Source organism: Rhinoderma darwinii, chromosome 4 (assembly GCF_050947455.1).
Source record: "Rhinoderma darwinii isolate aRhiDar2 chromosome 4, aRhiDar2.hap1, whole genome shotgun sequence".
In the NCBI taxonomy this organism is placed as follows: Eukaryota; Metazoa; Chordata; class Amphibia; order Anura; family Rhinodermatidae; genus Rhinoderma; species Rhinoderma darwinii.
Genome location: NC_134690.1, coordinates 231,768,965 through 232,057,322, shown reverse-complemented (window position 1 = coordinate 232,057,322; position 288,358 = coordinate 231,768,965). Strand labels below are relative to the sequence as shown.

The 288,358-nt window shown below is 42.8% G+C and overlaps 1 protein-coding gene across 2 annotated transcripts; it reads left to right on the top strand.

The window, feature by feature from the left end:
* The first annotated feature begins 59,825 nt into the window (after positions 1 to 59,825).
* On the top strand, positions 59,826 to 277,926 carry CDK19 (cyclin dependent kinase 19). Of its 2 annotated transcripts, XM_075864228.1 has the most exons (14): positions 59,826 to 60,116; positions 163,342 to 163,417; positions 187,780 to 187,890; positions 189,447 to 189,587; positions 216,803 to 216,860; positions 222,366 to 222,497; positions 259,588 to 259,731; positions 261,342 to 261,411; positions 263,166 to 263,238; positions 267,719 to 267,816; positions 271,116 to 271,194; positions 272,706 to 272,957; positions 273,117 to 273,210; positions 277,150 to 277,926. In XM_075864228.1, exons 1-14 carry the CDS (start codon positions 59,989 to 59,991, stop codon positions 277,263 to 277,265), a joined length of 1,572 nt encoding a protein of 523 aa, XP_075720343.1. In that variant the 5' UTR covers positions 59,826 to 59,988; the 3' UTR covers positions 277,266 to 277,926. The 2 variants fall into 2 exon arrangements, with proteins under 2 accessions (XP_075720343.1, XP_075720344.1); XM_075864229.1 differs by lacking the exon at positions 273,117 to 273,210.
* Positions 277,927 to 288,358: the final 10,432 nt, after the last annotated feature.

The following is a 288,358-nucleotide window of genomic DNA, read 5'->3' as shown; positions in this document are numbered from 1 at the left end:
TACTGTATCCCTTCCTTGGTTCTCATTTGGAATTTTATGGGTGGGCTCGACATCCACTCGGTGGGCTGTTTTCCAGCAGCTGAGTGGTCTCGCACCCATTCATCCTTTTCCACACTAGAGAAATAATTGTATTTATATTTTGTAACTGGAAAGATAGAGATATATTCTTTATCTTTTTTAGTTCCTCCATTTATCGAATTAATGACCTTGTTTACATATCGTAATAGAAGGAATAGAAATATTTACCCTTGTGCACATTCAATCGATGAATGTGTATATATATGGAAATGAGAGGGAAGTGATACTTTCTCCCTCCCCTATAGTCGGTTCATAAATAATATATATTTATTCCCTCCTATTATCAGATGTATTGATCGTCCCAGGACATATCCTTTCATTTATAATAGCATTCTTTGGTTCTATTTGATGTCAGACTAACATGGACATTCTATTCAATATATTTTTCTCTATGGGTTATAGATATTGACACTCTGTTCAGTATATATCTCTTTTTGAGCTATAAAAGGAACAGAATATCGCCACTCGCAATATGCTTGGAATTCTTTTCTTCTTTCTTTTTATTATTTTTCTTCTTTATTTCATTATTTACTTTTTATTTAACTATTTTCTTCTTCTTCTTTGTTTCTTTACTTAGTTATTTTTTTATTTTCTTTTGGGAGATTGATGCCTCTTTCTCCAGGATAATGACATTGTATCTTATTTAAAGTTATTAATGAGGACCACATTTTTGGTCGTATTTGCTTTTGGTAATTCTGGCAGTACGTTAATTAAAATTTTCCTTCCTTTTTTATGATTATTTTATTAAAAATGGTTTAAGATGTATTGTACATTTGTTTAACCTGTATTTGCAGTTTATTCCCAACATTTTTCTGCATGTAAACGATTGAGTTATTAAAATTGATCATGTATCTTTAAATACCGGCGCTATATAAGCAGGTACTATCGTGAACATGATTTCCTGTCTCTGATGAAGTCCCAGCTGGGATGAAACGCGTAAGACGTATGCACGGTGGTGAGAGACGTCATCACACCGTTTTCCTCAGGCGTGGTTACCTGTAACTCCATGCCTCAAACCACGCTTGGTTTACCTACTACCTTGGCAGGTGTTTTTTTTCTGGGTCTCTGGATTTGAGATTCCTAACCCCCACTACCTACAAGGTATGAGACACAACACCTAGAGGATATTTATTGGCCGTTTTAAATCCGAAGCAACGATTTTGCATGCACGCTACAACAGCCCTTACCTGTACCCGGGAATCAATTTATCCAGTCACGGATAAGGAAGCAAAGGAAAAATCCACTCGGTGTATGATCAGGAACCCGCCTGTTTTAAGGACTTCCAAAAGTTTGTTCCTTAAGGTCAGATGTACATGGCTGTTCAAGTTGCACTGAAAGTCCAATAAAGATAAAGACCATCCATGGACTGATCGGCACCCAATAGATGAGTATGCGAAAAATCTCTGTGGATCATCTATATTCTCATTGCTTATTCCTGGATGTGCCTAATTAATTTATTGTCTTGACCAGTCTGAATTTACCTGTGTTTCTTAGGTTGCAATTTGCTACATGCACCTTGGCGATATATCCTTTCTGTATATTTGATATACCCTTTTGTATTTTCTTGAGCATATTGATTCTTATATTTATATATACTCATTATTCTTCCTGGCCAGGTAGTTTTTAAATTGTTTTGTATTATTGTATATGCAATTGTGGGAATTGTTTGTATTTCCTTTTCCCTCCCTTCTTCCCTTTTTTTCTATGTATTAAACTTATCTTATATTACATTTATAGATATATTCATTATTTATATTTAATTTTCTTACCCAGATGAGTGCTGGTTTGTCATGGATAGTTTTTTGATTTATTGTTCTTTGGTTTAGTTACTAGGACGGCACCGTGTGGCTTCCCAACCACAACTTTCTGGGATTCTGGATATTTTCCTTGAATATATTTTTTGCTATTTGTGTGAGGAGTTTTCTCCTTACGTTTGGTTTGCTGTATATCCATATATTTTAGTCGGTTCCTTGCGGGTGAGGCATCTGTCTTCCCTTTTTTTTTTTATTTAACTCTTTTTTTCATTTTTCTTCTTTTTCTCCTCCTTTTTTCTTTCTTTTTTTCTTTTTTCTCCCCCCCCCCCCTTTTTTTCTTCATTTCGATGGCTTATTGCCTGGATGCGGAAGTAGATGCGCATATATCTGCTTTTTTCAATTGTGAAATCAGCAAAAACATAGATGATTCAAATAGAGATTTGTTTGGACTCTTTAAGAACCATAAGAGATTAATATTAAGTCATCTTAGGCGGAAATGGGACATTCAAAGTCTGGAAGCATATAAAAAATCAGAGATTACACCAAGAGGTTTGCGTAAGCGTATTGCACCAGCAACACATTTAAAAGGAGAGGAATTTGTCTGCAAATGGGATGAGGAATGTTTAAACCATTCCAAAAAATGTATGCAAATTATCTTGGATGAGGAGATGGCCCTTTTGGAAACATTGATATCAGAAATTGACATTAGTGTAAAAAAATTGGATGTTTTTTCTTCTCATCCTGATTTCGAAAAATTAAATAATAATTTGAAAAAGGATGTTGAACAAGAACTAAGAGAAATTTCTAGCCGTAAAAAGAAAAAGTATCAGAGAGATATACATGATTTTGAGGTAAACCAAATATTCTCTTTCTCTGGTAAAAAGGAGAGCTATATTAGACGTAGGCCTCCCCCGAAAAAAGGCATATATGTCCATACCGGCGGTGATACAACAAGTGACTTCTCTAGTGACAATGAGATGGGTCGACATTCTAAATCAGAAATTCCACAGTCCAACGTGTCTTTTTTAGGCACTCCCCAACTAGATTCACTCGTAGAGGACAAGGTGGAAGAGAAAAGAGGAAAATTTAATACAAGGCAACGAAGGGGCAGACAATAGACAGTCAAAACATCATTTGTGGGAGATGTGGCCGAGTGTGACCAGAAGTTTTGGAGGAGCTCTGCCAGGAGCAGTGATGAAATATTATAAATTAGATTCTAATTTATAATATTTCCCAGGGGCGTGGCTTGGACATGGCGCTGACCAGACGTGCTGCTTGAGAGCTCCGTTCCTGCACTTCCATAACCCGCTCATAAGCATACTAAAAAGACACACTTGAACCTACCTAATGGTCAGGAAATCTAAGGCAACCACGGGGACTCCATACTGTACGAGGCAGATGTCTTCAGCCGGTTCCATTCAAAGATTCCTCACCGACGCTACTGCCGGGCCGTCTCCCAAGATGGCGCCGCTGGAGGGGATGCGAACTGGAACAGGATTCCCGCTTGCAGAGGAGTCTTCTTCGGGGGTTGCCGCTGCAGCATCAGGTACCCACAGTACCCCCTCTTCGGTCTCTGGCTCCCTGGGCCCGTTTCCTTCCCTGCCGGCGGGGGTGGAGATGGGTCCTTCTGGAACTGTCATGGCGCTTCCCGCTCCGTCCTGCTCGCCACGTGGTGTTAGTCATGACACCCGGGTCTCTCCTTCCTCATCCTCTGGCATGCTGGGGTCTGCATCGATGCCTGCTTCTCCTCGGGATTTGGATCTACATTCCTCTCCCCACAGTGTCGGCTCTGCTAGCATGGGAGATGATTTACAGGGCCTGAGAGAACAGCTCGCCACATTGCCCACTAAACAGGACATGGAGCGTTATGTGAATCGTCTTGAGATGACCTATAAATCTGAGATACAGGCTCTTACGACTAATGTCTCTCAATTGTCCGATCAAGTTCAGCGCATAGAAGGCGACGTTTCCGCTGTTACACAGCAGCAAGTCTCTCATGCAGAACGGCTGGATCATCACTCCCAGCAGATTCATGCTCTATTTAACCTGGCTGAAGATCATGAGAATCGGCATCGCCGTAATAATATTCGGCTCCGGGGTATTCCTGTGGATATATCTTCGGGGCAACTCATAGCTGTCTTACAGTCCTTGTTTAACTCCCTGCTGGAGCGTCCTGCTGATGATCCATTGGAGCTGGATAGGGCTCACAGGACTCTTGGCCCTCGTAACCCGGATCCTGATAGGCCTAGAGATGTGCTATGCCGTGTCCATTTTTTCTCTCTAAAGGAGCAGATCATGAGGAAGGCCCGAGATAAAGGTGAAGTCTTATTACAAGGGGTCAAGATCCAGTTGTTATCCGATTTGTCCAAGATGACCCTGGACAAACGCCGAGTGCTTCGTCCTTTACTGGATGTGCTGAGAGAGCATGAGATCTCCTATTCCTGGGGTCACCCCTTCCAGGTACAGGTTCGCAGGGACGGGACATTGCTGAGTGTTCGAGACCCAGGAGATGTCCCGGACTTCTGTGCTGCCCTACAGGTGCCGAGAGTTTCCTTGCCTGATTGGCCGTATGTTCCTCTACCACCACAGCGTCCAAGGCCACACCGGCGTGGTCGTTCTCCCGCTTCTCCTATGGGTCGTCCTGGTGGGCGACGTGCTGATCCGCTGTGATTTCGTCTAGATGTTTTTTTTTTCTTTGTAGGCCAACAGTCGGCTTAGGCCTGTTAAGTTCAATTGTTACTGCTTATATCGTGGGAGGCGAAAGTCTGATGTGTTTCATGTAATACTCCGTTATACTGGTTCTTTCGCTCTGGGCAGGGGCTGCAGGTGCTCAGATTGGCCATTTGCCCGTGATTAATCAATGTTCCTCAGCTGCCAGTCCTACTGCACTATGTATGTTATGTGATTATCTACGTTTTTACTAATTACATGCCTGTATACTCGTGCGGTAACTGTGTAAATTTTCGGGAATGTATTGTTATGCTGGCATCTATGTTCGATCCTGATCTAATATCGGCCATTACTTCATTTTTCTCGTGATATTGAGCTAATGGCCTTGATTCTCTTTCCATTTATGTTTTGGTTCTAAGATGTGTGATATTTGCACTGGGTTGGGGGGTGCGGGGCGCTGGCTAGACCTTGTCCTGACACTTCTCCTCTTAGGGACTCACTGGTTATATCCAGTGTATATTGGATTGTTTCTCCTTGAGTAGCTCAAGGAGTGGGTGATTATTTCACCTGTCTGTTTGTCTTTGTTGTCGTGTCTCCCTTCCTTGTTTGTCCTGTTACTGTTCGTCTCGCCTCTGCTTAGTGCATTGCTCTACGAGTTCCTTCAGTGAGAGGTGGCGATGGCACAATTGAAGGTTTGTACCTTTAATGCTAGGGGGCTTAATGTCCCAGAAAAACGCTCACAAATTTTATATAACATGCATAAAGAGCGGGTACATATTTTGTTCCTACAAGAGACCCACTTTCAGGCGGGCCATACGCCACAGTTCACAAATCGATATTTTCCGGCCTTGTTCCACAGTACTAACCCGGAATCCAAATCCAAGGGTGCCAGTATATGTATTCATAAGTCACTCTCTCATAAAATTCTTGATGTTCTGGTTGACCCGGATGGTCGATATGTTTTTCTCAAGCTATCCATACGTAATAAGATTTTTACTCTGGCTAATATGTACCTCCCCAATAAGGACCAGGCACGAGTGGGCCGATTGTATGTAAGGAAATTGGAGGAGTTCACTGAGGGCGTTTTAATTGTTGGAGGTGATTTTAATCTGACTTTTGATTCCAGACTTGACACCTCCTCGGGCAGGTCTGTTGTCCCTAAGTCGCATTTGGGGGCACTGAAAACTGTGATGCATTCCATGCAGTTGATTGACGTGTGGAGGATTCTACACCCTCGGGTAAGAGAATACACTTATTTCTCACCACTGCATAACATGTACAGTAGGATAGACGCTTTTTTGATTAGCCACCACTTGCTTACCTGGCATCCTACCTCTGACGTGGGCCCCATGGTTTGGTCGGATCATGCTCCTGTGTTTCTGAATCTCACATTTCCTAACTCGTTGCCTAATTTCCAATCCTGGAAACTTAATGACAATTTGTTGCGGGATGCAGTATGCATGGCGGCCATTAAAGATTCACTTACCGGTTTCTTTGAGGTTCATGAACATGAAGCTACTCCCTTGCCACTCCAGTGGGAGGCACTGAAGTGTGTCATTCGAGGGGTACTAATACAAAATGGGGCACGATTGAAGCGCGAAAAGTAGTTTGCTATTGCACGTCTCTTGACTCAGATACGGGATCTGGAATCCTGTCATAAACAGGTCCCATCTTCACAGATTTTTGCGGAGCTTACTACAGCGAGAGAATCCTTGTGTTCCTTGATAGACCAGTCTCACGCTCGGTTCAGGGATCGGATGCGTAAGCACTCCTACGAACATGCGGATAAATGCGGTAGGTCTCTGGCACGTATGCTGCATCCCCGCACACAAGCGTCATATATCCCTAAAATTTCATCTCCCTCGGGCGGTGAGGTTCATGACCTGGTTGGTATTACTGACTGCTTTAAACACTATTACTCGGCGCTATACAATGTTAAAGGCCAATTTCATGATATGCAGGCAGAGGCGTTACGAGATAAAATCGACCGTTATGTTCATGATACCGCGTTGCCGACCTTGGAGGAGGGGGTGGCTTTGGAGCTTGAGGAGGATTTCTTGGAAGCCGAAGTGGAGCGTGCTATTGGAGAGTCACCCTTGGGCAAGAGCCCGGGGCCCGATGGGTTTAATAATAAATTTTATAAGACATTTAAAGATCAATTGGCTCCTTTTCTGACTAAAGTTTTTAATTCGGTGTCCTCCTCGTGTCCCTTTGCGCCTCAATCCCTCGAGGCTCATATAACTCTCCTACCAAAACCAGGCAAGGATCCAACGGCGTGCGCAAACTTCAGGCCCATTTCGCTAATCAATGTAGATGTGAAGCTTTTCGCAAAGTTGCTTGCCTCTCGTTTATTGCCATTACTGCCTGGCTTGATCGTGGATGATCAGGTGGGGTTTGTGTGTGGTCGGGAAGCGCGGGATAACACGAACAAAACTCTCCTTTTGACGTCATACTGCCAAACCCGTAAGATACCGATGTGCTTACTCTCGATAGATGCCGAAAAGGCATTTGATAGAGTGCACTGGGTGTTCCTCCGCAGTGTCTTGATGCAGGTTGGCCTTGGCACCACCACGGTGGATAGGATAATGGCCTTGTACCAAAGGCCTACTGCTCGAGTTCGTGTCAACGGACTATTATCTGCTCCTCTGTCTATTGCTAATGGCACGAGACAGGGGTGCCCACTTTCGCCTCTTTTGTATGTTCTGGTCATGGAACACCTGGCCATGGCACTGCGGAACAACCCTAATATTAATGGTATACGCGTTGGCTCACAGTATCATAAATTGGCGTTATACGCAGATGACCTCCTGGTATACATTACAACTCCCATGATTTCTTTGCCATCTTTGACGGAGGAGTTTGAGTGCTTTGGTCATTTAAGTAACTTTAAAGTCAATTACTCTAAATCGGAGGCCTTGAATATCTCTTTGGATCGCCCTCTAGCTGTCCATCTCGCTCAGGTTTTTCCGTTCAGGTGGCAACCTACATCTTTAAAATACCAAGGGGTACATGTCCCCACACAACAGTCGGATTTGTATGCTCTGAATTATACGCCCATTCTACAGCGTACCATGAAGGACTTGGCGGAATACGGCGGGAACCGCATGTCGTGGTTTGGGCGTATCAATGCGGTTAAAATGGATATCTTACCCAAATTTCTATATATCTTCCAGTCCCTATAGCTGTACCATCCAGTTTTTTCCAGGCTTTACATAGGGCCATAACCAAGTTTGTGTGGGGCTCCTCTAAGCCTCGTATCCGGTTTGCTGTCCTTAGCCGGCCAAAAATAGACGGGGGCGCGGGTCTCCCAGACTTTAAACGATACCATCAAGCAGCGATAATTATGAGAGTAGTGGATTGGTTCTGTTCGGAAGTAGGTAAGCAATGGGTGCGCATTGAAAAGGCTATATCTCCTCTTGCATTGTCCTCTCTGCCGTGGCTATCAGTCCTTAAGAGACAAACTCTCTCTCTACCTTTCCTCACACGTCAGTTTCTCATGGTATGGGAACGGATCCTGGGTACTACGGGCCTTGTCCATCGCCCGGGTCCCTTGACTCCTCTATTTGATAATCCTTCTTTCCCTCCGGCGGAGGGTGTTGATACATTCCTCTGTTGGGAGAGAGGAAATGGTGGATGTTTGTCTGAGACTCTTACTCCAGACGGTGCCATATTGCCAATGACTGATGTATCTGCTGCCTTACTTGCCATGATTAAGAACGCAGATCGCGTTCAAAACGCGTAGGCTCAGGCACAAGTCCTGACTACTTGCATCTTGGGACTGCGTCTCCCTTTCGATTTTAACTATTTTCTCAAATAAACATGGGACTCTCATTTCCCTTTTAATCACCAACATCAGCGCTGGATCATTTTCTTCTCTATATTGCTATCTGCTGCCTGCCCGGGGAGGCGGTCAACTTGGTGGTCCTATTTGCAGTTGCGGTCCTATCTCTCCTCCATGGAGGACTGTCTGGTATTACTACAGGATAAGACTCCTCTGGAACTTTACTTGTCCTTGCCCACAGCCCCTTCTCATGTGTTGTCCCACCTACATGGGATCATCCTGCCAAAATGTTCTTTTTCTCAATTATCCTTTACTGCCGCATGGGACGAGGAAATGGGGGTTAGACACTCTGAAGAAGAGTGGGGCACCGCCTTCTTTCTAGCCCATAAGTTACCGATGTCTTGTTTTGCCCAGGAAAAGAATTACAAAATACTTACCAGGTGGTACCGTTGTCCGACCTTGTTACATAGGCTATACCCTGATGTGTCTGCTCATTGTTGGAGGTGTGGGGGGGCTCCTGGAACTATGTTGCATATTTGGTGGGACTGTCCCATGCTACGTCCCTTTTGGGGAAAGATTTTTGATCTAGGCAACAAGCTTTTCCATACTGAGGTTCCGACCTCGGCTTCCATAGGCTTGCTTTCTATGGTTCCTGGATCACTCCCACACCTCAAAAAGGGGATCTTTCGACATTTCTTGACCGCAGCGAGAACCGTGATACCTCGTCACTGGAAGTTGCATACTGTACCGTCCCTGGCGGAATGGGTAACGGAGGTGAACGGGATTATGAGGATGGAGGAGTTGCTGTCCGCTGATAGGGACAAATCAGGGCTCTTCGTCCAAACTTGGATGGTGTGGTCTGGATTCCGGGATGGTGCTGATTTGCCTCTCTGGCTGGATGGAATGTTCTGAACAAATTATATTACCTACCGGAGGCGCTTTGTCTGTATGTGTTTCCTTTTGTTGTCTGGTGTTATGTGTTGTGTGTCCATATATTCAAAAGTGCTCTTATATGTGTCACTTTTCACTTTGCTGGGGGGGCGGTCTCCCTGACTGTTGCACTGATTTGACGCGAACATGGTACAGTTATTGCCGTTATATCTCTCTTATCACTCAATTCTGATAGGTGGGAGGCTACCTTTTACTGTATATCCATACTGTTGTTACACTATGATACTTCATTTAAATGTATCGCACTGCGTGCAAATTTCTTTTTTTTGCACAAACCGTGAAATGTTTCTGTATTGTTATATTTTCAAAATAAAAATCTTTGATAAAGAAAAAAAAAACATCATTAACCTTACTGATTTCCCCCTGTCTTCTAGCCACATTAGTCTTTTGAATCGGGGATTGGGCTTTTCACCCATTAAACCCGGAAATCAATTTGAAATTCACAAGGATCTATATCATTTTGTGCGGAAAATCCTTTTAAGATTGTGGCATGAGGATAGGAGGGAAACACATGAGGGGTTGGTAAAGGATAGAGAGCTGAATCCATCAGAAATGTTGGTACTGGGAGACCTGGAAGATCTTTGGATGGAGGGACATATAGAAGACAGTCAATCTTTAGAAATAGAAAACAGTACTTTGATACCTGAATTCACTAGTCTATGTAAAAAAAGTAGCACTATGCCTAACTTCCATCTAAATAGGTACACTCAGGCATTTATGGAAGCCATGAGTAGGGACTTGGATGCAGTTAATTGGTCTTCCTTCCTGAGAGAGGACAACCTCACTGGGGAAGAAAGAAGATCTTTGAAAGAATTACAAGGATCTAAAGGAATAATCATTAAATCTAGTGATAAAGGTGGTAATGTTGTCCTCCTCAGGGAGGACTACTATATTGACGAAATCCATAAACATCTTAAATCTACAAGCTATTGTTCCTTGCATGAGAATCCAATTGAGGATGTAAAACGAGTTCTGAACAGAAAACTGATATTTGCCCTTGATGAAGGCCTAATCAATAAAAAAGAATTTGATTTCCTGAAAGTTAGGGAGCCACGTACTCCTACCATCTATATATTACCTAAGGTACATAAAAATAGACAATGCCCACCAGGAAGGCCTATTATTTCGGGCTGTGAGAGTCCAACAGATCACCTAGGTAAATATGTAGATGCTAAGTTACAACCCTTCGTTCGTAGCCTTCCCTCGTTTGTTTTGGATACAGGGGATCTTTTAAGAAAGATTGACCATTTCACCGTTGAAGGAGATTTTCTTTTGGTAGGTCTAGATGTGGAGTCTTTATACACATCGATTCCACATGAATCTGGACTTAGAGCTGCTGCGCACTTCCTGTAGAAGAGGGGTGTGGATTGGGCCCATCAGAATGAGTTCATTATCGAAATGCTTGAATTTGTTCTTAAAAATATTTTTTTTGTTTTGATGGAAAATATTTTCACCAGGTACAGGGGACGGCGATGGGGGCCTCTTGTGCCCCCTCATACGCATGCCTACACCTGGGTTGGTGGGAGGAATTCCTTGTATATACCCACCCACTCTTCAGGAAGTGTGCAGCTGCTTGGTTAAGATATATGGATGACATATTGCTTTGCTGGAGAGGAACACTGGACACTCTGAAGACTTTTGTTGAAGAGTTAAATGGTAATAATTTAAACATACATTTAACATTCACATATAGTGAAAATACAATAAGTTTTTTAGACCTTAACATCCACAAGCAGGGTAATAGATTAACTACCTCCACTTATAGGAAACCAACAGCTGGTAATACCTTACTTCATGTCACTAGTCACCATCACCATTCCCAAATAAAAGGAATCCCAGTTGGACAATTTCTCTGAATTCGTAGGAATTGCACCACCTTGGGTGATTTCAAAGATGAGTCCATACACCTGTCTGAATGGTTTAAAATGAGGGGATATTCAAAGAAATCAATTAAATATGGCTACAACAAAGCATTGAGAACAAATAGGGAGGATACCTTAAAAAACAAAAAAGACATAAAGACGGATGACAGAGTGAGGTTTATCTCTAGGTATGGTTCACATTGGGACTTACTCCGTAACATCATGATAAAAAAACTGGTCACATTTGACCTTGGACAAAAAAATTGCGTCCATAGTTGGTGATTGTCCCAGCATGGTCCAAAAAAAGCACCGACACTGAAAGACCTCTTGGTCAATTCAGAATTTAGGAGGAGAACTGACGAACACGAATCTTCGTTAAAGAGTCGCCCTAAAGGGATGTACAAATGTGGATCCTGTAATTATTGTAGATATGTATCAAAAACAAATATGTTCACTGATTCCGAACATAAAAAGGACTACAGAATCCTTTCTTTTATTAATTGTCGTTCCAGCATGGTAGTGTATGTGATTACATGTCCATGTGGGAAGATGTACGTTGGAAAAACGAAACGTGAATTACAAAAACGCATCAGTGAACATATCTCGGATATTAGAAGGGGAGAGATGAAGAATCCATTGGCAGTTCATTTTAAGTCCCATCACCAACAATCCCCAAAGGGCTTACTCTTTATGGGAATATACCAGCTACATGAAGATTGGAGAGGTGGAGATAGAAACAAGCTATTACTTCAAAAAGAAACCATGTGGATATATACCCTGGGGACTCTGTCCCCTAGGGGGTTAAATAATGAGATCAAATTTAACATGTTCCTCTGAAACTATTAGGCTTTTGTATCTGTCATGGATTCTTCTTTCTCCTCCCCTTCTCCGAGGTTATTATTTTCTTTCTTTTTGGATCCCTGCATAGGATGGTGGGGACTCGGTCGATGGTCATCTTTTGGCCCTTGACCTACTCCCTGCCCTCTTATGCAGTCTCCCTTTGCGACCATTAATCAGTATACTGTATCCCTTCCTTGGTTCTCATTTTGAATTTTATGGGTGGGCTCGACATCCACTCGGTGGGCTGTTTTCCAGCAGCTGAGTGGTCTCGCACCCATTCATCCTTTTCCACACTAGAGAAATAATTGTATTTATATTTTGTAACTGGAAAGATAGAGATATATTCTTTATCTTTTTAGTTCCTCCATTTATCGAATTAATGACCTTGTTTACATATCGTAATAGAAGGAATAGAAATATTTACCCTTGTGCACATTCAATCGATGAATGTGTATATATATGGAAATGAGAGGGAAGTGATACTTTCTCCCCCCCTATAGTCGGTTCATAAATAATATATATTTATTCCCTCCTATTATCAGATGTATTGATCGTCCCAGGACATATCCTTTCATTTATAATAGCATTCTTTGGTTCTATTTGATGTCAGACTAACATGGACATTCTATTCAATATATTTTTCTCTATGGGTTATAGATATTGACACTCTGTTCAGTATATATCTCTTTTTGAGCTATAAAAGGAACAGAATATCGCCACTCGCAATATGCTTGGAATTCTTTTCTTCTTTCTTTTTATTATTTTTCTTCTTTATTTCATTATTTACTTTTTATATAACTATTTTCTTCTTCTTCTTTTGTTTCTTTACTTAGTTATTTTTTTATTTTCTTTTGGGAGATTGATGCCTCTTTCTCCAGGATAATGACATTGTATCTTATTTAAAGTTATCAATGAGGACCACATTTTTGGTCGTATTTGCTTTTGGTAATTCTGGCAGTACGTTAATTAAAATTTTCCTTCCTTTTTTATGATTATTTTATTAAAAATGGTTTAAGATGTATTGTACATTTGTTTAACCTGTATTTGCAGTTTATTCCCAACATTTTTCTGCATGTAAACGATTGAGTTATTAAAATTGATCATGTATCTTTAAACACCGGTGCTATATAAGCAGGTACTATCGTGAACATGATTTCCTGTCTCTGACGAAGTCCGAGCTGGGATGAAACGCGTAAGACGTTTGCACGGTGGTGAGAGACGTCATCACACCGTTTTCCTCAGGCGTGGTTACCTGTAACTCCATGCCTCAAACCACGCTTGGTTTACCTACTACCTTGGCCGGTGTTTTCTTTCTGGGTCTCTGGATTTGAGATTCCTAACCCCCACTACCTACGAGGTATGAGACACAACACCTAGAGGATATTTATTGGCTGTTTTAAATCCGAAGCAAGGATTTTGCATGCACGCTACAACAGCCCTTACCTGTACCCGGGAATCAATTTATCCAGTCACGGATAAGGAAGCAAAGGAAAAATCCACTCGGTTTATGATCAGGAACCCGCCTGTTTGAAGGACTTCCAAAAGTTCGTTCCTTAAGGTCAGATGTACATGGCTGTTCAAGTTGCACTGAAAGTCCAATAAAGATAAAGACCATCCATGGACTTATCGGCACGCAATAGATGAGTATGCGAAAAATCTCTGTGGATCATCTATATTCTCATTGCTTATTCCTGGATGTGCCTAATTAATTTATTGTCTTGACCGGTCTGAATTTACCTGTGTTTCTTAGGTTGCAATTTGCTACATGCACCTTGCCGATATATCCTTTCTGTATATTTGATATACCCTTTTGTATTTTCTTGAGCATATTGATGCTTATATTTATATATACTCATTATTCTTCCTGGCCAGGTAGTTTTTAAATTGTTTTGTATTATTGTATATGCAATTGTGGGAATTGTTTGTATTTCCTTTTCCCTCCCTTCTCCCCTTTTTTTCTATGTATTAAACTTATCTTATATTACATTTATAGATATATTCAATATTTATATTTAATTTTCTTACCCAGATGAGCGCTGGTTTGTCCTGGATATTTTTTTGATTTATTGTTCTTTGGTTTAGTTACTAGGACGGCACCGTGTGGCTTCCCAACCACAACTTTCTGGGATTCTGGATATTTCCCTTTAATATATTTTTTGTAAATTGTAGTTTTATGTACTCCACTTCAATTAGAACATGAATCACTGGGGTAGGACTAGAGTTTAGATAAAATATAACTTTTACTAATATCTTGCAGACATAAGCACACTAATGAAGACATCTCACAACACATATATTTCTCCCTATTGCAGGGACAGTCAATACAAATATTCAGTTTTTCTGTATAGGTAAACTGTATTAATAAACTCTGCAATCAATGGATATGGCCAAGTGGCCCCCGTCAACTGGCGGCTCAACAAAATATGCTGGAGCAGCGCAAAATTTAATTGTCAGGTTCTGCAGTGGCAGAAAATCTTTGCAGCACATGTGCCCAAAGTGCTGGAATGAACATCCGTGTTGGCGTCTGCCGTCAGATCTCCCCTGATGAATTTCGGCCATAAGGAAACGCGTCGGGAGAAAGAAAAATATTGTTTGTTTATATAAAAAAAGAACAATGAGGTTTCCCAGTCCCCACACTGGAGAATAGCACGGACCCTGCTGTACAGAACGGGTAAGGGGGTTCATAACCACAGAAACATCAATACCCAAGTTTGAGTGACCTGGGAAAATACCTGCCTTTTCATTGTATATACCCTGTGAAAAATCTGAGGGTTATTTGCATAACTGTATCCATTGATTGCACAGCTTATTAATACAGTTTACCAATTCAGAAAAACTGAATAATTGTATTGAATCTCCCTGCAATAGGGAGAAATATATGTGTTGTGAAACGTCTTCATTAGTGTGCTAATGTCTGCTCACTTTTTTTTATAAGATATTAGTAAAAGTTATATTTTATCTAAACTCTAGTCCTACCCCAGTGATTCACATTCATATAGTTCACTTAAGGCCCTTTTACACGGGCCAATCGGGCAAACAATCATTGATCGGCGCTCGATAACACGGCCCAGGACGGGCCGTGTAAGAGGACCTATACTGTGATGTATCCACTGTTAATCAAATATAGAACATTTCAATGCCTTACAGCCATCAGTTTTATACTATTTATGTCCCACAAGCAGTAAGCTGGTGCACACTTTAGTTAATTCAATACATCCACAATGAAGGGGAAAAAAGAACACTCTTGTGTTATTTTTCACCTTATTTCCCCTTAGTTCATTAAATAAATTATATAAGTGGCACTGTAAATTTCAATTGATCTCCACTATCCATTTGCATGAAAATTAATTCAGTTAAAATAGTTACCCCGCCAAAGAGCAACTTACAAATTTTACTCTTAATATTTCAGTTAAGTTTGCTTACTTTTAAGTACCACAAAAAAAATGGCAAGTACACAATTCAGTTACTTCAATTGCTTCAGTTCATCCACAAGCATGATATAATGGGAAAACACTTTTGATGTTATTCTCCCTAATTAATGCCACTGTTGACTTTGATCAGTCCACTTACTATAATACATCCAGTGTAAGGGAGGGTAAGCGGATAAAATGTTTACAGTCCGGTCAGGCTTATACTAGTTTTTTCCCCCAGATATTCAATTGCTCTAGCCTTAAGAAAAGCATGAATTACTGGTTTACTGATCTGATACTGGACGTGTTCAAGGACCGAGAACATAGTCATTCGTAGTCCATCACTGCCAGCTTCTTACCCCAACCTGGCTAGTGCTTTGTTTAAACAAGGACACTCAATAATATCCCTTCTGTTCTGGAGTTACTTCTCCACATCCATATAAAATAATGCTTGGTGCTATGGAACTTGCTGGTCCTGGGCTCATGCCATTCTGGTCACGCCAGGTTTCCTCAAATACACCATGCACCTCATGAATACAGCAGCCTGTTGCTTTCTCCCTTGTGCACAAGGCAAACAGGGCCAAGCAGAGTCTTACAGCAGGGGGGAGAAGCCAAACAGACCAACAGACCTACAGACGGCAAAACACTTTATTTTTCCAGAAGGGCACGTGTTCCAGCTGATGTAGAAGTGTCTGGTGTATGTCCATCGGTGTTGTTTGTATGTCCACTGTGTACCATACACGAAGGAATTCATTAAGCCGCGATAAATGGGAGCATAGTGGTCGGAGCCTCTTCTAGACTGACAGGCTCCAGTTTCAGTGTCCCGGATGCACTTCACAGCACCATAGCACCCCCCCCCCACTGTATACCAAGCATCTACGTGGTGTGGTGTTTCCTCTAACAGTGAGAAGTGTCCCCATCGGCTAAATACTCCAATGACTGACATGCTCAACCTATCCATTGTGCTCAGACTTTAAGTGTGTGTCTTTCATCCACAATTCCTCCACACGTCGTCTCCGCAGTTTACAAAATCCTTAATAATCTCAAAAACTCCCCCCATATTGTAAAGCTTGGGAATTCAAACTGGGCAAGCAGTTCTTGATAGCCCATTGGACCAAATGTTTTCACTTATCCTTTTAAGCTGTTTTTGCAATCAAGACCCATATTATTGCAGCTAAGGCCAATTTTTCCCATGGCTAAATCTACAGATTTACACCCCGTTACACAACAAATTGCAGAATGCTAAAATTGTTATCCTGTGATTCTGCAAATTGACAGAGCCAGCAACTCTTTAGGGTTGGTTTGGGGAGATTGCTCACATTCACAGAATGGAGGAGCTAATTTCTCAGATTCCTTCATGGTTATATCTCACCTCTCTCCTTGTCTCATTTTGTCCTTTCTCTGCTCTAGATAGTGCTACGAAGACCCTACGAGAAACTCCATGAGATTATGGTCAACTGATTTTCTGCTGTCCTGTGGTCTACATAGTTTCTGGATAGGTCTTGGTCATTGCAGTCCTGACTTTCCCTTCTTCCAGTGAACATTGAGGTGCTGTCCCTTATACTTTTCTTAACATGTCTTTGGAGTTTTCCCTATTCACTGTGTTTTCTTTATTATTGTTATACTGTACTTTTCTATTGTTTCCTTGACACCCTTTTGTTGAAATGTTGTTATATTTTACTTGATGTTTTTCCTGATTATCAGCTATTAACTGGACATGTGCTTTTGTCCAACAGATTGTCAAAACAATGATTTTAACATTGCTACGAACCGCCAATTTGATACCGTTTGGACACTATTTAAGAATCTATGTTTGTGCATGGATGTATACAATTGTAATGCTCTGGTTGCTCAAATGGTTTGGTGTTAGGACCAGCGGGTTGTGGACCCACTGCGCTACTTAACTGGTTTGACTTTGGGTCACCTGTTAGGATGTTATCTAAGTAGCCTCCCTGGTCTTCACCTCTTGAGGTGGTCCCAGTGTGAGTAACAGCTGGCCCCGTGGACCAGAATACAACGGTGTAGAACCCCAAGGGTACAGGCACTGGCAGATGGTACCTTGATAGACGGAAGTGGATCAGAAGTCACAGTTCGTAACAGGTAGTAAGCCTTAAAGAGGCTCTGTCACCACATTATAAGTGCCCTATCTCCTACATAAGGAGATGGGCACTGTAATGTAGGTGACAGTAATGCTTTTTATTTTAAAAAACAATCTTTTTTCACAACGTTAGGAGCGATTTTGGTTTATGCTAATGAGCTTTCTTAATGCCCAAGTGGGCGTACTTTTACTTTCGACCAAGTGGGCGTTGTACAGAGGAGTGCATGACGCTGACCAATCAGCATCATGCACTCCTCTCCATTCATTTACACTGCACTAGCGATATAGTTATATCACTATGTGCAGCTACATACACAAGCCCTAACATTACTACAGTGTCCTGATAATGAATACACATGACCATCCAGCCTGGACGTCATGTGTACTCAGAATCCTGACACTTCTGACTCTTTTTTTGTGAGATTCCGGCAAGTGAAAACAAATCTCGCGAGATCACGGAGATAAACGAGATTTCGTATTTTTTATTGATAATAAAAAAAGCCGGCATCAAAGTAGTCCTCGAATCCAACGAAGTCCAATGATCGAACTTGTAAAAAAAACCAAAACACATTTTTTTGTGTGAGGGCCTGTTCACATCACTACTGTTCCTACGTTGAGGGGTTCCGTCTGAGGTTTACGAAGGGGTAACCCCTCAACGGAAAGGCAAACTGGAACCTGACAAACAGAAACCTTTAGCAATGTTTCCGTCACCATGGAGCTCAATGGTGAAGGAGACGGAAGCTGAGGTTTCAGTTTGCTTTTCCGTTGAGGGGCTACCCAACGGAAACCTCAGACGGAACCCTTCAACGGAAGGGCAACGGTGATGTGAACTCAGCCTAACACATATGGTAGGCTTAGAAGTGCATGTGCATATGGTAGGGCCCATGTGCATGTGTGATACTGTTTCTTGGACCCTGTATCTAAGCCTACCACAAGGTAGGCTTAGATACAGGATCCAGCAGACAGTAATCTTATACAGTATAAGATTACTGTCTGCTGGGGCCCTTTATCTAAGCCTACCAAATGGTAGGCTTAAAAGGGGTTGTCCAGTCTCTAAACATTGATGGCCTATCCTAGCTGTTTTGAAGGGGGTGCGAGCGCTACTTCCCCTTCATTTCCCTTACTTGCTCACACTGTGAATCGCTGACACTTTCGTGTCGGCGATTCACAGTGTGAGAAAGTGACCGGAATGAAGGGGAAGTAGCGCTCGTACGAGCACTGCACCCCCTTCAAAACAGCTGATTGGCGGGGGTCCCGGGAGTCGGACCCCGACCTATCAGCTCTAGAAGACAGTAGTATTAAACTTACCCTCCTCTTTGGCCGCAGCTGAGTTCCTGACTCCATCCAGGGTCGGGATGTTGTGCTCAGCGCATATCGTTGTGACGTCATGTGCTGCGCACAAGGCTGTGATGTCAGGACCTCCGCTGCACTCCGGAAGGAGGAAGGTAAGTACTGTCAGTTGATATAGTAACAGGGGCTCGTGTAGTTTATTACATAGGCCCCAGTTACTATAGTAACTTTTCATTGATGTGGTGCAGGTGGCTGCGGGTCCCCCTGGATTTCGGGGCCCGGTCGCAATTGCGACCGCTGCAACCCCTATAGTTACGCCATTTTCTGGTGGAAGGGGAGCTACACCTTAGAGATTAATCCATACAGCAATGAGATGAAAACAACATTTAGAACCTAAGGGTATATTTACATGGGGCTGAGAACCAAACCATTACTGAACCGCAGCAAAACTGTAAATAATACGATTGTGTCTCTGCTACACCATTACCATCCTGTGTGAATGTATCCTAAAAGGTAGGCATGAACATACATGTCAAACTAACACTGTACATTACAATCATGCTGTCATACTTCCTTCCAATTTTCCCCTATTTTATGCTAACACATGTTCAATAGTTTAGCAAGAAGTATAGGACAGATAGAAAGAAATATGACTGCAGGATCAGACTATACAGGGTTCATTTGCTGTTTGTTACCATGGTGATGCATTGTCTGCAAAGGAGTTGTGGAATCAAAACGTTAGGACATGTTAAATTAAGACCTATAGCAAAGTTGCTTCATTTCTCATATTAGATGCACTAGAACTGATTTGGGGAGACAACACATGAATTTCAGTGGAAATAAATGGTCATAGGGATCATTTATTCCTTTGGATACAAACAATTTCTCTTTTTTTCAAGGATGAGCAGTAAAAAAAAACAAGGACTATCCAATTTACTTAAAAGCATTAAAACCATCTAGCTCACACAGCTAATAGTGAACAGCTCTCTTTCCAAATTCGTCATCTAACATGCAGAAGCCCAGCAAGTGTCACGTTGGGTGCGTGGACCCACTAGGCCGTACTGCCTTAACAGTATGGCAGCTGGCTGGTAGGGAAGTCTATAGTTCAATAGGTGTACCTGTGGCAACCTCGGACAGCAGCAAGACAGGCTCGGATGAGATTTTGGCAGCAGGCAGACACCAGGCATGGTGTAACAGGACATGCGTAGTACTTAGCGCAGCACGACTCCAACTCTATACGACACTTGGTTCTGGATAGCACGGGACACAGTATAGGGAACACTGCAAACTAGGAAATACTAAGGGACGATTTGCAGAGACAAACATAGGTAAATGACAACAACGCTCAGGCAATGCAGGAAGGGGCTGGGCCCTTCTTATAGTCCAGGGTGCTCATGGGCTATTTTGGTACTTTAACTCAGGTGCGCGCGCTCGCCCTCCAAGAGCGGGCACGAGCGTGCGCGCGCACCCTACGGGACCCGGCCGAGTGAAGCGGAAGTGAGCACTGGCGTCTCCTGAGGAGATGGGGACCAACGCTCACTGATCCATGGCTGCGGCCGTCAGGAGGTAAGTAAATCTGCCGTCCCACTGCCACGGGTCTACCCGTGGGGGTCTACCCCCACTTACGCCCCCTCCTCTTGGGGCCAGAGCGAGAGAGAAACTTCTTCATGAAGGTAGGAGCATTGAGGTTCTCTTCTGGCTCCCAGGACCTCTTTTCAGGACCAAACCCCCTCCAATCCACCAAATAAAAGGTTTTTCCACCCACTCTCTTGGTGTCCAGGATCTCCGGATATTTCCAGGACAGCCAGACGTTGGTACATGGAGAAAACAAGGGAGGTTCTCTTCTCCTTGTGTCAGCCTTACGTTTCATGCGATCCACTGCCAGCAGAATGGAGGATCGGGTCTGCTGCCAAATCTGCAGGAAGTTCCTCAAAGAAGAATCAGTGGGCACTTCGGACATAACGGACACTGGGAGAGGAATTTGTGGGTGTTGGTCGTAGACTATGAAGAACGGTGTATTTCTTGTGGACTTGCTAATATGATTATTGTACGAGAACTAGGACTAAGGAAGAAGCCGCACCCAGTTATCATGCTGCTTGAAGATGAAGTGTCGTAGGTCGTTCTCCATGATTTGGTTGATCCTCTCGACTTGGCCATTGGACTGAGGATGGTAGGCTGAGGAAAAGTCCAACTTTACATTGAGGAGTTTACAGAGGGCTCTGCAGAACCTTGAGGTGAACTGAACCCCCCGATCAGACACGATATGCCGAGGCAAGCCGTGCAGGCGGAAGATGTGTTGGATGAAGAGGGCGGCCAATCGAGAAGCAGAAGGTAGACCGGTCAGCGGAATGAAGTGAGCCATCTTCGAAAATCGATCCGCCACCACCCAGACCACACTGCATCCCGCAGAGGGAGGCAGGTCCATAACAAAGTCCATTGCCATAAGCTGCCAGGGAGCATCGGGCACAGGCAGCGGCTGGAGCAGGCCAGCAGGTTTGGAGTGAGCAACCTTGTTAGCTGCGCAAACCGAGCATAATGAAACAAAGTCCATGATGTCTTTGAGCAGCGTGGGCCACCAGAAATGATTGGCAATCAGGTCTCGGGTCTTACGGGTACCCGCGTGACCTGCCAATCTGGAGCTGTGTCCCCAGTGGAGGATTCTCCCTCTGTCTGCCAGGCACACAAAAGTCCTCCATGGATGGATGTCTCTAACCTGCAGAGGATTGACCGAGACAATGCAAGACGGGTCAATAATACTTTGTGGAGACTCCATGGTGTCCTCTGTCTCGAACTACCTGGACAAGGCATCGGCCCTCACATTCTTGTCTGCCGGACAGTAGTGGAGCTCAAACTGGAACCGGGCAAAGAACAGCGACCACTTGGCTTGACGGGGGATCAGTCCTTGGAGCCATCTGGAAACAGGTGAGATTCTTGTGGTCAGTGAATATCAAGATGGGATGAACTGCACCCTCTAGTAGATGTCTCTACTCCTCAAGGGCCAATTTGATTGCCAGTAAATCTCGATCCCCATTCGAGTAGTTGCCTTCTGCGGAAAAGAAGAGTTTAGAGTAATAGCCACATACCATTGTCTTGCCCTTGGATCCTCTCTGGAACAGGAGTGCACCAGCACCAACAGAGGAGGCGTCCACCTCCAACGAATACTGTCGAGATACATCTGGCTGATGGAGGATAGAAGCTGACGTGAAAGCACTCTTCAGGCTATTAAATGTGGATTCCGCTTTTGGATTCCACACCTTGGCGTTCATGTCTTTCTTGGTAAGGGTGGAGATAGGAGATGTCAGTGAGGAGAAGTTTGGACTAAACTGGTGAATCCCAGGAAACGCTGTATGGACCTCAAGCCTTGAGGGCGTGGCCATTCCAGGACGGCCTTTACCCTCTCAGGATCCAACTTGAGGCCTTGATCCGAGATGATGTAGCCCAGGAAGGGAAGAGCATTTCTCTCAAACATGCACTTCTCCAACTTGGCGTACAGACTATTCTCCCTTAACCGCAGCAAAACTTGACGGACATATCTCTGATGAGTCATTGGATCTGGAGAAAAAATCAAGATGTCATCAAGATAGACCACAACACAAACATAGAAGAGGTCATGGAAGATATCATTAACGAACTCTTGGAAGACCGCGGGAGCATTACACAGGCCGAAGGGCATTACTAGATATTCATAGTGTCCGTCGCGGGTGTTAAATTACGTCTTCCATTTGTCACCACAGCAAATCCGGACTAGGTTATAAGTCCCCCGCAGGTCGAGCTTAGAAAAACTTTGGCTCCTCGTATTTGATCAAACAGCTCAGGAATCAATGGCAACGGATATCTATTTTTTATCGTGATCTGGTTGAGACCCCGGTAGTTGATGCAGGGTCGCAGAGAACCATCCTTTTTCTTGACAAAGAAGAACCCAGCTCCTGCCGGAGAAGAGGACTTCCGTATGAATCCCCTCTCCAGGTTCTCCTTAATATAGGCGGATGTGGACTGAGTCTCTGGCAAGGAGAGAGGATATACCCTACCACGGGGAAGGGATGCACCAGGAATCAGCTCGATAGGACAGTCATTCACTCGGTGTGGGGGCAGCGTATCCTCCTCTTTCTTGCTGAAGACATCCGAGAACGCAGAATAATGACACGGCAATCCTGACAAGGACCGAGGAAGAGGAGACTGGACCGGTCTAATCTGTACCAGACAGCGGTTGACATACTCGGAACCCCACTGGAGGACCTCTCCAGAATTCCAGTCCAGAACTGGGGCATGTAGTCAGAGCCAGGGCAGGCCCAGAAACACATGGTTGACGGCTTTAGACAAGATAAAAAATGAGATGAGCTCGAAATGAAGGGCTCCTAGTTGTGAATTGAATGGCTTGGTAACAGATACAACCGGGTCTGGCAGAGGTAGTCCATTCACCGATGCAACAATTAAAGGCCTCTCCAGAAGGGTTGTGGGCAACTGGAGAAGATCCACCAGGTCTCTCCGAATGAAATTAGCTGCGGATCCAGAGTCCAGATAAGCGGAGACCCGATGCGTTTTCTCACCGGACATTATGGTCACGGGAATGAACAATTTAGATGAAAGTCGTTCTTTACCCAGGGTTGACTCTCCAACCAACCCTAGGCTCTGGGGCTTTTGGGGGCATAGACGCACAAGATGTTCTCCGAGGCCGCAATATAGACAGAGTCTCGAGGTGCGTCTGCGTTGTCTCTCCTGGGTAGACAGCTTGATTTGGTCCGTCCTCAAAGACTCCTTTGGAGGAACAGCTGATGAGGACAGCAGGAGTTGCTGCAAAGCAGGAACCGGACTAGGGAGTCCTCCCACCGACGAGCTTCCTGGAACCGTTCTCAGGTCCTTATGTCAATCCGGGTGGCCAGAAGGATGTGGTCATCCCGGGTAGACGGCAGATCTCGGGCGGAAAACTCGTCCTTAATCTCAGACAGTCCCTGCCAGAATGTAGCCACCAAGGCCTCATTGTTCCACAACAATTCTCCCACTAGTGTGCGGAAGTGAATGGTGTACTCGCCCACAGAAGTGTCTCCCTGGCGAAGGTTCAGCAAGGAGGCAGCTGCCGACGAGACTCGTCCAGGTTCCTCAAATACCATATGAAATGTCCATAGTAACCCCTGGAGATCACGGGTCTCTGGTCCCTGTCATTCCCATATGGGGTTCGCCCATGCTAGGGCCCTGCCAGTGAGGAGAGAGACAATGAAAGCGACCCTTGCACCGTCAATGGAAAATGCTCTGGCATACAGGCTGAAGTAGATCTGGCACTGGTTGAGAAATCCCCTGCAGGCCCTCGCGTCTCCAATGATGAGGTAGTGGTAGAGAAAATCGGGTATCAGCACTGCCAGGAGGTGTAGTCAGAGGATCTGCACTGCCAGGAGGTGTTGTAGGAGTAACAGCAGAGGCAATAGGAGCAGATGCTGGGGAAACTGCAGCTTGCGCATCCAGTCGCTGGGTAATGGAGTTCACCGCCTGGAGGAGTTGGTCCTGTCGTAATTGGCAGACTAGCATATCCGACTGCATGGCTTGTGATGTCGTAACAAACTTGAGTTGACCAGCGGAGTCCATGGCCTGAGTGTACTGTCACATTGGGTGCGTGGACCCCCTAGGCTGTACCGCCTTAACGGTATGGCAGCTGGCCAACAGTACACAGGTCAAAGTCTATAGTTCAATAGGTGTACCTGTGGCAACTTCGGACAGCAGCAAGACAGGCTCGGATGAGACTTTGGCAGCAGGCAGACACCAGGCGTGGTGTAACAGGACAGGTGTAGTACTTAGCGCAGCATGACTCCAACTCTATACAGCACTTGGTTCTGGATAGCACGGGACACAGGATACAGGAACGGGAACACTGGGAACTAGGAAACACAAAGGGACCATTTGCAGAGACAAACATAGGTAAACGACAACAATGCTCAGGCAATGCAGGAAGGGGCTGGGCCCTTCTTATAGTCCAGGGTGCTCATGGCCTTATTTGGTACTTTAACTCAGGTGCACACGCTGGCCCTTTAAGAGCGGGCACGAGCGTGCGCGGGCACCCTACGGGACCCGGCCGATTGAAGCGTAAGTGAGCGCTCGCGTCTACTGAGTAGGAGATGCGGACCAGCACTCACTGATCCATGGCTGCGGCCTTCAGGAGGTAAGTAAACCTGGCGGCCCGCGGCCATGGGTATTACAGCAAGCATGTTACTTCAATATGGGATGAGGATAAGTGGCTGCCGGACATCTCTGGCACTACTTATGTCCCAGGGAAAAGGAATGTATGGGCTGAAATCCAACCTGGAAAAAACTTGTTTCTCCAGGAGAGAGTTGGGCTGTCCCCAAACACTTCAGATGGTGACTCTGTAAAAATGGCTGGATTTCACCAACAAATATAAATCTATGTATAACATACAAACATACTCAGAGGCATTTCAACATTGTGAGAAACTAGACATGGACCGAACATCCACAATATATACGTTGATCTGAGCCGCTAGGCATAATTTAGAAACATGAACATGAGGTTCTTTGTAAACATTTTGATCAAACTGTATAAGCCCACTTGCCACTTCACGGCGACCTCTTTAAAGTGGGTCGCTACTCTATCGGCTGCAGCACCGCATGGCGGCCCCCGCCACTGCTGCACCGCTCCCGCAGAGGGAGCAACCCAGTGGTCCAAAAGCATCCATGGTAACAGACCGTGCCAAGCCCCCTTGGCTCTGGGCCACGTCCCCCCACAAGTGCAGCACTACAGCAACAGACACCACCAGGGGCGTAACTAGGAAAGACTGGGCCCCATAGCAAACTTTTGACTGGGGCCCCCCCTCTGCTGGGTATCACACAACCCCCCCCCCCCCCCTTGTAGATAGTGCCTCCCTATAGATTCCACCACACAGCGCCCCCCTATAGATAGCACCATACACAGCCCCCTGTAGATAACGCCATACAGACCCCCTCTGTAGATAACACCATACAGAACCCCTCTGTAGATAACGCCATATAGCCCCCCCCCCAAAAAAAAAACGGCCTATAGTTTGTCCTACAAAAGACATGCATCCCCTCTCCACAGGATCTCCACAGGATAGGGGATACATGAGTGATCGCTGGCAGCGATAAGGAGAACGGGGGACCGAAAGTCCCCCGAAGTTCTCCATGACAAACCTCGGACTTCCGGCGTCTGCGCAGTTCAATAAAAATGAAAGGAGCGCTGGTCACGCATGCGCACAAGCACGACCGGTGCGCAAGTCATTTCTACGGAGCTGCCGACACAGACCCCGGAAGTCCGAGGTTTGTGATGGAGAACTTAGGGGGGACTTTCGGTCCCCCGTTCTCCTCATCCCAGCGATCCCACATGTATCCCCTATCCTGTGGATAGGGGATGCATGTCTTTTGTAGGAACAACCCCTTCAGTGGCGTCGCGCTGTAGCAGCCATAGCGGCTGCTAGCGGAGCCTGCGGCCATCGGAGGGGGCCGTGCCGGCGGGTGGCACGGGCCCCCTCATGCTGCAGGCCATGTAGAAGTCGCTACGGCTGCTATAGCGGTAGTTACGCCACTGCGTATAGGTTTGTACGGCGTAAAACTACAGCTCCCAGCATGGCCGGAACAATGGTAAGGATATGCTGGGAGATGCGGTTTCACAAAAAAATCCTATCACCATCATCTCGCTGCAGATCACACAGTGACTACAATACTGATTAGAGGCAGAATAAATATTTACATTAAGTGACTCACCGGTGACGTCTCAGATTCTAGTTCTTTTCTTCTCCCTCCGGTTCAGACATCTATGATGGATTTCTCCCGCCATGACCCACTTCTGCAGTTTTCCGCTCAGATGTCTTCAGCTTCTCACTTTTAAAACATTTCTGCACCTGTAAACAAAGTTAAAATTCTAAACACGTCTAAATATAACTGTCACACACACACACACACACACACACACACACACACACACACACACACACACACACACACACACACACACCGTGCCCCCTGTAGATAGTGACCTACATAGAAGCCCCTGTAGATAGTGCCCACATATGGACTCCAGAGCTGCAAGGCAATAGTGCTAACCACTGAGCCACCGTGCTGCCCTACATATAGCTTCCCCTATAGTTAGTGTTCCACGTATAGCCCACCTCTGTAGATAGTGTCTCACATATAGCTCCCCCTGTATATAGTGTCCCACATATAGCCCACCCCTTTAGACTGTGCACTACATATAGCCACCCTGTTGCTAGTGCCCCACAGGTAACCCAACCCCTGTATATAGTGTCCCACACATAGCCCACCCCTATAGAAAGCACCCTAAAAAAATAGCTCCCCTATAGATAGTGCTCTCCATATAGCCCACCCCTGTATATAGTGCCCTACATATAGACCCCCCTGTATATAATGGCCCACATATAGAGCCCCCTGTATATAATGGCACACACCCCCACATATAGACCCCCCTGTATATAATGGACCACATATAGAGCCCCCTGTATATAATGGCCCACACCCCCACATATAGACCCCCCTGTATATAATGGCCCACATATAGAGCCCCCTGTATATAATGGCCCACACCCCCACATATAGACCCCCCTGTATATAATGGCCCACATATAGAGCCCCCTGTATATAGTGGCCCACACCCCCACATATAGACCCCCCTGTATATAATGGCCCATATATAGAGCCCCTGTAGCTACTGGCCCACATATAGACCCCATATATATATATAATAGCCCACATAAAGACGACCCCCCCCCCCCTGTAGATAGACCCCCCCACTATAGATAATGCCTTTCACACTTTTATGAGGGGGGAAAAAAAAAACTTGACATACTCACATGATCCCGTTCCCACGCTGTTCACTGGCGATGCAGACATGCTCTCTTCTGAGCATGTCTGCAGGAGCTGAACGAGCATCCTCCAATGACGCTCATTGGCGGGGCAGAATGACTTGCCCCGCCAATCAGCACCTTCCAAGCATGGAAGCGGCGCGATGATGTCATCGCGCCGCTAGCCAATCAGTGTCATTGTAAGGCACTGGATGGTCAGGCACGGAACATGCCCGGCCATTCAGTGCTAATACATGTATTTGGCTGCCGCTAGCACTGGGGCCCCCTCCGGTGCTAGCGACACCTACAGGCATGTGTAAGGCTCGGCGGCGCGGGCCCCACAGTAGCGGCGCTACCGCTGTAGCAGCCATAACGGCTGCTAGCGGCGCCACCGGGCATTTGGGTGTGCGTGTCGGCTGGCGGCACGGGCCCCCTCAAGCCCCGGGCCCCGTAGCAGCCGCTACTGCTGCTACCGCGGTAGTTACGCCACTGGACACCACCATACAGCAGCACAACATGTGAACAGATGGAATGAGCTCACCTTACCATGCGCCCCCAGTGGCCAACTGAGAGCACAAGCAAGAGCAGGAACACTTATGAGGTCATTCCTGAATTAAAATTAGCTGGGTATTTTTTTTTAATGCGTGGAGTGCTGGTGCCAAGTAAAACAAAAGAACTGAGGAGGATAGGCTATATAATTACTCAGAGGCATGATTTTACACATAACATAGATACAGTAACAGTAAGCTTACTACATAAATACGGCAATAGAACTATACTTACTGCATAGATACGAATAGAGAACCAAAGTTACTACATATATACCGTAACAGAGCGAAAGTTACTGCATATACATAGTTACAGAACCAATCTTACTACATAGATACAGTAATAGAAGCAATCTTACTGCATATACACAGTAACAGAACTAAGCCTACTGCATATACACGGTAACAGAAGCAAGTGTACTGCTTATACAAAGTAACAGAACCAAACTTACTGCATAGATACAGTAACAGAACCAAGCCCACTACATATACACATTAACAGAACCAAGCTTACTGCATCTAGCTACAGTAACAGATCCAAGCCTTCTGTATATACACCGTAATGAAACCAAACTTACTGCATATACAGTACACAGTAACAGAACCTAGTGTACTGCATATGCATGGTAACAGAACCAAGTGTTGGGAGATTACCCTTTTGCTCACCGTTTTGGACATTCTGGTCTCGGCTGGTTTTGACCTCTGCAACACCTAGTATTCTTCTGCTTTCTGATTTGGACTTACAGTCTCTCCTGGTTGTGTACTCTGTTTGCGCTCTGTCTTCTGGTTTCAGTTCTGGTATTGCCTACATTACACCTCCTGTCCAACACTGTATTCTGTTAATGCAACCTGGGTTCTATGCTGCCAAATCCAAGCTGCCTTGCGGTGGGCTCTGGTGAAGACTATAGAGTAGCCATGGACTCTGCTGATCAGAGTTGTGACGGTCTTGAGGTAGCGGATTACCTGTATGCTTTATCCAGACAGTGTCCACCTGCCTTTGGGGAATCGCTTACAGAACAATTTCATAACTTGCACTCTGGGGAATTGCTCAACTAGTGATTCTATTACACCAAGCGCAGGGCCACCATCAGGGGGGTATTAGGGGTACTACTGTAGGTGGCCCGGCCAAACTTAATTGAAAGGGGGGCCCGGCAACTGCCGCGACTTGCATTTGGTAGAAAAAAACAGGCCCCTGCAATGGGGCCTGTTCTTTTCACCAAAACAATGTCGTGAGCTGCGGGCCCCCCTCTCGTCAAACACCGCCGTGAGCTGCGGGCCCCCCTCTCATCACCGCCGCGAAACACCGCTTGCGCGCGCGAACGACCGCAAGCGCGCACTCGCGCGCGCATGACCGCAAGCGCGCGCACACGCGCGAACGACCAGGCGCGCCGCCGAGAGGGAGGCGGTGCGCCCGCAACACAAGTCCGATCTACGGGGAAGGACAGCCACACAGGGACAGCGGCGCACAGTTTACTTACCTTCTGGGCCGCCTCCGACTCCGCCTCCTCATCCTCCTCGTCCTCTTCCTCCGCCTCCTCGTCCGACTCCGCCACCTCGTTCTCCTCATCCGACTCCGCCTCCTCCTTCTTCTCCAGAGCGTAGCTGCGTAAGGAGAGGGGGAGGAGTCTAGTTGTTGCGCGGCGGCAGGAGTTCTACGATCCCCGCCATTTTCTGGAGCCTGGAGGTGAAGGACTGGACGTCTGGACCGAAGACATCGCCTGAAGAGGACTGGAGTGGGAGCAGCTCTTCTGACACGGTGAGTAAAGTGTCTCAAAGTGCTGTTTATGTATGGCCCTGTTCACACAGAGTATTTTGCAGGCCGAAAAAATCTGCCTCAAAAATCCTTAAAGAATTTTGAGGCAGATTTTGACCTGCCCACATTATCTTGCCGCGTTTTTTGCTGCGTTTTTTGCCCGCTGCGATTGAGGACAGCAGACAAAAAACGCAGCGAAAAATGCATTTTCTGCCTCCCATTGATTTCGATGGGAGGTCAGAGGCGGAACCGCGGCAAGAAAGGACGTGCTGCTTTTTCTTTTTTCCGCGACTTACTCCCATTGATTTGATATTAAATCAATGGGAGGCGGTTTTGGAAGTTGTTTGGTGCTGATTCTGACGCAGTGTCCGAGTCAATATCAAGGCCCAAAAACTCTGTGAACTGGGCCTTATTGTTAGGGCTTATTCAGACGATCGTGTAATACGTCCGTGCAACGCGCGTGATTTTCACGCGCCTCGCACGGACCTATGTTACTCTATGGGGACGTTCAGACTGTCAGTGATTTTCATGCAGCGTGTGTCCGCTGCGTAAAACTCACGACAAGTCCGATATTTGTGCATTGTTCGCGCATCACGCACCCATTGAAGTCAATGGGTGCGTGAAAATCACGCCCAGCACTTCCGCAGCAGTATAAACTATGAATGAAAACAGAAAAGCACCACGTGCTACAAACATACAAACAGAGTGTCATAATGATGGCGGCTGCGCGAAAATCACGCAGCCACGCATCATACGCTGCTGACACACGGAGCTGTTATGGACCTTTTGCATGCGCAAAACGCCACGTTTTTGCGCACGCAAAAATCACACGCTCGTGTAAATCCGGCCTTAGGGTAGGAACACACTAGGCATGAACACTGCGGATTTTATGCAACACATTTTATTGTGGAAAATCCGCAGCGTATTACAGTCGCAGCAGAGTGGATGAGATATGAACAAATCTCATTCACACGCTGCAAAAAAAAGTGACCTGCAGTGTGGCTTTTTAAGCCGCAGCCTGTCAATGTATTCTGTGGAATCGCTGCTCCTCTGTTGCGGAAATGCTGCGGTTCTGCCGCAAAAATCACACATGAGAAAAAAAAAAAGGTACTTTTTTTACATTTATAAAAAAGTTTAGACTTTAGTCCTGGTGACGCGATCCTCTATTCTTAGCGCAGCCCGGCCTCCTGTCATGACGTTTCATACCATGTGACTGCTGCAGCGGTCACATGGTCTACAGCGTCATCCCAGGAGGCGGGGCTACGTTCAGAAGAGAGAGATGCGTCACCTAAACTACGGCCGGGGTAAGTCTAAACTTTTTTTTCCCTACAGGATTCCCGCAGCGGACATGCCTCACGAAACCTGCGCCACTATTTGGTGCGGTTTTGCTGGCAGAATTCCCTGCGGCTACCGGGGCGGATATGCTGCGTAGTTTTACTCAGCATATCCGCCTAGTGTGTCCCTTATGATGTCGCTCCTGGAGCTGCTGTCGGTCTCTAAATAGGCAGTTGGTCCAGTAGAATTTGTAATTATTTTTTTTTGTGAACCAGCTTAAAAAAATACAAAACTTTTGTGTTAGGGCCTGTTCACAGCACCGTTCGCTTCCGCTCCGGGGTTCCGTCTGAGGTTTCTGTCGGGTGAACCCCGCAACGGAAAGTGAAAGTGACAGCACAGCTTCCGTTTCAGTCACCATTGATCTCAATGGTGACGGAAACATCGCTAATGGTTTCCGTTCGTCACCGTTCCGGCAAGTTTTCGGACGGAATCAATAGCGTAGTCGACTGCGCTAATGGTGACGGAAACGGAAGCTGTGCTGTCACTTTCACTTTCCGTTGCGGGGTTCACCCGACGGAAACCTCAGACGGAACCCCGGAACGGAAGCGAACGGTGATGTGAACAGGCCCTAACACAAAAGTTTTGTATTTTTTTAAGCTGGTTCACAAAAAAAAAAAATTCCAAATTCTACTGGACCAACTGCCTATTTAGAGACCAGCAGCAGCTCCAGGAGCGACATCAAAAGGGTAGGAACACACTAGGCGGATATGCTGAGTAAAACTACACAGCTTATCCACCCCGGTAGCCGCAGGGAATTCTGCCAGCAAAACCGCACCAAATAGTGGCGCAGGTTTGGTGAGGCATGTCCGCTGCGGGAATCCTGCAGGGAAAAAAAAGTTTAGACTTGCCCCGGCCGTAGTTTAGGTGACGCATCTCTCTCTTCTGAACGTAGCCCCGCCTCCTGGGATGACGCTGTAGACCATGTGACCGCTGCAGCAGTCACATGGGATGAAACGTCATGACAGGAGGCGGGGCTGCGCTAAGAATAGAGGATCGCGTCACCAGGACTACGGCCGGGGCAAGTCTAAACTTTTTTATAAATTTAAAAAAGTGCCTTTTTTTTTTTTCTCATGTGTGATTTTTGCGGCAGAACCGCAGCATTTCCGCAACAGAGGAGCAGCGATTCCACAGAATAAATTGACATGCTGTGGCTTAAAAAGTCACACTGCAGGTCATGCCTAGTGTGTTCCTACCCTAAGGCCGGATTTACACGAGCGTGTGCTTTTTGCGTGCGCAAAAACGTGGCATTTTGCGCATGCAAAAGGTCCATAACAGCTCCGTGTGGCAGCAGCGTATGATGCGCGGCTGCGTGATTTTCGCGCAGCCGCCATCATTATGACACTCTGTTTGTATGTTTGTAGCTCGTGGTGCTTTTCTGTTTTCATTCATAGTTTATACTGCTGCGGAAGTGCTGGGAGTGATTTTCACGCACCCATTGACTTCAATGGGTGCGTGATGCGCGAACAATGCACAAATATAGGACATGTCGTGAGTTTTACGCAGCGGACACACGCTGCGTGAAAATCACTGACAGTGTGCACGGCCCCATAGAGTAACATAGGTCCGTGCGAGGCACGTGAAAATCACTGACAGTCTGCACGGCCCCATAGAGTAACATAGGTCCGTGCGAGGCGCGTGAAAATCACGCACGTTGCACGGATGTATTACATGTTCGTCTGACTAAGCCCTAACAATAAGGCCCAGTTCACAGAGTTTTTGGGCCTTGATATTGACTCGGACACTGCGTCAGAATCAGCACCAAACAACTTCCAAAACCGCCTCCCATTGATTTAATCTCAAATCAATGGGAGTAAGTCGCGGAAAAAAGAAAAAGCAGCACGTCCTTTCTTGCCGCAGTTCCGCCTCTGACCTCCCATCGAAATCAATGGGAGGCAGAAAATGCATTTTTCCCTGCGTTTTTTGTCTGCTGTCCTCAGTCGCTGCGGGCAAAAAACGCGGCAAGATAGTGTGGGCAGGTCAAAATCTGCCTCAAAATTCGGTGCGCGGTTCCAGGCGGTCGCGGGTGCGCATGCGCGGGAGTTTGCGGGTGCGTGCGATCGGTCGCACGGGCGGCAGTGTTTGCGGGTCCCATGACGACCCCCATGCTACCCAGGGCCGCCATCAGGGGGGGTATTATGGGTACTGATGTGAGAGGCCCGGCCAAACCTAATTGAAAGGGGGGCCCGCAGCTCACGACATTCTTTTGGTGAAAAGAACGGGCCCCATTGCAGGGGCCTGTTTTTTTTCTACCAAAGGCAAGTCGCGGCAGTTGCAGGGCCGCCCTTTCAATTAGGTTTGGCCGGGCCTCTCACATCAGTACCCATAATACCCCCCCTGATGGCGGCCCTGGGTAGCATGATATAGTGCTGGACGGAGTACCGTTAACAGGCGGTGCCACGGTAGGGGGGCCAGAAAATTTAGCTGTAGGGGGCCCTGAAATTCCTGATGGCGGCCCTGACCAAGCGTACTGCTTATACACGGTAACAGAACTAAGCTTATTGCATCTAGCTACAGTAACAGATTCAAGCCTTCTGTATATATACATTAATTATTAAAATCTTCACACATGACGAAAACATCTAATTAGAATCTTGTAATCCATTTCAGCAGAGTCCGAGATTCATCACTGGTGGATAGGCTGGTGACCACCGTCGCAGAAGTATTGCCAGGGCATGGCCCCTTTAGAAGATACAAAATAGCAAATGTCTCTGTAACCCACCACAATTGTATGGACCTGGAAAACAATTTGATAGCTGTGTCTAAAAAATACATATGTGACCCAACCCCTATGTCTTGACTGTAGTTGTGATGTCCCAGCTAGGGTTTCCAAACTGGAATCCACTTAAAGAGGTTGTCCACTACCGGACAGCTGATGACCTATCCACCGGATAGGTTACATAGTTACATAGTTTGTACGGTTGAAAAAAGACACATGTCCATCAAGTTCAACCAAGGGATGGGAAAGGGGAAGTAAAAAATTTCTACACATAAGAGCTAATATTTTTTTCTTCTAGGAAATGATCTAAGCCTTTTTTAAAGCCATCTACTGTCCCTGCTGTGACCAGCTCCTGCGGTAGTCTATTCCATAAATTCACCGTTCTCACAGTAAAGAAGGCTTGTCGCCTCTGCAGGTTGAATCTTTCTTTTTCCAGACGGAGGGAGTGCCCCCTTGTTTTTTGAGGGGGTTTTACATGGAACAGGATTTCACCATATTTTTTGTATGTGCCATTCATATATTTATATAAGTTAATCATGTCCCCCCTTAGTCGTCTTTTTTCAAGGCTAAATAGGTTTAGTTCTTTTAATCTTTCCTTATAACTTAGATTCTCCATGCCTCTTATTAGCTTTGTCGCTCTTCTTTGTATTTTTTCCAACTCCAGGGCATCCTTTCTATGAACTGGATCCCAGAACTGGACTGCATATTCTAGATGAGGCCTCACTAATGCTTTGTAAAGTGGTAATATTACATCCCTGTCCCGCGAGTCCATGCCTCTTTTAATACACGACAATATCTTGCTGGCCTTTGAAGCAGCTGATTGACATTGCATGCTGTTATTTAGTTTATGATTTACAAGTACATCCAGATCCTTCTCAACAAGTGACTCCCCCAGTGTAGCTCCCCCTAGGACATATGATACATGCATGTTGTTGGTACCCAGATGCATAACTTTACATTTATCTACATTAAACTTAATTTTCCAAGTGGACGCCCAAACACTCAGTTTGTTTAAATCCGCTTGCAATTCACGAACATCTTCCATAGTCTGAACTATATTACATAGCTTGGTGTCATCTGCAAAAATAGAAATAGTGCTATTAATCCCATCCTCTATATCATTAATAAATAAGTTGAATAATAGTGGTCCCAGCACTGAACCCTGGGGTACACCACTTATTACAGGTGACCATTCAGAGTAGGAATCATTGACCGCAACTATCTGGATACGGTCCTTGAGCCAATTATCAATCCAATTACAAACTATACTTTCTAAACCTATAGTCCTTAATTTACCCATTAGACGTCTATGGGGGACAGTGTCAAATGCCTTTGAAAAGTCCAAAAACACTATATCCACAGCGGCCCCTCTGTCTAGGCTTCTGCTCACCGCTTCATAAAAACAAATCAGGTTGGTTTGACAGCTTCTGTCCTTAGTAAAACCATGCTGGCTGTCACTTATAATACTATTTATTGTCACATAATTTTGTATATAGTCCCTCAAACATTTTCCCCACAATTGATGTTAAGCTTACTGGTCTATAATTACCCGGCAAAGACCTAGAGCCCTTTTTGAAAATAGGCACCACATTTGCCCTGCGCCAGTCCCTTGGCACTATACCAGTCTCGAGAGAATCTCTAAATATTATGAAGAGGGGGACAGAAATAACTGAACTAAGCTCCTTAAGAACTCTAGGGTGTAACCCACCTGGTCCCGGGGCCTTGTGTATGTTTATTTTATTTAATTTAGCTTGCACCATATCTACATTCATCCAATTCAGTATATCAACTGATATATTAACAGCACTTGCAGCGGCTACATCAGCTGCTCTTTCTTCTGTTGTAGTAACTCTGCCTTCTCTTGATCCCCTGTGACCAACTCCCCATTACCACTATCTAGGGGTCCTACAGGTCATCAGTATATGATCGGTGCGGGTCCGACACCCGGACCCCGCACGGATCAGCTGCTCCGGCTGCCTGTGGGCACCGGATATTATTGCACAGTATGCAGTGTACAGAGCCAGAAGCAGTTGTGCTGCAGCTCTGCTCCTATTCACTTTAATAGGATCAGAGCTGCAATACTGCAGCTCGGCCGCTATGCAGTATACGGAGCCAACTGCTTCCGGCATGGACGTCCGTGCCTGGAGGCAGCAATCAGTGCAGGGTTCTGGTGTTGGACTACGACCGATCATATACTGATGACCTATCTTGTGGATAGGTCATCAGTTGTCCGGTAGTGGACGACCCTTTGATTAAGTTGCATATGCTATAAATTGCAGTGTTATATCTATTATACACTATGTTTAGTGTGCTTTGCTGTCACCTTGTGGTCATTGTTATATTTGGTTTATGCAAGTTATTTGTGGCTGTCACTCCTCCTCTTCTGTGAGCTCATATCCTGTGTCCTGCAGTCCGTCCTGTTGCCAGATATGTATCACAAAGCTGCAGAGATGATTTTCCTTTAAACTCTACCACATAATTTCCCAAGTTACATTCAATAAATTACTTAAAGGGGTTGTCCACTACCGGACAACTAATGACCTATGCTCCGGCTAGGTCATCAGTATATCATTGGTACATGTCCGACACCCAAACTATGCACCGATCAGCTGCTCCGGTGGCCTGAAGGCACTGGATGTTAAGGCACATTATGCAATGTATGTAGCTGGAAGCAGGTTGGCTCCAGACATTGCATAGCGGCCATACTGCAGCTCAGCTCCTTTTCACTTGAATAGGAGCAGAGCTGCAGTACTGCAGCTCCGCCGCTATTCCATGACCAGAGCTATCTGCTTCCGGCATGGACGTCTGGCACCCATAGGCAGCCGGAGCGGCTTAACGGTATGGGATCCGGGTGTCAAGACACCCACAGATCATGTACTGATAACCTGTCCGGTGGATACATCATCAGTTGTACGGTAGTGGACAACCCCTTTAAGGCATATCCATTGTATCTCCCTCACTAGATTTCTACATGCTACTGGTGTTGCTAGGGGAATGAGAATAGCAAGTTCACGATCTTCCATTGCTTTTACAAGAGATTGCCACCCACACTCATCAGAGATTTCTCTCACGTACATTGGTGGTAGAAGAGCAGTCTTGAGCAGAGTTGTGGAGTGCATAGAATGCTTTGATCATAGCATCAGTTTTTCCCAGATCCAATTAGATGCCCATGGTCATGGCCCTCCACTGACTAACCATAATTCTGAAGTTGCTGTTAGGAAACGTCCATCTCTTTAAGATTGTCATGACTACTAACCTTGCTTCTGGGTGGCTCTGGTTTGCGTTGCAGAGCCAATCTCAATTCTCTGTCTTCTTCCTATCCGATTCTAAGGTGGAGTATATAAGTTTGGTCAGTTCTTTCATTGTTGCTTATGAATTATTTTTGTGTATGCAAGTTTCTGATCAAGCTCCTGGCTACACCCTGTATCACCTGACTATTTGGATTATTGCAACTGGACATCGGCTTTGTCTTTAGATTAACCCTTTTGCTCACTGATTTGGACATTCTGCTCTCGGCTTGTTTTGACTTCTGCAACGCCTGATATTCTTCTGCTTTTTGATTTGGACTTACAATCTCTCCTGGTTGTGTACTCTGTTTTCGTTTTACCCTCTGTCTATCTTGGTTCCGTTCTGGTTTTGCCTGCATTGCACCTCCTGTCCAACACTGTATTCTGTTAATGTAACCTGGGTTCTATGCAGCCAAATCCAACCTGCTTTGCGGTGGGCTCTGGTGAAGACCATAGAATAGCCTTAGACTGATCATAGTAGTGGCGGACTTAAGGTTGCGGATTTAATAATTAAACACTTTATCCAGACAGTCTCCAGCTGCCTTGGGGAATCGCTTAGAGAGCAATTCCGTAACTTGCACTCTGAGGAATTGCTCAACTAGTAATTCCATTACATATTCACAAGCCATTTAAAAATATATATTTTTCCACTATGGAACCCATGCACAGCCTAGTGGAACAGATGAACGGTTTGGCTCAGCTGGTACAAGATCTGGCCAAAAGGATTCAACACCATGAGACTGCGCAGCTCCATGCAGTTATTCCAGCTGTTACTCCGGCTGAACCAAAAATGAACTTACCGGATCGTTTTTCAAGTGATCGTAAGTCTTTTACTGATTTTTGGGGGAGTTGCAATTTGTATTTTCGTCTAAGAACTTTTTCCTCTGGAACTGAGCAGCAGTGAGTTGGTCTCGTAATTTCCCTATTGCAGGGAGATCCTCAAACCTGGGCCTTTTCGTTGAGACCTGATGCCCATTAACTTTTTCTACTGAGACTGTCTTTGCTGCCCTAGGTTTAATATATGGTGAACCAGATATCACTGCAGTGCCTGAGGCCAATCTGTTATCTGCACCCTGTTGAAGATTACTGTTCAGAATTTAGACGGTGCTCCGTCTCTTCACGGTGGAATGATGTAGCGCTCCGATGTCAATTCCGCCAAGGCTTTTCTGAAACCTTGAAAGATCTCCTAATAAATTACCCTCCGCCCTCGACTTTAGAGATACCATGACTCTTGTTGTGCATCTTGACTGATGTCTACGAGAGCGTAAAAAAGAAAGATCAGCAGTGGTCTCTCCCCTTCCCTGCACTGAGATCCCTTCATCTGATACAGATTTTCTCAAAAAATCCTTTTGCCTGTTAATGTACTGTTTTATAATGTTTTGCTAATTTTTTGGACTTTCAGGTTGCTAAAAAAAATTGCTATTCCACTCGTTCAAATGAGTAGCCCTGTCAAAGTGTCTGCTATAGATAATTCCCCCCTCTCTCAAGGGTCGGTCAAGTTCTCCGCTCCACCTGTTACTTTGGAATTGTGTACCTTACATACTGAACTAATCTTGTTCTTTATCCTAGAAAATTTGCCATCTGAGGTAATATTGGGTGTTCCATGGTTGCAGACACATAATCCCGTTATTGATTGGGTAAAAGCAGATTTTATTAAGTGGAATCGTCAATGTTATGAATCTTGCATGTCTCTGTCTACTACTAATGTGTCTCGAGGCGGGTCAGTGGAACCACTAGGCCGTACCGCCGTAGCGGGGAGGCCACTGGCCAAACAACAGGAAACTCCAGCAATACAATGTTCCGCATAAGGGTACCTGGGTAGTCCAGACAGTTGCCGCAGCTCTGGTACCGATGGAGAAGAGCGCAGCAGGTAACGCCAGACATGGCGGATGACACAGGTGCCGCAGGTTGCACCAGACGTGGCGAGTTCCCCTGGACGTGGCAGATGAAACAGGACGTGGCAGATTCCTCCGAACGTGGCAGATGACACAGGACGTGACATGACTCCGACACTAGTTGGCACAGGAACAAGAACAGCACGGGATACAGGAACAGGTAACAAGGCACGGGTAACTGGAACGGGAAACACTAAGGGACCATTTGCAAAACAGACTGGGAAGACTAACAACGCTCTGGCAAGGATCATACAGCCTGGATGTAATGAATCGGGGTAGGGAGACGGACAGGTGAGCCCTAATCTACCCGCAACTCAGTCCCTGCCTACATGCACGGCCCGTCTTAAGTGACGGCGTACAACTGGGCGACGGTCCCTATGCTCAGTAAGTGTAAGACAGACAACACAAGACAAGGGCAGAAGCAACGGGGGGTTGGGGCAGTTGCCCACGGAGACACCGTGAGCAACAGGCAATGGTGAACGAGCCGAATCAAACCAGGAGAGCACGTAGCAGCAAATCAGAGCAGGAGAATAGTCAGGCAAGTCAGGGTCAAAAGGTAACAGCGGTCAATCGGGTGAATAGCAGGAATCGCAGAGCCAGGAAACCAGACAATCACAGGCAAGGAGCATGCTGCAAGTGAGGGTATAAATAGACCAAGGGCGGGAGCTAGAACTGTCAGGCCAGGCTGTGATAGGTTCTCCCTCTCCTCAGCCTGCAAGCCTGAGTGGTAACAGATCGCGTCACTCTAGCAGACCTTGGAGCTGATAAGGGCTGATTAACCCTGGGCGTCGACACAGAACCTGTGTCTGGCAAACCCTTTACACTGGAGCCTTCTTATAGACCAGGAAATCATGGCAGTTGATGATGATGATTTCCTTTGTGCACGCGCTGGCCCTTTAAGGCTGGGCACGAACGTGCGCGCGCACCATACGGGACACAGCAGACCAGAGCGGAAGTGAGCGCTGGTGTCTCCTAGGAAGGAGATGGGGACCAGCACTCACGGATCCATGGCCGCGGGTGTCGGGAGGTGAGTAAACCCAACGGCCCGCGGCCATGGACGCTACAGTATCCCCCTGCTTACGCTCCCTTTTCTTGGGGCCAGAGCGAGAGAAAAGCTTTTTTATAAGAGCAGGGGCACTGAGGTTCTCTTCTGGCTCCCAGGACCTCTCCTCAGGACCAAACCCTCTCGAGTCCACCAAATAGAAAGTCCTTCCTCCTACCCTCTTGCAGTCCAGGATCTCCCTCACCTCGAACACATCAGAAGAACCGCTGGGAGCAACTGTGGAACTAGAAGTCTTGTTGTAGCGGTTCAGGATCACAGGCTTCAGGAGTGACACATGAAAGGAATTGGGGATTCTGAGGGCAGGAGGCAGTTGACCGTATACAATGTGAAATGGAGTGGAAGTGGTGGACTCACTTGTGTGGTTGTTGTATGAGAACTCGGCCCATGGAAGAAGCTGTACCCAGTTATCGTGATGTGAAGAGATGAAGTGGCGGAGATAATTCTCTAAGATGTTTGATCCTCTCGACTTGCCCATTGGACTGGGGGTGATAAACTGAGGAAAAGTCTAATCTCACATCCAGGAGTTTACAAAGGGCTCTCCAGAACTGTGAAGTAAATTGAACCCCCGATCGGACACAATGTGAAGAAGCAAGCCATGCAAGTGAAAGATGTGTAGAATGAAGAGACTCGTCCATAGCAATGTGCTGCCAGGGGGCATTGGGTACAGGCAGAGGTTGAAACAGGCCAGCAGGCTTGGAGTGAGTAACTTTGTTAGAAGCACACACCGTGCAAGAAGAGACAAAGTACAAAACATCTTTAGGTAGCATGGGCCACCAGAAGTGACGAGCAATCAGGTCTCGGGTTTTACGGACACCAGCATGCCCACCCAGTTTAGAACTGTGTCCCCAGCGGAGAATTCTTCTCCTGTCTGCCAATCGAACAAAAGTCCTCCCCGGAGGGATGTCTCTAACCGGCAGATGATTAGCAGTGACGATGCAGGACAGGTCTATAATCGTCTGAAGTGACTCCACCATGTCTTCCACCTCAAATGATCTGGACAGGGCATCGGCCCTCACATTCTTGTCCGCGGGATGGTAGTGGAGCACAAACTGGAAAAGGGCGAAGAACAGCGACCACCTGGCTTGACGGGGATTCAGTCGTTGAGCAGACTGAAGGTAGGTAAGGTTCTTGTGGTCGGTGAAGATCAGGATGGGGTGACCAGCGCCCTCTAGACGATGTCTCCACTCCTCCAGAGCCAATTTGATGGCCAGTAGCTCCCGATCTCCAATAGAGTAATTGCGCTCAGCAGAAGAAAAAAGTCTAGAATAGTAGGCAGATACTACTGCCTTTCCTTTGGAGCTTCTCTGGAACAGAAGTGCACCTGCACCAACAGAGGAAGCGTCCACTTCCAGTGAGAACTGCCGAGATACGTCAGGATGATGGAGGATCTAAGCCGAAGTGAAGGCTCTCTTGAGGCTAATAAATGCGGATGATAAGTTTGGAATAAACATCCGGTAGAAATTGGTGAATACCAGGAACCGCTGTTTGGCCCTTAAGCCTTGAGGACGTGGCCACTCCAGGACAGCTTTCACTTTCTCAGGATCCATCTTGAAACCTTGATCCGAGATGATGTAGACGAGGAAGGGCAGAGAACTCTTCTCAAAGACGCACTTCTCCAGCTTGGCATATAAATGATTCTCCCTTAATTGTAGTAGAACCTGACGGACATGCCTCCGATGAGTCGTTGGATCTGGGGAGAAAATCAAAATATCATCAAGATAAACAACAACACAGACATAGAGGAGATCTCGGAATATATCATTAACAAACTCCTGAAACACTGCGGGAGCGTTACACAGTCCGAAGGGCATCACTAGGTATTTATAGTGCCCGTCCCCGGTGTTTAATGCCGTCTTCCATTCATCACCCCGGCGAATCCGGACTAGATTATAAGCACCCCGTAGGTCTAGCTTAGAAAAAATGTTGGCTCCTCGTATGCAATCAAAGAGCTAAGATATAAGTGGCAACGGGTATTTGTTCTTGACCGTGATCTGGTTGAGACCATGGTAGTCAATGCAGGGTCGAATGGATCCATCCTTCTTTTTAACGTAGAAGAATCCAGCCCCGGCCGAGGAAGAAGACTCCTTTCCAGAATCTCCTTGATATAGGCCGACATGGATAGAGACTCTTGCAAGGAGAGATGATATACTCGACCACGGGGGAGAGAGGCATTAGGAACCAGTTCAATGGGGCAGTCATAAGTCCGATGTGGAGGCAGCGTCTCAGCCTCCCTTTTGCTGAAAACATCTGCATACTGAGCAAACTGGGGAGGCAGTCCCGCCAATGACTGAGGCAGAGGAGGCTTGACAGGATGGATCTGCAACAGACAACGACCAAGGCGCATGGAGCCCCATTGGAGGACCTCTCCAGAATTCCAGTCCAGGACTGGGGCATGTAGTCGAAGCCAAGGCAGGCCCAGCAAAACAGGATTGATGGCCTTGGGCAAAACAAGGAAAGAAATTAGTTCAAAATGAAGGACTCCAACCTGGAGCTTCAATGGCTTGGTTTTAGAAACGATGGGATCAGGCAGAGGCAGTCCATTAACTGAGGCAACAGCCAAAGACATCTCTAGGGGAACTGTGGGCAACTGAAGATGATCCACTAGCTCTTTCTGGATGAAGTTTCCAGCAGAACCAAGATAGGCAGAAACTCGATGCGTTCTCTCGCCGGATACTAGGGTCACAGTCATAGTCAATTTGGAACAGAATGCTTTATTAGGTACAGTTCCACCTAGGGTTGTCTCTCCAACCAATCCTAGGCAATGGGGTCTCTCTGGCCTCTGGGGACACAGATGCACAATATGGCCTCCGAGGCCGCAATACAAACAAAGTCCAGAAGTGCATCTGCGTTGTTTCTCCTTGGTAGACAATTTGACATAGTTACTCTGCATAGGATCCTCTGGTGAGACAACTGAGGAGGGTTGCTGGAAAGTAGAATCCAGCCTAGGAAGTTCTTTCTCCCGGAGAACCTCTTGGGAACGCTCCCGGACCCTCATGTCGACCCGGGAGGCGAGTAGGATAAGATCGACCAGGGTAGATGGCAGATCGCAAGCAGCCAGCTCGTCCTTAATCCCCGAAGACAGTTCCTGCCAGAATGTGGCCACTAAGGCCTCATTGTTCCAGGTCAATTCTGCAGGCAGGATACGGAACTGAATGGCATACTCGCCCACGGAGAGGTCTCCCTGGTGTAGGGTCAGCAAGGATGCAGCAGCCGAAGAAACTCTCCCAGGTTCCTCAAAGATCGAGCGGAATGTCTGTAAGAAGCACTGCAAATTACGGGTCTCTGGTCCCTGATGTTCCCACAAAGGATTAGCCCATACCAGGGCTTTGCCAGTAAGGAGAGAGATGATGAAGGCGATCCTGACGTCATCCGAAGAGAAGGACCTGGCATGTAGTCTGAAGTGGATCAGGCATTGATTCAAAAATCACCTGCAGGACTTCGGGTCTCCGCCATAGCGTGGAGGTAGCGGCAGGAAGCACAGGAGATTGGTACCGGTACAGACAGGGAGTGTAGCAGGAGGAACAGCAGGAATGGGAGCGGTGATGACTGTGGTAGGAACAAGCAGCCGATGGGCTATGGCGTTCACCGACAGGAGGAGTTGGTCTTGTCGTGACTGGAGATCCTCCATCTCGGCCAGCATGGCTTGTGTCGTCAAGGTCTCAGGTTGAACAGCGGGGTCCATGGCCTGAGCGTACTGTCATGAGGCGGGTCAATGGACCCACTAGGCCATACCGCCGTAGCGTGTAGGCAGCTGGCCAAACAGGAAACCCCAGCAATACAATGTCCCGCACAAGGGTACCTGGGTAGTCCAGTAAGTGGCCGCAACTCTGGTACCGATGGAGAAGGGCGCAGCAGGTAATGCCAGACGTGGCGGATGACATAGGTGCCGCAGGTTGCGCCAGACGTGGCGAGTTCCTCCGGATGTGGCAGATGACACAGGACGTGGCGGATTCCTCAGGACGTGGCAGATGACACAGGACGTGGCGGATTCCTCCGGACGTGGCAGATGACACAGGACGTGACACGACTCCGACACTAGTTGGCACAGGAACAAGAACAGCACGGGATACAGGAACAGGTAACAAGGCACGGGTAACAACTGGAACGGGAAACACTAAGGGACCATTTGCAAGACAGACTGGGAAAACTTACAACGCTCAGGCAAGGATCATAAGGCCTGGAGCCTTCTTAGGCTCGATTCACACGAGCACATTAAGTCCGTAATGGACGGAACGTATTTCGGCCACTAATTCCGGACCGAACACACTGCAGGGAGCCGGGCTCCTAGCATCATAGTTATGTACGATGCTAGGAGTCCCTGAACTACTGTCCCGTACTGAAAAAATGATTACAGCACGGGACAGTTGTCCTGCAGCGAGGCAGGGACTCCTAGCATCGTACATAACTATGATGCTAAGAGCCCGGCTCCCTGCAGTGTGTTCGGTCCGGGATTAGTGGCCGAAATACGTTCCGTCCATTACGGACGTAATGTGCTCGTGTGAATCCAGCCTAATAGAACAGGAAATCATGGCAGTTGATGATTTCCTTTGTGCGCACGCTGGCCCTTTAAGGCCGGGCACGAGCGTGCGCGCGCACTCTACGGGACACAGCAGACCGGAGCGGAAGTGAGCACTGGCGTCTCCTAGGAAGGAGATGGGGAACAGCGCTCACAGATCTATGGCTGTGGGCGTCGGGAGGTGAGTAAATCCGACGGCCCGCGGCCATGGACGCTACATAATATATCTTGCAACGCACCATCGTTGCCTGAGTGCATTCAAGATTTCGAGGATGTCTTTTCTGAAATTGGTTCTGAATTTTCCGCCTCCTCATAGACTGTATGACTGTCCCATTGTACTTCTCCCTAATGCTAAGCCTCCTAAGGGGCTGATTTATAACCTTTCTGCTCTGGAAAGACAGGCCATGAAAGATTATATTAAAGACAGTCTCCGTAAGGGTCATATTCGTCCATCTACTTCTCCAGTGGGTGCAGGGTTTTTCTTTGTTGAAAAGAAAGATGGTGGTTTAAGACCCTGTATCCACTACCGTGAATTAAATAAGATTACCGTTAAGAATCAATATACTCTTCCACCCATCCCGGACCTATTTAATGAGATCCCAGGGGCCAGGTGGTTCTCTAAACAAGATTTACTGGGGGCCTACAATTTGGTTCTTACCTGCAAAGGGGATGAGTGGAAGACAGCATTTAATACTCCAGATGGTCATTATGAGAATTTGGTCATGCCTTTTGGTTTAAATAATGCTCCAGCTATTTTGCAGAATCTGGTAAATTATATTTTCAGAAATTTTATTGGACGTTTTGCTGTTGTGTATCTGGACAATATTCTTGTGTTTTCTTCCGATAGGCCCTCTCATGTTCAACATTTAAAATCCGTCCTTCAAGTACTGAGGCAAAATTGTCTTTACGCAAAATTTGAAAAGTGTATTTTTAGAGTTCAGGAAGTAAATTTTTTAGGGTATGTGGACACCGCTAAGGTTCAGGCGATTCTTGATTGGGTTCAACCCACTTCACTAAAAGCTCTGCAGAGGTTCCTGGGTTTTGTTTATTATTACCGAAAATATATTCATAATTTTTCCTCCATTGCCAAACATTTGACAGATCTTACGAAAAAAAGTTCTGACCTTGTAAATTGGAAACAAAGTGCTGTTTCCGCCTTTGTTGATGTTGAATCCTCAGAAATAGGTGTGGGGGCTGTGTTGTCTCAAGGATCTTCTGTATTGACTAATTTGCGTACCTGTGCATTTTTTTCTCTCAAATTTTCTGTCACTGAGAAAAATTATGATATAGTTAATCATGAGCTTCTAACTATTAAGTGGGCGTTTGAAGAATAGCGCCACTTTCTAGAGGGGGCTAGACATCAAATTACTTTACTGACTGACCATAAAAACCTGACTTTTTTAGAATAAGCCAAAAGACCCCATCCCAGACAGGCTAGGTGGGCCTTGTTCTTCACCAGATTTGACTTTATTGAGACCTACATTATCTCGAAATTTCTGTTCCTCACAGGTCCCCGACATTCATCCTGAAACTATTTTATCTAAGGGGATAGTGGTTTCTACAATATCGACTGATCTTGCAACTGAAATTAAAGAATGTCAGCAACTCGCTCTGCAAACCATTCCTGCTAGGAGATTGTACCTCCTCAGTTCAGATTTTGTTTGCTCAATGAGTTACATGATTCTGTTTTGTGTGGCCATCCAGGGATAACTGGCACTAAAAAAATAGTCTCACGGCTCTACTGGTGGCCGTCTTTATTTTGTGATGTTTGTTCCTATGTCTCTGCTTGTTATGTCTGCGCTCGCGCTAAGACTCCTCTAATTCATCCTATGGGTGAACTACTTCCATTGTCTGTTCCACCGAAACCTTGGTCTCATCTGTCTATGGATTTTATCACCGATTTGCCTCCCTCAGAAGGGAAAATTTTAATTTGGGCTGTAGTGGACCGTTTCAGTAAAATGTGTAATTTCATTCCTTTGCTTCAACTCCCTGATTCCAAAACTCTGTCTAAATTATTTCTTGATAATGGTGGTTCATCTGCATGGTATTCCGGAAAATATTGTCTCTGATAGAGGTGTACAATTTGTGGCTAACTTCTGGAGAGCTTTCGGTAAGAAACTTGGTGTACAGTTATCTTTCTCTTCTGCTTTTGACCCTGAGACTAATGGTCAAACTGAGCGCTTTAATCAAAATTTGGAACACTATCTTAGGTGTTATATTGCTGATAACCAGGCTAAATTAATCTCGTATCTTCCATTAGAGGACTTTGCTATAAATATTCACTACCGTGTTTCTCTTGATACCTCGCAGTTCTTCTGTAATTATGGTTTTCATCCTCGTTTTGGTTCATTTTCCGCCTTTTGCAGTGATAACCATGAGGTGAAAGTTGAATCAAATAAACTGTGCACAGTTTTTATTGTGGGTCAAAAGGTGTGGCTTTCTACTAAGAATCTGCGACTTAAAGTAGCGTCTCGTAAGTTTGCTCCTAGGTTTATTGGTCCATATGAAATAGTTGAAGTTATTAACCCTGTGTCTTTTCGCCTGGCTCTTCCTCCGTCTTTTAAAATTCATGATGTTTTTCACAAATCTCTCCTTAAAAAATTTGTACCACCATCTAATCCACTCAAGAAAACTCCTCCTCCTGTTCAGGTAGAAGGAGATATGGAATTTGAGGTTCAAAGGATCGTATATTCCAGAAGGGTCAGCGGTAATCTCCAGTACTTGGTGCTCTGGAAGGGGTATGGACCAGAAAAACGAACTTGGGTTGCTGCCTATTCAGTCCATGCTAATCGTTTAGTTAAGGGAGGTTTAAGGGTCCAGTGGCCCCTCGTAGAAAGGGGGGTACTGTTAGGAAATGTCCGTCCCTTTAAGATTGTCATGACTCCTAGCCTAGCTTCTCGGTGGCTCTTGTTTGAATTGCAGTGAAACCCCTTCACAACATCTACCCAAGTGAACAACACTCTCCTGGAAGTAGGTGTATCAGTATCTAAGTCTACCATAAAGAGAAGACATCATGAGAGCAAATACAGAGGGTTCACCACAAGTTGCAAACCATGAAATAAGCCTCAAAAATACAAAGGTCAGATTTGACTTTGCCAAATAACATCTAAACAAGCCAGCCCAGTTCTGGAACAGCATTCTTTGCACTGATGAAACTAAGATCAACCTGTACCAGAATGATGGGAGGAAGAAAGTATGGAGAATGCTTGAAACGGCGCATGATCCAAAGCACACCACATCCTCTGTAAAACATGGTGGAGGCAGTGTGATGGCATGGGCATGCATGGCTGCCAAAGGCACTGGGTCACCAGACTTTATTGATGATGTGACTGAAGACTGAAGCAGCTGGATGAATTCTGAAGTGTTCAGGGATATACTTTCTGCTTAGATTCAACCAAATGCAGCAAGGCTGATTGTACGTCGCTTCACAGTACAGATGGATAATGACCCAAAACATACTGCGAAAGCAACAGATGAGTTTTTCAAGGCACAGAAGTGGAATATTCTGCAATGGCCAAGTCAATCACCAGATCTCAACCTGATCGAGCATGAATTTCACTTGATTAAGACAAAACTTAAGGCAGAAAGCCCCACAAACAAGCAACAACTGAAGACAACCGCAGTAAAGGCCTGGCAAAGCATCACAAAGGAGGAGACCCAGTATATGGTGATGTCCATGGGTTCCAGACTTTTACCATATTTTATTTATTGTATTGTCCAATTACTTTTGAGCCCCTGAAATGGGGAGGTTGTGTAGAAAAATTGTTGCAATTCCTAAACGTTTCACGTTTTTTGTTCAACCCCTTGAATTAAACCTGAAAGTCACATCAATTGCATCTCAGTTGTTTCATTTCAAAACCAATGTGGTGGCATGCAGAGCCCAAATCATGAAGATTGTGTCACTGTCCAAATAATTCAGGACCAAACTGAATGCAATATTGCATCTAAAAAGCTAGATTGGCGAGGTATAGGGGATATTTTTAAATATTTTTTTCAGTATATCGTATTTTTCGGACTATAAAGACGCACCTGACTATAAGACGCACCCAGGTTTTAGACAACAGAAAATAGGAAAAAAAATAATATTTAACTTCTTTTACAAAGAAAAAACTATTGGTTAAAAAAAAACTTGTTCAGTTTTACCATATTCCAAGAGCCATAACGTATATATTTTTTTATCCTTTGAGTGGTGTGAGGGCTTATTTTTTGCGGGACGAGCTGTAGTTTTTATTAGCACCATTTTTGGTAAATACGATTTTTTTATCACTTTTTATTTCATTTTTTTTAGCCATAGCGGTGAGCAAAAGACAACGATTCTGGGGTTTTAAATAAAACATTTTTTACGTCGTTCACTGTGTGAGTAAAATAATGCTATATTGTAATAGTTTCTGACTTTTATCAACGCAGTGATACCAATGTTTTTATTAAAAAATACACTCCTGAAAATGTATCTAACTTTTTTTTTACACATTTTTTTAGTTCCCCTATGGGACTTGAAAATACACTGCAATACATGGATGAGTTACGGAAACAGCATAACTCGCTGAGCTACGCTGTTTCCGTAACTCCCATAGTAGTGAATGGCAGTTACAGAAGCAGCGTAGCATGCTACGCTGTTTCCGTAACTATTATTCAGTTCTATGGGAGTTACGGAAAATGCGTAGATCAGCGAGTTATGCTGTTTTCGTACCTCGACCATGTAACCAGGCAGTGGCCGGAAGACAGTTGAGCCGGGTAAGATAGAACGGGGTTTATTGGGCCCCGTTCTAGAGATAGATGTGGGTCCCAGAGGTGGGACCCGCATCTATCTGACATTTATGACATATCCTGTGGATATGTCATAAATGTCCTTCATGGGAAAACCACTATAAATGCCGCGGTCGCTATTGACCCCGGCATTTAACTAGTTAAACGCCAAGGAACAGCGCCATCGCTGTTCCTGGCCGTTAGAGCAGCATGTCAGAAGCTGACACCTGCAGTGTATGGAGCGGGCTCAGCGCGTGAGCCCGCTCCATACATCATCCCCTCCCCGCTCCATGATGTGTTGGCACATCACGGGTCGGGAAGGGGTTAAGTAAGGAGAGGTCAGGGGGCCCGGCGTTGCTGGGTCCCTTGACTGCCGACTATGAGATGCAGGGACTTTTTAGCAAGATTTATTCTTGCTAAACACTGCGTCTTATAGTCCGAAAAATACGGTAAATAAAAATATAAGAAATAAGAAGTAAAATAAAAAACATAAATAAACCATGCACTATATTATCAAAAGTTTGCTAACTGATTTAAATTAAATAGAACTTTAGTTTATTTTACATAATTTTTTTTACATTATATTTCATTAAAAAAAAAAATTAAATATTCAATTTGTCATAAAATGGAACTCCAGATTTAAAGGCTATGGACCCCTATAGGAGTTCTTTATTATTATTTTTTTTTCATGAAATACATTTATTTCATATAAAATTTACTTCTGTAATGTACTGTGATTAAAAATAAATAAATCACCGTTTCACTTCACATTAGCACAGTACATATAGGCTGCAGAATCCCGTTGTCAGCCAAATTCTACAGAGCGCTGTTTAGAAGATCGCTCAGGAGCCACTGCAGAACAAGCCAAAAGAGCAGCACTCTTGGATTTGGCTGAGAATGAGATTCTGCAACTTCTATGTCCTGTGATACATAGAAGCTGCAGAAGGTAAACATTGAAGTAAAAAAAAAAAAAAAGGGACATTTTTTAAATAATAGTCATTTATATCTAAAAATAAATACATTACATTACCCCCCCCCCCCCAAAAAAAAAGGTGTCCATAGCCTTCAAAAACCAGAAGCGTCTTATTGATTATAGTTTTTGATGCATCTTTGCTTGTTACATTATGTTTGAAGTTAAAATATTTATTAAAGAGGCTCTGTCACCACATTATAAGTGCCCTATCCTCTACATAAGGAGATCGGCGCTATAATTTAGGTGACAGCAGTGCTTTTTATTTTAAAAAAAACTATTTTTACCACTTTATTAGCGTTTTTAGATTTATGCTAATGAGTTGCTTAATGCCCAAGTGGGCGTATTTTTACTTTAGACCAAGTGGGCGTTGTACAGGGGAGTGTATGACGCTGACCAATCAGCGTCATTCACTCCTCTCTATTCATTTACTCAGCGCATAGGGATCCTGTTAGATCCTTATGTGCTGTCTTAGGCCTCATTTACACGAGCGTGTGCGTTTTGCGCACGAAAAACACGCTGCATATTGCACGCGTTGCCATTGCGTTTTCCATACGTATACGCAGCGTTATTGCGTTTTTAACGCGCGCACGACCAGCGTTTAAAACGCGCTTAAAAAACGCAGAGGTTGTTAATGCGAGGCCAGCCTACAAATAGGCCTGCTGGCCCAACCCCTGCTTGCTGGGAAAACAGGTTTTGCGCCTTAATTGCAGCCTCTGCAGAAACCCCAGTGTGTGTTTCACCAGTTGACACGTTTTTGGATTTGCAAGGCCCAGTTATGCCTTCTCAGTCGCTGGCACGTGTGCTTCTTGCGTGGATGAGTTTGCGTCGTTTTGGGGTACGCCGACCCATGCTGCAGCACCAGACGCGTGGAAGAAGTTGCATTTGGGTTCATCCACTTGTGGCCCAACGAACCTCCAAAGGGCATTTTCATACTCTGTATGAGGACTTACGTCGGTACCCCGATAAATTTAGAGCGTTCTGCCGCATGTTCAATGACGCTGTCTGTTTTACAAGTCCCCCCTAACATGTGTTGTTGATTGCTTTTGTTTTCACTTGGCTTTTTAGATTTCTGGCCACAGGCAATAGTTACCATTCGTTAAATTTCAAATTTCTTTTGGGAGTGACCACCATTTCCTTCAATCGGAGGGATTTCTTAGAGCAACTCAATTTCCTAACTGTATTGGTGCCCTAGACGGCAAACACATTCGGGTGAAGAAGCCCCCACGCAGTGGCTCGCGATACTATAACTACAAACAGTTTTTTTCTATGGTATTGTTGGCCTTGGCGGACACAAATTATTGTTTCACTAGTGTTGACATCGGCTTGTATGGAAGCTCTGCAGATGCCCGAATATTCCGTTCAAGAATGGGGAAGCGACTTTTGAATAATCGACTGGCGGTGCCGGAACCTTCCATCCTCCCTGCCTCCAGCGGACCCCCAATCCCATATGTCATCGTTGCGGATGAGGGGTTTGCCCTGACAAGGCAAGTCATGCGCCCTTTTGCAAGAAGGGGCTTGGATGAGCGTCGCCGCATGTTTAATCTCCGCCTAGGCCGAGCTCGCAGATGTGTGGAATGTGCCTTTGGCATTATGTCGAACAGGTGGCGGGTCTTTCTGTCGACAATGCAATTGTCCATGCAGAATGTGACACGTGTCAAACAAGCGTGTGTAGTTCTGCATAACTTCTGCCGCATTCATGATGCTACCTTTGATGCAGAATATATCCTAACACATGCAGCCACCAGCGACACTGTCCCGGCTATTCCTCTCGGGCGATCTCTCACATCCGGACTGCGAGTGCGGGATAGTTTGGCGGCATATTTTGAGAGCCCATCAGGAGCAGAACCATGGGGGCGTGATGTCATTTGAAGGGTTGGCTATTTTTTGGAGTTTTCAGGACACAGGTCCCAAGTGGCCAGTGTTTGTTGTTTTAGGTTATGTTCGTGTAGGGTTAGGGACTCGCAATACATGAGGACCCTTGACGTGGGTTGTGAGCTTACATATGTTGGGGTTTGATCAGCCCATTTGCCATTCCGGAACCTGTTTTCATGAGATTGAATGATGGTCGGCCAAAAGTTGGGCGACTCCAATTGCGACTGTCCTTAGTGTGTCTAGAGTCACATCACAGCACGCAAACTTTCTCATCTCTTGCAAACAATGGCAAACCCATATAGATGAACTAATACCTCATAACACATGTGCATGAATTTGGGCCCAAGCCCAACAGTGTGTGAGTGTACAGTCAAAATACATTTTCGGCAAGCATTGTGTGGAGGGGTGTGAAATAAAAACACCACGCAATTGAAACTGTGAACAACCTTGTTTATCTGTTTTCACTTCACAGTAAACACGGGGTGCAAAGGGACACAACTAGTCAACCAAATACTTTACAGCCCTTCCAAACTCTGCCTTGCTACGCCCAGCACACCAACACTTTCACAGGTGCTGGTAGTGGTGGCCCGGGGAGGAGTATGCGTGCATTTCAGCACCACTATGCTGGCCATGGAGCTGCTGAGGATGTTCCTCTCCAGCATAGTGGTGCTGATGATGCCCCTGGTAAGTTGGGGCAGGGAAAGGGGGAGCCATGTGTCTCATATATGGATGAGGGCGTGCGCTAGGGGTGGGTGGTATGGGGCTGGCAAATTAGCCGTGGTGCCTGCCAGGGCAAATCCGCGCCACTGCTTGATCGCAGTGAAGCAGTGGTGCGGATTGTGGGGGGTGTGGACGAGTCAATCAGCGTTATGATGGCCGCGTGTAGGCGGACCATACGATCCTCGGGGACCCTCCGTAGCAGAGGAACAATTCCCCGGGCGAAGAAGTCCTGGCCGTCCTCGTCCGCCGCTCGCCTAAGGTACTCCAGTACCCGCGTATCCACCTGTGCCGTGGCGGCTGGCTGCTGAGCTCGTCGGCGTCGTGTTGTGGGTCGCTCCTCAGGCGGAGAGGCTACGGCACGGGCCGACTCTACAGGGGCGGGGTCCAGGGGTGTAGGCTCGGGGCTAAGGGGCAGCTCGGGACCAGCGTGACTCGGGCAGGTCAGTGTCCTCCGTGCTATCCTCCAAATTGTCGGTGGTTCTGTAATGTGAAAACATCATGAGAACACAATAGAGATCATTGCCCCAAACAACACGATGGCAAACATGACCTGGGCAAGAAAACATTTTACACATGCAAAAGCACAATTTCTTACTGGCGCATCTCCATTATGTCCTACAAAAACATTAGCTGCTTCGTATACATGTAGGAGCGCTTTCTAGAAGCCCCATCTCCACTTCTACCTAGGTCCCCCATTTCTCGCCGGAACTGGTCTCTACAGCTACGCCATCTTGTTTTGATATCCAGGACTGTTGGAGGACAAACAAATACATGTTCACATATTGCGACAACACCCTAACAACTCAGCCCTAAAATACATGAGGGGCCCTACCCTGCAAATGACATGCTACACGGTGATGCGGCAGCAACAGAAAACGTCAGTTGGGCATTTAGCTAAAGACACATACAGGGATACAGTACTTCAATAGGGATGATATTGCATCGCTTCTAAACACATGGTACTCACCCATCCTACTGCGGTCCCTGGTTCTGCTGCTCTCCCATTCTGCCCCAAAAAGTGCCTGGGCTATCTCCTCCCAGGCGTCCTCCTTGGCCGTGCGGTCGTGGTACGACTCCGCGCGGGTGTCCCAGATTTCAGCTTTGGCCTGTACCAGGCTGATGAGCCTCTCTACATCCAGCCCACGCGGCATGCCTGCAGTTCTCTTCTGTGTGTAGTTTCTCCAGACTGGCCCACTCGCAGAGGAAACGCAAGCACTTCCTGGTTTGTGCTTGTTTGGACCTTTATAAACTCTTTTTCATGGACATAACAAGTGATGTGCGAAAAACGCGCATGCAACGCAGGAGCTTCCGTGTGTCATGCGTGTTTTTCACGCACCCATTGACTTCAATGGGTGCGTGATGCGCGAAAAACGCACGATTATAGAACATGTCGTGAGTTTACGCAACGCACTCGCGCTGCGCAAAATTCACGCATTGTCTGCACTACCCCATAGCCTAATATAGGTGCGTACGACACGCGTGAAAAGCACGTGCATCGTACGCGCGTATATTACGCTCATGTAACTGATGCCTTATACTAACACATTAACAATACTGAAGTGTTTAGACAGTGAATACACATTCCACGGGATATCTATTCACAATCTCTGCACTTCGTTACTCTGTCTGTGGTAGTTACAGCAGAGGACGCGTAATCTCGCGAGACTACGCGCTAAATGACAGGTTACAATGAGCTCACGCTCCAAATTAAAAGAAGCTTAATTTTCAGCTTCAAAAACACCTGAAAATCAGAGGCTGAAAACAGCTCCGTATTTTCAGAAGTTTTTGAGTTTGCGTGTGAACATACCCTCAGGCTTTTGGTGTGTTCTATAGCTTCTGCTAGCTAGCATCTGTACAATCTCTTCAAAAATGGACCTGATCATTGCTTAGCAATTTGAAAACACCTTTTCCTGGCTTGTAGCCAAAAAATGTGGGGGGGGGGTTTCCGTCGGGTCTCCCTCCCACATTTACAGCAGCTGCAAGACAGGTTGCTTTGCCTGATTCACCTTGCTGTAATTCTTAGAGGTGCTCCCTTTGCCTGGCCAACATAGGAAAACATGTCAAATTATTTATTTTTTAATACTTCCCACCTTGTTTAAGAAAAAACATACACAGAAAAACCTAAAATAATATAATAAAAATATGTAACTTACTTAAAAATAGTTTTTACATTCGTGACACATTCCCTTTAAGCACTGAGCCGAGGCAAGCCCTTGACGTCACTGTACATATATAGACAGTGATGTCAGGGCTTTCAACTATGGTGTCCCTGGCCAGAGCATCGCAAGTTCTCTGGCCGGGTACTCCTGTCTTAGGAAAGCCCTTGACGTCACCGTCAATATATGGACAGTGACATCAGGGGCTTCCCCTGGAGCGGAATCCCCGGCCGGAGCGTTGCCAACCCTCTGGATGGGGATTCCGCATCTAGAGTGAGCCCCTGATGTCACTGTCCATAAATGAAAAGTGACTCCTGCAGGAGCGAAAACCCCGGCCGGAGCGTTGCCAGCGCACTGGCCAGGGATTCGGCTCCTGGAAGAGCCCCTAGCGTCACTATTCTTATATAGACGATGACGACAGGGGCTCGTCCCGGAGCGGAATCCCCGGCCAGAGCGTGGCCGATGCTCTGGCTGGGAATTCTGCACGTAGAGGGAGCCCCAATGGCGCTATCTACAGTGGGGGTGTCTAGCACTATCTACAGGATGGGGTGTGTGTGGCGCTATCAACAGTGGGGTGTGGCACTATCTACACCTGGGGTCTCAAACTCGGCAGCGTAAGTGGGCCGCATATAGAAAAAATGAGAAGTTGACGGGCCGCATTACTTTCAAATTTGATACAATACTAAATTATTGTTAATAAATTACTTATTTGAACTACTATAACACTATATTACTATAAAAATAATAATAATACATTACTATCATAATAATACTACATTACTATAATAATACCGCTAGGTTTAAAATTTGAGATATTTCTCCACATGCTTATTTCAACAATCCAGTTTTCCAGTTTAAGTGTCGCTAAATGCAGTCCGGCGGCTCAGTTGGCAGACACACATGTCAAGATTGGGCAGCCCCTTTTTAGATAGTGCCACAGTGCCCTCTGTAGATGCTGCCACAGTGCCCTCTGTGGATGCTGCCGCAGTGCCCTCTGTGGATGCTGCCGCAGTGCCCTCTGTGGATGCTGCCGCAGTGCCCTCTGTGGATGCTGCCGCAGTGCCCTCTGTGGATTCTGCCGCAGTGCCCTCTGTGGATGCTGTCGCAGTGTCCTCTGTGGATGCTGCCGCAGTGCCCTCTGTGGATGCTGCCGCAGTGCCCTCTGTGGATGCTGCCGCTGTGCCCTCTGTGGATGCTGCCTCAGTGCCCTCTGTGGATGCTGCCGCAGTGCCCTCTGTGGATGCTGCCGCAGTGCTCTCTGTGGATGCTGCCGCAGTGCCCTCTGTGGATGCTGCCGCAGTGCCCTCTGTGGATGCTGCCGCAGTGCCCTCTGTAGATACTGCCACAGAGTCCTCTGTAGATGCTGCCACAGAGTCCTCTGTAGATGCTGCCACAGAGTCCTCTGTAGATGCTGCCACAGTGCCCTCTGTAGATAATGCAACACACCTCTAGATAATGCCACAGTGCCCTCTGTAGATAATGCAACACACCCCTAGATATTGCCAGTGTCCTCTGTACATACTGCAACAGTGCCCTCTTTAGATGCTGCCACAGTACCCTCTGTAGATGCTGCCACAGTGCCCTCTGTAGATGCTGCCAGTGTCCTCTGTAGATGCTGCCACAGTTCCCTCTGTAGATGCTGCCACAGTGCCCTCCGTAGATGCTGCCACAGTGCCCTCCGCAGATGCTGCCACAGTGATGTCAGGGGCTTGCCCAGAGCTGGAGTCCCGGAGCAGAGCCGCTTCTAGCAGAGCCGCTTCTAGCACCCTGCCTGGGATTCTAGCTCTGCTCCTGACATCACTGTCCATATATGGACAGAGATGTCAGGGGCAACCCCAGAGCTGGAGTCCCGGGCAGAGCGCTAGTAGGCTTCCTGGGACTCCAGCTGTGCTCCTGACATCACTGGGACTCCTACTCTCGGGAAGCCTCTGACATCATTGTCGATGTATGGACAGTGATGTCAGGGAATTCCACAGAATCCCAGAGCAGAGCCTATACTAGAGCTCTGCACTGGACTCAGGCTCTGGGGAAGCCCCAGACATCGCGTGTCCAAACATGGACACTGATGTCAGGGAATTCGACAGAGTCCCGGAGCAGAGCCGATACTAGCGCTCTGCCAGGGTCTACGCTCTGGGGAAGACCCTGACACACTGTCCATATATGGACAGCGATGTCAGGGTATTCCAGAGTCCCGGAGCAGAGCCGATACTAGCGCTCCGCACGGAACTCCGGCTCTGGGGAAGCCCCAGACATCGCTGTTCATATGTGGACAGTGATGTCAGGGAATTCCAGATTCTCGGAGCAGAGCCGACACTAGCGGCTCTGTGTCCCGCGAGCCGCAGATGACAGCCCCAGGGGCCGCGTGCTTGAGACCCCTGATCTACACGCAGGGTGGTGCTATCTACATGGGCACTGTGGCACTATCTACATGGGCACTGTGTATGACGCTACCTACATAAGCACTGTCACTTTATATGTGGATACTATGGAACTTTATCTGTGGACACTGTAGCACAATGAGAGCACTATCTACACTGGGCACTATCTACAGGGGCATTGCAGCTCTATCTACATGGGCACTGTGGTGTTTTCAGGGGGTTGAAGAAAAACAAAAAAACCCTGACAAACAAAATCCATCGTTTTTTTTAACCCCTTCCCGTCGTAAACAACTTTCAGATTTTAATTTTCGTTTTTTCCTCCCCACCTTCCAAAAGCCATAACGTCTTTATTTTTTTGTCTATATAGTAGTATGAGGCCTTGATTTTTGCAGGACGAGTTGTAGTTTTTCGTAGCACCATTTATTTTGCCATATAATGTACTATGAAATGGGAAAAAATTTATTTGTGAGGTAGAAAATGAAAAAAAACAGCGATTCCTCCATGTTTTTTTGCGCGCCGTTTTTTCAGAATTCACTGTGCAATTAAAACAACATGTTAACTTTATTCTGTGGGTCAATACGATTACGGTGATACCAAATATATATAGTTTTTTCTATATTTTACTACTTTTACAAGTAAAAACCTAAGTGTAAAAAAGAAAATGTATTTTGTGTCGCCAAATTCCGAGAGCCATAACTTTTTTATTTTTCCGTCGATTAAGTGGTATGAGGGCTTATTTTTTGCGGGATAAGCTGTAGTTTTTAATAATAGAGATTCTGGAGTTTACTATTTTTTTTTCACGGCATTCACCGTGTGGGTTAAATAATGATATATTGTAATAGTTCAGACTTTTACGGACGCAGCAATACCAATTATGTTTATTTATTTATTTTTTTACTATGCTCTAGGGGGAAAATGTTTTTTTTTTTAACTTTTAATATTTTATTTTTACACAAAAAAAAACCCCTTCATTTTCACTTTTTTTATTAGTCCCCCTAGGGGATTTCAACCAGCGATCGTTAGATCGCTTGCACGATATACTGCAATAATAATGTATTGCAGTATATCGTGATTTTAACAGGCATCTATAAAGGGCTTAATAGGTGCACAAAGATGGCGTACCTAGGGGGCTTCATTAGGCCCTCAGGCAGCCATAGCCCCTCGCGATTGCATTGCGGGGGGGGGGGGGGCGCGATGAGCTGTTAGAGGGGGTCGCCCCCTCTTTCTAACGATTTAAACGCTGCGGTCGCTATTGACCGCAGCATTTAACGAGTGGGATCGCGCTCGATGCCGCTCGTTACTCTGAAGTGTCGGCTGTAACAAACAGCCGACACCCGCATCGTATGGAGCGGGTCCACTCCGTGAGCCCGCTCCATACTTCTCCTGCCCGGCTATGATGTAACTGTATGACATTTGTCGGGTAGAGGTTAACAGCCATGAAAAACGGATGGCAAACGGATGCAAAACGGCCATGAAAAACTGACAGATGATTTGTTTTTAACTGCCATTTTCTTGACTGTTGGGTGAATGTAGCCTAGTGGTGCGCGGTGAGGGACACGAGGCAGTCCTGTTGTAGGAGCAGGGTATATTCTGACAGGATTTTGTGGTAGTTACACGATAAACCGTGACATGACCACTTTGTCAGGCTGACCTAGTGATTATGCAATGGTTTATTGCCGGCTGGTACGTGCCACTGCCACTGTAATATGCAGCGACTAACCCGATGTGAACCCGGGTGGCCCCAGCCTTCGGCTAAGGACACACTTTGCTTTTTTTGGTGCAGATCTTGCTGCCTTTTTTTTTAGCCAAAGCCAGGAGTGGATTTAGCAGAAGTGTAAAAAAATGTAATTATGGGGAACCCCCACCATATTTTTCACCCAGGGGCCTCCACCAACCATGTGCTGCAGTATGGTGCCTAGGGTACAATTTGGAAGTAGACAGGGGCACAGTATGCACCCATAGCAGTCTATATACATCCTATACAACCCTCATTTTGTGTTTTCTTTGGGGTTATTTACGGTTATTGGGAATTGTAAAAAGTTAACATTTAAGTTAATTTCAGTAAAAATGTATAACACTAGGATGAAAGAATATTTTTCTTCACTAGGTTAGGAACTTCTGCTTTACAATATAATGTACAGTTGAAAGGGCAGAGAAAAAGGGCAATTTCTTGTCTAGTCACGCAAGTTATAGGCGACCTCGTATACTAGTAGCGAAGCCCGCTCCTCTGCACAGTGACCCGCCGCTCCCGCCCGATTAGCGAGAGGCTGTGGGCGGGCAATAACCCTTTGTATCCGGGAGCCTAGTTTACTGAAAGAGAAAGTAAAGACAGGGGGCGCTGTGCCTGCCAAAGTACACGGCATGCGTCTATGTGCACAGAAGGAAAACAAGGAAATGGTGGAGGGAGAGCTGCCTAGTGATTACATGCTAGTCTCGGCGGCCAGCCCATTGATGGGTTAAACACTGTTTGGCCGAGGAGAATGGATTACGAGTTTAAGAGCAAGCTGTCTGCCGAGCGGGAGCGGGTGGAGGATCTCTTTGAATATGAAGGTTGCAAAGTGGGTCGTGGTACCTACGGGCATGTTTACAAAGCCAAGAGGAAAGATGGGTAAGTGGCACGGGTGGGAGGGAAAAGGGGCGTGTATAGGGCGGCATGTGCCCGCACCCTCAGTGTATACATACACAATATTACCTGTCAGCACAAGTGCACTAGAGCGGGAGTGTGTACACACAATACATACGTGTACACAGCACATGCTCTTTGTGTGTGTGGTACAGGCATGTAGAGCTGTGAGACACGTAGTAGGCGGCTGCTGTCAGGTTATTGATGGGGATGTTGTGCTGTAGTTGTGTGTTTGTAGCGCCCTCCTCCTTCTCTGCACACGCCCGGGATGCTGAACTTGCGTTGGAGGAGGGGAGGCTGTGCTACAAATGTTTATGTTGGTGCAAGCCAGCCTTGTGGCACCGCCTCCTCCATTACGCCCTTCTTCTGCCATCACCCTCCCCTTCTTCTGCCATCTCCCTCCCCTTCTTCTGCCATGTCCCTTTCTTTCTACTGCCATCTCCCTCCCTCCCCTTCTACTCCCCCATCCCTCCCCTTCTGCCGATTCCCTCCCCCATCCCTCCCCTTCTCCTGCCATCTCCCTCCCCCATCCCTCCCCTTCTCCTGCCATCTCCCTCCCCCATCCCTCCCCTTCTCCTGCCATCTCCCTCCCCCATCCCTCCCCCATCCCTCCCCTTCTCCTGCCATCTCCCTCCTTTATAAATGCCTTCACAGTTCCATAGTATGTGTGACAGCAGCGCTCTTCTTATTCCTTTAGTATTGTTACTATGGCTTCTGAAATAGAAGCAAAATGCTGTTGGTTGTGGTTCTAAACCCCCCCCCCCCTCCATCAAACCCCACAGATTTAAAAAGGTACATTTGAGAACATTTTCCTGTATTGTCGCACCTTCAAATCTGAACGTTTGTTATGGTAGATCTCACATGTCAAACAAAACTTGCTGTATACAGTGCGAGTCAGGCTTATTCAGATGAACGTTGAAATCGCCCGTGTGATGGACGTTTAGGCATGTATTTCTATAGGGCTATTCGCACGGCTGTTTTTATAACGGACCACGTGAAAGGCCTGTGAAAAAATAGGACATGTCCTGTTTTTTTTCTGTTTTCGAGGATCCCTCAATAGACTCAAGTCTATGAGGGATCCATGAAAACGGGTCCCACACGGGTGCAAATCGGCCGTGAAAAGCCGTGATTTAACACACATTAGTCTGAATAAAGCCTTAGGCTGTGTGCATGTAATGTTTTTGGCCTACGTTTGACATGTAGGCTGGGTAAAGCTCCCAACATACAGGCTAAATATATACCTGTGATGTATACAGTGGCATATGTCACCCATAGGCTCCCATGTTTAATCAAAAAAAGTATACTGTGCGGTATACGTTTTTGTTGCGAGATCCCTCGGGATGAAAAAGCGTAGTGTATTACGCTTTTTCATCCTTCAAAAATAAGTTATACTGATGTAAAACAGCCCGACGGAGGCCAAAAGGACACACACTTGCTCGTGGGGATCTGTGCATCTCTATATACACGTAGGGCATAAATATACACACAGCCTGAAGTGCTTGTTCAGATTTGTAGAACATGTGATATTTTATTTTTAAGATATAATGCTAAATATTAAATTTTCAGTAGAAAATATTTAGCGAATATGAAGGTGGCATCACACTATAGCAAAATAAAATCTCAAAAATGTATATATAATTCATAAAATAAATCGACATAAAATACTAAGTAACTTTGTAAATACATTGCATTACTTATCTTGTACTCATTCTGAGTTACAGCCTGTATCAGGGTACAGTCACACGTGGCGTGTGGAAAACAATATAATGTCCAATGAAAAAATATTTTTTCCATAGGCTTACATTGTGAAGTTTTTACATTTTTTTAAGTTTTAAATACAAGGAAAATACGCCACATGTGACTCCACCCTCAGGGTATGTTCACACAGCATAAACACTGCAGATTTCCTGCAACAATTTCATTGCAGAAAATCCACGGCGTATCACGGTAGAAGCAGAGTGGACGAGATTTATCCAAGGGGTTAAAAAATGCGTAAAAAAAATCTTCTGGGAAAATGTTAATAAATTGACCTGTATTGCGGTTTTTTTTTAATTACTGATTTTCTGTTACGGGCTTTCCCCATTGAATGGGGAGGTAAAACCCACAACAAATAGCAAATGTTGCGATTTTTCCAGCAGAAAATCTGAAAAATCGCAACTCTGGAAAAAAAAGCTTTCTTTGATTTAAAATTAATTTAAAAAAAGTTTATACTTACCACCCGGGCGTTGTCATAGCGACACTTTGTTCTGTTCTTAATCCAGGCCTGCCTCCTTGGGATGGCGGTTTATCCCACATGACTGCTGCAGCCAATCACAGGCTGCAGCGGTCACATGGGCTGCAGCGTCATCCCAGGAGGCTGGACTGCACAGACAACAGAGGGACACGTCGCCATGAGCAACGAAGAACAATATAAACTTTTTTTTTTTTTTTCAACCACTGCTTTCCGCAGCGGACATTCCGCCCGAAAAACTGCACCATAATTTGGTGTGGTTTTTCGGGCAGAATGTCCTGCGGGTTGCAGGACAGATACTTTCTGTACTTTTATGCAGCATATCCGCCCTGGGTGAACATGGCCTTGTAGTCCAGAGCTGCATTGACAATACTGCAAACTTCAGAGCTGAAACTTCATAGCATTCTTTGCTGGCTAAACGGGACACATTTTTTAAGAGAATAACACTTTATCAGGCTTGGTTTACTTAGGGTATGTGCACACGATAACGACCATTACGGCTGAAATTACGGAGCTGTTTTCAGGAGAAAACAGCTCCTACATTTCAGACGTAATTGCTCGTACTCGCGTTTTGCGAGGCGTCAATTACGGACGTAATTTGGAACTGTTCTTCATTGGAATCAATGAAAAGCGGCTCCAATTACGTCCCAAGAAGTGTCCTGCACTTCTTTGCCGAGGCTGTTATTTTACGCGCTGTCTTTTGACAGCAACGCGTAAAATTATATGTCGTCGGCACAGTACATCGGCAAACCCATTCAGATGAATGGGCAGATGTTTGCCGTGTTTTCAGGCGTAATTTGACTCGTTTACGCCTGAAAATAGGTCGTGTGAACCCAGCCTTAGGCCTCATGCACACGACCGTGGCTGTGTACATAATCCGTGATTACACCACAGACGGCCCAAGAAGTGTCCTCTGTGGGCTGTCAGCAATCACAGACTGTGCACACACTAGGTTGCATTGAGTTTAATGTGCCGGACTGCAAATGCATCCAGTAAAATGACATGTCCTATTTTTTTTGCGGTCTGGGCAATGGACGGACCGTGGAAACCATGGTCGTGTGCATTGGCCCATAGGATATAACGTGCCGTAGGCTATCTGCAATTGCAGCTCCGCAATTGCGGATAGTATGTGGACGCAAATACAGGGTCGTGTGCATGGGGCCTTAGGGTGTTTTTAGTGGTTTGTTGCAGTTTTGAAGTTCTTCTTAAATGCTAAGTTATTGATCACAAATTAAATTTAGGCTGTGTTCACAGCACCATCACTTTCTGCTGAGGGGTTCCGTTGCGCTATTGGTTCTGTCAAGAACAACGGAACTCTGTCACAATGGTGACAAATGGAAACCATTAGCAACGGTGAGGGAAACTTAAGCTGAGGTTTCAGTTTGCCTTTCCATTGAGGGGTTATCCAACAGAAACCTCTGATGGAACCCCTCAACGGAAGGGCAGCAGTGATGTGAACAGGCCCTTAGATGTAATTGAGAACAGCTGGATACTGCGTATCAGAGGCAGGACTTGTTTTTAGCCAAGCCATCAGTTCACCTGACCTGACGGATTCCACTTTGACAGTAAGATACAGCTTCTATGTACACCGTGTTCAGTGGCGTAACTACCGCCGTAGCAGCCGTAGCGACTGCTACGGGGCCCGCGGCATGAGGGGGCCCGTGTCGCCCGCCGGCACGGGTCCCCACCATGGCCGCAGTCTCCGCTAGCAGCCGCTATGGCTACTACAGCGGGACGCTACTGAACACTACGGCAGAGCAGGGAGGTATCTCCCCGCTCTGCCATTAAACATAAGACATGTATCCCCTATCCACAGGATAGGGGATACATGTGTGATCGCTGGTAGCGATAGGGAGAACGGGGGACTGAAAGTCCCCATAAGTTCTCCATCACAATCCTCAGACTTCCGGGGTCTGTGTCGGCAGCTCCGTAGAAATGAATGGAGCGCCGGTCGCGCTTGTGCGCATGCGTGACCAGCGCTCCTTTCATTTTTATTGAGCTGCCGACACAGACGCCGGAAGTCAGAGGTTCGTCATGGAGAACTTCAGGGGACTTTCAGTCCCCCGTTCTCCCTATCGCTGCCAGCGATCACACATGTATCCCCTATCCTGTGGATAGGGGATGCATGTTATTTGTAGGACACACTATAGGTCGCATTTTTTTTAGGGGGGGGGCTCTATGGCGTTCCCTGCAGGGGGGTGGCGCTGTATACCGTTCCCTGCAGGGGGGGCGCTGTATGGCGTTCCCTGCAGGGGGGGGGGGCGCTGTATGGTGTTCCCTGCAGGGGGGGGCTGTATGGCGTTCCCTACAGGGGCGGGGGCTTATGGCGTTAGCGCCATACAGCCCCCTCTGTAGATAACGCCATACAGTCCCCCTGTAGATAACGCCATACAGTCCCCCCTGTAGATAATGCCATACAGTCCCCCCTGTAGATAACGCCACACAGCCCCCCTGTAGATAACGCCACACAATCCCCCTCTGTAGATAACGCCACACAGTCCCCCTCTGTAGATAACACCACACAGTCCCCCTCTGTAGATAACGCCACACAGTCCCCCTCTGTAGATAACGCCACACAGTCCCCCTCTGTAGATAACGCCACACAGTCCCCCTCTGTAGATAACGCCACACAGTCCCCCTCTGTAGATAACGCCACACAGTCCCCCTCTGTAGATAACGCCACACAGTCCCCCTCTGTAGATAACGCCACACTGTCCCCCTCTGTAGATAACGCCACACAGTCCCCCTCTGTAGATAACGCCGTACAGTCCCCCCTGTAGATAACGCCATACAGGGGGGACTGTATGGCGTTATCTACAGGGGGGGCTGTAAAAAAGGCACTATCTACAAGGGGGGGGGGGTTGTGGGACACCCAGGGGAGGGGGGGCCCCAGTCAAAAGTTTGCTATGGGGCCCAGTCTTTCCTAGTTACGCCCCTGACCGTGTTCCAAATTATTATGCACATTGGATTTAAGTGTCATAAACATTTAATTATTAGTTTTTCAATTAAACTCATGGATGGTATTGTGTCTTAGGGCTCTTTGGATCATTGTAATCAATCTCAGACACCTGTGATAATTAGTTTGCCAGGTGTGCCCAACCAATGGAAAACTACTTAAGAAGGACGTTCCACATTATTAAGCCGGCAACAGGTTTCAAGCAATATGGGAAAGAAAAAGGATCTCTCTGCTGCCGAAAAGCGTGAAATAGTGCAATACCTTGGACAAGGTATGAAAACATTGGATATTTCAAGAAAACGTAAGCGTGATCATCGTAATGTGAAAAGTTTTGTGGCTGATTCAGAGCACAGACGGGTTTGTTCAGATAAACGCATAATGAGGAAGGTTTCTGGCAGACAAATTAATAGGATTAGGAGAGCAGCTGCTAAAATGCCATTGCAAAGCAGCAAACAGGTATTTGAAGCCTCTGGAGTCCCGCAAACCTCAAGGTGTAGGATCCTCCAGAGGTTTGCAAGTGTGCATAAAGCTATTATTCGGCCACCCCTAAACAATGCTCACAAGCAGAAATGGTTGCAGTGGGCTCAGAAATACATGAAGACTAATTTTCAAACCGTGTTGTTTACTGATGAGTGCCGTGCAACCCTGGATGGTCCATATGGATGGAGTAGTGGATGGTTGGTGAATGGCCACCATGTCCCAACAAGGCTGCGACGTCAGCAAGGGGGTGGCGGAGTCATGTTTTGGCCTGGAATCATGGGGAGAGAGCTGGTAGGTCCCTTTCGGGTCCCTGACAGTGTGAAAATGACCTCTGCAAAGTACGTAGAGTTTATGACTGACCACTTTCTTCCGTGGTACAAATGCCTTCCGTAGCAAAATTATCTTCATGCATGACAATGCACCATCTCATGCTGCAAAGAATACCTCTGTGTCATTGGCTGCTATGGGCATAAAAGGAGAGAAACTCATGGTGTGGCCCCCATGTTCCCCTGACCTCAACCCTATTGAGAACCTTTGGAGCATCCTCAAGCAAAAATATCTATGAGGGGGGGAGGCAGTTCACATCAAAACAGAAGCTCTGGGAGGCTATTCTGACATCCTGCAAAGATATTCAAGCAGAAACTGTCCAAATACTCACAAATTCAATGGATGCAAGAATTGTGAAGGTGATATCAAAGAAGGGGTCCTATGTTAATATGTAACTTGGCCTGTTAAGTTTTTTTTATTGAAAGAGCTTTTGATTTCTGTAAGTATGACCTCCTGATGCTGCAAATTCAACAAATTACCATTTTAGTTCTCTTTACAACCTTTAAAATGTTTTGATCTCTGTTGTGCATAATAATTTGAAACAGTGCATTTTGAGTTTTTTACTTCTAAAAAAAATCTGTTATCATTAGGAGGTTTGTTCAATAAAATTTGCATTATACTCCAACGGTTGATGGCTTGAAGATTAAACTGACTGTCATTTGCATTGACTATTTAGGAAAGTCAGCGAAAAATAACATTTGCATAATAATTTGGAATGCGGTGTATTCCGGATAAAAAGCAGCTGTATTTCCAAAATGAAACATTTTAATTTTTTTTATTAAGAAACAATTAAAAAGTTGATTAAAATCACAATACATTGTTTTATTAAAAAAATAAGTTCAAAGGTTTATATAGCCCTTAATTGCTTTTAAAAAACGCATTTTAAAAACGCAGTAGTTTTACCGTGATTTGCCACAATATTGCAATATTCGATTTTGGCCATGCAGCTATTACTGGTAAAATCATTTGCTTCACCTGTAAAAGCTGCATGGTCGAAAAATTAATTGAAAATCGCAGTAAAACGCAAATGGTTTTTAACATGTTTTTTAAAGCAATTAAGAAGCATATCAGTACTGCAATAAAAATGCTGTAAAACGCAATCAAAACGCATTTGGCAGTCGTTTAGTGATCGAATACAGTTATTTAGTGATCAAATAATACCACGATGCTAGTGATTGAATAATGGCTTATTCAGACAAATGTATTAAAAAACGTCCGTTTTTCGTTCAGAAAAAATAGAAGTCTTTTCATTCTCATGAAGTGTGTATCTAGTTTGTACGAAGTCCATAAGAGCTGTATGTGTGTATTTGACTTCCGTATGTCATAAATTTTTTACGTCCGCAAAAAGAATAGCAAAAGGGCCAGTTTTGTCTGAACCCACTGAAAGCCCCTACAGTAAGTTCACATGACCACATAGAAGCCATGTCTATTGGTATACCGCATAGGAGAAGTGCATTTTATTTGCCACTGGCTAAAATTTGGCTTTCTTGGCTTAGAAAAGGACCACTCTGTCAAGGACACCTGCTCAACGTGTCCTTTCGGGCTGGCTGATCTCCAGGAGATTTGGAGAACGGCATGGAATGCTGGAAGAACAGAGAAGGAAGAGGAGATTACGGGTTCATCCCATTGTCTGCCAACGGGCCTGCAAAGGGAGCAGTTTTATGGCATCAGGCCTCTATTCGTGGAGATCATTTTTAATTTGTGTCTTTCAAATTTTTCTGCATCTTTATTTTCTATTTTAGGCTTTGAATAATAAAAAAAAAAAACGAAACCGAAATGTATGGTCGTTTTGCTAAGGCACTACTCCACATAACATAATTTCCCCCCAAAAAAAATTACACAGACTCCTATAGTCGGTAAAAGAACTTAAAGAGGCTCTGTCACCAGATTTTGCAACCCCTATCTGCTATTGCAGCAGATAGGCGCTGCAATGTAGATTACAGTAACGTTTTTATTTTTAAAAAACGAGCATTTTTGGCCAAGTTATGACCATTTTTGTAATTATGCAAATGAGGCTTGCAAAAGTCCAAGTGGGTGTGTATTATTTGCGTACATCGGGGCGTTTTTAATACTTTCACTAGCTGGGCGCTGTGAAGAGAAGTAACATCCTCTTCTCTTCAGAACGCCCAGCTTCTGACAGTGCAGATCTGTGACGTCACTCACAGGTCCTGCATCGTGACGGCCACATCGGCACCAGAGGCTACAGTTGATTCTGCAGCAGCATCAGCGTTTGCAGGTAAGTCGATCTTACCTGCAAACGCTGATGCTGCTGCAGAATCAACTGTAGCCTCTGCTGCCGATGTGGCCGTCACGATGCAGGACCTGTGAGTGACGTCACAGATCTGCACTGTCAGAAGCTGGGCGTTCTGAAGAGAAGAGGATGTTACTTCTCTTCACAGCGCCCAGCTAGTAAAAGTATTAAAAACGCCCCGATGTACGCACCTAATACACGCCCACTTGGACTTTTACTTTTAAACACACCCACTTGGATTTTTGCAAGCCTCATTTGCATAACTACAAAAATGGTCATAACTTGGCCAAAAATGCTCGTTTTTTAAAAATAAAAACGTTACTGTAATCTACATTGCAGCGCCTATCTGCTGCAATAGCAAATAGGGGTTGCAAAATCTGGTGACAGAGCCTCTTTAACCAAAAATAAAGTATATTCTAACAGTATAAATGTACTTCAAAATAAGTAGTGCAATACACAAAAACTCTTATTATTGCATCAAAAATACAAATTATGACAAAGTAATTGACCATGCACTGTAATCGGGGTTTGTGTCAATTCTTTGTACTGCCCTCAAAGGGGGAGTTCACACAGAGTTTTTTTACGCGGAAACCGCATCGGAAAACGCGCCAAAAAACAGCCCAAAATGCCTCCCATTGATTTCAATGGGAGACAGAGCAGTTTTTTTCCCGCAAGAGGAAAAACCGTCTCGCGGGAAAAAGGAGGGACATGCTCTATCTTCGGCCGTTTACACCTCTGACCTCCCATTGACCTCAATGGGAGGCAGAGGCGTTTTTTGCCCGCGGCGCTCAATGGCCGCTCGGCGTGCAGGCAGAGCAAAATCTGCCTGCAAAAAACTCTGTGTGAACCCAGCCAAGTAGGGCAGTAAAAATGTTGTGGCAGACTCCCTTTGCAACATAAATAAAAATACAGTGCAAAGCAGCAATGTGCATCACACACACATGTATAAACAGCAGGAAAAGTTAATTTTTGTTCAAATCTTTTCCATAAAGTTCAGAGGCCTGTGAGCCATAAGTTGATGGTGGGTAAATGACTGGCTGGCATGAGGATGGAGGGTTAAGGGCGGTGTATGAGGCCTATAGTTTGATGTGGCATTAATTTGGCCTATCCTGGGCCTGAGAAAAAAAGGAAGAGTACTGGTCAAAGTGTCCGTAGATCAGTTTTGACTAGGGGCCCCATAGTATTTCCCCATAATATGAGGAGCAGGAGGAGCTGGTGGATGGGTGGGCATATAAGCAGGTCCACTATGGCTGGTATCATCCGTTGCTCCAGTGCCTGAAAACATGCCTGCGGTTTGTTGGATTGAGCAGCTACCTCTATTAATATGTATGCATGGGTGCGCAACCTTAGCTCCTCAGGAACCTGTCTCCGATAAGGACCAAGTTTTTGCCCAAATGTGTATGTATTTCACATCCTCTACAACATTTCTGTTGAGGTATTATAGGACGTGGATGTTTATTTCTGCCACTGCTGAGGGGGCAGCCCTTTTTTTTTTTTTTTTATATATTTTTTTTGGCCCACTTTTATCCACCAGCAGTTGCAATTGGAGCAGTGCTGGGGGATCTGTTTACTGAAGAAGTGCTGCGTGTGGAAAAGTCTTTCCTCTGCTGGATTGGATGCAGGATTGAACGCTTGCTCAGAGTTTGTGCCACTATCATCGGCCTCCAGGTTGTCCTCCGAGCTTAAATAAAAATAATATAAAATATTTTTTTGTTTAATTCTCCACACCTTTTTTACATAAACATTTTTTTGGAGAGGCGAGCTGTATTGTTTTTTTAACAACATTTAGGGATGCATAAAACTTTATGATCCATATATTATTATTATTATTAATGATCTATTCTTTTTAGTGGTCCAGGGTGACCAAAAAACATAAATTCAGGCATTCTACATTTTAACGGCATTCACAGTGCAGGATAAATAACTTTATATTGTAATGATTTGGACAATTTCAGAAAATTAGCTTGCAAAAAACAAGCTACAGTGAAGGAAATAAGTATTTGATCCCTTGCTGATTTTGTAAGTTTGCCCACTGTCAAAGACATGAACCGTCTAGAATTTTTAGGCTAGGTTAATTTCACCAGTGAGAGATAGATTATATTTTAAAAAAAAACTGAAAATCACATTGTCAAAATTATATATATTTATTTGCATTGTGCACAGAGAAATAAGTATTTGATCCATTTGGCAAACAATACTTAATACTTGGTGGCAAAACCCTTGTTGGCAAGCACAGCAGTCAGATGTTTTTTGTAGTTGATGATGAGGTTTGCACACATGTTAGATGGAATTTTGGCCCACTCCTCTTTGCAGATCATCTGTAAATCATTAAGATTTCGAGGCTGTCGCTTGGCAACTCGGATCTTCAGCTCCCTCCATAAGTTTTCGATGGGCTTAAGGTCTGGAGACTGGCTAGGCCACTCCATGACCTTAATGTGCTTCTTTTTGAGCCACTCCTTTGTTGCCTTGGCTGTATGTTTCGGGTCATTATCGTGCTGGAAGACCCAGCCACGAGCCATTTTTAATGTCCTGGTGGAGGGAAGGAGGTTGTCACTCAGGATTTGACGGTACATGGCTCCATCCATTCCCCCATTGATGCGGTGAAGTAGTCCTGTGCCCTTAGCAGAGAAACACCCCCAAAACATAATGTTTCCACCTCCATGCTTGACAGTGGGGACGGTGTTCTTTGGGTCATAGGCAGCATTTCTCTTCCTCCAAACACGGCGAGTAGAGTTAATGCCAAAGAGCTCAATTTTAGTCTCATCTGACCACAGCACCTTCTCCCAATCACTCTCAGAATCATCCAGATATTCATTTGCAAACTTCAGACGGGCCTGTACATGCGCCTTCTTGAGCAGGGGGACATTGCGGGCACTGCAGGATTTTAATCCATTACGGCGTAATGTGTTACCAATGGTTTTCTTGGTGACTGTGGTCCCAGCGGCCTTGAGATCATTAACAAGTTCCCCCCGTGTAGCTTTTGGCAGAGCTCTCACCTTCCTCAGGATTAAGGATACCCCACGAGGTGAGATTTTGCATGGAGCCCCAGATCGATGTCGATTGACAGTCATTTTGTATGTCTTCCATTTTCTTACTATTGCACCAACAGTTGTCTCCTTCTCACCCAGCGTCTTACTTATGGTTTTGCAGCTCATTCCAGCCTTGTGCAGGTCTATGATCTTGTCCCTGACATCCTTAGAAAGCTCTTTGGTCTTGCCCATGTTGTAGAGGTTAGAGTCAGACTGATTAATTGAGTCTGTGGACAGGAGTCTTTTATACAGGTGACCATTTAAGACAGCTGTCTTTAATGCAGGCACCAAGTTGATTTGGAGCGTGTAACTGGTCTGGAGGAGGCTGAACTCTTAATGGTTGGTAGGGGATCAAATACTTATTTCTCTGTGCACAATGCAAATAAATATATATAATTTTTTTTTTTTTATATAATCTTTCTCTCACTGGTAAAATTAACCTAGCCTAAAAATTCTAGACTGTTCATGTCTTTGACAGTGGGCAAACTTACAAAATCAGCAAGGGATCAAATACTTATTTCCTTCACTGTATATACATGACAAAAACTACTTATAGGCGTATATCAATCGCAGCTTTCATCTGTTGCTGGACATAGAGGTAATAATAATAATAATCTTTATTTATATAGTGCCAACATATTACGCAGCACTTTACAATTTAGAGGGGACACGAAACAGACAATATCAGACATTACATAGTGACAAGCTAATTTACAATTCAAACAGGAGGAGTGAGAACCCTGCTCGCAAGAGCTTACAATCTATGAGGAAATAAGGGAGACACAAAGTGTAACCGTCTTTGTTCTGTACAATAGTCCAGCCATTTTTTTATACACATGGGGTAGTACACATAAAGCTGCATGAGCCGGTCACCAACCAGTATCCGTGTATGACGGACATGAAGAGGAGTGTGAGGGAATCTTATTCTGATGACTAATCTAAAAGTGGGGCCATGGAAAGGAGTTAGATTAGGGAATGTTATAGGCCTGTCTAAAAAGATGTGTTTTCAGGGCACGTTTAAAACTGTGGATATTGGGAATTAATCTGATTGTCTGGGGTAGCACATTCCAGAGGACGGGTGCAGCACGTAGCACCTCTTCGTCGGTGGTGCAGAACCACTCTTCCCCTTACACATCATCTTACATCGAAACTGATCACAGCAACTTCTCCATCTCTTCAATATGTCTTCCACTAAAAGTATTTTTTTTAAATACATATGGCAGCATTGTCTAAAGGGGGCATTAACACTGGCAACATTTCTCTCTGGGGCACATGGGGACATTGTCCAAAGAGGCATTTACATTGGCAACATCTCTCTTCTAAAGGGGGCATTTACAATGGCAACATCTCTCTCTGGGGCGTATGGTGACATTGTCCAAAGAGGCATTTACATTGGCAACATCCCTCAAAGGGGAATTTACCAATCACTTTCCTTTCAGAAGTTGTGCTGTTCTCTCATTGAGGGAATAGATCTCTTCTGATTTGCTCCCATGCTTTATCCTTATTTCTGTTACTGTAGGGGGTCACTATTGTCCCAGATCTCAGGCCACTTCCGCACCAACACAATAAGCCTCTCTGCATTAATTTGCCTTGGCATGGCTGATCTGGCTTGCTTTTGAGGTACTGTTCCAAGTTTTCTGGGCAGTATTTCCTGTTGTGAAACAGTTTTTTTTCCCTGCATCAACAAGCAGGAAATACGAATGGTGTACGTATGATATATGTTTTCTTTTGTGCACCCATTGACTTTAATGGGCGAGTCTCCTCTGTAAATTGGACTCCGATGTGCTTGCTGCGAGTTATTTCACGTGGACCATGTGTCATTGTGAAAAACTGTGTAAATTATGCCATTTAGTACTATAGGTCTGTTGGGGACTAGGACATCACACTGATCGAAAATACGGTTGTCTGAATAAGCCCTTAAGCTGTGTCCACATAAGTGTTATTTGTCATCAACCAAATATTACCACCATACTGCTTTTTGAATGATACTGACATATCCCGACCGAATATTACCACCATAATAGGTCTGAAAAATATCGTCATACTATGAACTATTATTACCAACATTTAGTGACTGAATAATGCTGCCATACCATGACGAGCATACCATGACTGAATAATATCCACATACCAAGACCAAGTATTATCACCATACCTGATATAACCCCAAAAAACATACTAATAGGGAAATTAGATTGTGAGCCCCAATGGGGACGGTAAGTAAGAACAACAATATGTTCGGCTACGTAAGTAAAATAAATAAAAATGACCATACCGTGATAAAATATTACCACTATATTCTGGACAAGTGAGTACAGCACTAATCGGGCACTGTCCGAGGCAGAATAAACAAGCAATTGAATACAAATACTCATTGTTGTCTATGATTGTAGTTGTTTGCTTTCCCTGTCTTTTTTTCTTATATGGGCCAGACTGACATGGAAACTCAGTTATGACTCGGATCCTCGCAGAGTATGCCACCCAGACATTTTTTACACTTGCAGCATGCACCCCCATGACATCCATTGATGTCCTCCATAACATCGGCAGATGAGCCCAACCCCATGACATCGACAGATGGGCCCACCATCATGACATTGGTAGATGGGCCCACCCATCATGATGTCGGCAGATGGGCCCACCCATCATGACATTGGCAGATGGGCCCACCCATCATGACACCTGCAGATAGGCGCACCCCCTATGACCGGTAGACTACTATATTTTTTCTCTGTTTCCTCTACCTAGCTTTTGGGTACAAAAAAGGGCATAAAAATCATACCAAACATGGATGTGTAACCCTGGCCTAAAATAAATCTTCTAACGTTTAGGCCTCATGCACACGACCGTAGCCATGTGCACGGCCGTGATTTTCGGGTCGGCCGACCGCGGAGTGTCACCTGCGAGCCGCCCGCAAATCGCGGGCCGTGCACATGGCCGCGTCCATTATTTCCTATGAACACGGCCGTAATAAGACATGTCCTTTCTTTCTGCGGTCCAGGCTCCTGGGCCATGCACGGACCGTAGTCACCTTGCTTGCCAAAAAGGAAATAAAAACTGATCAAAAAATGGCATGTACCCCAAAATGGTACCAATAAAAACTACAGATTGTCCTGCAACAAATAAGCCCTCACACGGCTCCGGTGGAAAAAAAATAAAATAGTTCAGGCTCTCTGAATATGGCGATGCAAAATGTGCAGAGCGTTCCAAAAGTGGATAAGATTGGGCATCATTTAACAGTGCGACACTGGCCACACATCTGCAGATTATTAATAATTTACCGCATTATTGCACCCTCCTATTATGGCCTGATGTTCTCCGCAAAGATTACATATGCCCCCACATTATAAACTAAAATACCAGCAAAAAACCCCAAACGGAAATACAACCAAGAAAAATCTGCGTTAAAAAAGCAAAATGGCGCTCCCTCCCTTCTGAACCCTACAGCGTGCCCAAACAGCAGTTTATGTCCACATAGATGGCATCACCATACCCGGGAGAACCTGCTTAACTGTTTGAGGTATTTATCTTCAGTGGCACAAACTGGGCACAACATATTGTGCACTAAAATTGCATACCTGTGGAAAATTGCAATTTTCACTTTGCACCATCCACTGAGCGTTCATTTCTAATAAAAAAACAAAACCTGTGGGATAAAAAAGCTCCTTACAACCTTTAAAAAAATGCCTTGAGGGGTGCAGTTTACAAAATGGCGGTCACTACTTGGGGGTTTGTTTTACTATTTTACCTCAGAGCCCTGCAATTGTCTGACAATTCTGCGAAAATTACAAAAATAGTCCTCACATTCGCATTTGCGATTTCACTCCTAAGCCCTGCCATATGTCCAGGCAAATGATAAATGCCTTGAGGGGTGTCGTTTACAAAATGGAGTCACTTCTCAGGGTTTTCCAATTTACTCTGGTACCTAAGGGAGCTCTGCAAATGCGACATGGTGACCGTACACCAGTCCAGCAAAATCTGCGCACTAAAACCCAAATGGCGCACTTTCCATTTTGAGATCTGCCATGTGCCCAAACAGCAGTGTAGGGCCACAAATGGGGTATTGCCATACTCGGGAGAAATTGGGTAACAAATTGTGTGGTGTTGTTTCTCCTATTACAACTTGTGAAAATAAAACATTTAGAGCAAATACAACATATTTTTTGGAAAAAAAAATATTTTTCATTTTCACTGCCTAATTCTAATAAAATCTATGAAACACCTGTGGGGTCAAAATGCTCACTACACCCCTAGATGAATGCCCTGAGGGGTATAGTTTCTAAAATGAAGTCACTTCTCAGGGGTTTCTGCTGTACTGGTACGTCAGGGGCTCTGCAAATGTGACATGGCGCCCACAATCCAATCAAGCAAAATCTGCATGCCAAGTAGCACACCTGCCATTCTGAGCCCTGCGGTGTGTCCAAACAGCCGTTTATGACCACATATGGGGTATTGCCGTATTCGGGAGAAATTGCTTTATAAGTGTTGGGGTGCTTTTTTTCTTTATTCCTTGTGAAAATGAAAAAAAGTCAAAATTTTAGTGGAAAAAAATTTAGATTTTCAATTTCACGGCCTAATTCCAATAAATTCTGCAAATAAACCTGTGGGGTAAAAATGCTAACTGTACCCCTAGAAAAATTCCTTGCGGGGTGTAGCTTCCAAAATGGTGTAACATTTGGGGGTTTTCCCACTGTTTTGGCACCACAGGACCTCTTCAAACTGGACATGGTGCCTCAAATAAATTCTAAAAAAAAACAAGGAGGCCCCAAAACCCAGTAGGTGCTCTTTTGCTTCTGAGGCCTGTGTTTTAGTTCATTCGCCGACTAGGGCCACATGTGGGATATTTCTAAAAACTGCAGAATTTGGGGAATAAATATTGAGTTGTGTTCTCTGGTAAAACCTTCTGTGTTACAGAAGAAAATGTCCTAGAAATTAATTTTGGCAAAAAAAAAGAAATTTGAAAATTTCCCTTCTACATTGCTTTAATTCCTGTTTAACGCCTAAAGGGTTAAGAAACTTTCCGAATGCTGTTTTGAATACTTTGAGGGGTGTAGTTTTTAAAATGGGGTGATTTATGGGGACTTTCTAATATATAAGGCCCTCACAGCCCCTTCAGAACTGAACTGATCTCTTAAAAAATTGCCTTTTGAAATTTTCTTGAAAATCTAAGAAATTGCTGCTAAAGTTATAAGCCTTGTAACGTCCTAGAAAAATAAAAGGACTTTTAAAAAATTATGCCAACATAAAGTAGACATATGGTAAATGTTAACAAGTAAATATTTTGTGTTGTATTATTATCTGTCTTACAAGCAAATACATTTACATTTCGAAAAATGCTAATTTTTGCAAATTTTCTCCACATTTTGGTGTTTTTCACTAACATAAAGTACAATGTGTCACGAGAAAACAGTCTCAGAATCACCTGGATAGGTAAAAGCATTCCAAAGTTATTACCACATAAAGTGACACGTCAGATTTAAAAAAAATGGCTGTGTCCTTAAGGGCAAAACAGACTGTGTCCTTAAAGAGGCTCTGTCACCACATTATAAGTGCCCTATCTCCTACATAAGGAGACCGGCGCTATAATGTATGTGCAGTAGTACTTTTTATTTATTAAAACGATCTGTTTACACCACTTTAGTAGCGATTTTAGATTTGAGTTGCTTAATGCCCAAGTGGGCGTATTTTTACTTTAGACCAAGTGGGCGTTGTACAGAGGAGTGTATGACGCTGACCAATCAGCGTCATGCACTCCTCTCCATTCATTTACTCAGCGTATAGGGATCCTGCTAGATCCTTATGTGCTGTCTTATACTAACACATTAACGATACTGAAGTGTTTAGACAGTGAATAGACATTCCACGGGATGTCTATTCACAATCTCTGCACTTCGTTACTGTTTCTATGGTAGTTACAGCAGAGCAAAGCGCAATCTCGCTGTAACCTGTCTTGTGGGATTACGCTTTGCTCTGCTGTAACTACCACAGAAACCGTAACGAAGTGCAGAGATCATGAATAGACATCCCGTGGAATGTCTATTCACTGTCTAAACACTTCAGTATTGTTAATGTGTTAGTATAAGACAGCACATAGCGATCGAAAAGGATCCCTATGCGCTGCCTAAATGAATGGAGAGGAGTGCATGACGCTTATTGTCAGCGTCATACACTCCTATCTACAATGCCCACTTGGTCTAAATAAAAATATGCCCACTTGGGCATTAAGCAACTCATTAGCATAAATCTAAAATTGCTAATAAAGTGGTGAAAACAGATCGGTTTTTTAAATAAAAAGCACAGCTGTCAACTACATTACAGCGCCGATCTCCTTATGTAGGAGATAGGCCACTTATAATGTGACAGAGCCTCTTTAAGGGGTTAAAGCATACCTAACTTTTAATATATGTGTATGTATGTATGTATATATATATATATATATATATATATCTATAGCCCAAAGAAATAAATCTTGCAGCACTCCGATAAAATAGATGAAAAACTGTGTTTTTTTTATTCAAGCCAACATAGAAAAAGTGCGACGTTTCAGTCCAACATTAGGACTTTTTTCAAGCATGTGTGTATATATATATATATATATATATATATATATATATATATATATATAGAAGCTGCAGCAACATAGAGGACATTGTACAGCTATAATAATGAGCAGTGTAGCCAAGAGTTCAGCATCGGGGTGACAAATAACTTTTAACAGCAGCCTGTGTCTCTTCTCTCTCACTATGCTCCTGCTCCCCCTCCCTACTCTTTAGACTTCTTTGGGCAGCATGATATCTCTCTCTCCCTACTCCCTCCTTCTGCTCCCCCTCCCTCTTCAAAGACTTGTAGGGGCAGGCTATGAAAACACTGGAGTGGGCTTTTGCAGAAACATTTCCTCCAGTCTATATCCTCTGCTCTGTAACTAGGGACGGATTTTGGTTGACAACATGGGGTGGACCACAGATTATACGAATGGGAGACACCTAGTGGCAGTAACTTCACTCAGAATTTGCATGGATAAAACAACTAAATTTTAACAGTAACTAAATTACAAAGTTAATGTATATCAGGTATACTATTAGATTAGCATAAGTTGTTTGAAAAGTTAGTGTCCATTTAAAAGGTTATTAAATTCTGAACCGTTTTTCCATTATGCAGCCTACATGTATTCCAATACATAGCAGACCGTAGAATGCTGTTAACTGTGAAGTCCGTCAGTCGGTCTGTCTGACGGCTAGATCTCCAGTGGCTACTGTGATATCTTGAATGCTGATCTAAGCTGAATTATGATCATATCAAAGTTAATTTAGCCGATAGCTATCTAATGCGTATGGCCATCTTAAAGTGTAGATCGCGGTTAGAAAAAAAGGATTTGCGTTTTCTCCATAAACAGCGCCACCCTTGTCCGTGGTCTATTTGTACTCGTGTACTAAGTGTAAACTTAGACAAGGTGCATGCTGCATGATAAATTTGGCGCATTTAGTTAGACACTTTTCCTTAAACCACCTATTAGTTGGCTTGGTTTGCCAATTTTTGTGCCAAAATTTTGTGCAATTTTGGCGCATGGCGGCGCAACTTAAGCCCCTATCCATTTGACCATACTCCTTTCCCGCTAAACCACACGCCCTTGTTGAGCGAAGGACAAAAAGTGTCTAAAACAGTTAATAAATGTGGCACACAGATTGTACACCAGAATTCTAGCATTTTAAAAAGTTAATCTGCCACAAGAACTTCTGTCCCTAAACTATCAATCTACTACCTGTGACCGTGAAGAATACATATGAAAGAGAGGACAAACTATCTAATTGCCAACGGTGACCACCCTTTGCCTTTACAACAGCATCAATTCTTCTAGGTGCACTTGCACAGAGTTTTTGAAGGTACACGGCAGGGAGGTTGTTTCAAACATCTTGGAGAACTAACCACAGGTCTTCTGCGGATGTAGGCTTCCGCAAATCTTTCTGTCTCTTCATGTAATCCCAGAGTGACCCGATGATGTTGAGACCAGGGCTCTGTGGGGACCTTATCACTTTCAGGGCTCCTCGTTCTTCCTTACGCTGAAGATAGTTCTTAATGATATTAGTTGTATGTTTGGGGTCTTTGCCCTGCTGCAGAATAATTTTGGAGACAATCAGACGTCTCCCTGATTGTATTGCATGATGGATAAGTATCTGACTGTATTTCTCAGCATTGAGGACACCATTAATCCTAACCAAATCCCCAACTCTATTTCCTGAAATGCAGCCCCAAACTTGCAAGGCACCTTCACCATGCTTTAGTGTTGCCTGCAGACACTCATTACTGTACCGTTCTCCAGCCCTTCGGCAAACAAATTGCCTACTATTACAGCCAAATATTTAAAATTTTGACACATCAGTCCAGAGCACCTGCTGCCATTTTTCTGCACCCCAGTTACTATGGTTTTTTTGTACATAGTTGAGTCGCTTGGCCTTGTTTCCATGTTGAAGGTATGGCTTTTTGGCCGCCATTTTTCGATAAAGACCACTTCTGGCCAGACTTCTCTGAACAGTAGATACCTTGGTCCCACTGGTTTGAGCTAATGGCACAGCTCGACATCTTTCGATTTAGAAGGGATGTAAGCATGATGTATCTTTGATCTGCTGCACTAAGTTTTCTTGGCCGACCACTGCGTCTACGGGAGTTGCCCATTTCTTTGTGCTTCTTCAAAAGGGCTTGAACCGCACATCGTGAAACCCCAGTCTGCTTTGAAATCGTTGCCTGGTAGAATCTCTACTGTTGCAGTATAACTACCTTGTGTCTTGTTACTGTGCTCTGTCTTGCCATGGTAGACCTGTGACATGAAACTGTCTTCCAGAGCTTCTCCTTTGTACCAGAGTTTGGCTGTTCCTCACCCAGTTTTAAGAGTCCTACGCAGCTGCTTCTGTTACAGTTAATGACTGTGTTTCAACCTACGTATGAAAATGATGATCGAATTCACCTGTTTGGTATAAATGGTTAATCATATACCTGACTATAATCCTACAAAATCCATGACTTTGTACAAGTTTACCTAAAAGAATTTATGCTGTTTGAAGGCAAAGGGTGGTCACACCAAACATTGATTTGATTTAAATTTATTTTCTGTTAATCCACTTTTTATTTTGTTAATTGATAACAATAAACTAATTAACTTCTATTTTGGAAAGCATTGTTACTTTGGAGCATTTTTCTTCCTAAAACATTTGCACAGTACTGTATATACACACACAGGCTGTACAGGCAGCTATTCTCTATCTAGTTGAAGCTGCATTGTGGGAAAAGATAGAACTATTGAAAATAACTTATTTTTTGGGCTTTGTTTAAATACTACGTTCTACTGACTTTATAGTCATGTAGTGATTTAGATTAGCGTTAAAGGGATTTTTTTATGTATTTAAGTTTAGTTTTATTTGTAGAGAAGAAATGATGTGTTGTTTTTTTAAATCTTGTAGCTTTCTCTTTTTTTTAAAAGTTTCTTGGTGGTGGCCATATTGCCGGCTCACGCTTTCTCCAGCAGGGTGTGTGTGCTTTATGACAGCTCCAATGAAAGGGAATCAATCGACACAAATATGTCATTGACTAATACCGTCTTAAAGGGAAGGTGTCACCCCAAATTTTTTTTTTATAGGTTTTTGATTTTAGTATGTTATTAAAATAAATTTTATTTATTTGTGTTTTTGTGTTTTACTTTTTTCTTTTTTCTGACTTTTACTTCTCTATGGGGCTGCCATTTTTTTTTCATCTCTGTATGTGTCGATTAACGACACATACAGAGATGGAATACGGCACATACATCCCCATAGTGAATGCGAACGGGAGCCGTTCCATTCACTATAATGTACGCCGTCTGTGTGGGAACGGCGCATGCGCCGCTCCCACACAGTCCAAATGGAAGGTCTTCGGCAGTGCGACATCCGGCGCCATTTTCATGTGGACCGGAAGCCGCGGCCGGACAGTAAGATGACCACTTCCGGTCGCGGCTTCCGTCCATATGTTCCAAAGCAAGGACTAGGAGCGGAGGCAGGAGCGGCGGCAGGAGCAGGTAAGTCATGTTTGTGTATGTTCGTGTTAGAACCACTGTATCTAATCCTCCTACACTCGGCACACAGTGTAGGAGGTTTGAACATTCGACCCCCTCCTTTCTCCGGGCACTAGTCAGGATAAAGGAGGGGGCATTGTTTGAGCACACTAGAGCGAGTGTGTCTTCTCCAATTTTGCAGCATAAAGCAATGAGGTTGCTTTACCACATGCCAATGCTGCAATTTTGGGAATTGCTCTCTAGGGACCAGCACATGGAAATGTTATAAATTAGAATCTAATTTATAATATTTCCTGACTTGTGAAAAGATAAAAAAAAATTATAACAATGTGTAATCATTTTATATACTAACTGTTTAACTAAAAAACAAAAATAAATTCTAGCGACACATTACCTTTAAAGAGGCAATGTTACCACATTATAAGTGCCCTATCTCCTACATAAGGAGATGGGCGCTGTAATGTAGGTGACAGCAGTGCTTTTTATTTAGAAAAACAATATATTTTTACCACGTTATTAGCGATTTTAACTTTATGCTAATGAATTTCTTAATGCCCAACTGTGCGTGTTTTTACTTTAGACCAAGGTGGCGTTGTACAGAGGAGTGTATGACGCTGACCAATCAGCGTCATGCACTTCTCTCCATTCATTTAGTCAGCGCATAGTGACACTGCGTTATTCACTATGTGGTGTGTTATGCTGACACAACGTTACTGAAGTGTTTAGACAGTGAATAGACATTCCTTCCAGCCAGGACGGGATGTCTATTCACAATCCCGACACTTCGTTAACGTTTCTGTGGTATTTACAGCAGAGCAAAGCGTAATCTCCCTGTAACTTGTCATTTACAGCGTGATCTCGCGAGATTACGCTTGCTCTGCTGTAAGTGCCACAGAAACGTTAACGAAGTGTCGGGATTGTGAATAGACATCCCGTCCTGGCTGGAAGGAATGTCTATTCACGGTCTAAACACTTCAGTAACGTTAATGTGTCAGTATGTGTCAGTAATAGCGATACTGGTGTCGTTTTTTATTGATTTTGTTTGGGGTGTTCATCGTGCGGGAAAAATAACATTATAGTTTTATAGTTGGGGTCATTACGGACGCGGTGATACCAGATATGTGTACTTTTTTTTAACGTGTTCATTTTTTTCCTTTAATGAAAAACTTATAGGAGAAAAATGCAGTGTTTGTTTATATAACTTATAACTTTTATTTTTACACTTTTTTAAAACATTTTTATTACTTTTTTTAACTTTTTTTACTTGTCCCACCAGGGGACACTTAGACTTGCAGCTCTGATTGCTGCTGGAATACATTACACTACCTACGTAGTGTAATGCATTCCAACTGTCATTGTGACGTGACAGTCACACTGACAGGAAGCCTCGGAGGACCGGCCGGAGGCTGCTCCTCCGAGGCCTCCGTACATGGCAACCCGGAGGTCATTGTCTGACCTCCGATTGCCACGACAAGCATCGGTAGCCCCCACGATCACTTCGTGGGGGCTGCCGATGTGCTTCAAACCACTTAAATACGTCGACGGCAATCTGTCGCCGCATTTATGGGGTTAATTGCCGAAATCAGCGGCGATGGTCCGCTGACCGGCAAGGCTGGAGTGTGAGCTGTCGGGAACAGCTGACCTCCTGGTTCCCGGATACTGTCCATTAGGACAGTGTGCGCCGGGAACTACTCCGCAACTGTATGTCCTGATGTGGGAACTAACCCCTCTGCAGGACGTACTATTGCGGAGCAGGGCGGGAAGAGGTTAATAGTATTTAACCCCATCAGGTTTCCCACTGTCATAATGGACAACATTGGGTTAATGTGTGAGGTACATGATGGGGTTAATGACTATTAATGTGAGGCACATGGAGGTACTAACACATTAATAAATGAAAGAAACCAGTTTTATTTTATTTACAGTGTACATATAATAACTGACACTATAAATTTGTTGTGCAGGTTGTTACGGTCGTGACGCTACCAAATATGTGTATATTTTATGTATTCAGTCTTTTTTATTTTAATGTTTATTGTAAAAAAATGCATGCCCTAACAACAAGAAATATGGTCAGACAGCCCTGTGGTCCTTCAATGGATCCTGGGCTGTATGGCCATATATGGTATGTTCCTTGATCGCGTCACAGGGACCCCCTGTGATGCGATCCAAGGGGCACCCCCTTCTCATTTTCTCCTTGAATGCTGCAGTCAGCTTTGATCGCAGCATTCAAGCAAATAGCGCTGGAGATCAGAGGTTTCTCTGATACCTGCCGTTAGAGCGGGGCTATGGCTGTGTAATACAGCTGTTAGGAAACGTCCGTCCCTTTTAAGATTACCATGACTACTAGTCTAGCTTCTGGGCGGTTCTAATTTTAGTTGTTGAGCATATTCCACTTCTCTGTCTTTCTTCCTATCAGATTGAAGGGTGGAGTATTTAAATCTGGGTTGGTTCTGTTTTCTTTGCTTGTGTTTTTCTTTGTTTCCATGTGTTTGATCAAGCTACTGACTATATCCTGACTATTTGCACTTTTTGGAACTGGACCTCGGCTTGTTTCTGGATTACCCTTTGCTTACTGATTTGGATTTTCTGTTCCCGGCTGATTATGACCACCCTGGGAATTTCTCAACTGGTGATTCTATAACAGTCATTGACCCGCTCCTGACAACAAGTGCGTGTGCGCACACAAGCGGTCAGTTCTGCACTATTGAGCAGCGGCGATGCACTAATGAGAGGTGGTGCCGGCCCTGAAGACAGAGAACATGGGAGTGTTTTGCAGTGAACCCACCATGTTCTCTGTCTTCAGTGCCGGCGCTTGATAATGCAGCCTCGGCCGCATCACATCATGCTGACCGAGCGCGCACACTTGCTGTATTATGGCTGACCCGGTCTGACTAAATTCATGTGTTTCAATACTAAGCTCTGCGGCTGTACATCTTAGTATCGAAATACATGAAATAGCAGTATTGAACCGTTTGATGGTGCACGGCATCAAAATAGATATAAATCGATATTTCGATGCATCGTGCAACCCTAATTGTATATACTGAGTACACACGCCTAGGAGTAGAGTCTAGATTTTAATGAAAACTGGAGGTACACACCATGTTAAAGAAAGTTTGCCGGAATCTATGATCTGCAAACTACATTTTTTTAAGGGCTTATTCAGACAAACGTGTAATACGTCCGTGCAACGCGCGTGATTTTCACACGCCTCGCACGGACCTATGTTAGTCTATGGGGCTGTTCAGACTGTCAGTGATTTTCGTGCAGCGTGTGTCCGCTGTGTAAAACTCACGACATGTCCTATATTTGTGCGTTTTTCGTGCATCGCGCACCCATTGAAGTCAATGGGTGCATGAAAATCACGCGCACCACACGGAAGCATTTCCGTGTGACGCGCGTGATTCGCGCAACAGCAGTAAAAAGTATGAACGAAAACAGAAAAGCACCACGTGCTTTTTTGTTTACAAACATACAGAGTGTCATAATGATGGCGGCTGCACGAAAAGCACGCAGCCGCGCATCATATGGTGATGACACACGGAGCTGTTAAGTGCCTTTTGCGCGCGCAAAGCGCAGCAGTTTTTTCGCACGCAAAACGCACACGCTCGTGTGAATCCGACCTAAGGGAAAGAACAGCCACCTAGTAACAGCTGATGGGCACAGGCGACTAGCCACCTAAATGTCATCTGAAATTTTATTAAACACATTTCTAGGCATTCATTCACTGCTTCAGGTGAAGTCTTGATTGGGGAGGGGCTTACCCTCAGGTGAAGTGCTGCCCAGGAGGCCTTTACCTCAGAAATTTTTCTAAGGCGATGACTTAGGCTTCGTTCACATCTGCGTTGGAACTCCGTTCATGGGTTCCGTCTGAACTTTTTGTCAAGGGATCCCACGAACAGAATCCAAACTGAAACAAACGGAAACCATAGGTTTCCATTTGCATCACCATTGATTTCAATAATGATGGATCCAATGCAAATGGTTTTCGTTTGTCACCGTTGTTTAACGGTTCCGTCGTTTTGACGGAATGAATAGCGCAGTCGAGTACGGTATTGATTCCGTCAAAATAGTGACTAGCCTATTTTAGGCCCTAATGACCAAGCTATTTTTTTCGTTTTTCTATAGTTGCATTCACAGAGCTATAACTGTTTTACTTTTCCGTCGAGATAGCTGTACTTTTTAATGGAACCATTTTGGGGTACATATAATTTTTTGATTAACTTTTATTAACTTTTTATGGGGGAATAGAAAGAAACCCCTGAAATTCCACTATTGTTCTATGCGTTTTAAATTGACGACATTCACTGTGCGGCGTAAATAACACATTACCTTTATTCTATGGGCCGGCATATGTATAGGTTTTTTATGTTTTACGACTTTTGCACGATAAAAACACTTTTGAACTAAAATGATTTGTTTTTGCATCGTCGCTTTCCAAGAGGCGTAATTTTTTTATTTTTCCGTCAATGTAGTGACTTTTTGGGCTTTTTTTTTGCGGGACATCCTCTTGCACGTCCTAATAGGCATATGCCCAGGGCAGACCTGGAGGCTTTTATCAGGCCCCCGGCTGCCATGATGCCCCATTGGAGGCCCACGATTGCATTTGCGGGCTGCCGATGGGTGACAGAGGGAGCTCCCTCCCTCTGTACACAAGTTAAATGCTGCGGTCGATATTGACCACAGCATTTAATGGGTTTTAACGGCCGCAACCGAAGTAAACTTCAATCGCGGTTGTTGGAGCAGGAGTCCGGCTGTCATCAGACAGCCGAGCCCCGGCTCCAGCCTGCACGGGACACCCATGCAAGGCTTAGACTGGTCCGCCGTGAAAAGGCGACGGCCTAGCCTTAGGCCCCTTAGTGACTGCCGTGAAAAGGCGTATTGGTGGTCACTAAGGGGTTAAACAACGGTGACAACTCGAAACCATTTCCCCCTGAAAGTAATGGTGATGCAAACGGAAATTTATGGTTTTGTTATTTTTGTTGACCACCTCTTGCGTTTCCCAGATTTTAGCCTTTGTGGACCTCTCTGCCTTTTGTTGTGCCTGCAGTTACGAATAACATACAACCTCATGAACTTTCACCGGTTATACACTCATGACATAAGTGGATGCAATTCTAAGGCCGGATTCACACGAGCGTTTGCGTATTGCGCGCGCAAAAAAAGCTGCGTTTTCCGCGTGCGAAAGGTCCATAAAAACTCTGTGTGCAGGGGCGTAACTAGGAAAGACTGGGCCCCATAGCAAACTTTTGACTGGGGCCCCCCCTCTGCTGGGTATCACACAACCCCCCCCCTCTTGTAGATAGTGCCTCCCTATAGATTCCACCACACAGCGCCCCCCTATAGATAGCACCATACAGCCCCCTGTAGATAACACTATACAGACCCCCTCTTAAGATAACGCCATATAGCCCCCCCCCCAAAAAAAAATGGCCTATAGTTTGTCCTACAAAAGACATGCATCCCCTATCCACAGGATAGGGGATACATGTGTGATCGCTGGCAGCGATAAGGAGAACGGGGGACCGAAAGTCCCCCGAAGTTCTCCATGACTAACCTCGGACTTCCGGCGTCTGCGCAGTTCAATAAAAATGAAAGGAGCACTGGTCACGCATGCGCACAAGCGCGACCAGCGCTCCATTCATTTCTACGGAGCTGCCGACACAGACCCTGGAAGTCCGAGGTTTGTCATGGAGAACTTAGGGGGGACTTTCGGTCCCCCGTTCTCCTCATCGCTGGGCGTCCCAGCGATCCCACATGTATCCCCTATCCTGTGGATAGGGGATGTATGTCTTTTGTAGGAACAACCCCTTCAGTGGCGTCGCGCTGTAGCAGCCATAGCGGCTGCTAGCGGAGCCTGCGGCCATGGGAGGGGGCCGTGCCTGCGGGTGCCACGGGCCCCCTCATGCTGCAGGCCCCGTAGAAGTCGCTACGGCTGCTATAGTGGTAGTTACGCCACTGCGTATAGGTTTGTACGGCGTAAAACTACAGCTCCCAGCATGGCCGGAACAATGGTAAGGATATGCTGGGAGATGCGGTTTCACAAAAAAAAATCATACCACCATCATCTCGCTGCAGATCATACAGTGACTACATTACTGATTAGAGGCAGAATAAACATTTACATTAAGTGACTCACCGGTGACGTTTCAGATTCTAGTTCTTTTCTTCTCCCTCCGGTTCAGACATCTATGATGGATTTCTCCCGGCCATGACCCATTTCTGCAGTTTTCCGTTTAGATGTCTTCAGCTTCTCACTTTTAAAACATTTCTGCACCTATAAACAAAGTTAAAATTCTAAACACATCTAAATATAACTGTCACACACACACACACACACACACACACCGTGCCCCCTGTAGATAGTGACCTACATAGAAGCCGCTGTAGATAGTGCCCACATATGGACTCCAGAGCTGCAAGGCAATAGTGCTAACCACTGAGCCACCGTGCTGCCCTACATATAGCTTCCCCTATAGTTCGTGTTCCACCTTTAGCCCACCTCTGTAGATAGTGTCTCACATATAGCTCCCCCTGTATATAGTGTCCCACATATAGCCCACCCCTGTAGACTGTGCACTACATATAGCCACGCTGTTGCTAGTGCCCCACAGGTAACCCACCCCTGTATATAGTGTCCCACACATAGCCCACCCCTATAGAAAGTACCCTAAAAAATAGCTCCCCTATAGATAGTGCTCTACATATAGACCCCCCTGTATATAGTGGCCCACATATAGACCCCCCCTGTATATAGTGCCCCACATATAGACCCCCCCTGTATATAGTGGCCCACATATAAACCCCCCTGTATATATTGGCCCACATATAGAGCCCCCTGTATATAGTGGCCCACACCCCCACATATAGACCCCCCTGTATATAATGGCCCACATATAGAGCCCCCTGTATATAATGGCCCACATATAGAGCCCCCTGTATATAGTGGCCCACACCCCCACATATAGACCCCCTGTAGCTACTGCCCCACATATAGACCCCCTATATATAATAGCCCACATAAAGACGACCCCCACCCTGTAGATAGACCCCCCCATTATAGATAATGCCATTCACATTTTTATGAGGAAAAAAATAAATAAACTTGACATACTCACATGATCCCGTTCCCACGCTGTTCACTGGCGATGCAGACATGCTCTCTCCTGAGCATGTCTGCGGGAGCTGAACGAGCGTCCTCCAATGACGCTGATTGGCGGGGCAGAATGGCTTGCCCCGCCAATCAGCACCTTCCAAGCATGGAAGCGGCGCGATGATGTCATCGCGCCGCAAGCCAATCAGTGTCTTTGTAAGGCACTGGATGGTCAGGCACGGAACATGCCCGGCCATTCAGTGCTAATACATGTATTTGGCTGCCGCTAGCACTGGGGCCCACTCCGGTGCTAGCGACACCTACAGGCATGAGAGGGCCTGTGTAAGGCTCGGCGGCGCGGGCCCCACAGTAGCGGCGCTACCGCTGTAGCAGCCATAACGGCTGCTAGCGGCGCCACCGGGCATTTGGGTGGGCGTGTCGGCTGGCGGCACGGTCCCCCTCAAGCCCCGGGCCCCGTAGCAGCTGCTACTGCTGCTACCGCGGTAGTTACGCCACTGTCTGTGTGTCATCACCATATTATGCGTGGCTGCGTGATTTTCGCGCAGCCACCATCATTATGACACCATGTGCTTTTCTGTTTTCATTCATAGTTTTGACTATTGTATCGCGCATCACGCGCGGTACACGGAAGTGCTTCCATATACCGTGCGCGTTTTTCACACATCCATTGACTTCAATGGGTGCGTGATGCGCGAAAAACGGCCAAAGATAGGATATGTCGTGAGTTTTACGCAGCTGCCATACGCTGCGTGAAAATCACTGACAGTCTGAATGGCACCATAGACTAACATAGGTCGCGCGTAGCACAGATGTATTATACGTTCGTCTGAATAAGGCCTTAGAGTAATAGTCATAAAATAGTAATAGCCATTAAAGTGGGAGGGTGGGAGAGAAGATGTTGCCAGGTGTCTGTCCTTTCCCTAGAGAAAATGTAGTTTGCAGATCATAGATTCCTGCAAACTGTCTTTTGCTCTTTGGGAAGCAGACACCTAGCAACAGCTGATGGGTAGAAAAGCACCCATCTGGCATTAGTCTCATGAATTGGAGAGGATATATTCTGCAACACCATTACTGACTAATATGTGTTTATTGAGATACCTACACATTACACCTACAGCAGTGTTTGACTTCCCATTCTAAATCTATAGGTATTAATATGGGGTTGGTCCCCCCTTTACAGCTAAAATTGCTCCCCCTCTTCTTGGAAGGCTTTCTACAAGATTTTGGAGTATGTCTGCGGGAATCTTTACCCATTCATCCAGAATATCATTTGTGAGGTTGGACACTGATGTAGGACAAGTGGGCCTGGCTTGCTATCTTTGTTTTAGTTCATTTTAAAGGGTTAAGGTCCAGCCCTTTACTGTAACTAAGGGGTCTAGGCCAACCCCTGAACAACAACCCCATAGCATTCTCCCTCCTCGTACAAATTTTACAGTTGGCACAATGCAGTCAGACAGGTAGTGTTCAACTGGCATTTGCCAAACCAGACTTGTCCATCAGACTGCCAGATAGAGAAGCGTGATTTGTCACTCCACAGAACACGTTTCTACTGCTCCAGAGTCCAGTGGCGGCGTGCTTTATACCACTCTATCCAAAGCTTGGTATTGTGCTTGGTGATGTGCGGCTTGCATGCAAATGCTCGGCCATAGTGACCGATGCCACGAAGCTCCAGGCGCACAATTTTAGTTCTGATGTTAATGCCTAGAGAGGTTTGGAACTCCGCAGTTATTGAGTCAGCAGAGCGTTGGCGACTTTTATGCATTATGTGCCTTAGCAGTCGACAACCCCACTCTAACTTTACGCGGTCTGTCACTTTGTGGCTGAGTTGCTGTTGTTCCTAAATGCTTCTACTTTGCAATAATACCACTCAGTTCATCGTGGAATATCTAGGAGGGAAGAAATTTCATTAACTGGCTTTGAGGTATCCTATTACAAAAGCACGCTCAAATTCGGTGAGTTCTTTAAAACGATCCATTCTTTCATAAATGTTTGTAAAGGCAGACTGCTTAGCTAGGTGCTTGTGTTTTTACACCTACGGAAATGTGACTGGGTGAAACACCTGAATTAATTGATTAAGAGGTGTGTCCCAACACTTTTGTCCATATAGTGTATCATGAAACCTAGATCAGATAAGGTTTTTAGATCTGCATTTGACGATGAAATTAACACTTTCCGATTAAATGGGTTAGAATCACCCATGTATATAAACATAGTCTCTGATCAACACCTTCTGAGATGCAAGAAATGTGACAGTCACCCTCTTACTTTCAAAACAAAAAAAAGAATTACCCATAAAACCTAATACAAGTGGGTTATTACTCCCAACTTTTTTGAGAGATATTTTTAAGGAAAGTCGAGAAATTCTAAAACCCACATTTTGAGTTGGGTGCAGCATATAGTATTGAACTTCAGACTAAGCTTTAATGTACTGATTCACAAGCAAGTGTATAAGCAAATATATATATGTGTATATATATATATATATATATATATATATCTCTTTCAGGAAATCACTTTTTGTGGGGATACTCCCTTAGAAACGAACCCATTCTCTCTCCTCATTTATGATCCTGAGGGGTTCACTGCATGGCCCTTTCCAAGCAACTTGCGTGCTGCAGGGTCTCACCTTACAGATTGTTCACCTATATGAGTAGGATACAGGAATTAGGGTAAATTTATATAAGTAAACAAGTAAATATCTCTCCTGAGTAATGACCCCCACCATGCAGGTCATGATTTACCACAGAAGACTGGTCTGTGTAATCTGAAGACGCCAGTATACAACAGTAACAGCCATCCCAGGTTTATGACAGAGTTCCTATAGTTACAGTAATATATATATATATATATATATATATATATATATTAAAACTGAATATTGATTATGATAGAAAATATATTAACCAGAAGAGAAGTTCCTCAGTCATAGTTACACAGAATAAGCTCTTAGGAAATCTAAGACTGCTGTCTGACTAGAAATACAGATTTCAAGGGCTATTTCAAAATTGCTGACGAGAAATATGCAATCCTACTTACTCATTATTTGTAGTAATCTGGGAGAGATTTCTTGCAATTTTGTGGTAAAAATCCACAGAACTTGCTGCTCTGCATACCTGGAAACACATCTGTTTGTGAAGCCGGCTTAAAATATTCTGAGGTAAAGCCCTGCCTGGGCAGCATTTCACCTGAGGGGATTCAGGACTTAACCTGAACGCCAACATCCAGGACTTAACATGAAGAAGTGATTGCATGCACATTAATGCATTCAATCACCTTTCAAATGGCATTTAGGAGGCTAGTTGTCTGTACCCATTGAGTCTCCCTTGAGAAAATACAATATTCAGAATTCTGTGCGAAGAGTTTAATTTGGATAAAATGCTGTAATTCACCATTAATTTACCGACTGCATTAGAAAGTATGGTAACAGTTTTTATTTGCTTTCTCCAATTTGCTTATACCTGGGAGATAAAATTCTGTAGTGATTATGAGCCAAACACTGGTTTATTATAATAATTATCATATTGCTTGTTACAACTTTACTCCTGACCTACTATCCTAGTTAAGTCTTCTTTACCTGTGCTTTTGGTGCATAGAATATACACATTTTGGCACCGTAAAGTTTCTTGGGCTGGTGCTGTGTCTACTTCCTCATACCACACCCATATCAATTATTGTTACATGCCCAGTCTTCCCACCAAAATCCATCATCTCATGCAGGTTTTGTAGACTCACCGACACCCTTGCACTGTTTAATAACTCACCTGCTTTAACCATTCTATTACTCACTAATGAGTATTTTTATTTCTTAAGGCCCGTTTACTTAGAATGAATTTTTATTAAACACTGACCGTACACAAGAGATTTTGAATGGCCGCAAAGGCTGATTTAGACCATTTTCTGCTGTGTCAGCAACTTTTCGTGACACAAATGAGTGGGACAGATGCTACCCGAAAGACCAAAAACATTGTGCAGTAATTACCATTTATTATCTCATGCCAATATCGCTTTGGTTAAAAACTACCTATGTGTTGGAGCACAAAAGCAGACAGGCGCTACCGCAGAAGAGCATTTGCACAATCATGCTCCAAAATGTATCTATATCTAAGCCTTATTGCCATTTACAGTGGTGATAAAGCTGTCCGCAAGTTTTTTTTTTCCCTTTCCCCAAAAGCTAATAATTTAGTAGGATCTATGTTATGGCAGGAAGGAGGTGAAGGGAACAAGTGAGCCCTAATCTACCCACCGCCCTGTCCCTGCCTACTTGCAACGACCCGCCCTAGGCGACGGGGTACAACTTGGCGGCGGTCCCTACGCTGACTAAGTGCAAGGGGATACAAACAGGTAACAAGCAAGGGAAGGGGCAGTAGCCCACGGAACACCGTGAGGAAACGGAGTGGTGAACGAGCCAGTCAGGATCAGGATGTAATGAAGCATACAAACGTAGAGCACGGAGCAGGAAGCAAGCCGGGGGCAGAGCGACGCAGGATAAGCGGGAACTGAAGCAAGGCTGAAGCACGGCAGCAGTGGGACCAGGAAACCAAGAAGAATCACAAGCAATGAGGAAGAGAAAACGGCAGGTATAAATGGACAGGAGGCGAAGCTAACTCCGACTGACCAGGCCGCGATAGGCTCTCCCACTCCTGAGCCTGCCACCCTGATTGGTGGGAGCCGGTGTCAGTCTAAGAGGTCTGGCCTCAGGTGTCGATTGATTAATCCTGGGAGTATCCACAGACGTAGTGCCTGGCAGATCCTTTACAATCTAATCTGATGTTTGTGGGAGCTGGCAGAACCTCATCTCATGTGGGTCAAAATTTTTGTGGGTAACCATTAATTCTGGTCAGCTTAGGGTGTGTTCACACCTGGAAGATTTGTTTCAAAGATTTCTGTGAAAGGATATCAGTTCCAAATATTTAAGTTGAGCTGTTTCTGTAGCATGTGAATGGTTTTCTGCAAGCCCCATTCATATGAATGGGACTATCACAGAAATTTCTGCAAAAAAATATTTCACTCGTGAACATACCCTTAAAGTGTCTATCCAGTTATACTCTCCCCCCCAGAACTAACATTGGGCGTGGAGAGACGCTCCCACACGCTGGGTGTTACAGTTGCCATGGCAGCCATATGATGCTCGAAGAGTATTGTGCATGGGTCCAATTCTAATTTATTTGACCCGTGCATAATGCTCTTCTAGCAAAGTATAGTTGCCATGGCAACTGTACCCCCCCCCCAGTGTGCAGGAGTATAACAGTATAATTAAACTGCCACGTTAAGGGGACACTATTATCAGAAATGTACTTTTTTGTAGCATATTTAAATTTATTTTTAGTCGTTTTTTTTTAAATCTTCTCCGCTATTTTGTTATGACTATCCATATAAAAATGAACTATGCAACATTGCAGGAGCTTGACTCCAGACTGCCAAATATAACTATATTGTTTTGCATCTTGAAACTGAATATTTGCTATAATAATGTCATAAGCAAGATAGAGAATAAGGGTCCTCTTACACGGCCCGATGGCTGTGTAAATGAGCGCTCATCAACAAGACCGCTCGTTGATCGGCGCTCGTTTGCTCCTTTCTCAATGTATGTGGATGAGCGGTCATTACTATGATCACTTGTCCCCATACATTTCTATCATGTTGGCAGCACGTCTCCCTATTTACACAGGGAGATGTGCTTCTGACAACAATAATATTTTAGGCTGCATAAACAATACAATCAGCCGATGAACGAGCAGTTGCTTGTTCATCAGCTGATCGTTGCCATATTTAGACAGGGCAATTTTCAGGTATGAGTGTGTGCCCGATAATTGGCCCATGTAAAAGGGCCTTTAGTTGCACATAGACAGAACATGCTGAACAGGTTTACCTCAATGACACTTTGCAAAAACATTTTGATGACCCCCAGAAATGAAAGGAACAAATGAGTTTCACATGTAAATAAAGTAGCAAAGAATGCACAAGTATTCATCCATGAGGATCCCTATTCCCTACCCTTGTGCAGCGAGTAACTGGTCTGTACTCCGCAGACAGTTTCCTGCACGTTAATAGACATTCAGATTAAATATTTTCCCTGTATGAACAGCCTGATGATAAGCTGCATATTCCTAAAATGTTGCTGTGATCTCTGCAATACTCTTACTCTTATTTACACGACCGTAAAAACGCCCGTAATTATGGGCCGGAATTAATGGGCCCATAGACTTCTATTGGCCACGGGTACCTTCCCGTTTGCGTATGGGAAGGTGCCCGGGCCGTTGAAAAATGTAGAACATGTCCTATTTCAGGCCGGAATTACGGCACGGGCAGGCGCTCCCGTAAATATGGGTGGCTACGTGTGTGTACCCGTAATTAAGGGAGCGTTGCTAGGCAACGTCAGTGATTAAAATTTTTGAATAAAGAGAAGCAGAGAAAATGGCGTCTGAGCCATCATGTGACATCATTTCCAGCCCCCCTTTTTTTACGGCTATGTAAATATGGGTGGAATACGGATGAGAACGGACCCGTATTTACGGCCAGTATTTACAGGAGGAAAAAAATATGGTCGTGTGCATGGAGCCTTACCAATAAAATGCGTAATTTCCTCTAATACCGCCTTTTGGAGTGTTCTATTCATACAAGTCTTCTAAGTGTAACTGACGTACTTGGCAGTAAAGTAAGGGCCTGTTCACATCACCATTCATTTCCGTTCCGGGGTTCCGCCGGAGGTTTCCGTCAGGTGAACCCCGCAACGGAAAGTGAAAGCACAGCTTCCGTTTCAGTCACTATTGATCTCAATGGTGACGGAAACATCGCTAATGGTTTCCGTTCGTCACCATTCCGGCAGGTTTCCGGTTTTCCAACGGAATGAATAGCGTAGTCGACTCCGCTATTGATTCCGTCGTTAAAACGTAAACCTGCCGGAATGGTGACGAACGGAAACCATTAGCGATGTTTCCGTTACCATTGAGATCAATGGTGACTGAAACGGAAGCTGTGCTTTCACTTTCCGTTGCGGGGTTCACCCGACGGAAACCTCCGACGGAACCCCGGAACGGAAATGAACGGTGATGTGAACAGGCCCTTAAAAGACCTACAGCCACCATATCACCGTAAAACTGAATATTGTCGTCTCATTATCACTAGCAAGTGTAGGAATGACAGGTCTATTGTACAAAGAAAACCAAAAGAGCAGCTTACAACTACACTGGCATTAACAAATGTGAGTACTGAGTAGTAAGAAATAGTAAATGTATATCTAGCAATTCAGACTAACTATTTTTGAAATTCTAGGCACAATTTGGAAAAAAAATACAAAGAAAACACATTCTAGGGGTTAGTTTTAGGGACTCAGGAGTAGCGGTGGTTGTGACACAGGATTATTGTTAGTGATGTGAGATTTGTAAAATAAATAGTAACTTTGTTTTAGTTATTGTGATGTGGGAGTAATGGTAGTCATAATCTTGCAGTAGCAGTGATACAGGAGTAGTAGTATCACAGGAGGACCTGTGGTTTGAGCTAGGAAAGTGATGGGTAGAGAAGCAGCCAGTATTCAAGAAAGTTGATGGTGCTGCATACAATTATATTCATAGTTGCCAACACTCCCGAATTTGCAGGAACTGTCCCAAATTTACAGAGACTATCCCGGCAAATGACTGTCCTGGATATGTCATATTGTGCCATATTCAATTTTATCTGTGTCCTGAAGAATTGAATACTATTGCAAAGCAAGAGACTATCCACTTTCTGCTCTGCCAATAACTCCTACTGGAGCAAAATCCCCAGCCAGAGCGTTGCCGAAGATTCCGCTCATAGAGGGAGCCCCTGATGTCACAGTCCATATATGGACAGTGAAGTCAGGGGGTCCTCCTGGCACGGAATCCCCGGCCAGAGTTCTGCCGACGCTCTGGCTGCGGATTCCGCTCCTGATGGAGCTCCTGGCGTCACAATCCATTTATGGACAGTGACATCAGGGGCTCCCCCAGAAGTGGAATCCCGGGGCAGTGCTCAGACTGGGGATTCCACTCCTAGAGGGAGCACCAGTGGTGCTAACAGAATGGGGTGTGTGTGGCGCTATATAGAGGGGGCACTGTGGCACTATCTACAGAGGGCACTGTGGCACTATCTACAGAGGGCACTGTGGCATTATCTACAGAGGGCACTGTGGCATTATCTACAGAGGGCACTGTGGCATTATCTACAGAGGGCACTGTGGCACTATCTACAGAGGGCACTGTGGCACTATCTACAGAGGGCACTGTGGCACTATCTACAGAGGGCACTATCTACAGAGGGCACTATCTACAGAGGGCACTATCTACAGAGGGCACTATCTACAGAGGGCACTATCTACAGAGGGCACTGTGGCACTATCTACAGAGGGCACTGTGGCACTATCTACAGAGGGCACTGTGGCATTATCTACAGAGGGCACTGTGGCATTATCTACAGAGGGCACTGTGGCATTATCTACAGAGGGCACTGTGGCATTATCTACAGAGGGCACTGTGGCATTATCTACAGAGGGCACTGTGGCATTATCTACAGAGGGCACTGTGGCACTATCTACAGAGGGCACTGTGGCACTATCTACAGAGGGCACTGTGGCACTATCTACAGAGGGCACTGTGGCACTATCTACAGAGGGCACTATCTACAGAGGGCACTATCTACAGAGGGCACTATCTACAGAGGGCACTATCTACAGAGGGCACTGTGGCACTATCTACAGAGGGCACTGTGGCACTATCTACAGAGGGCACTGTGGCACTATCTACAGAGGGCACTGTGGCATTATCTACAGAGGGCACTGTGGCATTATCTACAGAGGGCACTGTGGCATTATCTACAGAGGGCACTGTGGCATTATCTACAGAGGGCACTGTGGCATTATCTACAGAGGGCACTGTGGCATTATCTACAGAGGGCACTCTGGCATTATCTACAGAGGGCACTCTGGCATTATCTACAGAGGGCACTCTGGCATTATCTACAGAGGGCACTGTAGTATGATCTACAGAGGGCTGTGCGGTTCTATCTACAGAGGGCTGTGTGGCACTCTCTACATGGGGGCAATGTGCCATTATCTACAGGATGCAGTGTGGCATCTACAAGAAGCAGTGTGTGGTACTATCTATTTTTGCGCTACCAGTAGTGGTCAGCACATATCGCGTAGCCCTAGTGATAAAGTGAAACATCACCCATCGCATAAGCTATGCTCCCATAAGACACACCCAATCAAGAAGCCACACGCTAAGTGTCCCTGGAAAAAAAAATCGAGTGGCACTCGGGACCATAATGACCAGTGCCAAGATATGAGTGGTTTGACTGTCAAATAGCCACTGATATATATGATTCTTCTGCTGAAAATTAGGTTGTCTGTGCAGTGGTTGGATGCTTACATAATGTAGCACATTGATGCTTCATTAGGCAGCCATTGATACATAGACACTGTATTGTTCCTGTCTATGTAATATGGGTCTCAAATGGAACCACATCTTCACAATAAATTTTTTTAATTACTACATTCATGGAGCATGAAGGGCTGATGGCAGGGAGAGAATAGTAACAGTGATGACGTCACCAGGTGACAAATTTCGCTGCTGTCTTCCAGGCACAGGGATACATAGAGACCTGGAACTATTGACAGAAAATCTGTTCAAAGCAAGATTAGTTATGGTAACTGTTTTTATCTTTTAAAAACATTCCTTGAAGGCGCCATATAGAAGACACACACTTTCTACCTGCATTGTCTGTATAAACAGGATGTGTGTGCTTTATGGCAGAACAATCAGTGAGAGTTAGGCTGGGTTCACACAAACTATTTACGGACGTAATTCGGGCGTTTTAGCCTCCGAAAATACGGCACCAAAGCGTCGGCAAACATCTGCCCATTCATTTGAATGGGCTTTACGATGTTCTGTGCTGACGGTCATTTTTTTTACGCACCGCTTTCAAAAGACGGCGCGTAAAAAATACGCCCGCGTCAAAGAAGTGCATGTCACTTCTTGAGACGTAGTTGGAGCCGTTTTCCATTGACACAATGGAAAAACAGCTCCAATTACGTCCGTAAAGGACGCAGCGAAAAACGCCTGCACATGCCATTACGTCTGAAATTCCGGAGCTGTTTTCTCCTGAAAACAGCTCCGTAATTTCAGCCGTATCGGACGCTGCCGCGTGAACATACCCTTAATGGTCAGAAAAGTGTTAGCCCTTATTCACACGACAGGGTTTCCCGGCCGGGTGACGGCCGTTCATAAAACGGCCGTCACTCGGCTGCTGTAGGAACAATAGACCCCTAATGGGGCTATTCACACGACCGATTTTTTGACGGCCCGGGAAACCTGGCCGTCAAAAAATGGGACATGTCCTATTTTCGGCCGTTTACCCGGCCGCCCGGCTCCCATAGAAGTCTATGGGGCCGGGTAATACACGGCCATCACCGGAATGTGTCCCGAGTGATGGCCATGTATTCCGTCGCTCGCTCCCTCCTCACAGCGCAGAGTGCATGTGAGGAGGAGAAGTTGATGCCATTCGGACGAATGGCTGTACGCTGTACACTGTGTGGCAGGGCTGGTGTGTACAGCAGGTGGAAGGGAGCGCTGCGCTGGCTCCCTTCCCCTGCTTGTTTTAAAAGCGCCCTGACCCAGCGACACTTTCCATGGCGCCGCAAGCAGCTGCTGCTGCTGCTGCTGCGGCTGCTGCTACTATTGTAGCGAAGCCACTATAGCAGAGCAGGGAGGTATCTACCTGCTCTGCTATGTGCTAGCCCAACTTTAGCTCCCTGAAGGAGCGGAATCCCCGTGTTTTCGGGGATTCCGCTCCTGGACAGAGCGCTTGATGTCTCTGTCCATATCTGGGCAGTGACATCAGGGGAAACTTCTGAAGTGGAATCCCCGAACACATGGGGATTCCCCTTCAGGAGTTGCCCCTGATGTCACTGTCCAGATATGCCCGGCCCGGAACGGATGCAAAACTAATGCAAACCGGCCGGGAAAAACTGCCGATTTTTATCGGGCGGGACCCTGTCGTGTGAATAAGGCATTAGGCGGGATTCACACGACAGGGTTTCCGGGCCGGGTGCCGGCCGTTCATAAATCGGCCGGCACCCGGCTGCATTAGGAATAATAGACCCCTAATGGGGCTATTCACACGACCGATTTTTTGACGGCCGGGAAAACCGGCCGTCAAAAAATAGGACATGCTCTATTTTCGGCCGGGTGCCTGGCCGCCCGGCTCCCATAGAGGTCTATGGGGCCGGGTAATACACGGCCATCACCAGAATGTGTCCCGAGTGATGGCCGGGTCTACCGTCGCTCGCGCACTCTCTCTCCTCCTCCTCACAGTGCAGAGTGCATGTGAGGAGGAGGAGGAGGGTCTTTTATTGCTCGCTGTAGGAGTCGGAATCCCCAATCCCCGGCCGGGGATTGGGGATTCCGCTACAGGAGAAGTGCGTGACTACACTGTCCATATATGGACACAGCGAAGTCACTCACTTCTGCAGCGGAATCCCTGACTCTATGGCCGGGGATGCCGCTACAGGAGAAGTGCGTGACTACACTGTCCATATATGGACACAGCGAAGTCACGCACTTCTGCAGCGGAATCCCCGACTCTATGGCCGGGGATGCCGCTACAGGAGAAGTGCGTGACTACACTGTCCATATATGGACACAGCAAAGTCACGCACTTCTGCAGCGGAATCCCCGACTCTATGGCCGGGGATGCCGCTACAAGAGAAGTGCGTGACTACACTGTCCATATATGGACACAGCGAAGTCACGCACTTCTGCAGCGGAATCCCCGACTCTATGGCCGGAGATTCCGCTACAGGAGAAGTGAGTGACTACACTGTCCATATATGGACACAGCGAAGTGACTCACTTCTGCAGCGAAATCCCCGACTCTATGGCCGGGGATTCCGCTACAGGAGAAGTGAGTGACTACACTGTCCATATATGGACACAGTGACGTCACTCACTTCTGAAGCGGAATTCCCGACCTGTGGCAGGGAATTCCTCTTCAGGAGAAGTCAGTGACTACACTGTCCATATATGGACAATGAAGTCAGTGATTTCTCCTGGAAGGGGGGGGGGATGGGTGCAACCTACAGGGGGCTGTGTGGCATCACGTACAGGGGACTTGGTGGCATCACCTACAGGGGGCTGGGTGGCATCACCTACAGGGGGCTGGGTGGCATCACCTACAGGGGGCTGGGTGGCATCACCTACAGGGGGCTGGGTGGCATCACCTACAGGGGGCAGGGTGGCTGGCATCGCCTACAGGGGGCTGGGTGGCATCGCCTACAGGGGGCAGGGTGGCATCCCCTACAGGGGGCAGGGTGGCATCGCCTACAGGTGGCTGTGTGGCATTGCCTACAGGTGGCTGTGTGGCATCGCCTACAGGTGGCTGTGTGGCATCGCCTACAGGGGGCTGTGTGGCATCGCCTACAGGGGGCTGTGTGGCATCGCCTACAGGGGGCTGTGTGGCATCGCCTACAGGGGGCTGGGTGGCATCACCTACAGGGGGCTGGGTGGCATCACCTACAGGGGACTGGGTGGCATCACCTACAGGGGACTGGGTGGCATCACCTACAGGGGACTGGGTGGCATCACCTACAGGGGACTGGGTGGCATCACCTACAGGGGGCTGGGTGGCATTACCTACAGGGGGCTGGGTGGCATTACCTACAGGGAGCTGGGTGGCATCGTCTACAGGGGGCAGGGTGGCATCACCTACAGGGGTCTGTGTGGCATCACCTACAGGGGTCTGTGTGGCATCACCTACAGTGGGCTGTGTGGCATCACCTACAGGGGGCTGTGTGGCATCACCTACAGGGGGCTGGGTGGCATTACCTACAGGGGGCTGTGTGGCATCACCAACAGGGGGCTGTGGCATTATCTACAAAGGGCTGTGTGTGGCAACAAATTTAAATGAAATTCATCCGATTTTAAAACTGACAGGGAAAAAAACGGATGCAAATCGGCCGGTAAAAACGGCAACTCGGCCCGGAACGGAATCGGAACGGATGCAAACCGGCCGGGAAAAATCGGCCAAAAACGGCCGATTTTCCCGGCCGACACTCGGACCCTGTCGTGTGAATGAGGCCTTAGTAGACTGATGCAGTCTTCAGGAAGAGAGAGCCCTTTCACTTAGAATTTAAGGAGTGCCAGGGGAGCTACATACAGATCCTTATCTGTTTGTATAGTTTTATTACACTGTGTTTTCTAAAGCCTCATTTAGACCAGCGTGATTCTCGTCCGTGTGCTGTGCGTTGAAACAACGCACTGCACACAGTCCCATTGATTTAAATGGGGCTATTCACACATGCGTGAGTTTTCACGCAGCAAGTGCCCGTTGCGTGAAACTCACTGTATGTCCTATATTGGTGCGTTTTCAGGCACCTAGCCGCTCATTGAAGTCAATGTATGCGTGAAAACCACATACGCCCGTCCGTGTGCTGTCCAATGTTCGTGTTAACGGCCCCATTGAAATGCATGAGTCCGAGTGACGGCCGTTGTTTTATAGGTAATGTGTCGCTAGAAATTTTTTTTAGTTTTTTTTTGTTAAACAGTTAGTGTATAAGTGATTAAACATTGTTCGCATTTTTTTAATTTTTTCACGAGTCAGGAAATATTATAAATTAGATTCTAATTTATAACATTTCCCAGTGCTGGTCACTAGATGGAGCAATTCCCAAAATTGCAGCATTGGCATGTGGTAAAGCAACCACATTGCTTTATGCTGCAAAATTTGAGAATACACACTCGCTCTAGTGAGCTCACAGAATCCCCCCTCCTTTATCCTGGCTAGTGCCAGGAGAAAGGAGGGGATTGAATGGTCAAACCTCCTACACTGTGTGTCGCCATTTTTTGAGCTAACACACAGTGTAGTAGGTTTACATACAGTAGTAATCACACACTAAAACACGTACATACACAGACCTAACTTACCTGCTCCTGCCGCCGCCGCTCCCTCCGGTCCGTCCACTCCGTCTGTTCCCTCCGCTCCAAGTGCACAAGTCCGGAAGCCGCGACCGGAAGTAGTAATCTTACTGTCCGGCCGCGGCTTCCGGTCCACAAGAAAATGGCGCCGGACGTCACTCGGCCGAAGACCTTCAATTTGGACTGTGTGGGAGCTCGTCCTTTAACAGCCGTCACACGGGGCTGATTCACGCTCGTGTGCTTGAGGCCTTAAGTGACAGATAACAATGCCATCTAATGATAATGAGATTACTCAGCTGACCTTGTCCTTGCCGATATAGAAAAGCTATAGATTGAGCTACAGGAAATGTAATCTATGATTACATAAAAATAAAAATGCACCAAAATTATTTAAAAAAATGTTCAGTATAAAAACCTGATTTAAATAATGTAATTTTGATAGTACATATTACATTGATATACATAGTGCAAAGAATATTACTGGGAGCTATTTTCAAGACAAGGGCCAAATTATATATATATATATATATATATATATATATTTATACAGTATATAAATATATATATATATAACGTGCAAAAAATAGCACTTTGCTATGGCAATGACCGGTCAGTTCAGGACTAACATTCTTTGGTGCCTTACTTTTCCTGCTTTACCATCTCTGTTCTGTAATGCTTCTTAACCTTATATTCTGCTGGGTCTACTCAAATACAAAGGAACATTTTATAAAACATTCTTCTGAGTTATAGTTCGTGGCATGTGTATGACAAAAAGTGGGTGCGATTCAAGGGAACAATATTTTAAGAGTATCTTTAACTATGATAGCAGCTCTTTTTGGTTATCTGTTTATAAATCAGATATTGCCATTCAGATTGTTAAGTCATTATTCTTTTTGGGTTATAACCATGTAAAGTTAGAAAAGAGAAGAAAAACATACGGAAATAATATACAATGTATGTGTGTGTGTATATATATATATATATATATCCAAGAAAAAGAGACTGGAAGCAGCACTCAGCAAAAAAATGTGAATTTATTCACCCAACACAGCAACGTTTCACTTCCTCCATGGAAGCATTTTCAAGCAATAAATGAAAACCACACATTGACATATATAGACAGAGCCGCAGCCCAATTAACAGGTGTAATGAATCGTAGTAGTTATACAATGTATCAAAAAATACGATATATTATAAAAGTGTAGCAAAAAGTATAGTGCGGAAACATATGAGTCAATCACTGACATTTAGATGTAGATAATCACAACTGTATTAAGTGACATGTATGTGCATATAATAGTGAAAACATATTAATCACAGATTAATCAACAATCACAGTATGATACACAGAAGCTGGCACTCACCAATCTAGGTAAACAAGGACCATCTGTCCACGAGAAGTCAGTGAAAAAAGAAAAAAGAAAAAGAATTTCGGCGCCATAATCGCCATATTGCGCATGCCCCAACTCACACCGTCTATTGGCTGCTGCCAACACGTGCAAAACAAAGCACTATGACCCTGTACATCGCAGTCTGATTACAACATCATAGAGGGGCCGCAGTCCCGCGCAGGCGCAATGCGATAAAACGCTTTAGCCACGCCATAGTGAAAACTGGAAAACTTGCCAGTAATGCGATACCATTCTCGGGATGTATGCGCAGCAATGGCTGAAAAAGAACCCTGCACGGAAAGATATATATCACATCAGTATTCACAAAATATGTGGTAAGAATGTAGGTAGATAAAGATAGTAAATAACATCACAATGAAGTTTTATTAAAACCCAAAAGACAAGGTATCCCCCAAATGAATCAATCAAGGGAATACCGTCATATGAAGAATCTCGACATGCAAATATGTCAGATCCTCATCCCGGATACATTTTAGGTTACTTCGTGTTTCAAGTTATGAGAAAAAAAGAGCTTATTCCCCTATCAACTACCCCCCTATTAATTCTGGTACACAATATATATCATCCGTGCAGGTCAGCGCTGTAGCATCTTCTACACAGTAGAGACCTTTCTTGAAACTCTTGAACATTCTCGTAGGCAGAATAAAGTACAAAACATATAAAAGTAGCCTTCCTAATACCAGTTGGTAAGTGTCCTTCAGTGTTAATCTCAACATCTCAAAGTCTTCAATCTACAAGACAAAAGAGAATCAAATTAGTAAACACATTAAAATCAATTTATAATATAATTACTCCTATTCCATACATCAAAAATATAACATTTTTCAGAGTAACAACTAAATAATGAATGGTACCATCAGGCAAGAGAACCCCAGGGTCCACAAAGGTACATCAAACAAATGCCCTAAAAAGAGAAGGACAGACATCCAAAAGTTTAACCACATCCAAAAGTTCTAACTGTACACATACAATCAGCGTTTGAATACATTCAAAGGATAATCCATGTTAAGACCATTGGGATGAAGGGAGTTAAGTTTATGAATCCATTGAACCTCCCGTTGTTTGAGGACCAGTTCCCTATTGCCCCCACGTTTAAGGGGGGGAACCCTATCAATAATACAGAATCTAAGCTGTTGCACGCTATGTCCCAACTCTACGAAGTGTCTAGGTACAGGAAGTTCAACTTTCTTCGTCCGAATGCTAGATTTATGGTTATTCAGTCGCAACCTGCATTCAGTTGTAGTTTCACCCACATAAATCAGATTACACGGGCATTGTAAAATGTAAATGACAAAATCACTTCGACATGTGTAATGTGAAGTGATTCTGTACGCTCTACCAGTGGTGGGATGTATGAAAGAACTACCCTTTAACATGATAGCGCAACTGTCACACGACAGACAAGGGAAACACCCATGGCGTGTCACATCATGTAGTCCACCTCTAGCCCGACTGTTAACTGCACAGACATCTGTCTTCACAAGTTTATCCCTCAAGTTCCGAGGTCTTCTATATGAGAAGAGGGGGGGTGACTGAAATTCTACCACTCCATCATAGTAATTGGACAAAATCCTCCAATGTCTCCTAATGATGCCTGCAACATTAGAACTATAGATACTGAATGTAGAGGTCATAGGGAATCTGACAGCAGTCTGTCGATCCCTCCTACTATCCTGTCTCAATTGGATCCTATCAGTTTGTTGTACTCTCTGGATATGTTTTTTTAAAAGTCTATCCGGGTAACCTCTGTCCAGAAATTTACCCACCATCATGTCCAGTTTGTGGTCCAGGCATGTAGGGTCATCAACTATCCGTTTAACCCTCAATAGTTGGCTATATGGTAGAGACCTGATCATCCCCCTCGGGTGGTGACTGTTAAAACTCAATAGGTTATTACAATCTGTTTCCTTGACATACAGATCCGTCATAAGTTTGGAGTCCTGAATATAAACCCTAGTGTCTAAAAATTGGATACTAGTGTCAGACATTACCATGGTAAATTTAATATCAGAATCAATATCATTAAGATATTCAAAAAACCCATTGAGACCAAGCAGGTCACCCGTCCAAATAAGGAAGACGTCATCTATGTAACGCCACCACCCAAGTACCGAGGTAAAGTGGTGGGATACATAGATCGACGTCTCCTCTAGGTCAGCCATCACAATGTTGGCGTACGTAGGGGCCACATTTGACCCCATAGCCGTACCACGGAGTTGCATAAAAAACTCGTTGTTGAAGAGAAAATAGTTACAGGTTAGAACTATATCAAGGAGACCCATCAGGAATTCCCTGCATTCACCGGAGAACTCAGTGTTTCTCAGTGCTTTGTCCACACTGTTCATACCCCTCACATGAGTGATAGAGGTGTATAAACTAGTCACATCAAATGAGACCAACCGGGCCCCATTAGGAACATTGATGTCACTGATTTTATTCAGGAAGTCCGACGTGTCCCTAATGTAAGATCTAGCAGACACGGCGAACTTCCTCAAAATCTTGTCAAGAAAGACTGCAAGAGGGCAGAGCAACGAATCCCTGCCCGAAACAATGGGTCTCCCAGGGGGATTAGTAATACTCTTGTGTATTTTAGGTAGACAGTATAGTATGGGTGTTATTGGATAAAGTGGTGTTAAATAAGTATACAGATCTCTGTCAATCATATCATTAGCAAAAGCATTGTCAACCAGTACTCTAATACGTTTCTGAATGTCCCTCACAGGGTCAATCGAGATTCTCCTATAGACCTCTATATCATTGAGTTGTCTATAGACTTCATTTAGGTACAGGGTTCGGTCCATAATGACAACCGCACCCCCTTTATCCGCGGGTTTAATAATGAGGTCATCATTACGGACCAATTTATCCAAAGCTACTTTCTCTTTAATGGACAAATTGTGTCGGGTATGCATAGATATACCAGAGCAACATTCCTGTTTAAATTCTGAAACATCTTTAAGCACTGATGCAATAAACGTTTCAACCACCTGCAAACATGCAGGGGGCTGGAAGTTGCTCCTATTGGACAAACCCCAATGTTTGAGGCATAGTTCTATATCTGGCCCTGGATTACTATTCATCACCGGAATAGGCTGTTGGAAAAACCAAGTCTTCATCCTGACTGACCTGAAAAAATTATTCAGGTCAATATCAAGTTGCAGCCAATCCATGTTTTGAATAGGGCAGAACGATAACCCCTTATGCAAAACCGACAATTCATCAACAGATAAAGTATAATCAGAAACATTTACCACTAATTGGTGGTCACAGGAGACCTCTTTTTCACTTGTGCCGTCGATCTTAGCTGTTTGATATTCTTGCTTCTTACATCCCCGCCTGTATTTTCTGCCACCTCTCCTTGTACAAGCTGACTTTGCTCTGGTACGCTGGTTGCTTCCCCTAAAAAATCAACCGTAGGGGAGTCCCTATTTCTTTGAAATCTTCCTTTTGTATCCTTCCAAATGGGCCTCTTCTGTTGTATTGGTTGTTCCTTCTTCCAGTTGTAGATCTTGCCTGAAGCATAGTCGTCTCTGTCACGAAACCACTTATGTCGTTTTATCTCCTCCTGTTCACGTTGAAACTTTAGTAGAATACCCTGGAATTTCTCCTGATACCCAGAAAGTTCATCACCTTCCATGACCGTCCGTAATTTTTCCTCTAATTCAGCCTTCTTGAATCCACACTTCTCAATCTCCTTCTGAAGAAATTCAATGTTGAGTAGAATTACATCCAAGGCATATTTGTTGGATAAGCCCTCCAGGCTCATGCAGAAATCCACGTTATTTGGGAACAGGTTGGGCTTCAAATGAGATCTTAATCCACGTGGGATGATTTGGTGCCTGTAGTATTCGCCCAAAATAGACAGATGTAGCCGCAGGTTAATATATCTCCTTGACTCAAATTCAAAGCATCGTTTGATGTCAACCTTTGCTGGAATCCCCAGGAAGGTCCCATCTCCCAATGAACCATTCAAAATCCTGTTCACATCCTCTGTGGTGTAGGAAAAAAGGTTGGGTGAAGTATTCAGAGCCCCAGTCGGCTCCATGTTGTAGTATACACGTGCTAAAGCCTCCTCGTCACACAATATATAGAAGATCCAAACATAGGAGCAGCACTGTGTCAATAGCCAGAAACGGTTGGTGCTAGCTTCAAAATATCAAGGAGTGACGAGCTCCTCATGCATATATCCAAGAAAAAGAGACTGGAAGCAGCACTCAGCAAAAAAATGTGAATTTATTCACCCAACACAGCAACGTTTCACTTCCTCCATGGAAGCATTTTCAAGCAATAAATGAAAACCACACATTGACATATATAGACAGAGCCGCAGCCCAATTAACAGGTGTAATGAATCGTAGTAGTTATACAATGTATCAAAAAATACGATATATTATAAAAGTGTAGCAAAAAGTATAGTGCAGAAACATATGAGTCAATCACTGACATTTAGATGTAGATAATCACAACTGTATTAAGTGACATGTATGTGCATATAATAGTGAAAACATATTAATCACAGATTAATCAACAATCACAGTATGATACACAGAAGCTGGCACTCACCAATCTAGGTAAACAAGGACCATCTGTCCACGAGAAGTCAGTGAAAAAAGAAAAAAGAAAAAGAATTTCGGCGCCATAATCGCCATATTGCGCATGCCCCAACTCACACCGTCTATTGGCTGCTGCCAACACGTGCAAAACAAAGCACTATGACCCTGTACATCGCAGTCTGATTACAACATCATAGAGGGGCCGCAGTCCCGCGCAGGCGCAATGCGATAAAACGCTTTAGCCACGCCATAGTGAAAACTGGAAAACTTGCCAGTAATGCGATACCATTCTCGGGATGTATGCGCAGCAATGGCTGAAAAAGAACCCTGCACGGAAAGATATATATCACATCAGTATTCACAAAATATGTGGTAAGAATGTAGGTAGATAAAGATAGTAAATAACATCACAATGAAGTTTTATTAAAACCCAAAAGACAAGGTATCCCCCAAATGAATCAATCAAGGGAATACCGTCATATGAAGAATCTCGACATGCAAATATGTCAGATCCTCATCCCGGATACATTTTAGGTTACTTCGTGTTTCAAGTTATGAGAAAAAAAGAGCTTATTCCCCTATCAACTACCCCCCTATTAATTCTGGTACACAATATATATCATCCGTGCAGGTCAGCGCTGTAGCATCTTCTACACAGTAGAGACCTTTCTTGAAACTCTTGAACATTCTCGTAGGCAGAATAAAGTACAAAACATATAAAAGTAGCCTTCCTAATACCAGTTGGTAAGTGTCCTTCAGTGTTAATCTCAACATCTCAAAGTCTTCAATCTACAAGACAAAAGAGAATCAAATTAGTAAACACATTAAAATCAATTTATAATATAATTACTCCTATTCCATACATCAAAAATATAACATTTTTCAGAGTAACAACTAAATAATGAATGGTACCATCAGGCAAGAGAACCCCAGGGTCCACAAAGGTACATCAAACAAATGCCCTAAAAAGAGAAGGACAGACATCCAAAAGTTTAACCACATCCAAAAGTTCTAACTGTACACATACAATCAGCGTTTGAATACATTCAAAGGATAATCCATGTTAAGACCATTGGGATGAAGGGAGTTAAGTTTATGAATCCATTGAACCTCCCGTTGTTTGAGGACCTGTTCCCTATTGCCCCCACGTTTAAGGGGGGGAACCCTATCAATAATACAGAATCTAAGCTGTGCAGTTAACAGTCGGGCTAGAGGTGGACTACATGATGTGACACGCCATGGGTGTTTCCCTTGTCTGTCGTGTGACAGTTGCGCTATCATGTTAAAGGGTAGTTCTTTCATACATCCCACCACTGGTAGAGCGTACAGAATCACTTCACATTACACATGTCGAAGTGATTTTGTCATTTACATTTTACAATGCCCGTGTAATCTGATTTATGTGGGTGAAACTACAACTGAATGCAGGTTGCGACTGAATAACCATAAATCTAGCATTCGGACGAAGAAAGTTGAACTTCCTGTACCTAGACACTTCGTAGAGTTGGGACATAGCGTGCAACAGCTTAGATTCTGTATTATTGATAGGGTTCCCCCCCTTAAACGTGGGGGCAATAGGGAACTGGTCCTCAAACAACGGGAGGTTCAATGGATTCATAAACTTAACTCCCTTCATCCCAATGGTCTTAACATGGATTATCCTTTGAATGTATTCAAACGCTGATTGTATGTGTACAGTTAGAACTTTTGGATGTGGTTAAACTTTTGGATGTCTGTCCTTCTCTTTTTAGGGCATTTGTTTGATGTACCTTTGTGGACCCTGGGGTTCTCTTGCCTGATGGTACCATTCATTATTTAGTTGTTACTCTGAAAAATGTTATATTTTTGATGTATGGAATAGGAGTAATTATATTATAAATTGATTTTAATGTGTTTACTAATTTGATTCTCTTTTGTCTTGTAGATTGAAGACTTTGAGATGTTGAGATTAACACTGAAGGACACTTACCAACTGGTATTAGGAAGGCTACTTTTATATGTTTTGTACTTTATTCTGCCTACGAGAATGTTCAAGAGTTTCAAGAAAGGTCTCTACTGTGTAGAAGATGCTACAGCGCTGACCTGCACGGATGATATATATTGTGTACCAGAATTAATAGGGGGGTAGTTGATAGGGGAATAAGCTCTTTTTTTCTCATAACTTGAAACACGAAGTAACCTAAAATGTATCCGGGATGAGGATCTGACATATTTGCATGTCGAGATTCTTCATATGACGGTATTCCCTTGATTGATTCATTTGGGGGATACCTTGTCTTTTGGGTTTTAATAAAACTTCATTGTGATGTTATTTACTATCTTTATCTACCTACATTCTTACCACATATTTTGTGAATACTGATGTGATATATATCTTTCCGTGCAGGGTTCTTTTTCAGCCATTGCTGCGCATACATCCCGAGAATGGTATCGCATTACTGGCAAGTTTTCCAGTTTTCACTATGGCGTGGCTAAAGCGTTTTATCGCATTGCGCCTGCGCGGGACTGCGGCCCCTCTATGATGTTGTAATCAGACTGCGATGTACAGGGTCATAGTGCTTTGTTTTGCACGTGTTGGCAGCAGCCAATAGACGGTGTGAGTTGGGGCATGCGCAATATGGCGATTATGGCGCCGAAATTCTTTTTCTTTTTTCTTTTTTCACTGACTTCTCGTGGACAGATGGTCCTTGTTTACCTAGATTGGTGAGTGCCAGCTTCTGTGTATCATACTGTGATTGTTGATTAATCTGTGATTAATATGTTTTCACTATTATATGCACATACATGTCACTTAATACAGTTGTGATTATCTACATCTAAATGTCAGTGATTGACTCATATGTTTCTGCACTATACTTTTTGCTACACTTTTATAATATATCGTATTTTTTGATACATTGTATAACTACTACGATTCATTACACCTGTTAATTGGGCTGCGGCTCTGTCTATATATGTCAATGTGTGGTTTTCATTTATTGCTTGAAAATGCTTCCATGGAGGAAGTGAAACGTTGCTGTGTTGGGTGAATAAATTCACATTTTTTTGCTGAGTGCTGCTTCCAGTCTCTTTTTCTTGGATATATGCATGAGGAGCTCGTCACTCCTTGATATTTTGAAGCTAGCACCAACCGTTTCTGGCTATTGACACAGTGCTGCTCCTATGTTTGGATCTTCTATATATATATATATATATATATATATATATATATATATATATATATATATATATATATATATATATATATATATATATATATATATATATAGCAGACAAAAAATGGCGACAGCACCCTGCAACACTAATGCCACCTAAACCACTAAATATAAATAAATATGCACTAAAGCTAAATCTACTTACAAATAGGGAGGTTCTTAGTGCACATTTTGATCAAAAAGTGTTAGCCCACCTGCCACGACAAGGCGACCTCTGTAAGGTTGGAACCTACGCTGCACATACACCCAGAACTGGGACTAAGCCTACATATATACCTGGGGATGGTAGGATCCAGCATTGAACTGATTAAAATCACCCAGGGCAGAATGGGAGGAGTGCAAGAACAACAAGTGGAGGCAGTCACTAACCCCACATATATGGATCCCATAAACACAACAAAAAGTTGAACAGCACATTCCAACTAAATGATACAAAATGTATGCAGGTGCAAGAACACCTGTGACTGCAGAAATACAGCAGACAAAAAATGGCGACAGCACCCTGCAACACTAATGCCACCTAAACCACTAAATATAAATAAATATGCACTAAAGCTAAATCTACTTACAAATAGGGAGGTTCTTAGTGCACATTTTGATCAAAAAGTGTTAGCCCACCTGCCACGACAAGGCGACCTCTGTAAGGTGGGAACCTACGCTGCACATACACCCAGAACTGGGACTAAGCCTATATATACTTAACGCTGCAGACATTTTTCGTTTTTTCACTTTTGTTGTTTCCTCCCCTCCTTCCAAATTATTTTTCCTCCCCGCCTCATTTTTCGGTGGACATAGCCATCTGAGAGCTTGTTTTTGGTGGGGCCAGTGTAGTCTTTAACCCCTTCCCTCTTTGGCCACTTTTGACCTTCCTGACAGAGCCTAATTTTTCAAATCGGACATGTTTCACTTTATGTGGTAATAACTCCGGAATGCTTTTACCTATCCAAGCGATTCTGAGATTGTTTTCTCGTGACACATTGGACTTTATGTTACTGGCAAAATTTGCCCGATACATTCAGTATTTAATTGTGAAAAACACCAAAATTTAGCGAAAAATTGCAAAAATTAGCATTTTTCTCAATTTAAATGTATCTGCTTGTAAGACAGGCAGTTATACCACACAAAAATGTTGCTAACTAACATCCCCCATATGTCTACTTTATATTGGCATCGTATTTTTATCATCATTTTATTTTTCTAGGACGTTACAAGGCTTAGAACTTTAGCAGCAATTTCTCACATTTTCAAGAAAATTTCAAAATGCTATTTTTACAGGGGCCAGTTCAGTTGTGAAGTGGCTTTGAGGTCCTTAGATATTAGAAACCCCCAATAAGTCACCCCATTTTAAAAACTGCACCCATCAAAGTATTCAAAACAGCATTTAGAAAGTTTCTTAACCCTTTAGACATTGCGCAGGAATTAAGGCAAAGTAGAGGTGAAATTTACAAAGTTCATTATTTTTTTCCAGAAATTCATTTTGAATCCATTTTTTTTGTACCACAGAATGTTTTACCCAAGAAATGCAACTCAATATTTATTGCCCAGGTTCTGCAGTTTTAGGAAATATCCCACATATGGCCCTAGTGCGCTACTGGACTGAAACACCGGCCTCAGAAGCAAAGGAGCACCTGGTGGATTTTGGGCCTCCTTTTTATTAGAATATATTTTAGGCACCATATCCGCTTTGAACAGGTCTAGTGGAACTAAAACAGTGGAAACCCCCCAAAAGTGACCCCATTTTGGAAACTACACCCCTCGAGGAATTTATCTAGGGGTATAGTTAGCATTTTGACCGGCCAGTTTTTTTGCAAAAATTTTTGGAACTAGGCCATGAAAATGAAAATCTACATTTTTTCAAATAAAATGTAGGTTTAGCTAATTTTTTTTCATTTCCAAAAGAACTAAAGTAGAAAAAGCACCACAACATTTGTAGAACAATTTCTCCCGAGTAAAACAATACCCCATATGTGGTAATAAACGGTTGTTTGGACACACGGCAGGGCTTAGAATGGAAAGTGTGCCATTTGGCTCTTGGAGCTCAAATTTAGCAGGAATGGTTTGCGGAGGCCATGTCGCATTTGCAAAGCCCCTGAGGTGACAAAACAGTGGAAACCCCCAACAAGTGACCCCATTTTGGAAACTATATCCCTCGAAGAAATTATCTAGGGGTGTAGCAAGCATTTTGACCAGCCAGTTTTTTTACAGAACTTATTGTAAGTAGGCCGTAAAAATGAAAATCTACATTTTTTCAAAGAAAATGTAGGTTTAGGTATTTTTTTTCATTTCCACAAGGACTGAAGGAGAAAAAGCACCGCAACATTTGTAAAGCAACTTCTACCGAGTAAAACAATGTGGTCACAAACATCTGTTTGGACACACGGTAGGGCTCAGAATTGAAGGAGCACCATTTGGATTTTGGAATGGTTTCTGGCTGTCATGTCATATTTGCTGAGCCCCTGTAGTACTAGTACAGTGGAAACACCCCAAAAGTGACTCCATTTGGGAAACTGCACCCCCTGAGGAATCATCTAGGGGTATAGTGAAAATTTTGATCCCAAAGGTTTTTTGCTGAATTAATTAGAATTAAGCCATGAAAATGAAAAATAATTTTTTTTTCCAACAAGATGTCGTTTTAGATACACATTTTTCATTTTTGCAAGGAATAGAGAAGAAAAAGCACCCCAACATTTGTAAAGTAATTTCTCCCGAGTACAGTAACGCCCCATATGTGGTTATAATCGGCTGTTTACGTATATGGGAGCATTCAGAAGAAAAGGAGCGGTATTTATCTTTTGGAGCGTAGATTTTGCTGGAATGGTTTGCGGACGCCATGTTGCATTTGCGAAACCCCTGATGTACCAAACAAAAGTGACCCCGTTTTAGAAACTACACCCCTAAAGGCATTTATCAAGGGGTGTAGTGAGAATTTAGACTCCACAGGTGTTTTTCAGAAATTAATACGCAGTGGATTGTGCAAAGTGAAAATTGCAATTTCTCCACTGATCTGCCCATTCACCGCACAAGATGTTGTGCCCCTAGAGAATCTTACCCCATAAATTGTTAAGCGGGTTCTCCCGGGTATGGTAATGCCTTACTTGTGGACATAAATTGCTGTTTGGGCACACTGTAGGGCTAAGAAGGGAAAGACCGCCATTTTGAGCATGGATTTTGCTTGGTAATAGTTCTGTTTGGGGTTTTGCTGGTATTTCAGTTTATAATGTGGTGGCATATGTAATCTGTGCAGAGTACATCAGGGTATATGTAATCTGTGCGGAGTACATCAGGGGTATATGTAATCTGTGCGGAGTACATCAGGGTATATGTAAGCTGTGCGGAGTACATCATAATAAGAGGGTATAATAATGGGGTAAATAATACAAGTATCCATAGATGTGTGTTACGATGTGAAGCAATCTGTTATGCGCAGGCCGGTGTCACACTGATAAACAGTTTTCTTTCTTATCCCCCTTCTGTAACGCTCTGCACCTTTTGGGGACTTTTTCTCCTTCGTAGTTTGGGAAATATTACTGGGAAAGTTTTGCGCTGGTATAATACGGGCGCCCTCGCTTCCAGCGGATGTGCGATGTCCCTTCCCTTTCCTAGTTCCTAAATACTAGGGCCCTGAAACTGAAGGAATGTTCCCCTCCGGCCTGCACATTGAGATGTTTCATCACCGCATTACTAGTGCCGTAACTTTTTTGTTTTTCAGTTGATTGAGTGGTGTGTGGGCTTGTTTTTTGCGAGACGGGCTGTAGATTTTATTGGTACCATTTTGGAACACATACGACTTTTTGATCACTTTTTATTTAAATTTTTGGTAAAGGAAATTACGAAAAACAAGCAATTCTGGAATAGTTTTTTATTGTTTTTTTTATCGGCATCCACAGTGCGCCCTAACTTACATGTTAGCTTTATTCTGCGGGTCGATACGATTACGTCGATACCAAATTTATATAGTTTTTTTTATGTATTGCAGCTTTTGCACAATAAAATCACTTTTTTTATAAAATCATTTGTTTTCTGTTTCGACATATTCTAAGACCCATAACTTTATTATTTTTGCGTGCACAAAGCGGTGTCAGGGATTATTTTTTGCGGGACGGATTGCCGTTTTTATTAGTACTATTTTGGAGTAAATGTGACTTTTTGATCACTTTTTATAGCATTTTTTGGAAGGAGATGTGACCTAAAAACAAAGATTCTGGCGTTGTTTTTCATGTTTTTTTTTTTACGGCGTTCACCGTGCGGGATAAATTACATAATTGTTTTGTAGTTTGGGTCGTTACGTACGCAGCGATACCAATTATGTATAGTTTTTTTTATGTATTGCGGCTTTTGCACAATAAAATCACTTTTTTTATAAAATCATTTGTTTTCTGTGTCGCCATATTCTAAGACCCATAACTTTTTTATTTTTGCGTGCACGAAACGGTGTCAAGGTTTATTTTTTGCGGGACGGATTGTCGTTTTTACCGCGTTCACCGTGCGGGATAAATTACATAATAGTTTTGTAGTTTGGGTCGTTACGGACGCGGCGATACCAATTATGTATAGTTTTTTTTATTTTTACGGTTTTTCCCATAATAAAAGACTTACTATGGGAAAAAAGTCAGTTTAGCTTTATTTTTATTTGAAATGTGTGTGTTTTTATTGTTTTACCACATTTTTATTTACTTTTTTTAACTTTTTTTACTTGTCCCACTAGGGGACATGAGGGCCTGATGCCCCGATCGCTACTCTAATACACTGCACTACATACCTAGTGCAGTGTATTAGCGCTGTCAGTTATTCACTGACAGCAAGCCTATGAGGACACGCCGCACAAGGCAGACTCGGACGCCATTTTCTGGCGTCCGATTGCCACAGCAACCCAGCGATTGCGATCTATTGAGCGCAGCATCTGAGGGGTTAATCTGCCGGATCGGAGAATAGCTCCAGTCCTGGCAGTTACAGGAGGGTGCCAGCTGTATAATACAGCTGTCACCCCGCGGTGATGGTGCCGACTCTGCTTCTGAGCCCGCACCATCGCTGCGCCGTATATATACGGCGCTTTGCGGGAAGCATCTCCCCACAGCGCCGTATATATACGGCGGATGTCGGGAAGGGGTTAATGTCATAAATAGATGATTTCTTCCTCATCTGGACCGGGTCAATGGTTGGGTTACAGGAGTTTTATACTTTTTAGAATAATGTATGTTCAGGGATAAAATTTACCATGTCACATTCTGAATCCTCTATAGAGTTTCTGTATATAGAAAAATTTATCGCAGTAGGTGGAACCAGCACTCGTCTGCTAAAAACTCCTTTTTATTAGTAACAAAGTAAAAACATCAATACTAAAAACAAAGAGCAGCCACAAAGAATTAATCCAATTGACGCATTCTGACTCCAACAAGTCCTTAGTCATAACACACAAGGATGTGAAAGCATGCGCATTTAAATATCCTCCCAAAATACACACACAAAAAAATGAGGGGGGTCTCTCGTGAGTAAGATAGCAATTATAGACAAATATATATCTGTCATGCCCATGGCCGCGGGCCGTCAGGCTCACTCACCTCCTGACACCCGCAGCCATGGTTCTGCGAGCACTGGCCCCAGTCTCCTCAGGAGACGCCAGCGCTCACCTCAGCTGGGTCCCATAGGGGCAGCGCGCACACCGGACTTTTATGCGTAATTAGCCCATAGCACCCTGGACTAGAAGTAGAGACCAGCCCCTTCCTTCCACGCCTGAGCGTTGTTGTCGTATCCTAAGTTTTTCTTGCATATGGTCCCCTAGTGTTTCCTTCTCCCAGTGTTCCCTGTTCCTGCATCCTGTATCCCCTGCTATCCTGTTCTGGTGCCGTGCTGTATCTATGCCTGTCCTGCTGCTCCGCGCCTGACGTCTACCCGCTGCCTAGTCCCAGCCGAGCCTGCCTTGCTACTGTCAGAGCTGCCACAGGTACCTTATACGAACTGTGAACTGTGACCTGCACCCTGTTGGCCAGCTGCCATACCGCCAAGGCGGTACGGCCCAGTGGGTCCACGAACCCAACGTGACAATATCTTGTGGGATATTCAGTTACCAACTATATTATCTCGTACACAATATTTATACAAAAAACAATCAATAAAATGATACAATTACAAAAATATGGTAATCATTTTAAACTACTGATTGTTAAGTCACTTCTGAAATTTAGGCCCATAGGAAAATTAGTCTTCATCATAAGTGTCCAAAACCCTTTACGGTTTAGAAGAGATCCTCCGGTCTCCGCCCCTCGCAGGTAAAATAACCCCTTCAATGCCAGAGAAGCGAAAACCGGAGAGATCTCCCCCGTAAACACTAGAAAAATGTTTGGCCACATTTGATGGATTTTTAACGTGAGGATTTACAGAACCATTAATATGTTCCCTAATTCTGGCTTTTAGTTGGCGGCTAGTGCATCCGATATAGCTAACGTTACAGATTGTGCAGTCTATCTGATAAATTACATTATGTGTGCTGCAATTAATAAACCCTTTTATTTTATGGACGATTCCATCAACTTTACTAGTAATTTCTGTTATTTTGGTGGGCATATTTTGCAGCATAAACCTCTACCGCCACATTTATTAAAGCCTTGCGTATTGAGCCAGGTACTGTTTCGTTTTTTAGTTTGTAAAAAACTTGAAGATAGGTGGGAACCTAAGGTGGGTGCTTTTCTTGTGGAAAATCTATACCCTTTATGCAGGATGTATTGTAGACTGTCATCCTGCATAAGCATGGGAACATATTTATCCACAATATTTTTTATATTTTTTTATTTAGTTGGACTCTACACTATATGTGGTTACCAGGGTGGGGAAATAATTATTAGTTTTAGTTCTGTACCTATTTCTATTTTTATTTTTAAGGAGATCTGTTCTATTCTTTTTATCAGCTATAGTAATGGCCCGATTCAAAATCCAATTCTGATACCCCCTTGAACGCAATCTTTGTTTTCTATTATGTTCCTTTCTTTTATATTGTTCTATTGTAGAACAATTGCATCTTGCTCGAACTAGCTCCCCTAGTGGAATACCTTTAATTCTATGAGCCGCATGACATGAACCTGCATTCCTTGCAGTATTTTTTCTATAAGTGCCTGTGTGAACAGAGCCCTGTTCAATATGAGCTACAATATTTAAATCCAAAAAACAAACCTTCAATTTATCCCAAGTGTAGGTGAAAAATAAACCACAGGGATTGTTAATGTAATGGACAAAGTCTGGTCTGGCCGCCACATTACACTATCAAACACAAATGGATATGCAAATTCAGCTATCTGGCTGTAATTTAATTACAGATTTGTTTTCTAAAAGGACTGATAGAAATAGTTTAGTACACTATAAGGGCTTTTTACACTGGCCAATTATTGGGCAAACGAGCATTCATAGAACGCTCATTCCCGATGATTGCCCTGTGTAAACAGGGCAACAATCAGCCGATGACCGAGTAAACGCTCGTTCATCGGCTGATTATATCGTTTTAAATGCCGAAAATATTATTGTTGTTAGCAGCACATCTCCCTGTGTAAACAGGGAGATGTTCTGCTGACATGATAGAGATGCATGGGAAAGAGCGATTGGAGTAACGAGCGCTCATCTCCATACTAGTCTCGTTGATGGTGCTCGTTTACACGGCACAAATGTCGGGCCGTGTAAGAGCACCTTAAGAGTGGATACCCCAGGGCAATCATTAAATCATTGCCATTTAGCCAACTCCTTAGCGTTAGGAGGGTAGTCCGCAAAGATGAAAAATTATCCCGATGACTGGAACAGATGTGTAAAAGATTCATAGGAGAAGAAATAGGGGAGGAAACCTCCAGCTCACCAGTTATATGCGTCTCCTGACTCTCTGCTCGGATTCCCGCTACGGCTGGCGGTATGTAATAGAAAAAACAAGGGAAGTAATCCAGCGCTGAGTCCAGTTGTGGGTTAAAAAGGAAGCGTTGTTCCCATCTTTATTGAAGTAATATTATAAAAATCGTAGGGAGACGCAGTCCCAGAAAAATTGTGAGTAGGCAGTATGCCCCAGCCTACGCGTTTCGAGCAGCTCCTGTGCTCTTAATCATGGCAAAGAAGTATGAGGACAACCATCGTCCTGTCTGCTTAAAAAGCGTAACTAATTAGTACGCAAGAAAAACAGGTGAATGGTTAACCCTGACTGCTAATTAAATTCTCAGGTGAGATCCTCCTGTATATGGATGAGATACGGGAAGTATATATTAAACATAGAGAGGAAAACTCTTTCTATGATCCCTTAGAGTTAACACATCAAATGGTAAAAGAATATAAAAATTACAACTGTATTAAGACCAATTCAGGGATGCTCAAAGCTGCAGCTTATAATATACCGGGTTAGATAGTAAATATAGCAGTCAGGACGACTTAGTCCCCACAGTTCTCACAACGTATATCACAGATGTTATCAATTCAATATACGAAATTTAAAAACAACAACACATATTCAAGGTTTGGCTCAGTCAGAAGTATAACATTCTCCAACAAATACATATATAAGATATTAAAATATGTAATGTAAGCATCCAAAAACATATCGAAAATACAATTAAAAAGAAAAAGTGGGAATGTAACTCCCATCGAAATAAAATGTAAATCGATTTACACAAATATGATCTAAACAAAGGTATGTAAACTATATAATAATAATAATTACATGTTGTAAATATGATTACATCGCTCTCATAATCCCAAAACATTATAATTATTTCCATGATGTTTTATATTGAAATTAAACAGAAAAAACAACCAGGTCTGAATAGGTGTATAGAATATTACTGCGTTTTTTTCCCCAAAAATATATGCAAAAATCATTCTCAATGTTTCATATATTGGTTTATTTCAAAAAAGAAAGGGACATGTTATCTGAGTCCACGTTGAAAAAGAATGTTCCCAAAATTATTCCTGAAAAATCTGTATGGCATCAAACAGTGTCCGAGAACCCTTATTGTATACTATATCTATTTGGCATTGCGTACTCATATATAATGTACTTTATCCCTAGGTATGTGACAACGTTCGCAACAGGACATTGTTGGAGATGTAAACCGATTATCGCAAAGAGGAAAAGGCACAGTGCCTATAATTTATCTATAAGGAAGATAGAATGCAACCTGAAAACTACATATCCAGAATATCAATGCATGAAGACCTGTTTATGTGCATTAAATTCTACAATATATAAAATAAATAAATAAATATATAAAACATATATGTATGATAGCTACCTCTGATGAAATGTAACTGTAGATGTAAATATCAAAGAATAATAAACAGAATTCATTCTACACTGGATCTAATATTCAATAATTATAGATTGTATCTCACGGGAAAAATACTCCACATGGGGAATGTATCCCGGACATCTAGATGTAAAAGTTGTCCTTGTGCGACTATATGAAACTGACATTAATATATTCTATCAAGAATTAGATAAATGACCCATATAACTAATGGTACTATTCAAAAATATGTAGTCCTTAATATATTTCAAGTACATTATTCCATATAGAAGGGACCTCCTAACAGATGTTAATAGTGAGGAATATTAAATATAAATTGCGTAGTCACCCCCTGTGTTATATCAAATGATTTATATTCTGGAACATAATATTATCTGTGAGTGTATAGAATATTAATATACGATCCCCAAGAGCAATAAGATTATAATAAATTCCAATGGTTCAAATATTATCACTCAATATCAGGTCAATAACTCGGATTGCAACTGTCCCTGTCCATACTAAATGGTGCTGAAAATTCTCTGACCTATTACGATAGAGCATTATGTAAGGAAAATACCTGAAGAGATCCAAACCTTTGATTGGATCCCCGTGAAGGGAATATTTAACTGTCACAATATTATACCCATTCATCTCAACACGAGTATCAGAAAGACACTCAGAGAGAGAGGGTTCCGTGACTGATGTCGCTGTCCTCAATATATGGTGCTGAAAGGAGTATTTAGCTATCATGGTAGTGTATCCATTCATCTCAACGCGAGTATCTGAAGGATACCCAGAAAGAGAGGGTTCCGTGACTGATGTCGTTGTCCTCAATATATGGTGCTGAGAGTGATGGTAAGTTACAATCAATCGGGCATATCTCCTAATATTTAATCCAATAATATATACTACCAATCTCTTACCCTATACCAAATGGTACTAGATGTATATAGAACTATCACCAAAGAAAGGGGGGTATGTGGTGAATATCTGTAAGATCAAGATCCCTAAAAAGAATCCCCTTGATTGGAGTGGGTAGATAAAAGAATGAAATGCCCGCTTATCTCAACGAAAATACCACAGGGATATTGAAGGGAAGAAACAACCCATTACATAATAAATGTTATATTCACGATTGATGGTACTGAAAATATTAATGAGCCACGATGTAATTCCATAATAAATAATCTTCCCATGGGGAAGTACATGAGGATTGTTAAGCTCACAAAGACTTGTGCAGATATTGTATGTAACTTATGATTTTAATAATGAAACATGAGTTCCTTCTTAACATTCAAACCCTGTGGGAATCGTGTTTCCAAATTGTAAATCCAGAAGGCTTCCCTCGTTAACAGGCGTTGTCTAATATTCCCCCCTCTTATATTACCTCTAACTTTTTCCACTGCATAGCAGCAAAATGAGTTGACACAACGGTTGTGTTGTGAAATGAAGTGTCTGGAGATATTTGAGATATTCAAAAAATTGGGGTTCCTGATATAACTTAGATGTTCTAAAACCCGGAGTTTGAATTTCCTAATGGTACACCCCACGTACTTAAGCTTGCAAATGGTACATTCTATAACATAGACGACATTATTGCTATTACAGTTGATGTACGATTTTATTGGAAAATTGATGCTACCTGAGGAATTTGAAAAATCCTTGGTGATCTTGGAAAAGTTACAGACCTTACATGGATGTGTCCCACATTTAAAGTATCCTTTATGGGTTAACCACGTGGGTTTAGGAAGACTAGTAGTCAATAAAGACGGGGCCAGCATATTGCCAAGGGTTGGAGGTCTCCGCGATACCACCCGACACCCGCTTCTCAATACCTCTTCTAATTTAGTATCTTCATACAACAAAGGAATGTACCTAAGTACCATGTTTTTAATAAGATTGAATTGATTGCTGTATTGAAGTACCAAAGTAGGTATATCAGTGTCTACTGTACCAGAGCTTGTAGTGTCTGATTTGCGTTCGATGGATAGGAGACCATCCCTATCTTTATCTTTAACAATGGTTTTGGCCCTTTCCAATGTCCAATTCCTATATCCACGGGCTGTAAGTCTGCGACATATTCTAGATTCCTCCTTAATGTATCCCAACTGTGTGCTACAATTCCTCTTGGCCCTTGTCAACTCACCCACGGGTATTGCCAAGATAGTGTGCTTAGGATGACAACTGGTGGCATGTAGTATCGTATTCCCCGATATGGGTTTATGATAAATCTCTGTGCACACCTTTGAACCATTTTTGGAAACAAATTTGATATCCAAAAAATTAATGGTTGTGTCATTGATAACATGTGTAAACCTTAGGTTGAGATCATTATCATTCATGAAGGTCATGAACTCCTGTATGGCAGACACATCGCCCTCCCAAATAAATAGGAGGTCGTCGATGTATCTGCCATACCAGTGGACATGGCCCACATATGGGTTAGACAAGGAAAAAAGAGTGGACTCCTCCCACCAGGACATGACCAGATTGGCCAAGGACGGAGAGAACTTTGCCCCCATAGAAACTCCCCTCCTCTGAAGATAGAAGGTGCCCGCAAAATTGAAATAATTGTGAGACATCAAAAAAATGGTCACCTTGACTATAAAATTTTGCAAAATCGGGTCATATCCACTGTACTTGTGTAAATGGTGGGTGAGGGCCTCAATAGCAACGTGATGTGGAATACTTGTATAGAGAGAGACCACATCACAACTCAACCAAGTATGGTCTGGGTTCCAGATTTTGTTCTGAAAGATAGAAAGAACATCTTTCGTATCTCTCAAATGACCTGGCGCCCTTGAGACCAATGGTTGAAGGTGGCAATCCAGCCACTCTGAAATTCTCTCTGTTAAGGACCCTATACCGGATACTATAGGCCGCATCGGGGGCGGAACAATGCCCTTGTGTGTTTTGGGCAATGCGTGCATTATAGGTATTACCGGGAATTCCACATATAGATAGTCATATTCTTTTTTGCTCAATAGTCCCTCATCCAACCCTTCATCAAGTACACTTCTCAATGCACAGGAGAAGTCATTAGTGGGATTTTCACACACTTTTAACATAAGTATTGGCGTCATCCAACAACAGGAAAATTTGGTCCATATACATAGCCCTATCCATAATGGCAATGGACCCTCCCTTATCCGCCATCCGAACCACAATGTCCACATTTTCTTTCAAAGATTTAATTGCTTGTTTCTCCGCAATGGATAAATTATGAGAGGTTTTGTCACATCCAGTTAGATTCTTGATTTTATGTAGCTCTCTCTCTATAATTGATTGAAAAGTGTCCATAGCTTCGGTGCGGGACTGAGTTGGATAGAACCTAGGATTTTTAGTAATAAATTTAGGAGTTTGGCTGGTGTTCAAATTCTGTGTTTGTTCGCCCGCCAGATCTTCCAAGCATAGTAATGCCAACTGTTCTTGAAACATGAGCGTCCTATAGTTGTTGATATTAACCGTAGAGTTTGTTATATGGTCATCTGTGGTCGCCTCTGAAGTGAGGAAGTGCCTTTTCACCGTGAGATTACGGACAAACTTATTAATGTCAAGAAGAGTGGAAAAGACATCAAAATTTTGATTAGGCACGAAATTGAGTCCCCTTGATAGGACCTTGAGTTGGATCGGGGAGAGAGGTACAGATGATAGATTAATCACATCTAGGTTCCCCTGTGATTCCTCAATCGTCTGGGTTGAGTAAAGTCCGTTCGATCTATGCTTCCTGCCCCCCCTCTTCCCCCGTTTTTTGAAGATCCCCGTTTATTGCCGTATTGAGACTTGAATGTACGTGCTCCTTGCATCAATTCGGGATCCGAATCCCCCTCTGCTCCCCATGTGGAGTATTTTTCCCGTGAGATACAATCTATAATTATTGAATATTAGATCCAGTGTAGAATGAATTCTGTTTATTATTCTTTGATATTTACATCTACAGTTACATTTCATCAGAGGTAGCTATCATACATATATGTTTTATATATTTATTTATTTATTTTATATATTGTAGAATTTAATGCACATAAACAGGTCTTCATGCATTGATATTCTGGATATGTAGTTTTCAGGTTGCATTCTATCTTCCTTATAGATAAATTATAGGCACTGTGCCTTTTCCTCTTTGCGATAATCGGTTTACATCTCCAACAATGTCCTGTTGCGAACGTTGTCACATACCTAGGGATAAAGTACATTATATATGAGTACGCAATGCCAAATAGATATAGTATACAATAAGGGTTCTCGGACACTGTTTGATGCCATACAGATTTTTCAGGAATAATTTTGGGAACATTCTTTTTCAACGTGGACTCAGATAACATGTCCCTTTCTTTTTTGAAATAAACCAATATATGAAACATTGAGAATGATTTTTGCATATATTTTTGGGGAAAAAAACGCAGTAATATTCTATACACCTATTCAGACCTGGTTGTTTTTTCTGTTTAATTTCAATATAAAACATCATGGAAATAATTATAATGTTTTGGGATTATGAGAGCGATGTAATCATATTTACAACATGTAATTATTATTATTATATAGTTTACATACCTTTGTTTAGATCATATTTGTGTAAATCGATTTACATTTTATTTCGATGGGAGTTACATTCCCACTTTTTCTTTTTAATTGTATTTTCGATATGTTTTTGGATGCTTACATTACATATTTTAATATCTTATATATGTATTTGTTGGAGAATGTTATACTTCTGACTGAGCCAAACCTTGAATATGTGTTGTTGTTTTTAAATTTCGTATATTGAATTGATAACATCTGTGATATACGTTGTGAGAACTGTGGGGACTAAGTCGTCCTGACTGCTATATTTACTATCTAACCCGGTATATTATAAGCTGCAGCTTTGAGCATCCCTGAATTGGTCTTAATACAGTTGTAATTTTTATATTCTTTTACCATTTGATGTGTTAACACTAAGGGATCATAGAAAGAGTTTTCCTCTCTATGTTTAATATATACTTCCCGTATCTCATCCATATACAGGAGGATCTCACCTGAGAATTTAATTAGCAGTCAGGGTTAACCATTCACCTGTTTTTCTTGCGTACTAATTAGTTACGCTTTTTAAGCAGACAGGACGATGGTTGTCCTCATACTTCTTTGCCATGATTAAGAGCACAGGAGCTGCTCGAAACGCGTAGGCTGGGGCATACTGCCTACTCACAATTTTTCTGGGACTGCGTCTCCCTACGATTTTTATAATATTACTTCAATAAAGATGGGAACAACGCTTCCTTTTTAACCCACAACTGGACTCAGCGCTGGATTACTTCCCTTGTTTTTTCTAAAAGATTCATAGACAGAGGATACCCTAAAAATGTTTTAGATCATCATAAAATAAAAATACAAAAATTAAACAGATGTGAGTTACTCAATGGATATAAAATGGTTAAAAAATGCGTGCATATACCCTTTTTCCCTACTTTCCCTACCTCCAGCTCAGAGATTAGTAATATCATAAGGAGGGATTGGAGTTTGCTTACTAAAGCTTTTCCGACAATATGTGAATTTCAAGGGTATCCTATGATGGCGTATAGAAGGGGCCAAACAATTAAAAAGCGCTTAGTTAAGGCTGACATTGGATCTAAATATAGTAAGGCCCAGACTTTTTTAGCCCCCCAAATCAGGGATTTTATCCCTGCCTGGGTTGCAGTATTTGTTCCTTCATAATGAACCTTTATTATGAAGGAACAGAGGCCGTAATGGAATTATGCATCTTTATGTTTCTTAACCCTTTCAGGACCGAGCTCATTTTGGCCTTCAGGACCAGACCCATTTTTTCAAATCTGACATATTTCACTTTATGTGGTAATAACTCCGGAATGCTTTTACCTATCAAAGCGATTCTGAGATTGTTTTCTCGTGAGACATTGGACTTTATGATAGTGGAAAAATGTGATCAATATTTATCAGTGAAAAACACCAAAATTTTGTGAAAAATTGCAAAAATTAGCATTTTTCTAAATGTAAATGTATCTGCTTGTAAGACAGGCAGTTATGCCACACAAAATTGTTGCTAATTAACATCCCCCACATGTCTACTTTAGATTGGCATAGTTTTTTGAGCGTCATTTTATTTTTCTATGACGTCACAAGGCTTAGAACTTTAGCAGCAATTTCTCACATTTTCAAGAAAATTTCAAAAGGCTATTTTTACAGGGGCCAGTTCAGTTGTGAAGCGGCTTTTAGGGCCTTATATATTAGAAACCGACAAAAAGTCACCCCATTTAAAAATCTTCACCCCTCAAAGTATTCAAAACAGCATTTAGAAAGTTTCTTAACCCTTTAGACGTTTCACAGGAATTAAATCAACGTAGAGGTGAAATGTTCAAATTTCTTTTTTTTTGTTGCAGAAATTCATTTTTAATCTATTTTTTCTGTAACACAGAAGTTTTTACCAGAGAAATGCAACTCAATATTTATTGCCCAGATTTTGCAGTTTTTAGAAATATCCCACATTTGGCCCTAGTGTGGTAATGGACTGAAGCACTGGCCTCCGAAGCAAAGGAGCACCTAGTGGATTTTGAGCCTCCTTTTTATTAGAAAATATTTTAGGCTCCATGTCAGGTTTGCAGGGCTCTTTCGGTGCCAAAACAGTGGAAACCCCCCAAAAGTGACCCCATTTGGGAAACTACACCCCTTGAGGAAATTATCTAGGGGTATAGTGAGCATTTTGACCCCGCAGATTTTTTGCAGAAATTATTGGAAGTAGGCTGTGAAAATTAAAATCTACATTCTTTCAAAGAAAATGTAGGTTTAGCTAATTTTTTCTAATTTCCACAAGGACTAAAGGAGAAAAAGCACCGCAAAATTTGTAAAGCAATTTCTCCCGAGTAAAACAATACCCCACATGTGGTAATAAATGGCTGTTTGGACATACGGCAGGGCTTAAAAGGAAAAGAGCGCCATTTGGCTTTTGGAGCTCAAATTTAGCAGGAATGGTTTGCAGAGGCCATGTCGCATTTACAAAGCCCCTGAGGGGACAAAACAGTGAAAACACCAAAAAAGTGACTCCATTGAGAAAACTACACCCCTTGAGGAATTAATCTAGGGGTGTAGTGAGCATTTTGACCCCACAGGTGTTTCATAGATTTTATTAGAATTGGGCAGTGAAAATAAAAAAAAATCCTTTTTCTTCAATAAGACGTAGCTTTAGCTACAAATTTTTAATTTTCTCAACAAATAAAGGAAAAAAAGAACCCCGACATTTGTAAAACAACTTCTCTGGAGTACGGCAATACCCCACACGTGGTCATAAACTGCTGTTTGGGCACACGGCAGGGCTCAGAAGGGAAGGAGCGCCATTTGCTTTTGGTGTACAGATTTTGCTGCATTTGGTTTCTGGTCGCTATGTCGCATTTGCAAAGTCCCTGTGGAACCAAAACAGTGGATCCCCCCCAGAAGTGACCCCATTTTGGAAACAACACCCTCAAGATATTCACCTAGGGGTGTAGTGAGCATGTTAACCCCACAGGTGTTTTGCAGAAATTCGTGTGCACACGATGTGGGAAAGTGAAAATGGGATTTTTTCCATAGATATGCCAATATGTGGTGCCCGGCTTGTGCCACCATAACAAGACAGCTCTCAATTATTATGCGGTGTTTCCTGGTTTTAGAAACACCCTACGTGTGGCCCTAATCTTTTGCCTGGACATTCGACAGGGTTCAGGAGTGAAAGAGTACCATGTAAAATTGAGGCCTAATTTGGCGACATATAAAGTATTGGTTCACAATTGCAGAGGCTTTGATGTGAAATAAAAGAAACCCCTGAGAAGTGACCCCATTTTGGAAACTGCACCCCTCAAGGCATTTATTAAGGGGTGTAGTGAGCATTTTCACCCCACGTGTCTTTTCCATAAATGATTGCGCTGCGGAAGGTACAAATGAAAAATTTTCCTTAGATATGCCAATTCATTGTCAAATATGTCGTGCCCAGCTTATGCCTCTGGGGACACACACCTCAAAAATTGTTAAAAGGGTTCTCCCGGGTATGGGGATGCCATATATGTGGACGTAAACAGCTGTTTGGGCATGCTGTAGGGCTCAGATGGGTGGGAGCGCCATTTGGCTTTTGGAGCGTGGAATTTGCTTGGTAATAGTTTTGTTTGGAGTATCACTGTTGTTTCCGTTTATAATGTGGGGCATATGTGAGCTCGGCAGAGTACATCAGGGGCATAGTTAGGTGGTATAATAATAAGCTAAAAAAAATAATAAAATAATCCATAGATGTGTATTACGCTGTGATCGATCCTTTCTGCATAGGCCGGTGTCGCACTGATAAATGTCCTTACTTATCCCCCTTTTGGTCCACACTCCGCACCTTTGCAGTTTGGGGAACTTTGCTGGGAAAGTGTTGTCCTGGTATAATACGGGCGCCCTCCCCTTCCTGGTTCCCTAATTTTAGTGCCTTGATACATCGCCTTTTGAAACAGAAGAAATGTTCCCCTCGGGCTGGCACAACTGGATATTTTTCTTTCCTGACTTATTGGAGCCTTAACTTATTTTATTTTTTCATAGACTTAGTGGTATGAGGGCTCTTTTTTTACGGGACGAGCTGTAGCTTTTATTGGTATCATATTGGGGTACATGCAACTTTTTGATCACTTGTTATCCTTTTTTGGGAGGCAAGGTGACAAAAAAACAGCAATTCTGCCATAGTTTTTTAGTTTTTAATATACAGCGTTCACCACGCGTTATAAACTACATGTTACCTTTATTCTGCAGGTCAGTACGATTCCGGCGATACCTAATTTATAGAATTTTTTTATAACTTTTTGCACAATAAAATTACTTTTGGAAAGAGAATGTATTTTTTCTGTCGCCATGTTGTGAGAGCCATAACTTTAATTGTTTCGTCGATGGAGCGGTGTGAGAGTTTGTTTTTTGCGAGATGAGGTATGGATTTTATAGGTACCATTTTTGGATACATGCGACTTTTTGATCACTTTTTATTAAAATTTATGGAAGACAGTGCCCAAGTAATTATGGCAGGTTTTTTTACGGCGTTCACTGCGCTGGATAAATAACATAATATTTTTATAGTTTAGGTCGTTACGGTCACAGCGATACCAAGTATGGTTTTATTATTTTTTTCAATAATAAATGACTTGATAAGGGAAAAAGGGCGATTGTGTTTTATTTTATTACTTTAAACTTTTATTGTATGTTTTACAACTTTTATTTTTACTTTTTTTACACTTTTCTTTAGTCCCACTAGGGGACTTGAAGGTCCAACTGTTTGTTTGATCTAATACATTGCACTACCTATGTAGTGCAATGTATTGGAACTGACAGCAAGCCGATCAGGCTCCGCCTCTGGGCGGGGCCTAATCAGCTTACGTAATGGCAGACAGGAGTCCATTGTTAGGGCTCCTGTTGCCATGGTAGCAGTCGCCAGCCTTGCCATCGCATGGCAGGCTGCCGATTTCCTACAAACCTCTAGGATGCAGCGATCACAATGGATCGCTGCATCGAAGGGGTTAATGCCAGGAATCGGAGCTAGCTCCGGATCCTGGCGATAGATCGGGGTGTCTGCTGTAACATACAGCGGACACCCACTGCTGATGACGCCGGCTCAGCTTCTGAGCCGGAAGCTGAGCCGGCGCCATCTTGCCGATGGTACCGGAAGCCTCCTGGGCCCCGTCGACTACGGGGCATAGGAGGATTCCGTTACTGGCGGACCGGGAAGTAAGTATTAGCCCTCCGATCGCCTTTGCAGCCACCGGCAACCCAGCGATCATGTTGCTGGGGTGCCGGTGGCTATAAACTCCTCACATGCTGCGATCTCTATTGAACGCAGCATGTGAGGGGTTAATCGGCCGGATCGGATGCTAGCTCCGGTCCTGGCCGATACCTCAGGGTGACAGCTGTAACATACAGCTGTCACCCGGCGGTGATGTCACTGGCTCAGCTCCTGAGCCAGCTTCATCTCCATCACATACAGTTACGTGAAAAGGCGGTAAGACACCAGTTTTAATCACGTAACTGTACGTGATTGGGCGGGAAGGGGTTAATGTATTAAAAAAAACCTTCGTTGCTCTTATTATGGCCACCTTCTCCCATCGCTTTTGTAGAAGGCAACTTGGTCCATACTATGGACATTTAGGTAATTTTGTTTTTTTTGGAAACACACAGACTATGAAATCTTACTGTTAATTTAGATCTGTATGTAGACATTGTCTGATATTTGACCCTACATATTATATCTAAAGTGCAATCGCTATATGTGACCTTTTGAGAGGTTTATATGCTATTTTAGCATTGCCCACTGTGTGATTACCCCCGTGGTCTGTGGAGTTTTGGGTTCCACTGAAATTTCCAGGGACAATGTGGAACCCAGCGGTCATTTCCATCCAGTTCTTATATAGTCCAGGGTGGGGTGTACTGTAGGCATCCGACGGGGGGACGGGACGGGACATACCTCATTTCTGGTTCACAAGGGGCATAAGAGCACATATATAACTCTTTGAATTATTTTTCTGTTGTAAGTATACAGCAAGGTTCATGTTTGGCATTTACGCCTTACAGGTGTACTATTTGCAGATCTTTATATTATCTAGATTAATCAATTAATGATCTTGACCGCTAGGCAGATTTATACATGGAGCGGTCAGCTCCAAGTTTAGTGCATGCGCAATAGAGACTATAGGCAGTAGTCATTTGCCCTGCGCTGTAGTTGAAACGCATTCTTTGAGTTGGGCACATGCGCAGTTATGTTTAACACAGTCTGTGCGTTTCACTGCTGTATTTCCGGTCACTGCTCCATCTTTGACATGTGCAGTAGATGTGCTAAGACGCTGATGCGAGCATGCCTTTCTACACAGTGATGTAAGTCTTTTACTGTATTAATCATATATTTGGCCTCTGAACCTTCCTAATTAGTCCAATTATTGTATTAAGCACCCTGATTATCTGTATTTGTTTACACATATGGATTGTGTTTTTGATGTTACATGTTGAATTCATATTTAAACACATATTAGATGTGTGTATAATTATATATACACATAGTTGAAACGATGTATACGTTATGAAATGTGAGTCAATTATTTATTCATTCATCACTGTATGTACTTCCTATTTAAACTCGTTTTATTGAAAAACTTACAATACAAATGTCTTTGGTAAAGAACAGCAATGAAATACATTTAGGCAATAGTACATTACATGAACATAGTAACAGGTCATGACATAGTAGGTCACATAGTAATCTTCAATAATGACATCCCAACGGGCTCCGTACGATTTAGGTCAAATTCCAAATTATTCCAAACAAGATATAGACGGCCTGCAAATGACAACATATATTCCAGCAGCTCTCGTCAAGGTTGCAACAAATGGTCCCTCAGATCCGCGAATCTGTGCGGAGTATACAGAGTGCATGGTGAATCGCACCAACTCTGCCATATTTTATAGAATTTACTAACACACCCTCTTTTCTTGTATAGAACTCGCTCGTATGGGATGATGGAGTTGATCAGCGATTTCCATTTCGTCACCCTAGGTGGTCGCTGGTCCATCCACCTGAGTGCAATGGTTTTCCTTGCCATAAACAATACCTCTTGCAGAAGTATTCGCAGGTGGTATGGCCACTGATCATCAGGTAACATCCCAAATAGACAAACCTTAGGCGAAAGAGGGACTGGCTGCCTCACCACTTCTTCAACCACTTTTATCACTTCCCCCCAAAAGGAGGCCACCATTGGACAGTCCCAAATCTTATGCCAGAAATCAGATCTGGGAAAACAGCATCTATGGCATTCAGTGCTAGGGTATCTGCCAATTCTATACAGTCTCACCAGAATGAGATAGCTCTGATGAACTATGGATAGTTGAATCAGTTTATTGTTTGCCGCCGGGGAGACCAAGAGAGGGGATGAGAGTATGTCCTCCCATTCCTCCCCCGTCAGCTCCGGTAACGAGCACTCCCACTTATCCTTCACCGGTAACGAAACACTGGCCAATTTAGCTTGTATAAGAGCAGTGTAAATAGCAGAGATCAACCCGCGTGGGCCTTGTGACCTAAAAACTCCAATCAGAGGGAATTGTGAGAATTCGTGATCTAACCTGGGGTATTGACTCGCTAGAGCATGTTGTAGCTGCAAATATCTATAGAAACTCTCTCTGGGAAGTTGAAAGTCCTCTTGCATTTGTGTAAAGGACTTAAAGGCATTATCAACATAACAACCCCAATAATGTGCACTGCAAATCCGCTCCAGAAAAGAGGGGATTGTCCTTCCAATAGATGAGGAAGAAGGGGATTATCCCACAGCGGCATGTCCACCTGTATATCCGCATATGCGTAAATTTTTTTTGCAGCCACCCAGGCCTGCACTGCCATCCTATGTACGGGAAGCATTGCCTTGTAGGTTCCCGGAGAACTTTCCATTACTGGCCATAGGTGTGTGAGCTGTAAATATGTAGCAAGGTGTTGTTCCCGTGTTGGTAACGGGTCTGGCCCGGTCCATAGCTGTAAGTATCGCAGCTGCCCCGCTAAATAGTACATGTACAGGTCCGGTAGTGCCACCCCTCCCATATGCTTAGGTCTCTGCAGGGTAGACAAACTAAGTTTGGATCTATTGGATCCACAAATGAAGGCTGGGAATAAGGCATGAAGGGATTTAAAAACGGCTTTATATACTGGTGTGGCGGCGTGCTCCAGGACATACAAACATTTTGGAAGAATAACCATTTTAATTAAATTTACTCAGCCCGTCACTGCCAACGGAAGGGTACCCCATACTCTAAATTTAAGTCTAATGTATTCCAATAGAGGGAGTATATTAGTGGCTTGGTCTTGCCTATGGTCTCTGTTTATAATAATTCCTAGATATTTGAATGACGACACCACCTGCAATCCATAATCAGCATCCGACCAGCCCACCCCCTTTAAAGGCATGAAAAAAGATTTGTTCCAGTTAACATGTAGACCAGAAAACCTTCCAAACTGGTTCAGGACTTCGATAGCTAGCCCCAGAGTATCCTTCGGGTATGACATGTACAATATCACATCATCCGCGTACAAGCTGATCCTCTCCTCCCTACCCCCCAACGCTATACCCTGATATTCTGGGTGCGTTCTGATGCGAATCGCCAAAGGTTCGATGGCTACAGCAAACAATAGCGGGGCGAGAGGGCACCCCTGCCTGGTACCTCTACGTAGATGAAAATAATGGAAAACACTAGGAACAGAAGGAGTCATGCACTATTGTAATAAAGCTTGCCAATGGCATAGAAAAATAATTTTTATTGGACAATACAAAATACATAGAGTTAAAAAAGACTACAAATCTGAAGACTGTACACCTCCCAAGTGGTGAGGATGAACCTAAAGGAACCACTCCTTATATTGGCAGTTGCAGGAAGAAAAAGCTTATCTGACAGATAGTAAAATACTAACTAAGACTAGGGCAGAAAATACAATAAAGTAGTACTAGGCATAGGAGTCAGGGTATGTAAATTTAAGTAAGTAACATCATACATACAGCCAGAGTCACAAAGCTAACGAAGGTAAACATTGTGAGTGGATTCCAATCAGAGCAAAAAGTGCTCACAGAGAATCCCCACAAAGCAGACAAGTCTTCCCAGAGTATTATCGCCACAAGAAAGGAGCAAGTAAAATATGTAAAGCACAGCATAAAGTGTTACTAACCCATGTGGTTCCTGCAGTTCAGTATCTTCCCGAGTACGGAGAGACCCCGACGCGCGTTTCGCGTGGATGGCTTTTTCAAAAGAAGTATACCCCTTTTGAAAAAGCCATCCACGCAAAACGCGCGTCGGGGTCTCTCCGTACTCGGGAAGATACTGAACTGCAGGAACCACATGGGTTAGTAACACTTTATGCTGTGCTTTACATATTTTACTTGCTCCTTTCTTGTGGCGATAATACTCTGGGAAGACTTGTCTGCTTTGTGGGGATTCTCTGTGAGCACTTTTTGCTCTGATTGGAATCCACTCACAATGTTTACCTTCGTTAGCTTTGTGACTCTGGCTGTATGTATGATGTTACTTACTTAAATTTACATACCCTGACTCCTATGCCTAGTACTACTTTATTGTATTTTCTGCCCTAGGCCTAGTTAGTATTTTACTATCTGTCAGATAAGCTTTTTCTTCCTGCAACTGCCAATATAAGGAGTGGTTCCTTTAGGTTCATCCTCACCACTTGGGAGGTGTACAGTCTTCAGATTTGTAGTCTTTTTTAACTCTATGTATTTTGTATTGTCCAATAAAAATTATTTTTCTATGCCATTGGCAAACTTTATTACAATAGTGCATGACTCCTTCTGTTCCTAGTGTTTTCCATAATTATTTTGGAGTTTCTATTCTGACAAAGGGAGGTTTAAATCCGCACATGCTGGTGACCTAGCCCTTATAACCATTTTCCTGTTGAGACATATGTTTATAAGTAGATGAAAATAAGGGGACATTATTCCATTAATCAAAATTTGCGCCCTCGGATCTTTGTACAGAATTGTTATCCATTTAATGAAAGCCGGGCCAAAACCAAACCTCCGTAGCGTTTCAAACAAATATGCCCACTCAACAGAATCGAAGGCCTTGGCCGCATCAAGGGATGCCATAGCCCAGTCCTCCTTTAGTGCCTCACCAATTTGAGCTAAAATTTGAACCTTGCGTATATTATCAGAAGTGGACCTCCCGGGCATAAAGCCCGCCTGGTCAGGATGGATGATTTGTAATATTACTTTATTCAATCTAATTGCCAGTACCTTCGCGAGTAGCTTTTAATCAAGATTCAGTAGTGAGATAGGACGGTAGGAACTACACTCACTAGGGTCTTTGTCAGGTTTTAGCAAAACTACAATCGTGGCGTCATAGAAACTGTCCGGCAGTTTACCCTCTCTCAGAGCGTGAGAATACATGGAGCATAGCGGGGGAATGAGCTGGTCAGAATAACGAAGGTACACCTCCAGTGGAACCCTGTCCGGGCCAGAAGCCTTACCCTTAGACATATCCTTCAAAGCCTGTATAACCTTGTCTCCCGTAATATCTAGTTCCAGCGTGTCCCTTCCTGCCTCATCAAGCTGTGGAAAGCTTAGGTCATTCATATATGTCATACACTCGGACCATTCATATGTAGACTGGGAGGAGTAGAAGTCCCGGTAGAATTGAGTGAAACGGGCAGCTATTCTGGGAGTATCAGTCAAGTCACGTTCCTGATCATCCTTAATCTTTAGTATAGCTGAACTTTGAGAGTTGTGGTGAATTGAATGAGCTAACAATTTGCTAGATTGGTTACCCAACTCAAAGTATATTTGCCTCGCAAAAAATAGTTTCCTATCGGCTTTTTCTTGTAACAGTAATAAATATCTGCGGCCCACCGTTAACCATGAATTCTTATTTGCATCAGAGGGGTTCGCTATGTACCCGTCCTCCAGTGCTTTACATTGCTGTGCCAACTGACCCTCTTCCCTCGCCGCTTCACGTTTTCTATAAGATATTGTAGACCGCAAGCACCCTCTCAGATAGGCCTTTAGGGTATCTCACAGAATATTTAAATTCTCACACGAGCCGTTAGTGTCCTGAAATACCTCCAATTAATCCGGTATGCGATCTTGCGGCCCTATCAGGGTAAGCCAAAATGGGTGAATTTTCCAGTTGCCAGGTCTCACGGGCCCTGGAAGATTGAAACGTAATACCACCGGGGAATGGTCCGATACCCCTCTAGTCTCATAAGATATACCCGTTACCATAGGGACCATTATGGCATTCCCGAAGATATAATCTATACGGGACAGAGAGTTTCTGCCAAGAGAGTGACATGAGTATACTTTTGCATTTGGATGCCTACACCTGAATATATCCATCCATCCCATTTCCTGAAACAGCAGGCTCAACGACGACGGGGCCACTAGTGCAGAACCAGAGTCTGCATCCCCCCTAAATCTATCACGACTGGGATCTAAAACCATATTGAGGTCCCCCATGCCTAATACCGTAGCCTGCGGATATGCAGCAGAAAATGCAGCCGCCGCATGTAAAATCTGTACATTCGCCGGGGGTGGAACATATAATCCCAGTAATACAAATGGTATAGTTTCAATGTATGCATGGATAAACACATATCTGCCCTCTTTATCCACAGTAAGTTTGACCACTTCCCACCGTAGAGATTTGTGAACCAGTACAGAGACCCCCCGGGAATATGAGGTATGAAAGGAGTGGCAGGACCATTGGATCCATGGCCTGTGCAATAACCTTACTTTATCTGGGACTAAGTGCGTCTCTTGCAGACATATAATTGAAGGATTCAATTTACGGACACATGCAAAGATGGCCGCCCTTTTCCGCGGAGTGCCCAACACCTGTACGTTCCAGGACATAATCGGTATAGACGTCATTATCGGTACCGGAAATTAAATCTACATCGGAGAGAGGCTGTCTCCCGACTCCCGGATAGGCCAAATATATGGTCTCTAGTGACCTTTATCACACATCGTTGTACTATGCAATCCCCTAGACATTTGCATTCATAAATGAGTATAATTCCTCCTACATACGGCATTGAAAACAAGTACGACAGAACTAACACGTAAACAGTGAACTGCATCGGCAATGCAAGATGACACATAGGCCATTGCCGAAACATGCCCTTCTTGTGGCACTAAAGAGTAACGGGGAAGACCCCGTGCTATTAGGTAGTATTAGAGTATCCTTCCCTATCTGCGGCCCTACATAACACATTACATCAGGAACCCCTTCCAAAACTTGCAGAGAATAGCTGTAAATCAAACATCCGTATAAGGCTGGGTTCACACGAGCATATTAATGTCCGTAATGGACGGACGTATTTTGGCCGGAAGTCCCGGACCGAACTCAGTGCAGGGAGCCGGGCTCCTAGCATCGTAGTTATGTATGACGCTAGGAGTCCCTGCCTCTCCGTGGAACTACTGTCCCATACTGAAAACATGATTACAGTACGGGACAGTTGTCCTGCAGAGAGGCAGGGACTCCTAGCATCATATATAACTATGATGCTAGGAGCCCGGCTCCCTGCACTGAGTTCGGTCCGGGACTTCCGGCCGAAATACGTCCGTCCATTACGGACGTTAATGTGTTCGTGTGAACCCAGCCTAAACCATAAATCAGCAGTAATCAACCACAAAATGCGTATCAAGCAGGTACCAGGAACAGTCCCGAGTTCCCTCAACTGAGGCCCATTCTTCACACTAGCCGTCTCACTCTTTCCCGATACAGGATAATTTCCACCAGCAAGGTGAGACCGGATTGGCGCTCTCCTCTCCCCGAAAGGCAGTTCCTAGCAGTCCATCCAATATAGATGAAAGGGATGAGAATAACCCTTTCCAGGCCTCTGATACGATCAAACTGCAGGATATATCCTCCAACCTGAATGCACCATAACAGTGGCAGCCTTCCCTAGGCGCAATAAAACAAACCAGGTGCATCGGCATACATCTGGTACAATACAGGAGATAATCCAACTGCAACTTTAACCTCTTCACGCGCTGCTCCGCAATAGTACGTCCTGCAGAGGGGTTAGTTCCCGCATCCAGACGTACTATTGCAGAGTAGTTCCCGGCGCACACTGTCCTAACGGACAGTGTCCTGGAACCGGGAGGTCAGCTGTCTCCGACAGCTGACACTCCAACCTTGCCGGTCAGCGGATCATCGCCGCTGATTTTGGCAATTAACCCCATAAATGCGGCAACGGATTGCCGTCGCCGCATTTAAGTGGTTTGAAGCACATTGGCAGCCCCCACGAAGTGATCGTGGGGGCTACCGATGCTTGTCACGGCAATCGGAGGCCAGACAATGACCTCCGGGTTGCCATGTACGGAAGCCTCGGAGGAGCAGCCTCCGGCCGTGTCCTCCGAGGCTTCCTGTCAGTGTGACTGTCACGTCACAATGACAGTTAGAGTACATTACACTACGTGTGTAGTGTAATGTGTTCCAGCAGTGATCAGAGCTGCAAGTCTAAGTGTCCCCTAGTGGGACAAGTGAAAAAAGTTAAAAAAAAGATAATAAAAATGTTTTAAAAAAAGTGTAAAAATAAAAGTTATATAAACAAACACTGCATTTTTTTCCTATAATAATTCTTTCATTATAGGAAAAAAATGAACACGTTAAAAAAAGTACACATATCTGGTATCACCGCGTTCGTGACGACCCCAACTATAAAACTATAGTGTTATTTTTCCCGCACGATGAACACCCCAAAAAAAATCAATAAAAAACTACACCAGAATCGCTTTTTTTCGGTCACCACCCCTCCCAAAATAGGGAATAAAAAGTGATCAAAAAGTCGCATGTACCCAAAAATAATACCGATAAAAACTACAACCCGTTCCACAAAAAACAAGCTCTTACTAAGCTTTTTTGACTGAAAAATAAAAAAGTTACGGCTCTCAGAATATGGTGACATTATTTTATAAAAAAGTGATTTTGTTGCGCAAACGCTGCAAAACATAAAAAAACCTATATACATATGGTATCGCCGTAATCGTACCGACCCGCAGAATAAAATATAATGGTCATTTATAGTGCACGGTGAACGCCGCAAAAAATAAACTAAAAAACAGTCAGAATTGCTTGTTTTTGGTCACCCGGCTTGCAAAAAAATTTAATAAAAAGTGATCAAAAAAATCGCATGTATCCCAAAATGGTACCAATGAAAAGTACAGATTGTCTCGCAACAAATAAGCCCTCACGCAGCTCCGGTGGTGAAAAAATAAAGACGTTCTTGCTCCCAGGAATATGGCGATGCAAAATCTGCAGGGTGTTCCAAAATCGGATAAGATCAGGCGGCAGTTATCAGTGCGACACCGGCCCCATATCTATGAATTATTATTTATTTACCGCATTTTAATACCCTCTTATTATGCCCTGATGTTCTCCGCACAGATTAACAATGCCCCCACATTATAAACTGAAATACCAGCAAAACCCCAAACAGAAAAACTACCAAGCAAATTCTTTGCTCCAAAAGCAAAATGGCGTCCCTCCCTTCTGAGCCCACAGCAGTTTGTGCCCACATATATGGCATCTCCATACCCGGGAGAACCCGCTTAACGCTTTATGAGGTATTTGTCTTCAGGGGCACAAACTGGGCACGACATATTATGCACTAAAATGGCATATCAGTGGAAAATTCCAATATTCACACCATCCGCTGTGCATTAACCCCTTTGCGCACTATGACTTAATAGCATGTCATGGTGCGGGGGTGATGTATGGAGCGGGCTCACGTGCTGAGCCCGCTCCATACGCTGCGGGTGTCAGCTGTGTATTACAGCTGACACCCGGGACTAACGGACAGGAACAGCGATCGCGCTGTTACAGGAGTCTGTAAAAATAACAATACACTGCAATACATTAGTATTGCAGCATATTGTACCCGCGGATCCAATGATCGCTGGTTCAAGTCCCCTAAGGGGATTAATAAAATGTGTAGAAGAATTAAAGTTATTAGTAGTGAGAAAGAAAAAAGTTTACAGTTAAAAAAAAAACCTTTTCCCATTTTTCTTCAAGAGGAATGTAAAAAAATAAACAGAATTGATATCGCTACGTCCGTAAAAGGCCGAACTATTACAATATACCATTATTTAACTCGCACAGTGAACACCGTAAAAAACGTAAATAATTGAAACCGCCAAAATCGCTGTCGTTTTTGTTTTTACCGCACGGCGAAAGCTGTAAAAACGAAAACCCTAAAAAATGGAATCAGATTTTTTTCCTATATTCCTATATTTTCCTATTTTTTTTCAGTTTCCCAGTACTTTTTATGGCACTTTAAATGGTATCAATAGAAACTACAATTCCTCCCGCAAGAAATAAGCTCTCACATCACTCTACTGACGGAAAAAGAAAAAAGTTATGGCTCTTGGAAGGCGGGTAGTGAAAAATGAAAATAAGAAAGCAAAAAATGGATCAGTCCTGAAAGGGTTAATTAATTTCTAATGAAATAAATGTATGACCACATGTGGGGTATTTCCGTACCCGGGAGAAATTGCTTTACAAAAATTGGTTGTTTATTTCTCCTTTATCCCTTGTGAAAATGAGAAAATTCAACATTTTAGTGGAAAAAAATTGTGATATTAATTTTCTCCGCCTAATTCTAATAAATTCTGCAAAAGACCCGTGGAGTCTAAATGCTCACTTTACCCCTAGAAAAATTCCTTGAGGGGTGTTTCCAAAATGGGGTGACTTGGGGGGCTTCCACTGTTTTGGTCCCTCCAGGGCGTTGCAAAGGCGGCATGGCACCGAAAAACAATCCAGCAAAATCCGTGCTCCAAAATCCAAATGGCGCTACTTCCCTTCTGAGCGCTGCCATGGGTCCAATCAGCAGTTTATTACCACATATGGGGTATTGCCGTAATCAGGAGAAAATGCTTTACAAATGTTGTGGTTCTTTTTTCCTTTATTCCTTGTAAAAAATTTAAATTTCTATGCTTTTTCAGAAAAAAAGTTGATTTTCATTTTCACTGCCTAATTCCACTAAATTCTGCAAAAAACCTGTGTGGTCAAAATGCTAACTATACCCCTAGATCAATTCCTTGAGAGGTGTAGTTTCCAAAATGGGGTCACTTTTGGGGGGTTTCCCCTGTTTTGGTCTCTCCAGGGCGTTGCAAAAGCGACATGGCACCGAAAACCAATCCAGCAAAATCCGTGCTCCAAAATCCAAATGGCACTCTTTCATTTCTAAGCCCTGCTGTGGGTCCAATCAGCAGTTTATTACCACATATGGGTTATTGCTGTAATCAGGAGACATTGCTTTACAAATGTTGGGGTAATTTTCTTCATTATTCCTCGTAAATATTACAAATTTCTATGTTTTTTCAGAAAAAAAGTAGATTTTCATTTTTACAGACTAAGGGTGGATTCACACGAACGTGTATTGGGTCCGTGCGGGCCGCGTGGTTTTCACGCGCCACGCACAGACCAATACAAGTCTATGGGGCAGTACAGACAGTCCGTGCTTTTTGCGCAGCGTTTGTCCGCTGCGCAAAAAGCGCGACATGGTCAATATCTCCGCGTATTTCGCTCATCACGCACCCATTGAAGTCAATGGGTGCGTGAAAACCACGCAGGTCGCACGGAAGCACTTCCGTGCGAACTGCCTGTTTCGCGCACCAGCTGTCAAAAGGATGAATGTAAACAGAAAAGCACCACGTGCTTTTCTGTTTATAAACATCCAAACGGAGTGTCTTTGAGATGAGCGAACCCGGACAACCGAACCGAACTTCACCGGGTTCGGCCGAACTCGTTTTGGCCGAACCCGGCAAAAAAATTTCCGATACGCGACGTCAGGAGATAGTCACTGTCCAGGGTGCTGAAAGAGTTAAACTGTTTCAGCACCCTGGACAGTGACTTCCGATCCCAATATACATGAACGTGTAAAAAAAAAAGAAGTTCTGACTTACCGATAACTCCCGGCTTCTTCCTCCAGTCTGACCTCCCGGGATGACAATTCAGTCCAAGTGACAGCTCCAGCCAATCACAGGCCAAGCACAGGCTGCAGCGGTCACATGGACTGCGGCGTCATCCAGGGAGGTGGGGCCAGATGTCAAGAGAGGCGCGTCACCAAGGACGCGTCACCAAGGCAACGGCCGGGAGGGAAGTTCTCGGTAAGTACAAACTTTTTCTTTTTTTTAACAGGTTTCTCGATATTGTGATCGGCATTCACTGTCGAAGGTGCTGAAAGAATTAACTGCTGATCAGTTAACTCTTTCAGCACCCTGGACAGTGACTGACGTCGACTAGACTCATCTCTATGATGGCGGCTGTGTGAAAATCACGCAGCCGCGCATCATACACAGATGACACACGGAGCTGTCAAGTGGTTTTTGCGCGCGCAAAACGCCGCGTTTTTGCGTCCGCAAAAACACCACATTCGTGTGAATCCAGCCTAATTCCAATATATTTTGCGAAAAACCTGTGTGGTCAAAATGCTAACTATACCCCTAGATAAATTCCTTGATAGGTATAGTTTCCAAAATGGGGTCACTTTTGGAGAGTTTCCCGTGTTTTGGTCCCTCCAGGGTGTTTCAAACGCGACATGGAACCGAAAACCAATCCAGCAAAAACCGTGCTCCAAAATCCAAATGGTTCTCCTTCCCTTCTGAGCCTTGCTGTGGGTCCAATCAGCAGTTTATTACCACATATGGGATATTGCCGTAATCGGGAGACATTGCTTTACATATGCTGAGGTGCATTTTCTTTATTATCTCTTGTAAATATTAAAAGTAGATTTTCATTTTTACAGACTAATTCTGATAAATTTAGCGAAAAACCCGTGCTGTCAAAATGCTAAATAAATTCCTTGAGGGGTGTCATTTCCAAAATGGGGTAACTTTTGGGGTGTTTCCACTGTTTTGGCACTACAAGACCTTTTCAAACCTGACAAGGTGCCTAAAATATATTCTAAAAAAAAGGAGGCCCAAAATCCACTGGGTGCTCCATTGCTTCTGAGGCCAGTGCTTCAGTCCATTATCACATTAGGGCCACATGTGGGATATTTCTAAAAACATCAGAATCTGGGCAATAACTATTGAGTGCATTTCTCTGGTAAAACCTTCTGTGTTACAAAAAAAAATATGTATTAGAAATGATTTTCGGCAAAAAAAATAAAAAATTGTACATTTCACCTCTACATTGCTTTAATTCCTGTGAAACGCCTAAAGGGTTAAAACACTTTGTGAATGCTGATTCGAATACCTTGGGGTGACTTCTGGGGATTTTCTAATATATAAGGCCCTCAAAGCCACCTCAGAACTGAACTGGTTCCTGAAAAAATAGCCTTTTGAAATTTTCTTTAAAATATGAGAAATTGCTGCTAAAGTTCTAAGCCTTGTAACGTCCTAGAAAAATAAAAGGACGTTCAAAAAACGATGCAAACATAAAGTAAACATATGGGAAATGTTAACTAGTAACTATTTTGTGTGGTATTACTATCTGTTTTACAAGCAGATACGTTTAAATTTAGAAAAATGCTAATTTTTGCCAATTTTTTCTAAATTGTGTTGTTTTTCAGAAATAAATACCAAAATTATCGACAACATTTTTTCACTAACATAAAGCACAACATGTCACGAGAAAACAATCTCAGAATCGCTTGGATAGGTAAAAGCATTCCAACGTTATTACCACATAAAGTAACACATGTCAGATTTGAAAAAATTGGCTGGGTCCTGAATGCCAAAACAGGCTGAGTCCTGAAGGGGTTAAATTCCGGTATGCTCCATTCTTGTCGGCCAAAGCACTCACACGCGGCGGGGCGATCTCTTTCCTCTCACCCAGTCGTCTGCCTCCATCGGTGAATTTAAAAGGATAGAGCGGTCGTTATCCACCACCCGCAGCCTTGCAGGATACGCCATGGAGTATGGTATATTAAGATCTCGTAGCCGCCTTTTCACAGCCATAAACCTAGCTCTACGTTTCTGTACATCAGCAGAAAAATCTGGAAATATGGAGATAGCAACGCCATTGTATGTAATCCCTTGTAGTCGGCGGGCTTGACGCAGGATCATATCCCTGTCATTACAATTAAGCAGACGGGCCAGCATCGGCCTCGGAGGGGCCCCAGGCGGGGGCGGTCTTTTTAGACTTCTCAGGCATTCCAATTATCCAAATATTATTTCGGCGCAACCTATTTTCCAGGTCGTCATTTTTCTGTTTTAAAAGCTCAGTCATGGATTCCAGGTCAGAAATAGCGCGTGGCATGGCCGCCGTCCTGTCTTCCACCCCCGACACTCTCTTTTCCACATGCGTGACACGTTCTCTCAAGGCCTGCATATCCTGCCTGATAAGGTCAATATCAATTTTCACCTCCTCCATCTTACCGGTCAGTGAGGTGTACTTCCTATTTATACTTGGCACTTTGTATTTGCTTAAGAAAGGTTCAGGTGTGAACCGAAACATTGCTCACTTAGTGGTGATTAAACCAACTTTTTTCATCAATTCTGAAGTCCTGGTGCTGTTACTGGTGGTTTACATAGTTACATAGATTGAAAAAAGACACAGGTCCATCAGGTTCAACCTTTCTCAATAAATTACCCGTCATTCATTGCTTGATTAACTGTAACCCTCAATGCCATTCGTAAATATATAAGCATCTAGCCTTTTTTTAAAAGCTGACATAGTATCTGCCATCACTACCTCTTGGGGAAGGGCATTCCATAGCTTGACCACTCTAACAGTAAAGAACGCTTTTCTATATTGATGTCTGAAACGTCTTTCTTCCACACGCAATGGGTGACCCCTGGTCCTTTGTAGAGACCTTGGAAGGAACAGATCATGTGCTTGTTCTCTGTATTGACCACACGTATACATATTAATAAGATCCCCTCTAAGACGTCTTTTTTCCAAGCTGAACAAGCCCAATTTTTCTAGCCTTTAATTGTAAGCGACACCTCCCACCCCATTTAATAATCTTGTTGCCCGCCTTTGAACCCTCTCCAGTTCTCCTATGTCCTTTTTACAATGTGGAGATCAAAACTGAATTCCATATTCTAGATGTGGCCTTACAAGGGAATTATAGAGTGGTAATATTACATTTGCTTCCTGGGTTTTTATCTCTCTTTTTATACACCCAAAATCCTATTTGCTTTTGCAGCTGCTGTCTGACATTGAGTGCTGCTACTTAGCTTATTTGTTACCAGAATACCCAGGTCCTCCTCCTGTTCTGTTATCCCCAGTTTTATTCCATTTAAAGTATATGAATTAATACTTTTATTGCATCCTAAGTGCATTACTTTACATTTATCAGCATTAAATTTCATCTGCCCATGCTGCCAACTTATCTAGGTCTTTCTGTAATATTTCAAAGTCAAGCTAAGTTTTAAGTATCCTTTGTATCACCAGCAAAAACTGACACCTTGTTATCAATCCCATCCACAAGGTCATTAATAAAGAGATTAAAAAGAATTGGGCCTAACACCGATCTTTGTGGTACCCTGCTGCTGACTTTAACCCATTTTGAGTAAGTTCCATTTATAATGGCTCTTTGTTTTATGTCCCTTAACCAATTCTTTACCCACTTGCATACACGTTCTCCCAGTCCCTGTGTCTGTTTCTTCAGAACAAGACTGTTGTGTGGAACAGTATCAAATGCTTATGCAAAATCCAAATAAATCACATCAGCCATATGACCAACATCCAGATTTGCGCTTTCCTCCTCATAGAAAACGAGCATGTTGTTTAGACACGACCTGTTTTTCATGAATCCATGATGGTTATCAATAAAAATACTTTTCTCTGCTATATACTTTTGTAATTCATTAGAATACCCTCAAATACTTTACATACCATAGATGTCAAACTTACTGGACGGTAGTTACTCGGTTCGATCTTTTTACCATTCTTAAATATTGGTACAACATCAGCCGTCCTCCAGTCCTGTGGCACTGATCCTGTTACAAGGGAGTCTAAGAAGATTTTTGCCATTAATATATTTATATAATTTTTTGGATTTATTTTAATGTCGTTAGCGATTTTGTTTTTCTGTAGATAACTTTGCTAACTTGTTTTCATTTTTGCATTTTCTATTGAGATCTTTGTAAGTCTGGAATGCTTTTGCTGAGCTCTCAGCCTTCAATGTTTTGAATGCTTTTTGTTTTTGTCTTATATGCAGTAATTCCCTATTCATCCTTATTGGTCTCCTTTTATTCCTAGACATTTTGTTACCAGTGGGAATAAACTTACTACACGATTAATGTAATAGATCTTAAAACGCTCCCCATTTAGCTTCAGTAGCCTTATTTACCATTACATGATCCCAGTCAACAAGACTAAGGGTATGTTCACACGGCAGCGTCCATAACGGCCGAAATTACGGGGCTGTTTCCAGGAGAAAACAGCCCCGTCATTTCAGCCGTAACGGCATGTGCAGGCGCTTGAACGCCGCGTCCTTTACGGACGTAACTGGAGCTGGTTTTCCATGGAGTCCATGGAAAACGGCTCCATTTACGTCTGAAGAAGTGACATGACACTTCTTTGGCGCGGGCGTCTATTTACGCGCCGTCTTTTTACAGCGGCGCGTAAATATACGCCTCGTGTGAACAGACAAAGGTCAGCCCATTGCTTTCAATGGGCAGATGTTTGTCAACGCTTTCAAGCCGTAATTTCGGACGTAATTCGGGGGTTAAAAAGCTCGAATTACGTCCGTAAATAGGCCGTGTGAACATACCCTAAGTGTTTGCCTCAGTCGATTGAATTTTACTAAAATTCCAGGTTCTTGTTACTATATTGTGGTCACTATTGCCCAAGTGCTCTCGGACCTCCACATCTGATATTGTGTCTGGTCTATTCGGTAAGACCAGATCCATCACATTATCACCTCTGGTTGGTTTATTAACCAACTGAGTGAAATACTTGTCTTGAATTGTGTATACAAATTTCCAGCTTTTAGCACATCCAGCATTAGCACATTCTGCATGTCCCAATTTAATGTCAGGATAGTTAAAATCCCCATAATAAGGACCCCATTATTATGTGCTGCTTTTTCTATTTGTTGCAGCATTTCATCCTCAGCCTGCTCCTCTATGTTCGGTGGCTTATAACAAACGCCAATTAGTAGTTTACCGTTATTAACTGTTCCATGAATATTTACCCATAAAGACTCCACACTGTCATAGTCTCCCCCAATGTCTTCATTCAGGACTGGTCTTAGGCTGGATTTTACAAACAGACAAACCTCTCCACCTTTTTTATCTTTTCTATCCCATCTGAATACAGTGTAGCCCCCCCCCCCCCCCACACACACATTTGTTACCCAGTCATGGCTCTCATCCAGCCATGTTTCTGTCATGCCCACTACATCATAATCTGTGTCATTCATTAGAATCTCCAACTCGTCCATTTTACTTGCAAGACTTCTTGCATTCGCCAGCATACATATAATCTTACCGACACCTTTAATATACTTAGGTTCGTATTTATTCCTAGCCACCTCCCTACTCGGCTTGCTAACCCCAGCCCCCACTAAATCCCCATTATCCCCTTCTGTATCCCACTCTCTTTGTACTCTATCTAACCCCGCTTGTGTATCCTCACCCTCCATCCCCCCAGATCCTAGTTTAAAAGCTCCTCCAGCCGTCTAACCATTCTTTCCCCCAGCACAGCTGCACCCTCTCCATTTAGATGAAGCTCGTCCCTACCAGGGAGCCTTTAGCCAACAGAGAAGTCAGCCCAGTTCTCCATGAACCCAAACCCTTCTTTCCTGCACCAATTTCTAAGCCACTTATTTAACTCCCTAATCTCCCGCTGTCTTCCTAGTGACGCTCGTGGCACTGGTAGTATTTCTGAAAACACTACCTTGGAGGTCCTGGACTTTAGCTTCTCTCTTAGTTCCCTAAAATCATTTTTAAGGACCTTCCATGTCCCACTGACTTTGTCATTGCTACCGATGTGTACCATGACCGCCGGGTCTTCCCCAGCTCCACCCAGCAATCTGTTTATTTGATCCGCAATATGCCGAACCTAAGTACCCGGCAGACAACACACTGTTCGGAATTCATGGTCGCGGCGACAGATGACCCTATCTGTCCCCTTGTTTAACTATGCACTTATCTGCAAACTCGCACTTGGATGTATGCTCGCTTCACTCAGGAAACCTTGCTTGTAGTCACTCACCTTATAGCTCAGGCCTCACCTTATAGCTCACCTTTATTCATTTAAGTCAAGGAGGGGATCCATCCTTTTTGGTAACGTGCACATGGCTTGATTTACAGTGTTTTATGAAGTGCCGTGTTCGTCTTTTTGTGGACTGTAGAATATATATACATTAGTTCGCAGCCATTTTTAGTTTTTTTTCATTTTTGTTTCCTCCCCGCCTTCCAAATTATCTTTCCACCCAGTCTCATTTTTCCGTTGACATAGCCGTTTGGCGGGACGAGTGTAGTTTTTAATGTCACCATTTAAAGTACCATATAATGTACTGGGAAACTGAAAAAATCTTCACCGTGCCTTTAAAAACGACATGTTAACTCTATTCTGTGGGTCAATTTGATTATGGCGCTGCCAAATTTATATAGTTTTTTTTAAATGAAGTAATACTTTTACAAAGAAAAAACTATTTATAAAAAAAACGTAATCGGCCAATTTTAAGATTAACTTCTCCAAGTCTGAGGCGTTGAATGTATCCCTTCCATCCTCGACACTATCACTCCTCAAAAATAATTTCCCCTTCTCCTGGCCTGCTAGGGGTATAAAATATTTGGGTGCACGTATAAGCTCTGATCTCTCCCAACTGTTCACCAATAACTTTGTCCCTTTACTAGCCAAATTTCGCACAGACCTCGCCTCTTGGAATAAAAATGAATTCTCCTGGTTTGGCCGTATTAATATTATTAAAGAGGCTCTGTCACCACATTATAAGTGCCCTATCTCCTACATAAGAAGATGGGCGCTATAATGTAGGTGACAGTAATACTTTTTATTTAAAAAAACGATCTATTTTTACCACTTTATTAGAGATTTTAGATTTATGCTAATGAGTTGCTTAATGCCCAAGTGGGCGTTGTACTGGGGAGTGTATGATGCTGACCAATCGCGTAATCTCGCGAGATCTCGCTGTAAATGACAGGTTACAACGAGATCACGCTTCCTCTGCTGTAACTACCACAGACAGAGTAACGAAGTGCAGAGATTGTGAATAGACATTCCGTGGAATGTCTATTCACTGTCTAAACACTTCAGTATTGTTAATGTGTAAGTATAAGACAGCACATAAGGATCTAGCAGGATCCCTATGCGCTGAGTAAATGAATGGAGAGGAGTGCAGGACGCTGATTGGTCAGCGTCATACACTCCCCTGTACAACGCCCACTTGGTCTAAAGTAAAAATACGCCCACTTGGGCATTAAGCAACTCATTAGCATAAATCTAAAATTGCTAATAAAGTGGTAAAAATACATCGTTTTTTTTAAAATAAAAAGCATTACTGTCACCTACATTATAGCGCCCATCTCCTTATGTAGGAGATAGGGCACTTATAATGTGGTGACAGAGCATCCCTTCTCCCCAGACTTCTATCTCCTGCAGACTATCCCTATCTCCATCCCATCCTCTTATTGGCTACATATCCAACAATGTTTTGGTTCCTTCCAGGGGCGTAGCTAAAGGCTCATGGGCCCCGATGCAAAAGTTCTAATTGGGCCCCCCCCCCCCGCAAACTTCTCATGGTCGACGTTCCGCAGCTTCCAGCTGCATCTCTGGGTCTCCTAAGTGACCCAACAATGCGCACTAGCAGCCGGGGGCGTCACTAAGGGCTTAAAATGTCAGGGGAAATAGCCCCAATACATATGTGTCCGCCCCCAAAAAAATGTGTGTATAGGAGACAGCATAGCATATCTATAGCCCTACGACCCTATAAACTATGGATAGGATTAGATATATTGGCTCAGCAGACAGTATCACACATGATAGGATTAGATGCAGTGGCTCAGAAGGCAGTATCACACATGATTGGATTAGATATAGGGCCCAGCAGACAGTATCACACATCATAGGATTAGATACAGTGGCTCAGAAGGCAGTATCACACATGATAGGATTATATGCAGTGGCTCAGAAGGCAGTATCACACATGATTGCATTAGATATAGGGCCCAGCAGATAGTATCACACATGATCGGATTAGATACAGGACTCAGCTCGCTGACATTGCGGCTCCAGCGCTGGATCCAGGAAAGGTAAGAATAATAATTTTGCTTCTTTATGTGTTACTGATTATTTTTGTGTGTTTGTGTTTTTTTACAGGTTGTTGGACTTCAGATACAAGGACTTCAATGATGGCGTTTTTTTATTCTCAATAATATTATTAATGAGGGTTGTGTTTTTTTATTTCAATAAAATATTTTTTCTATGTGCTTGTATCTTTTTAAACTTTATTATCACCGCCTTAGTAATGGCCGCTGGCTGATTGACAACCTCCATTACTAAGGCGGGGCTTAATGTTAGCCGGTGCAAAGGCCAACACTAACCCACATTATTACCCCGGTACCCACCGCCACCAGGGGTACTGGGAAGAGCCGGGTACGAACCAGTACCCGACCATCTGCAGTGATGGGCAGGCATCGGGGCGGCCGCAGGCTGGTAGTATTAGGCTGGGGAAGGCCAAAAACAGTGGCCCTTCCCACCCTGGTAATGCTACCTGCTGCTGCTGTGTTGTATCTGGCTGGTTATGAAAATTGGGGGGGGACCGACATCATTCTTTCCAATTATTTTTTATTTTATTTAAATGACGTGGGGTCCCCCCCATTTTTCATAACCAGCTAGATACAATAAAGCAGCAGCAGGCAGCATTACCAGGATGGGAAGGGCCACGGTTTTTGGCCTTTCCCCTCCTGATAATACCATCCTGCGGTCACCCCAGTGGCTGACCATCACTACAGATGGTCAAGTACTGGATGGTACCCGGCTCTTCCCAGCACCCCTGGTGGCGGTGGGTACCGGGGGAATAAAGGGGGTTAGTGTTAGCCTCTGCACCGGCTAACACTAAGCCCCGCCTTAGTAATGGATGCTGTCAAAAAGCCGGCGGCCATTACTAATGCGGTAGTAATATAGTTTAAAAAAAAACACAGACATAGAAAAAATATTTTATTGAAATAAAAAAAAAAACACACACAACCCTCATTAACCATTTTATTGATAATAAAAAAAAGCCGTCATCGAAGTAGTCCTGGAATCCGACGTAGTCCAATGGCAGAACCTGTAAGAAAACACACAAAAAATTATTAGTAACACGTGTTAGTTAGGCTTAGATACAGGGCCCATGTGTGATACGGTCTGTGGGATCCTGTATCTAAGCCTACCACAAGGTAGGCTTAGATACAGAGTCCAGCAGATAGTAATCTTATACAGTATAAGATTACTGTGTGCTGGGGCCCTGTATCTAAACCTACAGTGTGGTAGACTTATATACAGGGCCCATCAGACAGGATCACACATGGGCCATGTATCTAAGCCTACCATGTGATTGGCTTAGATACAGGGCCCAGCAGACAAGATCACACAATCTGTGATCCTGTCTCATGGGCCCTCTAAGCCTGCCACATCGTAGGCTTAAAGGGGTTGTGCAGTCCCTAAACATTGATGGCCTATCCTCAGGATAGGCCATCAATAGCTGATGGCTTGGGGTCCGTCTCCCGGGACCCGCCAATCAGCTGTTTTGAAGGGGCCACAGTGCTCGTGCGAGAGCTGTTTCCCCTTCATTTCACTACTCGCTCACACTGTGAATTGCCGACACGGATTCACAGAGTGACCGGAATGAAGGGGAAGCAGCTCTCGTACGAGTGCTGCGGCCCCTTCAAAACAGCTGATTGGCGGGTCCCGGGAGTCGGACCCCGCCAGTCAGCTTTAGCAATCAGGGCTACTAATCTTACCTTCCTCTTCAGCCGCGGCGGGGTTCCTGTCCTCCCGATGTTGTGCGCGGCGCATAGCGCTGTGACGTCATGCGCTGCGCACAGAGCTTGACGTCAGGACCTCCGCTGCGATCCGGAACCAGGAAGGTAAGTACAGTCTGTTACTATAGTAACAGGGGCACGCGGCCCGAGTTACTATAGTAACTTTTTATTGATGTGGTGCGGGGGGGCTGTGGGCCCCCCTGGCTTCGGGGCCCGGTCGTAATTGCAACCGCTGCGACCCCTATAGCTACGCCAGTGGTTCCTTCATATGGCCAGCGGGTCGTCCCCGTTTGTGTAGGGCGATTCTAATTCGTTCCAGGGGTGCAGGTGGGGTTGGTCTGCCGGACTGTCGCTTTTACCATTTGGCGTCAGCTCATGCTCGTGTCCTAGACTTTTTTCACAATCATGATTCTGAACTCTGGGTCCGTATAGCCCAACAGCTTTGTACTCGTACCCTTTCTACTCTGCCTTGGACCCTGCCTGGGAAGAGACCGACTTCCGCCTCCTTTGTCGTTTTCCATATCCTCTTGGCTCTGCGGTCCTCTGGGATGATGGGCTCACTCGTTGACCCATTGGGTTCTTTGACCCCGTCACTGACAACCCTGCCTTTCCGAAGGGGGAGGCGCGTCTCTCCTTCCTGGGTAGGTCTTCCACCAACCCCATGTATTTCACTCAGGTTCTCTCTGATGTATTTTTGCTCCCACTGGCCACGATCTGCCCAGCTGATACACCTTCGCCACGTAACATGTTTGCATACACCCAGTTACATTTTTTTATAGTTTCACTAATTGTCGGGCTCCTCTTCACCGGCCGCTCACTGACTTCAAGTGGTTATGTCTTTCCACCCGGTCCCCTGCACACGCCATCTCTACACTCTATAAACTACTATCCCAGCGATCCCCTCATCTCCCATCCTTCTGTAGGGCCTGGGAGACAAAATTGGGCGCAACATTCTGACGCACAATGGAGACGGTGTTTCTACCTTTCCTAGAAGGCCTCAATAGCCATCCGAGCTCAGTAAACTAGCTACAAAATTATTTCTAGGTGGTATCGAGTTCCCGCTGCCTTGCACAAATGGTACCCGTCTGTACCTGACGCATGTTGGCGGTGTGGGGCGTCGGTGGTGTCCATGTCTCACATTTGGTGGAGTTGCCCCAATCTGCAGAGTTTTTGGGAGGCGGTTCTTAAAATTATATTGGAAGTTACTGGGGTCTCGGTCCCTAATTCTCCTGAGTGGTCCTTTTATTCATATTCCCTATGCCGCTGCCTATTTACAAATATTCCCTAATTAGACATCTCCTCCGAGCCGCCAAATCGGTTATCCCTCGTAGGTGGAAAACGGCAGTACCTCCACTGTTGGATGAGTGGTTTCAGGAGGTCGCTTTGATACAGCGAATGGAGCACCTTCTGGCTCATTCCCCGGCCGCTTTTATACGGTACAAGGACACTTGGTCTCACTGGCTTACGTTTCTCTCTTCCACCTATCGCACTGCAGTGACCTGAGATATTCATCCTTTCCCATGAGACTTCATCAACATAGGGACTACAGGCCGGTGTATTAGGATTTGTTTGCTCCAACCACATCTCTGACAGGCGCATGGCTGTTTCTTTTCATTTTATCTATGATGTTCCGGAGCTAGAGTCCAGGTTCGCCACGACCTCCCTTTCTTTTTCCTCTGCCTTCTTTGTTTCCCATTCTATCTTTTCCTTCCCTTATTGTGTCTATTGCGAGTGGTCATTAATTCCTGTGCTTGCGCTTACATGCTATTGCCATTGCATTTTAGGATGTCTGGGTGGCAGGATTGGTGTATTTTCTTTTCTTTGTGTTACAATGCTCACTTCCTTTAAGCTTCCTCAGACTGCTGTGGTTGTATTTTGCGCTTGTTATGGCTTGTGATGTTCACTCTTCTGTTTGGGCTGTGCCCTTATTGTCATGTTTTTATTATGGGTACACATTTTTACCGATTGTGTGTGTACTTGTTTGTATTATATTCAATAAAAACTTTTTTTGTCGCCCATAACTTTTCACTTTTTCCCCGTTGATTTAGCGATGTGAGGGCTTGTTTTTTGTGCGACAAATGTGTCGTTTTTATTGGTATTATTTTAGGGTGCATCCAAATCTTTGATTACTTTTATTCCGTTTATTTTGGAAATCGAGGTGACGAAAAAAAGCAACAATTCTGGCATCGTAAAAAAAATAATTCTATAGCATTCATCTGGTTGGTAAAATAATATTTGAACCCCTTAAAGGACCAGTGTCACGAAGAAAAAAAAAAAATGTATATCAATTTGCTTTTAGTGTTTTATTAAAAATGTTTTTATTTATTTGTGTGTTTGTGTTTTACTTTTTTTAATTTTTTAACTTTTTCTTGTCTATGGGGGCTGCCATTTTTTTTTCCATCTCTGTATGTGTCGATTAACGACACATACAGACATGGAATACGGCACATACAGCCCCATAGTGAATAGTGAATGCGAACGGGGCCCGTTCCATCCACTATGCTGTACGCCGTCTGTGTGGGAACGGCGCATGCGCCGCTCCCACACAGTCCAAATTGAAGGTCTTCGGCCGAGCGACGTCCGGCGCCGTTTTCTTGCGGACCGGAAGCCGCGGCCGGACAGTAAGATTACTACTTCCGGGGCGCGGCTTCCGGACTTGTGCACTTGGAGCGGAGGGAGTGGACGGACCGGAGGGAGCGGTGGCGGCAGGAGCAGGTAAGTTAGGTCTGTGTATGTACGTGTTTTACTGTGTGTTTACTACTGTATGTAAACCTACTACACTGTGTGTTAGCTCAAAAAATGGCGACACACAGTGTAGGAGGTTTGACCGTTCAATCCCCTCCTTTCTCCTGGCACTAGCCAGGATAAAGGAGGGGGGATTCTGTGAGCTCACTAGAGCGAGTGAGTTTTCTCAAATTTTGCAGCATAAAGCAATGTGGTTGCTTTACCACATGCCAATGCTGCAATTTTGGGAATTGCTCCATCTAGTGACCAGCACTGGGAAATGTTATAAATTAGAATCTAATTTATAATATTTCCTGACTCGTGAAAAAATAAAAAAAATTAGAACAATGTTTAATCACTTATACACTAACTGTTTAACTAAAAAAAAATAAAAAAAATTTCTAGCGACACATTCTCTTTAATGACCGGGCCTGAAAAGACCTTAATGACCAGCTAAATTTTTCTGTTTTTGCCTCTCAGCCTTTCAAAAGCCATAACTTTTTTATTTTTTCATTGACGTTGCTGTATGAGGCCTTGTTATTTAATGCGAGAGAAACAGTATTTTTTTCCCCACAGTTTGAGGGGTAAAAATTTTTTTTTACGTCGTGAATATAGGAAAAAGCGATTCTCTGTATTGTTTCTTTTTTATCCCGTTCACGTTTCACGCTAAATAACCCATTTGATTAATTCTTCAGGTTATTACAGTCGTGTAGATACCTAATATGTGTAGATTTTTTGTTTTTATTTAGTGTAGGGGCAATAAAATATATTTTATGCAAAATAATGACTTTTTCTGGGACTTTTTTTATTTATTTATTTTGTTACTTTTTTTTTTAATCCTATTAAGGGATAACTTTTATTTCTATTTTTTTTTTTTACTTTTAATGTATTAGCATACTCCTGTATGCTAATACATTACACTGTGTCGCTATGACACAGGCTGCTGATTGGGCAGCACATAGTGTGACCGAACAGCAGGCAAACGGAACAGACAGCCCTGGGGTCCTTTCTAGGTACCTAGGGTTGACTGCAGAGGGATTCCCCAGTGTTTGATCGCATCCCCGGAATCCCAGTGATGCAATCAAAGAGGAGAATTCCCTTTGATCATGCTGCTGCCACGGACCACGGCAATCAATGGGTTAAACAGCTGGGGTCTGAATGTTTTCCGACCCCAGCTGTATTCAGGAGGCTTCTCTAGGATCAGGAGCTGTTACAGCTCCTGCTTAGAGGATGAGCGCTCACACGAGCGCTCATCAGCCTGATCTACAGCGACGCCAAAAGACGACGTTGTAGGCTGGGGACCTGCACCGCCTGCCGTCAAAAGACGGTGGGCTGTCGGGAAGGAGTTAATAGTTTGGACTTTTACAGACGATATAAAAAACATATTTTTTTTTTTTTTACATACGTTTTTTTTAAGCTTTTAATATTTTTTTTGTACATTATTAAAAATGTTTAACAGTTTTCTTCTCCTTTATTTTTAGTCCCCCTAGGGGACTTAAACAAGCTATCATTTGATCTCTGGTGCAATACACTGCAACACCTATGTATTACAGTGTATTGTGCCATTCAGGATCTCCTATTAAGCCCTTCTTTAGGCCCCCAGGCTTAAATGACAGCCATTGTCATCCCCCGACTGTGTCGCTGGAGGGCCAATGGCTAACAGAGGTACTGTCCCCCTCTTTCTAACAGCTTATATGTCGCGATCTCTATTAACCGTGGCATCTAAGTGGTTAAACTGCCGTGATCGACGGTATTGGTTTTCACGGCTGTTGTAGTGAGGTGTCAGTTGCAACATACGGCTGTAATTTTGATTTCGTTTTTTTCCATAAAACAACGTATTAGAGGATTTTAGACTACTTTTGAATTGTTTATTTGGATACATAGAAGCTGTATCTTGCGCTCCAACCCGAATTCATCAGGTCAGAGGGACTGAGGGCTTCGGTGACAGAGGGTCCTGTCCTTGGCATCCGTCCAGTCCAGACAAGTCTATTGATACATTCATGCACCAGTTCTTATCCGCAGGTTTACCCCATTTTCTCACATATAGGCTTTTGAGTAATAGAAGTGAAGCGCAACAGTAGATTTAAAGAGGCTCTGTCACCACATTATAAGTGGCCTATATTGTACATGATGTGATCGGCGCTGTAATGTAGATGACAGCAGTGTTTTTTATTTAGAAAAACGATCATTTTTGACTGAGCTACGACCTATATTAGCTTTATGCTAATGAGTTTCTCAATGGACAACTGGGCGTGTTTTACTATATGACCAAGTGGGCGTTGTGCAGAGGAGTGCATGACGCTGACCAATCAGTGACCAATCAGCGTCATACACTTCTCTCCATTCATTTACACTGCAGATAGCGATATAGTTATATCGCTATTTGCAGTCACATAAACACACTATAACGCTACTCATGTGTCATGACAATACAGTAGCTCCATAGGTAAGTTTATAAAGTACAAATTTACAGAATTTAGTAAATCTTTCCCATTTGATGAATTACTTGAGAGAGTGTGATTGCTTGTGAGGCACGAATGTCTTAGTGGGTGTTTTTTTATGGAAAAGTCGAATTCTTTTGTATTAAAAAATCTTAGTTATTCTATATTGAGAGAAATCTATCAAATATCTGGCTAAGTGTCTACTTTGTGATTGAATTAAACAGTTTTTTTTAAAATATATTGTGGGTGGTGCTTTTGCTTCCCAATGCCCTGCTATTAGTGTTTCTGTTTCATTAAAAGGTAGAAGTTTTTTTTTTAAGGTTTTGTGAGGTGTCAAGGTTCAGCAGTACCATTTTGGGACTGAGGGTGATGTTTTCTCCAGAAAATATATTTATTATAGTCTGTACGCTGTGCCAAAATGGTTGTACATCTGGGCAAGAATACTGTGTGAAGAAATATTACTCCCCAAAATGCCCTCCTTCTGGTGCCCACCACATGTACAAATGAGATTCAAGATAAGTGGGAAAGCCAAGGGTGCCCTGAACATTTGACTATATGGGGCCCTGATATTATAGGTGGTGGCCATGTCTGATAGACTGCCTCTTTTATCACTCCTAATGTTCCCTCTTCAATGAGGCCACTGTTGTTTTCAGAGTATTAGGCTATGTTCACACTGGGTATTTTGCAGGAGGAATATCTGCCTCAAAATTCAGTTTCGAAGTTTGAGGAGATATTCCTCTCCCTGCACGCCTATTTTCGCGGAGTTTTTCGCGCCGTTTTTCGCCCGCGGCCATTGAGCGCCACGGGCATAAAACAGCGCGAAATACGCTTTCTCTGACTCCCATTGAAGTCAATGGGAGGTCAGAGGCGGAAGCGCCCGAAGATAGGGCATGTCGCTTCTTTTTCCCGCAAGGTAGTTTTACTGCTCGCGAGAAAAAGACGCCGACGCCTCCCATTGAAATCAATGGGCGGCATTTTCGGGCCGTTTTTGCCGAGTTTTGCGACGCGGTTTCCGCGTCAAAAAACTCGGCAAAATACCCCGTGTGAACATAGCCTTACTGGTTTGTGCTGTGATGTCTGTGAGTTTAGTTCCATTACATGTTATTGTAAAGTCTGTAAAATAAACAAATGCTTGTATGTACTGTGCTGTATATATATTTTTTTAATTGTTAAGCGTAGTTTGTCAAATGACATGAATGTTAGTATCAGTTAGACGAAACATAGAAGTCACTTGAGAGGTTACTTGAAGAGAGTGCAGTTTATGCCCATGGCAATCCTTCTGCCCTAGTATAAAAAACAACTTTAGGGAACAGTGGTGTATGTACATTTTGAATCAGATTGTATTAGCATAACATCCTTTAAAATCACTAAAACTGTATAATTTGAGACAAGTTCATTTTTAAACTGTATATAAATGGTATAACGTAAAGGGTAACTAAATGTTAAAAAAAACTTCTGATGTGATAGTGACATGTCAGAAGTTTTGATCGGTGGGGGTCTGAGCACTAAGAACCCCACCAATTGCTAAAACGAAACGGCAGAAGCACTCGTGTTAGCAGGGCCGCCATCAGGGGGGTATTAGGGGTACTACTGTAGGGGGCCCGGCCAAAATTAATTGAAAGGGGGGCCCGGCAACTGTTGCGACTTGCCTTTGGTAGAAAAAAACAGGCCCCTGCAATGGGGACTGTTCTTTTCACCAAAACAATGTCGTGAGCTGCGGGCCCCCCTCTCGTGAAACACCGCCGTGAGCTGCGGGCCCCCCTCTCATCACCGCCGCGAAACACCGCCCGCTTGCACGCGTACGAGCAAGCGCGCGAACGACCGCAAGCGCGCACCCGCGCGCGCGCATGACCGCAAGCGCGCCGCCGAGAGGGAGGCGGTGCGCCCGCAACACAAGATCTAGGGGGAAGGACAGCCACACAGGGACAGCGGCGCACAGTCTACTTACCTGCTGGCCCGCCTCCGACTCGTCCTCCTCGTCTGACTCCGCCTCCTCATCCGACTCCGCCTCCTCCTCCTTCTCCAGAGCGTAGCTGCGTAAGGAGAGGGGGAGGAGTCTAGTTGTTGCGCGGCGGCAGGAGTTCTACGATCCCCGCCATTTTCTGGAGCCTGGAGGTGAAGGACTGGACGTCTGGACCGAAGACATCGCCTGAAGAGGACTGGAGTGGGAGCAGCTCTTCTGACACGGTGAGTAAAGTGTCTCAAAGTGCTGATTATGTATGGCCCTGTTCACACAGACTATTTTGCAGGCCGAAAAAATCTGACTCAAAATTCCTTAAAGAATTTTGAGGCAGATTTTGACCTGCCCACACTATCTTGCCGCGTTTTTTGCTGCGATTTTTGCCCGCTGCGATTGAGGACAGCAGACAAAAAATGCAGCGAAAAATGCATTTTCTGCCTACCATTGATTTAGATGGGAGGTCAGAGGCGGAACCGCGGCAAGAAAGGACGTGCTGCTTTTTCTTTTTTCCGCGACTTACTCCCATTGATTTCAGATTAAATCAATGGGAGGCGGTTTTGGAAGTTCTTTGGTGCTGATTCTGACGCAGTGTCCGAGTCAATATCAAGGCCCAAAAACTCTGTGAACTGGGTCTTATTGTTAGGGCTTAATCAGACGAACGTGTAATACATCCGTGCAACGCGTGTGATTTTCACGCGCCTCGCACGGACCTATGTTACTCTTTGGGGCCGTTCAGACTGTCAGTGATTTTCACGCAGCATAAGTCCGCTGCGTAAAACTCACGACATGTCCGATATTTGTGCATTGTTCGCGCATCACGCACCCATTGAAGTCAATGGGTGCGTGAAAATCACGCCCAGCACTTCCGCAGCAGTATAAACTATGAATGAAAACAGAAAAGCACCACGTGCTACAAACAGAGTGTCATAATGATGGCGGCTGCGCGAAACTCACGCAGCCACGCATCATACGCTGCTGACACACAGAGCTGTTATGGACCTTTTGCATGCGCAAAACGCCACGTTTTTGCGCGCGCAAAAAGCACACGCTCGTGTAAATCCGGCCTTAGGGTAGGAACACACTAGGCATGAACGCTGCAGATTTTATGCAACACATTTTATTGTGGAAAATCCGCAGCGTATCACAGTCGCAGCCGAGTGGATGAGATTTGAACAAATCTCATCCGCACGCTGCAAAAAAAATGGACTTGCAGTGTGGCTTTTTAGTCCGCAGTATGTCGCTGCTCCTCTGTTGCGGAAATGCTGCGGTTCTGCCGCAAAAATCACACATGAGAAAAAAAAAGGTACTTTTTTACATTTATAAAAAAGTTTATACTTACCCCGGCCGTAGTCCTGGTGACGCGATCCTCTATTCTTAGCGCAGCCCGGCCTCCTGTCATGACGTTTCATCCCATGTGACTGCTGCAGCGGTCACATGGTCTACAGCGTCATCCCAGGAGGCGGGGCTACGTTCAGAAGAGAAAGATGCATTTTTTTCTACCAAAGGCAAGTTGCGGCAGTTTGCCGGGCCCCCCTTTCAATTAGGTTTGGCCGGGCCTCTCACATCAGTACCCCTAATACCCCCCTGATGGCGGCCCTGGGTACCATGATATAGTGCTGGACGGAGTACCGTTAACAGGCGGTGCCACGGTAGGGGGGCCCAGAAAATTTAGCTGTAGGGGGCCCTGAAATTCCTGATGGCGGCCCTGTGTGTGAGCGCTGAGACGCTTAGTTTTCTCTTGGAAAGCTGAGCAGCAGGTGTACAGGCTCATAGACTTTCTATTGAGACCGGCTCGGCTTTCCGCATCGTTTTAGCGATTGGTGGGGGTCTCAGTGCTCGTACCCCCACCAATCAAAACTTTTGACCTGTCACTATGACATGTCAGTAGTTTTTTGAATGTTTGCTTACCCTTTAACTTAAATATGAAATCAAGAAAATTGTATGTTTGCTGTGGGACATTTTTCTTTTATCGCAAATATGTTATTAGGGTCACACTGTTTTTTGTGTTTCCACTATGATTGGTTTCCATGTAAAGTATCCCCTTGTGTACCACATCCATTAATCTTGGTTCATCTACATAGACAAAACTTGGTGGCAAAGTTAATATCTTTACTTAAATACACATCTATAATTAGTAAGATATAGTAAGACTGACACAAATTATAAATCCCTTAAAATTAAACCAATTTTATATTGTTCTGCTCCAGGGGAAGGACAGTAGAAAGCACTCCATATTACACAGATTTTCCAACATGTTGAAGATAAATGTTCAATTTCCACATGCTTCCCTGTTCTTGTAGAAAGGCGAAGTATTAAATCCCATATAGTTAACACATAAGAGTACAATGATGACCAAGTAATGTATAGATAAGACCTCTGGCCACCTATCTTTGGTATCTGCTTTAAGGCCCTTGTACGTTGGCCAATTATCGGGCAAACGAGCGTTCACAGAACGTTCATTCCCAATAATTGCCCTGGGTAAACAGGGCAACGATCAGCTGATGAACGAGCAAACGCTCGTCCATCGGCTGATTGCATCGTTCTAAATGCCTAAACTCTTAGGGTATGTTCACACGCTGAGTCAAAAACGTCTGAAAATACGGAGCTATTTTCAAGGGAAAACAACTGCTGATTTTCAGACGTTTTTTAAGCCACTCCCGATTTTCGCTGCGTTTTTTGCTGCGTTTTTTACATCTGTTTTTGGAGCTGTTTTTCCATAGAGTCAATGAAAAACGCCTCCAAAAACGTCATTTTACGGGCCATATTTTGACAGCGACGTGTAAAATAAAGGCTCGTGGGAACAGAACATCATAATTCCCATTGAAAGCAATGGGCAGATGTTTGTAGGCGTATTAGGGGCGTTTTTTCAGGCGTAATTCGAGGCGTAAAACGCCCGAATTACGTCTGAAAACACTGCGTGTGAACATTCCCTTATCGTTGTCTGCAGCGAATGTGCAGACAACGTGCTGCCGACATGATAAAAATGTATGTGACGAGCGATCAGAGTAACGAGCGCTCGTCCCCATACTAGCTCATTGTGAAAAGAGCAAACGAGCGTGATCAATGAGCTGTCTCGTTGCTTGGCGCTCCTTTTCACAGCCTACGTCGGGCTTTGTAATACCAGCTTTAGGCCCTGTTCACACTGAGTTTTTTTACGCGTTTTTGCAGTGGAAACCGCGGCAAAAACCACGGCAAAAATGACCGAAATTTCCTTCCATTGATTTCAATGGGAGGTGGAGGCGTTCTGTCCCGCGAGCGGAAAAAAGAAGCAACATGCCCTATAGTGAGGAGTTTTCCACCTCAAAAACCCCATTGTAATCAAAACGGAAAAAATACTGCGAACGGCTGAGGCGTTTTTTTAGCAAAAGCTGCTTCTTTTTTTCTCCTTTCCCTGTTGAAGAAAGAGGTATAAAATGCTGCAAAGAACGTGGCAAAAAAACAAAACAAAACACATCAAAGAAACGCCTGTGGTGCAAAACCACTTAAAAAAAAAAGCGGAGCTGATTTTTCCAGGCAGAATATTCTGCCTGCAAGAAACCTCTGTGTGAACAGGGCCTTAGACTCCCAGTCAGCAGTTGAGCTTGCGTAGATCAAATTCAACTGACTATGTAGTCATATCTATGGACTACCATTATTATAATCCAGGCTGCCTTAAAGGGGTTGTCAAGTTTTTTATTTTATTTATTTATTTATTTATTTGTAGTATAGGAAATCATACAGTTTTTTAATATACATGTATTAGAAATTATGTTCACATACCATTCTTAGGCCCTGTTCACACAGGTTTTTTTTACGCTGATTTTGACGTGTCTAATAATAAATGTGATGCTGTATAAACAAATTAATGTATATAAGAAGATTGTTAATAAACCTTACATTTCTGGCTTTTTTTTTTAGAAAAGATGAAAAAGAATATGCACTGAAGCAAATTGAAGGTACAGGGATATCCATGTCCGCCTGTAGAGAAATTGCAGTAAGTGTGAATCAATTTTTTATGGGTTATTATTTATATTATTTATAATATAATTATTAAGCATTTCCATGCTACATAAGCACACCTTAGCTTATACTGTACGCAGCTGATCGAACACATTCTCACTCTGTATGTACCCAAAATGACTTAATACTAAATAAACCACTTAAATAAAGTTCTAATCTAAATAAACCACCATGGATTCCATATCTTACCGGCTTGTTTGATCATTGTCCAGTTTTGCTTAACATGGTCAGTCTGTCCACACAATATACTGTACATCATTCAACCATAACACATCTTTGTTCAAACGTCGCGGTCAGTTTTTTTTGGTGATATTTTACTATACTTGTGGCAAAACCACTATTTGGCCATGATTTGCGAAAATTGGCCACGACGTGTTAACATAACCTAAAACCACTGACCGGTGAAGTGAATAACATTTAATTATCTCGTGACAATGGCGCCTGTCAAAGGGTGGGATATATTTGGCAGCAAGTGAACAGCCAGTTGTTGAAGTTGATTGAAAAATGGGCAAGCGTAAGGATCTGAGTGACATCATAAGGAGCCAAATTGTGATGGCTAGACAAATGGGTCAGGGAGTTTCCAAAACGGCAGGTCTTGGTATGCAGTGGTTAGAACCTACCAAAACTAGTTGAAGGTAGAACAACCGGTGAATCAGCGACCGGGTCATGGGTCATGAATACTTATTGATTCAGGTTGGGCGCTAAGTCTATCCTGTCTGGTTCGATCTCACAATAAGAGCAACTGTAGCATAAATTGCTGCAGAACGGTGAGAATTCTCATGCTGACCCCTGTCCATCGCCAAAAGCGCTTACAATGGCCACATGAGCATCAGAACTGGGCCATGGAGAAACGGAAAAAGTTTGCCTTATCTGATAAATCACGTTTTCTCTTACTTCATGTGGTTGGACTGATGTGTGTACATTGCTTTCTTGGGGAACAGATGACGCCAGTGTGATGCTTTGAGTAATGTTCTGCTAGGAAACCTTGCAGGTTTTCACGTGCCCTTGGCATTTATATGGATGTTACTTTGACATGTACCTCCTACCTAAACAGAACAAGTGGGGCAACTGTATTTCCCAATAGCAGTAGCCTCTTTCACCAGAATAATCTACCATACCATACCACAAAAAAAATTCAGGATTGGTTTCAAGAACATGACAAAGAGTTCTAGGTGTTGACAGCCTTCAAATTCCCCAGCTATACAGTGAAGGAAATAAGTATTTGATCCCTTGCTGATTTTGTAAGTTTGCCTACTGTCAAAGACACGAACAGTCTAGAATTTTTAGGCTAGGTTAATTTTACCAGTGAGAGATAGATTATATTAAAAAAAAAAACAGAAAATCACATTGTCAAAATTATATATATTTATTTGCATTGTGCACAGAGAAATAAGTATTTGATCCCTTTGGCAAACAAGACTTAATACTTGGTGGCAAAACCCTTGTTGGCAAGCACAGCGGTCAGACGTTTTTTTTTTAGTTGATGATGAGGTTTGCACACATGTTAGATGGAATTTTGGCCCACTCCTCTTTGCAGATCATCTGTAAATCATTAAGATTTCGAGGCTGTCGCTTGGCAACTCGGATCTTCAGCTCCCTCCATAAGTTTTCGATGGGATTAAGGTCTGGAGACTGGCTAGGCCACTCCATGACCTTAATGTGCTTCTTTTTGAGCCACTCCTTTGTTGCCTTGGCTGTATGTTTCGGGTCATTGTCGTGCTGGAAGACCGAGCCACGAGCCATTTTTAATGTCCTGGTGGAAGGAAGGAGGGTGTCACTGAGGATTTGACGGTACATGGCTCCATCCATTCTCCCATTGATGCGGTGAAGTAGTCCTGTGCCCTTAGCAGAGAAACACCCCCAAAACATAATGTTTCCACCTCCATGCTTGACAGTGGGGACGGTGTTCTTTGGGTCATAGGCAGCATTTCTCTTCCTCCAAACACGGCGAGTACCGTTAATGCCAAAGAGCTCAATTTTAGTCTCATCTGACCACAGCACCTTCTCCCAATCACTCTCAGTATCATCCAGATGTTCATTTGCAAACTTCAGACGGGCCTGTACATGTGCCTTCTTGAGCAGGGGGACCTTGCGGGCACTGCAGGATTTTAATCCATTACGGCGTAATTTGTTACCAATGGTTTTCTTGGTGACTGTGGTCCCAGCTGCCTTGAGATCATTAACAAGTTCCCCCCGTGTAGTTTTCGGCTGAGCTCTTACCTTCCTCAGGATCAAGGATACCCCACGAGGTGAGATTTTGCATGGAGATCGATGTCGATTGACAGTCATTTTGTATGTCTTCCATTTTCTTACTATTGCACCAACAGTTGTCTCCTTCTCACCCAGCGTCTTACTTATGGTTTTGTAGCCCATTCCAGCCTTGTGCAGGTCTATGATCTTGTCCCTGACATCCTTAGAAAGCTCTTTGGTCTTGCCCATGTTGTAGAGGTTAGAGTCAGACTGATTAATTGAGTCTGTGGACAGGAAATTAACCTATCCTAAAAATTCTAGACTGTTCATGTCTTTGACAGTGGGCAAACTTACAAAATCAGCAAGGGATCAAATACTTATTTCCTTCACTGTATATCTGATCGAACATCCGTGGGATGTGCTGGAAAAACATGTCTAATCCATGGAGGCCCCACCACGCAACTTGCAGTACTTATTAAAGCACGCGGGCTATTTCCCTGTTTAAATATGTGAAGCAGTGCAAGGTAGTCTTGTGTATTGGCTTACCTGCTTTATTTCTTGGGTATCCGCTTTGTTCAGGGCTGCCTTTGGGCAATGAAGGAACCGGAGGTCAGTCTCTTAATGCAAGTCTATGAGAATCACATTGAGGCTTTCATAGACTTGCATTAAGAAACTGACTTCTGGTCCCAACAGCAGACGCTGTAGGATTTAGGGAGCCAGAATAGAGATCACATGGCTCAATGGCAGCCCAGGACCGAGCGGCTAAACCTGAAATAAAGTACCAGATAAGCCAATACACCGGACTGCCTTGTATTTCATTACATTTTCAAACGGGGGCAGAAAAAATAAATAGCGAGGTGCGATTTTCGCTTTAGTTTTTTCCTCCCCTTCTTCCAAAAGCCGTAACTTTTTTATATTTCCATCAATATTGCCGTATGAGGGCTTTTTTTTTGCGGGACGAGTTGTGGATTTTCACAGCACCATTTATTGTACCATATAATGTAGTGGGAAACTGGAGAAAAAAAATCTTTGTGGGGTGGAATAGGAAAAAAACAGCGATTCCTCAATCTTTTGGGTGGTTTTATTTTTAGTGCGTTCACCATGCAGTAAAAACGGCATGTTAACTTTATTCTGCGGGTCGATACGATTACAGCGATTTCAAATACTTTTTTTTAATGTTTTACTACTTTTACAAGCAAAAAAACTGATCGCCATATTCTGAGAGCCATCCGTTTTTTATTTTTTGGTCGATATAGCGGAATGAGGGCTTATTTTTTTGTGGGGAGATCTGTAGTTTATATTGGTACCATTTTGGCGTACATGATACTTTGTGATCACTTCTTATTTCATTTTTTGTGGGAGATGAAGTGACCACAAAACAGCAATTCTGAAGTTTTTTTATTTTTTACGGCATTCACCGTGCAGACTAAATAATAATATATTGTAATAGTTCAGACTTTTACGGACGCATTGATACCAGTTATATAAATTTTTTATTTGTTTTACTTTGTGCTTGAGGGTGAATGGGAAAAGGTTTTGTTTTTTTTAAATTTTTATTTTGTTTAATTTAAAAAAAAAACAAAAAAAAACACATTATTTTACTGTTTTTTACTTGTCCCCCTAGGGGACTTGAACCAGCGATCTACTAATGTATTACAGTATATTGTGATTCTGACAGTTGCCTATGAAGCCATACCGGAGACAGGGCTTCATAGGAGTACAAAAATGGTGGACCTGAGGGCCTTCATCAGGACACCAGGCTACCATGCCAACCAACGGTACCACACGATCGTGCCACAGGGGCGGGGGCATTGGAATGTTTCAGGGGGTCGCCCCTTCTTTTCAGTGATTTAAATGCCGCTTTAGATATTGACTGCGGCATTTAACGGGTTAAACTAGCGGGATCGCGCTCGAGCGGCATCCCGCTCGTTATCCGGAAGTGTCGGCTGTAACACACAGTCGACACACTCGCCCTATGGCGCGGGCTCAGCCTATGAGCCCGCTCAATACTCCCCCACCCGACCTGCGCCATATATACTGTGGTTGTCGGTAAGGGGTTAAAGGATCTGCTGCTAAAATCTTGCTGCAAGATATCACAGGACACCTTCAGAAGTTTTGTGGAGTCCATGCCTCAATAGGTAATCCATCAGGTGTGTAACTGGCCACTGAGGATCCAAAAATACACTCCTCAACATTGAAATTGAAATGCCAAGAAAGACAAGCCGTAAGGTTATACAAATCGAGGAAGTAGCAGATGTCGCTAAGATCTGCAAATGATCACATTTTCAAGCACCGAGCTCCAATCTGTGGCATGTGGGAGGGGCATAAAAGCCAGATTGAAAGCAATGTTTTTTAGCCACATGAAACCTCAAAAATGTAATCAATTGTCGTGGGATAATTGTGCAATGCCCCCTGCTCGTCGACGTGCCAGTTATCGCCACTTGTTGCAAACTAAGATGGACAAAATCCTTGAACTAAGAGACCTTGGTTTATCACTCTAGCAGATTGCTAAACGCCTAGGCCGAGATGTCATCACTGTTCAACGTTGCATGTCCCGGAGGTTGGGAGAGCAACGAAAATGACAGCAAGAGGACCTTGCACGGACGGATCCTCTGTTGGAAGAATGGCACGTAGTGATCCATTCTGTACTGCAAGTGAAATTGAACATCACATCCCAAGCCTAGGGCGGCAAGCAGTGTTAACACAAATCGCCCGAAGACGTTTGCACGATATTGAGCTACGAGACAGACTTCCAGCTACAGGTGTTCCATTGACCACACGCCACCGCTCCCAAAGGCTATCATGGTGCACAGCAAGACTGAAATGGGGGCCCACTTTTGTCTTGGATGCAATGATAGCCGGAGATTGGTCTGGAGACCATGTGGGCAATGCCATTCAGCGTCATATAACATTCCTCAGACAACCATTAACCCTTTCATGACCAAGGGTCGTTTATGCCCCTGTGTCCAGGTCCAATTTTCCATTTCTGATATGCACTTCTTTAAAGAGAACCTTTCACCTGCCTATACGTGAAGCAGCTGAGTGCAGCATGTAATAAGCAGGGCTGCACAAACCCTGGGGCACAATAAAAAAAATGTCCTATCCTCCTCTGTTATTTAGATATTGGTGCCGATATATTTGGCGCCCCCCCTGAACTGTTAATGGGGCATGTAATTGGCAAGGGGAAGTGTAACATCGCTGTGACACTGTCCAATCCGCTACGGATAGTGTCACAGCAAGAGCTGGAGAGAGGAGAGCGTGTGCGTGCGCATGCGCAGCTCGGAGCCGTGCAAGCAAGTGCATGCACGTGCGCACGCTCTCACTCTTTGGCTCTCAGCAGACAAGGACAACAAGACTGTGAGAGCTGAAGTTTGAGTGAGAGCATGCGCGCACAGCTCCGATGCTGCTGCCTATGATACTCCCACCGCCATGGAACAGAAGAAAAAGAAGATTAATTCACATTTACTGCTCATTTACTCCTGTCATACGGAGCTATGGATGGGGACGAGCGGTCGTTACTCCGATTGCTCGTCCCTATACATTATTATCATGTCGGCAGCGCGGGAGATGTGCTGCCGATAATGATAATATTTAACGTTTTTAAAACAGTACGATCAGAAGACCGAGCTTTTGCTCTTTCATCTGCTGATCACTACCCTGTTTACACAGGGCAATCATCGATAACGAGCTTTATATGAAGACTCGTCTGCACGATAATCGCCCAGTGTAAAACCCACTTTAGGTAGCTCAGTTTTCACCTGTGCTGTGCAGGCCAGGAGTGTGTTATCAGTCAACTTCTTATCACTGGAGGGAAGGGGTTAGAACGACAGATGACTGCTCTTGTACTGCTGAATGCTCTATTCACACCATTCCCAGGCTATACAGGTATACTTTTTAAATATATACATTACAAAAAGATGTATTTTTGTATGCGCTCAGTATCTTTTTAATACTTCCTCACACGTTTCTGGAGATACACTTTTAAAAAATATTATTTCCATTAATTAATTGGCATGAATTGGTTAAAGTTTTATAGATGACCATATATCTAAATGTGTTTTTCCCCTTAAGAGGCAGCTGGGTGTATAGGGGGCAGCAGAGTATATAAGAGGCAGCAGAGTATATAAGGGGCAGCAAAGTTTTTAGGAGGCAGCATAGCATATAGGGGCAGCGGAGTATATAGGGGGCAGCAAGGTTTATAGGAGCAGCAGAGTATATAGGGGCAGCAGAGTAAATAGGGGGCCGCACTGATATCTTCATTTATATCTGTTCTTTATTGAACACCCCCTTACAGAGACATAAATACACACACTGTAACATATACACATACAAACACTTATATACGCAAATATATACACAGAGACATATATACACACACATAGAAACTTACCATCTCTCCTTGCTGACAGGATCACAGGTTTCTTGTAGGACGGGCTGTGGGCGGATCTTTCTACTCGGCTCTTGTTTACTCTGTGTGTGTGTGTGTGTGTGTGTGTGTGTGTGTGTGTGTAACTAAGAGCAGGGGCAAAGCCCAGTGGCGCCCCCTACATGCTGTGAGGCTCGCACACCCCTAAGGCCGGCCCTGTCTGTGTTTATAACCGAGAGAATGACTTGATTTAAACTCACAGCAAGGACCTTACCCAAGACCTTTCAGTCACTTTTGAGTAACCATATGGTTCTACAGCACTACAACAGAAGCATCATAGAAGGAGGGATATAGAGTGCCCATATTGATGGTACCATTCTACATGGCAAGCAACTCGAGGCTAAGTTCATTACAGTAACGCTTATAAATGTCAGCAGGAAGCTCATCTGGATCAGGGGATTTTCTGGGGGGAATGGTGGCTATAGCAGATTTAATCTTATAAAGTGTAAGGGGGGCCTCTAAACATGTCCATCTGTGCACTGGTAAGCTTGGGGAATAGTACTTCCTGGAAATGAGATTAGTAAAATATATTTAAAGCATTAAGATATGGAAACTGAAGAACTGCATAGCTGGCACTAGCCATCTTTGATTGACAAGATGGCTGATGGACCTGAGCTATCACTAGTAATATATGCTAATTGCTTCACTGATTGGTTACCCAACTCAAAGTTCCTTTGTTTGTGAAAAAACATTTGATTCTTCACTTTAAGGGTTAATAACTGGGAGTAGGAGCTCTGAAGGCACTTCCAAGTGGACATATTAGGCACAGACAGGTTCTCCGTTCAGCAGCTTCCAAAAATTCTCATCAGGTCTCCTCAGACTCTCTAGTGGTATATTTGACATAAAAGACTGATGACTTAAAGCATCCACTGAGGAATGCCGTAGCCACATCCCATAATGTAATCAATGTGTTGGGAGGGAGATTAACCTTGAAGAATCCCTTGAGTTGGTTATGGATTCTGTCTGGTTGAGGAAATTGGGATAATCAGAAGGGGTAAATACCCCTAGCTGGGGGTGAGCTGAGGGGATCTGTAGAAATTCACTGCAGAGAATAGTCAGATATTATTTTTTTTTTAGGGAGATATCTCATATCGTAGTACCTATAATACCTAGTGGCCTACAATACATAAGCAATACATAATTTCAACATATGTTCATCAATGATTGTCTGAAGTTAAAAAAAATAATAATAATAATAATAAACAATCCACGTAGACTAGGGCTGTGCAATTATGATCAAAATCACAATTAATTTAACATGTAACCTCGATTACGATTATTGACCGATTATTAAGGCCACACCCCTTTTCCCCATTCCCTACACCATTGAATTCATATTTATCCCCTGAGCCTGCTGTATACTACTGTGTTAAATATACCCCCTGACACTGCCTCCACACATTATAATGCCCCTGTTACTGCCTCCACGCAGAATAATGCCCTTATAATTGCCCCCACACAGTATAATGCCCCCATAGAGTATAATGCCCTCCATAACTGCCCTCCACAGCATAATGTCCCCCATAGATGCCTCTACATAGTATAATTCCCTCATAACTGACTTCCACGCAGTATAATGCCCCTATAGCTGCATCCCACACAGTATAAAGTCCCCATAGCTGCCCCCGCACTGTATAATGCCCCCACAGCTGCCCCCAATAGTGCTTGATAAAAATAATAATATACATAATCCCCTAACCCCCGTTCCAACGATGAGTGGAGCAGATCCTTCTGCTTGTCTGCTCTGTGTGGCACGGTGCAGATGACGTCACTGCCTCGCGTCCGATGATACATAGTGAATGGTAGAGCAGGGGACCATTGAATTAAACGGTATCTGCTTCCTGAAGATGAAGATACAGTTTAAACCGGGAAAAGGTAATTTCTAAAACCGAAATTTTGCGTCAGAAGCAGAACTTGGCTCAGAAAGCGACACAAGTTCTGCTTCTGCCACTGGACCCCCAGCCCTATTGTGGTGGACGCAGCTGTCATAGTTGAAGCGTCAGGAGCAGGGCCTAGTAATGTAGTCCCTCCCGCAATGTGGGATCCTGCAGTTTCTTTCTCTCCCCAAATTCCACCATTTACAGCGACTCCAGCCATCAACACTTATGTCGCAAATTTTACCCCCTATAATTTTTTTTATTTGTTTGTAGGCGATCAGGTCCTGGAACTAATTGTCCAGCAGACAAATTTATATGCCAGGCAATTTGTCACCCAAAATCCAAGGTTTTACTATGCCAGAGGATGGATCCCCACAACAGTCTGTGAGATTAACATTTTTTTGGGAATTACCCTAAACATTGGGATAGTAAAAAAACCTTCTATCTGCTCCTACTGGGCTACCAGCGCTATCCACAGCACCTCTGTTTTTGCTGCTGTCATGGCCTGAACACAATATGAGACTATAATGCGTTTCATGCATTTCTCGGACAATTCACAAATCCCCCCCAAGAAGTGAACCAGGCTATGAACACCTCAACAAATTGAGACCCCTTACCTCCCTCCTATCTGAGTCATTTGTAAACTTATACACCCAAGGCCAAAAAATAGCGGTAGACGAGTCCCTTATGTCCTTCAAGGCCCGTCTATCGTTTCGCCAATACATTCCCTTTCAAAAGAGCCCGATACAGTGTGAAACTTTATAAGGTGTGCGAGAGCACATTGGGCTCCACCTGTGGATTTTTCATTTATGAGGGCTGGGTCCGCCACCTTAATCCCCCAGGATGCCCAGAGGATATTGGAATTAGTGGGAAAAATCGTCTGGGAACTTTCCTGCAGAAAGGGTACCATGTGTACACCGACAATTACTACACCAGTGTCCCCCTGAACAGATTTAAATCGTCACCTTGTTTGAATCCTTTCTTATTCCAGGGACTTCAGTCTCATTGACAAAGATCTACGCCAATCATAAAAAGAACAAAAAAATTAATGGGGAATACTGTATGGCCGAAGGAAAATAGGAATGAGCTTGTCAGTGCAAGAAATTATGCAAAGAATGCAGAAAGGAAATAGGATGGTCAAGAAGGCTATAATATTGAAAAAAATATAGGGAAATGCGCTTTTTTTTTTATAACAGACAGGTTGTATTATGACTTTAGCATCCCCTTAGAAAAATATCTAGTTGATTATAAGAGCCAATGCCCGAAGTGTGGCAAACTGAAATCCTCCCTATTTCACGTTTTTTTGACCTGTAGTCCCATTCAACTCTATATAGGGGAAGTAGAAGATGTAAAAAATTTAAAAAATTCAAATGAAAATCCCAATAATTGCTGCGTCCTGAAAGGGTTAAATTGTGTTGCTTATTATATAATGCTCCATTGACAGACCTCCATTGAAAATCCTATTCTTGGCAGGCAATCAGTATGCACAGAAAATCGCTTGCATTACATTCCTTGTAGGCGACATGAGAAAGATTAGTTTGAATGGAATAAATGATTCATTGTTGAGAAGTTCACTACAGCCTTTAATTCATTGCTGTGAAATACTCCTACATAAAAAATATTAATCTATTATAGATACACTTTTTAATGCTGTCATTGTCTTCATTTAGTTAGTTTTATACTGAATTTCCTAGTTAATATCTTGATGTAATGTATTTTCACCACTGCAATTGGAAATAGCTAATACCAGTATTATTAGTGTTGTGTAATTGCTAAAGTTTACCTCTCGAAAGAATTTAAAAAAAAACAATCACCCCATAGGCAGCTGTAGATGTATATTAAATGTACTGCAGTCGGAAATGTTACATAGGTTGGAAGAAGACACATGCCCATTAAGTTCAACCTTTCTCAGACCTAGATGTTTGACCTAGAGAAAGCCAAAAGACAAATCTCCTAATCAACATATGCCAACTTTTCCTCATGGCTCAGTTGGCTAAAACGGACAGCGTATTATAAGGGATTTTGTGATTTCCACCTTAAAACACCCCTTAGCGGGTAGGGACTTTGCACAGGGAATGAGCTGTGCTATGTAGCTGGGCTATTTCTGGTGTGATGCTGGTGCTGTGCTCAGCACTCTTATGTATCCCTACTTCTACTCCCATTGCCTCTCACAAAATGCAGTCTCATAGACACTGGGAGGCAGAAAGAGAAACTGTCACTACAATGCCATCTTCCCTGTCTACTATTTAGGGCTTGTCCACATGTAGCAGAATTGCTGCGTATTTTCTGTCTGGAATTGCAGCAGAATATAGTAGCAGCAAAGTTGGTGAGATTTAACAAATGTCATCCACACGCTGCGTAAAAATTCTGACACGAAATTGGCCTGCGGTGCATATTTTTCGTAACGCAGCATGTCAATTCCTGCTGCAGAATGTGAACTGAATTGCTGTGTTTTTCTGAGGAGATGTCAACATCTCTCATCTCCCAGTATTGAGAAAAACACGGCAAAATACTCACCATTTTCTGCAGTAAAAAACACAGGAAATGGTTTGTTTTTTCCACAGCGGAATGTCTGCTACATTCAACGGAATTGCTGCAGAAATTTTCTGCAGCAATTCCGTTATGTGTGGACAAGCCCTTCCTGTTTTACTGCAGGCAGTCTTTTGTGGTTTGTTTTAAAATAAAACCCGAGACATTACCTGTAAAAGGATCACTATAGAGTTTATCTAGTTTTTACTCCTTTTTCACTTGTATTACTGCCTTTCCATTCCCTTTATTAACCTATGTGTGTCTGCCGTGATTCACAAAATACATTTATTCACTAAACTAAGCACACTAAATATCAAACACCGTACGTTGCAGATAATAGATATATAAAAACAGAATAGTATCATTATACTTAATACAAATAATAGCCATCAACACGTAATGTACTAATATTATACACGGAACAATACATTAACAATATTCCCAGTACAATACCTTTACCTAACCACATACCTACAAAAGCATATATACGCACACTCACTTATGATCTTCCCCACCTGGCTCTAACTGTCCCTTAAACTGAGGGGTTCAAGAGTATGGGATTATAAGAGGCTATAGGTCTATTGAGAGGGGAGCTGCAAATGTATTACGCAGGACCATATGGATGGGAAATAAGGCCGTGGAATATGGGCTCTAGGGTATAAGACTGGGGGATATGGAGAATTTTTGGTCAAAGAAAGATTGGGGCTTTTATATATATATATATATATATATTACACATGGGGCTCGGTATATATGGGTATGTATATCTAAGTTCCAGGGAATGATGAGTATAGCTTGTTGTCTAGGGGAGGACAGTTAATGCAGTTTGTTGGGGAGGAGAGATTTAAGATAGTTAGACAGCTCGTTGTCTAGGGGTTGCTTCTGTATTGTATGGGGACGGTGTGTTGGTGAGACTGCAGAGCAAGGGCTGAGCTCAATAGCAGTGCTGAGCTTGTCTTTGTCAACAGGAGATCCTGCAGCGCTGCGGTGGTGAATTCGTCTTGATTGTGGTAGCAGTGAGTGGAAGATTGTTAGTGTCGGTGAACTGAACTTTTGAGTACATAAGTGCTTAGCTATTCCCTTCAGCGCATCGGCACACAGCTCAACTCTTTGAGCGCGCTCTACTACTCAAGCCCAACTGGTGAGCTTGCTCCCGAGTCAGACGCAGGCACCTTACTATCGCTTGTACCTGGTCCCCTTGGGTTGGAGTGGTGATATGATGTGTCCGAGCCAACTCGTGGACTAGCAGGGAGGGCAGGTGCCGTGCTCGTCCTGTGTCCTATGAATACAACATAGGATATGCCTCCGGCTACCTTAGCGATACTATTGTCCCCCTGCTGTCTGAGAAGACCGAGAATTAATGGAGATCCTCTGCTCCTCCTTCATTGTAATATACGCATACATTATGTCTGATGGGACAAAATATATATAATGAACACTTCTCTTTACAATGCCCCTGCTGTCGGGGACTCGACAATGCAATTTGGGGAAATGTTTTTCAGGCTGCATTTACCTCCTCAACCTCCGTTGTTACTGGTAAAGGTCTGAAATATACTTTTGGATTTAGGTAATCTCTGCATCACTTATCTACTCGAGGACACTTTCCCATCAGTAACATGTAATCTCAGTCAATGTGCATAGATTACTTTATCTTCTTCTTTATCATTGCATTCTTCTTTTCTTCTTATCTGTATCTGGATTCTTTTGCCGTAGTACGAGTCTTTTCTTTGATTTGATGTTGCATTGTCATCAGTTTCCTTTAGTGTCCTATCCAATTTCATCGTGCCGACTCGTGTAGAACTGCTTTGATTCGCTACGCATTCAGACTTAGAATGGTCTCATCCTGTCTTCTTACAACCTTCTGATAAGTCGATACAGCACCACCTTCAACTTGGTGCGTAGTCAACTTAGGGTGGCATCCTTTGCGACTTGTTACATTGGTACAAACTTTCCAGTAGCTTTCCCTGTAACCTTGCTTGAATATAAAACATCAATGAAGTCGCAGTCTTTGCAGGAAGCTACTTGGGTGATCACCATGGCAGGTTAGCTGTAACTCACGGCCGCAGATGCTTAGTGCATGCATGTGTGCTCCGGCCGCCCTGTGTCCAGTGTCCGTGACCAGTCCTACATCCTGAGTCCAGTGTACATCTATCCTGCACAAGCCTGCTTCCAGTAATCTGGCACCTGCCTGCTTCAGCTACCGGCTATCTGACAGTGTCCAGCCTGCCACCAAGGTACCATCCACCAGTGACTGTCCTATATCTGTCTAGCCAGCTGCTACTCCATTACGGCAGAGTAGCCCAGTGGGTCCACATTCCCAGCGGACGTGACATTAGCATCCCAAAGTAGGAGGTGATGTCTCAATACCTGAAATCTAATTGCAGGTAGGAGCATCGCCTTCCATCTCTCCCCTACTTTACATTCAATCCATCATCTTATGAAGCATTTCATTAATAAAGTTGGCAAATTCCTTTCACAGTGTGGGTATCTTACCTGTCCTTGAGGGTACCTACACACATTTCCCACTCAGATATACAAAGAGTGTAAAATAATCAAACATACAAAATTCCCCCAAAAATTCAATTGCATATAGAGACTCATGCATAAAGTGTAAATATCTCTATTCATCTATAAGCACCTACAGGAAACATGTGTACATGGAATTTACTCCCTTGCTTGCTCCAGCCTTTTTTCATTTTAGTTTTTTCCTCCCCACCTTCCAAAAGCCATAACTTTTTTTTTTCCATCGGGGGGCTTGTTTTTTGAGAGACAAGTTGTAGTTTTTAAGAGCACCATTTATTTACTATATAGTGTACTGGGAAACGAAATCATTGTGAGGTTGAGTGGTAAAAAAACGGCGATTCCTCCATTGTTTTTTTATTGGTACCATTTGGATACATACAACTTTTTGTTCCATTCTATTTAAGGTAACGGAAAATAAAACGCAATTCTGGCAGTTTTATTTTAAAAAAATTACGTTGTTCATCCTGTGGGTTAAATTGTTATATTGTAAGACTTTTACGGCTGCGGCAAACCAATTGTTTATTTTTTTACATTACTTTAGTGGAAAGATGGGAACCTTGTAATATTTCATATTTATATCTTTATATTTGTACCTTTTAATATATATATCTCGTTGTCTAGGGGAAAAGACTGTTAATGCAGCTTGTTGGGGAGGAGAGGGTTAGGATACTTAGCTCATTGTCTAGGTGTTGCATCCGTGAATGGTGCGTTGGTGAGACTGCAGAGAGAGAGCTGGGTTTTGGAGTGATGGTGAACTCATCTTTGTCAATGGGACATCCTGCAGTGTTGCGGTGGGGAGCTGATCTTGATAATGATCCCAGTAAGTAAAAGATCGTTGTGACCAGGGGCGTAACTAGGAAAGACTGGGCCCCATAGCAAACTTTTGACTGGGGCCCCCCCTCCCCTGGGTGTCACACATCCCCCCCTTGTAGATAGTGCCTCTTTTACAGCCCCCCCTGTAGATAACGCCATACAGCCCCCCGCTGTAGAGAACGCCATACAGCCCCCCCTTGTAGGGAACGCCATACAGCGCCCTCCCTGTAGGGAATGCCATACAGCGTCCCCCCTCCCAAAAAAATGCGACCTACAGTGTGTCCTACAAAAGACATGTATCCCCTATCCACAGGATAGGGGATACATGTGTGATCGCTGGCAGCGATAGGGAGAACGGGGGACCGAAAGTCCCCCGAAGTTCTCCATTTCTAACCTCTGACTTCCGGCATCTGCGCAGCTCAATAAAAATGAAAGGAGCGCTGGTCACGCATGCGCACAAGCACGACCGGCGCTCCATTCATTTCTACGGAGCTGCCGACACAGACCCCGGAAGTCCGAGGTTTGTGATGGAGAACTTCAGGGGACTTTCAGTCCCCCGTTCTCCCTATCAATGGCAGCGATCACACATGTATACATGTCTTTTGTTTAATGGCAGAGCGGGGAGATGCCTCCCTGCTCTGCCGTAGTCGTGTTCAGTGGCGTCGCGCTGTAGCAGCAATATCGGCTGCTAGCGGAGCCTCCGGCCATGGTGGGGGCCCGTGCTGGCGGGCGACACGGGCCCCCTCATGTTGCGGGCCCCGTAGCAGCCACTACATCTGCTACGGCGGTAGTTACGCCACTGGTTGTGACGGTGAGCTGAACTCTAAAGCGCACCGGTTCTCAGCTGTCCCTTCAGCGCATCTGCGCGCAGTTCAAAAATTTGAGCTAACCAGCGCTCAGCTGCTTTAGCCCAAAATTAGTCTAGTTCCTGTGGGTCATGGTGATATCACCTCACCGATTCGACTTGTGCACGAGCAGGGGGGCATATTCCGCGCATCACAATATATCTCTTTACCTACATGGCCAAATACTTTAGATCTCATGCTGGCTGTGGAGACAGATGATCACAGACATACAGTGCATTCGGAAAGTCTTCAGACCCTATCACTTTTTTTACATTTTGTTTTGTTGAGGCCTTATGCTAAAATACAGATACAATTAACTATGGTAGTTGCCGGAATACGTCCGGGACAGTAATTTGCTGGGAGTGTCTCTATAAATTCAGGACTGTTGGCAACTGTCAGTGACGCGGTGGCGGTCTGAGCGAGGTCAGTTGACTGGTCCACTCCCGGCACCGACCGTGCTCAGACCGTCATTTACTTGTCTCCATCTGCCCTCCTCCCGCTCCTAAATGCATTAATCGCGGGCCGCAGCCAACTCTTCCCTTGTTTGCACTGCGCATGTACAGTTTGGCGAATATGCAGTGCAACGTTTCGGGGGATGGCGGATAAATCCCAGATGGTGTTTTTTTTTCTGCCGGACACTACAGACGGCAGAAAAAAACACCTGTAAATTTGCAGACGGTTGACAACCCTGCTCGATAGAGGATGGTCCCCATCTTGAGTCCATAAGCCATAATGGCATATGTGGAACTAGGAAGTTTAGCTGTTTATGCGCTAAAAATAAATAAGAGAAAATCATGAATATTTGTGCAAAATATAAATTATGTAATTATGCCCAGATATCATTAGATATTACACCTAGTTCACATCGCGTTTTTTCCTTCCGTCTGCTATATATGTCGGTAATATTGAGAGTGATGTCAGGAGCTACAATATTGGAGTCCCCAGCCAGAGCGTCGGAGCATTCCCGACGTACACGCTAAATGTAGGGCAAAAATGCAATGTGAACTAGGCCTTACTCTCCATTTTGCAACATTCAAATTCAACAGTTTCAAATTTAGTACTATGCATTTTACTTAAATCAAATTATAAAATGTGGAAATCTGACCAAATTAAATCATAAAAGGGGAAATCTGACCAAATTAAATCATAAAAGGGAGAGATTTATCAAAATTCGTACAAAATAGAGTAGTTGCCCATGTCAACCAATTGGCTGCTTTCATTTTTCATAGGGCCACTTCCCCTCTAAGCCTTGATTTATTTGTAAACCTTATTAAGAGCGGAGTTAACAATTGTTAGTGTGTTTCTAGATTAATTTGCATGATAAATTATGCAGTAACCGATTTAAGTAGCAGCAGATGGCTTAAAAGTCACCAATGGGACAACCATGTTTCATAGGACTACAAACTGATCTAAAGTCTTATTAAGGTGCAGTAACTGATCACCGTTCTCTTGCAGTTTGCTGAGCAGGCTAAAAGAAACTTCTGTTCAAAAGCAACTGTGTTCATTCAGTGGCACCAGCCCAATAAAATTATGATTGCGGGCACGGTTGTCACTAAAGTGCTTCCATATGCTTTATATGGGCTATCAAAAATTAGATAACCAGTTACACTATAAAGCATATAATGTTTGTGAATATCATCAATTTAATCTGTCTTATCTTGTGTCTATATAGAATACATTATGAATAAGGCTTCTTTCACACTATCATTAGTATACGTTTAGCTCTCTTCCATGAGCGGAAGAGAGGATCGAAAGCTTTAACGGAAAGCAACGGTTCCGTTAGAATTACCATTGATTTCAATGGTCATTTTTTTGTTTCAGTTGCTTTCCGTTTGTCTCTGTTCGCTAGGTTTCCATTTTTTTTCACGGAAACAAAAGTTCTGCAGTTTCGTAAAAAAAACGGAAACCTAGTGAATGGAGACAAACGGAAAGCAACTAAAACAAAAGAATTACCTTTGAAATAAATGGTAATTCTAACGGAACCGTTGCTTTCCGTTTAATCTTTCGATCCCCTCTTCCTCTGACTGAAGAGAGGTAAACGTATACTAACGGTAGTGTGAACTTCGACTGATATGGATATTTTCCACAGAGTGCTGAGAAGCCATTCAAGCAACATGAAAGGTATATAGCACGGTTGGCATTGCAGCATTCCTAGTCGCATATAGCCAGTGCCAACAGTTCTAAAGACATAGATCATTGGGCTTTTGCAAGAAAAAACTGCTTCTGAGGATCTTATGTACTGAATTAGTACCACGTAACTTATGTGTTATGTATGTTTGTTGTGTTTGGGGCTTCAGTACTGTGTAACAATAGCTCTGCCTAAAATATCACCTTGAGAATTATCTCATGTCTGCTTAAAAGGGATGTTATGCATTTCATTTTAGTTTAATTAGATGTAATTTTGTAGAAGAGAAAGTTTGGGGCAGATTTACTAATGCTGAATAACATTTAGACAGTGTAAACCATAAGGGAGCATACTGTATAATAAATTTGGCACATCTACTGTAGCTAGACATGATCTACACTTTTTCTCTTATTGAGCTAGAATTCTCCGCCACATTTTTACTTTTTTTAGACACTTTTTTCGCTGCGCTATACAAGTGGCTGTGGCTTAGCGGGAAAGGAGAACTGGCCAATGTCACGATCCATGGGTATGTGGACTCACTAGGCCGCACCGCTGTAGCGGAGTAGCAGCTGAGTCCTAGTACAAGAGTACCTCCAGACAGTAACGGAGGCTAGGCACAGATGAGCTTGAAGACAGATGACACCAGATGTGGTGTATAACAGCAGGTGTGACAGGTGGCACAACACGACTCCAACACTCTAAGGCACAGGATCAAATATAGCACAGATACAGGTAGAAGGACACAGGAACAACGGGGACAGGATAACACTAAGGAACCATTTGCTAAGACTAACATGGGTAAACACAACAACGCTCAGGCAATGAGTGAAAGGGCAGAGCCCTTTTTATAGTCCAGGGTGATCATGCGCTAATTAGTGATTTTTTACATGTGCGAGCACTTTAATGCCGGGTGCGAGCGCGCACACCCTCCGGGAACCAGCATAGCGAGGCAGAAGTGAGTGCCGGCGTCTCTCAGGAAGGAGATGCTGCCCAGCACTCACACGTTTATGGCCGCGTCCGTTGAGGGGTAAGTCAGAACGACGGTTTGCGGCTGTGAACATTACAGCCAACACCCTTATGTAAAGAGTGTGGCTTAAATGCGCCTCTGTGCGCCAAAATTTTGCAGTAAAGTGGCGTAAATTAAGCCAACCAAGAGGTGGCATAAGGAAAAGAAAGGTGTTTAACATGTCTAGCAAGATGCACCAAATTTATCATTCTAATTTATCACTGATAAATTTGATGCATTTTCTGACTGCCCGGTCTAAGTTTACGTTTTGTCTAAAACCCAGGACTCATGCACACGGCCATGCCCATAATCTTGGTCCACGATTACGGGCATGGCCGGCCGCTGGCGACCGTGGACAGCCAGCCTAATTTTCGGCCCGTCCTCCTTTACAAAATATGGGAGCACGGTCCGTAAAAAGAAAAAGTTAGGACATGTCCTATCTTTTGCGGAGGCTCTCTACAGCCTGGACACCTTCCCGCAAATATACAGGAATGTGTCCGTGGTCGATAGAAGTGAATTGGTCTGGAATTGTGGACCGTAAATACTATAGAAGATCGCTAGTATGAATATCTGCTTGTGTAAATAGACCTAACAAACGAGCTCATCTGAGCTAACACATGACTGTATAGAATGTAACACAAAATAAGTAAAGCAAATAATATCTTCTCCATCACATTTTTATTTTTTTATGCTGCGGTTGGCAGGACTGTGATGGAAATATGACTATAATACACACAAACTGTACCTTTTTCACCCAAATTGAAAGACTATACTAGAATATAATCTGTGAATGTTGTCTTCTATTATAAACAAACCATGAGTGCTATTCCGGCAAATTTATAATATCTTCTCGTACAGTGAGCAGTGTTATCTTTGCTACATATTCCCCAGACAAAGAATCAAGGAGAGATTAATAGCCAAACGGAAGATGGGTTAGAAGCTGAGCAATAAACGTCTAAAAATAGCTATGGAGACTGTTATTCTCTGCAGCACAATGACACAATAGCTGCTGGATTGAAAGCAGCCGCATTGTCCACTCTGGGGGTATATTAGTGAGTGTATATGCATGTGTATTCTGTAACAGCGACTATCCAGAACACACAAGATACGATTGGTCATACCCCATATAAAATGAGACGTTCAGGCAAGGTTATTCGAAATTCTTATTATTAATACAGATTTATTTATTTTTTGCCATTTTTAATAAAAGGGAAGAATAATGAGTGTCGGGGAGAAGACCACGCAAATCCTCAACCCAGTGATTATACATTACCATATATCATACATTACCATTACCATATTTATTTAACTAGTTAAGCACGATTAACAATGGAAGTTCATTCTAATGAGTCTACAGCCATATACACTACAGTTTCTCAGTTAACATAAGCTCTCGTCTAAGAAAAAGAATAAAATAAGAATGTGAGGTGACGTGCTGTGAAAACCTATTCGTGTTGACAGACGGCATACTGGAATCCTCCGATATGCACTGTGAGTCTATTGGCTGCAGTGATTCTGGCCACAAATATCTGTGATTAGATTGGAAAGGAAGGCTAGCAACAGCAAGCTGCAGCCAATAATCGCTCCTGTGCCTAGTGAAATGACTCCGATAAATGACTTTCCCATAAACGCACAATCTTGTAATGTGCTTTGCTTCTATAATTATAGTACAAAGGATTAGGGGAAAATCTCTATTCTACAAGACAATCAACAGAATGGTTTTAATTGTCTTTAATGTTCAGTGTATTAGCAGGGCAGTGTTTGCACTAGGGCAAAATATACATAGAGGATGGCCATTTAGACAGGAGCTGTGTTGTAAAAGGGACAGGGATGTAATCCGGTAGTTGGCTTGTGCTATTCTGTTTTTCTAAAATCCATTTACAAAGCATATATTTCAGAAAGACATTGAAACTGTATCCATGATGAAATCTGGTACATACGTGTGCTTACTTATAATAACTGTATTTATACACATATAGTGCAAATTTTCAGAAAGTAGCTTAGAAGCGTGATTTGCTGTAGAACTTTCCATCATCCTTAACTACAACAGTGCCACCAACAGGAAAGTCCGCAGCCATCTTCTCTGAAGCTACACTACACTAACCAGGTTACTACTCAAACTTTACTTTTTTTTTTTAGTTCTTTACCCCACGGGAGGTCAGTTTGTCCCTGGGACTTGTGAATCCCTGCTTACACCCCTTGCACTATAATTGTAAATCTTTATTTAGGTAATGACAAATCTATAACTTTTTTTTATTTTACATTGGGGGTGGGGATCTTTATGAAGTCCATATGCCCTAGTAGGACATATTGGAATAATTTAGAACTGCTGTGTAAGCAATTATCTATATTCTAGGGAAAAGGTGACCTTCCAAGTTTGCACCATAATTCGCCAAGTCTTTTTGACATGATAATTTTACTACTACCTAGGAGGATGAGTTTTTACAAGATATCTCACAATATATATTACAAGCTAGCTATATGTTCGCTATTGTGGAGGTGGCTCTACCAATGTTACACTGAAACTTGATACAGTTGCTTTACATTATTTTCTGTTGGAGTAAAGTGGACAGACATTACACAAGCATGGCACTCTTGGCATTTATTATTCAAAGCTACGAGGAGTTACCTCTATAATATAAATCACATTTTTCAGAACAGTTTGTTGCCGGTGACTTTCTTTATTTACAAAGGGATGAAAATGGAAAAGTAGAAATAGTAGTAAATGGCGTTAGCCATCATAATAATCCCATCAAAATCAATGCGACCCTTAACAGAAATGTTTCTCTATATTTTTCTCTTCACCGAGTCATGGTGTAAATTTTCACGTCAAATTTGCTTTGTTTATAGTAAAATATTTCGGGTTTGTGTCCAATGCAGTCCCCCAACTTACTCTAAATATATATTTTATTCTCTTATTTCTTCTCTGTTAGGTTTTCATTACTATTTGATGAACTGAACAGCATAAAATGCTACCCTATTCTATACAGTCACAAAATAGACATAACGGATCATAATATAAGTAAATAAATAATATTTTCCTAGTAGATGAGCTAATCAGATATGGTCTGAATTTCACCAAAGTTTCAGCTCTGCAAATTCCGGAACTTTTGGGGTTCGTGGCACGTGAATCGCAGCAAAATGGCAGGTGTCGGCAAGTGCCGGCCACCATTTTACAGATGAGAAAAAGGATCACTTGATCTTAGGGGGATTTCCCCATAATGCCTTTTAGGCAGCCTTCTCAAACTGCACTGCATTTATTCCTCTCTCTATATGATGCTGTCACTTTGACATTATATGCTGGCTTGGCATTAAAGAGTTTGAAAGGGGTTGGATTTAACTTGGATACAGTCCGAACAGACATCAGAGGATCAGAGATGAGTTTTCAGGGCAAGTGGGGTACTTTTGATTTCCAGCGAATTTATTTGGACCGCATCTAATGAAACGGCCCATTTGACTGAATCGTACCCAAGACGAAATTTGGGAAATTTGCTCATCTCTAGATTTCTAGCATGGAGCAGCGGCATAGCTGGTGGTGGGCTGGTGAAGTATGCACCCAATTTGCTTTGTGCTAAAAGTGACGCCAACAAGTTGCCCTTCCCTTGACAGGGTATTTAGATGCAGGATGAGGCAGTGATTGGAGCCTTTACCCCAGGTGAAGAAAAAACTAGATTGAACTCTAATTTTACAAAAGAAAGATTCCCAAAAGACGCAGATGTCATTTTGGAAATCTTATTTTGTCTGATGTGTTGCTTTTATAAACTGTTTCTCAAGTACTCAACAGTGTACGTATCCCTTCCAGCAAAATTACTGTTGTTCACATGATTTTTAGTCTGTCTAACATGAGTAATCACATGAAGTTGGTGTAGGAAAAAGAAATATAAAAAGAGACTTTTACCATTTCTTCCATAAAAAGTTACTTTGTAATCCTTTATTTCATAAAAGACAAATCTTGATATATTGTGTTTACGCATTAATAGAGTTACCTAGACTTATGTAAATTCTTCCAAGCCTTCATCTGTGCTTGCGCAGGTCCTGAAGGTCCAAGTAACTCATGCAGGCACAGTGTACAGCAGTGGAAGAGGCTTAGGGACGTGTGTCATCACTTGCCCCTACATCAAATTTTTTTTTTTGGACGGGGGTGTCGTGCGGTTGGTACAGAAGGCTTGGCTAGCAAGGGGACGTTGCTTTACAAATAGAGAAAATTACACAGAACTTCTAAAAAGTAGATATTAGTAAGTTGCATATAATTATCTTTCCCACACATTTGTTAAAATTAGACATAAACTAATAGTATGTGGTCGCAGCGGCACCTTAGTTCCGGAAGGCGTCTCAGCTGTGACAACATGGTTCCTCTCAAGCCAATCAGCATTTGAGATGTTAATTCGCATTCGTTTACTGTCACATCCAGGCAGGTTTAGGAGAGATTTAGATTGGCCAAGTTAGATTTTCAAAGCCTGCCCTAACCAATACATTTTCTGAATGTTCCAGAAGACTTATTTTGTTTTTGTTCATACATTTGTTCAGACCTACTATCTGTTATTAGGGCTTAAGATAAATGCACATGAAATGAAACTACAATCCCTACTCACAGGAGTTGGTTAAAGAGGCTCTGTCACCAGATTATAAGTGTCTATTATAAGTGTCTATCTCCTAAATAATCTGATCGGCGCTGTAATGTAGATAACAGTTCTTTGTATTTTGAAAAACGATAATTTTTTAGCAAGTTATGAACAATTTTAGATTTATGCTAATTAGTTCCTTAATGTCCAACTGGGCGTTTTTTAACTTTTGACCAAGTGGGCGTTGTAAAGACAAGTGTATGACGCTGACCAATCAGCGTCATACACTTCTCTTCATTCCAGCCCAGCTTCTTTCACTGCACAACGTGATCTCGCGAGATCACGCTATGCTGTCACTTACTCACACACTAACTTTACCGAAGTGTCTTGAGAGTGAATAGACATCGCCTCCAGCCAGGATGCGATGTCTATTCACACTCCCGACACTTTGGTAAAGTTTCTGTGGGACTTAGTCACACAGCACAGCGTGATCTCGCAAGATCACACTGTGCTGTCATTTATGTCCATCTGTACTCACAGCACAGCGTGATCTCGCGAGATCACGCTGTGCTGTCATCCATGTCCATCTGTAGTCAAGGCACAGCGTGATCTCGTGAGATCACGCTGTGCTGTTGTAGTAAGTCCCACAGAAACTTTTCCAAAGTGTCAGGAGTGTGAATAGACATTGCATCCTTGCTGGAGGCGATGTCTATTTACTCTCAAGACACTCCGGTAAAGTTAGTGTGGGAGTATGTGACAGCACAACCTGATCTCGTGAGATCACGCTGTGCAGTGAAAGAAGAGGGGGGCTGGAATGAAGAGAAGTGTATGACGCTGATTGGTCAGCGTCATACACTTGTCTTTACAACGCCCACTTGGTCAAAAGTAAAAAATACCCAGTTGGGCATTAAGAAACTAATTAGCATAAATCTAAAATTGTTCTTAACTTGCTAAAAAATGATAGTTTTTCAAAATAAAAACCACTGTTGTTACCTACATTACAGCGCCTATCAGATTATGTAGGAGATAGGGCACATATAATCTGGTGACAGAGCCTCTTTAACTAAAGATTTAGCGCAAGAACAGTTATTCTACTATTGTGTTAATGCTGTAGAATAAGTACATTTATAGAGGCCTCCTGGTCTTTCGTAAATGGATGCAGCTTTCGTCGAGTTGTTCGCCGGTTCAGTCTATATACTTTTAATTGGGGGCAATATGGACTTGGTTTCCGTTGTGAATGTGATCCATTACTGCAAGTGCTAAGACATTCACCGATCTAAAGTATAGATACAAGTGGCAGATATAAATATGGTCCTGATATTTACGTGCTGTTGGCTAACTACCATATATTTTTTGCACTTATTGATAATGCCTATTTAAACAGACCTTTGCACTTCTGATAACAATGTTTCCCTTATTTTATTTAATTTTTTCTTTCAGCTGTTACGTGAGTTGAAGCATCCAAATGTAATTGCATTACAAAAAGTATTCCTGTCTCACAGTGATAGAAAAGTTTGGCTACTGTTTGATTATGCAGAACATGATCTTTGGGTAAGTTTGTTTTCCAATTTTGAAAACCATGTATGTCACTATGCATCCTGTAAGGGTATGTTCACACGAGGTCATTACGTCCGTAATTGACGGACGTATTTCGGCTGCAAGTACCGGACCGAACACAGTGCAGGGAGCCGGGCTCCTAGCATCATACTTATGTACGACGCTAGGAGTCCCTGCCTCGCTGCCGGATAACTGTCCCGTACTGTAATCAGTTGTAATCACCCGACGGAACCCTCTGACGGAACCCCGGAACGGAAATGAACGGTGATGTGAACAGGCCCTAAGATCTAACATGCTGCTCTTAAATGCATTTATATATACACTGATTAGCCATAACGTTGAAATTAGTGACCGGTAAAATGAATAACATCGATTGTCTCCTAACAGTGGTCCCCGTCAAAGGGTGGGATATATTAGGCAGCAATTTAACAGTCCGTTCTTGAAGTTAGTGTGTTGGAAGCAGGAAAATAGGCAAGCATAAGAGCGACTCTGACATGGGACAAATTGTAATGGCTTGACGAGTGGGTCAGAGCTTTTTCCGAATGGCAGGACTTAGGGGTGTTCCTGGTATGTAGTGGTTATTACCTACCAAAATTGGTCCAATGAAGCAATGGGCACTTAAGGCTCATTGATGTGTGTGGGAATCGAAGTCTAGTTCATCCGGTCCGATCCCACAGAAGAGCTACTGTAACAAAAATTAATGAAAATGTAAATTCTGGCTATGATATAAATGTGTCAGAGCACATTGCAGCTTGCTGCTTACGGTACTGGGCAACCGCAGACCGGTCTGAGTGCCCATGCTGACCCCGAAACGACTAGAATAGGCACATAAGCATCAGATTCGGACCATAAAGCAATGAAAGAAGGTTGCCTAATCTGATGAATCCCAATTTTTTTTTATATCATGTGGACAGCTGGGTGCGTGTGTGACGCTTACCTGGGGAAGAAATAGCATCAAGATGCATTATGCGATGAAGGCAAGCCGGCAGAAGCAGTGTGATGCTCTGGGCAATATTCTACTGGGAAACCTTGGGTCCTGACATTTACGTGGATAATACTTTGACATGTAACACCTATCTAATCATTGTTGTAGACCAAGTACACCCCTTCATTGCAATGGTATTCCCTAGGGAGTGACCATTTTTAGCAGGATAATGTGCCCTACCACACTGAAAAAATGGTACAGGAATGATTTGAGGAACTACACAAAGAGTTCAAGGTGGTGATTTGGCCTTCAAATTCCCTAGATCTTCCCCAGAATCCGATCAAGCATCTGTGGGATGTGCTGGAAAAATAAGTCAGATTCATAAATTCCTCAGCTCGCAACTTACAGGGCCTAAAAGATCTACTGTTAACGTATTTGTGCCAGATACCACAGGACCTCTTCAGAGGTCTTGTGGAGTCCATGCCTCGACGGGTCAGAGTTGTTTTGGCAGCATGAGCGGGACCTACACAATATTAGGCAGGTGGTTTTAATGTTATGACTGATCGGTGTATATCATATATTTGATATATGATATCAAAATATTATCTTTTTTTTTTCTTTATAGCATATCATCAAGTTTCATCGTGCCTCAAAAGCAAATAAAAAGCCCATGCAGCTACCTCGATCAATGGTGAAATCTTTGCTTTACCAGATTCTGGATGGAATTCATTATCTGCATGCAAACTGGGTACTTCATCGAGACTTGGTAGGCAATAACATTGTAGATTTTAATATTACATGATAAGTAATGGTACTGTATGGAAATGAAAAATATGGTATAAAACAAAATGCTAATTCTTGCTGGGAAATTGCTATTTATACTGTTATGTGTTAGACACTATCCGCATCAAGTTTTTGGCTTGCGTTTCCTGTAAACGCCAGTAAAAGCTCCCAACGTATACGTTAAACATAGGCTGTGACTAATAGTTGCATCCGTCACCTATAGACTATTATGGGATACGTTTAGCATATATGTCATGAATTCTCATCACCTTTTCATGATGTATACGTTAAATGGATGCCATAATAGGCTATGGGAAGGCTAAACTAAACATGTTTCAGTAGTTCTAACAATAAGCAAGTTCTTACAAGAAAAAGATACGGATTCTCACCACTCGAGAGGGGAGAAAGAACAGGACTGGAACCTATTCCATGTTACTTCAAAAGTGCATCACATGTACCCGATCCACAGAACATGAATGCATTTACCTGATCTTCTCAATTGTTTCATTTAACACCTCAGGGGACAAAATGCACAACTTGAAAGTCCAAAAGGATTCTGTAATGACAGGGATAGGGAAACAGACAAGTGAGCCCTAATCTACCCGCCACTCAGTCCCTGCCTACTTGCAACGACCCGCCCTAGGCGACGGGGTACAACTGGGCGACGGTCCCTACACTCAGTAAGTGCACGACAGACAACCAGACAAGGAAACACAGAACAAAGGGAAACGGGGCAGTTGCCCACGGCAACACCGTGAGCAACAAGAGTAGGAAACGAGCCGAGTCAAACCAGGAGAGTACGAGGTGCGAAACGCAGAGCAGGAGAGTAGTGAACAAGCCGAGTCAAACCAGGAGTGTGCGAGGTACCAAACGCAGAGCAGAAGAGTAGTCAGTAAGCCAGGGTCATATGAAGCAGGGACAAGTAGTTCAAGAAGCTGCAGCAGGGCCAGGAAACCAACAGAGAAGAATCACAAGCAAGGAGGAACAGGAAAGGCAGGTATAAATAGACAGAGGGCGGGAGCTAGCTCCGTCTGGCTAGGCTGTGATAGGCTCTCCCACTCCTAAGCCTGCCATCCTGAGTGGTGGAAGATGGAGTCAGTCTCACAGACATAGAAGCAGGTGCAGACTGATTACCTATGGGCGTGGATACAGAAGCTGTGCCTGGCAGATCCTTAACAGATTCTCTATTATTTAGACGCTGGTAACGTTGGGAGTATGATCTGGAATGTGTTCAAGTATAGAAAAACTTCAAACGAGAGCAATCTTTATTATGCAAAATAATACACTGATTCATCTCTGTATTTCTAATGTTATATCGATGTTTGTTCATCCTCGCATGCACAGATTGAACTGTACGACCCACTTACTGTAGGTTATAAATACATTCTGGTAACTACAAATGACGTGGAACAGTTATAGAAATAATTTGATAGATTTTCACCAGTGATGGTGGATAAAAATAGATTTTTGCCGTGATCTAAAATAGGGCAACACAAGCAGTTTTTCTTCCTGTACCAATATGAACACAAGTTTGGAAATAATCCTAATGATGAGTGACCAAAAATGTGACAATTTATTTTTATTTTTTTCATCCAACACCTTTTACTCACGGGTTGTCAACACCCATTGCAATCCTGCTTTTCTTAGGCATCCATCACCCATAGGCTATTATGGCATCTCTTTTACCCATTACATGATGAAAAGCTCATGATGTGACATAAGCCATACAGTGGCATATGTCATCCATAGGGTCATGTTAAAAAAAAAAAAAGAAGTATACCGCACAATATGCAATATATTTTGTTTTGTTGAATCTGTTGTATGGAATAGCGTAGTCTACTACGCTTTTTTATATTTAAAAAAAAAAGTTATGTATACCAGTTACATCAGGATAATTCAAAAATTGAAAATGTTTGGTTAATAGCCACTAAGACCGAATACAGCAAAGTCGTCGCCCCCCTCCCTTCACTATTGACTGACATTTGCTGTGTATATAGGCAGATAGATAGTGGCCATTAATCCTTGGTAAGGCGGTTGGGAGGAAGCAGGAAGAGGTAGAGAGTACTCTTCCCATGATAACAGCAGACTCATAAGTGTGACTTCTGCTGTATTCTGACCTGGCAGCTGTTAACCAAACGGTACATCATTTTTCTTGCGGTTTGTTATATAGTAGCCCAGTTGACCAGTCATTATCATATCCTTTTAATCCGCTTTTATTGGTGTTACTTGGCAGACAGGGGGAAAAAAAAATCTTGTCTGCAGTTATGGATAAATACAAGCATTGTGCTAATGTTTAAATAATAAATAAAAAGTTGTACAGAATAATTAATCATTATGCAGCGGCAGCTTGAGGGTGGTGACACTAGATTTCCACACTATTGTAGTGGACTGATGTTGTCACTTTTGTTGAGTGACAGCTTTCACCAGCGCTTCCGGGCCCGGTTGGAAGATGGAACCAATGCTGGATCATGGATTGTATGTGTAATTATATTGCAATAGTATATTTTATTGGAGGCTGTCGCACAAGTGAGAGAAATGCAGGAGACTTTCTATTCCCCTAACAGAATTTTTTCTTTTTTTTCATTGTTAATTAATATATTTTATAATGTTTTCACAAATGGCTATACACTTTACCTGTTTTATTTCATGTTTATCTTCTGTGCAAATCTTTCCAGTTGTTTTTCTAGAAATATAATGTTTAAGTACAGTGGAATACTAGAAAACATTGGAAAAATAATAATTTTTCTGTGTATGTATAGTTATGAAAATAGGGTCAGCTGAGTCTGGTGAGATTTGTTCTGGTACAGAAATAAGTGTTCTTCACCCTAAAAACATCATTTACTTTGATAAATGTGTTCGACCTGTTTCTGTGTACAGTTTAAATGTAATCATTTGGTACCCCTGGCAGATGCCTTCTTCTCTCCTATGGAGGCGATAGTAGTCACATCTAAACCCAATAAAAGGTGCATTCATACACAGCAGATTTTGTTGCAGAAATTTCTTTGACTGAAAATCAGTTCTTCTATTTATCTGAATGTGGTTGTTTCTGCAGCAGGTGCGTGAATTTCTGCGAGTTTCAATCAGATGATTTCTGCAACAAAGTTAGCCGCATGTGAATTTGCTCTAAGGCTACACTTAGAAACTTTTGAAAAAGGTCTGGGAGGATCAAAATGTAGAAATTACATTTGCCTATTTATTACCTTGAACCATTTTGAATAATAAATTAACATTTTTAGTGCGTACAACACTGGACTACTTGTGTGCTGTGGTTTATCTTCACTAATCTCAACCGAGTGCAGAACTATTACTACAATAGATTTTGTACTTTAGACCAAAAAATTTATTATTTTGGAGTCCGGATAATCTCAGAAGCCTGGCATAGCCAATTGTTTCCATGGTCCTTCAAAGGTTTCTCCCCAATATCTTCCCTTTTCACAACTAGATTTCGGCCTATCTCCAGAATTGATCATAAGGCAATGTCGAATCCCCACCATAGAGCTGCCCTTATGAATGGCCAGCATGATCACAAAAAGAAAAGTTCCCCTTAAAACCATGGTTCCCAAGATCAACAATTGATTACCTTCAGTTATAAACATAAATAAGTATATTGCAGGGCTTATCAAAATAAATATTTTAATAATAGTTCTTTTTTTATTCAACGTTTTAGCAATTTTCTTTAAAAAATGTACTTTCTGACGACTTTCCCCCATTTAGTTGATATTATAACATTGACTGCCTGGTATCCATGCTCTGCGCTGCATACGGGAGCTTAGGAAGCAAAGCGTGCTCATTCATGTACATAACTAGTGTTATACTTAAAGTTTAACACAAAACACATTATTATGAGAACTTTTTGTGTTCAGATTTTTAACCTTATTTACTAAATCTCAGAGAACCTTCTTAGAACTAAACCAGTGGTTCCTACTTGTTATCTATCTCCTATTAGTAGTTCAAAGACATTCCCCTACTTTCCACTAGCATCAACTATTCTTTTCTTAATGTTCATTTTATTGTTTTCCTGATGTTCATTTCACAGCATAGTTATCATCAGACTGCTTTTTTGGAAAAGGGCGATATTTCCATTGCGTTTATAAATATATGAGTGCCTTAATGTGGTGTGCTATCAGAGTTTTGTCATCTGTCTGTGAGGTAGAACAATGAATAATGGGCTAAGGATAGCAGCAAGTAACTAGGGAATTATTCCCACGGGAATGTAGTTGTAAGGCTATTCTTTGCACGTAAAAAGACATTGTTTAATGCCCTAACACTGTAGGGTCAATAACAGTCTATGTAAAAAAATAACAGGGTGTTCAGCATTCATGCTTTAAAGTTTAAGTCCATGTTTGTACACTATTGTAAAGAATGAATCTGCATTAAAAGTCAAGTAACTTATCTTGCATTGATCCTGAATTTCAATCTGTAAGATTCAGAGCTGAAGTCGCCCAGCAATCCTTGCTGTCCAGAGAGAGCTTGAGTTAGTGATTTGCATTCTGACAATAGTAGGAGTTGAAAAAACGAACGGTCCTAATGTACCAAGCTGTAAAAGGGGGTATAACCATCTTAAACATTTATGGCAAATCCATCGGATATGCCATAAGTGCCTGATAGGTGCGGGTCTCACCTCTGGGACCTTCACCTATTGGGAAGAAGGGGGTCCACTGCTCGTTGCTTGCTCAGCACTTTCTACAACTCCCATAAACTTACACAGGAAGAGGACCAGACGCAAGCGCGCCCACCCCTCTGAAAGAGGAACAAAAAATCCAACTATGCTGGAAGTTTTAGTGTATCTTCCCATGGGTCGTATACACTGCGTGACACCCTTCTGTTGAATTCTATGGAGACTAGCGGCTGTGAATCGGCAGTCTTGGGACCCACGTTCTCCTGATTAAGTGTGGGTCACACCTCTGACATCTTCACCTATCGGGCATTTACGGCATATCCTGTGGATATGCCATAAATGTATAACATGGGAATATTCCTTCAAAGATGTGTTTGATGACATGGTTTACTGTTTCCAATGATGACCAGAAAAATCATGATTGCAACTCTGAACTATAATACAGGCTGTAACTCAGGGCAAGTGCAAGATAGGAAACTCAATAGGTGTGCAAAGTTTCACTTACACTTTAAGTTTATTTGTCTTAGGTGCTTGTTTCCTTGATTATATTACTTCATTATAAGCTGGTGTTATAGCACTTATCATTAGCTGCTGTCTTTTACCATCACAGTCATTAATACTCACTCATTGAAGGTTTATTCAATACTGTCTGCTAATTATACAATTCTTCACTATATGGCTAAAAGCATGTGGACACCTGACATCACACCAATATCTGTTTTTTTGGATATCCCATTTCAAAACAATATATGTTAATATGAATTTGGGCCCCATTTTGTGGCTTTAACATCATCCAGACTTTCCAAAAGATTTTGGAGTATGTCTGTGTGAATTTTTGCCCATTCAGGCAAAAGAACATTTGTGACTCAGACACTGATGTTGGATTAGAAGGTCTGGCTTGCAATCCGTGTTCCAAATTCATCCTAAAAGGGTTCGATGGGGTTGGGGGTGAGTGCTTATTGCCATCCACTCGTGTTCCTCCACACCAAACTCCTTAAACCATGCATTTATGGACCTTGCTTTGTGCACAGGGGCACAGTACTGCTGGAACAGGAAAGGGCCTTCCCCAAACTGTTGCCGGAAAAAGTTGGAAGCATACAATTGTCCAAAATGTCTTTGTATGCTGAAGCATTGACATTATCCATCAAACCATGAATATAGCCGCAGACCATTATCTCTCTTTCTTCAAATTTTACAGTAGGAACTATGCATTCCGTGCTAGAAGAATTATGCATTATTCTGGTATCCACCAAACCCAGATTCGTCCACCAAACTGCCAGATAGTAAAACATGATTCATCATTCCAGAGAACAAGTTTCCACCGTTCAAGGGTCCAGCGGTTGGGTACCTTACACGACTCCTGACGAAGGTTGGAATTGCACATGGTGATCTTAGGATTGTGTGCAGTATTTTTGACCATGGAAACCCATTTCATGAAGCTTCTGGACACACATTTCTTGTGCTGATGTCGCTTCAAGTGGCAGTTTGAAACTTTGTAGTCAGTGATGTAACAGAGGATAGGCTATTTTTACATGCCACCTGCTTCGGTACTCGGCAGCCGCTCTCAGAGTTTACGTGATCTACTGCTTCTTGGCTGAGCTATTACTCCTAGATGCTTTCACTTTACAATAATAGTACTTATAGTTGACCGGGGCAGATCAAAAATTTCACGAACTGACTTTTGGGAAAGATGGCATCCTATGATAGTGAAAAGTTTATAGTCCGACCAATACTACTAGCAATATTTGTCTATGGGGATTACATGGCTGTGTGCTTGATTTTATGCACCTTTTTGCAATGGGTGTGTTTAAAACTCAATAAATAGAAGGGCTATCCACAAACTTTTGGCCATATAGTGTAGCTGCTCTGAAGATATATTCCATGCAGTTGCTGTAAACTGTTATTTTAGGCATTATACTGTATTAGTCCCTTGCTGGATTAACCAGAATTTACCTGATAGTGTAGCATTTTTAATGTGCTTGACATCTGATCCACAGAGTCTCTTTCACTTTATCTCTGGAGTTAGAGTATCTCTTTTTTTGGCGTTCTATTGTGCCAGGCTGATTTTCATGTGCAGTAAGGCACTCTCTGATGATAATCCCCTTATAGCCCAAAACATGACATCACGTTTTCCTTGTAAGCTTAATAACATTGACACCTGAGCAAAATCTGTTAGTCTAGTGCCAGGTTAGTCCCACAAATGCTGGACTAGCAGAATTTTATTTTACTTGAATATATCGCTTATATTATGAGCACAACTTTGGCTATCTCCATTATGCAATATTCTAGTTACAATGCTTTCATTTGCTGAAAACATCACATTGCATTTTCCTGTTTATGAAATAACACAGAATATTTTTATTCCAGTGGATAACTTCCCTCCATTGAATTGATGCCCTTTCATTGTTACTACCACAGAATAAGCTCCGGTGAGATAACAGGCCTTTGTTGTTCTGTTCACAGACTTATAATATAACATCATTCCTCTCACAGTTCAATTGTGCATTCTTAACATGTGTAGATAGAAAATAGACATACAACATCATGTATACAGAATCAATATAGCAGTTGAAATTTCTTATCACTTTATCTTTTGGCTTATAAACTTTGTCGTAATCTGCTTTTATTCAATTTATTTTAGTTAAGACAAAATAACAGAGTAGTATTTTCAGATTTTCAACTAGTCATGCCACATTTTTTTTTTGTGTATTTTTATTATTGTGCAGAAAATTTCCTTTAACCCCTTCAAGACCAAGCTATTTTTGGCCTTCAGGACCAGACCCATTTTTTCAAATTTGACATGTCACTTTATGTGGTAATAACTCTGGAATGTTTTTACCTATCCAAGCGATTATGAGATTGTTTTCTCGTGACATGTTGTACTTTAGGTTAGTGAAAAAATTTGGTCGATAAATTTATTGCTTATTTGTGAAAAACACCAAAATTTAGAGAAAATTTGAAGAAATTATGATTTTTCTAATTTTAAATGTATCTGCTTGTAAAACAGATAGTAATACCACACAAAATAGTTACTAATTAACATTTCCCATATGTCTACTTTATGTTTGCATCGTTTTTTGAACATTCTTTTATTTTTCTAGGACGTTACAAGGCTTAGAACTTTACCAGCAATTTCTCACATTTTTAAGAACATTTCAAAAGGCTACTTTTTTCAGGGACGAGTTCAGTTCTGAAGTGGTTTTGAGGGCCTTATATATTAGAAACCCCCATAAAACACCCCATTTTGAAAACTTCACCCCTCAAAGTATTCAAAACCGCATTCAGAAAGTGTTTCAACCCTTTAGGCGTTTCACAGGAATTGAAGGAAAGTAGAGGTGAAATTTACAAATTTTATTTTTTTTGCTGAAATTCATTTGTAATACATTTTTTTTCTGTAACACAGAAGGTTTTACCCGAGAAATGCAACTCAATATTAATTGCCCAGATTCTGCAGCTTTTAGAAATGTCCCGCATGTGGCCCTAGTGCGCTAATGGACTGAAACACAGGCCTCCGAAGCAAAGGAGCACCTAGAGGATTTTGGGGCCTCCATTTTTTAGAATATATTTTAGGCACCATGTCCGGTTTGAAGAGGTCTTGTGGTGCCAAAACAGTGGAAGCCCCCAAAAGTGACCCCATTTTTGAAACTACACCCGTCAGGGAATTTATCTAGGGGTATAGTTAGCATTTTGACCCCACAGATTTTCTGCTAAATTTATTCGAATTAGTCTGTGAAAATGAAAATCTACTTTTATTGCAAGGAATAAAGGAGAAAAAGCACCCCAAAACTTGTAAAGCTACTTCTCCCGATTACGGAAATACCCCACATGTGGTAATAAACTGCTGCTTGGACCCACGGCAGTGCTCAGAAGGGAAGGAGCGCCATTTGGATTTTGGAGCACTGATTTTACTGGAATATTTTTCGGTGCCGTGTCGTGTTTGCAATGCCCTGGAGGGACCTAAACAGGGGAAACCCCCAAAAGTGACTCAATTTTGGAAACTATGCCCCTCAAGGAATTTTTCTAGTGGTATAGTTGGCATTTTGACCCCACAGGTTTTTTGCTGAATTTATTAGAATTAGTCTGTGAAGATGAAAATAGACTTTTTTTCTGAAAAAACATAGAATTTTCTAATTTTTATAAGCAATAAAGGAGAAAAAGCACCTCAACATTTGTAAAGCAATTTCTCCTGATTACGGCAATACCCCATATGTGGTAATAAACTGCTGTTTGGACCCACGGCAGGGCTCAGAGGGGACGGAGCACCATTTGGATTTTGCAGCTCAGATTTTGCTGAATTGGTTTCCGGGGGCCATGTCGCATTTGCAGAGCCCCTGAAGTACCAGTATAGTAGAAATTCCCCAGGTGTGATCCCATTTTGGAGACTATACCTATCAAAGAATTAAATTAGAGGTGTAGTGAGAATTTTGAGCCCTCAGGTGTTTTATAGATTTTATTAGAATTGGGCCGTGAAAATGAAAATTTTTTTTTTTCAAATAACCTATAGATTTAGCACATAATTTTTCATTTACACAAGCAATACAGGAGAAAAGACACCCCAAAATGTGTGACAAAATTTCTCCTGAATAGGGAAGTACCCCATATGTGGTTGTAAACTGCTATTTGGACATACAGCAAGAGTCTAAAGGGAAAAAGCGCAATTTCGTTTTTGGAGTGGAGATTTTACAAAATTTCTTTTTTACTCCATGTTGCATTGCGCTGAGGTACCAGTACAGTGAAAACCCCCGAAAAGTGACCCCATTTGGGAAACTACACCCCTCAAGGAATTAATCTAGAAGTGTAGTGAGCATTTTAACCCCAAAGGTTTTGTAGAAATTAGTGCACAGTGGATGTTGCATTTTTCAAATTGCCATTTTCCACATATATGCTATTTCAGTGCCCAATGTGTTGTGCCCAGCTTGTACCACCGTAGACACACACCCCATAAATTATTGTTAAGGGGTTCTCCAGAGTACAGTAATACCCCATATGTGGTCATTAACTGCTGTTTGGGCACACTGCCAGGCCCAGAAGGAGCTCCATTTGGCTTTTGGAGCTCAGATTTTGCTTGGTAGTAGTTTTGTTTAGTATTTTACTGGTGTTTCAGCTTATAATATGGGGGCATATGTAAACTGGGCGGAGTGCATCAGGGTATATGTTAGCTGGGTGGAGTGTATCAGGGTATATGTAAGCTGGGCGGAGTGCATCAGGGTATATGTAAGCTGGGCGGAGTACATCAGGGTATATGTAATATGTGAGGAGTACATTAGGGTATATGTAAGCTGGGCGGAGTACATCAGGGTATATGCAATATGTGAGGGGTACATCAGGGTATATGTAAGCTGTGCGGAGTACATCAGGATATATGTAAACTGGGCGGAGTACATCAGGGTATGTAAGCTATGTGGAGTACATCAGGGTATATGTAAGCTATGTGGAGTACATCAGGGTATATGTAAACTGTGCGGAGTACATCAGGGTATATGTAAGCTATGTGGAGTACATCAGGGTATATGTAAGCTGTGCGGAGTGCAACAGGTCATAATAGGATGATGTAATAATGGGGAGAATGAATAATACAATGAATGATCCATGGATAGTGACGTACGCTTTCAACCAATCCTTCATGCACAGGCCGGATTTTTGGGTGTAGGAGTCGCACTTCTAAAGGGTGTCCGTGGTATTGTACAAAATATCCGCACTCCAGCATTGTCTAATCTTTGACTTCACTAGCCCCATATGTAGCACAGAACCCAAAATTTCATAGATTCCGCTGCATTTACAGGGTCTACAAATGGGGGCTGCAAATGATGACGTGGGGTTTTAGGTGAAGAACTGCTGCACATATAAATTAGTCTGGGTCGTCGTTTTGCATTATTGCGTTCCAAGAGTCAGAACTTTTTATTTTTCCGTTGACGAGCTGTGTGAGTGCTTGATTTTCATGTGATGAGCTGTCGTTTTTATTAGTATCATTTTGGGGTAAATGTGATAATGTGATCAGTTTTTATTCAATTTTTTGGAGACCAAAAAACAGAAATTCTCTCGCTGTTTGTTTTAAATCAATTTTTAACGGCGTTCTCTGTGCTGCATAAACAACATGTTTGCTTTATTCTGCGGTTTGATACGATTATGGCAATACCAAATTTATATTGTTTTTATATGTTTTACTACTTTTACACAATAAAAACCCTTTTTATAAATAAAATATTTTAGTGTCACCATATCCTGAGAGTCATAACTTTTTTATTTTTATGTCGACGGAGCTTTGTGAGGGCTTGTTTTTTGTGTGACACACTGTAGTTTTTATTGGTACCAAGTTTGGGTACATGCGGCTTTTTGATCACTTTTTATTCCATTTTATTGGAAACAATGTGACCAAAAAAGGAAATTCTGGCATTGTTTTTTATTGTATTTTTTTTACGGTGTTCACCGTGCGGGATAAATAATATTATATTTTTATAGGTCACGCCGATACGAACGCGGCGATACCTATTATGTCTAGTTTTTGTCTTTTCTTCCATTTTTTATTATTGTTTTTATTACATAAAACTTTTATTTATTTATTTATCTAAAACTTTTTTTAACCTTTTTTTTACTTTTTATTTTACACATACTAGGGGACTGGAAGATCTGATCTTCTGATCCCCTGCACAATACACTGCACTACTTGTGCAGTGCAGTGTATTATATACACTTATACACATATACACTATATACACATTTTATACACATTTTATAACTGACAGTTGAGCCTATTACGTCCTGCCTCGGGCAGGACCTAATAGGCTCCCGTACCTGGCAACCAGGAAGCCATTGCTAGGCTTCCTGGTTGCCATTGCAACCATCAGAAACCCGCGATTTTTCGCGGGGGGCCAACGGGGTACAGAGGGAGCCCCCTCCCTCTGTATCAATCACTTAAATGCCGCTGTCGCTATTGACAGCGGCATTTGAGGGGTTAAATGGCGGCGATCGGACATAACAGTGATCGCCGCCGTTGCAGCGGGATGTCAGCTGTATATTACAGCCGACTCCCGCTGAGGATGAAGAGCGCACAGCTCCTGTGCCTGCTTCATCCTCAGGACGTTACTGTACGCCCATTTGCGGGAACGAGCCGCTAAAAAGGACGTACAGTAACGCCCATTTGCGGGAAGGGGTTAATCTAGACCCAATGCTGGATGGATTTGCCCATGAAGAAGGCTCTATGGACTCTATGCACTTACATTATGGAGGTGTATGTGTATAAAGACCGCACAATCCTACAGTTCCTTCTCCTGAACAGTGTTCTCCCTAAGTCTTGGCAGCTCCTGAGCAGAGCAGTTAGGGAGCAGGGCAAGTCTCCATCAATGGTGGGCGATCAGATGACCAAAAGTAATACCCCCAGTAAACGCTAATATAACGGACTAAATAAGAGAATAAGAAAACGTATTTTGAATTAGATTTAATTACTTTTTTAAATACTATAATATTACAAGTACACCAATAAAATAGACAGCTATAAACAATTATAGGCATCAATGAAAGAATCCCTCATTACACCACTGTCCTTATAGATGGCACCACAGACCCCCTGTAGATAGAGCCACACAGACCCCCTGTAGATAGCGTCACACACAGACCCCTGTAGATAGCGCCATACAGACCCCCTGTAGATAGCGCCACACAGACCCCCCTGTAGATAGTGCCATACACAGCCCCCTTGTAGATAGTGCCACACTACAATTCCCTCCTGTATATAGTGGTACACAGCCCCCCTCTCCCCTTGTATATATTGCTACACAGCCCCCCTCTCCCCTTGTATATAGTGCTACACAGCCCTCCTCCACCCCTTGTGTATATAGTGCTACACAGCCCCCCTCCCCTTGTATATAGCGCTACACAACCCACCCCCCCTTGTATATAGCGCTACACAGCCCCCTCCCCTTGTGTATATATAGGCTACACAGCCCCCTCCCCTTGTATATAGCGCTACACAGCCCCCCTCCCTTGTATATAGCGCTACACAGCAATTTTCCGCTGTATATATTGCTACACAGCCCCCCATCCCCCCTTGTGTATATAGTGCTACACAGCCCCCCTCCTCCCCTTGTGTATATAGTGCTACACAGCCCCCTCCGCCCCTTGTATATAGTTCTACACAGAACCCCTCCTCCCCTTTTGTATATAGTGTTACACAGCAATTCCCCCCCTGTATATAGCGATACACAGCCCCTCTCCTCCCCTTGTGTATATAGTGTTACACAGCAATCCCCCCCCTGTATATAGCGCTACACAGCCCCCCTTCTGCCCTTGTGTATATATAGTGTTACACAGCACTCCCCCCACCTGTATATAGTACTACACAGCCCCACTCCTCCCCTTGTATATAGCGCTACCCAGCCCCACTCCCCCACAGCTCCTTAAAAAAAAGAAGATTGTACTTATCTTGCCCCCGTTCCCACGACAGATGGAGCGCTACACTGGCTCTCCGGCGGTACACATGCGCAGACCGGCGTGATATGACGTCTTATAGGCTGCAGGCCTAACGTGGCCTGCAGCCTATAGTATTCATTTGTATCTGCATCCTGAGGACGCACATACAAGTGAATATGGCTGTCGCTAGCATCGGAGCCCCCTCCGGTGCTAGAGACGCCACTGCATCTGCCCACCACCTGTGTCAGTGCGCAGGCTTTAAACTTTAGTGAGCGGGCGCCGTATAGGGAATGCTGCTCCTGAAGTCTAAGCTCGGAATACAATTTTTGCTCCATGTAAACTACAAAAACATGGTACTATATACCTTAATTTATTAAACATTTAGAAATCCCCTGTAATTGTGTCTGTTTAATAGTCTCAGAATAGCGAAATAGCAAGATCCCATTTCATGTGAACATTACCCTGATTTGGGAGGAATGCCTCCATGTGTTTGTTGATTCAGAGAGGAATATCTCTAATACTGACGGTGTGATATCCTGTAGGAGAAATGTCTCCATGTGTTTGCTGATTCTGAGAGGAATGCCTCTAACACTGAGTGTGTAATATACCATAGGAGAAAATTCTCCATGTGTTTGTTGATTTTGGGAGGAATGCCTCTAATACTGAGCGTGTAACATATCGGACATTGGAAACATCTCCAATGTTCATAAATTCAAGAGGAATGCCTCTACCCCTTTAGACACTGTAGATAGTCCTCTGAAACACTGGAAGGAATGCCTCCATTTTTCAATAATGAGAGTGTCCATTACCTTAGATAATTTAGAGTGAATGGTGTCTGGATTCTTCTAGGAGGAATGCCTCCAGTTGCACCTAAACGGACAGACAACTTTTAGTATATCTTTTTCATAGCTAGATTATATAGTGACTACCTCTCGTCATTGAAATGGACTGTTATTCTTCCCAACTGGAGCACTAACTTTAACCCCTTAATGACCAGGCCATTTTGCACGTTAAAGAGGCTCTGTCACCACATTATAAGTGCCCTATCTTGTACATAATGTGATTGGCGCCGTAGTGTAGATTACAGCAGTGTTTTTTTATTTAGAAAAATGATCATTTTTGACGGACTTATGACCTATTTTAGCTTTATGCTAATGAGTTTCTTAATAAACAACTGGGCGTGTTTTACTTTTTGACCAAGTGGGCGTTGTGGAGAGAAGTGTATGACGCTGACCAATCAGTGACCAATCAGTGTCATAAACTTCTCTCCACAATGCCCATAGGTCATAACGCCGTAAAAAATGATAGTTTTTCTAAATAAAAAACACTGCTGTAATCTACATTACAGCGCCGATCACATTATGTAGAAGATAGGCCACTTATAATGTGGTGACAGAGTCTCTTTAACCCCTTCCCGCTCCTGGACGTACTATTAGGTCATGGCAGCTGTATCGTTCGCGCTCCATGACCTAATAGTACGTCTCGGGAGTAACGGCCGTTTCGGCCGTCTTCCCGACACATACAGGAGATGTGACAGCTGCTGTCTTGTTCAGCAGCTGTCACAGCTCCTACAGCGGGGACCGATCGCTGTGTCCCCGCTGATTAACCCCTTAAAAGCCGCGTTCTATAGAGATCGCGGCTTTTTAGGCTTTAAGCTGCCATCGCCGGCCTGCTACGCGATAGCGGCCGGCGATGGTGACTATGGCAACCGGACACCAAACAATGGCGTCCGGCTATGCCATAGACGGAAGCCTAGTGGGTCCTGACAACGTCAGGACCCACTATGCTTGCTGTCAGTGAGTAGCTGACAGCTCTGATACACTGCACTACGCATGTAGTGCAGTGTATTAGATTAGCGATCAGGGCCTCCTGCCCTCATGTCCCCTAGTGGGACAAAGTAATAAAGTAAAAAAAAAGTTAAAAAAAGATGTGTAAAAATAAGAAAATAAACGTTTTTAAAGTATTAAAAGTAAAAATCCCCCTTTTTCCCTTATCAGTCATTTATTATTAATAAAAATATATAAACAAACAAATAAACTATACATAATTGGTATCGCCGCGTCCGTAACGGCCTGAACTACAAAATTATTTCGTTATTTATCCCGCACGGTGAATGCCGTAAAAGAAAATAATAATAACCCGTACCACAATCACAATTGTTTGGTCACTTCACCTCCCAAAAGATGGAATAAAAAGAGATCAAAAAGTCACATGTACCGAAAAATGGTACTGATCGAAACTACAGTTCGTTACGCAAAAAATAAGTCCTCGCACGGCTTTATTGATTGAAAAATAAAAAAGTTCTGGCGCTTAGAATAAGGTAACAAAAAAAGTAAATGATTTTTTACAAAACGTATTTTATTGTGCAAACGCCATAAGACATAAAAAAAACTATAAACATCTGGTATCGCCGTAATTGTATCGCCCCGCAGAATAAAGTGAATATGTCATTTATAGCGCACGGTGAACGCTGTAAAAAAAAAAGAATTAAAAAACAATAGTAGAATTGCTGTTTTTTAGTCACCACGCCACCTAAAAATAGAATAAAAACTGATCAAAAAGTCGCATGCACCCCAAGAAAACTACAATGGATTCTTCAAGGGGTCTAGTTTCCATATTGGGGTCACTTTTGGGGGGTTCCCAATGTTTTGGCACCACAAGATCTCTTCAAACCGGACATGGTGCCTAATAAAAAAGAGGCCTCAAAATCCACTAGGTGCTCCTTTGCTTCGGAGGCCGGTGCTTCAGTCCATTACCGCCCGAGGGCCACATGTGGGATATTTCTCAAAACTGCAGAATCTGGGCAATACGTATTAAGTTGCGTTTCTCTGATAAATCCTTTTGTGCTATAAAAAAAAAGGGTATAAAGAGGATTTTCTGACAAAAACAATAATTTAAATTTCACCTCTACTTTGCTCTAAATTTCTGTGAAACACCTAAAGGGTTCATAAACTTTCTAAATGCTGTTGTGGATACTTTGAGGGGTCTAGTTTCTAAAATGGGGTATTTGATAGGGGTTTCTAATATATGGGCCCCTCAAAGCAACTTCAGAACTGAACTGGAACCTAAAAAAATAAATAAATGAGGCAATACTTCGCTTCTTACAATATACTGATAATGAGCCATGCCCACCCCGAGATGACCCCAGTTTTGACCGTTTGTATAAACGGAGACCCCTATTAGATCGTTCCAGTGCCCGGTTTTCCCAAGCATACAACCCCGAGTAGTGTATTTCTATTGATGAGTTCTTGGTACATTTTAAAGGGAGGGTTCAATTCCGCGAGTACCTGCCGGGTAAGAGGGCAAGGTATGGCGTGAAGATGTATAAGCTGCAAGAGTGCATTAGGGTATACCTACAGGTTTAGGATATATGAAGGAAAGGCCACCCCCAAACCAGACTGCATCCTGGACTACAATAGGTACATGGGAGGGATGGACTTGTCCGATCAAATCCTGAAGCCCTACAGCGCCATGCGGTGTGGTATAAGAAGCTGGCCGGGCACATCATACAGATGGCTTTGTACAATGCGTACGTGCTACGTCGATGTGCAGGCCAGACGGGAACTTTCCTGGAATTTCAAGAGGTGATATTCAAGAACCTAATCTTTAGGGACCAAGAAGGGCGCATCGTACCAGGGCGGCAACACTTTCCAGGAGAAGTTCCCCAAACTGGCAAGAAGGGAAAAAGTCAAGAGGTGCAAAGTCTGCTATAAGAGGGCGATAAGGGATGACGCAATATATCAATGTGACACATGTCCCGAATAACCAGAGCTCTGTATGAAAGAGTGTTTTAAAATTGATCATACATCCCTTGGTTTATAATTTACCCCAATTTTACTTACCCTGATGCACTCCGCACAGCTTATCCCCCCTCGTCTTTCCCCTCTGAGCCCTGCTGTGTGCCCAGGCAGCTGATAACAGCCACATGTAGAGTATTGCCATACCCGGGAGAACCCACATTACAGTTTATGGGGTGTAGGTCTCCGGTCAAAATGCTCACTACACCTCTAGATGAATGCCTTAAGGGTGTAGTTTTTAAAACGGGGTCACTTCTTGTGGGTTTCAACTGTACTGGTACCTCAGGTGCTTCTGCATACATGACTTCGCACTAGAAAATCCCCAGTAGGCCAAATGGTGGTCCTTTCCTTCTGAGCCCTCCCATGGGCCCAAACGGCAGTTTATCACAACAAATGGGGTATTGCGGCACTCAGAACAAATTGCGCAACAGAATGGGGTATTTTATTTCTTGTGAAAATAAGAATTTTTGAGCTAAAATGACATATTATTGGAAAAAATATATATTTTTTAAATTCCCAGCCCAATTCAAATAAGTTCTGTGAAGAAACTATGGGGTCTAAATTGTCACATCACCCATAAATTAATTCCTTGAGGGGTGTAGTTTCCAAAATGGGGTCACTTCTGGTGGGTTTCCATTGCTTTGATACCTCTGGGGCTCTGCAAATGCGACATGGCACCCGAAAACCAAACAAGCAAAATCTGTACTCCAAAGAACACACAGCACTCCTTCCCTTCTGAGGCCTCCCATGGGCCCAAACGGCAGTTTATTGCCACAAATGGGGTATTGCTGCACTCGAGAAATTGGGCAACAAAATTGAGTATTTTGTTCCCTGTGAAAATAAGAAACTTTGATAAAAAATTACATCTTATTGGAAACAATGTAATTTTTTTAATGTCACAGCCTAATTGAAATAGGTGCTGTGAAAAAACTGTGTGGTCAAAATGCTAACAACAACCATAAATGAATTCCTTGAGGGGTGTCGTTTCCAAAATGGGGTCACTTTTGGTGGGTTTCCATTGCTTTGATACCTTTTGAGGCTCTGCAAATGCGACATGGCACCCGAAAACCAATCCAGCAAAATCTGGACTCCAACAAACATATAGCGCTTCTTTCCTTCTGAGCCCTCCCATGGGCCAAAACGGCAGTTTATGACCACAAATGGGGTATTGCCACACTAAGGACAAATTGGGCAACAAAATGGGGTATTTTGTTCCCTGTGAAAATAAGACATTTTGATCACAAATGACATTTTATTGGAAAAAATTACATTTTTTTCATTTCACAGCCCAATTCAAATACGTGCTCTGAAAAAACTGTGCGGTCAAAATGGTAACAACAACCCTAAATGAATTCCTTGAGGGGTGTAGTTTCCAAAATGGGGTCACTATTGGGGGATTCCTACTGTTTTGGCACCTCAACACCTCTTCAAACCTGGCATGCTGCCTAAAATATATTCTAATAAAAAAGAGGACTCAAAATGCACTAGGTGCTTCTTTGCTTCTAGGGCTTGTGTTTTAGTCCACGAGCGCAGTAGGGCCACATGTGGGACATTTCTAAAAACTGCAGAATCTGGACAATACATATTTAGTAGTGTTTCTCTGGTAAAACCTTCTGTGTTACAGAAAAAAAAATGAATAAAATTGAAATTCAGCAAGAAAAATGAAATTTGCAAATTTCACCTCCACTTTGCTTTAATTCCTGTGAAATGCCTGAAGGGTTAAAAAAAACTTTCTAAATGCTGTTTTGAATACTTTGAGGGGTCTAGTTTTTAAAATGGGTGTTTTATCAGGTTTTCTAATACATAGGCCCCACAAAGCCACTTCAGAACTCAAGAGGTACCTTAAAAAAGGCTTTTGAAATTTTCCTAAAAATATGAGAAATTGCTGTTTATGTTCTAAGCCTTGTAACATCCAAGAAAAATAAAAGAATGTTCAAAAAATGATGCCAATCTAAAGTAGACATATGGGAAATGTGAACTAGTAACTATTTTGGGTGGTATGCAGATGCATTTAAATTCTGAAAAATTCAATTTTTTCAAAATTTTCTCAAAATTTTGCAATTTTTCACCAATAAACACTGAATATATCGACCAAATTTTACCACGAACATGAAGCCTAATGTGTCACGAGAAAACAATCTCAGAATCGCTTGGGTAGGTTTAAGCATTCCGACGTTATTACCACATAAAGTGAAATATGTCAGATTTGAAAAATGGGCTCTGAGCCTTAAGGCCAAAACTAGGCTGCGTCCTTAAGGGGTTAATGACCAAGGATTACTTTTGGTTTTTTCACTGTTGCATTCTAAGAGTCGTAACTTTTTTTTTTTATGCCGTCGACATAGCTGTATTAGGACTTGTTTTTTGCGGGACAAGTTGTATTTTTCAATAGCACCATATTTCGGTGCATATAATATATAGATTAACTTTTATTAACTTTATTTTAGGAAAGAATTGAAAATAAACAGCTATTCCAGCATTGTTTTCCACGTTATAAATTCACTACGTGGCATAAATAACATGTTACCTTTATTCTATGGGTCGACACGATTACAGGGATACCAAATATGTGAATGTTTTATGCTTTCCTACGTTTGCAAAATAAAAATCCTCTTTTTAAAAAAAATAAAAAAATAATTACTTGTTTTTGCATCGCCACATTTCAAGAGCCGTAACAGTTTTATTTTTACATCTATGTAGCCATATGTTGGCTTGTTTTTTCGGGACAAGGTGTAGTTTTCATTGGTAGTTTTTTGGGGTACAAAAGGAATTTTGCCATTGTTTTTTGCATTTTTTTTTGGACGCGGTTCACCCGGTTGTTTGATTTATGTGTTAACTTTATTGTTTGAGTCGCTACGATCGCGGCGATACCATATATGTGCATGTGTTATTTTCTTTTACACTTTTACTAAATAAAACCACTTTTTGGGGAAAGAAAAGTGGTTTTATTTTATTTTTACTGTCATCTTTTATTTTTTTATTTTTTTTCATAAACTTTAGTTTACTGTTCTACTTTTTTTTTGTCCCACTAGGGGACTTCACCATGCGATCTGTTGAACGCTTATATAATGATTTGGTATACTTAGTATACCAACGCATTATTGCCTGTCAGTTTAAAACTGTCAGGCAATCTATTAGGCCATGCCACCGGTGCTGATGGGGTGACAGAGGGATCTCCCTCCCTCTGTCAAATACATTAGATGCCGCTGTCGCTATTGACAGCGGCATCTAATGGGTTAAACTGCCGGGATTGGAATGCGCTTCGATTCCGGCAGTTGGGGCATGAGCCAGGCTGTGTATAACAGCTGTGCTACTGCTGCTGATCGTGTGGATACACTGGCAGTACCCAACCGAGAGCGACGGATATACACTACCGTTCAAAAGTTTAGGGTCACTTAGAAATTTCCTTATTTTTAAAAGAAAAGCACCGTTTTTTTCAATGAAGATAACATTAAATTAATCAGAAATACACTCTATACATTGTTAATGTGCTAAATGACTATTCTAGCTGCAAACGTCTGAGTTTTAATGCAATATCTACATAGGTGTATAGAGGCCCATTTCCAGCAACCATCACTCCAGTGTTCTAATGGTACATTGTGTTTGCTAACTGTGTTAGAAAGCTAATGGATGATTAGAAAACACTTGAAAACCCTTGTGCAATTATGTTAGCACCGATGTAAACAGTTTTGCTGTTTAGAGGAGCTATCAAACTGACCTTCCTTTGAGCTAGATGAGAATCTGGAGCATTACATTTGTGGGTTCGATTAAACTCTCAAAATGGCTAGAAAAAGAGAGCTTTCATGTGAAACTCGACAGTCTATTCTTGTTCTTAGAAATGAAGGCTATTCCATGCGAGAAATTGCCAAGAAACTGAAGATTTCCTACAACGGTGTGTACTACTCCCTTCAGAGGACATCACAAACAGGCTCTAACCAGAGTAGAAAGAGAAGTGGGAGGCCCCGCTGCACAACTGAGCAACAAGACAAGTACATTAGAGTCTCTAGTTTCTGAAAGAGACGCCTCACAGATCCTCAACTGGCAGCTTCATTAAATAGTACCCGCAAAACACCAGTGTCAACGTCTACAGTGAAGAGGCGACTCCGGGATGCTGGCCTTCAGGGCAGAGTGGCAAAGAAAAAGCCATATCTGTGACTGGCTAATAAAAGGAAAAGATTAATATGGGCAAAAGCACACAGACATTGGACAGAGGAAGATTGGAAAAAAGTGTTATGGACAGACTAATCGAAGTTTGAGGTGTTTGGATCACACAGAACATTTGTGAGACGCAGAACAACTGAAAAGATGCTGGAAGAGTGCCTGACGCCATCTGTCAAGCATGGTGGAGGTAATGTGATGGTCTGGGGTTGCTTTGGTGCTGGTAAAGTGGGAGATTTGTACAAGGTAAAAGGGATTTTGAATAAGGAAGGCTAGCACTCCATTTTGCAACGCCATGCCATACCCTGTGGACAGCGCTTGATTGGAGCCAATTTCATCCTACAACAGGACAATGACCCAAAGCACACCTCGAAATTATGCAAGAACTATTTAGAGAAGAAGCAGGCAGCTGGTATTCTATCTGTAATGGAGTGGCCAGCGCAGTCACCAGATCTCAACCCCATAGAGCTGTTGTGGGAGCAGCTTGACCGTATGGTACGCAAGAAGTGCCCATCAAGCCAATCCAACTTGTGGGAGGGCCTTCTGGAAGCATGGGGTGAAATTTCTCCCGATTACCTCAGCAAATTAACAGCTAGAATGCCAAAGGTCTGCAATGCTGTAATTGCTGCAAATGGAGCATTCTTTGACGAAAGCAAAGTTTGAAGGAGAAAATTATTATTTCAAATAAAAATCATTATTTCTAACCTTGTCAATGTCTTGACTATATTTTCTAGTCATTTTGCAACTCATTTGATAAATATAAGTGTGAGTTTTCATGGAAAACACAAAATTGTCTGGGTGACCCCAAACTTTTGAACGGTAGTGTATCAGTCGTTATGCGGGATCTAACACCTGCTTGCGACGGATATATCCGTTCGCTTGTCGTTAAGGGGTTAATTCCACAAACAAACATAAGTAAACACTTTCTCCTCTATAAACTATACCTGCTTTTCAGCAGATTAAAAATATAATATTCATATTTTCAAAAATAAGGGAGTCCATGGATTCATTTTTTAATTCACTTTTGTATATCCTTGATAGGGTTTAGTTATAATTCTTTTAATGTATATGAATAAATATTGATCAATTCTCCTGTTAAATATAGGAATAATTGCAGTTAATGGTAATAGATCTTTTGTATTGTCTGAGTACAATCCTCATGGTTGAATATAACATTTAACCCCTTAATGACCAGCCTATTTTAGACGTTAATGACCAAGCTATTTTTTAAGTTTTTCCATCGTCGCATTCCAAGAGCTATAACTTTTTTATTTTTGCGTCGACATAGCTGTATAAGGTCTTGTTTTTTGCGGGACAAGTTGTATTTTTTAATAGCACAATTTTGAGGTACATATTATTTATTGATTAACTTTTATTAACTTTTTTTGGGGGGGGAATAGAAAAAAATCTGACATTTTGCCACTCTTTTTTGCGTCCTAAATCTACACCGTTTACCGTGTGCTATAAATAACACAATAACTTTATTCAGCGGGTTGTTACGATTGATACCAAATTTGTATAGTTTTTGTATGTTTTACTACTTTTACACAGTAAAAACGCTTTTTTTTCAAAATTATTTGTTTTTGTGTCTCCTTATTTGAAGAGCCGTTACGTTTTTATTTTTTCGCCGATGCAGTTGTATGAGGGCTTTTTTTTTGCGGGACGACTTGTAGTTTTTATTGGTAACATTTTGGAGTAGATGCGACTTTTTGATCACTTTTTAATCACATTTTTTTAAAGTCAGGATTCACAGAAAACAGCAATTTTTCCATCTTTTTTTATTACATTTTTTACGGCGTTCACCGTGCGGGTTAAGTAATCTAATAGATTTATAGTTGGGGTCGTTACGGATGCGGCGATACCAAATACGTGTAACTTTTTTACTTTATTTTGGTTTTTTAATACTAAAGCAGTTTGTAAGGGGAAAAAGTGGGTTTTTCATTTTTTTTTCACATTTTTTTTTTAATTAACTTTATTAAACTTTTTTTAAAACTTTTTTACTAGTCCCACTAGGGGACTTTAATATGCGATTCTGTGATCGCTATTATAATACAATGCAATACTTCTGTATTGCAGTGTATTATGCCTGTCCGTTTAAAACAGACAGGCATCTGCTAGGTCATGCCTCCGGCATGACCTAGCAGGCATTCGCTACAAGCAGACCTGGGGGCCTTTATTAGGCCCCCGGCTGCCATCGGAGACACTGACACTCGGCGATCTTATCGCCGGGTGTCGGTGGGATGAGAGGGAGCTCCCTCCCTCTCTCCAAAACCACTCAGATGCGGTGCTCGCTATTGTGCACCGCATCTATTGTGCACCGCATCTGAGGGGTTAAACGGGTGAGATCGATACTAATATCGATCTCACCCAGCAGAGCAGGGACGCCCCCAGCCCTCAGCTGCCTCTAGCAGCTGAGAGCAGGGAGATTTGACAGCTCCCTGCTCTGTTTACTTATTCCGATGCCGCGACGTAAAAAGTCTATGGCATCGGAATTAGGGTATGTGCACACGTAGTGACCAAAAACGTCTGAAAATACAGAGCTGTTTTCAAGGGAAAACAGCCCCTGCTTTTCAGACATTTTTTGAGCAACTCGCGTTTTTCGCGGCGTTTTTTACGTCCGTTTTTGGAGCTGTTTTCATTGGAGTCTATGAGAAAACAGCTCCAAAAACGTCCAAAGAAGTGTCCTGCACTTCTTTTGACGAGGCTGTATTTTTACGCGTCGTCGTTTGACAGCTGTCAAACGACGACACGTAAATGACAGGTCGTCTGCACAGTACGTCGGCAAACCCATTCAAATGAATGGGCAGATGTTTGCCGACGTATTGTAGCCTTATTTTCAGACGTAATACGAGGCATAATACGCCTCGTTTACGTCTGAAAATAGGTCGTGTGAACCCAGCCTAAGGCCCGTTAGTGACCGACGTAAAAAGACTATGGGCCGGTCACTAACGGGTCAATACCGCCCCCCCACCCCGTGTATATCTGTGAGACTTGATTTAATTCATTATACTTTGAAATGACCCTGTCCAGTACATTCTCATAGAACTAATCCAGTCTAAATACATCTGTCAGAAACCTGTATTCTGGAAAGTAAATTTATTTCGGATTCTGACATAGAAATCTAGTGAAGCTGAGAATCGCTGGAAAATCGAGGTGTGTTACTATGGATCTGGGCATAGCCATAAAGGCTTAAGAGGAGATTCAGACAAAGATTATCGATCACCTGACATATCATGGATAGATGTCACAAGTTTTAAAAATAAAGGTTTTACTGCACTGTATAGAGCCAAAAATCCGCTTTGGTATTGCTGCGAGTATTCGGCTACTGGGAATTTCTGACAACATTTTTTACAAATGACCATTGATTTGAAAGACACTATTATTGTGACACACAATTGTTCATATATAGCTCTTGTTATCATCACTTTCTTTCCTGAATGCTGTGTGAAACCCTCAGGGACTCCTTGCCCGTCTCCTATGGTTTATACAACAGCTGTTGCTGTAAATAGTGTGCTTGTAGAAAGGATCCGTATATTAAATCCAGATTCATAGTACAGTAAACCGGGAAGGCGTTCACATTTAGAAAGAAATCCCCAAAACTACTCCTGTGCAAGGAAGCTGCATTACATCATGTGGATAATGATATATGAGGACTCCTCGTAGCTGCTTTTGTTCCCAAGGCGACCCAGGCTCCTCCGTCTAGGAGGTATCATGAGGCTGTGTTCTCTGCGCCACTGGGACTTCACATTATGGAAAGAAAACGACTTTAATGGAATGTCTGAATCTGCCTCATTTGTTACCATAGCGAATATTACTCTTCTCCATAGAATATTAGCCACCCTTGTTTTTCATGATCATTTAACAGAAAACAAGAATGCGATGAGGTAAAATTAATTTAATCCAGCAGCAAAGAGACCATGCATAGACCGGATTACATAACACTGTGGGTTATCATACAGACATAATGACCTGAAATAAACAAGATATTTGACGGCAAGTATAGCATAGTCTGCAGGCCACATTATAAGTAAATGGGATCCATTTATAGCAATCCTTCCTGGTGAAGTCAAGCGAGCGTTGTGTGGAATCATGGACTTTCTATTGGGCCCTTACACCCCTCGCTCGACATTCCGAGGAAAGCCGATGGACCAGTGGATGTCTCAGGGCTCGGACCCCCTCCGATCAAAACTTCTAACATGTCACTCTGACATGACAATAGTTTTTTTTAAATTAGTTACACTATGGACAAACTTATATAGAAGGTCCAAATTATGAACGTGGTTCTAAACTTCCATGAATATATATTAAAAAAATCAGCCAGAAATGAAGTTCTAAGAGCCATAACAACATTAGAAGGAATATAAAATGCTTTTATTAAATAAATATTAAAAACATCATATAAAGATGAATCAAGATACAAGGTGGGTATGCACAGTATATTGAATATGAGGTAACATGCAATAAACAACAAAACTTATAATATATAGGCTACCAATGGTGTTTATGATCTAAAATACCAACATCTATTCGTCTGAAAAACCAAGTGTGTGCAACAATGTACATGTGTGACGATCTGAAAAAAGGCAAGGATACATAGGACGCTGTCACTTCCAAAAATAAGTGTCCTGTAGCATGTCAACTTAAACCCTGCTAGAAATGGTAATATAGAGTAAGGCCGGGTTCACACAAGCGTGTGCGTTTTGCACGCGCAAAACACGCAGCGTTTTGCGCGCGCAAAAGGCACTTGACCGCTCCGTGTGTCAGCAGCGTATGATGCGCGGCTGCGTGCTTTTCAGCAACCGCCATCATTTTGACACTCCGTTTGGATGTTTGTAAACAGAAAAGCACGTGGTGCTTTTCTGTTTTCATTCATAGTTTTCTCTGCTGTTGAGCGAATCACGCTGGTCGCACGGAAGTGCTTCCGTGTGGCATGCGTAGTTTTCACGCACCCATTGATACTGTATGGGGGCCATCATACTGTATGGGGGCATCTGTGAGGGCATTATAGTGTATGTGGACAGCTGTGGGGGCATTATACTGTATGGGGGCAGCAGTGGGGGCATTATACTGTATGGGAGGCAGCAGTGGGGGCATTATACTGTATGGGAGGCAGCAGTGTGGGCATTATACTGTATGGGAGGCAGCAATTGGGACATTGTACTGTATGGGAGCAGCAGTCTGGGCATTAAACTGTATGGAGGCATCTATGGGGCATTACTCTGTATGGGGAACATTTGTGTGGGCATTATATTGTATGGGGCCATCTGTGGGGGCATTATACTGTATGGGGGCATCTGTCATAGGAACCAACCTATGTGAGTATTTTATTATATTTTTATTAGGCACTATGGGTGCTTTATACTGGATGTTGGCATCTAAGGGGGGCATTACTGTATGGGGCAGCAATGGGGGCATTGTACTGTATGGGATCAGCAATGGGGGCATTATACTGTATGGGAGCAGTTATAGGGCATTATACTGTATGGGGTAATTTGTGTGGGCATTTTACTGTATGGGTGCATCAGTGTGGGCATTACACTGTGTGGGGACATCTACGGGGCATTATACTGTGGGGAGGCACTATGGTACCATAATAGTGTGTGGGCTGAACTGGGTGTGTGTGGGTGGGGATTGGGCAGGGTTAGAGGCATGGCTTATGCCTACGCACGCCACAACGATTGTACCTCTAAGCAAAACTTGAAAGTTGGGAGGTATGTGTATGTGGACATAAACCTGTCAACTTTCTTAAACACGGGACACAGTGCTACCCTTAAGGGGGCATGCTCACTGGCTGTGATGTTTATTGTAAAAAATAACAGATGCTGGCCTTAATATGAGAAATATTTAGTCCTGTCTTAATGCACCTCAGGCTAAAGTAAAAGCTAAAAATTAAATATTGTATTTATAGTTTGTTTGACATAAGTATAGACATGTAGATTTACAGCTACCAAGACTGCGTTTTACTTTTGGGACGTTGCTAAAACGTAAGATTAAATTACATTTTCTTTGTTTTTAATAGGGTTAAATATTTATTTCTGAACAGACGGAAGTAGGGAAATGTACATATATCACCATTGCAACCCCCTAAATTAATTATATGTAATGTTCAATAAATTAATATATTAAATATGTTCGAAAAAGAAACAAACGTTGTTTCTACTATTCTGGATTCAAGGTATAAAAGGGCTATAACAAGATTTAATTAAATCTTATGTTTTGCAGAAACCAGCAAACATCCTGGTAATGGGGGAAGGTCCTGAGAGAGGAAGAGTCAAAATAGGTAAATAAAAGTAACATAAATGCATATTATTTCTGCTTTAAACATGGCTGTATCTGATATAGATCACACCAAGCGCAATACTAGATACAATAGTAAGATGTATCTATTGTACCTCTAACGCTCAAAATTTAACCTATCTAAATGTCAAACATTAAAGATAACCTGTGTCCAGGCCAAGTTTATATAAGTTTTAGAATAGAGGTTGCATAAAAAAAATATAAACACTGAATAAAAACATAAGAAAAGTTCACATCTGCATTGGAGGCTTTGTTAGGGGCCTCCATCACAGATCCGTTCCAAAATTCCAGGAACAACTCTGCAGCATGCTGCGCTATTTTCGTAGGTAAAAAGACGGACACCATAATGGAAACCCGACGGAACCCATTGAAGATAATGGGTTCCGTCAGGCTGCGATGGTATCCGTTATGCAAGGGATCTAGCGCTTCCAGCTTCGTTGTTCTGCTCCTGTGACGGAGCAGAGAGGAGGGATTGCATATGTGAACAGGCTCTAAGAAAAATATGTGGCTTATTTATTTAATATAGAAAATAATAAAGTGGAAAGTAAATAAACGAACTGTAAAACAAAAATGACAAACTTTTATTTAAATCTAAAAATAATATACAAAGTGAAATAATAATAGCGCTGCCACACTCGAGGATAAATAAATAATATGTCAATATTGAGGCGTGCTTCTGTACTATGAACTGTTTGATAAATCAAACTGGGCACAAGGGTACATTGGCCAGAGACCTATTTATTTATTTTTAATGGTTAATTTACTTCTTTTTTTTTTAGTCAATTGTTCTTTTGGCCTCAATCTGGTGGTATACGCCAGATATATATATTATTTTTTTTTGCTGGATAGAATGGCGTAGTAGACTATGCTATTCTATCCAGAGGCATTCTGTAAAAAAAAAAACTCTCATACATTAAACTTGTACATTTTTTCAACATGTAACATCTGTCACAGGCCTCCGTTAAAAAGATACTTCATGAGCTTTTCAATCGCTTTTCATGACGTATCTGTTAAACTGATACATTTATAGCCTATGGGTAACAGATGCTTTAAACGGATGCCTAATAGTGGCACCTGTCACCCATAGGCTATAATAGCTTCTATTTAACAAATACCTCATGAAAAGGGTCATCAGAGTTCATGATGCATCCATTAAACGGATACCATTATAGTCTTTGGATGACAGGTGCCACTGTTAAGCATCGGTCACAGCCTCTGTATAACGTGTGTGTCGGGTGCTTTCTGGCACAGCCTCCGTTTCATGTCTACATCTAATGGAGACCAGTAAACGCAAGTGAAAGCAGCCGATCATCATTTTACATTTCACAGTAGGTAAAGCTCATGTATTCATATTAGTATTGTGAGCTATAGACATATATTATTAGGCATCTTTTGCAATTGTTATTGGTTTTCCGATTTTGCTGTAAAAAATGTGTCTATCCGTGATTTTTTGATAAGTTGTTCAGAAAAAAGCAAAAATCAGGTTGGCTTGGCAACTCTGGACAGCAGAAAATACAAAGATCATGTTTTCCCAGCTAACTTGAGCCCCAATAGTAAACAATAAATATAGTAAATTGTAAAAAAAATACAATTCTGTAGACTTAGAAATAAAATAAAAAAAAGAAAACTCATCTAGAATTGTTCTGGGCATGGCCCAAAACACCCTTGTTCATGGAAAGGTGAAATAGGATAATTTTGTACGTTGGATGTATCCGTGAACTGTTATATTAAATGAAAATTGTTACCTTACCTACACTATCTAGGGGGAATTCGCCCTGCCTTTAAGAAACTGCTGCAGATTGTCATTCGTACTTCACAGGTTGAACCATCTATTAGTTATAGAGGATCTGTCAACAGATTTCACAATACAAACTGCATACATTATTAAATAGATCTGTTAGACCTGATGAAACTGATGCACTTACTTTGAAAATCTGTCAGAATGGCTGTATTATTCTTTCTCAAAGTTTACCATATGAATAATGTAATCTGTCTCCTCCCACCTAGAGCTGACAAGCTCCTATCAGTGTCCTTCCTTCCCTACATCATGCTGAAATCTCACACATGCTCAGTACAAGCTGCAGTTTTCCTGGCTCTGCATAGAGAGAGCCTTTCTTCCAGCAGCAGTTTTAGTGTGGAATTACATCTTATAACTTCATCTGCTGCTTTCTTTTACTACAGAGCCAGGGACACTGCAGCTTGTACTCAGCATGTGTGAGACCCAGGGAGACTGCAGCTTGTACTGAGTATGTGTGAGAGCCAGGGAGATGGCAGCTTGTCCGGAGTATGTGTAAGAGACAGGAAGACTGCAGCTTGTACTGAGCATATGTGAGAGCCATGGAGACTGCAGTTTGTACTGAGTATGTGTGAGAGCCAGGGAGACTGCAGAATGTATTGAATATATGTGAGAGACAGGGATACTGCAGCTTGTACTGAGCATGTGTGAGAGCCAGGGAGACTGCAGCTTGTACTGAGTATATGTGAGAGCCAGGGAGACTGCAGCTTGTACCTAGCATGTGTGAGAGCCAGGGAGACTGCAGCTTGTACTGAGCATGTGTGAGAGCCATGAAGACTGCAGCTTGTACTGAGTATATGTGAGAACCAGGGAGACTGCAGCCTGTACTGAGCATGTGTGACAGCAAGGGATACTGCAGCTTGTACTGAGTATGTGTGAGAGCCATGGAGACTACAGCTTGTACTGAGTATGTGTGAGAGCCAGGGAGACTGCAGCTTGTACTGAGTATGTGTGAGAGCCAGGGAGACTGCAGCTTGTACTGAGCATGTGTGAGAGTCAGGGAGACTGCAGCTTGTACTGAGCATGTGTGAGAGCCAGGGAGACTGCAGCTTGTACTGAGCATGTGTGAGAGCCATGGAGACTGCAGCTTGTACTGAGTATATGTGAGAACCAGGGAGACTGCAGCATGTACTGAGCATGTGTGACAGCAAGGGATACTGCAGCTTGTACTGAGCATGTGTGAGAGCCAGGGAGACTGCAGCTTGTACTGAGCGTGTGTGAGTGCCAGGGAGACTGCAGCTTGTACTGAGCGTGTGTGAGTGCCAGGGAGACTGCAGCTTGTACTGAGCATGTGTGAGAGCCAGGGAGACTGCAGCTTGTACTGAGCATGTGTGAGAGCCAGGGAGACTGCAGCTTGTACTGAGCATGTGTGAGAGTCAGGGAGACTGCAGCTTGTACTGAGCGTGTGTGAGTGCCAGGGAGACTGCAGCTTGTACTGAGCGTGTGTGAGAGCCAGGGAGACTGCAGCTTGTACTGAGCATGTGTGAGAGCCAGGGAGTCTGCAGCTTGTACTGAGCATGTGTGGGAGTCAGGGAGACTGCAGCTTGTACTGAGCGTGTGCAAGATTTCAGCATGGTGCAGGGAAGGAGGAACACTGATTGGAACTTGTGAGCTGTAGGTGGGAGGTGATTGAGATTACATCATGCATATACTTGGTCTCATAAAATGATAATTTTAATATCAGGCTGGAAAGCTTTGAAAAAGGATAATACAGACATTCTGACATGGAGTTTCAAAGTAAACAAAGGAGTTTCATCAGTTCTAAGAGATCTATTCAATAATGGATGCAGTTTCTATTGTGAAATCTTGTGACATTCTATTTAATCTCTCGTGCTTTAAGAATATGAATTTTAGATGGTACAACGCCTAGTGATCTTATACTTTACTATATTATATACTTGGGAACAGCATATGCAGAAATTTAAAAATACCTGTTTATTCTATGTTGATTTTTGTCAATTGGACTGATGAGGAATAAAGAAAACCCAGTACTATTATACATTTGTCTGATTGCACCATAATCTTCAGGTTACAACTGGCTGCCGACCAAACAATCCAAAATAGTAGATCAATTTCGATATCCAAAAAGTATTTTTTTCCCTTTAAGGCTCATACAAAGAAAGAACAGGAGTGTAGAAGGTACCTAATGAAGGTGTAGAGCAAATTACAGTACAGCATAAGTGCAACATGACAAATCAGTTTTAACTATTTTGTTTATTTGTTGTTTGAACAAAGAATTTGACCAGTTAATAACTGACAACCGAAAAAGAGTAAACATTCATTTCAGGTCTCTGGCCAGCTTAACCCCTCGGCACCACCGACATTTTTTTTCGTTACATTTTCATTTTTTCCTCCGCGCCTTCCAAAAGCCATATCTTTTTTTTATATTTCCATCGACATAGTCAAATGAGTGCTTGTTTTTTGCAAAATGAGTTGTCATTTTTAATATTACCATTTAATGTACTGATAAACGAATTCTCCGTTTTCTCTGAGCTAGTATGCGAGGCCTAATGGCTATCATTTCTTCTATACACTGCACACAGAAAAGAGGAGAATCCTGCTCTCCTCTATCTAACACACACACACACACACACACACACACACACACACACACACACACACACACACACACACACACACACACACACACACAGTCAGTATATAGAAACATCAGCTGGGCTGGCATATAAATCTTACTATGAGCAGCTGCATCACGACAGTCTGTGTCTTTCTCTTCTCTCTCTCTGTTCCTGTTCTCCTCCTCCCTCCTCCATAGACTTCTATGGGCAGCTATAACCTGATCCCTCAGTAAGGCCCCATGCACACGACCGTAAAATTGCCTGTAATTACGGACAGTAATTACAGGCCCATTCATTTTTATGTCCGACGGACACCTTCCTGTATATTTACGGGAAGGTGTCCGTGCCGTAGAAACTTGCCGAAAAAAATTAGGACTTGTCCTATTTTTTTATTTTATGGACCGTGCTCCTATACTTTATAATGGGAGCACAGCCCGTAAATACGGCCGGCTGTCCGTGCCTGTAATTATGGGTCATAATTACGGGCACGGTCGTGTGCATGGAGCCTAAGACAAGACGGAGATAGCAGTTAAATTCAGAACGAGTGAACAGTTTAGGAGGGAAGGGGATGACGACTGATTAGTAGCGAAAGAGGCATTTTCCCCTAATAAGTTATATTACAAAGCTTCTTATATTCGCTTATGCTATTGATTTTTGTAAAGTTTGTACAAAGTGCAGTGTCTATTTAATTTTTATATTTTTTCCTCAAGGGTGCAATATTTTCAGCTTGCAATATGTGTGTCGATGTGAATGTACACCGCATAAATTCAATACCAGAAGTTTCGGTCCCCCCTGGACCTTTGTCAACGATTATCGCAGTGGTTGTACACATAGGGTGAAAGATATAACCATTGACAGAGGTCCGGGAGCGACCAAAACGTCCAGTATTGTTAAAGTCTATGGACATTCTTATTCCCTGGCTACAGTATAACATCAAACTGCCTTCTGGCATCCACAGTCATTTGCCCACCCCTAGCTATTTATCGCAAACATTAACTACACAAATGACAAATTCCTTGACCTATATGACATTTTTTTAAAGTGAAGCTTCACCTTTGATTAACATTGGCTATATCGTAACGTATTTGGTTTTTTTTCTGTCCTTCTGCTATAGCTGACATGGGATTTGCTCGATTATTCAATTCTCCTTTGAAACCACTAGCAGACCTGGATCCAGTTGTGGTTACATTTTGGTACAGAGCTCCAGAGTTGCTACTTGGTGCTAGACATTATACTAAAGCTATAGGTAAGTAATTAGAAGATGCTTATAGAAAGGACACCTACTTTATAATAACAAACACATTCCGTTTTTTCTATAAATAAGTGGTATGACACAAAAGAATATACAGTACAATAAAACACACAAATATACCAGACAATACCAATAAGCAGTATATTTATTGAGGTTTAGTGTTTAATAATGATAAAAATTCCTTGGTTACTTCATGGCAACTATCTACAAAATGGAACTCCACCGAGTTCCTTGTTTTACCAGTTATCATCCGTAAATGTTTTTCTCGTGGTCTTATTTCTAGTTCCTTTTTGGGAGCATGATGCAAATCTGCGATGTGCCAAATCATATGCTGTGAATTGAATTTCGTGTTACTAAAAGAGTAAAAAATTTAAGGGAAATTGTAAAAATCAAATCGACAACCACTCCTTAGGCAGCTGTAGATGTATATTAAATGTAGTTATGCCAGAAACTCTGCAGCTAACCTGTATTTTGGGGTATTTGTTCATCACTCTCCATTCCTTTTAGAAAACGCATACTTTCTCTCTCCATGCCTGCTGATTGGATAGACTCTTTAGCTCTTCATCTGATCACAAACAGATGTCTCCCCAATTTTGCTCCCTTTTTATAGCAAGTGTTAACGCAATCATGGGCCAAAATATATTAGACTGAAATTTGTAATGGGTATGTCAACCGATACCCGCCCTCCAGTGATTTATCCAGCTTCCAAATCATAGGTGATAGATATATATATCTGAGAGAAAAGATGACACAAGAGACCATGCTTGTATGCTCAAAATCCTTCTCTGCGGTTTATTGATCCAAACAAGTATAATGACAGGAAAGGTGTAGGCTTTGGTTTCAGCCAATCATCTACAATATGATAATGACTCTGATTCAGCCAATGAGAATATTTCAATGCATTATAATAATTCTTCACCCTCCAAGCCCCAGGTGGCCTGAACCTTGTCCCATGGGAAGACACACATTTCAGAGACACAAGTTAATTTGTCTCTACTTCTTATCTCACTAGAGAATGGAGACTGCAGATAAGTTTAAATCATTTAAACAGAGGGCTGAATCCCCTTCCCTCATGGTAAACAATGTCATTGTTCATTCGGCCAAGGCTATTTGATCTGCTCCTTACAAGAGTAATAAAACATTCAATTCAAGAACACAACATAGAATTGCTTCAAGACATCTGCTGACATATTACTTTTTACTTATTAATCTCAAGATGGCTCCTTCAGGCCAAAACATGGATTCCAACGATCCAAAATGGACGCCTACCATACAAAATGGAGTCCATGCAAAATGTTATCTTTTAAACATATTCTAATCACTTTCACAGCAAGCAATCTCAAAAAGAGAGAGAGAAACTGCAGCTTCCATCTCCTGCTTGGTTTCTACAATTTATTGTATTCTTCTAAACAGAGTTTTGGGAGACTGAGGAGGTTTCTGAAAATTTACAGGCAGGGAGGGAAAGGGGAGCTAGAGGCTGCTGAAAGTTATCAATTTCCTATAATGAGATGTATTTCAAAGTTTCTCGTATTCATATTTACTACTGATTTATGCAAAAAATTTGATGACAGGTGCACTTTAAAATGGGTGGAGTTAATCTCGAATTTTCTTAACACGGTACTACACTATTTTTTACTGTACTTTTAGTTTACTGAATGTCACATGAATAATCAGAATGAAGTAAGCTTTCACTGGTTAGCAATGTCGTCCGACAGGACAACATCTGCATAGAGTTAATATGTTTTTCCTGTGTTTGTATGGGTTTCCTCCTAGCATTCATGTTAAATTTCACACACCAAAAATAAACTCATAGGTTAAGTGGCTTTCTATGACATTGATACTAGTGTGTATTTTAGTTTTTAAGGCAAGGAAATTAGATTGTGGGCCCTAATGGGGACCGAGACTGATGACCATCTCTGTACAATGCTGAAGAGCTTGGTAACAGCAAAACAATATTATGCCATTTGACTAATAGAGGCTAATGAAAAAAAAATACAGCATTAATAGTTATGAGTCTGTTGTATTCATGAGGGGATCGCTCCCCCCACCTCCCCCACACTTCTCACCAGTGTATGAATATGGGTCAGCCTGTCAATCACTGGTTAGCCAAATGACACAATAATGGTTCTATTGCTTTTGGGTCTAATAGTAGAGCAGACCTGTCGCCATACTATGCTGCCCCCTAAACAGGGCAGCACAGTATGTTGACTGATCCCCTTTAATGGATTTAACTTTTTATTTGATGCTAACCAATTCTGGACCCTTAAAGTTTTACCTTTCGTATCATTTGTCTGCAAGTGAAAGGAAAGCCAAATATGCAGGGGCAGATATATACCACTTGTGCAACCGGGAGGGTTATTGAGGCGTCGAGAAAGGGGCTTGTCCTAACAGTATCGGGCTATGGATTTCAGCGGGAGAGGTCACTCTACTGCCTCTAGGGATTATTTTAGGTCTGAACTGGGCAAAAGAAATCTGGTAAGTGTAAATGATTGGTGTGTAGTATGATAGCGTGTGCACTACTCTTTATATATATATATATATAATGTATAATATATACATTTATATCCATTTTAACCCTTTTGCTGCCACGGTTTATGAACAGTTTTACTAATTAAACCTAATAAACACCCATACCTACAGTGCCTTGCAAAAGTATTAAGCCCCTTGGTGTTTTACCAGTTTTGTTGCATTACAGCCTGGAATTAAAATGGATTTGAGTTAACTTTATGTAATGGACTGACAAAATAGTCCAAATTGTAACAGTGGAAGGAAAAAAAATATACCTTGTTTAAAACCCCCCCAAAAAACAACCTTATTAAAGCATACCTAACCTTTTAGGGAGCTTTTCAGAATAATCTGCCATATGTGTGCACATGAGGAATAACTCTATTTCTGGCCATTATATGACTTGTATTGTTGTCTCTGAGCTAGCGGGTGGACATGCACATAGAAGAGAGGAGAATGCTGCTCTCCTATCGCTATGTAAAATATATATATATATATTTATTTTACATAGCGATAGGAGAGCAGCATTCTCCTCTCTTCTATGTGCATGTCCACCCGCTAGCTCAGAGACAACAATACAAGTCATATAATGGCCAGAAATAGAGTTATTCCTCATGTGCACACATATGGCAGATTATTCTGAAAAGCTCCCTAAAAGGTTAGGTATGCTTTAATAAGGTTGTTTTTTGGGGGGGTTTTAAACAAGGTATATTTTTTTTCCTTCCACTGTTACAATTTGGACTATTTTGTCAGTCCATTACATAAAATTAACTCAAATCCATTTTAATTCCAGGCTGTAATGCAACAAAACTGGTAAAACACCAAGGGGCTTAATACTTTTGCAAGGCACTGTAGGTATGGGTGTTTATTAGGTTTAATTAGTAAAACTGTTCATAAACCGTGGCAGCAAAAGGGTTAAAATGGATATAAATGTATATATTATACATTATATATATATATATATATATATATATATTTAATATCAAAAATATTAAATTGAAACAGCACTCGTGTAATAAAGTGGTGGGTGCAAAGCAGCTACAGCTCAATCCACAGCTCAAAATGGCATAAAATAAAAGGTTGCAGCTCTCCAACAAGGTCCAGTAAAAAATCTGTAGTTTTATTTGCCCATATTTAAATTCAAGTGACGTTTCGGTTCCACCATGGCTTGAAACGTGTTCCATGGTGGAACTGAAACTTCGCCTGGCTTTAAACATGGGCAAAATAAAACTACAGATTTTTCACTGGACCTTGTTGCAGTGCTGCAACCTTTTTTCTTATATAGGAGCTGTAGCAGCATGGAGAAGATTAGACAGCAATAATGAGCAGTGTAGCTAAGAATCCAACACTGGGATGATATAGACATTACTAGAAGACTTCAGCACGTCTGTGTGTGTCTTTTTTACTTTACTCCTGCTCCCTTCTCCTCTCTCCATAAACTTCTAAGGGCAGTGTAACTGTGGCTGCCCTACTATTCCCCCGCTCTCCCTTCCCTCTTTATAGACTTGTATTGGCAGTGTGTCTGTGTCTGACTCACTATCTCTCTGCTCCCTCCTCCTGTTCCCCCTCTCCATAGATTTGTTTAGGCAGGCAGTGAAGAGACACAACCCCCACCTTGTCTAGTCCATCAATTCTGCTCTGTAACTAGACACGGATTTTACTTGACAACAGGGGGTGGACAGCAGATAACAGGAAGGGAGGCACCTGGTGGCAGTACCTTCACACAGAATTTGCATGGCTAAAATAATTACATTTTAACAGTGAGTAAATTACAAAGTTGATCTATAGGAAAAAAGAAGGAATGATCCAGCGCTCAAAGAGAATTGTAAAAAGGAAACCGTGCTCCAAGTTTATTTCCAATGGTTAAAAGTTCAAGTGCATGGGGTATACTATTAGATTAGCATTAGTTGTTTGAAATGTTAGTGTCCATTTAACTAAAAACGGAAAAATTGTGAGTGCATATGTATTTACCCCCTTGGTTATGAAACCCTTAAATAGAGTCTGGTCAAACAATTAGTTGAATAAGGTCCCTGTGTGCAAAAAGTCACATGTCAGTATAAATATACAAGAAAAAAAATTCTTAAAGCAAACCTAAGAAAACAAGTGTTGAATAGCATGTGGCAGACTTCCCAAACACATGTAAGAAGCTTCTCTAGGCAAACAAGACTAAAATATAATTCTTTGTCCATCATTGGAAATACTATGTATGCTGCAAACTCAACACTTCTCATTACCCCAAGGACCCCATTCCCACAATAAAGCATGGTGGTAGCAGCATCGTTCTGTGGGGATTCTTTTCATCGGCAGGGAATGGAAAACTGGTCAAGATTCAAGGAAAAATGGATAGCGGTAAACACAGGGAAATTCTTGAGGAAAACCTGTTTCCGTCTACCAGAGATTTGAGACTGGGACAGAGGTTAACCCACCAGTAGGACAATGAATCTAAACATACTGCTAATGATACACCAGAGTGGTCTAAGGGGAACTATGTAAATGTCTTGGAATGGTCAAGTTGAAGCCCAGACCTCAATCCAATTGAGAATTGGTGGCATGACTTGAAGACTGCTGTCCACCAAGGCAACCCATTTAACTTAACAGGTTAAGGACTAGGCTGTTTTACAGCTAAATGACCAGAGCAAATGTCACAATTTTGCTATTCGCTTCTTTAGATGACTATAACTCAGCAGGTGAATAAAGTTCATCTTTGAATTTTACACTCTTTTTAAAGGACAGATAGGGCTTTGTTTTTGTGGCATTTGTCAGTATATATCATTTTTATTATTTTCTCTAAAGTGGGCAAAATTGGAAAAAAATTCAAGAATTTAGCAATTGCGCCAGTTTATGCTAGCATTTTTCACACACGGTATGGACCACGGACAAAATTAATCTCCTTTCACATTCTTCCACTTCTCCCGTGCATGGGGATACCAAATATGTGTGCCTTATTCACTGTGAGGGCATGTGCCAGGGCTTGGCATAAAAGGAGGCTTTTCGGCCTTTTCGGTCCAGGAATTTTGCATTTGATTTTATAGCCACATACTGTTTTCTGGGGGGCGTAATGCTGCTGAAACATTAGAATCACCCCATAAATGACTTCATTCGCACAAGTAGACCCCACAAGGTTTCCTTCAAGGGGTTTATCATATTTTTAGCAAGTCCAGTTTTCTTCTGAAAGTTTCTTGAATAAGATGGAACAAAAAAAATTCAGCAATTTTTTAGCAAATGCGTCAGTTTAGGCTAGTATTTTTCACATACGGCATAGACCACGGACAAAATTCATCTCCTTTCACATTCTTCCACTTCTCCCGTGCATGGGGATACCAAATATGTGTGCCTTATTCACTGTGCGGGCATGTGCCAGGGCTTGGCATAAAAGGAGGCTTTTCGGCCTTTTCGGTCCAGGAATTTTGCATTTGATTTTATAGCCGCATACTGTTTTCTGGGGGCCTAATTCTGCTAAAAGATTAGAATCACCCCATAAATTACTTCATTCACGCAAGTAGACCCCACAAGGTTTTCTTCAAGGGGTTTATCATATTTTTAGACAGTCCAGTTTTCTTCTGAAAGTTTCTTGAATAAGATGGATCAAAATAAAATTAGCAATTTTTTAGCAAATGCGTCAGTTTATACCAGCATTTTTCACACACGGCATAGACCACGGCCAAAATTAATCTCCTTTCACATTCTGCCACTTCTCCGGTGCATGGGGATACCAAATATGTGTGCCTTATTTATCACATAGAGAAGTAGGAGGGCGGACGATAGAAGAAGCTTATTTCACAAATCGCCTTTTTTCAAAGCTGGTTTTACAAAACTCAACAGAGTTTCTATAACACTTCCAAAATATCTGCTCTTGAAGCAGAAATCCCAAAATATTCCTCTAGGGGTATAATGGGAATTTATTTTTTTGGGTTTTCTAAAATAAGAAATTGCAGGTTTATGCAAATAGAGCTCTCCAGCAGATGAACTTTAGAGAATATGCAAACATGACATCCACCCCCCACCCATTCCCTCCCTCACCCTTGGAGTAAAATCAGGGGAAAAATAAAAACGTAATGTAGGGCAAATATATTTTCAACGAATTAACTAAAATCTAATAATTCAGAACAGTGTGGTATTTTTTAAAACATGGCTCAATGCACAGGCCTGGTTGTGAGGGACATGAGGGACAGAAATATCGGGAATCTTTGCGGTGCCCGTCTTTTCTGCAGACGCGGCACTTTTTCTGAGGGTTGCTTCTGGTTGGTGTTGGGGGAATCCGACTGATGAAGTGTCTTTCAGTCAGTCGCGTGACATCCTCAGACTGGGGGCATTCTCGGGTGTCCTGAACATCAAAAATGAGGCCTTCAATAATTTTTTCCTGGAAATCCAGGTATGTGTCTCTGCCTCTGTTTTTTTTGTAGAGCACAAATGAGTTGTGGATGGCCACCTGTAACAAATAAATGGCCACTTTTTTGTATTTTACTAAATAGGGCTGTAAAACCTGGTCGCTTAAATCCACCCCCCCCCCCATGTACTTGTTATATTCGGACACGCTCACTGGTTTGTGCTTGTCCGATGTTGCCCCCCTTTCCCTCACTGCCACTGTTCCTGCGGTATGAATCGTGCTTAGCACATACACATCTTTGCGATCCCTGAACTTGACCGCCAGCAATTCTTCAGATGCATAAGCACAGGAGTCCCCCTTTACCATGCGCTTCCCCACTAATTGCTGTGGAAAACCAATTCGGTTTTTGCGCATGGTACCACATGCCCCAGTCCTTGCAGCATGCAAATGCCTAAACAGGGGCACACTCGAATAAAAATTATCACAGTACAGGTGGTACCCCTTGTGAAGCAGAGGCTGCATTATCTCCCACACGATCTTACTGCTGGTGGAAAGATCAGGGGGGCATCCAGGAACATTTATTGTGCGGTCCCGCCCTTCATAAATTCTGAAGGCGGTGGTATATCCTGACCCGCTTTCACACAATTTGAAGAGCTTAACGCCATATCTTGCCCTTTTTGAAGGTAGATATTGGCGAAAGCTAAGTCTGCCATGAAAGTTGAAGAGGGATTCGTCCACACTTACATTCTGCTCAGGGGTGTAGAGTTGCAGAAATAAATTATTCAGGGAATTTATTAGCGGTCTTATTTTGAACAACCGATCCCGGTTTGCATCGGTACTTGGGGGGGCCTGTGCGTTGTCATTGAAGTGGAGGAACCTCATTATTGTCTCATAACGAGACCTGGGCATTACTGCAGAATATACTGGGGTGGCTTGGGCGGGTCTTGTTGACCAGTAAGACCTAATGGAGGGCTTTTTGACAATACCCATATTTAGGGTGAGCCCCAAAAAATTTTTTAATTCCAGCAAATTGGTGGGCGTCCAATCTCTGGCATGGGTGGATGAAGGTTTCTGCCTTATATATTGAGTGGCATATAAATTTGTTTCGTGGACAATCTGATTTAGGATGTCGTCCGTTATAAATAAATGGAAGTAATCCATTTGGACAAAATTTGTATTGTCCACGGTTATGACAGGAGTGGCAGTAAATCCGTGGATTCTAGGCCCAAAAGATGGGGCAGGTGCCCATACAAGAGCCTGGACTGAAGGGACCAGGCTGTCCCGTGCTACAGCGCTACTTGGCCCTGCGCTTTCAAGTTCTGCAGTTTCAACTGCATCAGGGACAACGTCCCCTGAAGATGAACCTGAAGTGACGCTGTCATCGTCACTACCTAAAACAGGTTCCATCTCGGACGCCATCTCTGATGCGGTCTCCGACTCAGACCACAGCATGGCGTATGCCTCCTCGGCGCTAAACAACTTCCTCGCCATAACGTAACTAACACTAACACTAACTAAACAAATTGTTGTTTTTTTTCGTTTTTTTTAATATGAAACACACAAACTAACTGCTATATATATCTACACTACCGCTAACAAAAAAATAAACCGCTATTGCTATATATATTATATATATGTGGATATATATATAATTATATACTCCCTACCTGCCTATTCTAATAGAATAAAAGATAGAAAGGTAGATATATAGAAAAAAAGATAGATGGATAGATAGATTTCTATCTATCTATACAATCTATCTATACAGAGAATGTTTTAGAGTGTAACTGTATTTTTTGTGTAACTGTAACTGTAATCTTCTGGCAGCAATTCTCCCGAGTCTCTTCTTCTCCTCAAACTGAAACAATGTTTGAGGAGAAGAAAAGAGGCAGGAGATTTACTGCCAGAAAAGTCAAAATAAAACAAATGTGGTCGCTGTGATAGGTTTTCACAGCGACCACATGTTCAGGGACCATCAGATTGGTCCCTGATACTCTGCCCAGTGCCCAGAGCTGTTGGTAACAGCGTGGGCACAGGGCTGTGTGCACGCGATCGCGTGCACACTGTTTTCTATGCAGAAATGCATGTGATCGCTGTGATTGGTTGTCACAGCGATCACATGTTCAGGGGCCAAAAGATTGACCCCTGACATTCTGCCCAGTGCCCATGGCTGTTAGCAACAGCCAGGGCACAGAGCTGTGTGCACGCGATCGCGCGTGCACAGTCTCTGAAGTGCCGCCGTAAATAGTCTATACGGCGGACTTTAGAGACCCTGACCGCTGGCCGTATAAATACGGCCAGCGGTCGGGAACCTGTTAAAGGCGTTAGAGCAGTTGTGCCTTGAAGAATGGGCAAAAATCCCAGTGTCTAGATGTGCTAAACTAATAGAAACATACACCAAGATTCTTGCATCTGTAATTGCAGAAAATGGTGGCTCCACAAAGTATTGACTTTCAGGTGGTAAATACTTATGCACATTAAAGTTACAAACAGGATAGAGACAGTGTAAAATGTATTGATGTTTTTTATGTGCGAGTGTTTGGTGTGACTTATTTTACTCTGCGATCCAGATGCTGGTAAACATCCGGGTCGTGGAGTCAATAAACAGCGTAATTAGGCGCAGAGGGGTGATTAGATAAGCAAATGCCCATCTTGTTACTCCTTTTCTGGGAGGGTGGAAAACTTCTATATTCGATAGTGAGCAAATATGCTCTCTTCTTGATAAGAGGGGAGTGATAACATGAACAAGTGTCTAAGGGTATGTTCACACACACTAATTACGGACGTAATTCGGGCGTTTTTGCCCCGAATTACGTCCGAAAAATGCGCCTCAATAGCGTTGACAAACATCTGCCCATTGAAAGCAATGGGCAGACGTTTGTCTGTTCACACGAGGCGTATATTTACGCGCCGCTGTCAAATGACGGCGCGTAAATAGATGCCCGCGTCAAAGAAGTGACCTGTCACTTCTTTGGGCGTAATTGGAGCCGTTATTCATTAACTCCAATGAAAAGCAGCGCCAATTACGTCCGTAATGGACGCGGCATTCAAGCGCCTGCACATGCCGTTACGGCTGAAATTACGGGGATGTTTCCTCCTGAAAACATCCCCGTAATTTCAGCCGTTACGGACGCTGTCGTGTGAACATACCCTAAAACCGTTAATAAATGTGGTTCTCAGAATTCAATTTAGGACCGAATTCTGGCGCATTTTGAATAGTAAATGTGCCATATTGTTTTTAGGTCGCAATGTCCTCATACTGTGCTTTTAATATACTGTACAGTGTATGAACATAGCCTTGGAGGTACTCTGATGTAATTTACTTGAGATGGGGATATTGGGTTTAGGAACATTGCCTTTAAAAAATTCTAACTCTAGATAAATATAAAACCTTCCTTAAAGAGACTCTGTCACCACTTTATAAGTGCCCTATCTCCTTCATAAGGAGATCGGCGCTATAATGTAGGTGACAGTAATGCTTTTTATTTAGAAAATGATCTATTTTCACCACTTTATTAGCGTTTTTAGATTTATGCTAATGAGTTGCTTAATGCCCAAGTGGGCGTATTTTTACTTTAGACCAAGTGGGCGTTGTACAGAGGAGTGTATGACGCTGACCAATCAGCATCATGCACTCCTCTCCATTAATTTAGGCAGCGCATAGGGATCCTTTTAGATCGCTATGTGCTGTCTTATACTTACACATTAACAATACTGAAGTGTTTAGACAGTGAATAGACACCCCACGGGATGTCTATTCACAATCTCTGCACTTCGTTACTCTGTCTGTGGTAGTTACAGCAGAGGACGCGTAATCTCGCGAGATTACGCGGTAAATGACAGGTTACAACGAGATTACGCTTCTGCTGTAACTACCACAGACAGAGTAACGAAGTGCAGAGATTGGGATTAGACATAAAGTGGTGAAAATAGATCGTTTTATTCAATAAAAAGCATTACTGTCACCTACATTACAGCGCCCATCTCTTTATGTAGGAGATAGGGCACTTATAATGTGGTCACAGAGCCTCTTTAAAACCGATGAACTTTTTGAAAAGAGACCAGAATTAAATTGATTCAGACACATTTTGGTCTTGTATTTTTATTGTGTTATCTAAGGCTCAGATGGCAAAAACAACAGGAAATATCCAAATAAAAAGAGGAGATGAAGCATACAAGCTCTTAGCATCCAGACCTCTGCATCTGACTGCCAGGAATGATATATGCTTTTTGTTTGAGCAGGTGGGAAATATTTTGTGTGATGAGTGTTTGCTTTAAGGCTTTCAGAACAAAACGTTCTAGAATAAGAGAACTTATGGACTTGTTGGACTCATTGCACAGGTGTTTCCTTTCTGAAAGTCCCCTAATCTGTTTTTGAGTTCATCATGAAGTATTTTTTTCTTGCACATTTTTTTTTACCACAGGAACCAACTAAAATATTCTTTAGTGACATATATATGATGTTCACTTTCATACACAATATAATTTTAGGCAATGACAGTAATCACTTTTCAGATATTTTTTATTTAATTTATATTATTAATTTATACAGCTTCATGATCTTATTTAACGGTTTACATTAAAAAAAAACCGCCAAGAAATTACAGGTAATTTAATAACAAGATGTAACATGAATACTTGGGATACAAAGATTAGGCAGAAAAGACCATTTCAATCCATAAGGAATATGGGTTTGATGCAAGAGGTAAGGGAATTAGTAAGCTTTATTGCCTTGTAAGGCTACATTCACACGAGCGTGACAGATTTACGTGCGTAAATCTGTTTGTGTACATTGCGTTTTTGCATCAGTGTGCTTTTCGTGTGGCATGCGTTTTTCACACTTGCAAGCGCTTTTTTTTCTCCTCAATTTAATTGATGCATGAAACACGGACAGCACGCGGATGTGCGTCCGTGTGCTGTCTGTTGTTTTCACGCACCCATTGACTTCAATGGGTGACTAGGTGGGTGAAAACGCATCAGTATAGGACATGCAGTGAGTTTCACGCTACGGACACACGCTGCATGACAAACAACACATGTGTGAATGGCCCTATTGAAATCAATGGGTCCGTGTGCTGTGCGTTGTTTCAACGCACAGCACACAGACGGGAATCACGCTCATCTGAATGAGCCCTACGGAGAAGTGGCCAAGCTGTTTCATCTGAGCCTGAGCTAGGCAATCTACATATGGTCTAACCGAAAATACAGCATGGATCTAATATACAATCTACATATGGTGTGTGAAGGACACTGATGCAAATGTTCAGAAGTTTCAGTGGGGGTCAAAGTATCTATTCAAAAATGAAATGTAGATTCCAGGGGAAGCTAAAACAGATACAAATCAACAAGTACAAATCTGAGATCACATAGTCTACTTAGGCTATGGACTAAAACCATGCGGAGGGCAAAGGCAAAACAATACCAGATGTCACAGGACCAGGGGTTCAAGCAATCCGAAATGTGGGAACCAGGAGCAGGGTTGAGAAGTATCCAGGAAATGTAAGCCGAATTGGCACAGGAAAAAACAGCAGTTGCCTAAGACAGGTACAGCAGAATTATAGTAACTATTGTAATCTTACACAACATGGCTCCACTAGTGGTAGTTAGGTTGCTGTATTAAAGCATTATTGATTTTAGGAAAATATCTCTAAGCATGCTCACTGTATGAAGATGTATGAGGGTCATTAATTGAAGTATAACTAAAATGTGACCAACTTTTAGGTTTGTTTAGTATATTCTAGAAAAAAAGTGATCGTAAGAGCAAAATATACTCAAGTTACATAAAAAGGCCATATTTACTGATACAAGGGCAAGTTTAAAAAATAGTGTTAGTTACGCCCATACTATTATATCTGTGGGATGCCCACACCTTTTAAGTGTACCGCACAGAGTACTGACACCCCATTCTTTCCCAACACCACAAGGCCAGACTGTACCATACAAAAACGATAAACATGAAGTATTAGTTGATATAAGAGCAAAATATGGGTAATTGTGCCCAGAACTTTTTACTATTATACACTAATTTACAATTCCACATAATAGCTAACCGTTTATTCCATGCTCAGAAAAAAAGTATTGGGTAAGCTGTGGATGCCAGCTGTGTCCCTTAGCAGTGTGGAAATTCTTGGATGTGACAGCTCCAGGTGTTGTGTGCTTTATCAGAGGGAGACACTGGGCAGTTCTGTCTATTTCTTCATGACAACCATGTGGTTAGTGGTATTAGAAGAATGTGGAGTTTGATCAGGTGCAATCATTTATGTTCTTTTTAATTATATTTTTGTCAACGACACTTATCACGAACAATAGCTCTGAAGATCTCATCATCCAAAAAAAACATGTAGTCTATGCTGTGTTAGCTTCTCAGCAATCACATGCGGGACAAACATTTCCTTGATTTGATATTCTAAGCAAATCATTCAAGAAGTAAATTGTTATTAAAGTCCTAATGTTCAAATCCAAATAAGATAAATGTAATGTGCATATTTTAATTATAAAAAATAAAGTTTTATTATTTTAATATTTTGCTATTATTCAGATGTTTTATTTTATGCACTGCTTTTAGTCACAGACAAAACAATGGAGTTAGGGTATGTTCACACACTAATTACGGACGTAATTCGGGCGTTTTTGCCCCGAATTACGTCCGAAAAATGCGGCTTGAAAGCGTTGACAAACATCTGCCCATTGAAAGCAATGGGCTGACGTTTGTCTGTTCACACGAGGCGTATTTTTCAAACCTGTAGAACGTGTCGTAGAACAAGTTTAAAAATTGCATAAATAATTTATAAATATGGTGCACGCCACTTATCAAATTCATTGTGCCAAAAAATTGGCGTAAGTCTGGCCAATTATTCATGTTTGTTACTTAAATATATATAGAATCAATAAATTCTGGCTCAGTGGTTAGCACTATTACCTTGCAATACTGGGATCCTGAGTTGGAATACAACCATGGGCGACATCCGCATGAGGTTTCTCCAACACCCCAAAAACATATTGATAGGTTACTTGGATTTCTATGAAATTGGCCTTTGTGCGTCCAGAACTGAGACACATTTGGAGTCCAGTGACTGAAACGATTAACAGGTGCAAACAGCAAAAGTGTCAGTCCAGGTTCGGTACACAGATAAACGGCATAAGGTAGTTACGTGAGGTAGAGACGTGGTCTGGGAACAGTCTGAGGGCGGATTCAGACTAACGGGTTTTTCGTCCGTGCCGGCTGCGTGGTTTTCACGCGTCTCGCGCGGACCTAGAGAAGTCTATGGGGCAGTGCAGACAGTCCGTGAGTTTTGCGCAGTGTTAGTCCGCTGCGTAAAACTCGCGACATGTTCTATGTGTCAGCGTTTTTCGCACATCACGCACCCATTGAAGTCAATGGGTGCGTGAAAATCACGCATGCCCCACAGAAGCACTTCCGTGGGACAAGCGTTATTCGCGCAATAACAGTAAAAGAATGAATGTAAACAGAAAAGCACCACGTGCTTTTCTGTTTACAAACATCCAAACGGAGTGTCATAAAGATGGCGGCTGCGCGAAGAGCATGCAGCCGCGCATCCATATGAACATGACACATGGAGCTGTCAAGTGGCTTTTGCGCATGCAAAACACTGCGGTTTTTGATTGCGCAAAAACGTCACATTCGTCTGAATCAGCCCTAAGTTCGGTACACTGATAAACAGCAATTGGTAGTAAGGTGAGGTAAAGAGTAACCAGACCACAAGCAGGAAGCTCAATAGTCTGGCAAAGAGATACTGCAAGGTTCATGCTTATATAATGATCCACAATAGTGACACCAATTAGTTAATGGGATCTAGAGATGCAGGAATCAAAGACAAACTAGACACTAAATCCTGCTGTCCAACAGTACCAGTGGCTTAACACGAAAAGCTAGTGCCTGGGACAGGAGTTTCCAGGTTCCAATCCTGACAGTACTCCCCTTGACCTGCCTAAGTAGAGTCGTGTGTTAACCTTAGACCATACTATCCCACCACCCCCACTTTAGTAAAGACACATGACACCGAGGTTGGATGTGAAATGGCCACAGCAGCCGTTTATTAATTTCACAGTTTTATAAAAACAATTTAAATCCGAAACATTCGGATAACTAGTTAGGAATCCACCAGAGAATTCCTCCTAATAATTCACATGACCCAACATGGGTCAGAATCGTAAATAACAATTTAACGTTAACATTAACCCGAGCAGAGGAAGTCCTTGAAGCCCCTTCAGATATTCCTTTTTTAAGAACACACCGAATTAGCCATCTGCAAACCACCAATTACCTCCAGCCGTAAACCAGCTCGGAAGCACCGTTCACCTCTGCAGATGGCTCCAACCACTAGAAGTCCACTTCAAGGGGATAACACCCGATGAAGCCCTCAAGTGATATACCGACCACTAGAAGTCCACTTCAAAGGGATAACACCCGATGAAGCCTTCAAGTGATATACCTTCTACCAGAAGACCACTTCAAAGGGATAACACCCGATGAAGTCTTCAACCATGTACCTTTTTTGGGGGACGCATACCCCCGATGCGACCCCCCCACCATTTTGTACTGACTGGCCTCAAGGACTCCCCCCGCCACAGCGAAACAGGCCTTGACCACCTTAAGCCTGTGAGTTCCTCCACACCACCACCGCCCTTTCTATGCCATCTGCTATCGCCAAGCTCCAAAGATCAATGCCAACCTCGGTCAGATGAACCCCGTCACTCCTCCAGAAATTCCCCACTCCTGACTCCAAATCCCTATGCCTCACGCAAATGCCCCCGTTTTTTGCCACAAAACGGGACACCGCCCGATTAACTTTAATGCGAGCCTTATAGACTCTCTCCACAGATCTAGCTAACCGCCAATGCTTTCTTGGGACTATGTCCGACCACACTATCACCAACTTGGGATAAGATACCCACAAACACAACATATCATGTTTGATATCCCGCACCAACTCACGAAAGGGGCGGACTCCTAAGTCATTCCCACCCACGTGCAACACTAAGACCTCCGGAACCCTATCAAGCCGCGCATATGTCTGGAATTCCGCCAACACCCTGCTCCACGACATACCTCTAAAACCCAGCCAATGCACAACCGCATCCTGTCGCGGAATGCGCAACTGGCGACCATCCGGGCGGACGTCCGCCCTCAAAGCCCCCCAGTGCACGTAAGAATGACCCATCAACCACACCAAACACGGAGGCGAATCTGAAACGGAAAAAACAATTAGGCACCACCATATAACATTTGTAAAGCGTAAACAACAAAAATCATAACATATGGGGGCGGACATAGGACTTAAACCTGTTAGACTCCCAACGACCAATACGCCTCACCCCCTCATCATCCAACCCCCAGCGCCCCGCTTCTGTTGCTGCGCCAATCCTGAAGGAATGAGATGAATATGAGCCTACCGCAACACCAACCGCCGTCAAACATTTTTTAAATACAGCTCCAAACTGAAACCTGGACAAAAACGACCCGTCCACATGACGTAACAAAGGCAAATCTGGAGACCCCCTGTTTTGCGTAAAACCCCGCATGCACTCTACTGGGCACATAACCGACCCCGGGAGGGCGAACAAAACTATCAGTTTACCCTTCCCTACTTGGTCAGTTTTAGACCGACGCAACCATACCTCCAGCCGGTCTGCGAATAGGCTCACCTCCCCAGATCTCAGCCCCCCTGCCTGTTTGGTACTTGGCGACACCAACTCACCTATTCTAAATGATCCAAAGAACGCTAACGAAAAAGCCAACCGAAACAAATCCATTTCGTCTGCAGAACTACAGACCGATGCTAATGAACCGCCCAACGAGCTAAGCAAAGCAAACGACACCGGCCTTCTACTATCCGCCTCCACCCTACCTCGGCGCAACCCCTTCAAAGCCTGCGATACCAGAAATTCCTTCGATACATCCTGAAAGCCCCGCAACTTAAACCCAAACGCCACCGCAGATATGAACCGGTTCACCTTCGCCACTGAAAACCCTGCCTCCCAGGCGTCCCCTAACCAGTACAAAAGTGCCACCAACCTGTCTCTATCCGTATTGACGTCACCCAACTCTCTTACCCACTCCTCCCACTGCCTCCAACAAGCAGCATAAGCACTCCACGTCGTGCGCGCCAAAGACCTTTGTAACAGCTGTTCTACGGGACCGATACCAGATCCCAAAGATGCTCCGGACAAGCCAAACCGAGACGTTCCGCTCCCGGTGCCAATTGCCGAAACCGGTCCCACTGCGAGCGAGAAAGAGCATCAGCGATACAATTCCGTACACCCGGGACATGCACCGCCACCACCCACGCGTTCAACGACAAACACACCAACACTAAATGTCGCAACAATTGAACTACCGGAGGAGAGGACGCCGTGATGTTATTAATGGCAAGCACCACCCCCATGTTGTCGCAGTAAAAACGGACCTTCTTATCCCTGAGCCTGTCCCCCCAAATGGTAGCCGCCACCACGATGGGAAACAGCTCGAGCAGGGCCAGATTCCGCGTGAGTCCACTGGACACCCAGCTAGCCGGCCATTGACCTGCGCACCACGGTAAGCTCCAAAACCGCCCGCCCCAGCCGCATCCGTAAAAATATTCAAATCACTTGTATCCTGCGCTGGGGCCATCCATAGCGAGCGACCATTGTACTGGCCCAAGAAGTCATCCCAAACCTGAAGATCAGCTCGGTGCTCCTCCTTGAGCCGCACAAAATGATGCGGCGCACGCACTCCCGCCGTTGCCGCCGCCAACCTCCTACCAAACACCCTCCCCATCGGCATAATCCGGCAGGCGAAATTCAACTTCCCCAGCAGCGGCTGAAGCTCCCTCAGCGTCATTTTCTTCATTCTACAAGCCCGCCGAACCTCCAGCCTCAAAGCACCCAACTTATCCGCCGGGAGACGACACTCCATTGCCACCGAGTCTATTTCGATTCCCAAAAAACAAATCGTCGCTACCGGGCCCTCCGTTTTTTCCGGCGCCAAAGGAATCCCAAAATCCCTCGCCACCTTCTGTAGTGCATGAAGCAAATTACCGCAAACCGGCGAACCCCCCGGGCCAACGCACAAAAAAATCATCTAAGTAATGGATCAACGAGTCGACCCCGGATACTCCCCTCGTTACCCACTCCACGAAGCTACTAAACGCCTCGAAGTATGCACAAGAAAGGGAACACCCCATCGGAAGGCACCGATCCACGTAAAAAGCCCCATTCCAAAAACAACCCAACAGCCGTTGGCTTTCTGGATGAACCGGCAACAACCTGAACGCCGCCTCGATGTCGGTTTTTGCTAGCAGCGCCCCTGGACCCGCAGCCCGCACTAACCCCACCGCCTTATCGAATGAGGTATAAACTACGGAGCACAACTCGTGATCAATCCCGTCATTTACCGACGAACCCTTGGGATACGATAAATGTTGAATCAAACGAAATTTTCCGGGCTCGCGTTTAGGGACAATACCCAACGGGGACACAACTAAATCTTTTACCGGCGACTCAACAAACGGCCCCGACATGCGGCCCAACGAAACTTCTTTTAACAACTTTTCCGACACGACTTTTGCATGCAAGTAAGCCGATTTTAAATTCCTCCGCGTAACCGGAACCTCATAAGGAGGCGGAGGAATAACAAAACCAACACGAAACCCTTCGTAAAGCAACTTAGCCGCCGCCCTATCCGGATACTCATTTAGATAAGGGGCCATCTTTTCCACCCTCACCGGCGACACCCCCTTGACCAGCCGCGGCGGGCTGGTTCCCTGACCTCTTTTTCCGCAGACATTTTGCCGCCCCGTGTGATGCACCATTACACTCGGAACACACGTGCTTGAACTTGCACGTGGCCCCGAACTTGCACTGACCTTCATTAAATTGCCAGCAAAACCCCGCCTTTCCCCCGCCGCTTTGTCCAACCTGACTAGACTGGCCTCCCTGGCCGGCGCTCCCGGGAAAGGACTGCCTAACCGGAGCCGTAACCCGTAACCAGAGAGCAATATCCTTCTGGTCCCACCGAATCGCCGGCCTAACCGCCTTCCGCTGACGGAATTGCTCATCGTATCGCAGCCACGCCTGACCCCCATACGCCCTATGAGCCTCCCCAATGGCATCAAAATAACAAAACAACGCCGAACAATTTTCCGGCGCCTTTTCCCCTATCACACTAGCCAATATGGCGAACGCCTGCGACCAATTAACGAACGTCTGCGGGATAAGCCTATACCGCCGCCGTTCCTCCTCGTCCTTTTTACTCTCGTCCCGCTTGCTCTTATCCAAATTCAATTTAGCGAGCGGCAAGAGAGAAAAAATCTCAACATATTCGTCCTTCCAGATCCGCTCGCGCACCTCCTGCTTTAAATGCGCCCCCAACGGACCTTCAAAACAAACGTACACCTCCCCCCGAGCACGATCATCAATACGCACTCGATCGCCATCCTTTTGTGCCTCGGTCTGTACCGACACCGCGACCGCCTCTCTAACCGCCATCACGGGCCGCGCCTGTAACGATCCCACGTCCCTGGGGCCTTCCCAAACTACCGCAGGGGACACTTCCGTGACTACCGGCGCCGCGGCCCTATCTAGGCGCCCCACCAGCTCCCGTAAGCAACCCACTAAGTCCGCCAAACCCGCTCCGTCGCGTCCGCCCGCGCCACTACCGGCCCCCGATGCAATGCTAGCAGCCCCCCCGCCGACACCCGACATAAAAATCGCTGGATAAGACATGATGGAGTTATACACTCACCGGGCTGCACAGGCGCTGTGTTCCCGTCAGCCGGACCATCCTGACCTCGACGATACACGTCCAGTTCACCTTCCTCCAGCTCTTCTCTCGCCGACGACTGTCCATCCCAACGACATCTTCGGAACGGGGATGAAGACGCGCTGACCGATGGGCCGGCAACCTGCCGCCCGACCGCCGGGACCCAGACTTCCGACCGGACCTGTTGCCTCGACGTCGCTGCAGATCTAGGCGTCCGTCTAGACGATCCTGACGAAGCCTGCCCCCTGGCCGGAACATCACCAGGCGGGGCGGCCGTACCTTGTCCTCCAAATCTTCCATCTGATGGGGGAGGGGTGACAGGGAGCCCAGCCTGCGACTCCCTGCTTACCGCCGGACCCCGTCGCGGCCTGGGATTCCTGCCAGGACGCAGGGCCTGGGAAGGGGCGGTCCTCCCAGCTGCCTGGCCTGCAGCGTCCGGGATCGGGCTCCCTCTGCGACGCCGTGTCCGCGGGACTGCCTCCGGACTGAGGCGCTCTGGAGGTCGGGACCGCCGAGAGGGACGGGTCGACCCGGCCTGCGTCGCCGTCACCCCCGGCAACGCTCTCTGCCTGCTCTGCGCAGGAGCGGTTGTTGCCGACTCCCCCCCCGCCGCCATAGCCATGCTTGTAAGGGGGCCGGGGGAGGGGAGCCTGTCCCCTGCAACAGACCCCGAACGCCGGGCCTGACGTGGCGAAACGGCGTCCGGGATCCTCGTTATTGCAGCCACGGTCTCCTCTAGCCATCCGGGACCGTGGTGCACAGCAGCGGCACGCAGCCGCTCTAACATTAATGTCTCTGCCATGCTGAGAAGCGCGGGCAACGGGGAGCTTACTTTTTTCGTGTTACTCCTCCCGCTGCTTCCGGCTCAATGCCGAAAAACAGCGGGAAGCTCAATAACGGCCCCCCGTCCCCCTTAACTCCTCCCCGTCCCCCCTCCAACTCCCTCCAACTCTCCCTCACCTAATTAACCCTTTCCCTACCAGGACGGTCATGTCGGCTTCCCTTAATCCCTGCAGGCTGCGTCCAGCCTCTTCTTTTTCCAGGATATCCTCTGGACGTCCCAGGGGCAGACTTGCCAGGATATCTCCGATGAAATTCTTTTGTTAGCCTAGGTGCATGAATATCGTCTTCTGGTTCCCAAGAATTCTCCTCAGAGTCATACTCCTTCTACGCAATAAAGTATGGCAGTTTATTCCGATTAACCCCTTAAGGAGGCAGATAATTTTGGCCTTGAGGGCAGAAGTTTTTTATTTCTTCCTTTTCACATCCCGACGCTCATGACTTTTTTTATTTTGTTTATTTTTTATTCGATGTAGCTGTATGAGACTTTGTGTTTTTCGGGACGAGTTGTAACATTTTTTTGGTACATTTACATTATGTCGTTTTAATTTATTCGTTTTTTTACATCATACACTGATCATCATTTATTACGCTATAAATTTTTGTGCAGGCTATTATGGTTGTGACGATACCAAATATTCGTATGTTATTTTATGTTGTAGGACTTATATTTAAAAACCGTTTATTTATTATAAAATATTTGCATTTGTATGGATTTTTTTACAGATGGTTTTTTTAACATAATTTTTTTCTTTTATTAACTCTACCTATTTTTTAATACCATAGAGGGATTTTCAATTTTTGGGCTCTGGCATATATCTATAATATAATAGTAAACAGGCAGTTGTTAGAGCATACCTAAGTATGCCCTAACAACAGGAGATATGGTTAGACCGTATTGGGTCCTCCAATGGACCCTGGGCTGTCTGTCCATATAAGGTATGTCCCTCAATCAAAGGGGGGTCCCCCGTCTCATATTTCCTTTTTAATGCCGTGATCAGAGTTTTCTGTGCTCTCTGCCATTAGAGCAGGGCTGCAGCTGTGTAATACAGCCATTGCCCTGCTCCTGATTGCACGGACACACTAGCTGCGCACACGCAATCAGGATGACGTGTACCGTCGCCGTGAAGTGGAAATGTCCAGCCGCTTATGACAAGCATAGACGTCAAGCGTCATCAACCAATTAAATTCTGGAGTCCAAGATTCTGTCAACAATATATTCTTCTTCACTTTGTACATTCACTGGTAGTGGAGGAGGTCAACTGCGACCTGGAAAAGAATTTTCCTGAAATCGCTTAAAAAGAGAGCAATGAAAAACAGGATGCACCTTCATAGTCTCAGGAAGTTTTGAACGAAAGGTGACTTCATTCATTTGAGCAGAAATTTGAAATGGTCCTATTATTTCAGACCCAATTTTCGAAAAGGTATTTTCAGTGTAAAATTTTCTGTGGAAAGCCACACTTTGTCTCCTACACGAAAAGCAGGAGTTGCTTTCTGGTGTTTATCAGCAGCCTGTTTAAATTGTTTTGGAGCAACATGCAAACTCTCTACAGTCTTTTCTCAACCCTTTGTAATGTCGTCAAGCGTTCAGTCACTGCTAGTAGATAGGTAGAAATTGATAAATCAGTAATAAAGACTGGATGAAGATCTGTATTCACATAGAAAGAACTTTGTGATGTTGAATTATGCTCAGAGTTATTATATGCAAACTCAGTTGTGACTAAGTAATCCAAACAATGCAGTATTTAAAGCAGCACAAATCCCGTTATCAGGAGCGGTGTCACGCTGTAAAATCAGACAAACCCAGTCTGACGTAATGAAATCTTCAGAAAAAGCTTGAAAAAGACCCTCCACTTGTCACGGGTCGAAACGTTGCCATTTTTTACTGGATGTTTGACCAATAAAGGAACTTATTGATTGAAACTTGGGAGACGTGTGCTGCTATTCACCACGCTTTTTCTGAAGTAATCCAAACAGTCATCCTGAAGATAACTAATAAAGCATTGAAGGTATTGTTTAAGAATTAAATTAGTGTTTTAAGTTTGTCCATTTGTTTGGGGATGAAAAGCAGAAGACAAATTTACTCTTGTCCCAAGAGCAGAGAAAAATCTTTTTTGAGAGTTTGAAAAGTGAACTGTACCCTTCGATCAGAGACCACATTATCTGGAATGCCATGTAATTTGAGTACATCCCAAATCATCAGTTCAGCAGTTTGTTTTGCATTGGCTATTCTCTTGATTACAATAATATGAGCTATCCTTGTGATGGCCTAAGACAACCAGGATGGTGTTCATTCCTTTGGAAGGAGGTAGATCAGCCACATAATCCATGGAAACTGAGCCCTAAGGACAAGATAGAATGGGGAATGGCTGTAGCAATCTTGAAGAAGAGCATTGATGGCAGACCTTTGTTAGGCTTCCGGCTGCCATAGCAATCGCCCCCCGCAACAATCGGCCCCCGCAACAATCGGCCCCCGCAATCGCGTAGCGGGGTGCCGATGTTGCTATAACAACTTAAATGCGGCCGTCGCTATTGACTGCAGCATTTAAGGGGTTAATCGGTTCGGATCACTGCTGTGATCCGACCCGATTTTTTCCCCCAGTACTAAGGCTGCTAGTAACAGCCTGTACTGGGAGATGCCGGGCTGCGGGGTGCGTCCTGTGTGCTCTATTAGGAGTACACGTAGATTAACGGGCTGCAGGCACAAGGACCAGTGCTGCAGCCCGTTAATCTATGTGGGGTGGTCGGGAAGGGGTTAAAGAAACCTTGGTAATGGCGACAATCACCACTAAACTTTGACAGCAGTGGCATGGGTGAACTTGAATCTGTTGTAGTGCTATTCACATTCAGAAGTCTCTTATGCAGTTCGAATCCTGACAGTGCGCATGTGTGCTTGATATAAAAAAATGTGATTGTTTAAGATACATTAACCCCTTAATGACCGGCCTATTTTGGACCTTAATGACCAAGCTATTTTTTACGTTTTTCAATCGTCGCATTCCAAGAGCTATAACCTTCTTATTTTTGTGTCGACATAGCTGTATAAGATCTTGTTTTTTGCGGGACAAGTTGCACTTTTTAATAGCACCATTTTTAGGTACATATTATTTATTGATTAACTTTTATTAACTTTTTTTTGGGGGGGAATAGAAAAAAATCAGAAATTTCGCCACTCTTTTTTTGCGTCCTAAATCTACGCCGTTTACCGTGTGGTATAAATAACACAATAACTTTATTCAGCGGGTTGTTGCGATTGCAACGATACCAAATTTGTATAGTTTTTGTATGTTTTACTACTTTTACACAGTAAAAACACTTTTTTTTCAAAATTATTTGTTTTTGTGTCTCCATATTTGAAGAGCCGTAACGTTTTTATTTTTTCGCCGATGCGGTCAAATGAGGGCTTTTTTTTTGCGGGACGACTTGTAGTTTTTATTGGTACCATTTTGGAGTAGATGCGACTTTTTGATCACTTTTTATTACATTTTTTTAAAGTCAGTATTCACAGAAAACAGCAATTTTTCCATAGTTTTTTATTATTTTTTTTACGGCGTTCACCGTGCGGGTTAAATAATGTAATAGATTTATAGTTCGGGTCGTTACGGACGCGGCGATACCAAATATGTGTAACTTTTTAACTTTATTTTGTTTTTTTAATAGTAAAGCATTTTGTAAGGGGAAAAGCTGGGTTTTTCATTTTTTTTCACATTTTTTTTTGAATTAACTTTATTAAACTTTTTTTTCACTTTTTTACTAGTCCCATTAGGGGACTATAATATGTGATTGTGCGATCGCATTTATAATACACTGCAATACTTTTGTATTGCAGTGTATTACTGCCTGTCCGTTTAACACGGACAGGCATCTGCTAGGTCATGCCTGCGGCATGATATAGCAGGCATTCACTCCAGGCAGCCTGGGGGCCTTTATTAGACCCCCGGCTGCCATTAGAGACACAGACACTCCGCGATCGTATCGCCGGGTGTCGGTGGGGGAGAGAGGGAGCTCCCTCCCTCTCTCCAAAACCACTCAGATGCGGTGCTTGCTATTGAGCACCGCATCTGAGGGGTTAAACGTGTGAGATCGATACTAATATCGATCTCACACGGCAGAGCAGGGACGCTCCCAGCCCTCAGCTGCCTCTAGCAGCTGAGAGCAGGGAGATCTGACAGTTCCCTGCTCTGTAAACTTATTCCGATGCCGCGACGTAAAAAGTCTATGGCATCGGAATAAGGCCCGTTAGTGACCGACGTAGAAACACGATGGGCCGGTCACTAACGGGTTAAAGGGAATGTGTCGCAAATGAAATTTTTTTTTTTTTACGTAAGTTACTTATATTTATTATATTTTTTACGTTTTTTTGCTGTATTTAGTTTTTTTCTTCCACAAGGTGGAAAGTATTAAAAATTAAATAATAATTTGGCACCAGAGGGAGCACTTCCAAGAATTACAGCAAAGTGAATCAGGCAGAGCAGCCTGACCTACAGCTGCTGTAAATGTGGCTACAAGCCAGGAAAAGGTGTCTTCAAATTGCTAAGCATTGTCTGGCTCCCATTTTGGGAGTGCTTTTACAATGCAGCTGGTAGAAGCTATAAGACACACCAAATGGCTAAGAATGATGAAAGTCAAGGGGGAGACCCTTTGGTGAATGACTTTTCAGTTGACACGGCGTGTATTAGATGCGTTTTTGGCGCATTTTACTTGCTGAAAACCGCTTCAAAAAACGCTTGATTACACTATTCATTTATATAAATGGTAAAGCACGCTGTTAGTACATACAATGCACTTTTTTACACACGCATTTTTAAAAAAAGGCGTTGTGTAAATAAAGTAGTGTCGAGTCAATTCCTTTGCACGTAAAACTAGCCAAATGTTCCCATAGTCAATGGGAGTCCTAATTATGCACCAAAAAGCGCACACAAAATGCGTAAAAAAACACGTGAAAAAAGCTTCCCATTTACCTCAATGGGAAAGCGAGCTGTTAGTTTTTTTTACGCATGCGTTTTTTTAAAAACCTGTGGCGTAAAAAAAAAAGCGTTGGATCAATTCTTTGGTGCATAAGATGCGCCAAATGTTCCCAGAGTCTGTGAGAGTCCTAACTATGCGCCCAAAAACTTGCAAAAAGCGCACACAAAAAACGCCAAAAAAAAAAGGAATTGTGTATGGGCCCCATAGAAATGAATGGGTCAGTGTGCTATCAGTTAAAAAAAACGCATAGCACACTGAAGCATTTCACTGAAGTGTGCTTGAGGCCTAACTTTATTTTTTTTGTAGGTTCCGCTGGACTTATTGGACTACGTCGTAGATTCGGTGGACTACTGCGATGATCTACTGTTTTTGTTTAAATAAAATGGTTAGCGAGGATTGTGTGGGGCAGTTTTTAGTTCAATAAAAATATTTTCTTATGTCTCTGTGTTTTTTTAATACTGTATTAACGCCTGGATAATGGCAGTTGTCTGTTTGACGACGTCCATTGCTAAGGCGGGGCTTAATGTTAGCCAGTAAAAAGGCTAGCACTAACCCCCAATATTACGCCGGTATCCACTGCCACCAGGGGTATCGGGAAGAGCCGGGTACGATCCAGTACCCGACCATCTGTAGTGATGGTTGGGCACTGGGGTGGTCACAGGCTGGTATTATTAGGCAAAAACAGTGGCCCTTCCCATCCTTGGTAATGCTAGCCTGCTGCTGCTATGTTGTATCTGGCTGGTTATAAAAAAATGGGGGGGACACCACTTCATTGTTAAATATATTTATTTTTTTTAAAAAGCGACGTGGGGCCAGCTCTTCTGGTAATGCTATTCTGCTGCTGCTGTTGCTGTGTTGTATCTGGCTGGTTATGAAAAGGGGGGGGCCTTTTCATAACCAGCCAGACACAACACAGCAGCAGCAGACTAGCATTGCTAGGGTGGGAAGGGCTACGGTTTTTGGCCCTTCACAGCCTAACAATACCAGCCTGCGGCCACCCCAGTGCCCAGTGTCACTACAGATGGATCGTACCTGGTTCTTCCTGCCACCCCTGGTGGCGGTGGGTACTGTAGTAATAATGGGGGGTTAGTGCAATCCTTTTTACTGGCTGACACTAAGCTCCGCCTTACTAATGGACGTCGTCAAACAGACAACTGCCATTATCCAGGCGCTAATAACGTATTAAAAAAATTTAGAGACATAAGAAAATATTTTTACTGAAATAAAAACTCCCCCACACAATCCTCGCTAACCATTTGATTTTAAAAAAAAAATGTTGATCATCGCAGAAGTCCACCGAATCTACGATGTGGTACAAAAGGTCCAGCGGAACCTGCAAAACAAAAAAAACAAAAAAGTGGTGCTCGCCGCTGATTCTTCAAAACACCTGATAAGCGGCAATGAAGGATCAGCGGCGATTGTGCCTACTCCTGTTAAGGATCTGCCAGGCACAGCTTCTGTGTCTACGCCCATAGGTAATCAGTCTGCACCTGCTTCTATGTCTGTGAGACTGACTCCATTTTCCACCACTCAGGATGGCAGGCTTAGGAGTGGGATAGCCTATCACTTCCTGGCCAGACGGAGCTAGCCCCCGCCCTCTGTCTATTTATACCTGCCTTTCCTGTTCTTCCTTGCTTGTGATTCTTCTCGTTTGGTTTCCTGGCCCTGCTGCAGCTTCTTGAACTATTTGACCCTGCTTCATATTGACCTCGACTTGTTCACTACTCTGCTCTGCGTTTGATACCTCGTACACTCGTGGTTTGACTCGGCTCGTTCACCACACTTGTTGCTCTTGTTGCTTCTGTGTTCCCTTGTCTGTTTGTCTGTCGTGCACTTATTGAGCGAAGGGACCGTCGCCCAGTTGTACCCCGTCGCCTAGGGCGGGTCGTTGCAAGTAGGCAGGGACTGAGTGGCGGGTAGATTAGGGCTCACTTGTCTGTTTCCTTACCCCCATCATTACAACTCCACTGCACAAAAATAAGACAAAGCTCTGCTGTACACAATACGCAGACACAGGTCTGCTGCACACACACACACAGCTCTGCTATACACACACACACACACACACACACACACACTTCTGCTGCACGCACCCACACATAGCTCTGCTGCACGCATACACACAGCTCTGCTGCATGCACACACAAAGCTCTGCTGCACGCACACACACACACAGCTCTGCTGCACACACGCAGCTCTGCTGCACACACACGCAGCTCTGCTGCACACACAGCTCTGCTGCGCACACACACCTCTTTTGCACACACACCTCTTTTGCACACACACAGCTCTGCTGCACACACCTCTCTACTGCACGCACACACAGATCTGCTGCATACGCACACAGCTCTGCTGCACGCGCACACACACAGCTCTAATGCACGCACAAACACACAGCTCTGCTGCATGCACACACTGATCTGCTGCACATGCAGACAGCTCTGCCGCAGGCACACACACAGCTCTAATGCACGCACAAACACACAGCTCTGCTGCACACACACCGCTCTGCTACACACACACACACACACACACACACACACAGCTCTGCTGCACACACACACACACACACGCACACACACGCCACTTCACACAGACAGCTCTGCTACACACACACACACACACACACACACACACACACAGCTCTGCTACACACACACACACACCCCTTACCTGCTGTGTGGCCGGTCTTCAAAATGCCGCCGGCTTTCCCCCTACAGCCAGCTTCTATGCTAGGTCGCTTGCGCAGTACAGAGTGAGACGGCAGAAGCAGAGGATGTAAGGAACAGGTCCCGTTCGTTATGTCCTATGCTCCATAGCTGCCTTATTCCATCTCTATATGTGTCGTGAATTGACACATACACAGATGAAAGAAAACATGGCAGCCCCCAGTAAAGTAAGAAAGTGATAATAAAAAAAAAAACGTGTGGGAAAGATAAATAAAGTAAATATAATATTTTATTAAATAAAAAGACATAAATTAATAAAAAATAATAATTCATGACACTTTTCCTTTAACCCGTTAGTGACTTCCAATACGCATTTTCACGACGGCCACTAATGGTCTTTATTTTGATGCATAAGCCTTTTTACGGCGCTGCATCAGAATAAATAAACAGAGCAGGGAGCTGTCAAATCTCCCTGCTCTCAGCTGCCAGATGTAGCTGAGAGCTGGGGGCGTCCCTGCTCGAACGTGTGAGATCGATATCAGTATCGATCTCACCCGTTTAACCCCTCAGATGCGTCGCCCAATAGTGAGCACTGCATCTGAGTGGTTTTGGAGAGAGGGAGGCCCCCAGGTCTGCCTGTAGGGAATGCCTGCTAGGTCATGCTGGAGGCATGTCCTAGCAGATGCCTGTGAATTCTAAACGGACAGGCAGTAATACACTGCAATACAAAAGTAATGCAGTGTATTATAATAGCGATGGGATGATCCCATATTAAAGTCCCCTAGTGGGACTAGTAAAAAAGTAAAAAAAAAGTTTAATAAAGTTAATTAAAAAAAAAATTGCAAAAAAATGAAAACCCCACTTTTTCCCTTTACAAACTGCTTTACTATTAAAAAACCAAAATAAAGTAAAAAAGTTTTATTTGGTATCGCTGCGTCCGTAACGACCCCGACTATAAAGCTATTACATTATTTAACCCGCACGGTGAACGCCGTAAAAAATTAAATCAAAAACTATGGAAAAATTACTGTTTTCTGTGAATCCTGACTTAAAAAAAATGTGATAAAAAGTGATCAAAAATTTGCATCTACTCCAAAATGGTACCAATAAAAACTACAAGTCTTCCCGCAAAAAAAAGCCCTCATACAACTGCATCAGCGGAACAATAAAAAAGTTATGGCTCTTCAAATATGGAGACACAAAAGCAAATAATTTTGAAAAAAAAGCGTTTTTACTGTGTAAAAGTAGTAAAACATACAAAATCTATACATATTTGGTATCGTTGCGATCGTAACCACCCGCTGAATAAAGTTATTGTGTTATTTATACCACACAGTAAACGGCGTCGATTTAGGATGCGAAAAAGAGTGGCAACATTTCTGATTTTTTTTCTTTTCCACCCAAAAAAAAGTTAATAAAAGTTAATAAAAATTAATCAATAAATAATATGCAACTCAAAATGGTGCTATTAAAAAATACAACTTGTCCTGCAAAGAACAAGACCTTATACAGCTATGTTGACGCAAAAATAAAAAAGTTATAGCTCTTGGAATGCGACGATGGAAAAACTTAAAAAATACCTTGGTCATTAAGGTTTAAAATAGGCTGGTCATTAAGGGGTTAAGGCCAGGGACTGATGTAAATTATGACATCTCTGTACAGCTCTTCAGAATATGCTGGCGCTATTTAAGCAACAAGAATCAAATAATAGTATGATCATCTGTTCATTCGATACCCCTTCTTTGTTTTTGTAAACTCATTATTTAAAATTTTTAATACAGGAAAAAAGGGAGGGGGTTACAGAATGGAAGGAAGGGAAGGGAGGAATTCGATACCACTTCTAAGTCTGGGTATGCACATGCATTTAAAGAGGCTCTGTCACCACATTATAAATGCCCTATCTTGTACATGATGTAATCAGTGTCAGGATTCTGAATAGACATCATGTCCTGGCTGGTAGTGATGTCTATTCCCTGTCAGGACACTTCAGTAACGTTAATATGTGAGTAAGTGGCTGCACATAGTGATCTAGCTAGATCACTATGTGCTGTGTAAATGAATGGAGAAGTGTATGACGGTGATTGGTCAGTGTCATACACTTCTCTCCACAATGCCCACTTGGTCAAAAAGTAAAACACGCCCAGTTGTCCATTAACCCCTTCCCGCCGCAGCCCTCTTTCAGATTTTCATTTTAGTTTTTTCCTCCCCACCTTCCAAAAGCCATAACGTCTTTATTTTTCCGTCGATATAGTACTATGAGGGGTTGATTTTTGCGGGACGAGTTGTAGTTTCTCGTAGCACCATTTATTTTGCCATATAATGCACTAGGTGTATATGCGACGGTTTGATCACTTTTTATTTCATTTTTTGTGGAAGATTAGGTGACCAAAAAATAGAGATTCTGGCGTTTACAATTTATTTTTTTCACGGCGTTCACCGTGCGGGTTAAATAATGATATATTGTAATAGTTCAGACTTTTACGGATGCGGCGATACCAATTATGTTTATTTTTTTTACTATGCTCTAGGTGGAAAATGGGAAAAGGTTTTTTTTTTACGTTTAATATATTTACGTTTAATATATTTTATTTCTTTTTTTACACAAAAAAACAACTTTATTTAACTCATTTTTACTTTTTTTATTAGTCCCCCTAGGGGACTTCAACCTGCGATCGTTAGATCGCTTGCACTATATACTGCAATACTAATGTATTGCAGTATAACGTGATTCTGACAGGCATCTATTAAGCCCTGCCAGGGGCAGGGCTTAATAGGTGCACAAAGATGGCGGACCTGGGGGCCTTCATTAGGCCTCCAGGCAGCCATAGCAACAATCGCCCCCCTCCGCGATTGCGTTGCGGTGGGCACGATGAGCTGTTAGAGGGGGTCGCCCCCTCTTTCTAACGATTTAAATGCTGCGGTCGCTATTGAACGCAGCATTTAACGAGTTAAACGAGCGGGATAGCGCTCGAGCGCGATGCTACTCGTTACTCTGAAGTGTCGGCTGTTTGTTACACTCCGTGAGCCCGTTCCATACTTTTCCTACCCGACTTTGGCGTATGGATACATCAAATGTCGGGAAGGGGTTAAGAAAGGCATTAGCATAAAGCTAATATAGGTCATATCTCCGTCAAAAATGATCGCCGATTATGTACAAGATAGGGCACTTATAATGTGGTGACAGAGACTCTTTGAAGAGGATCTGTCACTAGTTTAGTAATGCCCAATCTCCTAGCTAATCTAATAGGCGCGATCACACTGGTAATGCAAGTGAAAATGGTGTTATTATTTTAAAAGTTTTGAGCTTTACTCTAACTATGCAAATGAGGCTATACTTGACAAGTGGGAGGTAACAGCAGCGATTTTCCTGAGGTGCAGATAATTCACAGCCTCTGACGCTGTCCTATCAGCATGAAGCTGCTTCACACAGTGTGAGAGACTGAGCCTGGAGGGAAGGGGGATCACTTAAAACAGCCATATCTCCGGCTGTGGACCACCTGGTGGTTCTGGTGGCATATGAAAGATGAGATTCTAATATTCCATATGGCACCAGGATTGCAGTTCTGGCTGTGAAAAAACAACCGGAGGTTTTACCAGTTGAATACACAGTCGGGAATGGAAGCTGTATACTATATGATTACGCTGTTTTGCTGGGTAGGGAAGAGGAGAACTGTATGTTGATTGGACAGCGTCATACAGAAAAGAATTACCTCCCATTTGGCAAGTATAGAAAAATGCACATAACTTTGCAAATAATAAACGTTTTTAAAAAAAAATTACACTAGTTATCAGCATCACAGCGCCTATTAGATTAGTGAAGAGATAGGACATTAATAAACCAGTGACAGATCCTCTTTAACAGTCAGGTGATATGTAGCTAATTGGACCACATTTTTCAGTAGTCATTTCAGGTAGCAAATATCAGAAATCGCTACTATGTTCAGAAAATCTGTATCTGAGATGTGCCAGTCACACCATCACGAGTCAGTAGCATTTGGCTGCTTGGTCTGATCTCCAAATGACTGCACCTCGGCTGATTGCCATCAACATCTGTAGCCATGTTGCAGAGTGATTCATAAGATCAATGCATAAAGTTGAGAAAAAAAAGAAGCGAACCCTGTGGAATTACTTAGATTATTACATTGATTACCAATAAAATGTAGTCTGATTGTTATTTAAGTCACAATTATATACAAACACAATCTAACTAAACTAGCAACACACAAACAGTTGTACTGTTTATGTCTTTTATATAGGACATTGAGTAAATATCCACAGTGCAAGTTGAAAAAGTAAGTGAACCTATGTGTTAATGACTTATCCAAGAGCTAATTGGCAAAAGATGTTTCAATTAAGAAGATGATATTGGAAGTGTGGGTCTCACAGCTGCTTTGTCCATTTAATAGAGGCACACAAAGTCTGGTTACTGACAAGTCTATTCTTCTCAAGAAAGATTGGCTTGTGAGAACCGTGCCTCGAGGCAAACAACTTTCAGAAGACGTGTTATATAAATGACTGAAGCTGGAAAAGGCTACAAAAGGATTTCTAAAGACTTGATTGTACATCAATCCATGGTTAAGAAAAATGGGGAAGATTTACTTTTGGTGCTGCACCTAAGTTGTATCTTCTTTTTGGCGCAAATCATTTTAGACATGTTTATCAATGAATGCGCAAAAAAAGAACAGATGTTTGCAATTCGCCCGACAAGGGGCATGGCTTACTGAACAAAGTAAGCCAACTAAAAGGTGGTATAAAGTTAGACAGAAGTGTATTAGGGTTCGCCAAATTTATAATCCAGCATGAGACAGTGTGATAAATTTGGCACATCTAGTGTAATTCTAGGCTATCTGAATTTAAGACCATATTAGCAAATCTGCATAATTGAATACAAATGTAGAAAATTCAGGACTGTTGCTACTCTCCCTGGAAATTGGGGCCCTGTTAAGATCAGTCCAAAAGCAAAATGGGCAATCCTGAAAAAGGGGAGAAAAAAACCTAGGGATAACAGCAAAAGACCTACTGAAGACTCCACAAACTGCAAAAACTTCTGTTCATGTGTCCTCTATTAAAAAGACTCTGATCCAGAATGGTGTTCATTGAAGGACACAAGGAAGGAAGCCGTTTCTGTCGATAAAAACATTGCGGCTCATCTCAAGTTTGCCTGAGACTACCTGGATGTTTCACACTACTTCTTGGAAAATGTTCTATGGACAGATGAGATAAAAGTAGAACCTCAACCCAATTGTGAGGCATGACAGAGGGAGCATCATGGTTTGGGGCTGCTTTGCTGCCTAAGGGCCTAGATGCCTTGCAATCATTGAGAGAACAATGTATCCAAATGTGTATGAAAACATTTTACAGGAGAATGTAAGGGCCTCCGTCAATGACCTCAAGCTGAAGATGTTGGTAAAGGCGATTCCTGCTAAAGGAAAATCTACAGGTAATTCATTTAAGTGTTCACTTACTTTTTCTCCCTGCACAGTGGATGTTTACTCCATGCGCTTAATAAAATACATTAAAGTACAACTGTTGTTTTGTTATTACTTTCGTTAGATTGTTGTTATACAAGTGTGACTAAGATAACAATCAGACTACATTTTTAATCAATGCAGAAATCCAGGTAGGGGCGGATTATACTGAGGGCAATCTGGGCCACTGCCTTGGACCAAAAGCTCCGGGGGCCCATGAAAGGTATACCTCATTATAATATCCTCTCTGACCCTGCTGTAATACTTAACTCACCCCTAACCACCTCCACATCCTCCAGGGGCAGGGCAGTAGAGCAGTGTCAACGATCTGTTTAGTGTTTCACTCAGGCACAGTAAGAGTCTGCGCCATGTCACTGGTTTGCAGTAGAATTTAGACTTCACTAATACAACCAGCAAATGATGGGCTGTGCTGATAATGTCTAAATCTTCTGCTACCCAGTGGTCTTGGCACTGGAGCATACATTTACTATGCCTGAGTGAAAATGCAGGGGTATAGGTTCTGTATTTATATAGGGGGCCTGGTCTGGGGTCTGTATTAATGAGGTCTTTAATGGGGCCTGGACTTTTCTATTAAGGGGGAATCTGGTCTGTGGTCTACATTAATGGGGGTCCGATTTTGTAGTCTGCATGAAGGGAGTCTGGTCTGGGTCCTGTCTTTATATAGGCGGTCTGGTCTGGGGTCTTTATGAAGGGGTGAGTCTAGTGTCCATTTATTTAGGGGTTATGAACTGAGGTCTGTATTTATATAGGAGAACACTGAAACTCCAGACCGTCTATCGGAAACTACTCAATCTTGGCCAATATTTACATCCTTCAAGAAAAGATTGAACTTCTATGCCGTTTAATACAACGGGAAATTAATCAATACATTTCATCATGCGATGTATACACCCACAATGATTTGTCCAAATACCAACGAAAAAAAAATTTGCAACAAGAACTAAAAGCGATGAAGAATTTACAAAGAGCCTCTAATATAATGTTGAAATTGGCTGATAAAGGGGGAGGATTATTACCAAATCAAAAGTTTCAGTATATTATCACTTACCAAAAATTCATACATGCATAACCGAACCGCCAGGAAGACCAATCGTTTCAGGCATTAACAATCTAACGTCGAATCTAAAACATTGACTACCACTTACAAAATCACATTAAAAAAAACTACCAAGCTACATAAAAGAAACAATACGTCTTCTCATTATATTAAAAGAAATCAGAACCAATAGTACTTTCATATTGATCACTAGTGATGAGAGTGCACTACATTTTAAGATACCACATCACCTTGGTAGCAGAGCCATTTGCAACTTCTTAAACAATGACCAATCCATGTCCTTAACACATAAACACATTATACTTGATAGCATAGAATTTCATTTGACAATTATTATATTTATGATGACACCTTTTTACAAAAATGTGTTTTGTGAATCTCTACATGGTATGGTGGTAGGAGATATGCATATAAAAAAAACACACCTTCACATATTGTACTACAGAAGATACATCAACGATATCCTCATTATATCAAAGGCCCACTCTGAAAAATGGCTTAATTTCAAGAATACCTCAATAACAATTTGTTTATAATAATATTTCATACACATATTATTTTTTTTTACCTCACTCTCACAATCAAAGGACCAAACATAGAAACTAAATTAAATATCTGAAATCACAAAAAAAAACATTGACTTACCATATGATTATGAAACATCAAGGAAAAGACAAATATATGACTATAATAAGAAACAATACCATCAAGGAAAAAAATAGGGAAGGACCGTTTTAAAGAACTTCTGTGCTAGGGAGGCCTATTGGATATATAAGCTGAGCACCCTCAAACCAACTGACCTTAATGCAAATATCGACTTAAAAGTACATTAACATATCCGGTTCATATATCATTATCGTCCATTTATTTACATGTAGATGGATTTCTTATATTCACATACAAACCCTATTAGTTTATGGAAAACATACAATACTATACCTTTTCAGATGTTCACATGGACCAACAGGTCTTGAGACCTTGCTTCAAATTATCCAGTTTCCAAACATCTTATAACATGTCATATACTAATTTGTCCTTCCAGACGGTATCCCCCCCCCCCCCCCCTCCGTCCGATTGCCAGCAGGAGTCAGGAAGAATTTTTATCCACTTTATGGCAAGTTGGGTCTCAGCCATTTAAAAAGCGTTTTTTGCTTTCCTTTGGATCAACTGGGGCTTGTACTTTAAAGGGTAAACGTTCAACAAACTTCTGACATGTCATAGTGACATGTCAGAAGTTTTGATTGGTGGGGCTCCGAGCACTGAGACCCCCACCAATCGCTAAAATGAAGCTGCAGAAGTGCTTGTTTGAGCACTCAGCCGCTTAGTTTCTGTTCGGCCTTTTCCGGAAATCAATGTATTGGAGTACGGGCTCAGTAGAAAGTCTATGAGCCCGTACTCCGATACATCGGTTTTCCGGAAAAAGCCGAACAGAAATGAAGCGGCTCAGCACTCACACAAGCGCTTCTGCCACTTCGTTTTAGTGATTGGTGGTGGTCTCCGTGCTCGGAGCACCACCAATCAAAACTTCTGACATGTCACTATGACATGTCAGAAGTTTGTTGTACGTTTAGTTACCCATTGAGTATAAAAAGGTTAAGCTTAATAGACATAGGTCTTTTTTTCAACCCTCTAACTGTGTATCTTATCTATGTAACTGTATGGTGGCAATATTGGTATTTGTATAGTGTTTTTTGTTCAGTAAAAGTATGGTGATATTATTCTGTCACTATGTACTAGTCATATGTCATCATGGTGTGGAGGTATTATTCATTAACAGTTTAGTAAGATTATTCAGTCACTATGGTGGTTATATGCAGTCATTGTGTGGTGGTATTATTTGGGCCTTGCAAAATAATAATATTGGTAATATTGGTATACTATAGATACACTATAATATTGGAAATATTGGTATACTATAGATACACTATAATATTGGTACACTATATTTGTATAGTGCATTTTGTTCAATAACAAAATGGAGTTAATATTTATTCACTTATGGAGTATTTCTCTTTTTAAGTTTTCCAGGGATGAGAAACTATCAAATTGTCTACCACATAGCAATCTCCAAATAATTAGCACCTTTTTCTAATCCATTTTGATTTCATGGGGTACAGGAGCCAATAAGAATATAACATGTCTATAGTTTACTGGCTTCTGAAGTAACAAGGCAAAGCCATGGCTGCAGAGAAAATACTGTTTCACATGTTCATATTGTTTATGTGAATTTTCTCATTCGTTTTGTATCTGATCATTGTATAAAAAAATATTGGACTCTTTTTGATAACAAAATTTCAAGGTTATAATTTTCACTGGCGTTTTTTTGTCTTCAGTATTTTAGTTTTCTTGGTAAATCATACAGTAGGTTTTGTACCGTTTAAAAATGTTTATTACTTTTGTGTAAAAAGTTAATGTTCTATACTGTGGTACCTGAGATACTCAGGCTGAAACACATTTTTATTTTAACAGATATCTGGGCGATTGGCTGCATTTTTGCAGAATTGTTAACATCGGAACCCATTTTTCATTGTCGTCAAGAAGATATTAAAACAAGCAATCCATTCCATCATGATCAGCTGGATCGTATATTTAGTGTAATGGGATTTCCTGCAGGTATATGACCAAGACATCTGTAATTAGAAGATGAGTAGCTTTATTTGCTGTATCCAGCTTAGGCTCCGTTCACATCTGCGTTAGGGCTCCGTTCAAGTGTTTCCGTCAGAACGGAACCCTGACTGAAACAAACAGAAACCACAGATTTCCGTTTCCATCACCATTGATTTCAATGGTGACTGGTCCGCCGGTGCATATGGTTTCCGTTTGTCTCCATTGTGCAAGGTAACCTTATTTGTAGTACTTTACTTTATCAAAACAGTACCAAAATTTTCAACAGACATTCCATGTGTACATAGAACCTATTTTGCCTGGCGTTTGTCTTATTTTATAATGTTTGTACTTCACGTACATTATTATACTATGACATAAGAACATCCTAAATTTCAGCATTATGAGCATATATCTTGTATTCTCTATTGCCAGCACAAATCTTTGTACTTGGAGGGGTATATCCACAGTTTACACATTAAACACAATGGAGCATGAGGTGACGCAACGAACAGGGGTCACCAGACTCCCTTGTTCACCCAATAGGTGAGGGTCCCAGAGGTGGATATGCCATAAATGCTGAAGATGGAAATATCCCTTTAAGTCTAGTGGTATTTCTGTATCTTTGCCAAGAACAATGTGTTCACTGAACAGATAGCTGTTATGTGATAAACCCTGTAAGGGTGGAAGTGGGCAATCGCCCCATAAACATTCATATCTTCCAATTTTAAATGTGTCTGGACAGTTGGCAGATGATCAACAACACAATTATTGCTCTTTGTGAGAGTCATATGATGAGATACTGGATGATGCAGCATCAAGTAATCATGTTTTGTATGAAATTATCTACATTAGCTACTTTGTTTTCTTTCTAAATATAAGGTGTCTGTATAAATGATCCCTGATGGAAAGCTCTGACAGGAGCCCTGACGCAGATGTGAACGAAGCCTTAAGGCCCTATTACACCGGCCGATAATCGGTCGCTGCAGGGAGCGCCCATCAACGATCGTTGATCGGCGCTCGTTTGCTCCTGTCACAAGGAGCTATGGATGGGGACGAGCGGTCGTTACTCCGATCTCTCTTCCCCATACGCTACTATCATGTCGGCAGTGCGTCTCCCTGTTTAGGCACCATGCACACGACCGTGCCCGTAATTACGACCCATAATTATGGGCACGGCTGGCCGCGGACAGCCGTACGTATTTTCGGGCTGTGCTCCCATTATAAAGTATGGGAGCGCGGTCCATAAAATAAAAAAATAGCACGTCCTGTTTTTTTCGGAAATATACGGGAAGGTGTTCGTCGGCCATAGAAACTAATGGGCCCGTAATTATGGGCGATATTACGGTCGAATACATGGGGCCTCACACAGGGAGAGGTGCTGCCGACAACGATAAAATTGTACTTTTTTTAAATGATACGATCAGCAGATGATTGAGTGTTTGCTCGTTCATCTGCTGATTGCTGCCTTGTTTACACAGGGAAATTATCGGCAACAAGCATTATATGAACGCTTGTCTGCCCAATAATTGCCCAGTGTAAAACCCCCTTTACCCATATTTTGTGAGTCTTTGAATTGTTTTCCGGACAAAAAAAATAAAAAACGTTTGTGTGTTTAGATAAAGACTGGGAAGATATCAGAAAGATGCCAGAATATCCTACCCTTCAAAAAGACTTCAGGAGAACGACGTAAGTTTATTGACAATTATTTTAGATAAAATCTTTGTGCAGTTGTCTTTTTTTGGGCTGGGTATAACAGTGGTACAAAATACTCCCATATATTAGTATGAAAAGAAATACTGAATGTACTCAATATTAAATATAAATAATATCAGAACTGTGTGTACATCACATGCCCATGGACCGAATTTTATCCACTGGAGTAAACAATGAATGTTCCTACTGAATAACAGCAAGCAGAGATCTTGAAAACCATGAGGAATATATACAGAAAGTATATTGAAATATTATATAACTTTTAATTATATAAAAAAAATAACAATAATTTGCTGAAATCGGACAACCCATTTAAGAACGAAAAACTTGACATGTTATAGTGACATGTCAGAAGCTTTGCTTGGGGCAGATCTGAGCACTGAGACCCTAACCGATCGCTAAAATGAAGCGGCGGTAGCGCTCAGGTGAGCACTGTGTTGCTTCGTTTCTGATCGGCTTTCCTCTAAAAACAAAACAAAAAAACATTATGGAGTTTGTCTAATAACCCTTTACAAAGAAAACGCCATACTCATGCTTATGAGTTTGGCATATTCACGAAGAGAGCGCTTCTTCCCCAGTCTCCTCCCATACTTCTCACTGTTAAATGGCAGGATGTTCTGTATACAATGTACAGAGCTGGGCATAACTCAAGAGTGAGATATTGCATGTAAACAGCACAATATTTTTTTATGCTGTTTGTCCTATTAGTTCTTTGGACCTGGAGGTGTGATATACTGCCCATACCCTTTAAAGGGCTTCTGTCACCACTTTTTAAGAAAAATTATCTGATCACCAAAGGCCTAGCTTCTGAAAAAGTTGCGTCCGTCTATACATTTCCAGCTACTTCTTTACAAATGTAGTATTACATGACAGGCATTCAAGTGGTTGGCCATCCATTTAATACAAGGACGGGCTGGGTCCACCAGAGCGGGAATCACCGATGGTCATAAAGGTGGGTTCCAAGTAGGGAACCTTCCTCTGATGTCAATGAGTAACCCCCTTTAAGGCAAGGACGAACATTTGAGATTCATTTTTATAAATGAGATCCAAAATCTCTACAAAATTGCATCCAAGTTTGTGCATATAAGGTATAATATGTAACTGCAAATAAGCTATCGACTATGCTGCTGCCATACAGAGGAGAAGACTAAATATATGCCTAAACCTTGACGCGTGTTTCGTATAACTTGCTTCCTCAGCAGCAAGCAATAAGATCCAACAACAGACAACCACATATAGACTTCTTGTAGTTTGCAGGTAACAACATGAGATGTGTGGGTTGTTTTTTTTTTTAGCTATTAGTGACACAAACCGTTGCAAAACGCTGCTTGAGAATAAATCTTTATGGTTATATGCATTGACCATAAGTCATAACTGTTATTGACTGCCCCGGATATCCAGAGCACTGTGTATTCTCTGTGTGTGGTATAAGGAGCTATAATGGAAGCACCAGTATACTGTTTGCTGCCAAAATTCACAAAGTATTGATTGAAGTGAAAAGAATAGATGCCAAGAACTTCAAAGACATTGTTGGAATTTGTTTGTTGTGATTGGAATATTTAACTTGGTAAAATCCCCTTTTCTGCCAGCGGGTGCTTTGAGTATTTTGTTTGGCTGTCTCCAACATAAAATTTGATGAAGTTTGTAAAACTTTGTCCTACGTGCGCTAAATATTTTAAGGCAAATAAATTGTCTTTTTATATGTCTACCTACATTTTATTTTGCAGGTATGCTAACAGTAGCCTAATAAAATACATGGAAAAGCACAAGGTGAAGCCTGATAGTAAAGTTTTTCTTTTGGTAAGTGAATAGACTAATAAAAATAAAAGTTACAATAAACAAAATGTTAAACTGCCATTCCAGTGTTGAGCTATATGAACTAGTATAGTAGAGCATTGCGTTCTGAACATCGCCTTAATGCAATGTCATTGTTATTTTACAAGCAGGAGTGGTTCTCGTAATAGAGCGGGCTGGTTATGGGGAAACCAAACTCCCCTTCATTTTTCTAAGGTGCTGTTAGCAGCAGACAGGCAATATTTATGGCACCCTGCTTTTTTTTTTCTTTACATATTTACTGAGGGTGATATGATATTCTGAGGGGCCTTGTGAGGACTCACTGTATTCTGCTGTTGGCAGCTGATGGAAGGGTAAGGCTATGTTCACACGCTTACTAAAAAACTTCTGAAAATACGGAACTGTTTTCAAGGGAATACAGCTCCTGGTTTTCAGACGTTTTTAAGGAACTAGCGTTTTTTGGAGGGCATTATTTACTGCCATTTTTGGAGCTGTTTTTCTATAGTCAATGAAAAACGGCTCAAGAAGTGACATGCACTTCTTTTTTGCGGGCTTTTTTTACGCGACCGGTTTTCAAAATGGCCATGTAAAAAAACGCCCCGTCGGAACAGAGCGACGTTTTTCCCATTCAAGTACACGCTTACTAAAAAACTTCTGAAAATACGGAACTGTTTTCAAGGGAATACAGCTCCTGGTTTTCAGACGTTTTTAAGCAACTAGCGTTTTTTGGAGGGCATTATTTACTGCCATTTTTGGAGCTGTTTTTCTATAGTCAATGAAAAACGGCTCAAGAAGTGACATGCACTTCTTTTTTGCGGGCTTTTTTTACGCGACCGGTTTTCAAAATGGCCATGTAAAAAAACGCCCCGTCGGAACAGAGCGACGTTTTTCTCATTCAAATCATGTTTGGAGGCGTGCTGCTTCCGAATTTTCCGCAGATTTTCGGCCTTTTACAGCCCGAAAAACGTTCGAAAATAAGCCATGTGAACATACCATAAGGGTATATTCACATGCGTCAGATTTGTTGCAGACATTTTTGCGACTAAAAATCCATTCCGTACCTCTGAATGGGGTTGTTTCTGCAGCATTCGTTTAGATTTCTGCAAGCTCCATTCAGATGAAAGGGACAGTCGCATACATTTCTGCAACAAAGCTGCTGCGTGTGAATAAACCCTTATTGAATTCCCTGCAGCTGTCCTGCTGTGTTATCACAATCACTTACAATTTTGATTAAAAAACACTATTTCTTGGAATTGTTTAGAATGTTCCGTAATATAATGACAGTTTTCAAACCAGAGCTTCACTTTAAGGGTATGTTCACATGCAGTGAGCAAAAACGTCTGATAATACAGAGCTCCTGATTTTCAGACATTTTTGTAGCAACTCGCGTTTTTCGCTGCGTATTTTACGCCCGGTATTGTAGCTGTTTTTCAATGGAGTCAATGAAAAACGCCTCCAAAAACGTCCCAAGAAGTGACATGCACTTCTATTTCGCGGGCGTCTTTTTACGTGCCGCATTTTGACAGCGACTCGTAAAATTAAGGCTCACGGGAACAGAACACCGTAAAACCCATTGAAAGCCTCCTTGTAGATAGTGCCACACACAGCTCGCTGCCCCTTTGTAAATAGCGCCACACTCCCCCCCCCTTGTAAATAGTGCCACATTCCCCCCCTTTTAAATAGCGCCACACTCCCACCCCTTGTACTTAGCGCCACACTGTGAACAGATCGGTGAGCAGTAGCCTACCGCTACCACTCTCCGCTCTGCCTGGTGTGACTTACCGGAGAAGCTGAGGAGGTCATTCGGCGCAGGCAGCGACAGAGTTCCTTCTGACTAGGGTTGGTGACAGCCAGGGCCGGCCTTAGCTGGGATGGCGCCCTGTGCGGGACTCTCTATTGCCGCCCCCTACACAAACCAAAAATTAACCACATATATGGACACGCTGGAACATATATACTGTACATACATAAAGATAGATATTTAGATATACAGGCAAATATACATACACACATCTGGAATATATACATACAGGTAAATATATAGACGTACAGACACATATACGCACACACACCGGCAGATAAATACACAGACCGAAACATATACAAATACATAAAAGGCACAAATATACAAGCACAAAGACACATTCACAAACAGACCCATATATACCCACACAGGCACATATGTACACAGCACAGATAATGTAGTAGATTTTACCTGCAGTCCTATGTAACACCACGGATAACACTGATAACTCTCTGTGTACAGATAATGAAGTATGTTACCTGCAGTCCTATGTAACAACACCGATAATACAGTGATAACTCTCTGAGTACAGATAATGTAGTAGATGTTACCTGCAGTCCTATGTAACACCACAGATAACACACACTGATAACTCTCTGAGTACAGATAATGTAGTAGATGTTACCTGCAGTCCTATGTAACACCACAGATAACACAGAGATAACTCTCTAAATACAGATAGTAGTGTTACCTGCAGTCCTATGTAACACCACAGATAACACAGTGATAACTCTCTGAGTACAGATAATGTAGTAGCTGTTGCCTGCAGTCCTATGTAACACCACAGATAACACATTGTAGCAGAGCTGAGATTGTAATTTAGCACAATGTGTTATCTAAGCTGAATTCTGTTTAAGTCAAAGTTGATTTTATTTGATTTGACCAGATTTCAACTTAGATGAGCGGACAGGGGATGAGAGATAGTCTTGGCACCGAGCCGACAGGGTGCTCATCTGACGGAATTGATAGTAAACGGCATCCAGCAGCTTGCAATGTATTGGAATACATGCAAGCTGCAGAAGCAAAACAGTTGAGAGTTTTCAATCAAAACAAATTACATAAATGTTGGTTTTTTTTTATCACATAATAGATGCAATGCAATAAAAAAATGTATGCAAAGGTGTCCATAGCCTTTAACTTGTACTGATCCTGAATTATAGTCTACAGCTTTATTCGCGGTTCTGTAGGCTTCAGAGCTTAGTATCCCAGTTTCCCTTGCTTTGTTTTCTAGGAAGTATAGTCTTTACATTAAGCACTGTACAATATTTTATAAGAACTCAACTAAACTATTTAAAGATGTCTCTGTCAACAAGACTGTTGACTCTTTCCAGCAGAATTGTACTTGTACTGTACCTATGTGTATATGATAAGTAGCGTTTATATCTATATATAAACTGTAAATAGGTGCTCAAATGTAAGCACAATAAATCCAGGAACTGCAGGAACACTTTATTCTATGTCTGCCTGCCCACAAGATGAAAGCCTAAAGCTAGTCAACGACCAAAACGAAACCGGGAACTTACACTAATAAAAAATTATTTTAGTGTGAATTTGCAAATTGCAAAAATAAAGAGCTATACATTTTTGTATCATTTACCTTTTAATAAAACATAAGAATAATAATAATAATAGAAAAAAAAATTACTATTAAAAAGTATGAAAAACCAGCCCTATGTGTCAAGAAAATGAACAATGCATCAATTATGCATCATGTGCAAAAAATCGCTAAAATATATTGGGTCATTTAGGACTGAAACACTCTGGTTGTTTAGGGGTTAATATGGTCCATATCTTTTATTGGTATTGTTTGCATAGCAATGAAATCTGCTTCATTATTGATCATATTAGACCTTGTATTATTGCTGGGACTAGCTTTTGCCTTCATTATTTATGACTTGTATAGGAAAGGTAAGCATATATTTGCAGAGAACATCTCTGCTCTTTGGTTTCCAAAGATTGCTGTGTCAGTGCCATTAAGACTCTTCCTGATTTACCTCGTCATATATAAAATGTGCTTACATACATATGTTCTCAAACCAAGCTCACAAATATTTACAAACCGCAATCCCATTTCCAAGCATTTCCCACAAACCTTGTACTTTTCCCCATCATCATATACATAATGTAACATCTAAAGAGAAATTAGCAATATATATTATGCAGTGATTATTTATTCAACCCTTCATTTAGAAATGTGAAGTACAGAACATGAATAAATATTGATCCAGCTAGATCTTACAGAAATTACTGCTGTTGCTAATTATATCTAGTTGGTGCATTGGTTGTGAGTATATATGGTGCGTCACAACTTGGAGGAGACCTGTCTAAATTGCATTATATATGTACAGTAGGTTCACTCAGATTCTTATGAATTAACCATGAAAACACTATGAAGACATATATGTGCCCCTGCTAATGCTGCTATAAAGAAAGGGGCACATATTATATATTCCCCGTTGCACTGCAGTCCTGCCTGTTAAGGCAAAACACAAGCTCACCGGAAATTCTGCAAGGAACTAAACTACTAGTGCCAAAAAGCAAACAAGGGGGTATCTTGGAGATCCGCATTTACGTTCATCAGCGTTTTTCATTAAAATCGGCATGCGTTTCCCAGTTCTTGTGTGTTGTATGGTCTTGATTTTTGTCTGCATAATGATAATTTAACACAATATTTTATTTAAGCTTCAAAAACTTCTAACTATGGACCCCACAAAAAGGCTTACATCAGATCAAGCGTTACTGGATCTCTACTTCCAAGAGGATCCTCTGCCTACATCGGAGTATGTATTCTTAATTTCAGATCCTTCTTTCTGAATCTTGTGTAATAATTTTGTGTTACATATAATGTTCATCCTACGGATTTTTTCATGTGCCAGCCTTTTGTGTTCTGCGGAGCCAACATTCTCTACACTTACTCCTACGTCATTTGGCTAGCAGAATGTAGAACAGTGTCATTGACTTTGAAGTTGACATTGAAACAATCTGCTCCTGCATAGGACTTGCTATCAGAGAACTGGTATAGAATAAGATAAGAGGAGCGCATTCAAGATTGTGCTATTAAAAATAACATCTGCATGCACAGTGGAAACGGGTTTGAATGCTTTGCATTTGAATAAATGTTTGTGGAGATTCTACAGCTGTATGTGCAACCTGTTAGGGTTTATTGTATACATGAAAGTTTTATACTAGAGCTATTCAGATGTCCGGAGTATATAGGATAATGTATGTAGAGTTCCCTATTACTGCCATATTTGTGGGATTGTGAATCAGAATTCAGAGGCTGGATCCATTTGCCATATAAACATGATGGACAAGAGATGTTTTTTTAACCCCCTTGGAGACACAGACAATTTTCCTTTTTCATTTTTGTTTTTCCATCGTCTCATTCTAAGAGCCATAACCTTTTTATTTTTCAAATTTTAATTCGGGAGAAGGAAGAGAGGGATAAGGATTGTGGTTCCGTTGGGAAAATTGAAAATGATAAAATAATAAACTTTATTAACAAATTTTATTAAAAATTGTATAAGAATTGTTACAATTGTCCAATGTAGGTCAGATTTGAATTGCAGTGCAGATGACCCCTTATCCTGCACCATAAAGGGCACAATTTGCCTTGTGAATAATTGACTATCAAATGTTACTGTCATGCAATGGCATAGCTAAACTAGCCACCCAATATCACCACTCGTAGGATTGTCAGTATTATTTACAAAGGTAGATAGTTTATATATGGGGATATCACCCATCAAATATCTACTTAGCGATTAACATACTGAATTCCCTGTGTTCCTGTTGCCATATAATAAAGTTGGTAAGTATATTTGATTGCTCTGAGATGAGCTATATGGGAGCCTGATGATAGTGGCACAGTAGCCCTTGTTCCGAGTGCACTATATTACATGCACTAGGTGTATCGATGCTTGCTGCCAAATGATAGACACTATGTCAGTGTCTTAACGTCCTCACCGCTGAGGACGGGAGAGATGACAGGCAGTAGCACGATAAGGTATCGGGCTGACCAAATTGTATGTGCCGCTGATATAACTCAGTGATCGCTGTCAGTGGGATCACCTGGCAGTGTCCACTGATAGGGTATGTATCGCTGACCACCGCTCACCGTGCTAGGAGCAACGGCCTCGTATAGGGATTAACTTGGCGATGCCCACTCTATCATACAGGCGATACCAGCGGTGCAGTAGCCCGTGTAAAGGTGCACTAGGTTAAGTGCCCTTAGTGTTAAGTGCTTGCTGCCAGTTAGCAGACACTGAATCAGTGTCTTAACGTCCTCACCGCTGAGACGGGAGAGACGATAGGCAGCAGCACGATAGGGTATTCGGGCTAGAAAACTTGTATATGCCGCTAGTATGACTCAGAGAGCGCTGTCAGTCAATTCACCCGGCAGCGTCTGCTGAGACACTAACACCACTCACCCTGTTGGGAGCAACGGCTTCGCGTAAGAATAGTTGCGGACATATTTAATTATATTATAAATTGCAGACAGCAATGGATAGAGACAGGACCCAGTACATTGGATAAAAGGCTAAACACCCGACGCGCGTTTCGCCGGCATTCCGGCTTCCTCTTTTTATTTTTCATCAACGTAGCCATATAAGGATTTTTTTTTTGCAGGACGAGTTGTAGTACCATATAATGTACTAAGAAACTGAGAAAAAAAATCTTTGTGGTGTAGAATGGTAAAAAGAAACAGCGATTCCTCCATTTTTTCGGGGTTTTGTTTTTAGGGCGTTCAGTGTGCGCTAAAAACGACATGTTAACTTTATTCTGCAGGTCAATATGATTATGGTGATACCAAATTTCTATATACTTAAAAATATTTGTTTTGTGTTACCCCATTCTGAGAGCCATAACTTTTGAATTTTTCTGTCAGGTGGTGTTAGGGTTTCTTTTGTAGTTATTATTGGTACCATTTTTGGTACATGCAACTTTTTATCACTTTTTATTCCATTTCAATGCTTGCTGTTCTGCCTACGGTGTTCACCTGCCAAGTTAAATAACGTTATATTTTAATAGTTCGGTAATACCAGTTAGGTCTACTTTTTTATTGCTTACATAATTTTTTGTCACAAATCGAAAAAGGTTTTTTTTTTTTTTCGTTTTAGTTATTTTACATTTTTATATTTTTATGACTGTTATTAAAAAAATGTTTCATTTTTTTCTAGTCCCCATAGGACATTTAAACATGTGATCTTTGGATCGCTCATGCAATACTTATGGATTGCAGTTTATTTCCCTTATCTGTTCTCTACTATTAATCCTTTGGCAAGGCTTCTGGCAAGGCCTAATAATAGATCACAAAAGGCAAACCTGGAGTCCTTCAATAGGCAGACCTGAAGGCCTTCAATTAATTGTTCAGATGCTGATTAAACAGTCCAGGGTATAGTTCTCTCCGATCCCAGCATTTGCAAGGTGGATGTCAGATGTTTGAAACAGCTGGCACCAGTCGCTTATGGTGCAGACTCAGTTCCTGAGCCCGCACCATATTCCAATGGCGTACATCCAACATGGTAGCACGTTGGATGTCGTCAAGGTCTGAAAACTAAAAGCTGCACGTAGCACAGGGCTCAAAATCCCAAGAGCCAGGTATCCAGTGCTTGTAGAAATTTGCTGCTGGCAGCTACGCGCTTGTTTTTTTTTTGGTTTCCTTTCACATTACTGCGGAGCCTTCTGCAAGACATATACGTCAGGAGTATCGCCCGATGTATAATTCTGACTGAAGGCTCGGACATATGTTAATGTATAGGAATACAGTGGCATACGTCACCCATGGGCTTCCATGTTAAAACATTTTTTAAAAAAAAGTATACTTTTTTTTGTGGGATGTCTCTGATAGAAAAGCGGTTTTCTATATGGCAAAAAAGGTATACTAATGTATACCAGCCAGGTGAATGGACCTCTATGGATACATTTGGTGTATACGCCGAATGTTTTTTATAGCATATTTGACAAATGTAGGGCTTGATGTGAACCGAGCCTTATTTGTGTTTGTCAAAAATGTGAAAATAGTGCATGTACTACTGTTTAATTGTCTCCTCTTTGCTTAATCACTTTATTTCATTAGTGTATTTGCAGGGTGTCAAATACCATATCCAAAACGTGAATTTTTAAATGAGGATGAACCAGAAGAAAAAGCTGACAAGGTGTGTATTAGTCACGGGCACATGTTAAAGCAGTACACCACAGCTTACTGATTGTCAGGCCTCCAAAAAAGGAAAGGGCTGACTGAGGCCTCATTCACATCTGCGTCAGGACTTCGTTCAGGCGTTCCGTCGGAGCTTTCCGTCATGAACGGAACGCTGACTGAAACAAACGGAAACTATGGGTTTCTGTTTGCATTGCCTTTGATTTCAATGGTGACGGATCCGGTGCATATAGACAGAAAACCTGTCGGTGTGGTTGTAGTTTCACTCACCCCTTGCTCACCACCATCAGGCACCTGTGCCAATCAGTCTTTTCATTAACTGAATAATAATACTTTTAGGAATGGACATTCATAGGCTCTGTTCACATCACTTTTGCCTTTACAGTATGTTAGGGGTATATGCAAGAGGAAATCTCCCTGCATATGCGCCAAACATTAAGGCCCGATGTATGGCACTGTATACAATGGTATACTTCATACATAGGCCCTCATGTTAGAGAAACATATACCGCGCGGTACATGTTTTCTTTCTGTGGTCCACTGTATAGGAAGTTGTAGCAACTACACTTTCCTATACAGTTAAAAAAAAAAGTATAATGACGTATACATACCTGCTCGGCAGATGCAAAAGAACGGTTTGCTCTATAGGGCTCTATGCATCCATTTAGCGTACACTGAACGCAAACACCGAATTTGGTATGAACAGAACATAATAGAGTAAGCAGACCACAATAACAGCTGATTTTCTGCAAGCACTAGGGATGTCTAGAGATTCGGAATCTAGTCTAATAAAACGATCATTTACTTTCTGTAAACATTTAAAATGTGTTTATTATTGGTCAGTACAGGGGCTATTTTAGGTGTTTTTTTAAGTTATAACTTGTCAATTATTGTTATCGAACCTTTATTTCTTATGGTATGAGCTGTTTTAACCAATATATGCATTTAAATGCTTCACATAATGCAAAAGTAGTTAAGAATTGGTGTATTAGAGGGGTTATTCAGTTTAGAAAATCTATTTTCATATACCCTGTTAGAGAATTTTGATTTAATAGAGGGAGTCCCCTATTTAGGATTCTAAACTTTTGGCCAGAGGGGAGAGCGGTTACAAATAACATCTCTCATTTTGGAAGACCTGTCCTATCCAGCATTGATTTTAATGGGCACTGTGTAATGCTTAATTTCCCCTGTGGTGGAGCTGCAGGGAAATCAAACGATTTCCCCAACCATTATAATTGATAGCTGGGGGTCCCAGCAGGAGGAAGTTTGTGATCTGCTTATTGTGAAAAGACCATTCAGTAGAGATTGTCCAAAGCAGAGAACCTTTTTAATGTATGATATTACAAAGTTCCACACTAGCATTCTAAGATTTGGGCCTTTTGAAGGTTTTACTGATTCATCGGTGCTTTCACACCACATACATGCTCATAGGTGGGTATAACTTTTTATATACCTATAAGAGGAATATTTATTTCTGCACAATAATTATATGATTATTTTTTTATTTAGAATCAACAGGCACAAAATCAGCACCAGCAACAAGCGGCAAATCAACAACAGACAGCAGCTCAGCAGCAACAGGTACAGCAGCAGAATAGCAACCAGACCAATGGTACAGGAGGAGCAGGAGCAACAACAGGAGCAGTACTCCAACACAACCAGGACTCCAGTCTTAACCCAGGACCGCCAAACAAGAAACCACGCATGGGGCCTCCAGCTGCTAATTCTGGTGGCCCTTCTCTAATGCCTTCCGATTATCAGGTACAGATTTATTACTGTGACCAATTGCTTGCACGCATTAGAGAGTTTTCAATGGTTAATTGTGTCTAGCACTAGCAAATATATATTTCTGTCTGGGTAAATCTTATATTTTTGTCTGATAACTCTTTTTTGCCATGTGCCTTTATTTCATGCTTTTAGGGCCTTGTCCTTATTACCTTAATCCATTATGATGTCATGCCTCACCCCCAATCTTATCAAAGAAAAGCTCTGACAGACGACACTAGGATTGTAGGTAGGATACTGTCTAAATGGCCCTAATCCAAATAATAGGTTTTCTGGCTGTCTAGCTGTTACTGTCTGTAGATTTTTAATGAAAACTCATTCATTTCTGTTCTCATGGCCACTACAAACCGAGAAATTACACAATATTTCTGATACTGGGAAACCTCTTTGAGACTTCCACCCAAACTTGCATTGCAAATGAGGGGTCCTCCCAAAGAAGATAACTAGTATACATAGTATGTAATGGAACTTGAAATCTGTCACAGGAAATCTGATCTGGATAAAGGGGTGGTCTTCTCAAAGAGGTGATTTTACAAATGTTTCTAGGCCGTGGCTGCTATGCCCATATGGTCACCAGTACGTACTTATATTTCGTATTGCAGGAATGGCTCCAGACTTGTAATGTGTATATGTATATTTGTCCTGTAGCGTTAAGAGGTGAGACAAAGGGAGGTTAGATCGTTTTTTAATTCAATTTTGATTATTTAGGGAACAAAGTTACCCAACACCAATGTCATGCCTTTAACTTTTATTAGAGATTTGAATTTTTGTGATTAGAGATTCCCTTATTTAAAAGTTCAGAGTCCTTTAAATCGATCGAGCCAGAGGAAGTGTTGTTACACTAAACAGGCTGTTGCCCGCTGGGATCATCCACCCTGACCCCTTGTCTATGGACACTTTATGAACTAAAATAAAAAGGATTTTTACGCATGAAAGAATAAAGTAACGTTAAAACCAAGCACACCATTGTTTTTCTTGTCAAATTCTCGATAAGTTTGATGTGTCACATGACCCTCTTCCCATTGAAAAACTAAAGTTGGATACAAAATGGCCGACTTCAAAATGGCCACCATGGTCAACACCCAGCTTGAAAAGTTTCCCCCCTCCCATATACTAATGTGCCACAAACAGGACGTTAATATCACCAACCATTCCAATTTTATTTAGGTGTATCCATATAAATGGCCCACCCTGTATAGTCATTTTTCTGACATAGAGTGCTAAATTCCATTCAATTCCAAGAATTTTATTATTGAACAATATGACTATGCAGGGAATTTAAAGCTTTGTTTAGCCAAAACATATCTAAAACCGCAATAAAGAAGGTGAACTGAAGTTTGCATGCACTTATCTAATTGTTTCATTATTTTTGAGCTTACTGACAGAAAAGGAGTATGGAAATGCTTTAGGCAACACTTTTATAATACAATAATACAAAGGCCACCTGCGTGTTGGATATATGTTTGCCATAGGGAAAATGTTTTTTTTTTGTCTGTAGTTGTTTTCATATAATTATTGACCGTTTCAAATACCTATATATTTTGAAAGCTTTTGTCACTCGGGATATTTTTAGCTTTACTTTTTGGTTGGTAGCCATCTGTTTTCACTGTAGAGTTGCTCATATCATCTCCCCTGAGCTTAACTCACATTTTCTTAATTCACTGTAATAATTAATGGAAACTAAGCCCTCTGAGTAGGTATGTAAATGCAAGGTGGTTTCAGAGCATCATACAAGAGCAAATTTCCTGTTATCATAAATAATGCATGTTTTTAGTAGCTCATCTAACTCAATCTCATTTAGAGAGTTAATAACAACAAAAAATAAAACGAAGGTTTATGTAAGGCCATGTTCACATCACGTTGTGAGCCGTTCATTGGAGGTATACGTTGGGAGGACTCGCGACTAACACCTGATGAAGACCCCCAGGTCTGCCTTCTGTCTGCCTAAGCCATGCCTCTGGCAGGGCTTGACAGGAGCCTGAAAAATGACAATATACTGCATAACATTTGTATTGCAGTGTATTGTACCAGCGTTCAAGTCCCCTAGGGGAACTAATAAAATGTGTAAAAAAAAAAGTTAGATACATTTTCAGGAGTGTAAAAAAAATAATCTTTTCCCATTTTTCCCCAAGCACAATGTCAAAAATAAAAAAAATTGGCATCGCTGCGTCTGTAAAAGTCTGAACTATATGCACTATATGAACTATATTATTCAACTCGCATGGTGAACGGCATAAAAAAAATTAAACCGCCAGAATCGTTGTTTTTTGGTCACCTTAGCGCTAAAAAATAAATAAATAATAAGTGATCAAAAAATCGTATGTACCAGAAAATGCCAATAAAAACTACAGCTCGTCCTGCAAAAAATAAGCCGTCAAACCGCTCAATCGATGAAAATATATAAAAGTTATGGCTCTCAGACTGAGGTAAACCAGAACAAATTTTTTTTTACAAATTGTTTTTTCTTTGTTAAAGTAGTAAAATATGAAATCTTTTTTTCCTATTTTCTATTGTCAGATGTGTCTTATAGTCCGAAAAATACGGTACATATCACATTCTTGTGGAGTTTTTTTCCATCTAGATTGAAAATACAATGTTTGCTCTGTAGCAGTCATCCGTATTGCCAAACCGATTGTCACTAACATCTGTGGGATGATCTCTGGGCAACACAATTCATACTGGTTTAGCAGGTTTGTGGGTTATGGGTCCATTTACACTGGCTAATAATTGTTCTGTTTAGCTAGTTTCTGAGCGATTTGTAATGATCATTGGCCAGTATAAATAAAGAAAAAGATCAGTGATAAATTATACAATTTCTGACCTTTACAGAAGGCATTTCTGACTAGTGCACCGCTCTTGCGAGAGCCCATTGCTAAGCGACAATGATGTTTTTGCCTGGTAGGGTTTTTTTTCCCCTCTCCACCAGCAGTGGGGACACCCTGATGTAAATGTCCATCAAATCCTTGCATGATTGTTCATCGGTGGTGGTTTGAAGATTATGAAACAAGCACATACGTTTAGGCAATCGTAAAGGAAATTTTCCAAGAGTAAAAAATTTCTACAACTATCTGAAATATTCCATAACCTTATAGTTTAAGCCACATAACTAGATACTGATAATGCATGTAGGTGAAGTTTATACAGGATGTTTGAAAAATAAGATTTTATCAACAATTTTGTACACATTATGCAGACTAGTATCTGCTTTGTGTGCTCATTTGTCTCATTTTGGAAAAAAGCTCTCCTGTCCAATGACAAATGACTGTTAAGGGGTAGCAAGATGAAAAATAAATAGTTTTTGTAGAGCTATGACATCATTGTATGGTGATGATTCTTCTAATGCATTGGATCATGTGGTTATTTATTTGATCAGAGTATAAAACCCACTTATAAGCCGGTGTATGAGCAAACATATACTTTGTCATTTCAGATTATGCTAGTTGCAAAAATACAATAGCAAGTAGCCACACGTTGGTACACAATGTCAGAATAGGAAAAGGAAGGAGACCGTAACAGCAGCACATACCAGTCAGTGCACATTTTACAGCTGACCCCTTGTTGCCAGTTCTTAGAAATTGTTCTATGAAAGACTCTTTCCATTCTTCATTGTCAGATAAGACGACTTGGCATAGCACTGGAACATGTTTTCCATGTAATATTAAACCACTCTTACCTGAAGCAATAAATAGCCATTGCTGAAATTTCATCAAGCCCCATGTCATAGTGGGAATGTCACTTGAGATAAGTATTGAGTTGCAGTGAGAGAGGACTGTCGTATGTTGACGCCATTTAGTGCACAGTGGTTTTCTCAGAATGACTGTAGTGTAACATTTTCATACAATAGTAAATTTTAGGGTGACACATTCTAAAGCTTCCTGTTCCACTGATATTTTATCTGCATTATTCTGTTCTACAATTTTTACAGAAAAATGAAGAGAAATGTTTCCATTGAGTTCAATAAGATTTTTTTTTATGGCAAATTATATCAGTTGGCTTCAGTTAGCCTTTATTCCATCAGAAATCGGTCATTTTTGACAGACAGAGCGGCATGTAGTAATAACGTGGGTGTGTTAATTCTCTGACAAAATATCTGATTCAGTGAGTCACCTACATAAAGTGTTATGGATATTAGCAACTAATAATTTTCTTTTTTTCTTAAATCATAAAGCACTCCTCTTCACGTCTGGGTTACCAAAGCAACGTTCAGGGAACTTCTCAGCCCCAGAATACATTGGGTTACGCCGCAACATCTCAACAGAGTTCACAATACCACCAGCCTCATAGGTACTAGGGAGGTGAGCTGTAAGAGGACAATCCACAGCGGATGCACCAGCTGTAAGAAACTTCAAATATTTTCATAGAATGTTTTTTGTGGACTCTTCAGAACTACAACAGTGCTCCTTGCCTGCAAAGTTCAGCAGGAGTTTGGTGAACAGTGCTCCTTGCCTGCAAAGTTCAGCAGGAGTTTGGTGAACATCTTGGTTTCCTTACACCTTGCGTTAGTTGTTGCTGTCACACTGGTGAGAAAATGGGACCTGACGCCAGCACTTATCTTGTTTGTTTTTTTGTTTTTTTTAAGAAATATTCGTTGTGCAGCTTTTCCAGGCTGTAGCTGTAAAAGTGATTTATCAGGCTGCTGAACGGAGCTGTATGTCGTGTAAAGAAAACCTCAAGCTTTCTAGCTGTGTATAGTTTTGTATATGTAAAATCAAGACAAAACAAAATACAAATGCACCTTTTAAGCACTGTGTTCTGTTCGCAGAACATTGCAGTTTTACATATGGATATCAAGAACAGGAACTTTTACTGTTCCAACTTTCCTATCTTGCTTTTATTTTTATTAATTAACCGAATTATATTTAAAAAAAAAATATCAATGAGCCTGCATCAGGAAAGATGATATAAATGCAAGATCCAACTCAGGAGTGGCTGGAGTAAATTAAACTGTAGTACAATTTATCTGTACAATCTATATGTACAAGTAAACCTTTAACCTATTCATACACAATGTAGACCTGAACCTCATCTTTTCCAGCTCTTCGTTCACTCTTGTGGTACTTCAACCTTTGGTTACCAGACGTCTTTCCAGTGCATCATCCAAAGAGTTAAACTGCTTTGCAGTATGTAGGGAAATTCTGCAGTTACATTTTGTCGACTTATTATATTTTGTTTTTTAATCTGCCTTGCATTATGTGATACATAGAAGTCAAGAGTGGATGCCCCAACAGATGCATGAGTTTTCTTATATCTGCTAGGGCCCTTAAAGTGTACAAATGATTTACATATTAAGATAACCAATGCATGGTAACACATTGATCAGTTCACATGGAATTAAAGACACCACTCAGATGTGGGAAAAAGTGGTTACAGCTACAACAAACGTCTTTAAAGAGGGAGGCACTCTATGTGTATTAATGTTTACTTCATCATATTAAATTAATTTATTAATGATGACTCTGCAAATCACTTAAAGAGAACCATTCACCTCCCCATACATGTGCAGCTGAGTGCAGCATGTAATGGGCAGGACTTCACAAACCCTGGGGCACTTTACATTTTTTTTTCTACCCTCCTCCGTTATTTAGATATCGATAACGTTATATTTGGCGCCTGATATTTAAATAACCCCCTGAACTGTCAATGGGGCGTGTACTAGCAAAGGGGCGTGTTACTATGGCTGTGACTGTCCAATAAGATATGGACAGTGTTACAGCAAGAGCGAGGATAGAGGAGAGAGTGCGAGCGCTCGCTCTCACTCTCACTCTTCAGCTTTCAAGATCAGTCTTCTGCCGAACTGGCAAGGGGGCGTGTCTCTGCTACGGACAGTGTATGAGCTGTGGAGAGGAGAGCGCGCTCTCATCTCTTCAGCTCTTGCAAGAGATCAGTCTTGTACTTTGTCTGCCGAACTGGCAAGGGGACTTGTCACTGCTACGGACAGTGTAAGAGCTGGGGAGAGCTTACACTGTCCGTAGCAGTGACACGCCCCCTTGCCAGTACGGCAGAAGACTGATATCGAAAGCTGAAGAGTGAGAGCGTTCGCGTGCGCTCGCGCACACTGTCTCCTCTATCCTCGCTTTTGCTTTAACACTGTCCATATCTGATTGGACAGTGTCACAGCCATAGTAACACGCCCCCTTGCCAATACACGCTCCATTGACAGTTCAGGGGGTTATTTAAATATCGGGCGCCAAATATAACGGCCACGATATCTAAATAACGGAGGGAAGTAGAAAAAAAATGTACAGTGCCCCAGGGTTTGTGCAGCCCTGCCCATTACATGCTGCACATGTATGGGGAGGTGAAAGGTTGTCTTTAGGAAAATATGCAGTCATCCTTAAGGGGGTTCTCCAGTTTTGTTGTAAATAAATCGTAATAATTTTATAATGAGAAGTTATGCAACTTTCTTATACTTCGTGTTTCAGACACATTGGTCAAGATTCAGAAGCTGAAAACCTGTACAGACCTTGTCCTACTTTCTATCAGCTGCAGTTTGATACAATGTATCAGACTAGCCAAGGCTCTGTTCACACTGGCATCATGGGAAGAATGATTCATACTGCAATATTATGACCATCAAAGGGCAATAGAAACCTGACAAAAATAGAAATAACACAAGTGTGAACATATCCGCCTCGAGCACAAGACAGGAGAATTGTTGTTATGTTTAGTTTACAGTGAATTGCTGGATACATTGTAACAAATACATATGCATAACATATCATTAGAAAATTATTAAAATTTACTTACATGAAGTCGGAAAATCCCTTTAAAGAGAAGAGTAGTGGTTGACATTTATTTGCTTGTCCTATTCAGTTATTTATATTTCATGTATGAGACACTTTGTACCATATATATCAACAAAATAATGAGTATCTAGAGAACCGCGACAACTGTTGATGGCTAAAGGTACATTTACTACCTACCTCTACTGAACCGAACATAGATCACCAGAGAACCCAATGACTGGCTAAGTTCGATTCAGTAGAGCCATGGGGTCCGTTATTGCATGATACCAGCCAACCCCTCACTGACACCCTGAATTTGTTACGAGCATTTGATTAACTTTTAGACCATTACAGCTTTTGTGTGTATTGGGAATAAAATAATATTTTCGATAGTAGCACTGTATTAGTGCTGTAGGGAGAAATCGGAGGAAGACCATTTAGATGTTGTAATCACATAAAGGCAATGTTTAAAAGGTACGGATTTGCCACAGGCAGAATTCCGTGGCAGAAATTTGAGTTTGACCACTCGATCCGCACTTGGATTAGCCCCATTGTAATTCAATGGAGTTAGTGTACGGCTTTTCAGCATGAATTCTGCGGCAATATTATTCATGCTTTTGGATTTTAAAATTCGCAGCATGTTCATTCTGCGCAGATATTTTCCTGCGCGTGTGAATAAAGTACCCCATTCACATGCTTTTTGCAGTGGAATGTTAGCGAATCCGGCGACTCAATTCTGATAGAATTGTGAGCTGTTGAACATGGCCTAAAGATTATGATAATTTATATGTTTGAGCAATCATTTTTCATCAATGAGAAACTATTCTTTTACTGTTGATTCTTTTGTGGTTTTACACTGCGTGATTACCATTAGGATTGCTTTAAAGTAGTCGAATCATATCAATAATGTACACATGTAAGTGGGCCTGCCTGTACTGTGGAGATGAGGGATACTCTTTAAAAATGTACAGTTTGTCATGCTGAAAATATATCATACAGAAAATACTTAATTAGATACAGAACATCCATTATGCACATGAACATAATAATGATTACATCATATCAAGGATCAGTAGTGTAATTTCGGCATTCATTGTTTACATGCACTTCTCAACATTAAAATTGCATCGCCAAGAAAGAAACGTTTTGGAATTGTGGAAATCACAGGATCGATAGACATGTTAATGGTATGCAAATGATAAAAAAATGGAAACATAATATTCCAAACATCTTGATTTATTCAGTATCGAGTATGAGCGCCCTGCGCAGAAATACCTGCACGCCTTGCATGCTATCAATGAAGTTATTAATGGTTGTCTGGGGAATGTTATGCCATGCTGAATTAACTTGAGCACGCAAATCATCAAGATTGGCTTCTGGCAGCTCCCTTTGCAATTGCCGACCATTGACGTCCCAGATGTGAACTATGGAGACAAGTCCGGAGACGCTGCATGCCATGGTAGCACGTTTAGGCCACCAGGCTTCTCACAGTAGTACGAGCAAATTGTGGCCTGGCGTTGTCCTGTTTAAAAACGGCTTCTGGGACACTGTGGAGATATGACCATACCACTGGTTCCATGACCAAATCAATGTAATGCCCAGCTGTTAGTGTACCTAAAATGAAGACTACAGGGGTCCGGCTATCGTACATTATGCCAGCCCACACCATAATACCGGGAGTAGAACCGAAGTGAGGTTCCCTTCTGAAGGCCTCTTCATGGCATTTTTACATGGTCTCCAGACCAATATCCAGCTATCATTTCATCCGAGACAAAAGAGGCACTCGGCTCTGAAGAGGATAGACCTCCATTCCAGCCTCCATTTCCATCTTGCTGTGCACCATGATAGCCTTTGAGAGCGGTGGTGTGTGGTCAATGGAACACCTGTAGCTGGACGTCTGGCTTGTGTTGCCACTGGTTGCCGCCCTAGGCTTGGGATGTGACATCCAATTTCACTTGCAGTATAGAATGGATCACTACGTGCCATTCTTCCAATCAGACAATCTGTCCGTGTAGACTTTTGCCTCCACGCACCTCTTGCTGTCATCCCCATTCGTTGTTGTTCTCCCAACCTCCGGGACATGCAATGTTGAACAGTACTGACATCTCAGCCTAGGCGCGTAGCGATCTGCCAGAGTGATAAACCAAGGTCTCTCAGTTCAAGGATGCTGTCCCTCTCAGTTTGCGATAAGTTGCAGTAACTGGCACGTCGACGAACAGGAGGTATGGCACAAACATTCCACACCACTTGATTTTTGAGGTTTCATGTGGCTAAAAACTTTGCTTTCAATCTGGCTTTTATGCCCCGCCCACATGTCACAGATTGGAGCTCGGTGCTTGAAAATGTCATCATTTGCAGATCTTAGCGACACCTGTTACTTCCTCGATTTGCATAGTATTACGGCTTGTCTTTCTTGGTATTACAATTTTGAATGTTGAGAAGTGTAAAAAGGTTCCTGTTGGCTTCCTTCAACAAGTTCTGCCAAGGTGTTTAGGCTATATTCACACTGCATGCGTTCAGGCTGAAAACTACCAGGCTGATTTCAAGAGATAGCATCTGAAATCCCGATGTTTTTGGAGGTGATTTTAAAGGCTATGTAAACCTTCAAAAGTGTTTTTTGTTGTTTTTTTTTAATAACCATGTCAGTCATTATGTTTTGTGCAAAGTAAAAATTAGTCTTTATTAAAAATTATTTTTACTTATTGAGATACAGCTGCTCTGTATTCTGTATACACAGCAGCTGAATCCTGTACCCGTCAGGTCCGCGGGACTGACTTGTTCAGTGAAAGCGAGTCGTGTGTGTCTCTTGACATGCAGGAGCCACCTGTTATCCATCATATCTAAGTTCATAACTGAGATGTGATCAATTACAGGTGGATCCTGCATGTCGGAGACACGCAGGATCCGCTTGCACTGAACCCGTCAGGACGCGGGACTGACTGATTCAGGTCATAGCGAACGATACAGCTTCTCTGTATGGAGAATACAGAGCAACTGTATCTCAATAAGTAGAAATAATTTTTAAGAAAAAAGAATTTGAAAGTTGCACCAAACACACTAACTGACATTGTTATTATAAAAAAAAAAAAATCACTTTCAAAGCTTTATATAGCCTTTAAAGTGTTTATGGAGCTGGCTTTAAGATGTATTTTCAAAGTGTTTTTTTTTAAGTGTCAATGAAAAAAATCAGCTTGTAAATTGCCTGATTAAGTGACAAGTCACTTCTTTCTTATGAAGAAGTTTTTTTAATTTAGTAGTATAAAAATATGCCTCGTATGATCTACAAAGCGATTTTCCCATTGAAATCAATAGTAAGCTGTTTGCAGGTGTATTTCGGAGCTTAATACGAGCTTTTTACGCTCTGAAATGCGCCTGAAAATATGCCGTGTGAACATGGCCTAACACAACAGTTCGAGATGATTGTTCCTTGGACTCTAATGTTCTACACATATTTATGTTTCATATTTATTTAGCTCTACGCAATATTTGGAGATACCTAGATTTCTCTGGAGAACTACAAGATACATGTTTATTTCTGTGATACTGTACGTGTGTGTAAATATACTGTATTTAGTAAACCGTACCTTAACAACAAATGCACTTATGTTACATGGTAGTAAGTCCAGTTTCTTTTATGAAGTGTAATATATTAAATGGGTTTTCCGGGACTTTTATATTGATATAAGATAGGTCATCAATATCAGATCGTGGGGGTCCAACTTCCGGCACCCCCACCAATCAGCTGACTGAAGGAGCCGTGGAGACGAACGCCTCTTCAACGTTTACCAGCACAGCGGCATACACATCAGTAGCGGCTATGCCTGGGATTGCAGTTCCAGTCTTTTTCAAGTGAATTTGACCTTTTTACCCATCAGGATTTTATTAAAATGTCGTAGAGTAACATATTTTGCTTCTTGTCTAAAATTAAAAGCCTTGACATTTAGCTTGCATTATTTATATATAAAAAAAATTCTATAAATACATTCTAATTGTAAAAAGAACAGTATCAGAAAGTGTGCTGTATGTATTTAACGGTTTATCTTTTGAGTGCCATACTTTAATTTTATTTTGAGCTTTAGTTTTGAAATACATTAATAGAAATTGTAGACTGTATCATTGCAATCTTATACAATTGTAAATTATGATATGTAATGTTTATCCTATTGGGATCTAAACTCTAAGATTTTTTTTCATGCCTCCAGTTTAGAACTTACATTCTCCTTTGTTTTATGTTGCTGGCTGTGGCTTGGGTTTCCCAACTCATGCAGTATATAATATTAATATATCAATAGCCCATGTAGGACTATTATCAATGTAGGTAGGTATAAAGTATTTTTATTTCAAGCGGTTTTAATAAACATTATCTATGTGTCCATTACCACAAGTGCACCTCCCCGGTAGAAAGGCGGCTCTAAAATTGCTCTGTTTTCTACCTATGGTATGTTATTACTATTGTATTTGCAATGTATGTACTCTCATGTTCTCCACTCAGCATTTTGAAGTTACTACTTTACAAAATGCATGATATTTTTTTTACTTCTGTTAATTAGTTCTGCTATTAATCTTGTGTTCCTAAAGGCCATTTTAAACAGGCCAATGATCGGGCAAATAAGCGCTCGTACGATCAGGGCATCAATCAGCCAACAGTCGACCAAACACTCATTTGTCGGCTGATCAAATCTATTATGCAAGTCCAAAAATAGTTGCTTGTCAGCAGCACATCTTGCCATTCAAACAGGACATGTGCTGCCGACAAAATGTTAAATGTATGGGGATGAACGATCGGATTAGCGATCGGTTGTTCCTATACATTCTGATCAAAACGAGCTCCAAACGCTGTATTAGTTGGTCGGCACTCATTTACCGGGCAGGAAATCTGTCTGTGTAAAAGGGCCCTTACGTCTTATTGGAGATCTGAACACCAATGTCTGTTTAAATTATACCATGGTAAAGGGTCTAGATGTCAATGTCATTGTATAAATAGATGGTAATTGCTCACAGTGCATATTATGTAATCGACATACTCTTATCATTTCCATATTCTATAGTGTTCACGTGGCCTGTGAACTTGCTATGACATCTATTTCCCTTCAATGATATGCTAGCTCACTATTTCAGTTGCACATTACATATTTAAGATTGTGATTATCCATCAATATTGGCAATCATCAATGGCAATTGCTTTGTTCTTGAGGAAGCAGGTTGTATTACTGTAAATGCTTCTATGATACCTACAGTAATACTATAGGTCCTCTTTAAGTTGAAAGACGTTAGAGATAGAAAGGCCCATGAGACCATTGCCTCCCATATTAAAGTAGACTAAAAAGATAGAAATAATGTTAGTAGATGTAAATGACTATATGCTTAGCAGAATTTATCTGAGATTTGCATCTCAAAATTCTTCTATCTGCAGAAACACTCACTTCCTCTGCATATGTCCATTTCTAACCACGTTCTCATCTGCTGACATTGGCAGTTTCTTGTATCTGTCTGAAAATAGCAGATAACTCCAAGGTGGATGTCAGATGTTTGCAGCTGACTGCACGCAATACTTTTCCCATAAAAAAACACGAAGATTCTTTTTTTTTCTTCTCTATTTAAAGGGTCTCCAAGGATATAAATCCTTTTATCTCAACCACATTCCAAAAATCATATGTTCTACCAGAATATTAGCTGTTTAATGTTAAGTCAATAGGCTGTATTCACAGAGAATGAGAGAAGCGGACTGATGACTATCTGGCAATAAAACAAGTTATTATATATGATTTTGTAAGCTGCCACAAACTAGATGGAGTAGCCAGGAGGCAGAATCCAATAGAACTTGTAGTCATCCTTCAAGTTACAGTATTAGTCATTGTACTGCAGTTTTCTGAAAAGATGTTGTGTGTTCCAGATTGTAGTGACCAACGCACATCGCATTTTATATGTGTGATATCCTCATATGCTCTGTTGAAGCCATAAGTAGATCTCCATTATGATTTCACAATGAAATGTTAACATGAGGCTCCTCTTGTGAACAGAACCTTATAACATACATTTACAAATCATGTTGAGGATCATTTCAAATGCTTTGCTTGTGTATTTTATCCTAATCTTTATTCACCATGTCTTAATGTCCATTCTCACCCATTATTTGTTCAGCGTTACGCTGGTTGTAAATTAGAATCAGTCAACACCGAGACACACGTTTTAGCTGAGATCCCTTTTTCTCTTAAATCTACATAGCCGTGTTTAATAAAGTGTAGCTAAACGTTTGACAAACTTCTGACATGTCAGAAGTTTGGATTGGTGGGGGTCCGAGCACTGAGACCCAGGGGCGTAACTAGGAAAGACTGGGCCCCATAGCAAACTTTTGACTGGGGCCCCCTCCGCTGGGTATCACACAACCCCCCCTTGTAGATAGTGCCTCCCTATAGATTCCACCACACAGCGCCCCTCTATTGATAGCACCATACACAGCCCCCTGTAGATAGTGCCATACACAGCCCCTGTAGATAGCGCCATACAGCCCTCCCCCTGTAGATAACACTATACAGCCCCCTGTAGATAACATCTTACAGCCCCAAATCCCCCCTGTAGATAACGCCATACAGCCCCTGTAGATAATGCCATACAGCCCCCCTGTAGATAGCGCCATACAGCCCTCCCCCTGTAGATAACATCTTACAGCCCCAAATCCCCCCTGTAGATAACGCCATACAGCCCCTGTAGATAATGCCATACAGCCCCCCTGTAGATAGCGCCATACAGCCCTCCCCCTGTAGATAACATCTTACAGCCCCAAATCCCCCCTGTAGATAACGCCATACAGCCCCTGTAGATAATGCCATACAGCCCCCCTGTAGATAGTGCCATACAGCCCTCCCCCTGTAGATAACACTATACAGCCCCCTGTAGATAACATCTTACAGCCCCAAATCCCCCCTGTAGATAACGCCATACAGCCCCTGTAGATAACGCCATACAGACCCCCTTGTAGATAACGCCATACAGCCCTCCCCCTGTAGATAACGCCATACAGTGTCCCCCCTGTAGATAACGCAATATAGCCCTCCCCCTGTAGATAACTCCATACAGACCCCTCCTGTAGATAACGCCATACAAAGTCCCCCCTGTAGATAACACCATACAGACCCCCCTGTAGATAACACCATACAGACCCCCCTGTAGATAACGCCATACAGACCCCCCTGTAGATAACGCCATACAGACCCCCCTGTAGATAACGCCATACAGAACCCCCCCGCCATACAGACCCCCCTGTAGATAACACCATACAGAACCCCCTCTGTAGATAACGCCATATAGCCCCCTCCCCCAAAAAAAACGGCCTATAGTTTGTCCTACAAAAGACATGCATCCCCTATCCACCGGATAGGGGATACATGTGTGATCGCTGGCAGTGATAAGGAGAACGGGGGACCATGACAAACATCGGACTTCCGGGGTCTGTCTGCAGCTCCTTCGAAATTACTTGTGCATTGGTCGTGCTTGTGCGCATGCGTGACCAGCGCTCCTTTTATTTTTATTGAACTGCGCAGACGCCGGAAGTCCGAAGTTTGTCATTAAGAACTTCGGGGGACTTTTGGTCCCCCGTTCTCCTTATCGCTGCCAGCGATCACACCTGTATCCCCTATCCTGTGGATAGGGGATGCATGTCTTTTGTAGGAACAACCCCTTCAGTGGCGTCGCGATGCAGCAGCCATAGCAGCTGCTAGCAGAGCCACCGGCCATGGGGGGGGCCCGTGCAGGCGGGTGGCACGGGCCTCCTCATGCTGCGGGCCCTGTAGCAGCCGCTACGGCTGCTATAGCGGTAGTTACGCCACTGCTGAGACCCCCACCAATCGTTAGAACGAAGCAACTGAAGTGCTCGTATGAGCGCTCAGCTGCTTCGTTTCTCTTTGGCTTTTTCCGGAAAGCCGATGTATCGGTGAACGGGCTCATAGACTTTCTACTGAGTCCGTACACCGATACATTTATTTCCGGAAATAGCCGAACATACGAGCACTTCAGCTGCTTCGTTCTAGAGATTGGTGGGGGTCTCAGTGCTCGGACCCCCACCAATACAAACTTCTGACATGTCACTATGACATGTCAGAAGTTTGTGAAACGTTTAGCTACACTACATTTGCCACAATACACCACAATGAACTGTGCCCTGTACTTACACTGACCTAATATTTTGAGATTTGACGTTCTGAAGTCTGTGTACTTAAAGATGAGCTTTTTTGCAACCATTTTTTTTTTATTGCTCCAATGCGTCTAAATTAAAAAATTAAATGACTTTGCCTAAAATAAAAAGCACTTTTAGTTTGCTTTTCCATGTGGGAAATGCAAAAAACTCATATATTACTAAATAACTACCATTTCTGTTTATTCGCCATTAACATCAAATACTTTCAAGATGTACACATTAGAACATTGAAATGCTTCTCAGGTATCTTATGTTTTTATATATTTCCAGCAAATATGCGTCAACTTAGTTCAACGCATGCTTCATACAGATCTACCTGCATGATATAATGTACCTGATGACATTCCTTTTCCACGTTACATGTGGACACGGTACTATTAATTTTTGCAAAACATAATATAGATGTCTTTTGCTGTGGGATTCATAAGAACTGGACCCCATTGTCAAGCAGTTTTTGT

Bases quoted from the DNA above. Each gene is read 5' to 3' on its own strand.
- CDK19 (XM_075864228.1), top strand. From the start codon at position 59,989: ATGGATTACGAGTTTAAGAGCAAGCTGTCTGCCGAGCGGGAGCGGGTG. The intron at 187,891-189,446 runs GTAAGTTTGTTT...TTTTCTTTATAG, and splicing joins ATGCAGAACATGATCTTTGG to CATATCATCAAGTTTCATCG. The intron at 259,732-261,341 runs GTATATGACCAA...TTGTGTGTTTAG, and splicing joins TGTAATGGGATTTCCTGCAG to ATAAAGACTGGGAAGATATC.